At 38.3% G+C, this 288358-nt stretch overlaps 7 protein-coding genes across 18 annotated transcripts; 2 read left to right on the top strand and 5 right to left on the bottom strand.

Moving 5' to 3' along the window:
* Positions 1-3117: 3117 nt before the first annotated feature.
* GNPTAB (N-acetylglucosamine-1-phosphate transferase subunits alpha and beta) lies at positions 3118-49896 on the bottom strand. 3 transcript variants are annotated; one of them, XM_007419946.3, is made up of 21 exons: positions 49481-49896; positions 46760-46845; positions 41200-41319; positions 37187-37228; positions 35961-36166; positions 34052-34116; positions 33134-33268; positions 24040-24201; positions 22905-23084; positions 21794-21964; positions 18875-18998; positions 17758-17961; positions 14887-15998; positions 13179-13378; positions 12231-12450; positions 11732-11863; positions 10324-10409; positions 7717-7815; positions 6182-6349; positions 5491-5581; positions 3118-4708 (listed from the first exon to the last, which is right to left on the bottom strand). In XM_007419946.3, exons 1-21 carry the CDS (start codon positions 49595-49597, stop codon positions 4631-4633), a joined length of 3798 nt encoding a protein of 1265 aa, XP_007420008.2. In that variant the 5' UTR covers positions 49598-49896; the 3' UTR covers positions 3118-4630. The 3 variants fall into 3 exon arrangements, with proteins under 3 accessions (XP_007420008.2, XP_007420009.2, XP_087997236.1); XM_007419947.3 differs by having other exon boundaries at positions 11750-11863; positions 49481-49789; XM_088141110.1 differs by lacking the exon at positions 46760-46845 and having other exon boundaries at positions 49481-49619.
* Positions 49897-63802: 13906 nt separating this feature from the next.
* DRAM1 (DNA damage regulated autophagy modulator 1) lies at positions 63803-93297 on the top strand. 4 transcript variants are annotated; one of them, XR_455779.3, is made up of 8 exons: positions 63803-64673; positions 71667-71734; positions 83479-83621; positions 86769-86946; positions 87622-87680; positions 88669-88785; positions 91465-91557; positions 92909-92950. XR_455779.3 is itself a non-coding variant. In XM_007419945.4 (7 exons), exons 1-7 carry the CDS (start codon positions 64420-64422, stop codon positions 92951-92953), a joined length of 840 nt encoding a protein of 279 aa, XP_007420007.1. In that variant the 5' UTR covers positions 63803-64419; the 3' UTR covers positions 92954-93297. The 4 variants fall into 4 exon arrangements, 1 of the variants encoding a protein (XP_007420007.1); XR_015796229.1 differs by having other exon boundaries at positions 87622-87695; XR_015796228.1 differs by lacking the exon at positions 88669-88785 and having other exon boundaries at positions 87622-87695; positions 92909-92952.
* A 16062-nt stretch (positions 93298-109359) lies between these two features.
* On the bottom strand, positions 109360-126336 carry WASHC3 (WASH complex subunit 3). Its single transcript, XM_007419944.4, has 7 exons — positions 126200-126336; positions 124206-124304; positions 122732-122797; positions 122266-122379; positions 121510-121617; positions 117081-117145; positions 109360-116283 (listed from the first exon to the last, which is right to left on the bottom strand). The coding sequence occupies exons 1-7, from the start codon at positions 126248-126250 to the stop codon at positions 116199-116201; spliced, it is 588 nt and encodes a 195-aa protein (XP_007420006.1). The 5' UTR covers positions 126251-126336; the 3' UTR covers positions 109360-116198.
* Positions 126337-129573: 3237 nt separating this feature from the next.
* NUP37 (nucleoporin 37) lies at positions 129574-156173 on the bottom strand. Of its 5 annotated transcripts, none has more exons than XM_007419943.4 (10): positions 156113-156173; positions 151985-152170; positions 149101-149225; positions 145214-145286; positions 142890-142981; positions 139460-139550; positions 138393-138574; positions 137540-137590; positions 135516-135609; positions 129574-131492 (listed from the first exon to the last, which is right to left on the bottom strand). In XM_007419943.4, exons 2-10 carry the CDS (start codon positions 152138-152140, stop codon positions 131379-131381), a joined length of 978 nt encoding a protein of 325 aa, XP_007420005.1. In that variant the 5' UTR covers positions 152141-152170; positions 156113-156173; the 3' UTR covers positions 129574-131378. The 5 variants fall into 5 exon arrangements, with proteins under 5 accessions (XP_007420005.1, XP_007420004.1, XP_087997235.1 ...); XM_007419942.3 differs by having other exon boundaries at positions 155986-156131; XM_088141109.1 differs by having other exon boundaries at positions 156005-156131.
* A 63-nt stretch (positions 156174-156236) lies between these two features.
* Positions 156237-191826, top strand: PARPBP (PARP1 binding protein). 2 transcript variants are annotated; one of them, XM_088141108.1, is made up of 12 exons: positions 156276-156300; positions 158471-158672; positions 160288-160441; positions 164687-164911; positions 166438-166545; positions 167107-167277; positions 170306-170460; positions 182407-182590; positions 183629-183795; positions 185728-185806; positions 187553-187706; positions 190720-191826. In XM_088141108.1, the coding sequence occupies exons 3-12, from the start codon at positions 160292-160294 to the stop codon at positions 191055-191057; spliced, it is 1731 nt and encodes a 576-aa protein (XP_087997234.1). In that variant the 5' UTR covers positions 156276-156300; positions 158471-158672; positions 160288-160291; the 3' UTR covers positions 191058-191826. The 2 variants fall into 2 exon arrangements, with proteins under 2 accessions (XP_007420003.1, XP_087997234.1); XM_007419941.4 differs by lacking the exon at positions 158471-158672 and having other exon boundaries at positions 156237-156300.
* PMCH (pro-melanin concentrating hormone) lies at positions 191346-193539 on the bottom strand. The gene is made up of 3 exons (XM_007419956.2): positions 193300-193539; positions 192486-192690; positions 191346-191395 (listed from the first exon to the last, which is right to left on the bottom strand). The coding sequence occupies exons 1-3, from the start codon at positions 193537-193539 to the stop codon at positions 191346-191348; spliced, it is 495 nt and encodes a 164-aa protein (XP_007420018.1).
* Positions 193540-221507: 27968 nt separating this feature from the next.
* IGF1 (insulin like growth factor 1) lies at positions 221508-283808 on the bottom strand. Of its 2 annotated transcripts, XM_007419939.3 has the most exons (5): positions 283484-283808; positions 275262-275424; positions 234622-234803; positions 231190-231245; positions 221508-223026 (listed from the first exon to the last, which is right to left on the bottom strand). In XM_007419939.3, exons 1-5 carry the CDS (start codon positions 283544-283546, stop codon positions 222987-222989), a joined length of 504 nt encoding a protein of 167 aa, XP_007420001.1. In that variant the 5' UTR covers positions 283547-283808; the 3' UTR covers positions 221508-222986. The 2 variants fall into 2 exon arrangements, with proteins under 2 accessions (XP_007420001.1, XP_025027023.1); XM_025171255.1 differs by lacking the exons at positions 221508-223026; positions 283484-283808 and adding an exon at positions 280972-281045 and having other exon boundaries at positions 231186-231245.
* Positions 283809-288358: the final 4550 nt, after the last annotated feature.

The raw sequence follows: 288358 nt of genomic DNA, 5'->3' as shown, positions 1-288358 counted from the left end.
GCTTCTCCCAACTACCAGGCCGGTCGTTACCATCCCCTCGCCCACTCACACACGTCCCCCCCGGTTCTTCATCCCTCCCGCCATTTTTCTCCCGTCCCAACCCCTCGCTCTCGTCCCCACCAAAAGGGGGAGGCGAGCCGACAAGAGGGCGTCGTGCCCCCGCGCACCCGGCTCCGCTCCGCTAAATCCCCCCCGCCCTTTCCGCGAAGGCTCGGTCTGCACGCGCTGCGGGGAGGGCTCGGAGGCCCACGTGACCCGCGCGGGAACATTCCAGGCCGGCCTCTCGACCGCGTGCTCGCGAGGAGCAAGAGCTGCAAAGGGAGTTGGAGCGGCGTGATGCTTTCTCTTGTCCCTTCACGACCACTGAAAGGTCAGAAGAAAGCAAGCACGCATACGCCCCCCCGAAAGTTGTGAGATGGGCGGCCGTGTATACATCGATATAAATAAATAAATCGAATAACACACGCCCCCTAGAAGATTGTGAGATATACATCGAAATAAATAACACATATACCCCTCCCCCAAAGTTGTGAGACGGGCAGCTATATAAAAACCAATATAAATAAATAAATCGAAATGAATACCCCCCTCCAAAAGGTAGCTGTTTAAACCTACTGCACGACTGCCCCGGGGTTGTTTGAACCTAACCTGGATGTTTTTTCACCTAAAAGTCTGGCCTTCAATTCCACTCCACAATCGGCTCTGGCAATTTTTTCCCCTGCAGGATTTCATTTTAAATGTCTTACTTGAGGCTTAATGCCGCTCGCCTTTCCTTGCCTGCTTTCCCATTTTTAGAGAGTCATTCAGCATCAGTGTCTGAGCGAAAGCACTCAAAGCCAAGCTCTGACGACTGGGAATGGCTCAGTACTCTGAGAAACAGTGGCCTAATTTAAAGAAAAAATATAAAGGCAGAAGAGGTAGGAGCAGTTTTACCACTGCAAGCATTTTATTTGGAGAAAGCAAGCAGAGACCAGAACCTTTCTCACAACTTTCTCCATTTCCTTATTGGACACCTACAGTAGATTGGTAGCCCTCCTAACTTTTCTGCATTTTGGCGACAGACTTTAGGGCTACCAGAATCGGGGTGCAGCAATCCAGATGACCTTTTGCTGCCATCTAGTAATTGTCCAGATTTTTTAATTCAGATCTGATAGTCCTAAGGACTTCTGCTGTTTTGTATTGAAAGGTCAAAAGGGTCAGCAGATAGAGCTCTGATCCCAGCCACACCTAGTGAGCATACACATATATGTGACAAGGTGTTGGATGGCCATTCCAGTTGCTTGCTGAACAGCTTAAAAGCATAGGAGAAAGACAAGCAAAAGAACTCTCTATATTTTTATTAGTGAAATGAATATTTTAAAATGCACTTTCCCTGGCTGCATTCTTCCACATTCTTCATGGCCCTCAACAGTGGTTTTTGCATTCTCCCTTGAAGCTAATCTTAATCTTCCAGAATGTAGCACACATTTGTATCATGCATCTACTGCATTTACTTTGGCTCTCAGCGCACAGAGGACTTGACTTTTTCTGTTGGGGATGGAGATGGGCGTCCTATGACAATTGTATTCCTTGATCAGTTCTGATTTCAGCTGGGAATCAAAATAAATGGCAGTAATCATAGCTTGTTTACCAAATTTGGAAAACATTGAATGCAAGGATGCAGAAGAAGAAATCAATGCAACTAAAAAAAGAAGGCACAGGGAGTCCAAAGCATGTCAGTCTTGTTTTAAATACAATTTTTATTAAATATTTTTCATGAGTAAAAGACAAATCTAAAAAAGAAAAGGGAAAAAGAAAAAAGAGAATAAAGTGCAAAGAAGGAAAAAAAGAGAAAGAGAAAAAAGACAGATAACTGAAGAAACTAAAGTAAATTACTTCCAACTTTCTTTTCAACAGATATTAACAAACTCATCATCCCCCCTTCCTCTAAATCGGGGCTCCTCAACCTTGGCGACTTGAAGATGTGTGGAAGGGGGAATTCTGGCTGGGGAATTCTGGGAGTTGAAGTCCACACATCTTCAAGTAGTCAAGGTTCAGGTACCCTGCTCTAAATTATTCCAGAGATCCCTTCAACCCCTTTAATCCTCAGCTTTTTCAATCATTAATTCTATAGATCATCATTTCACTTTTTTCTTCTTTTAATAAAAGATTTCCAGTCTTTCAAAAAAGTACAGTGGTACCTCGGGTCACGAACATTTCTGTTCACGACCAATTCGGGTCACGAACAGCTCCATTCGCAAAATTTTGCCTCCGTTCGCGAACGCCGGATCGGATGACGAACAGGATCCGCGGCCATTTTCCCTGCCGTGACACGTGGTCGTGGCTTCCTGTAGGGAGGAGGACTCTCCCTCCAAGCAATAACCGCCTCCCCACCCGCCTTCCTGTCCTCCACGCCAGAAGTCACGTTGAGCAAGGTTAGTGTTCTCTCTCTCCGTACTGTATTTTGTTTCATATTTTTGCGGTTTAAAAAAAAACAAACATATGGTTCAGAACAGATTAACCGTAATTACATTGAACCTTATGGGGAAATTTGATTCGGGATGCGACCAAAATCGGGTCGCGACCAAATTCGGAGGGGTCAGAACAGATTAACAGTATTTACATTGAACCTTATGGGAAAATTTGATTCGGGTCGCGACCAATTTGGGTCGCGACCAGAGTCGTGGAACGAATTAAGTTCGTGAACTGAGATACCACTGTACTTAAAAGTTTTTTCCCTGACCAAACAGGTCAGTTTTGCCATTTTCAAATGTATAGTCTTCATGGCTACAAAATGATTGGATAACTGAAATAAGCCATTTAACTGAGTATAGTACTGCTTTTTATTATTCATGTTTATTAAAATTGTTTACATAGCTAAAAGACAAATATGGCAGTATTTAAAGAAAAGAGAAAATGAGAGAAAAGAAAAAGTGCAGAAAAGAATACAAAGAAAAAAAGATAGTTAAAGAAGTGACTTTCACTCTTCTTTACAGCTGTTACAAACAAACTCATTATTCCTCCTCCCTCCTTAGCATTACATTAATCCCTTCAGCCCCTTATTCAATTTTTTTTAGAGTTCGTAACAAAGTGTTTCCTTTTGTTTTTAAAAAAAGAGTGAAAACAAGTTACTCTACAGAAGCTGAAAGAAATTTATTGTATTTAAAATTAATTGTGTGTCTTTCTGGATAAAGAATAAGGTGCCTTTTTATTTGGAAATATTTAACATTTTTCAGAACATTAAATATTTGATCATTCTTTGACACACATGCCAGATAACATTTTAAATCAGTGATGCTATCTATTAAAAGAAAACATATATTTTACAGCATATATACAATGAAAATCTTTTATCTTCATTATAAAATGACTGATGTAATCTAAACTGTAGTAAAGTTATCATGACTGAAGATAATCCTTTCAAAATATTTTTTTTAATTGTCCTTTTTTCTGCTCCTGATTTTGGAAAATTATTGATAAAGAAAGCAGATCACAGAACAAATCCCAGTTTTCTAAAAACATGATATGAGAAATTATTCTATATCATGCTAATACATTTACAAAACAATACAATGTATGACAACGTGTAGCGACCCATTTTTACTGCTAAAATGTACATATTTGTATAAATAACAGTTACCTCTAAGCCTCTTTTACTTGATTGTAACCTTAAGTTTTAATTAGGCATTCAATTATTAATGTTACTAAAAATGCAGTTAAGTAGATTGAGCTTCAATTTACGTTTTGATCAACAAAAGCATTACAATGGCACCACAGATTCAAGTAGCATTTATGTATCATTTTTTTTCTGTACCTAGTAGCAGAAAATATAGCAACAGGGAATTAACATTTCCAATCTTTCATTCAGAAAATATCTTAGAGTTGAACCCATTAGTATATAAATACTATACAAAGAGTAGGTGGCAGGGAAGTTAAGCAGCAATTCTGCCCCTTTGTGCTTGAAGCAAAGTGCAAGATTCACAGCAGCTCCCATAGATGAACAGTAGGACTCTAACCCTGATGGGGATTCCAGCTGTGCTTAGTAATCTACTAAGGAACCTAAAGGAGAAATTAGGACCATAAATGCGCCTATTGATCTAACTGGCTGCAGCAAAGAATACCATGGCATAATTGTGATAATGATTTCAGTGTAAGCTATCCTGTACCCCACCCTTTGTATTAGTGGGATGCAATAATTACAGCCCAAATTTGTATATTTTCTGATTCAAAGAGTAGAATAAAAAAAACCAAAAGAAGTAACTGAATGGTCAATAGTTCACCAAGAGCCTTGCGACAGAAGCTTACACATCCACCAGAAACATAACTTTCCAGTATTATATTTCATTGGCAATGGATACTGCAATAAATGCAGCTATTTTTCAGTAACCCTTTTTATAAAAAGGATAAAGCTTTCAGAAGATCACTTGTGAGTCACAAACATTTGAAAGCTGGCAACACAACCATTCCTCCATCACAAACTTACTTTCCCTCTCTAAATTCAGTAGCATGGATCACACACAGAAATATAACAATAATGGACCGGGACCCTTCTGCACATGCCCAAGACATAACTATCAATACATTTCTGAAACTAAAGTCTTTACATGCTCATCACATGTTGAGGTAGACTGATTTACAAATAAACATTCTTTTACACTTTCATTCGTTCATGACAAACTTCTTTCTGAATCTTCCTCCTTGGAAAAATTTTTCGTTTGAGAGCTATTAGCTGAAAAATCAAAGAATAAATTATTTTTTTTAATCTTTACAACATTTATGCACATGAAAAATCATGTTGCTCCATTCTATTCCCTGGAAACATCTGTCCACCCTAGCCATTTCTGAGATAAGGCTGTTTTTCCTCTAGAAAGCATGGCAGACTTTATAGCATAATACACCCTATGAAACCCTGTATAAAAATGCCTTTGAAACTGTCATATACATGGTTCCCCATTAATCCAGGAAGTGACATATTCCATCAGATCATTAGCAACAATTCTAACCATGATAAATTTGGGGAAGAAAAATTAACCTACCCCAGTGTTTCTTCCTGAACAGATTATTGGTATTACTGAGGATGTGTGTGCATCCCAATTCTTGGGCCCAGCCTTTTAGCCAGAGACCTACAAACATGCTCATAAAATATCATTCTATTTTATCTGTCCCCTAAGAAGTAGACTGTCAATTCAAATGTGTAGCTGTAAGGAATGCCCATCCTAAAAACTATTGCATGCCTTTGTTCCCATCACTCAGCTGCAGTTCCTCTCACAGAACTGAGGAGGTCATTTTAGGCAATTCTCAGTCCTCACCACAGCCATTATATCCCATTACATCTTCTATTATTGTTGATGAATTCATTTCAGTAACTGCTTGATACTGTAGAAGCCACACATTCAGCTGGTACAACAAGCTAAGATTTTAACCTTGGTATATTTCTGTATTTTCCCATACTGGGACTTCTACTATACAGTAATTGATCTCCCAGGAAGAATTTGATGTGTATAGCTTTACCTGCTCAGCAAAAAATGAGGTGACTGTGAACACAATCAATGTTACTAATATACAATGTGTCCAAAATTTCAGCTTATCTCTGTAGGCTCTCCTAAGGAAATAAGATAAAAATAAGTAAGATTTTTAAAAATAAATGATTAAATCCAATATACTGAAAAAGAAAATTATGTAATCAAAAGATTATTCTCCACAGAAAAGGATGGTTTCAGCAAGCTTTGAGAACACTCCCCCCCCCGCTTTTTAAGTGAAAATAGGAGGCAATATACTGGGGAAGTGGAGGGAGAGAATCCCCATCCTTAATTTTATATTTGTGCATTGATCTATGACTGAAGGGAATACCAATATTTGAAAGAATGAACAAAATAAGACTTTGACAGAAATTTTGGTATTCCACCCTTGCGTTAATTAAAAAAATGTAAAGTAACCAGTTGGCTGAAAGCAAGGATTAAATGATTCATATCAGAACCCATAACAGAGCATGTTAAATTACACTGAATCTGAAAGATCAATGTTTGAATTATCATTCTTCCACCAGCTATCTTTAAAGAACAGTAATATTAGCAGTTTAATTCTAAGTAAATTCAGTCCACCATAAAAGAAAGGAGAAATTCCTTTGGTCAACTTAGAAAGTTTTACTTCACATGGTAATACAGTATATGCATATTCATTTCAAAGATGCTGAAGCACTCACCATTCCTGAAGCTCCTGCGTATGAAGAAAGCGGTTCCGATATTCTCTTGGCAGTTCAAATTGTGATGGGATGGGAAACATTGATTCATAAAAATCCCTAAGAACTGCCTTTACTGTCTGGGCATCCTTATGATTATGATCAATGTTGTCATTAAGACAAACAAATTTTCTGAAAAAAAGTACATAATAAAAAATTTTACTTGGACAAAATGCAACTTTCCTTTTTAATTAGTTATTAATTGACATATTGTATCTCAGTTAAACGCAATGTGATGATCTTACATTTCAAGCTCATAAGAATAAAAAGGTTGAGAATATATATTATACATAATACTATGATCAGTACATACACAGACATATAAGACTCTTTGTACTATGTTCTTTTAAATTTCAGAAATATTTATCTCCTTTTTCTATATAGTATGTATTTTATAGACAACTAACAGTGTTTATGTTCCTCATATAATAAGAAAATGGTTTCATTACATCCAGATTTTGCTGTTGTTACTAGTAGTTGTAGCAGCAGCAGCAGCAACAGTAATGTCACAGAAACGATGTATAACAATTCACATACAAAAGTAAGATAAAACCATATTAAAATATTGAAACAATAAATTCATTAGCAATTTTAAAAGGATCAAATTAACAAGGGAACGAGGGCCCAACTTAGCTCCAAAATGACATCATTTCTAATCTGGCAGTGATTTTGGAGGAAGACTGGATTTCTGCATCTGCCTGGCCAATAAGCCTTTGCAAGTAAAAGTAAAGTAAATTGCCTCTTTTGCAGATCTTAACAGAAAGGGTCTGTAATGAGATCTAAGGCCTCAGATAACCATTGCTGCTCAAAATTTTAAGGGCTATAGCCAACATCTGAGGGCAGTAAATAATTGGTAGTTTGTGCTGATCTTTTATATAATCACAACTTTGTGCACTATTATCAGCCTAGCAACCAGGTTTTGTACCAACTGAATCTTTTGGACACTCTTCAAGGACAACACAACTTAGAGTAGGTTACAATAGTCTAGGCATGATGCAACAAAGGCATGGATAATCCTTGCAGATCAGAGGCATTCAGGAATGGCCACAGCTGACATACTGAACACAACTGTACATTCTTTGTTAGTGTTATATGATTGCAGTGTTGTATGTGAAAAAGTACATAAAACTCCTTCCCCCATTCCTGCTCTCCCATGAACATTACTGAAACCTTACAGCAGTGACAGACAATACAATAGGACCCTTATTATGCTCTGGGACAATCCCAGTTTAGAAATCAAAGAAATCAAAGGCAGTTGGGATATTAATAATTTAGATCAGTTGTGTCCATTAAAAGGCCAAGGATGCTTAAGTGGTCACTAAATGGGAACAGTTTAGAACTACTGAAATCTCATAGTAATTTATAATAAGCATAAAACTATTAATTAAAATTTTAAAAACTTAAACCATCAAAATTAATAGCCCACTCAAAAATATTTTCTTCTATAGAACAAAAAATTGAGACAATATCAGAGCTAAATGAAGATTAGAAAGGCACACCTGGGATTTTTTCGTATGTCATCAAGCTGTCCAACTACGTGAGAAACATTCGTACGGATCATTTTGAATGCTACTTCTTCTTCTCCCATAATTTCAAACCTTGATGATGGTATAAAAAATATAAGCATCAACAAAATAATAGGAACTAGGTAATTAAAGGAATGGCATTACATTAATTAAAAAGCAGTATCTGATTATCCTGTTTTATATTGGCTTTGATATTTATTATATCTGCTAACTTATTAGGGAATGGCAGCCTTGTATCTACTATGGCTCTGCAAAGCAGTTGAAATGGTGCTTTGCAAAGTGTGTTAGCAATACCAACAGCAAAGCATCCTTCCTCTGAGTGTTAAAGCTACCACATCCTCATATTGTTGCTTTGAAGGCTGTTTCCTGTTGTCTGCATGCACACCTGACACTTTTGCTGACACCATCAGCAAAGTGCGTGCACGCATGCAGGCAGTCAGCCTTCTAAAGGACACAGTTGCTTCACTGCTTTAAATGCTATTCATCTCATCCAGTTTGAAAGGTGGAATCTGAAAAGGTATTGTGGACAACAGTTTCTAGCACAAGTGAAATATTTCTCATAGGGCCTTATTCACTGCATGCAGACAGAAGGCAGGGTATTATGGGAAACAGAGAGGTCCATGCCAATCCCCCTCGCAAGGGCCAGCCTTTCCTTTTCTTCACAGTTAGGTGCCACTGAGTTGGATTTGACTCATGGCAAATCTATGGATAAATGCTTGCCATCTCACCCTATCTCCAGGAATAATGCGTAGCTCTTCCAGCAGCATTATAGTAATCTCTTTCACCTGGTCTACCTCACATTATTTTTTGTTTTTCCCTTCTGCCTCCCTCAATCTGGCCAAGCAAAATTGCTTTTTCATCTGCTTGCATCACCCATTCTACTTGTTGATCATCTCAAGGGAGTAGTCAGCCTTTATTTGATCCAGGACTGCCTGATTCATCCTTATTCAGTCTGTGGTATTTTAGTAACTACCTCCAAATCTGAAGGTATCTGTTTTCTATCATTCTTTCCTAGCTATCCTTGCAAAGGCTTATTGGCCAGGCAGATGCAGAAATCCAGTCTTCCTCCAAAATCACTGCCAGATTAGGAATGATGTCATTTTGGAGCTAAGTTGGGCCCTCGTTCCCTTGTTAATTTGATCCTTTTAAAATTGCTAATGAATTTATTGTTTCAATATTTTAATATGGTTTTATTTTACTTTTGTATGTGAATTAGAAATTACTTAAACTCTGAAGGTTGATTAATTCACACAGTCAGAGATGTGGAGACAGGCATGGAGTTTTGTATTCTTCATAATGACCTGGTGTGATGCTTGAGAGACCAAAAAAACCCGGCCTCTTCCAAACCCTATTGTGATCTATGCATGGACCATACACAGCCTCCTGAAAGCAAACCTAAACATTTCTCAAAATGATCACCAGCAAATATGAAGACTTGGTTCATCAGTATATATACTGAACGAAGTAGGAAACCACGCAGAAGATAGCTTCCGCAATTTTTGCAAATTCTGCAATTTTTTCCAAATTCTCAGCAGTGGCCATAGGAGGCATCTGTACTTTCTTTTGTATAACAAAGGAACATATTGTGCTTGTATCTGCATTTCTGAACTTGTGTTGTGTTTGTGTGTATTTGAAAAATGGAAAGCTACATATGCTTCTCTCTGGGTCACATGACCAAGGGGGTCTTAGAATGGAGGAATTAGAAGCATCTGAGCCATTGCCCAACTGCCTTTCCCACTAGGATGAATTGGGAGAATTTGGGGTGAATTTGTTTCTCTCAACTCTCCACCTGATCCAGACCATTTTCGAGCTTGATCTTTCTTTTGCTGGCTTCTCCGCACCCATTATGCCAAATTCCCCATCCTGGAGAATCACTACACAGAGAGGCAGAGTTCTGATCCTTTTACAAAATTTCCTTTTGCCAGATTGCAAAGAATAAAACCATGACATGGGATCTCCATGGGAGAAGGTATCAAAAAAGTCAACTTGGCATCTGTGACGACGTGATCAAAGCCCCACCCCTTTTTATAGGGGATGCACATAAAAAAGAGACAGGGCTTCAACTGTATGGTTGCAGTTGCTGTCTTGACTTTTTTTGACACCCTTGCTGACACCCCTGCTAGTACAATTCTGTGTCTATCTCACTGCTGAATAACTTATAATGGTGAAGAGCACCAACTTACAGTAGGAAATTATTGATTAAAATTTAACTATATCTTTATGCCTTTGCATTTTTTAATACAAGTGGTGATAATTATTTTCTTGTTATTTCCTGAAACTGGAAATAACTTTCATGGGCATATGATATGATTAAGGCTAATTTTTCTAGATATCACCATACTAGTTGTCATCAAGGATACACAGTCATCTCATGGAAATACAATGCTCCAGATTAAAGACAGACCAAGAATCATGTATATTCAACCGTATTTTTTTTAAAAAAATATTTTCACTGCCATTATGTCATGCTTTGTTACCAGGCGACTTTAAATACTATTTTTTTCAAAACATACATAGTTCATAGATGGTTCTTTAGTTATGTATTATTATTGCAGTTTAAATAAAATAATAAATCAATACCTGTATTTGTTTTTGTCCTTATATGCTTTGCGAATTCTATCAGTCACAAGCTTACAGTTCATTAGCAGATTTTTAGTCACTGGAGGCTGAAAAATAAACAATTATGAAAAATATGGATCATTACCTCTGTATTTTTATTTATTTTTCAGTTAGACAGCTCCCTACTATTCACTTGTTCCCCCAGAGAACCAGGATTTATGCAATTATTCAGCAAATGTCAGAGACATAATGCTAATATTATACAAAATGGAGTAACTTTTAAAAGTAACTGTAGTAGTTTTCATATTTCATATATAATACAGTAGGCAATGTATTCTCCAGCAGAGCAGAAAAATGCTTGTCAGTCTTCGACAATCAGAAAAATACACCAACTAAGATCTGAGCAGGGATTCCTATTTCTAATTTAATTAATACCTGCTGGCAAAACCATAAATAGTTCTAAAAACACAACTTCAATTCTTAAGGGATTTTTAAAAAAATAGATTTAGTCTTGTACCTGGAAACCCAACTGGAAACCGAAACAATTAAAAAAGAAATGTGAACAGAAGATACTATAGTGTTATTTTAAGCAAGCTTTTCTTTACATATGAAAATTGCAGCTTAAAAGAAATCATGAAGGCTGTTAAGACATCAAAAGGGGATCCAGAACATATTATGGAATTGAGCTTTTCATATAAAAATGCCTTACATTTCATTCTGACGAAGACTTTGTATACAATTTTCATGTTTAATATTTTCCTATTTCCATTTCTTTGTTTATTGTCAAATTTTAGACTATAAACTCCTTGGAGTAAGAATCTGTTCTCTTATTATTTATAAAGTACTTAAACAGATTCATGGCATTTAGGGACAGAAGGAAAGCTGAAGGTCATGCAGTTCAATTCCAGGCAATGGAAAAACCTTAGAGAATTTGATTTTTGTGATGAATTAAGATTACTGTTAATGTCCAAAATCTAATTTTGTACAGTCCTAGAAATTTGGGTTTTATGAATTACAGTTGTTCCACACTATACAGCTATTTTTTTTTTTCATCCCTAACAGGATTTTCAAAAGTAGTTCTGGCATATCATTGGGAGAGGAAGCAATCTATTTATCAGCGAATGAATAAACAAAGCCATTGGATATGTTCATACAATTGGCACATATTATATGGAGATATATTTTCATCAATGAAATGAACTGCAAGTTCTATTTACATATGAATTTTTTGACTATGACATCTAACAATTTATTGAATAGAAGATATTTAAGTATATCTGGGGGAGATGGGTGGCTTATAAATTTAATAAATAAATAATAAATTTTTCTTCAACAATCCTATCTACCAAAAATTATATACAGAATGTGTTGCAAATTAATTTTGTCTGAAATGACTGTATGCACAAATTAGACAGCAGAATAAACTCACATTATAACTGTTCCTTACCAGGTTGGGATCATAATATGCTTCTTGAGTTGGTGGTATGATATTAATTCTAGTTATATTTACTGGAAGGGATTTAGAACAATTTATTAACATTTGCTCCAATCCTGTCAAATCCTAGTAAGGCAAAAGTAAAAAGGGAAAAGGTTTTATGCATTTTTCTTACCGCAATCTTTACAATAAATACAAATATGATTAACTCAGCACATTAATCTGTTTTATCATTTGTCATACATTCAAAAATATGATTTACACAATGCTTTAGGAAGATACCTTTTCATCTCACTTCCAGGACTCTCCCCTTTCATCACAACTGATCTGATTGACCCACTGAGCAAGATTCACTGATTTACTGTGAAACATTTTAGAAGTCCTACAAAGCCCACTCAGAAAATTACTTTGGCCAACTCTATTGCATATTCCTAACCATACTTTATTTCTTTCTACAATTATATGGAGCAAGCTTTTTTTTTTTTTTAATTACCTGCAAACTTAAAGGGAGTTCATGAATTCTTGTGGCCAATGTACGAATCTCCCGGTCTGATAATATTCCAGACTGATCTGTATCAACTTCATCAAAAACTTGGGAAATATTCAGTTGCTGAACTGCACTCATGAGATAATAGAAATATGAAAAGGCAAACTGCATATCTTCAGAATGGCGTACTTTATGAAAGGAGGTCTTGTCAAATTCCTCAGGAAATCTGTCCAGAAAAAAGGGATGAATTACTCATATTTATAAAGTTTCAAAACTGATTCTAATCCGAATAATTTTTCCAGTGGATGATAGTATACAACTGTCATCTTCAGTGGCATCTTTTTATTGTAATGTAGTTATTCTACAATTTTGGTCCCTGAATTAAATGCAAAAATTAGGGTTGTTCAGACAGCGTTGGGCATTTGTAGGGAGACAAATTTAAGTCACTCTTCTGCAATGCTCATTGCTTAACCAAGTCCCATGACATCTGTACAACAAAGGCCTATGGCAAGAAGGGTTCTCCGTACATCAGACTCCTTTTCCTATCTTATTCCCAACAAGAAGTCTTATTTCAGGTCATTTATATATGCATAGGATGGCTTTCACATTGTCATCAAATGCATGGCTCCTGGGGCACAGCCAGTTGACTATACTGATATCAGACAATATGCCTTGAAGGAGCAATCATGCTTTCAGCCACTGAACATCCAAAGATGTTTGCCTGAACAGTTTAGAAGAACAGCTGAGACACAGTCCTACTTCATTTCAAGATTTTGAAAACATTTGAGCCAAAGCATGCTAAGCCTGTATCTTCAGACGATCCCAATGAAATGTTATAGCTATTTCAAGCAACAAAGAGCTATGAGTATTTAGTCACATTGGTTTTCAAGTAGTACAGTGGGAGAAAAATATTTAAATAAATAAAGAGAATAATTATCCTCCCATTGGACTCACAGATCCTGTAATTCTTGCATGACTTTTCGGTCAATCATATGAGGCATATGTGCAGGGACCTTCCGAGATGTGAATCCAAATTTTCCATTTAGAAGCTTATTTACATATCTGAGGGAATCAGCAAATGTATCTTTCAGCTGTCTTCCAATGAGTTTACTATCTGTGAAATAAGCCATCTCCTTCTTTAATGATTCTTCTTCCTGAAAAACAAGGACACACATCATGCTTACATTAGCAACAAAACTGATTCAGTTTCAATGAACTTTTTTTACCTAATCCAAAAGCCTAAATTACTTGCTTAACCCACCTTTGTTAATATCAAGAATGTCTACTTTTTAAATTAATTACTTAGATTTAGAGGCTGCCCAACTTCAGACAACTCTAGGCAGCTTACAATTAAAATAGAGAGAACCATAAGACCGAGGATAAAGGACCATACACATCTGGGAAATGTGCAATATAATGAAAACAACCGACTGGGACTCAACACCCACCCTAGCCTATAGCCTGGGAGAACAGCCAGGTCTTCAAAGAGAGCTGTGTGCATCTCTAAGGGGATGGTGTTCCAGAGGACAGTTGCTGCAATGGAGAAGGCACACTTTTAGGTCCCAATAGATGGCACTGTTTAACTGAAGAGACCCAGAGCACATCCTCCCACCAAGAAGACTGGTCATGTTATAAAAAGTGGACACAGGCATGGATTTTATATTCTGAAAACTGAGCTAATCCTTATTGGCTACTTTCTTATTTCCAGCAACCTTTGGAAATATCTAACACTAATTTAGGACCTAATAGGACCAAATGTGAATGTCTGCAGAATGTCCCAACTTCCCATTTAAGACCGACTTGGTACAGGTACAGTAACTATATTAAAACCAATCACATATCTCTTCTCTTTCATCTCCTTTTTGAATATTTAACTTTCTTGTCTGAAACAGAATTCTTGAAACTCAAACTTTGGCTACTACTTTATAAAGTTCCAGTTGACCTAATCAAAGATTCAGTTGGGCAGTGGTACAGGTTGTCTCAGGAGGTTATGGACATTTGTTAACTGGAAGTATTTTAAGTAGCAGCTGGATACTAAGGAATGCTTGCTTGTATTAGAACTGGCTGGATGGCTTCTGCTATCCCTTTTAAGTTTAAAATTCTGTTATTTGTATTAAAGACAATGATTAATACAAAAATAGCATGGGCAAATTATAAGCTGTCCTGCTGAATGAATAACTGGTTATTCACAACTGTTAAAGCTGTAAGAAAATTTGCATTAATACAGAGCTTTTGTCTGTTCAAAGCCAAACTATGCTGCAGTTATCATCATAACCCTTTCATATAGGACTTTATCACTCCATACTACGGATGAGGAAAGGCTAAGGTTCAGACACATGACTTGTCTAAGACCACCAAAGGTTATGTCAAGTGAGTCCATTATTAATGGCCCAGTCTCTTTAGCTATAATTCTACACTCATTTGGGGAATAATACCTAATAGACTCAATAGATGTTACTTCTGAGTATATACACACATAATTATATTATTAACCACTATTCTAAAGCCATTTGGATATATTTGTTCACTAAATGTATGAGTTGCTCTGTAATACGTTCTCTGAATATGGATTTTTTTTTAAAAAGGTAAATATAAAATTAAGTAAGAGCTAGAAACAAATAACAAGCCACTGCCAAAATATTTCAGCCTTTTGGATACTCACATCAAGAAGGTCTTGGAAATACTTATGTTTTTCCCATGGCAAAAAGCCTTGATAATTTCCAGTGTAATACTGTAATTTTCTTCTTGGACTTCCTGCGATATCTTCCTGAGAAAATGCTGGATTAACATCTGCCTCTTTCCTCTTTCTTTGTGCAATTTTCCTTTCCTGGATTTCTTTCTGCATGAGGGCATTCAGGGCTTTCTCATGAGATCCATGTTTTTTATCCACATTCCTGAGTCCAGGTGTGGGTGTCAGTTTTATTGCAGAGCTGTATCTTAGGGGGAAATGACTGGTCACCTTCATTTCCACAAGAATGCTACTTGTTGGTACAAATCCTGGTGGAGACATATTGTGCATTTTTTCTGTATCTACCGTTTTGCCTCCCTTGCCATTTTGGAAAGGTTTCTGCCAAAGCGTGGTCTTTCCAACATTTTTCAGCCCTTCATCCCTTTTTCTTGTTTCCTGGAAATTGTTTAGCACTGCCTTTGTTTCTGAAGGCATCATCTGGAATGGTCTTAGGAGAGCAGCCTTGGACAGATTGTAACCTTTCTGAGTGATGTCACCAACGATTAGCTGTAATTCTAAATTCTGGAGAGCTGTCTTTACAACTTCAGGAAGTGCAGACACATTAACTGTCTGAATTGCCATTTCTTCATCTAAATACTTGGATGTACCATTGAGATGTTTTTTAACTCTTGGGAAACGTCTTTCTTCAGGAATATCCTCAAATATCATTTCAGCTTCTGGCACTGAAGTTGTAGCTTTCAAATCATCTTCAGGTTGCTGGGTGGAAGTTGTATTCGATTTGGATTCCTCCCTGGTATCAACTTCTAAGGTTATCTGCATCTTTAATTCTTCTTCATCTTTACTTTGAAACGTAAGATTAAAATGAATCACAGTTGCATTCATTCCACTATGCATCAGCAGATGGATTGTCTTCCATTTGTTAGCAATAGAAGCATGGCGTACTATTGGATTATCACTATAAGCACCTTCCAGTCCTTTCTTGGCTATTTCAGCAAAGCTGAAATAAGGTAGAGATTCACCTTTTGGAATGATATAATGAGTCTGATTCTTTTGAAGAGTTATCTTGTACAGCTCACCAAAGTGATCTGGAAGAAAAGAATACTGCTATTTACATGGTGCTGTTGTTTTCATCCTACCCTTCTTCCAGCTTCCCTGGACTGTGCATATGCCCTATGTTATCTTCTCAACAGTTCAGTGGGGTAGGCTAGACAAAGAAAATATGTGACTGGACCCTGGACACTCAGTGAAATGCGGATGGAATCCTGGCATCCATAACTCTACTCCAATACTATGCCATACTACTTGGCATGATCCACCGAGTTCCCATGATCATGCCTGGCTAAGACAAATAGCATTTCCCAGTTTTTGATACTTAACCAAAGTGGACAATCATATTTTCACATGATATATACAGAAAATGAGTTATGTATACCCTAGCCTATTCTAGTGGTTCATTTAAAAATTTGACACAGATAGAAATATAGCCATGTTCCCTGAAGAGTTCGTGTTAAAACACTGACATACTAAATATGTGGTGAAATAAAGTTGGGGATGGATATATTATTTTGCATACAAATAAAAGATGACAGAGAGGCCATGTCTTTATTTAACCATTCAGTTTCCTTATCCTATTACACAACATACTAGTAATGGCCTATTTTACTCCAATCCTATAGACCTAAACATAAATAAAATGAAGACGTGGTAAAAAAATAAAAATGCCAAAAGGCTAAAAGTGTCTTACAAGTATTTGATCCACTTTGCTTCCATCCTTTAGGCAGTGCTAAGCAGGACTACAGGTTTAGAAGAGATAAGCCTATACAGTGGTACCTCGGGATACGAACTTAATCTGTTCCGTGACTCTGGGCGTATCCCGAGTTGGTCGTAACCCGAAGGAAATTTCCCCATAGGGTTCAATGTAAATCCGGTTAATCCGTTCCGCCCTCCGAATTTGGTCGCACCCCGAGGCAAATTTCCCCATAGGGTTCAATGTAAATCCGGTTAATCCGTTCCACCCTCCGCCCGAATTTGGTCGCAACCCGAGGCAATTTCCCATAAGGTTCAATGTAATTACCGTTAATCCGTTCTGGCGTCCACGGACCACGCGCTGGGCGGGAAAGCGGCCGGGCGCGGCGTGGTGCGGCGCGAAAACGGCCGGGTGTGGCGCGGTGCGGCGCGAAAACGGCCCGGCGCGGCGCGAAAACGGCCCGGTGCGAAAACAGCCTGGCACGGCATGGCGCGAAAACGGCCCAGCGCGGCGCGGTGCGGCGTGAAAACAGCCCGGCGCGGTGCGAAAACGGCCGCGGACCACGCGGCAGGGCCGGAAAAACAGCCGCGGACCACGTGGCACGGGCGGAAAAATGGCCGCGGACCACGTGGCACAGGCAGAAAATGGCCGCAGACCATGTGGCACGGGCGGAAAATGGCCACGGACCACGTGTCACGGTGGAAAATGGCCGCCAATCCGGTTCGTACCCCGAGGCGGAGTTCGCAAACCGAGGTAAATTTTTGGGGCCGGAGCTGGTCGTAACCCGAAAAATTCGCAAGCAGAGGCGTTCGTATCCCGAGGTATCACTGTATATATGGACAGGGACATTTAAGTTTCCTATTTTTTCCTTTTTTTCCCCAACACATTAACATACCCTTAACATGTCTTTTGCTGGATTAACATTCATGTGACATTGGTTTATCACATGAGTCTTTCAAACAAATGTGGCCACAGTACAATGGCATCGAACAAACTGTTTTCATCTATCTAGTCTGAAGAATTGGGCCAGGTTATATACCTAAAGTGACAGATAGTTCGTCCCCAAAGACTGTATTGCTAAATACGTATTGACATACCTTGTCCACAATCACCAGCATCAAATCCACAAGAGAGAACGTTGCATGCCTGATCACAGAATTTGTCAGCCAGCCATGAATTTGCACAGCCTTGGTTGCAGTAAGAAACGCCATTGATTCCTGCACCAAATTGCCAGGATGGGATGTTCCCTATGCCTGCAACAGCTCCACCACCTGCACCATAACGGTTACCCGCACCGTTACCTAAAAAAGAGAAAAAAGACGGTGGTGCCTCATATTGCCACTGTGGAAAATCTTAACTAAAGGAGAAAAGGGGTGGTTAAAAAGTCTAATTGTAGCATTGTTTTTAAATCATGAAGTGCTCTTATATATTTAAAAGTAAAAAGGAGCTTTACTTAGAAAACAAACCTTTCCTAAAGCTTTCAGAATATTGGGGGTGGGAGAGTATAAACTGTACCAAGGATATTGCTATTTTAGAATTTAATTTTTCTTGCCTGGCTACTAGAAATGAAGATCAGGTGTAACATAAACAGAGTTGTTCTACCTTTTAATACATCCAGCATGGGGCAAGGGGAAGAGGGAAATAAGTGGGACTGAACAGACACTATTCTGCTAATTCATCTCAGCCACTTCAGATGTTCTGGCCTTTTCACTGAGTGGATCACCACCATGAAGGAACTGCCAACAAATTATGGTAAGCAGCTAGTTTAGATATTAACACTAGGATATGAAAAGAATGAGACACTGTAGGTGTCATCTTCACTGCCTATCAAACAAGCCCAACCATGTCCATCCAAATGGTGGGGATGTTAAAATCAAAGGAAAGGTTGAGTAGCAACTACTCTGTGCTTGCAGCAAAATCAATGCAACACACCCAGGTCTTTTCTTTTCCCTGTGCAAATGATTCCATATCAGAGTAGTGTGGCTATAGGGGAAGTGCTTCTTTGGCTGCACAGATGCAGTTGAGGGGTAATGCTTGCCACTGAATGTGGAGCATTGGACTGAAATGCTTTGTGAATGCAAATGGCCCTTTGAAGGGCTCAGGACAGCCTGATGAAGATGCATCTGTGGCATCCTAAAACATAAACATGTCACCCATATAATAATTGGTCCCTGAAATGTGAAAGGCCAGGTTTTAAGATGTATTTCTCCTTACCAATACAATCACCTCCATCCCAGTCACAAGCAGAATTGTTACAGGCTTTATCACAATAACCATCTTTAATCCATGAACCAGGACATCCTTCAGCACAGTTGGGCACAGGCCAAGTCAAATAAACCTAATAACGGTCATAAAAACATGTTGTTTTCACATTCATGGCTTTTCAAAACGTTCCTTTAAACTCACCTCTGTACAGCAAACCCATCTGCATATGCCAAGAATATAACGTTAACCTTGATTTATATATGGACAAATATTTTCCTGTTGTTCCTTTATGTGACAGCAAAAGAAAAAGAAAAAAACGCAAACGCCAGATTCCAAATTCTCAGAATAATATTTTAGTCTCCTATAGAAAAAAAAATGATGCTAACCTTCACTATTTACAAAATGTTTTCAGTTATGCCATGCTAATACCGGAGTGGTGTTGTAGGCAATACTTATTAAGACAAACACCTTTATTTTTCCTTGTTTAGCCACAGAATTTGGGTAGCCTTAATCTGCCAGGGGGTCGATGAATATTAGATGGAGCTTTGATGCTGGTATGTGATAATGCAGTATGAACCATTTTTTGTACCACCAAGCATTGCTATCACTGTCTCCTCAGGTGATAATGATTATTTTACCAATATTTGATTGACAAGAACATTATAAATATTGAAGGACTTAGGAAAAGTCCTTTTACTACATTGGAAGCTCTGGCTCAAAAGCCCAAAAACAAAATGTTTATCCATAATATTGCTACTGAAAGATGTCTGTATAACTCATAGGCTTGCCCATCAAAATACTGGCAAAGGCAGATAGGAAATTACTGCAATCCTAATTGCAAATGTGTGAATATTTTATTTTGGGAAATACAAACTAAAAATGTAAAAGTTTCTTTAAGTCAAGCGTGACTTAAAGAATTTCATGTCCATATTCATGTTTTCCTGGGAACAATACAGAAATGGTTTACCATTGCTTTTTTCCAGGGTGTTTCTATGATGTTTCTCACAGATCTACAGCCCTGATCTCCTGATGGTCTCCCATCCATGTATTAACCAGGTGATTAACCATCACCTAGCTGGACAAAGAGACTCTAGGTAGCAAATTATAACTAGATCTTATTTAAACCATCTTTTAGTCACATGAAATAACTTATGAGTATTTTGCTTTAATGCATACAAAACAGATAAATTGTTTTAAGATGCATGTTTTAAATTTAAACTAATGTCTTAAATATTCTCATTTCTAGGGATTTGTAATCTTTGGAACTTATACTAAAATTATTGCTTACCTGCCCTTCAATGAAAGAATTCCAGAGCAGTACAACAGAAGTTTGTTTTTTAATTATTTACACAACCATCTGAATACAACAGAAGGGTCCCTAACAAACAGCAATCAATCAAGTAGAGGAAATACAAAATAATGTCAGACTTCTCAAAAGGAAGTTAACCCTGAATTTAAGTTGATCCCACACCCTTGAAGAGATGAGAGAAAAAAAGTATATAAACACAGACAAAAATCCTGTGCAATGTCAAAATTCCTTACCTTGTCAACCTAGGGTTACCAGATGTAGCTGAATCAGTCCTGGATACAGGTAGTCCTCGAGTTACTACCACTCATTCTGTGACCATTCAAAATTACAATGGTGCTGAATGAGGGGGACTTACAACCAATCTGTGAAGTGGCAGCTGTCACAGTGTCCCCAGGGTCATATCATTGCCATTTGTGACCTTCCCTGAAGGCTTCCCACAAACAAAGTCAAGGGGGAAGCCAGCAGGGAAGGTCGCAAGTCACTCACATCACTTTTTCTCCTGAACAGCCCCACTATGTTGTATGAGATCCTGCAGCACTGCCCCATTTGCACTCCACAGTGCCTGCCCGCAGCCCGCATTGGCCTGCCCGTGGGCCCCACCAGCCTGCCTGCGCTCCCTAGCGCTCGCCCACTGGTCCCCTTGTGCTCCCTAGTGTCTACCCGCAACCCCCCGCTGGCCTGCCTGTGCTCCCTAACACCTGCCTGCAGCATTTCCCCACAGCACTCACGCACCCCCCATACTCCTTGCCTGGGACTCCTGCCTCTTTCTGTTTAATGGCTTACATGGTCCTGAGGTTATGACGGCAACTGGGACTGCCAGAATTGTCGTCGCTAAGTGATGGGATCATGTGACATTGCACTTTATGACTGCATTGCTTAGCGATGGAAATTCCGGTCCCAACTGCTGTTGTAACTTAAGGACTACCTGTATTTCTCCCTCCCCAATAAATATGAGTACATAGTATTCTTGTATATGCATATTTGTATGTGTATCTCTCTCTCTGCTAGAATCATGCTGGAGAAAATCTATATGTTTGCTAAGAGTTGACACGGACTTCATGGCATATAATCAATCAATCAATCATAAAAATAATGGATCCCCTATCTGTATATAACAACCATTCTCTTTCACACACCAACCTTTCCTGTACACAAAAGTATAGACACCCGCATTTTCCTTACTCCATCTAGAAGAAACAGCAAAAAAGAATGCAACAGAAATCAGATACGGGGAAGGGACAGATAGAGTGGGAAGGGAAAGAAAAGAGGGGAACAAAACTGGTGGGAGATTAGCTGAAGGACAACTAAGGAAAGAAAAGAAACAGGAGACCTCTGCTTAGATGATGCAAACTGGGTCACATTCATCAGGCAAGAAACCCCACCCAATCATGTGCTAATCTTCACAGAGATCCACATTCTGATCCACACCCATCCCATAGTTTTCAACAGTTTCTTCACCACCATGCTCATGTCACATGTAAGTACGGGGGGAGGGGCTACAAACTCAAGTTCCTATGGATAAATAGGATAGCCACTATTATTAGTGTCAAGCTGGGCTATAAGAAAGGCTGTTTGAGCTATCAAATCCTATGCATCAAATTGTTTTGTGGTGAATTTACCTTTTGACCTTTGGAGTGACTATAGAAATCATCAGGCCAGACATCCTTCCCAAACATCACATCGTCATTTAAATAAATGAATTTCTGGGACAGACCTCTAATGCGATGAATATGGCTCTCAATGGCAGGGGAACTAAATGTAGGCAGATGACTCACATTCTGGAATATGTCCTAGAGTAGTAAAGCAAAAACAAAAATACCTTACTAGAAAATAATACCATCTTAAAACATGTTTCAAAACGTACTGCCAAAAGTTTGGAGAAGCTCTTTAATTGCTTTCATACGTACTATACAATGATAGCATGAAAACATGAAGATACCTGAACATCTCTCACTTACAAGAATAGTTGCTTTTTAAATAATAATATTGTAATATCATCATCCTCGTACCAGTGCACTTTAGGACTAAATTCTCAAATGGAGGCCGAAATGGAAGAGGCTGCATCAGTTCTTTCAAGTTACCTTTAGCCCAGGAAATGAAATCATGGTTTGGAGGACTCTTCCACAAACCTAGACACATCACACTAAGACTGTTTTATAGCAAACCATAATATTTGAAGGGAAGAGTCACCCATCACAGAAAACCAAAAGCAAAACCCCTTATGGTGGATTAGAATTGTGTGTGAACCAAATCACTTGTTCATGCCTCCATACTTAAGTTCGCCATCAGTTTTTATCTTCTGATAATTTAAAACAAGCTTATCATGCATTACTGAAGCTAGTTTGTTTTCAACTGACCATAGTGAACTTCAACCACAGTTTCAGGTCAGGCAAAACTGCCAGCTGTGGTAAAGCAAACATAGAAACAAACGTTGCTGAGCTCCACATGGGAGGAACATAAAAAAGGAAGAATGGTTTACTATGGTATATGCCTACTCATTCATGTTGCAATAAACCAGGGTTCTCCGACTTGGTGTTCTCTGATTTGTGAGAACTGGAACTCACCCCCTTATTTGGAAGACACAAAATTAGGGAAGACTGTACTAACATATTTTTTCATGAGCTGTGAATGCTGCCCTTGTCTTCTTCAATCAACTTATCAATGTCGCAAACATCTTTTTTTTTTTTTACTTTGTGCAAGAAGGAAGTAGAGGTTTCCAAAAATGCTTACCTGATGTGTTACTATAGTAACCCGAGGGTTGTCCAAATTGAGCCAGGAAGGAATCTGCCCATTTGTGACTATGAAGATGTGTCGCACCCATGGGGCATGCCTCTCTATTGATCGCAATGAGTACCGCAACTCTTCGTTATCTTCAAAGCGGCTGGGTGAAATATCTTCATCCTGTTTAGACTGTTGGAAGAGTTGTGTGACTTCCTCAACTGAGTATCATCTATACATATGGTTGGACTATAGATCCCATCCTCACTAGCCATCTGGCTGTAAATGATGAGAACTGTTGTCCAAACTATGGAATCCCAGAGATGAGATCGGCCTTATCACTCCTGAGTTTTCGAAGGTCCCTCAAGATCTGGTTAGGTCAGCAGGCTTGGGGATCCCAGGGGACAGGTGAACTAGTGAGGTGGCTCTATTATTTAGAACCCTTTGCCTATTATTTTCCTTTTCTGTTTTAGTTTGTTTTTATAATTTTTAATGTTTTTAATAATTGCTATATTTACTGTTTTATTGAACTGTTGTACACTGCCCAAAGTCACTTTTTGTGAGATGGGCAGCCATATAAATTTGATTAAATAAATAAATAAATAAATAAATAAATAAAATATCTAGACTGCAGATACACATTTATCAATTCACTGTTTCTAATTCTTTACATCGCACTATAAAATGTAGTTCTCATTAAGCCTGGAAAATTTTCAAACTATTTGTTTTCTGGGGGTTTTTTTTTAGATTTTTTATCCCGCCTTTATTATTTTTATAAATAATTCAAGGTGGCGAACATACCTAATACTCTTCTCTCATCCTGTTTTCCCCACAACCACCACCCGGTGAGGTGAGTTGGGCTGAGAGAGAGTGACTGGCCCAAAGTCACCCACTCGGCTTTCATGTCCAAGGCGGGACTAGAACTCACAGTCTCCTGGTTTCTACCCTGATGCCTTAACCACTAGACCAGGGTTCCTCAACCTCAGCAGCTTTAAGATGGGTGGACTTCAATTCCCAGAATTCCCCAGCCAGCATGGTTGGCTGGGGAATTCTGGGAGTTGAAGTCCATGCATCTTAAAGTTGCTGAGGTTGAGGAACCCTGCACTAGACCAAACTCTTTTTTTCTTACATTAAAGAATTTGCCTACCTGGCTGATGGCACTGAGATCCCACAATAAATAAGCAGGGTTAAGTGTCAGCTCTTTCCCTTCTATGGTCATATTCTTCTTTGCTTGCTTGTTCAGCTCCTGGAAAATCTTGGGATCGATCAGTTGCAAGAGCGCTACGCTGGCTTCTGAATAAAGCTGCAACTACATGGAAAAGCAACATTTTCAGGCCCTGGAATGAAACTACATTTATTTTTTCCCTTCTACATGACTCATACAGCTTTCTACTATAACTGTTACAAGACATAGATTTGACACCAATACACAGCCCTGATTTTGGAAGCACTAATAAGCCCAGTCGTTAGATAAAAAATGACAAACTATGGTTTGGCAAAGGAAAGAATTTATACAGAAAGGCAAACAGGAGTGAGGCGAGGCAAGGGGGGGGGGAAAGGTACAAAAACAGGATTTGTTTCTGATTCTTTAAGCTGCCTGAGAAGATCAAATGTGTTAAATCTTACACCAACTGGTTTCCTTCCTTCCTGGTTACATTAGAATCTATAAATCTGGATCTACTTTTTAATTAAAAAAACACTTTATGATCCTGTTACATCATGTTTCCCAAACAATAACATCATTTTTACTATCATGTTGAGATACTACACAATACCCTGAAATAAAACTTCCAAACAGTTTAACTGTGCATTCTCCAATGCATTTTGAACTCAGCTTAAGGCAGTGTTTCTCAGCCTCAGCAACTTTAAGATGTGTGGACTTCAACTCGCAGAATTTGCCAGCCAGCATGCACCTTAAAGTTGCTGAGGGTGAGAAACACTGGCTTAAAGGACTGAGAAAACTGAGGTACAGAAAAGGAGAACGAATCCATTTGTTGATCTTCCCAAAATCCTCAGCCAGTATTACAAGCTCACTGCTAAGGTCATTCACTACTAGGGAACCATTTGATCTCTTTGCTATTTTTATCACTCGCCACCAATTATTTTAGATATCAGCTTTCATAAAGGGCAAGTAGTTCACATTAGGCACCGCATAGGACAGCAATGTGGCATGAAAAGAGCAAATTGATGTTTTTATCCTCAAAGAAAGCACATTTTAGATACATTTATTGGGAGAAGTGGAAATCAAAAACCTGGCCACATTTCTCAATACGATCAAATGAGGTAAGAAAGATTGCCGGAGTTATTACAGCCTTATGATCTGCTGCTAATTTTGGGCAAGTAAGAGCACCACCAAGCAAACACATAAATAGCAAACTATTCCATTTGTGAAGCTGGATCGCAGAATTAAATACCACCCTCTTGGATAACCCTGCACTGTTTCCATAGCCTCTCCTCTCCTCCCTGGCCCCGATTTCTGATCTGCCCATCTTAAATGGTTTAACAGTTCTTAAGCAGTATTTCCCATGTTGTTGCCTTCAGATGTATTGATCTTCAACCACCATATCTAGCCAGCACAGCCGTTTGAGAGTTAAAATCCAGCACATCTAAAGGGTACCAGCTTGGGAAAGCTGCATTAAAGGCAGAGTTTTATGCAAACGTGTTGCAGATTAAGAAAAGTGCCTGCTAGTGTTGCTCCAAAACTGATCTGCAAAACAGAACGCATAGATGAAAAGTTTAGCTGGCAATGCAGTAGTTTTCCACAGGTGCACAATGAAGTGTAGTTCACACAACAATGATCTGCATGGGAGAGTTGTCAAAAGGAAACCCCTTCTCTCGAACAGATAAAACAAAAACTCTAAAACCACCATGAAGTACTTAGAGAAAAGAAAGATGAAGAATTTGGAATGGCCTTCATGGTCCTCAGATTTGAATATTATTGAAAATCTGTGGAAAGATCTCAAATGTGCAGTACATGATCTAAGAATGTTTCTGAGCTAGAAGAGTTCTGTAAGGATGAGTTGGAAGGTTGCTCAATCTTTGGCAGCTGCCATAGTCAATGCTTTCTTAATTTTAATCTGTGAAATATGCATGCAAATTTGCAGAAAGTCATATTTAACTTTATAACATGTAGAGATAGTTTCAGCTTCTGTTCACTTAGGGATTCATTGACATATGCAATTTAACCAGGAGTACCTAAGCTTTTTCATGCAACTATACAAGATGCTGAAGTAGAGCTCTGCTCAAAAGATCAACGCAATGGCAGGGTTAGAGCATGCTAAGCAGGGCTAGCCGGGGAGAAATGCAAGTTATATCTGCAACTCATGCTACATACAGTATTTTGCATTAACTTTAGGAATCAATGGATGCATCTCTCCTTATGTACTGCAAACAGGGCTCTCTCGGAGAGATAGCCAGAAAGACAATCAGATTTCAGTGTGTTGACATCAGTGAAACTCAACCAAGTCAACACCATTCACATTCAGAATGCCAGCATGGGACAGGGGAAAAGGGATGCTTGAATATTGTTGAGGCAGTTGGCATGAAAGCTCCAAGTGACATCATGTTTTGGGGTATACCAGCAAAGTAAGATAAGCAGTCTTTATTCTGGTTAGCTCAGTAAAGGAGAGATGAGCGAATCACCTGTGCCCCTTTTTTGCAACAATCTTCCTTACTATTATTTTATATAAAAATCAAAATCAAAAGACACAAAATGTTACAATTCTCATATGCTAATCAAAACTAGCTTTACATATATATTCATACCCTATCATGCAGTGTAACTATTAACATCTGTCATTTTATTTAATAGTGAGGAAATGGGAGATTTCATAGGCAGTTCAAATTTCTAACAGTATTCTATTTGGGGCAACTGGTGATAATATACTTGCTCAAATATAGGCAGATTCTTCAGACCTGAAGAATCTATAGTATGACTGACTGAGAACAGGTAACTTCCCATAATTGCAAAACTAACTAATAAAATGCTATTATAATCATGTTTTCTTTTTGTTAATTTCCAAACTATTTGTTGTAATAATACTAATTTTAATTCTATAGAACAGTTATTTTCCCAAATGGTCTTCCACTGAGGTTGCTGTACATATTAAATCCTCTAGAACTACAGGGGGTTCAGAATCGCTTAAGGCTGCCAATTTATATGCAGACCTAAGAGGTTTACTGAAGATATAACTCCCTTCACTTTCTGGCAAATGATACTGATGTTCCAAATTTTCATATATATAGAAAAGTTAATTTAATCCTATTAATTGATCTAAGGTATATATTCCACACTCCTCCCAGGTTCTCCAAATTAGCATGCTATTTTCAAGTTTGGATTCCCCCATAATACTTGTCTTGTTATTTTTAAATGTTTTCATTTTTGCTTTAAAATGTAATAGGCAAATTATGTAAATGCAGTATCTGTTCATATCCCAACTGTGATTTTGTTCCAGTCTGAACATTCCTTTAAAATAACACTTGAATTTTCAAAGTTTCATAGCTACAGTAAATGACAATAATTTTTAAATTAAAACCAGGTGTTTACTGTATATATTTTGTTCTATTCTATAGCAAACTAGCAGTGGTATTTTATTCAATCATTAATATTACACTTTTTTCTCTTGTATGCTCAGAAAGTATCTCATTTTGTTAATTATATTAGAAGTTTCTTTTGAAAGGAAAAAAGCCTGATTCTTTTTCCATTAAATCCTTGGTTTTTAATAGTTTTGAATAAATATTTAAAATCGACATTTTAATATTTAAATCTACATTTTCAAGCATTACTTATTATAATAGACCCTGATCATCAAAATAAAACTTCAAGCTTCTTACTGCTTTAATCAATATACTGAAACTTTATCCATTTGTTTTTTGGATTCCCAAAACATCTGAAATAGTGTTGATCTAGTCTGCCTCAGTATAAATCCATTGTAAAAGGTCAGGATGAAGATGAATAGCAAATTGAATCTCATTCATATTAAAAAGGTTTTGAAGCTTGCTATCCGTTTGCTTTTAAAACTGTTGCTTCTTTTCTATTGTTTATGTACAAAATTTTCAAACTGGAAAAAAATCACAATTGGGATGTGCACAGATATTGCATTTACATGTGAGTCTATTATGTTTTGACCAAAACTAAGGCAAATTTATAAAACAAGCAATTTGGATAAATAGAAGAAAGGTATGTTTTCTCAGTTGGAGGCAATAAATGCCACACATTAAAACAAACTCATGTATGTATAATCCTTCAGTGCTAACTAACCTAAATAACATAGCTTCTTAGGTGAAGAGTGTCTATCTGAAACTGGACTAAGAACTTTATTAAATACCCCATTTTAACTTCCTTAGAAACCCAGACAATGCTGGCAAAACAGCAAAATGGTATTGTACAATATACCTGCCTTGCCTGCTTATTCAACTGTCATGAATCCCAAGGTAATTTAGCTCTGAACCAGAATTATTATAACTGACCTTTCCCCTCTTTCATACATTTGTCTAGTTTACCTGCTTGTTCAATCAATGTAAGACCAGCTGTCACTTATGACATTTTAAGGTTGTTGATGGTTTGCATTCTCTTGCTACCTGATAGCTCCAAATGTGACTCATGATGTCTGCCATTAGAAAAATCTGATAAATCTCAATCTTTCCAGAGCATCATCTAAACCATCTGATGAAAGGATAGCCTCCTTCAAATTAAGACCGAGGTGAGTTATGGAGACACTCTCCAAAAATAATGCTGTGGCAATGCTACAGATTGCAAAACTGCCATCAAGCACCTTGTATTTCTTTACAAGCTCAACAATGTCACACTGTCTTCTCTGCAGTCCATCATCTCACATATATTTATGCAGTGTTCAGAAGTTCCATTCCATGTGGGAAGATTGCATTAACTTAGCTGTTTCCCAGCATCTCACCTTCCTAATTATCAAGGAAATTCATATTTGGCAGTGATTCCCAGTTCAAGACCAGGGAACCACTGGGAATTGACAAGATTTTAGAGATAGTTCTCTAAAGCAGGCACTATTTTTTTAAATGTCCAATCTCTTGGGAGAATGCCAAATTTCACAGTACTTGGTAATCTCGTGAGTTCTTTGCTACTTCAATTTTTAAAATGGAATTAATTATTATTTAATTTTGGGATTTGTGGATGACCTTTAAGGGGATACAGTCTGCAAACCATCTGAATATCTAGGTATGTTACATGACAACTTTCCAAATTCCTAGTTGGGACTTCTGAATGCTGTAATTCAATACATCTGGAGGGTAACAGACCAGGAAAAGCAATATAATGAGAGAACTGTCCTATACACCCAAACTAAGCCCCAAGTTCACAATTATAGTCAATTAAGATTGACTTTTGTTTAACAAAGTTGATTGGCAACAAATTCAAGCACAACTAATTACATTTCTTTTTCTCATAATGACCAATTAAAGTATATGCCACAAGTCTGCAATTAGACTTAAATGGATTTCAGGAAATACAGGAAATAAAGAAGAAGAAATAGAACATAGGAAACAGAAGGAAAGAAAGATGCAGACACAATAATTTTAAATTTTAGGACCAAGTTACATATTCTGCTAAATATGTGCATGTATAATATCATGCATGTACTTTTATATATCATGCATTCATGATATATGTACTTTATTTATATTTAAATATAAGCATGCAGAGTCTGGAAATAAATCAGAATGGCAGCATATGAGGAAAGTTGTCTTAAACTATCCTGTTCCTCCACCATTAGCCCAATTATGCTTGTCTAACTGTACATGAGGATTAGAATTGTGGCAGTAGAGAGGTAAGGATTAAAACTCTGTTCTCTGTGCATTGATTTCTAATCTGGATCAATCCTCTGAATATTTATTTGAAAAATGTTCCAATAAATCATATATGGAACTATACAGTATGTCTTTAATATAACGTGTAATTTGTACACAAGTCTCTTCATAGCTGTTGCAACTGGCAGCTTTTGTATTAGAAAACACAGGGACGGGATTTCTAAGCAGTAGCCCCATATCTTTGTTCAAAAGATATATATGAATTCACCCCTCCTGCCTCCAAAAAGCCCCAATGTTTTTTTCCATCTCAGTTTGGTTGAATCCAGGGATATACTTGGGGGAAAACTGGTCTGACCACAACTGCCCTTTTTTAAAGGGATGGTTTTAATTGTTGAAATCACATTTACTGTATGTTTCTGGATCTTGTCAACATCCTGAAGAAAGCAGTATGCTTTGAAAGACAAGTTTTTAAAAAATATACAGCTTAAAAAATGTTGAAAGCAATGACAAGCAAGCAACCGGAGTGAAATTGTGCATAAGAGTTTGCCTGAAGAAGCACTCAGCTTGTAAGGTTTAGGCACAGGAAAATATTCCTTATGCAAAGGTTTCCCAAACTGTGAGTTGTACCTTCCTTGGGGAGATGCAGACAGAGTCCAGGGGAGGTGTGAAGAATTTTTTAGTTACATTGTGACAATAAATCTACCTTTCCCAAAGTTTCACTGTATTGTTTTCATTGTTCATTTGTGTTCATTTTGGTGTTTGGATTTTTAGGGGTGGTGTGTACATTAAGATTACACTAAAGGGAGGTGTGAGGGCAAAAGGTTTAGGAACTCCTACCTTATGCATTTGGATGGTCCTCCCAATTTGTTTCTTCTCAAAAAAGGTAGTGGTATCCTCTATGAATCTGACCTACACAGAGGCAGCTAAACTTTCTTTGTTACAGGTCATAATCCCTTAGAAATTGGGATTATCTTGGAGCTGTTAAGAGCTGCATGCCACTGTAAAGTGGTCCAAAAACGAAGGAGGTTGGCACAGTATCCAAGGAGGACGTTTTTGCAGCTAAACCAACAACACTGGTTCCTTGACTGTTATGAATACAGTTTATGCAGGCTGGGGTTGGTGAGTATTACGGCCCAAAACATCTGAAAAGATGGGGAAATGCTGGAGAGGCCAAATTTAGCTCTATTTAATTAGAATCAAACATTCAGCTTTTAATTATTTTTTTTATAAAGTACTAAAAGTCTTTTCCAGAGGCTAATTTATAACAAACGAAGATAAAAGGCAGCTATAGAAATTGCTGCTAAACCACAGCTCAGAGACCTTGTACAAACTTTGCTTCTTGATACCCTGGGTATAAGTTCTTTAAATTACAGTATATCCAGAACTGGAGGAATGTGCCTTTCCAGTTTGGCTGATGCCAGGTACTCATTTACAGTTGTAGCAAAACCCATTTAAAATTCAAGCTTCATACTTCTTTATTCTTCCTGGCTTCAAAGGGTACAAGTCTGGAATATTTATTCATAGGTACCTTTAAAAAAATCTTGGACTAAGTATTCAAATGTGTCTGATAAGGCTACAGTGACCCCTAGTGATCAGATGTAAACATCTATAAAAAGTTATTCCTTGGGACCACTGTGAAATAAATACAATAGATTGTTTGTCTCAAGAAGGGCAGTAGAACCAGCTGACATCCCTTCTCCCAATTCTGATAAACATTTAATTACATCTTTCGTTTAAATAACCAGTAGTGGTTAAAAGCTTGGAATTCATGGAAACATCTACATAGGCATTCAGCCAACCTCTAGATCAGTCAACATGAACTGTCTCAGACCAATTTGCAGCTGTCCTAGGGAAAGAAGAATACATTTGAAGAAATCCAAACCAAACGGTTTTGTGTAAACAGGCAGACTCCCTGTCTGCAAAAGAATAAATACTCTCTCCGTCTCTCTATAAGCACCAGAACAGGAAAAGGAGATGAAGTAGTGTACTAAATTAAGTGGCTGGTGCGCCCTGTAGTGCAAGGTTCCTCAACCTTGGCAACTTTAAGACGGGTGGGCTTCAACTCCCAGAACTGAACCCTGCTCTAGTGAAATGGATGATCCAGTCAACTTCAGCTTTTGGCATCTTCCCTGAAGCCACAGATGAGCACAGACAGTAGCACTCCATGCACATCACCAATGATGCCACACTCCATCCCTCACATCATCTTCTCTCTGCCGCTATGGCACCCAGTAGGTTCCAGCCTTCTCTTTCCTCCTTTCAAAGTGCTGAATCAGATCTCAGTAGCTGAATTTGGTGGCCAGTAGAGAGCACATTCCAAGAGGTGTTCAGTAAAAGTTATAACCAAGGCATTAGAATCTGTCAAGGGATAAGATGTCCCCCTAGAACACATGGTCAACTGCACTTAGAATTTAGTGAGTGACAGTTTTGAGTGTTGACTAGTAAGGAAATCTGATTTTCTTGTGCAATTGCACCTGCTTCTGGACCTGGAAGCCTGGCTAATGGTCACTCATGCCCTAGGCACTTCTCATTTGGACTACTACAATGTGCTCTACTTGGGGCTGCCCTTTAGACCACCCAGAAACTTCAACTGGTCCCGAATACAGTGGCATACAGAGTTTTGGGCATCTTACTTTTTGTGTGTGTTACACAGCTGCTGTGTAAGCTATGATGGCTCCCAATTTCTTTCTGGATGCAATTCAAGATGCTGGTTATCACCTTTAAAGCCCTGTATGGCACGGGACCAGGTTATGTGTGAGATCACCTTTCCCTGAGGACATTTACCCATCCCTCTGGATTGGATAAGGTGGGCTCACTTCAGATCCCCTCTATTAAATGTTGTCACCTGATGGAACCCTGGAAGCAGGCCTTTGCCATAGCTGCACCTCCCCTATGGAATAGCCTTCCCCCTGAGATCAGGAGGGCCCCAACCCTTCTTGCCTTCTGGAAGGCTGCTAAGACCTGGCTCTTCCCTCAGGTGTTGGATTAGGGTGGGAGTCAGCCTTTTGTGTGTGTGTTTTCTTGGGAGGGACTGTTATGGTATTGCTGATGTATTAAGAGTTTTAATCTTGTGTTTGTGTGTCTGTCAGCTGGCTAGGGTTATTTAATATAATATAGGCGGCCATATAAATGTTAAAAATACACGAGTAAATGAGTCAGTACTGGGCTCGTGTTATTCTGCAGTTTCTTAATTATATTACCACATTTTTCCAATGAATTGGTGCATCAGGGCACTCATGGTAGTGTAAGGTAGCTTTATGGATCTCCACATCTTCAAATTTCAAAGTTTTGATTGTATGAGTACACTTACTTTAAAACTGGATAAAATAATCTTGAGAGAGAAGAATGGAAAAATAAAAATGGTATTTATTTTTATTAATAAAAGGGCATATTCTATTATTTATAATTGTGAGGTTTTATTGAATTGGCAGTTGGTATTGCTCCTCAGACTCCAACTATCTTACCTGCTTTATTTTGGAAACAAGGATTTCTGGCAGCTTCGTTCTTAGCTGATTTGTCTCTTTGAAAGTAAGTGGAAATCCTTTCAGGAAAACCAAGTCTTGCATTATCACTAAACCTGGAACTTCCTTATCAGTAGTCTGAAAGAAAATAAAATTTTCACCATGTTTTATTCCTTCCAATCCAAAAAACATCTGAGAAAGAAATTATATAAAGGACTTTAGAATTCTATCTATCTGTCCATCAGCACAATAACTCTTCAAAAACTGAATCGAATGGGACCAAATTTGGGGTGTGGGGAGCAACTAGCAAAAGAAAGGCTAGATTCAAAAATGGACCAGATCCAACTCAGGGCTGCAGATGAGCAATTCCTTACATTTTCCCAATGCATCCCTATGGGAAAAGGCTATTGGGTAGCACCTCATAACATAGCAATGGCTCCACTCTAACTCCCCTCCCATCTCTCGTGTGATTCAGAGGGAGCCAACACCACTTTCCCTATGTTTCCCAGTGTGCACACGCATGCACATACAACATGAAAGAGAGCAGAAATACATACACATGCATATACAAAGGTACAACATGTAACAGAAAAGAATACAGACCTCCCCTATGGCCACGGTTGGTAAACCGATGGAAAAGAATTTCAGAGCCATGCTCTGTAGGTTTTTCCCACCTTGTTTTATTTAAGACTGTTTTTATTTTGTTCCCAGAGGTGAGCTCTACAATATTTGGGGCCTTGTTCAAGCACATTTAAATATTATATTGAGATGATTTAAACTTTTCATTTACAAGTATCAAGAAACATTACAACAAGAGATGTTTAAAACCAGTGGCTTGATTGTTAACAAAACATTAGGTTGCAAGTCACACTTTATTACAAGCATATACACTAACTTTGCAGTAAATGTTCGGGAACATACCAAATATCCCCTCCATGCTGTTTGCTTGATACTCTCCTTCAACATCAGGGAATGGGCATCTTCCGCTAAAAGAATAAGGAATTCAAATCCCAAGTCACCACTTTCATAGATTGCAGAGCTTTTAAAGTCAAAACTAAGACTACACCTATCTTTTCCAGGGGCATGTTTTAAAGCATGGCAGAATGGAGATGGCACAATTTCATTAAGCTGCGTGTCCTGATATACATTTCTCTGTCTTGAAGATGAACACAGAGAACCATTTCTTCCCGGGTAATCCTGCATGAACAAAAGCAGTTTGTCCAGTGTGTGCCTTCTTTCATTAAGATTAGGCATGAAGGCCAGAGCTACCCATTCCTTTTTGGGGGGGGGACTGTCTTCAAGTCAGTTTTTGGTGACAATACAGACTAGCCCCTGCAGTTTTCTTGGCAAGATTTTTCAGAAGTGGTTTGCCATTGACTCCTTCCTAGGGCTGAGAGAGAGTGACAGGCCCAAGGTCACCCAGCTGGCTTCGTGCCTAAAGCGGGACTAGCACTCACAAACTCCCGGTTTCTAGCCTGGTACCTTAACCACTACACCAAACTGGCTGTCCTCCATTCCTGAACTAAAGAGAAAACTGAGTTAAGATGATGACAGCAAGCATTTTATTTCTCTGTTGAGAATTTGACTCTTGAAATGGTTTTTGAATTTGAATATTCCAAGATAAGTAAAGCTGTACTACCTTGGTACTGTTGTTATATGTCAATTTTTTATCAGGCTTTGTGGCTTTAATTATATTTTTGCAATTACTGTAACTATTGATGAAGTATTGTATTGTATTGTATTGTATTGTATTGTATTGTATTGTATTGTATTGTATTGTATTGTATTGTATTGTATTGTATTGTATTGTATTGTATTGTATTGTATTGTATTGTATTGTATTCCTATTCCTATTCCTATTCCTATTCCTATTCTATTCTATTCTATTCCAATCTGCTGTGGCTTAGTTTTACCAGAAACAAGCAGGTTGTAACTATGATTGAGAAATCGAGAAATAAATAAAAGTATTGCCAAATATGTTCAAGACTGAGCATGCAAATAGGCTAAGTATATGTATACATTCATTTAAAATGAGATAGGCTTTATTTGGAAATTTAGTAGAATAGCATTTAGGTTATAGATGGGGAAGGACAGGAAGCAAGAAAAGATAACTCAAATCTCCATGTGAAAAGACCCTATTGGGAAATGGCATTTCATAAGGAGCTAGGAAAAGAATCTGATTTTGAACCAGAGATAATACTCAGTGCCTCGGTCTCTCCTCCATTTGATATATTTGTCCACACTGGGTGGGAATACAGGAAATGGTAGATGTCAAAAGTCTGGAACACACCAGATTGAGGAAGACTAATCTTACTTCATTCCAGCTATTGGGGGGTGGATTTAGAACACGCACATGACCCCCCCCCCAGTTTTGTGCATTCCCTCGGTCTCTTGTTTGAATTTTAAGTAACAGTAACAATAAAGTTACACAAAGATGACCAAATCATAGAGGGATTGTATCCAAATAAGATATTTTTATTAAAGCAACATCACTTCATACTTTTCCATATTATTTTTCTCTACAAAATGCAAACTTCTCTTGCTACATATATGTATATAAATAGGTGAGTATGATAGACAGACAGACAGTATGTACATCTATCTATCTGTGTATCTGCATACAGAATTAGATCAAAAAGATTATTTTTAGGACACATTGTTTTCTGCTACTAAGTTTATCCAATGATTTCCTTAAATCATGGCAGCAGGGGTAGGAGGGGTGGAATTCTTTACAGAAGGTTCTGAAAAAATAGTAAACCAATGATAACAACCCAGTGGTAAATTGAAACCATACATATTCAAGCAATAGCACATGAAAGCAGATCTGTACCTTCTTTAGCAGTGTCAAAAACAACTACCGTCACATTGGTGGAAGGATTTTTTGGCTTTGCAACAGAGAATATATTGTTGGCAGATCGCAACAGAGGATAAACAGATGGCAGGTCCTTAAGAGTAATGTTGTTCGGCAAAGCAGGGTCCAAGACAAGCATTGGCACTTTGATGCAGTGCGTCAATAAACACTCCAGTTGCTTCTCACTAGGATCAAGAGAGGATCAAAGGCAGACTTACTTTTAGGATTAAAACTGCATGGCTGGTTATTTATGTATGACAGATGTTTGCTCAAACAGAATCTGAAAAGCTAGTATATTGTTCTGGCATACTTTTTTCTTCAGCAACTCATTAATATTCAGACGCATGTCAACTTTGTAAATATGGTATCATTTAAAAAAAAGATTTCTCAAGTAAGAGAAATGCAACACACCTTGTCATATACAGCTTAAGTATATCACTCAGTTCAATCAAATATTGAAATTAGGGATGAACTGGGAAGCTGTTTACAACCTCTTCATTTGGGACAAACCAATGAACACAGGCAAATGTAGAAAGCACATGTTTTTATGAACATGCTATTCATTTACATACTAATACAACATTCTTCACTTCTTAATGAAGATGCCATTCTATGATATTGTGCAATAAATAAATAAATAAATAAATAAGGGCAAAATCTTGTCCCCAGGATCTGATAAAAAGATCAATATTCTAAATCTGGCATTTTATTGAATTTGGTGGTTTTGTAAAATGCCGGCCATTTAATTACTAACATGTATGTAGGTAGGTAGGTAGGTATGGGGTCTATACCTACCTACCTTTTTCCTTCTATTAAGATGGAGCATTTCTTGACCCTGCACATTAACTTTATTCTATTACATTATGTACTGAGAATAACATATGTACTGCTCTCTAAGACATCTTAGGTCTTACATCCAGAGTCACTTTGTGTGAGATGGGCGGCTATATAAATACAATAAATAAATAAAATAAATAAATAATAGTCAGAGTCTAACACAGAATGTCCATGCTGGTAATATATAAGACATTTATTACTGGACATTAGAGAAAATTTATAGATTTTCCTAAAATATTCCCTTGTCTTTACAATATATTTATTAAAGTTAAATATTATTTATTTTGCTCATTTAAAATTTCTGATAGTTAAGCTCCAAGTTGCAATATGGAAAACAGAAAACATAAACCAAAATACTTATTTTTCACCTTTTCTTTGTTGGCTCAGTCACATTCTTTCCAAGAAATTCTCTAAAGAACAAGTAAACATAAAAGAATTACACATCTCAAATATATTACACATATACAATGTGAATGTATGCACAATATATAGAGAGATATCATTTTCTCCTCTTTCTTGGAAAATCAACAAAATCTTAATAAATTGGTGTTTTTCTATCAATATCCTGTGAATAAAAATGCCGCATTAATCCTAGTACGTATGCTTCAAAGTGCAGTTATGTATACATCAACTTGAAAATAATTTCGTTTTTAATGTTCAAAAAGGCTTATGCCTAAATAAGCAGCTATAAAATGACAACCTTGAAGATATTAGAGCCATGTCCAATATTTAATTCAGGAATTAAAAACTTGTCCAGACATGATGTTGCTGAACTTCACCTCCAAGCACTCCTAGGTATATTTAGTGGTTCAATGTATTTAGAATTTCCATTTTTCTGCCATCAGCTTTTTCTGAGAATAAAGAACCATCTAGTATAATGGGCTGTGAGAATAACCCTGTGAGACAGGAGGAAGAGCCACAGCCAAGACAACTAGGAGGTACATGCAGTATACTGACATGCACACAAGATGCAATTAACACACAAAGGATAAATGTGGTTTTGAGTTTCACACATTAACTCTATATTATCGGGTTATAATATAGTAATTATCTTCTTAATTGAATAAATGATCTGAAATTCTTAACTTACTGTACTTCACACTGAGAACATAAGGCAAACTATCAGCACTATGGATTGGCTGGACCATAATGTATGCATGACAGCTTACATTCCTATTGGCCATTGTTCCAAAACTTTCCTTCCAGTTTGATAATTCATGTAGCAAGTTGCTTCCAAACTCTGTAGAAATTGTAAGCAACTACTGGTACAAAGCTGGTATTTAACAGCTTTCATTTAAAATCACAGCACATTTGTCCAACACTCATTCTCCATCCTTGTTATTAAATCAAGAATTCTGCAGTCCAGCTATACTTTAGATTATAAGTTTAAAAGGCTGAAGTAAACATTTATACTAGTGGGAAGACATCAGTGGAAAGTTACATAGAGACGAGTCAGGGAGAGTCACAACCATTCAGAGGCAGAGAAAATTAAGACAGTCCACAATGCAACTTACAGCTGGATAGGTACGAGATAATGGAGTCCAGAACACAGGTTCAGATTGGGCATGATACAGTGGGGCAAAAAAGTATTTAGTCAGCCACCAATTGTGCAAGTTCTCCCACTTAAAAAGATGAGAGAGGCCTGTAATTTTCATCATAGGTATACTCAACTATGAGAGATAAAATGAGAAAAAAAATCCAGAAAATCACATTGTCTGATTTTTAAAGAATTTATTTGCAAATCATGGTGGAAAATAAGTATTTGGTCACCTACAAACAAGCAAGATGTCTGGCTCTCACAGACCTGAAACTACTTCTTTAAGAGGCTCCTCTGTCCTCCACTCGTTAACTGTAGTAATGGCACATGTTTGACCTTGTTATCAGTATAAAAGACACCTGTCCACAACCTCAAACAGTCACACTCCAAACTCCACTATGGCCAGGACCAAAGAGCTGTCGAAGGACACCAGAAACAAAATTGTAGACCTGCACCAGGCTGGGAAGACTGAATCTGCAATAGGCAAGCAGCTTGGTGTGAAGAAATCAACTGTGGGAGCAATAATTAGAAAATGGAAGACATACAAGACCACTGATAATCTCCCTTGATCTGGGACTCCACGCAAGATCTCACCCCGTGGGGTCAAAATGATCACAAGAACGGTGAGCAAAAATCCCAGAACCACATGGGGGGACCTAATGAATGACCTGCAGAGAGCTGGGACCAAAGTAACAAAGGCTACCATCAGTAACACACTACGCCGCCAGGGACTCAAATCCTGCAGTGCCAGACGTGTCCCCCTGCTTAAGCCAGTACATGTCTGGGCCTGTCTGAAGTTTGCTAGAGAGCATTTGGATGATCCAGAAGAGGATTGGGAGAATGTCATATGGTCAGATGAAACCAAAGTAGAGTGTTTTGGTCTAAACTCAACTCGTCATGTTTGGAGGAGAGAGAATGCTGAGTTGCATCCAAAGAACACCATACCTACTGTGAAGCATGGGGGTGGAAACATCATGCTTTGGGGCTGTTTTTACGCAAAGGGACCAGGACGACTGATCTGTGTAAAGGAAAGAATGAATGGGGCCATGTATTGTGAGATTTTGAGTGAACACCTCCTTCCATCAGCAAGGGCATTGAAGATGAAACGTGGCTGGGTCTTTCAGCATGACAATGATCCCAAACACACCGCCCGGGCAACAAACGAGTGGCTTCGTAAGAAGCATTTCAAGGTCCGGGAGTGGCCTCGCCAGTCTCCAGATCTCAACCCCATGGAAAACCTTTGGAGGGAGTTGAAAGTCCGTGTTGCCCAGCGACAGCCAAAACATCACTGCTCTAGAGGAGATCTACATGGAGGAATGGGCCAAAATACCAGCAACAGTGTGTGAAAACCTTGTGAAGACTTACAGAAAATGTTTGACCTCTGTCATTGCCAACAAAGGATATATAACAAAGTATTGAGATGAACTTTTGATATTGACCAAATACTTATTTTCCACCATGATTTGCAAATAAATTCTTTGAAAATCAGACAATGTGATTTTCTGGATTTTTTCCCCCATTTTGTCTCTCATAGTTGAGGTATACCTATGATGAAAATTACAGGCCTCTCTCATCTTTTTAAGTGGGAGAACTTGCACAATTGGTGGCGGACTAAATACTTTTTTGCCCCACTGTAGCTATAGAAAATGTGGCATTTGGAGACACCCAAGGATTCTTTATTTTAAAAATGGTGCTTTTTCACATAATCAGCAGAAAAGATTTGAAATCAAAATTTAAATAAATCATCTGCAATCTACCAATGATTTCTATTGTACTTAATTATCTAGACTGCACCAAATGTTTGCACGAAAGTTTTTATTAACTGATTTGGTGTTCTTACTAATTAAATCAATTAAAACAGATTTTTTTACAAAAATGAATGGCAAATTAATCAAATTCTTTATTTTGTCTTATTACAGTATTTTCAACATATCTTGGGGTTACTGTTTGTCGCTGAGAATTGATCAATCAGAACCTCATTGCTGAAATATGAAGTTCATTTTTGGCAGAGATAAGAAATAAAACCAAGAAAATTAAAAAAAAAAAAAAAAGCTTTAGGCAAGAGCATGAATGCTACATCGCATTTCATTTGTAAAAGTAATATCCTAACTTTCCCTAAGAATAAACAAGGCATCACAAAGGAAACTGGAAATTCCTAAGGATTCTACATTTCAAAAGTTTTTCTTTGTGAAATCTTTAGCTAAGGATTAGGAGGTCTTTAGCATATTTTCTCATGACCTCCTAATCCTTTGCTAAAGATCTGATGACCTCTCTAACTCAAGGAATAGGAGGGGAGAGGAGGAAACATAAAACATTCCCTCAGAACAACAGTGACAGTTTCTTACTGTTTCACAAGACAATTCTAAATGACCTGGAAAAAGTGTTTGCCTAATAACTATGAAGGAACGCTTGTACACATTTCTTCAGCACTCACAACAAAGCATGTACAGGACAAGAAATGAGAATGACAGAAGACCAGTTTGATATCACCTTAGGTTAGGGTTATGAGACTGTACAAATGTTATGGCAGACAAAATCTTCTGTTTTATCTGCCATAACATCACCATAAGAACAGCAAAAGCTTGTGCTTCCATATTAGTTTAAATGCAATCCAGTGGGTCACCCATGTCATAAATTTTAGAAGGCCAAGAGCCACATATCAAAAATAGGCAGAGTCGGGGGGGGGGGAGAAGCATAGATTTGATTGACATTTAAATACAGTGGATATTATTAAGGACTCATATATCCATCTGCAAAATTCCGGGCCATCTTTGGAAGCTTAATGCTATACCTGGTTAGGAAACAACATTTGCTTTATGCTTCCCCAAAGAGAAAAATCCATACCTTATTATTCTCTGTTCTTCCTCCATCAGTTTCCTCACCTGTTGCAGTTCCCTGATCAGTTCAACGTCTGTGCCATTCACCCAGGTATACACCACATCAATAGGCATAGGCAAGCAAAGCCTGCAGAAATCATATTGAAAAACAGATGAAAAAAAACCCCTGTTTAGTCTATCCAGGATTTAACTGTGAAGCATTTTATGGTGCTACAGATTAGGTTCTTCTTCAGATACTAGAACTCATGAGCTGCAAATGACAAGGGCACTTAGTACATTTGATACATTCACATTGTTTGGTTAAACCTTCCAATTCCTGTCATTGACCACCATAAAGTTTTTATTGTTAAGTAGCCTTCCATTACTCCATCACGTTCAGGAGCTGGCAGACATCAAACATTTAGTAATCAATTCTGCTTTTAAAAAATCCTTCTGGATAGTCATGTCATCTTCTTCTATAATGTGAATCATTCCAGAAATACTTCTGTGAAAGAAAACAATGTATCAACAGCCTTTTGTATTAAAAAAAAAGTTAATATTTAAAAAGCTAAAGATACAACCTGATCTCAACATTTCTACTACTTTGCCAACAACCCAACATTCACTGTTTTGTTTTAATTAACTTGTACAAAGGAGCCCAGAATAGGATAAGAACAAAGATGAAACTCAATATTATCTCCCAACTCTCCTCAACAACTTAAGGTGCAATATAAAGTTCCACTAGTTCATTTTTCCATTTTATCCTTTTGATGACTAATTATGAATAAAAGTTACCCACAGAACTTTTTGACTAGATGGGAATGAACATCTGGGCTTTCTGAATCTCAGCCTGACATAATCCTGGTAGAGCTCCTTGATCACACAAAAATATAGGGTGGTTCCTCCTCCTCCTCCTCCTCCTCCTCCTCCTCCTCCTCCTCCTCCTCCTCCTCTTCTTCATAACCTGCTACCCAATATCCTTATATCCCCAAATAGCTGTACTTTTAATTAGGAAGAATGGCTATTGTTTAGCCATTAGAATAACTATCAGCAAAGGTGAATAAACTGAAATGTGGCTTTGCCTAAATAACAGGGCAAATCCTGAATCATAAGCACTCAAGTTAAATTCAGCATCCCTGGAGAATTTAATTTCAGTTAAGGAAAAGTAGATGCTTATTCATGTAGAATAGCTTTAGAATAGCTTGGCTAATCCTTGAAATAGCTAAGCTATTCTAAAGATCCAAATCAATTTGATATTTTTAATTATCTGGCTTATGCAGAGACTGGTGGGCACTTATGACCAAATGCTAGGCATGATTATAAAATAAATCCTTTTTTTTTTTCCCATTCTGCTGGTAGCTTTACATATGGTTGGTGGTCACTAGACATAGATCCCTTCTCCTTTTTTCAGAAGGACTAGAATGGAAGTACTCTGCATTTGCTCCTGAGATCTCAAAACTGCTCTGAAAAAGAGCCACAGCTCAGGAACACAGATGTGTGCTGCATACAAGGTGAAACACTCAATCCCAAACATCTTGTCAGCAGAGTGCAAGCAGAACAGAGGGAAAGCAAACTTCAAAGGCTTAGTATGTTTAAGAAACTGATATTCTAGATGGGTCCCCCCTCCAACCTAGTATCTTCGCTGGTAATCCTGAAAGTCATTGGTATTGGTCTGCAGGACATCAGTTGGCCATTCCTCACCAGAAGCAACTCCATCTTTTGAATCACTTTGGAGTTTAATTCTTTCCTTACTGTTTCTTTAAGACTGAAAAGCCTTTGGAACTGCAAGTTTGGCATTCGCTTGGTGAGTCTCTCTTAAATCCATTTAAAAAGAAATAAAATTATGTGTTTCCAGTTTTATAAGATTATGTGTTATAAAATTATGTGTTTCCAGTCTTATAAGATTTTTATTTTTTGCAATATACAGCAAAAGGGTGATTATAGTGCTGTTTTTGGAAGTTTTTTAAACACTAAGGGTTTGGATGAAACTGGTTTAAAGAAAGACTGAAGTTAATTAAAAAGATCTTTTCTAAGGGTTTGGATGAAACTGGTTTAAAGAAAGACTTTGAAGTTAATTAAAAAGATCTTTTCTCGTAGGAAAAAATGTCATGTTGATATTCCGAGTTGATAACAAGATTTTGAAGGCTGATCACTAGAGGGCACCAGATGGCTACTTTAAAGGAAACGTTTGATATGTTGGTGCAAGAAGTGCTTAAGTTATTTAACTCTATACTGGAACCAAAAGGTGTTATTAAAGAAGAGCAAGTCCCTTTGAATAAAACTGAAATGGACTTTAAGGTGGACTTAAAAATTATAACCTGCAAGAAAGAGATGGAAATATTGGATTTACAAATGGAATTGAATGAGCATCTAAAAATAAAAAAAGATATACAAATAATATATCAAAAGAGTGATGTGGATTACACATTTAAATTGGAATATTAGAGATCTACACTGAAATTACAAATGGACTTTGATAAAGATGACAAGAATTTTGAGAGAAGAGGCAAGGATAGTAGAAGAAAGCAGATCTTAGAATTTTATCTATGGGATCTAAGGATTGCTGGGAAGAAGAAGAAAAAATACAAAATTGGTTTATTTGATTATGGTTACATAATGGGTTGCTATGTCTGGTGATGTTTAATGGTTATTTTGACTGGATAGTTTTTTTGGGAAATGTTCAATTGGGTGTAATGGATTAATTTGCAATATCTATGCTACTACTTTTGGTATATAAATAAGGGGTTTCTATTTCTTGTAAAGTTTGTTTTTATTTTTCTGTAATGTTTAACTGTTAATTGAGATCAGATTTTTATTATTAAGAGAGAGATTAGGGGACTTTGCTTAAAGGAAAGGGGGATTAAATACTTATGTTGTTAGTTGTGTCTGTTAACTTTTTCTGGACCTTTGCTGATTAATAAGGAGAACTGAGGATTTAGAATTTAGTCTTTTGTAAATGGGGTAAGGTATTGAATGAAGATGTATTTGGTTGTATTTTAAGAGACAATGATAAATTGTTAATGTTGATTATAGTTGCTGGGGATGAAGGGGGAAGTATCTTCTTTGGGAGGGGTTCTGTACCTTTTTAATATTTTTTCTTTCTTTTTTCTTTTATTTTTTTAATGTGTTTTATATTAGGTTCTTGTATTAGTTTTACCTGTTTTATATAATACTTAATAAAATTATTGAAAGAACGTGAATTCAAATCAGAAACAACTGCATGTGAGTCATCTATGTGAATCAGAACTGAATCGGCTATGATTGGGATTTACACACACTTATTGAATAATATAATATTGACATTATTTTTCTGTTGTCCTCTCTTCCCCTGTTTGAACAAATTAAATCCATGTTGGACTTTAAAGAACATGGTTAGCAGTACAGACAACTGAATATTCATATATAGCTCTGTATGGATTCTATAGAATGCATAAACAATAGTCTGTATTTTTAAGTGCTGTGACCTCTAGATGAGGTATATGCAGATTTTCAAATAGCAACAGCTTAAAAAGTGACAGAATTATCCAATTTAACATGTATTGATTTTTTTTCTTTTTCACTTTTTACTAAGGATACCATTTATAATTATCTCTGGCTTTGTCAGTATAAGAATTGTCTAGTTAATCTGTCCTTGACTATCTTAACAAAGAGCCTGTATGTTCTCCTAAGGACAGAGATGGGTTCAAGGAATGCTTGGGTTTGAAATTTTCAGAACTGTGAAACCAACAATTGTTGTTGGGTTTTTTTTCTTTACAATCCTTGATGCATCACCTACTTAAATTAGACAGACCCTAATGTAAATGTCTGCAATCTTCTCCCATTTTCCATTTTAGAGTTCATAGAGACTTCATAGACTTCAATATCCCGGTTCCACTCACTTTCTACTCTCCCTTGGTTACATATTGGTTGGTTAAGAGATGCAAAGATCATTGTTGTTTAGTCGTTAAGTCGTGTCCGACTCTTCGTGACCCCATGAACCATATTGCGCCAGGCCTTCCTGTCCTTCACTGCCTCCCTGAGTTTGCTCAGTTTCATGCTCATTGCTTCAGTGATGCTATCTAACCATCTCATCCTCTGCCGTCCTCTTCTCCTTTTGCCTTCAATCTTTCCCAGCATCAGGGTCTTCTCCAAAGAGATCTCTCTTCGCATTAGGTGACCAAAATATCTGAGCTTGAGCTTCATTATCGATCCTTCCAATGAGCAATCAGGGTTGAGCAAAGATCATAAAGCTTGCAAATGTTTGTGACCTTTGGCCTGGCAAAGGGATTGTGTGTACCTGCATATGCCATTGGAATTAATTTGCATTTCAAAAGACAAAAGGATGTTAAAAAGCAGAGGAAGAAGGCTTGAAATCAGAACTAACAAAGACTGAAATATCCAAAATTCCACAGAGCAATAACTGCTCAGGTAGGCAGGAGCCCTTTAAAAACTTTGCCATCTAGGTAGGGTTCAAAGGCCAGTCCACATGAATGGAGTAAGGCTAGTCCAGATCTTGACAAATTCTTCCTGCCCATGGCAAGATTCCATATTGCCATTCTGTTGCCTTCTTGTGCAGGGTAACTGCAAACAGCTGTATTTTATTCTACATTTAGTGGCTACTGACACATCAAGTCAGAGCCGTTCTCAAGGTATAGTGGTATGCTTTCGAAAATGTCATCGCCTACTTCCAAAATCTCTGAAAATGCCAGGAGCCTTTAGCTGTTTGTAAAACACACTAAGCCACAAATCAGCCAACCACATTTTAGCCTAGTATATACAAACCAAACCCCTAGCTTTAATTGTGTAAACAGAAAAAATTGGGTTAACTGCCCATGATTCAGTCAACCAAAATAAGAATATAACGACTGAGACAGGAAAAATCTGGGCATCAGTGACAGTTGTTGGCTAGGGTTTGAGCCAAGCCAAGTCATGGGGACTGTGATTAAAGGTATCTAAGACTCTATGAAAGATTGTTACTAGAACAGATACTACACATTCCTATGTAGACCAATTCTAAACATTTACAAAGTATCCAATTGCTTTAAAAGAAAAAAGATATGAAGAAGTTTATCTCCACTTCCTAGAATCAGGAGAAATTGCAGCCACATTGTTTCTTCTGCATTGTTCCCCTCACCTCACCTCACCTCACCCCACCCCACCCAATCATAAATTCAATTCGTACAAATTGAAGAAAAGCAGAGAGAAAAACATGATGGAACATTGAAAAAAATGCAAGGGACTTTTTTTAACAACCAAAACTATTTCAAATAAAAATAAATAGCTCTACAAATGCTGCTGCTGCTTCTTTTTTTTTTTGTCTCTGCCTTCGAGTCAGTGTTTACTGCTGGTGACTGCCTGGATAAGTCCTGGCAGTTTTCTTGGCAAGATTTCAGAAGTGGTTTGTCCTTGCCTCCTTCCTAGGGCTGAGAGAAAGTGACTGGCCCAAGGTCACCCATCTGCCTTTGTGCTTAAGGCGGGAGTAGAACTCAGTCTCCTGGTTTCTAGCCTGATGCCTTAACCACTACACCAAACTGGCTCTCATACAAACGCTAGCCTATACTTTTCTTACACAATGGAAGAAGCATTGCCATTCCAGATCTGAGGCTCACCTGTTCTGAAATGATTTCCCAGCCACATTATCCCTGTAAGAGTCAAACAGGACATGATACTGGTCCCGGCTCCACTCCAATACAACCTATGGAAGAATGTTTGACATTATATTCTAAAATAACTGAATTGAATTGGATTTTAAAACTAATTTAACCTGTAGATGGAAATGCACAAAAAGAGGCTTAGGTTTGCCCTTTGTTACTGAAAAGTTTGTAGGGTATTTTATGAAGTGGAATAAACTATTTGATTGAGTTATTCCTGAAAAGGAAGTTCTCCACTATTTTATTCAAACATATCAAGCCTCATTATTATTAAGGATCCTTTTAACCAGGATATATTCAGTGTTTAATTGAGTGTTTCTCAACCCTGAAGATGTGTGGACTTCAACTCCCTAATTCAGTGTTTCTCAACCTTGACCACTTGAAGATGTGTGGACTTCATCTCCCAGAATTCCCCAGCCAGCCATGCTGGCTAGGGAATTCTGGAAGTTGAAGTCCACACATCTTCGAGTGGCCAAGGGTGAGAAACACTGCTCTAATTTGTTTCTTGGGTATAATTCTTTCTTTTTCCAGACATATATGTGTAAAACTGAACTGTCAGTCTCCAGTACAGTAAATTCCTATATTAAGTCCTTTTTTTTCTTCATACATTCTATCACCTACTTTGCAGATAACTTCATCCCACAAATAATTTCAGAATAGAATTACCCCAGTCTATAATCCTGTGAAGTCTTTCTTGACTACTGGATTTCAAAGGATTGTTGTCCAGTTCAAACCACAATGACAAATAAATGACTAAATGTGTGTCATGATATCATAACACCAACCTTGGCCTTTTGTACTCGTGTCCTGTCATCAGACCGCACACATGTATGTAAGTCATGTGGTTGGCCTTACAATGTCCAGTTTGTCATTTGTCCTGATTTACCACCCCTGTAGACATTTATTACTGGATTCTGAAACAACCTATGAATTCCACAACAAGGCCCCATAAGAGTCCACAAAATAAAAATTCATATAAAACATTAGGGGTGGGGGAGTTCAGGTCATATGGTTTCACTGACCCTGTGATCAGCTGATGAAAGCTGCTAGACATCTAGCACAGCCCTCTACATGATCTGGAGCTTATCTATAAATCACAGGGTCATCTGACATTAACTAGCTAGCTATCAGTTTCCATGTTCATGGGGAGGAACAGAAGGAGAGACATTTACACCCATTTTGCTTGTTCCTTGCAGAAATCCTTCAACTTTTCACCCATTTGCCTCCATACATTTAAGGGACAACTCATAGGAGTGTGTGTGTTAAGCTGTGTTAAGAATTTCACCAGTTGATCTTCCTCAGCCCACCTCTTCCATCAGAAATACGGGATATGGCCTTCTTGATTATGACACCCCATAATTTCTCAGCAGCTAATTTCCAGCTTGTTTTATAGTTATCTGTCTTCTGTGTGACTGAAAGGTGCTAATGGCCATATTTTATCATTCATGGGTTCTCTCCTCCCCTGCTTGATTCCCTGCAGGCACAGCCCCTTCTGAGAAATTCCTCACCCCACCCCCTTTTAAGCCTTTCTCTTTTAGGTTTACCTCTCTTTAGATTGCAAAAGTCCGATGAAATTAACGAATTAAGAGATTCTGAGGTTCTTTGCTGCCACCTACCAACTGTCCAGACTTTTGCAGCTAATGCCTGGCATGCTTATTCGCTCTCCCCACAAGGAAGCCAGTGAGAAGAGGAAGGGCAACCGCCCGGCTGGGGTCCCGGAGAACTCCTTTTCCGGCCCAAACTGCCGCTGAGTCAACGGCTGAGAGGCTCAGGAACCGCGGCGGCGGCGGCAGAAGAACCACCGCGCCTCGCCTTTCCCTCGCTTCTTCCTCGCCTCTGCGCCACTATTCTGTTTCGGCGCATGCTGCGCTACCACGCCTGGCAGGCAAACTTGCGGATGACCTCTAGAAATGGCAGCAGAGAGTGAAAACAAGAAAAGAAAACACCACCACCAACCTCCTCCTCTCTTTCTGCCACCTAATGGCCGCCCGCATTTTTGCGGCCCAGATCTGGTCAGCTCTGCGCTGAGCGATCAAACCTGCGGAAGGCCAGGAGCGGGAGCCCGGGAACGACGCGTTCCTGCGCTTGCGGGCCCTGCGACGGCTGCCTCCACGGCCTTTACTATATGGACACCGTGGGGGCTGCTAGTACGGGAAAAGGCCCAGAGCCTGCAGCAGGGAGTCATAGCAATCAAGTTAAGCGACAATTGCAGAGAGGTTACTTGTTACGCTGCAAAGAAGCTGGAAAGGAAAAGGATCCGAGCACGGGAGGAAGACGCAAAGCGAGAGAGGTTCAGCCCGTGCAGGAAAATAAAGTTTGCAGCAGGATCTTTGCGTTTTTGTTAGAGTGATCGCCAAAGAGAAATCCAACAGGTAACGTTTTTTGGCCCTGGCTGAGACGCGACTGGGGGGAAATGCTTCTGCCAGTCACGCAACTCTTAGGGGCCCAGAGGCCGCGCTGGCATCCACAAGTGAGCAAAGAGCTATTCTGAAGGGAGCGAAGTGAAAAATGCGACCTGAAGAAGGAAAATCCCTTAGAGATGGAAGGCCGGCGGAAGGAGTGAGCAACCCTCCCGGAAGAGCCGAGACAGAACACGGGGGGATGCGGGGTCGCAGGCAACGGGGACCCGGTCCTCGGATGGAGGGTGCTCGCAGCCGGGCACCGGGGATCGCGCTTTACCTCGCCGAACTGCAGGGCGGAGACGATCAGGAGGACGATGCCTCCGAGGCAAAGGCAGGGCCCATATCGGTGGGACAGGCAGGTGTAGGTCTGTCTCTGCAGGAGCTTCAGCAGCATGGCCCGCCGGGCACCATCACCCTGCAGCCGCTGCCACCGGTGCCGCCTTCCTCGCAATCGGCCGCCCGCCAATCCTAGCGGTCGTCGCCGCCTCCGGAGCCGCCTAACCCCGGTCCCCAGCACATCGCAAGGCTGCGGCGCTCGAAGCTTCCGGCAGCCAGCGCCGCCCCCGGTGGGCGGGGGAAGGCTCTCCCCGGCGCGGGCGGGGCTCCGTTGTGCAACCTGCTACGGTACAGTCATGTGTTTGTCAGGCGCCCTCGCTGCCTCGTGATTGGGAAGTAAAGGAAGAGCCGCCGCCGCCGCCACTCGGGGTGTACGCGGGGATATTTCCAGGAGGGGGCATTTCAGGCCATTTTGTTCAACGCCTTGCTCGGTGAAGGAAGCCAAATTAAATCCGGTCTGGCTTCCGTTGAACAACTTCTGAGAAGGGGCGGCCCACCCGCTCTGGCTATTTCAGCATTTTGCGGTTATGTGTGCAAATCTGCTTTTCCAGATGAAAAAGATAAAATCGATCTGGGCACGGTCTCCCGAAGATTCAGGACAAGACAGGCTCAAATATTAGCTTCATTTGAAATGGGGCTTTTTTTTGAGGGGGGTGCCTTCGAGTCAGTTTTTGACTCCTGGCAACTGCCTGGACAAGTCCCTGCAGTTTTCTTGGCAAGATTTCAGAAGCGGTTTGCCCTTGCCTCCTTCCTAGGGCTGAGAGGGAGTGACTGGCCCAAGGTCACCCAGCTGGCTTCGTGCCTAAGACAGGACTAGAGCTCGTGGTCTCCCGGTTGCCTGATGCCTTAGCCACTACACCAAACTGGCTCTCTTGTTTTGTTTTGCTTTTTAAATTTTATTTTATTGTGGAGATTATAATCCCATTTTTATTTGAAATATGTGTGCCTATGGGACAAATAGTCCTGTGGCATTTTGAAGCCTAATTCAACCTGAGCTACATGTATTTTCTTCTATTGAAGACTAATTCATTATTGAATAAGCTGTCATGAATTGCAGTTAGTTTCACCAGATAATGTATCTTCTTTAAGATGCTCTTTATTACATTTGTTGCCCAAATGTGGCAACCTATATGGAGGATGTATTGTGTGTAATGTTTAGAGTGATGGTATATAATTGTGGAGACCTACAGCAAAACCTATACTTGGCTGTCAAACTCACCGATAACATCGTTCACCTGAACTTCTTCACAGGGCTGTTGTGAGGTGATGATAAGTAGCATGTGTACGACTTTGAATTCTTGAAGAATGATGGGTTAGTGCTCTATAAAATTATTGAATGATGCCAAATGTAACATAAAACATTAGCTTTAAAGAAAGGAGCACAACTGACAACAGTATAGCTCATCAACTGAAAAAAAAGTAGGCAGTGTTAACACACTGAACTAGCTAACCTCATCTTAGTCTAGTGAGTTATATGAATCCAGCTCATGTTGTTAATGTATGATTCCCTGTGTCCTGCAATCCCAAAAAATGGGCTAATTGCAATTTTGAACAGAACCTTACTGGAGTCTTTTGCGTTAGGCCATTTGAATGGCCTGATTGGAAGCACAGATTCACCTACTAAAGGATTGCTACCATACATGATGCCAAAGAGGAAAATACCTAGATATATGCCCTCATTTATGCTGCTGGGCCATAGTACAGCACATTTTTCAATATTGCATTTTTGCTGCTACTGCGGATAAACATGCATTGGGAAATGCCAGTAGTCTTCTGGGCTAAGAAAATTGATCCAAGAGAAGACTTGCTTTCACCAAAGGTCACAGAAATCTGGGGAATACACTGATGCTTATTTATTTATTTTACTTATAAACTGTCTTACTCCACTGGTTTATGGAGTGTACAAATTAAATCAAAACACAAAATAACAATATCATAAAAACAACACAGCCATTGACAATACCAAACAATATCTGGCACAGATCTTAACTCTGGCTGCTCAATCTCCAAAGGCCTTCCAGAAAAGCCAGGATTTAGCCATTCTCTGGAATGCCTAAAGACCGGGTGCCATTCTTGCCTTGGGTAAGCCAGCTGTTCCAAGGCTGGAGCCTCTGTGCCCCCTCCCATCACACCCCATGACAGGAGAACAACTTCAACACGGGCATTCTATTCACTTGGGTTGAGCGAGTTGTACTTCCATCATCCAAGTACAAGGTAACAAGAACATGAGTGACTCTCTTCAGCACATCCTATTCTAGGTAAGGCCACAACTAGCACAACAAAGGAAGCCGGATAAAGGCCCTCCTGGCCACAGATTCCACCTGCTTCCTGCTCCAGTAGGAGCCTGATAGTCCAGGGGGACTCCTCAATTGTGAGCCTGCTTTTCCAGGATAATCACAACGCCATCAAGAACCAAAATTGTTGTCATCCCAGAATCAGCTGGCCCAAGCCACTCTAACTTGCAGGGTTGAGCCTGAGCTCTGTTCCCCTACCCAGGCCTGGACAACCTCCAGGGACTGGATCAAGATTTCCACTGCATTTCTCATTCTGTCTGGAGTGAAGATGTATAGCTGGATATCTTCAGCATATTGATGATACTCAGTTGCACCGATACATGACTTCTCCTGACTTCAGGTAGATAGGATGGGGGTGGGGGTGGAGAAAGCCCCAGGGCACCCTATTTTGGAATGTCCATGGGCTTGATCTCTTCCTCTCTGCAAACACTGACTGGAGCCACCTACTCAAGAAGGAGCAGAGCCACAATAAAATAATGCTTTCACAGATTGCCCAAAAGAATGCTGTGGTCCACAGTCCTGAAGGCTGCAAAGAGGTCTAATGGCAAGGATGATTGCACTCCCGCTGTCTATGTCTCACTACAAGTCATCAGCCATAATGACCAGTGTGGTTTCTATCCCATGCTCTGGTCTGAATCCTGATTGCTAAAAGTCTAAATAAACTGCTTCCTCCAGAGTTGCCACCCCAGCACTATCTACAACATTTCTCAAGAAGGGAAGATTGGATATAAGATGATAACTGTCCATCAGTACTGCATCTAGGGCAGACCTCTTTAGGAGGAGGAAGTTTACTACCTTTTTCAAGACTCCTCTAACTTTCCTTTCCTGCAAAGTTTTGATGCTTACAACCCAGATCCATCTCTCAGTTCCTTCCCTAGTCATTTTAACTAGTGAAGAGAGGGAAAGAGGTGATGTTCATTAAGTGGAGGAGCTCATATCATAGAAGACTGTCCATTTTTGAGATTTTGGAAAAATCTATATCTCAAAAGCTACAGTTGGAAACTAAATCTTAGAAAGGGTTGTGCAGATAATACAAAATTAAAATCATCGAACACCAGGACCAAGGATCCATAATAGGCTTTTGCTAAAAGACCCAGCTACCCAACTAAAATGCAAAAACAGGCAGAAATCCAGGCCATGTTACCCCATGATTAAAGCAATTTGCATCAACAAAACTGAGAAAGGGCTGTGGATGTATTGGCAGTTGGAAAAGACATTCACAGAGGGCAGAATATCCTGCCAAGTCAGTTGAGTAACACATGCATAAGAAAATGGGTTAATTGGTAGCTGTCTACCACTAATAAAAACATGAAGTTGTAAAGCATGATGATGCCAATACTTTTTAAAGGATCAACTGTACACCTGATGATTCTGTCAAATTATGGAATATCTTTACAAATCCATGGTTACTGTGGTATCAGAATTTACCTACAGAAGTTTCCAAAGCTTGCCTCATCTCCAGGTAACTACTGTCTCCTTTGCAGGCTATGCAGGCTTACATTGTTTAGCACACTAAATAGTCAGGATGCAATAGAATGACAGAGAGCATTACTATGTGTAGTCATCAGGAATGAGAAGCATCTGTTGCAGTGATCCTAGTATGCTGTGCAAAGTAACTAAGATTTATATTATTTGGGGTATTGTAGTCACCTGATTCACTTTGCTGAAGCAAAGAGGCCAGTCAGTTCTCCTCAAGCTGCTTCAGGATAGTGCTGAAGATCCTATCTGAGTTTTCTCCCCCAGTGCTGGTCGAATGCTTCTAGTCAGCCAGTTTTGGGACTGCCCACAGATTTTATTGAAACGAGCACTTAACTAATGGATTGGTATGCCCTGTGCAGGCACATAAGCATCTGGTATAAATCACAATAACTTCATGTGTATCATGACATCAATATGCAAATGATACAAATGATGTGATTTACATCATTTGTGCAATGAAATCATGACAATGTCTGTCCACCCCTTGCCATATCTGCTGATGCCCACATACCATCATCTAAGAGACAGTATGCAGTTTGCATATGCATATTCTTAACAGTATGCAGCTGAACAAAGCTGTAAATAAAATATCCTTTTTACCCTAGATTACATTCTTCTGCAACTTATGGTGTTTAAATATTTTTACTGCTTGATACCACCAGTGAGTTTTTGCAGATCTAGTTAGATCTAGAGTGAAAAGCTCTCTATGTGCTTTCCTCCAAGCAATCATTTACTTTTGAAATCACCCACAAGGTCTAGAAATCCTGAAAGATCACTAATTTTTTTTAAAAAAACATACCAAATGTTATAATAAACATAGTTTATTGTATTGCAACCATAGTAGGCTGTCATGGGACTTAAAAATGGATGGAGACTTATTCAGGCCACATCACCTTCCAGTGACAATCATTGGTTCAAAAAGCACTTCCAAACTGTACTTTTCTCCTTCAGGGGAATCATGAATCCTTTTAATATAGGTCATGTATCAACTTCTAGGATCTTGCAATCCACAGTGCCTGCCTTTCATGATTCAGCTTCGCTTTATTAGTTGTCAGCCAGCTGATTCTGTAGTTAAATCAGTTAGTGCCACCCTTGGCTTCAGCTGGTTCTAGAGTAAGAAATAGGGCAGAATGTCATCTGCATACTGATGAGTTTGCCCATATACATAAAAGATGCAGAGGGAAAGCGTCATTACTTTTCTGTGCTCCTAATTAGAAGTTGGTTAATGGATAGAATATAGCACTACCAACAGTTTTAAAAAGATATGCACTGCCAAAAGTGCAGCAACGAGACTTTTCAGGTTCCCATTCTATGATTTGTTTTATCAAAACTGTAGCCACTAGAGGGTACCCAAATCCTCCTGCATAGGAGCTGCTAAACTGGCAGTGCTGTTTTCTATAAAAGACTGAAAATAAGGTTAGGGTAGAACTCAGAAAAATAGGAATGCAACATTAATCCAAGTTATGGTATGATTTGGGATTCAAATAATTACTCTATGTGTGAAATAGCAGGCTGTTGCCTGAAAATATTATCAGCTCAGGTTCCTTTCTGGTTTTGAAGCTAGTTTTTTTGGGGGGAAGGGGGGACCCTATGATTTGATCCTTTGATTGGATATGGTCAGTGGAGTTTTCCCTATGTGCCTCTTCACAGCTACTAGACTTTTTGCAATTTTGTAATATGGGGGATTTCCACAGAGAAACTGTGTTTTGCAACTACTCCAAAATATCTCCCTTATTTTCTATCTCACCCACATAGTTCAACATAGAAATTAAGCTATTAAAGCAATTTTGCTTGTACTAATGGAAGCTTTTTCTAAAATACAAATTAGTGTGAAGAAGAACAAGGAATGGAGGCAGCTAAGCTGTGAGGGGTAGAAATGAAGAAAGAGCTGAGATGCATCCTTTGGGAACTTAAGTACGGAAATTAAAGTTACCATGTGAAATTAATATTAATTTTTTTTTTTGGTTATCATGTGTCTTGTTTTTAAAGTTTGCACTGACATTTAATTTTCTTGCCCTAAGGCCCACTTGATCCAGCCTCTAATGTCAATTTGTATACATGAATTCTTCAGTTCATGGCTAAAATACAACTGTATTATCAAATGGTAACAGCTGGTGAAGAGTTCCAAACTACTTGAGAGTACATCAGAGTCTAACAAGAGAAATGTTTTACTTGAGTTAAAGGTCTACATAAGCAAAACATGTAGTATACAGCTGCTATGACAAATATGCTGGCAGAACAGTTAAATAGGTCTAATCAAGGCAGTAGAAGCACAAGGAAGAGACACACACATTATATCACAATCACAGGGGAAACTTGTGGCCCTCTAAATGTTGCTGAGATACATTTGCAAGATGGACGGCTATATAAATTTGATAAATAAAATATAGTTCCTTATTGCTGGCCATTTTGGCTGAGGGCTCTAGTCCCACATTCCAGGTGTGGGTATGTATGTATGCATGCATACATTTATCTATAGGGCTTATAAACTACTCCAATGAAACTGACTCCAAATAGAGCATACTTCCCCAAATCTGTTATCTGAGTTAAAAACAGACAAGATAAATAGATGAAATATCAAGAACATATAATCAAATAACAATACAACTATACATAAAGAACCAGGAGTATAAACATTCAAAATCAAAGGACCAACTCATTGTGCAAAGGAATTGTCATAACCCCACCTCCAAGGCTTTCAGGCTTTCTGAAAGTCAGGAGAGGGGGCCTTCAAACATTGGGTGGGGGAATACTATTGCTGAGTAGGGGGCAGCAATGGAAAAGGCTCTACTGCTGTATACTACACAGATCATGACCACATCTTTGTTAAGACTAGTGCCATGAAGACAAATCCTGGTTCCAGTTCTCATTCAGTCTGATGAAGGATAATTTGCTTTTGATTTTTTGTCTGAACAAGGATAATTTTGGAGAAGTGCTCATGGACAGAATGCGACTGTCTTGCATTTATTTATTTTCAAGGTGACACAAGTGTACATCTTTCACTGTACAGTCATCTCTTCAGTGCTTCCATTTAGTCCCAGGGAAAACATTATGAAGGAACTTCCTCAGCTGGGCTTCCTTGGTTAATTTGTGCCTAAGTATATTGTGTGTAAACACAAACCACGAAGGACAACTATGAACTCCAATTCTGTAAAGAAAGAACACCTATTCTGTGGACAGTATCTTTAGAATACTAAATTGGGTAGGACTTGTCATACCTGAAGCTCTAGCTTCACTTTACTACCCCAGGAGACTGTAAAGTCTCCCAGTCCGACATGCTAATTTTTTTACATGGAGATGTATTTGTGTTTTGCATGTTTGTGAGAGTACAAACATAAAAACTCCAGCAGCCTCAAGCCATGCAGTGCAGAAAAGCATTATCACTTGATTTTGCTGACTGTATAAACTGGTGTTTGCACATGACATAGGTTTTGGATGGTTCCCACACTGAAATGCTATGCCTTGTATCTCACACTGCAAAATTATAACTTTCTTCTGTTACTGAAGAAAACTAGATAAGAATTGATTTGAAGATGCAACACCTGCATACCTCATGCAATGGAAGTATACTTTGATATCTACTCCTAGAAAAGTAACTAAAATATTTTGGCTGATTTCAAAATAAGGTAAATAGTGCTGGTTAGGATCTTTAAGTTCAGGGCCAAGTAATTTGAGGGACTGCCTCTCCTCAATTATATCTACCTATCCCATTAGGTCCGACAGAAGGGGAATGCTACAGGTCCCATTGGCGAAGGAGCTTCATTTGGTAGGATCCAAAAAGAGCCTTTTGGGCCATGACACCTGCCCTCTGGAACAGCATTCTCCCTAAGGTGAGATTGACCCCAACCCTGCTGGCCTTCCAAAAGGCCCTCAAAACTTGGATGTACCATCGAGCTTGGGGATCCCAAGGAAGTATGGAGCCCATTAAATGGTTGCAGTGTGTATAGTTAGATACTGTAAGTCAGACTCTCCCATCTTTTTGTTATTGTACTTTTGAACTGTAGCTTTTAACTGTTTTTTAATTGGTTTTAATGGTGGAAGGTTGTGATTGTTGTGTTTTAACTATGTACGCCACCTAGAGTCACATACAAATGAGACGGGGGCCATATAAATTCAATAAACAAACAAACAAATAGGACAAGATCTAGTTAATTCTTGGATGGGAGACTATCAAGAAACCTTAGGCCTGTAGACTAGATTGGGAAGTTGAAAAAAACTTTCCAGAAAAAAGCAACAGCAAGCCACTTCTGTATTATTGCCAAGAAAACAACAGGGACATGTTCATGAGGTCACCAGGAGTCAAGCTGTAACTGAATGAGAGTTTAACTTAAAACAGGATTCAGGTAGGAATAAAATGGATCAATTTTATCCAAACTGTTCACTTCAGTTGAAAATGAAGCAACCCATGCTGGATTATTAAGTTTCTGATTTTAACTCACAGGAGTCAATTCACAAAGAGAACAAGAACATACTTCAGTTTATACAGACTGGATTCGCACAGTTCTAAGCCATGTTTTATTTAATCATGTTTTATCAAACAAATCACAACTGGCAATATTCACCACATTTGCTAACCAATTACAATGACATGCAGGCTGCAGCATTGTCCAGGGACTTGTTCTCCAAAGTCTCTTCCAATTCTATAGTTGCTTTCATGCAAAACTAAGCTAGTTTTTGTTTTTAATCTTGGTTTTCTGAATTAGCTAAATGGCCGTTTGTGCATAATGCAAAACAAGAAAAAAAATCATAAGATTCGAAGTCAATCGTATATTCACAGCTGGGATATGCCTATGGGGTCCTAATGTAATTCTTTACACACTGTTCTCTATATGATCAGATTGGTCTGAGAAACCAAATCTCTTAAATCTTGAGATTAAAGGATAGCTGCTGCTACTGTATTGATTCCATGTTGGTTGTTATTTTATCATCTGTATTATATTTTTAACTAGTCTGTACACAACTTAAGATCTGTAGTCATTGGGTGGTGTAGTAATATACATCTATAGATCTATATTCTGCTGTAGGGATGAACATAGCAAGGTTTATTTTGTAACAATGCTTGAAGAACAGCCACAATATCCATTCTTTGCTAGGAAGAAAAAAAGAGAAAAATATACAATACAAAGACCCAAATGCAAATGCAAATGTTGTGATAAAAAATCAGAACCATACCTCTGTGTTCTCTCTGTGTTATAGGGCTTGGGAAGCTGATCCTGCTCCAGAGGAAACATTGTGATGAGAGTTTTGCAGCATTTCTTCTAGAACAGTGCAATTCCTATTGGCAGGAACTCTTCCCTCCTGGAATTTCCCCCCTCTTTCCTGTAGCTAAAGTAAATGGTATCATGCCTCCATCCCCACCCCGTTCTCCCCGGTTAATCCAAGGATAAGCTTTCTTTTTCCCCCTGCAAAGTGGCCAGTTGTCCCCCGCACCACCACCTTTTCATTCCCAATGAAAGCAAACATAAAAGGCAAACCCAGGGAGCGAAGAATAAAAGTGGGGGAGTGGTTTTTGTAGTCCCCACAATCAGCTAGAGGGAGTGCTGGCCAGCTGCAAGGGAGGATGGAGTGAAGACACACATTGGTACAACTGCTACCAAGGATATCAGGGATGAAGTTGGTGGTTGTTGGTGTCCAGAAAATTCCAAATCAGCCAAACACATCAACTTTGGAAAACCACCAATTCACAGCCAGAATAACTTCCAATGTAATCACTACATATATACTTTTAAAAACAACTTTTCTAAGAGTTTTTGGTAATGCCCCTTTCTTAATTTTAAGTTAGATGCTTATTCTCCTGCTTACCCAGCAACAGCATCTTTCTAAAAGAGATAATTTTTAGTGGGACTTATTGCAGAGAACATTTCAGTCCCACCTGATACCTTTATCTGGAGGATCTCTACAGAGTCAACAAGAGAGAGTTCAGCAGTTCTACTTTATATCACTATTGCTCATACTTTCACTTACCTATGTGGAATGCTCTCTTCTGGTTGCTGAAGTAGAATAGAGCTTCTTGTTTCTTCCCATAACAAGGTAAGCACTGAGGTTCCAGGTAGAAAAAATGTTGGGACTATATGCTCTCCAGATAGAGTTATTTGTGCAAAGCATTATCTTTATTAGCTTAGTGTGCCATATAACCAGTCAACATAGTTTATTTATGGTTTAATGAAAATTGAATTGAATAAGCTGTGGTTAAATTAACTCTAAGTATTCTGCATGAGCACAGCCTATATTTCATAAATTCTTCATGAACCATGCACTTCTATCTTTTTATACTTAAAAGTATATCCTATTGATTTCAATAGCTGTTTGGAAAATGAACAAGCAACAGGTAGAATCCAAATATGAAACATAGGGTATTTCCGTGTGTGTTTGTGTGTGAGGGAGGGAGGGAGGAGTGGGGCTTTGCCAGGGCCTACAAGGACCAAAGGCAGATGTTTCATAGTTTGTATTTACTTCAGAAACCCTGGTCCTTTATATCTGGCCTGGTCTATTTGATAGAAAATCTAATCTTTCCCTCTTCACCCTTACACACAGGTAAAAATATAAGCAAGGACATTAGGAAAATCAATATTTAATATCATCTCATTATATATGTATTACAGTACAGAACAGAGACATATACTAGTGGCACTACAATACCCTGAGAAACCCAGTGTTTCCCCTTGGCTACACAATGCAGATCTAATTTCATCCCTAGTGTCAGCCCTTTGAGGTAGGCAAAGTCAAGAAACAGGTGAGATAGGGACTCCAGGAATGCTCTTTATTGTAATAGGTTGGAATAATAGAACCTTGAAAGCCTGTTGAGGGTTCTCTCTGCCCCATTTATGTTAAATGAAATCAAGGCAAAGTTATTTTGAGTTTCTGACACATTCCTCTCTCAGGATTGAGTAATCTTTTCTCAAAGATCCCTCTTAACAGCTTGTTCATTCCTTCTCCATTCCCAAGGTCAGATCTACATTCCTTCACACCTAGCCTGTGACTTTAGACAACCTTGTGTTGTTGCTTCCTGTACTAGAATAAAAGTATTTTGTAAGGCTGCGCACTAATTCTGCTTCAAAGGGAAAAAATGACCTGAATGTGCAGGAATGCTCTTATAAGAGCTATTACATGGGGCAGATGTGAATAAATTAATCTATATTCTACTCCTTTAGTGGATTTACCTACTGACTGGCGACTGTTTGTCTGCTCCCCATCTCTACATAAAGGGATCACCACCACAGCAGCACTTTAAAGAAGCTGCATCTTCTCATAGGACTGCAGGGGAGTCCAAGAAATGGCACATTTAAATAGGTATTGAAAGGTGCTATATATGCCCCCCCACACACTCCAAATAACCTTTTCCCCTTTGAATCCAGATTACTGCACAGCCCTAATGTTTTGGGCCTTAATCTGACAGTTCTACCAGAGTTTCAGGAAGTATAACATTCATAGTGCTTTGCCTTTTGCTATTATGGAAGTGAGGTCAAGTGAGCTCTTGCAGGAGTGGTCAGAGGTGTATTTGGGCATGTGTTAAGTTGGTTTGGGCAAACAGCACCCCTTTCCCTTTGGTCACTGGCCAGTCTCTGCCATTGCCACTTTTCTCCTAGTACTTGTCCTATCAATAGTGTTATTTTTTTTTCTGAATTCCTAATACATCTGTCAGCTACTCCTCCCTGTCTTAGAAACAAATTTCTCACTAGACAATCTGCTTTCCAACCTGATGGAAGAGAGGCAAGCAGAATTCCACAGGTCTCTGGTCACATGGGGCATATTTGTGCAACTGTACATGCAAATTGAAAATGGCATCCGAGTAGCTGCAACAGTCCCATTCCTCCCCACTGCAGTGTATAAAAAATAATGAAAGATGAGCTTTTGTTGACTATTTGCCAGTTTCACTATATTTGTCAGATTCAATCACTTTCCTTCTTAAATAATTGATCCTGTTGCTGACAGCAGGTTTCACTTATCCAGTTCTGTAATATGTAGTTAGACATACAATAATTGTGGGGTCTGTGTCCTCTTCTCTGGGCTAGTTTTTGCCTTCTATCTCTCTGCCTATCTCTGTATACCAGAATTTGCTGGTGATGGACAGATAATGTAATTTTTTGGTAGACGTGTTTATGATTGGGAGCCTTCCCTTACATTATTTTAACTCAAGGGCTATCCAAATATGCTGTGGGAAAAGGAGCATATAAATCAATTTATGGAAACTAAGAAGGATTTCCACAATTGTGCAATGACCCATTCTGTTTGTGCTGTAGCTCCTGATTCATGGATGTTTTCCCACTAGGTAGTTTTCCCACATTAATCGATGGGAAAATTAATCAGTATACCTTTAATGACTGGGCACTTTAGGCTATCAGGGACTTACAACAGAAGCAGAATTGGGGTTGACAATGTGGACAACAAATTCTATACCTGCATCATTTGTGCAGACACAAGGAGAGGTGGATAAAGAGGAAATGAGATTCAAGAGGAGGTGACAAACCATGTGTATACACAATTCCAGGATCAAAAACATAAGATGTAGAGAAGAAATGTCTATCCAGACTGTTAAATAACACCATTTCTCTCTGTTTTCCCATTATACCTTCTATGCTTCTTTTCCACTATTCTTTCTCTCCCTTCTGGAGGAAAATCCCCCCCCAACCTCATGCAAGTATGTGCGCTTCAGAAGGGAGACCAACTAGAACTATTTAAAATTTTCTCCATAACTATAATTTTTGAAGGAAAGGGTGATTTTGGGATGTCACAGATTTTAAAGAAAAGGAAGGTTAATTCTTTTCTCCCACTGCAACTTCACTTGATATTTCCTTCCTTCAGCATAGGAATGAATCTTGGGGGGGGGGGAAGCTTGGCAGAAATGAAAACTTTAAGTAGCAAATTTAATTGTTATGGGGAAAGGGCATTTTGGGAGGGATTGGTATGCACAGAGAGAGGATAATCAACTCTTCCCTTTTTAGCTTCCTCCCCTGAAAATTTCTTCTTGGGGTGGCAGTTAAGTAGGGCTCCTAGAACCAGGATGTAAAAATTCAGAGGACCAGTGGATGTCAGCTAAGTTAATTTTCTGTATATCTTTGCTACCACCTACTGGTTGTCCAGATTTCTGGAACCCCAGTCTGCTAGCCCTAATTTAAGCTTTGAAAAATATTAGCTTTGTGCCCACAATGCCCCACAACTAGCCAACCAATTTTTGGCCTAGTATTTCTGAGAATTGAGCCTCTGTAACTAGCTTATTGCTCAGTATCAAGCAAATTTAAATGATTTGTAAACCCAATTGATGCCAACCAAAGTTTGTTTTTTGTAAGTGCCATTGTAACAAAAGATAAGAGTATATATAGAGAGAACAAATGATCCTTCCTAACAGCAATCATCCTTGTAAATTCCCCATTCATATAGATCACAATTAAGCAGCCGTAGAGGAGCAGGAGACTCATATTAACACCAATAGAAGCTCTTGGAAAGAGATTAAAGAACTATTTGAAGCAAAGGCAACATATGTAGATGTTTAGCAATATGTTTGGAGATTGTGATCTATAACTGAAAGAAACAAGACAAATAGGCTACCAATGACAACCATAATGGAAGTATACTTGGGATGGGGCACCAATGGACTTTTAGATGTTGATGAATCTCAGCTCTCAGCATTCCTCACAATTGGCCATGCAGGCTGGAACTTCTGAGAAGTGTAGTTTAACCATATCCAGAGCGCACACCAATTACAGGGAATTTAAGAAGTGGTATGAAAATAAAACACTTGGCATCCTCTATTTCTCCTCAGGTTAAGTATCACTGTTTAGCTACTCCAGAGCAGTGTTTCTTAAACTTTTTTCTCTCAGGACTCCTTCCCACTTTTAAAAATTATGGAGGACCATAAAAGAGCTTTTGTTTGTATGGGTTATACTTATCAATATTTACTGTATTAAAAATTAAAACTGATGCATTCACAACTGCTTCGTATGATTGTTTGATGGGATTTTAATAATTGCATTACTTTTCAACATAGGCTTTTAATAATTGTATTATCTTTCAACATAGGCTGGCAAATAATTTTGATTTTGTGGAACCAAGAGGATCTTGGGGGACCCCCAGGACCACATTTTAAGAAACACTGTTCTAGAGAAAGTTACTCCTTAAGGCAGATTGGCTGTATCTCTACAAGCAGCTTAACCAGGGCCCTGAAACACCTACCAGCTGCATTGGCACCACATGCTACACTTGGTTGGTGTTAACCTTGATTCGTTTTTTGTGACTTAGCTTGTTGTACCAGTGTCCCGACCACTTTCACTGACGATCGATTCGATTCATCCAATCGAGTTAAAAGTTGGTCAAATTTTCTCAGCCAGCAGCATCTCTTGACCGGGAGTAACTTACAGGTTAGCTCGTTGGGAATTCTTTCCCCAAAATAAGCTGCAGCGGGCAAATGGAGGCGGCGGCGTCCAGGCGAGGAGAGAAACAAAAGCGCAAAGCAGCCCGCTGTCGGACGGAGCACCGGGCGAGGGAAGGAAACCGCGGCCTGTTTATTTCGCAGAATTGCACAACGTCCCGGAGCCATCCCAGCCAGGGTGGAGAGGAATCCGTTGTTTCGCTGAGCTGGCTGGGAGACAACGGCAACTTCTCCAAGTTCCGCTTTGAGGCTCACCCGAGGAGATGCGGGCGTGTTGTGCTGACAGATCAAGTCGCCGCGCCCGTCGCTTTCCATCGGGGGAAAAATCCAGCTTAACTTTCGCGGAGGGAAAGCAACCGCCCGCCGTTGGCGAGACGGAGAACTCCAACCTCGTCCCGGAGGGTTTTCCCGCCCCGTAGTTAGGGAAACGCCTGCCGGGGCCGCGGAAGGTCGCACGGGGCGGGGAAGGTGGGGGCGGCTGCCCGGCCCGCCGCGGGGACTTCGCGTCCGGGCCCTGAGCGGGAAAGGAAGGGCGCGTGCCTGGTCGTAGGTGGGGGGCCGGGAGGCACGTGCGCGGCGGGGAAGGCGAGGCGGCCGCGGCCACGGCTGCCCTCTGACAGGAAGCTGCCCGCCGGAGGGAGCGGTTTCTCTTCTGCCTCTTCTCGAAGGGACGCCTCGAGGCGGCTTCTTCCTCCCCCGCCCCCCCCGTCCGGTTAAAGTTTTGTGACTTCAGGCGCTTTTATGACTTCACCCGCTTGGCGGATCGTAGTAGCCCCTATGAGCTGGCGCGGCCTCTCTGCCTCCAGGCCTGGTGGCGGGGAGAGGCAGCCGTTGATCCCGCGCGGCGGCCGCTGGTGCCGCAGGATGTCCTGCTTCACGCAAGGCGCGGCCTTCATCCCCACGCTCCTGGTCTCCTGGTCGTCGGCCGCCTTCATCGTCTCCTACGCGATCGCCGTGCTCAGCGGCCATGTGGAGCCCCTCTTCCCGTACATCAGGTGAGTGGGCGAGGAAGGAGAAGAGAAGGGCGCCCCCTCTCGGCCTCGTCGGGAAGACCTCGCCGGAGGGGCAACGCGGGGCAGGAGGACCGGGCTGAATCGACCGGCCCGCCAACCCAAACTATCCAGGGTCTAGATCCGTCGAAACCAAGTGGGAAGTAAAGCTTTCCCTGCTCCCGGTCAAGCACGTCATGGCTGACGGTTGCCCCCCGTGGGGGGTGAAGTGAGGTGGGTCACCTCCGCCTGCTTTTGGAAAAGTGGTCCGGCTGAGATGTTACCAGGCATCCTCCTCCTCCTCCTCCATGATGTGCTAACACTCCACAACTTACCTTCATCTGTACTTCCTACATTTAACCTTAAAGGGCAGTCAGGTCATTTCATCCTGCTGGTTCTGTAATCTGAGCTAAGGAAGAAATAAGAAGCTTCGGAGGTGGTGGGTGCTTCTGGGTGGAGGGCCCTTAGTACTGGAGAGCCAAAGGCATGATGCAGCTATTCTGTTTTCTTTTCCACTGATTTTTTTCAGCTATGTTTGGGTGGAAAAAAGAAGCACGGAGAGTTAGAGCGGATGATGCTGCTGGACCTCCTTCTCAGAAAGTTCTGTGAATGAGGCCGTTCAGATTAAAAACTGATCTGGTGCTTCTAATTCATAGGAAGTGAGGAAGTGTGAAAACTAGGAACCTTGAGGAAAAAAATAGGGACAGCATACAAAGCATGGCTTCAGGAATTCTTTCCAAATGCTTAAAAACAGTTTCACTCTGGTTCTCTTGACTGGGAAGGAAGAAGGAGCAAGGTTTAGAATGAAACAGTCAACTATATTGTGAGCGGCTACTTAACTGTCTCTCTGGTAGGGATGCAATGGAGGATTTTTTTTCCCCCCTATGCTGCCCCCTCCAAATCTGGCCCATTTTCACACACAATTTTTCCTTTGCTAGCTTTTCCTAACATACATTGGTCTTGTTTGTTGGGTCTTCAGAGAGTTATCCTACAGATAAATGGTCAGACACAGTCCCAAGCCCCTTTATATAATTTCTTTAAAACATTCTGTCCGGCTGGAAACAAGACAAAGAGACATAATGAGAGGGCTGGGTAAGAACCCTTCTTTTGAAGGTGCTAATTAACCTTCTTTTGAAGGTTATCCTTGATTATCTCAGAATAACTCCTAACAACTCAAATTGAAATTCTGATAGTTATAGCCCCAACATATCTGAACATCGTCAGGTTGGGGAAGCAGGCTTAATTCTTGTCCATTTTTTGCTTTTAACCTGGGAACAAGGTCAAAAATGATGTCTTCAAACTGCAGTCCAAACTGATATCGTTTATTTAATGATCTCATTCTGCTCTCTGTACATATATTGGAGCTGAGAGGCCTCTCGTTCTAAAGTTTAAAGATACAGTGCTAAGTGTGTTCTCAGAAGTAAGCCAAAGTGATTTTGGTGCAATTTATGCTCTTAGCTAAGTGTATTTGAAATTACATTTAACCTGCATTTAATTAGTGTTCTCAAATCACTAGAAAGACAGTTAGTGTAATTTAACAGAAATATACTCAGAATGATCACTATTTTTTATTACACCTAGTATGTTGTGTCTGGGCTGCAATCTGGAGCACCACTAGATGATAGTAAGATAATGCAGAAAAACCAGCTCTTTACTGCCATCTAGTAGTTACTCAAGTTTTGTTTTTTTCCTTTTCTGCAAGCCTTTGTTCATCATAGTGACAGTAGCTACCGTAAAAACTGGGTTTTTCCCAATTAAACACATTGAGCACCATCTACGGTGGGTGGGTGGGTAGGGAACTGTTTTATGCAGTGGCCATTTTTCTGGTAAGGAATTTAACCCTGTCAAAATGCAGGTTTTTAGCAAAAGAAGAAAGTATTTGTACAGTCATCAGTTGCTCCTATTCTACTGACAGTAATAAACTTAAGGGAAAAACAAACCACAAACTTGCATACCAGTTCCAGCAAGTTTAATTTCTAATAATTTGCAAATCTATAATATTTTGAAAATCTTTGGAAATCTTTGTCCAGAGTAAAAACTATTTTTCATCAGTAAGACAGGAAGATTGTTCTTTATAGCATAGGTGGAGATGGAAGAAAGTGAAGGATATAGAATCAGCTGGTACAGATGGTTTTAAGCAGACTTACAGAACTTCATTGTAAGCAAACAGAAAGAATCTTTCTAATATAGCCATGCTGTGCCATGACTGAAAAAGTAAAATGTATTTGCAATTAGTTGCATATAAGAATTTGAAAGGACCATTGTCCAATCACCTTTTCCCTTCACAATTATCCCCCAATTTTCATACATATAATATACCCATCCACATTCTCATAGGTGCAGTCATACAGGTACATATCTTTCATATCTTGTTTGTCCACTTGGTTGCTGTGTCCTTTCCTCCCTTCTGTTTGCCACCACGGTTAATCAGTTGCTCTTTTCTATATTTGTGAGGGCACTTCATGAAAATAAGTGAGGGATAGTTGGAATCTTGATCAAATCTGATTTGCAGTATGCGTAGCTATACTTGGGGGGAAAGGTTGCTTGAGAAAACTTATAGGAGTAGGCAGCACAGCTGTGGGAAAACAAGAATAATAAATAATAAAAAGAAGAATAATGGGAAGTCTGCTTTAAGCTTAATTTTAAGCATGTAAATTTACAAGATTTAACAGAATCTGGCCTGAAGTTATTTTTTTTAAAGCAGGAATTTTGGTGGTACCTTATCTTAACAAAAAGGAAACTGTCCACTTAGGTAGGAGAACCACCATAAAATGGTGCTCTCAGCTCCCAACCTTGCAGGCAGTCCAGCAAGATACCATGGCTAATAATAATGAATGTCATTGAGAGATCTAATATCAAGAGATGTACTTCCCCCCTCCAGGTCCCAATAAATGCCAACAACCAGGGTGACCAATGCCATTTCTGTCTCATAATTTGGCCTGAATCATGACAGTGAAAATAATTATTTCCTTTCAGGATTCTCTGTAGTTATATTGCCATCATCTTCTCTTTTTTCATACTATTTTATTAAAATTTATATATATATAAGCTAATACAAAACTAAAAGACAAAAAGGAAAGATGAAAGAGAAAGAAAGAAATATAAAAGATGACTTCCCCCTCCCTCCAAACAAGTATATACATTAACAGTAACTTAACACCTTCTCTAATATTACAGAAAAAAGCCCTCTTCCTCCACTTTCTCATCCCTAAACAATAACCAAATTATAAAAAATATTCAACAATCAATCTGATCAGCAAAAGCATTAAGAGTGCTAGTGATAATAAACTATATATTTTAAGCTTAAATAAATAGGTCTGTTTGGCATTTTAACTTCTAATTTTTTTCTAAAAAATAAAACATAAAAGATCTCTCCCCTTAAGCATAGGAAAGACCAGTAATATAACAACAACATATGTATTTTAAACTAAACCAAATAAATTGCTTTTATAAGTATAAATCATTGTCTTACAGTCCTGGTCAGAAAAAGAAAATTCAGTATTAACAGTCCAAGATCAAAATTTATACAATTTAGCCCTGATCTGATAAATCCACTTTGAATTCCTTTCTCTTCTTTTTGAAAGGCTCAGTCTTCAATCTCTTCTCCAAATAAAGTCCCAGATAGTAATCTCTTATCATTCTGTCCCTTTCTATTTTCAGAAAAGGTTTCAGAGATTTGGTGTTTCCCTTCTGTGGGCCCAAAATAAGACTCTCAAAATCACTCTTCTGATCCATTACAGCTTCTTACTTCATATCATTCTCACAATCAAGCAACTTTGCGCCATCTTCAGATCCACGGCATCTTTTTCCATATCTTCCATATCTCTCTTATAATCTGGCATTTCTTTAAAGTCCATTTTAAAGTCTTTATTCAAGTCATCCTCAACTTCTATTTTATCCAATGAAATCTTTTCTTCTACAACCTCTGTTAGTCCCAATTTTAGAAATAGTTCCTGGACACACTGATTCCAAACAACTAAAAATTCTTCTTTGAAAGAAGGATATTCTTCCATTATGTTAAAAGATATCTTTTCCTTTAATTGCTCTCTGGTTCCCTCTGGTTAACTTAAAACTCAGTCTTATCTGGTGTTTATTTTCAGAGGCAAAACTTTTCCAGGACAGATTTTCCTGCAGTTAAATCCAAACTCACATTATATTTTCTTAAACATTTAAAACAATCCTTTAAAAAGCTGTTTCAAATCCATCTAGCCTCTTAACTGTCCCCAGTCAGCATTCTTAATTCCTTTTCATTATTTCCAAAAGTTAAAATATTCCTTTTTGATCTTTAAACTTATTTTAATCTTCTTTCTCCCAGGATAAAAGGACGTTCTCCTGATATACAGCAACTTGCCTTTCAGGAGGTTTTTAATTTCCACGTAAATCACAAATAGGTAGTTTCTGATGTTAATTAAAAGAGAAAGTGAAAGCAAATCTAGTGTCCTTTTGTGGGCTTGATGTTTCCCTCAACTCCCGAAGTGTTCCACCCTGCTCCACCTGCTAGAGATTGCTAGACTGCAGTCCCTTCACAGGGAGCATCTCTAAGGAGTGTCTGTCTGTGGGTGATCCTGTCATCTCCATCTGGACATGATTCCAAAGAGCCAATCCAGTTGCCAGCTCCTCTAATTACTGTGGGCATCGGCTCCACAAAAACAGAGCCATATTCAATCCGCCATTTCTCCCCCAGAAGTCAAATTGCCATCATCTTTTCAATAACATTATCTAAAAATGGAAAATTAGAAATTGGGTGAAAGTTGTCAGAAACAATCAGATCTAGGAAGCCATCTTCAAAAGGAGACGCATTACTGTCTCTTTCAAGACAGATAGCATTACTTCCTCCTTCAGGAAGTGTTGACAGTTTCGCAGATCCAACCACTCTCATCCTGCCAGGTCACCTGAAGAATCCAAGAAGGACATGGGTCCAGCCTACATGTAGCAGAATTCATATTAGACAGAATCCAATTCACTTCTTGAGCTCAGCAAGCGTAAAAGAATCCCTGAAAAAATCATAAGATCTACATAACTTTTCACAGTGGACTTTGCCAGTTGGTGTATAGACCACAGCAGATATATGCAACTTGATTGATTGATTGATTGGTTGGTTGGTTGTGGGCCATCAAGCCAATGTCAACTCTTAGTGACTACATACATAGGAAGTGATCTGACCAAAGGCAGATGCCAGTGTCCTCCATCTTAAGATCACATCTCATGAACTCAGCAGTAAAGACAGATCCTGCATGTTCTAGAGCCAAGATTAGTTGAGATAAATTACATATTCGCAGCCTTGAGTTATATATGAAAAAGGTGGGATAAAAATATAATTTTTCCTTCATGATTGATTTTCATGTACTAACATTTAATACTGAAGTTAAAAGATATTATTTAATAACATTTCTTCTAAATCTAATACAAATGAATGACATTGAACAGTTTTAATTATTTGCAATGCACTTACAACATTAAGTGTTTCAGAAGAAATTCCAGTTGTACTTTGATCATGGGTGCAGCAGATTCCATTCTCATCTTACATAGAGCTCTTCAAAATCTTTAAGTGATCACAGTTCAGTATAGTATTTAGGTAGTACCAGTCAGTCTTTAGTTGGAGAAGTACTTCAAATTTGTCACAAGTGGTTCACTTGGGGCTTTGTTCTCAAAGCTCATTTCTAACTAAATAGTGAATTAATTAACAAAGTAAGAATATTTTTGAAAGTTACATAAAATATTGATTTGAAATTAATGAAAAAAAGATTGAGGGAATTCGACTGATGGTTGGCAGAGGCAGTATTTCTATATTTCTGTTTGGGGCCAAACTACATGTGACAGAAAATTAGGTGTATTGTTTTTGCTTCAGAGCAGTCACAGAGTGGTCCACATTAAATGAATTAGATGTGCCCTGTTTTTGCAGGGATGGGAAGAATGACAGAAGTATTGGCATACATATGATTAGATTGGGAAAACAACACAGGTTGAAGAATTGCTAAAACTGTTGGCTTCTGCAAAAAAAAGTAATGGTAGATATGACTGGGATTGTTAGCATTAGGTGTATGTTATGTCATAGTAAGTCTAATTTCTAATAAAGGAAATGTTGGAATTAAATGCTATGAGAATCATAGTGGAAATGAAAAAAGAAATGAACATATTTTCTGGGGTCTGCTGCAGGTACTTGGGACTGAATATGTAGTGTCATAATAAATAGACTGGGAACTGTAAACCAAGTACCAAGCAGCTATTTGGCATGCTAATTTTAGTAGTCCCACTTGTTAGCTCAGAAATGCAGGAGACTGACTTCAAGCCTCTTTTCCCAACAGGATTAGCTTAGAACTGTCAAACCACACAGATTTAGCCCTCTCTTGAGCTGTGCCCAAGAATATATGGCTAGTCCATTCATTTTTTAAAATTTATTCATATTTCAGGATTGGGACTTGTTGAGGATCATTTTTTTTAATGATCCACACATTTTGAAAAAAGAACAGGAATTATTTTTGTCAGTTCTTAATAATTAAAATGAGAATTACATTAATGTACTTAAACATTTCAAATGAAAAATAGTCTTGTCTAAGTTTGTACCAGAAAAGTCTTTCTAGAAAGTTAGATCAATTGAAGAAAATTAAACTTCCATCCAAGTACATGTGCGTAGAACCAAGCTGCAGTGTATGTCATATGATGAATGAGTCTTGTTATGAATTACGAGTGCCTAGGTTACTAAGCACTTATTTTTGGGGACATGTCTCACAAATAGACATGGAATTTGTGCCTTTCTCTGAGTTGCTAGTATTTCTTTGCCTTGAGTAGCAAAGCTATTTGTCTTTTTTTTTTTTTGCAGTCACCACCTGTTCTACAATTAGCCCTTCTATTAAAATGTAATACATTTAACTATCATTATCAGTTTAATTAGATGTGTATGGGCCTATGTAGTCACCAGGTGTCAACTTTGACTTGAGGGAGATTTTATTTTACGTGTATTACTTGTACATTAAATGTTGTCCTTTTTATTTGTGTTAGTGATACAGGAGCAAAACCTCCAGAAAGTGGTATCTTTGGATTTATGATTAACGTTTCTGCATTCTTAGGTATGTAACTATTTATACTTACTTATTTATTAAATTATCTTTAAGAGTTGTATGGGTAAAAGTATTGCAAATAATTCTTTCTCCAGATGGATGTGGCACCAGCACCAGGATTTATAGGTTAAAGTAACTCATTTATACATAATATTTTACAAATTTCATTTACTGACCTAGAGTAAAGTACAGGTATTCTTCAACTTACAACGGCAATTGGGACTGAAATTTCTGTTGCTAAGCGAGGCAGTTATAAAGCGCAACCACATTGCTTAGCAATGGCAATCCCTGCAGTCTTGGTTGCTGTCATTAACTAAATCCCATGGTCATTAGGCAAGGGAACTTTTATTTATTTTATTTATTTATTAAACTTATCCCCACCCATCTCCCCCCAATGGGGGACTCTGGGCGGCTTACAACATATTAAAACAATAAATATACAGTAAAAATTTATAAGAGAACCCATTTACACAGAATAAAAGGAAAAGGAAAAATCCAGGAGGCCGATGGAAGCAACACCAAGCCTCTAGGGGACTAGCCACCCCATATCCGATGACCTCCCTCCCCACCCCAGGCCAGATGGCAGAGCCAGGTCTTCAAGTCCCTCTGAAAGGCCGGGAGTGAGGGGCCCTGTCTCATCTCCGGGGCAAGATGTTCCAAAGGGTGGGGGCTACAGCAGAGAAGGCCCGCCTTGACCCTGCTAGTCGGAGTTCTTTTGCTGAGGGGGTCCGGAGCATGCCCTCTCTGTGTGATCGGGTGGGATGGGTTGAAATTGTGGGGGAGAGGTGATCCCTTAGGTAGCCTGGCCCCATGCCATGTAGGTCTTTAAAGGTAATAACCAACACTTTGAATTGGACCTGGAAGCAAACCAGTACCCAATGCAGCTCATGGAGCAATGGTGTTATATGGGTTCTTCGGACCCCAAAAATAGCTTGTGCGGCTGCATTCTGGACCAGCTGAAGCTTCTGGATACTCTTCAAGGGTAGCCCCATGTAGAGCACATTGCAGTAGTCTATCTGGGAGATAACAAGGGCATGAGTGACCGTTCGAAGGGCATCCCAATCCAGGAAAGGGCATAACTGGCGCATAACCTGGAGCTGTGCAAAAGCCCTCCTGGCCACGGCTGCCACCTGCTCTTCGAGTAGGAGCCGTGAGTCCCGGAGGACCCCCAAATTACGCACTGGGTCTGTCTGGGAAAAAGTCAGTGGGGAAGCCAGCAGGAAGTTGCAAGTCCCAGGCCCGCAGGCAGGTAAGTGGCTGCTGCCAGGTGGGGAAAGGAACAAAGGGGTGGGTGGATATGTGGGGGAGGGTTGGAGGGGATGCGCAAGAGGCACTGTGCAGGTTGGGGAGGGTGCACAAGAGGCACCACACGGGTCAGGGAGAGTGCAAGGTGGTGCATGAGAGGTCCTATGTGGGTCAGGGAGAGAGTGTGGGTTGGGGAGGGTGCATGGGGGTGCACAAGTGGCTGGTGTGGCACTAGCACAGAGAGGCTGGGAGAGGGTGCATGGGTGGGGGAGACTTACTCCAGTGACTTGTGATCTTGCCTGCCCGCTTCCCCTTTGACTTTCTGGGGAAGCCAGCATGAAAGGTTGCAAATGGCAACCATGTGATCATGGGGCACTTGGCAATCAGTCATAAGTGTGTATGGGTTACCATGCAGCCAGATTGTGATCATGTGACTGCAGGGGTGCTGGGACAGCTGTAACTTCGAGGACTGGTCATAAGTCCATTTTCAGCACCATCATAACTTCGAATGACCACTGAACAAATGGTCATAAGTTGAGGACTATCTGTAAGCTTTCTGTAATCCATAAATAATCATAGTAACTCTTTCAAGAAGAAGAAGAAGTAGAGAGAGGGTGTGGTAGATTACAATCAAGGAGTTTTATGGAAATGAGTTTCAAATTATAAATAATATTACAGCGGTGTACTTTCAGGCTTAGGAAGATGTGTAAAAAGATAAATAAGGCATGATGAGCTAACAAAATAACATATCTTCATAACTGCATAGATTTTGGAGTATTTTCAAATGAAGTGTTTCTAGCATCTTTCAAAGATGCTGTATGGCTAGTCCATCTTTCTTCTTTAGTGCAGGAGGGTTGTAAATGGAAGACAACAACACCTGTATCATCCATAAAGTTATGTGCATGAGGAAGAGTGATTGCAAAATAAAAACATCAGCTGGAAACACCCTTGCAAATGGAACACATGGAGTCTGCATGATGATCTGTCTTTTATGTGGATTATCTTCTGTTGTTAACTAACAAAAATATATACTTGAAGATCATCAAATGAATCTTGATTGTGGTTCATGGCTGCATATCTTGACTAGCCATTTGAGTAATCACAGGCATCCTTGTTCTACTATTTAAATGTACAGACTGGAATATTTATTCTGCCCTATAATGTATATCTAGGATTGTTTGTTGTTGAGCAATTTCACACGTGTTTTTTAAATTGCATTTTGTTTTTTTAAGGAATGTGAAGTAAATTAAATATGATTGCAGGCATTTGAAAACATGAGCATCATGCAAATACAATTATCAAAATTTATAACGAGCATAGTTTCAGTTATAATATTTAATAGAATACTTAGGTTATGGTCTCACGTCAGCTCAAACAAACTGCTCATGTTGCTTCTGCTCTCTGTTGTGATATATTGAGTTATATTGCTTGATCTGTGGCAGGGACTGTATTCTCTGGATATAGTCTCTTTTGCTGTAGATGTTTGATGTTACTCTTTAAAATACTACTTAAATTTATGATGATGTGTGCAGAGAAATGGTCTTCATTGGATTTCTACCACTGAAGGTAGACTATTGAGTTTTATAAATGGACCTTGAAATATTCCATATTGTATGCTAGAAGAAAGCAGACTTTGTTAAAAGTATTTGTGTGTCATTTGCATTTGTGTGTTATTTACATACATATAAGCAATTTTAATACTCCCTGTGTGGTATGTCTTAGAAAAGCACATGATTGGTTCTAAATAAGCGACAGCTGGTCTGGATAGAATATATTACTACAGTTCTGTACCACCTTCATTTGTTACCGTAGCCTATTTGTTTTTGGACTCTGCTCAAAGTCCTGTTTCTTACTTTTAAAGACCTGATTGGTTTATAAGGAAGATACCTTAAGGACTGTTTTTTCCACTACAGTATATTTCTTTCTGCATATTCAGTCAATATCAGAAGTGCCTCTCTGTGTCTCTTCTGCTTCTTCTCCTTGGTCCATGAGTTACTATCTGAAACTAGATGACATTTGTTTTTAAATCAGTACAGTCATGTGACTCTTAGCGGTTTACAGGGAAAAAACATCCATAAAACAATAAAGCAAAAATAATAAAACATTCATAACAAAATTAAATTATTTTAAAATGGGAGCACATAAACAATTCTGCAATGCTATTTGTATAATTTAATTAGTTAAAATGGAAGAATTCAATTTTAACTTCTGAAAGGCTGAGTTGAAACCAGACTAATCTGTAGTAGTAAACTATTCCACAGTGAGGGATCCATAATAAAGAAGCATCATTTCCTAGCCTCAGCTCCTCTGATCACCTGATAGTGGAGAAGGTTCCTTTCATTAAGGTATGATTACTGTTTTGCTGTTCCTCATTATCTGTTGTTTTTGTCAACAGAGTAAAAGTTTTATTTGTAAGTAGATCTTTTAGAACTATACAGTTGAAAGGGATGTTAGAGGTGATTTAGTCCAACCTGCTTCTCAGTGCAAGACCCAGTAAAGCATCTCCAACAGATATCCAGCCTCTGATTGAAGATTTCCAGCAAAGGAGAATCAAGAAATCACGTGGTAGCCTGTTCACTGAATGAAAGCTTGTACAGTCAGCAGTTCCTTCTGATATCTAGCCTTACCATACTTGCTTGTAGTTTTAATCCATTGATTCTGGTTTGGTGCTCTGGGACAATAGAGAATAAATCCACTCTATGTTCAGATACTTGGAGGCTGTGATCATATTTCCTTTCAGTTGTCTGTTCTGTAGATTAAACACCTAGATCCTTTATCTGTTTCTTATAGGACTTAGCTTCTGGACACTTCACCATCTTGATATCCCTCCTCTGAACTTCCTCCAATTTGTCACTGCTGTTTCTGAACTATTGTGACCAAAACTGGACACAATATTTCAAGCTCTGACGAGTACAGAGTAGAGTAGCACAATTACAGTATATCCTGTGATGTGGACTTGGTGCTCCTGTTAATGCACCCCATTTGTTTTTTTAGCAGCTGCATTACACTGCTGGCTTGTAGTTCACAAGTACATTCAGATCCTTTTCATATACGTGCCACTAGGTTATGTCTCCCCATCCAATATTTATGCCTTTAATTCTTCCTACCGAAATGCATAACTTTATATTTTTCACAGTTAAATTCTGTCCTATTCATTTCAGTTCACTGTTGAAGCCTGTGTAGAACTCTTTAAATCCTCTCTCTTCCCATCCCACCCACCTTTATGTAATTTGCAAACTTGATAAGTATCAACTCCCTCATCCAAGTCATTGATAAAAGTGTTGAGTAGCACGGGTCCCAGGATAGAGCCTGTGATGCTCCACTTGCTACTTCCCACCAAGCTGGAGCATTACAAGCATTTTTGGGTGCAGTCATTCAGACAGTTATGAGTACATCTAATAGTATCACTAATATTTTAACATTTTATTAAGGAAAATTTTTTGACAACCACTTTGCTGAAGTCCAAGTACACTATAAATATTCCCCCAATTGATCAAAGAAGAATGATAGTGACAATTTGTTTGTGATAGGCCCATACTGGCTGTTGATTATAGCATATCTATCCAAGTGCTCATAAACATGCTGCTCAATCATCTGTTCAGAGACCTTGCCCAGTAGAGATGTGAAGCTGACTGGTACCGGTTCTCCTTCCTCTTTTGGGGACCTCCAAAGAGTAGTTCAGTGAACATCTTTACTAGTTTTTTTAGTATCCTAGGATTATAATCCATCCGGCCCTGGAGACTTGAATTCATTTAAATTAGCTAGGTTCTCTTAGTTTCTTCTTATCTGTCCTATCCTGCTGTTTCTTCTTTCTCCCATAATGATGGCCAGCTATGGCTCCATTTCCTTTCTGACAAAAGACACAAAATAGGAGTTTAAAAATTCTGTCTTCTCACCATTGCCCATTATCAGTTCACCAGTTTTTCCTTAAAATATATCTACAGCTGCCTTCCCTTTTTTATATGTTTGTTTTCAACATATGCAGAGAACCCTTTTTTTAAATTTTGGTATATCTTGCAAGCAATAGCTCATTCTGGGCTTTAGCCTTTCTGACACAGTTTCTATCATTTCTGAATATAGTTTTATATTCTTCTTTGGTTATGTTATCCTCCTTCCATTCCCTATTTTTGCCTCTTATTCTTTTCAGCATTTAAAGGGCTTTGCCTGTATCCATGCAGACATCTTTAGATGTCTCCCCTTTTTCTTTCTGGTAGGAATTGTAGATGTTCAATACTTTATTTTATAGAATTTCTTTTTTTATGTAGTAATTTTATTAAATATTACAGTTATAACAGTAAAAACTAATACAAACAAAATAAAAGAATAAAGAAAAAACAGAAGGTTCAGAAAAGAAAGAAAAAAACGATAGAAAAAGAAAAAAATAATATAGTAAAGAAAAAGAAAAGAAATATATAAGAAGTGACTTCCCCCTTCAAGACATCAACTAGAAACAATTTTAAGATTACCTTCTTAAAATACAACAAATGATCTCTTTTTCCCATATCCCATCTATCATCTATAAGCAAATCCATGAAACCTTGTCATTTCAGTCCTGATGTCAGCAAAAGTCCATTAAGGGTTACTAGAGATAACATATCTATTTTAACCTTGATCAAATAAGCCAACTTTATATTCCTTCCTTTTACTTCTAACAATCTTGATATTTAGTCACTTCAGATAATGTCATAGAACTTGATTTCTTTTCATTTTTTCTTTGTCTCTTCTCACAAAATTCTTCAAAATTTTAACAAGTCTCTTTTGTAAATCCAATATAAGAAAATATCCAGATCACTCTGTTTGTTATCAGCCAGTTTCTTTTGTATGTCCCGTGTAACATCTTTTTCCATTCCATTCTTGTAGCCTGTCATTTTTAAATCCACTTTCAAATCAGTCTCGATCTTGTCAGGTAGAACTTGTTCCTCTTCTATAACATCTTTTAAACACTATCTATAGAGGCAGACACTATTAAAAATAACTTCTGGGTCCATTGTTCAGAAATATTCTTCAGTATGTCCAGTGTTAAAATATTTTGCTTCATTCTGTAATTGTAAGTCGAGTTAAGTGTTCTTCTCCTTTAATTATAAACTTTAGTTCCCTCTAGTATCCAATTTTTAAAGTCTTATTATGTTTTTTTTTTAATTCAAAACAAAAGCATTGCTCCATGGGAAGGATTCTTTATAATTAATTCCAAAATCTTATTTCAAATTTATCTGGACCCTTAGTCTGTTTGTAACTTTCTAAAATCAAAGTTTTAATCACCCTTTTGCTATTTATTCCCCCCAGCACTTTTTTTTAAGTTCTTAAACTTGTAGGTAAAACTTCTTTCACTAAGGATTGAAGAAACACATGGTGCTGTAAAACTTGTCAATCCAAAGGTTCCTAACAGCTGAAAAGAAATTAACAAGCAATTTCCAAAAGTGATTAGAAAAGGAAGTAAGTGTCCTTTCAAAGTCACTGACCACAGTTTGAGCAAGGTGATTATTCCCTCATCTCCCAGAATTCTAAATCTGCCAGAGACTGCTAACTTGCAATCTCCTCGTGAAGAACAGATGTCTGGAGCCCTCATGGGTGATCTCAAGTCCTCTCCTTGTCTGGAGAGGAATTACGAAGAGCTGGTCTACTCACCAGCTCTTCATCCTGCCATGGTCATCGGCTCCACTTTTCGTGGAGCCATCTTCAGTCTGCCATTTCTTTCCTGGAAGTCAAGGATTTCAAGTCACTGGATCCAGGCTACTTTCCCTTGGAGCTCATTGAAATCCAATCTTCAGGAATCCAGTATGCAGGTCTGACTCTTCTTAATTCCTCCTTCTCTGAATATCATAAATTCAAAGGCAATATTATCACATCCCCCCAATGTACCAGACACCTTTACTTCATCAACCCATTCCTCCCTCTCTTGGTGAGAATTAGATGCAGGATAGCAGACCCCATTGTTCTTTCTTCCACCACCTGGCAAATGAAGTTGTCAGCAAGAGAGGAAAAAATTTTGTTGGCTATCTGACCTTTGGTAGAGTTTAGATTCACAGCAGGTGTCAGGATAATTGAAATCCCCCATTAGCACCATAACATGCCTCTTTGAAAGACTGGTCATGTGACAAAGAAAAACCTCATTTCTATTTTTTGCTTGGCCAGGTGGTTTGTAATAAACTCCCATGGCACTCTCTTACCCAAACATTTTCAATAGGATTTTCATGCTCCTATTACTGAATTTCTGTGCAAGTATGTATTTTTCTTTGCCAACAATACAGTACTCCAGTTTTTTGTTGATTATTTTAATTGTTGATCAAATCAAAATCTTTATTATGGCTGTAGACCAGCATAAGGAAGGTGGGGTATAGTACAGTCATTAAAAAAAACAAAGGATACATCAAGAGCAAAAATAAAAATCTAAAAAAAATAGGAAAAGCTAGAAGATATAAAAGATAAATGAATTAAAAAAACTAAATGTATATATAAAAAGTGAGAATCTAAAAGAAGGGATAGGAGCATTAGATGGGTGTAGGGGGGCATAAAAGGTTAGTATGTGGAAGACTACAAGTAATCCTCGCTTACCTACTGCTTCGTTTAGCGACTGTTCATGATTACAACAGTGTAAAAAAAAGCTTTGTGACCAATCCTTGCATTTACGATCATTACAGCATCCCATAGTCATGTGATCACCATTCAGGAGCTTTGCAACTAGTGCGCTATCATGACTGTCACAGTGGCCCACGGTCACATAATCACCAATCGCATGCTTTGCAACTGGCTTGTGACATGCCTAGTTAATAGAGAACATGGAAATAAAATCATAAGTCATAGTCACGTGATGTTTTGCTTAACAACTGTGGCGCTTTGCTTAACAACCAAATGGAAAGTAAGATCATTAGCCTGTCATGGTCACATGATTTTCCACTTAGCAACCTAATTGCTGGTCCCAATTGTGGTTGCTAAGCAAAGCCTATCTGTCTGTCTTCCAAGTTACAAAGCACTCTAATATGGCAAACTAGGTGCTCATTAAAACTACTTTATAGCACAGGTCATCATCTGATGAATTTTGAGCACTGCTGCTGCACAGAACCTGGCAACATTGTTGAGGAATTTTCCTGTATCATCCTTCAAGGATAGCTGAGGGGAGGACATGACATTGTGCCAGAGTAAAAGCCCTTCTGTGCTTAGGTACTTTGAGTTTAGTTAGATATGCCATCGGGGAGACAGAGTACTTGTTGGATTCATTGGCAATAAAGTTTGGGGTTCTGACTAGATCCAATTGGCATACTGTGTCTGCTACACGCTGTTTAATAAGTGCTTTGGCCTCATTATATCCCATGCAGAGTAGAAAACCCTGGAGAGAAGCCCAAGGATGAGATTTTAGTTGCCACTGCCTGTTTCCACCAGGAATTAAAATCATCACTAATAGTTAATGGTGCAAGGCCAAGAGGAAAAAAAATTGAGCCAATAGTTGAGTATGGTCACCCATACTCTAGCCTCCATTTTCATGAAGCCTGTCTCTAGTTGCAGCGTGGCATTAGAAACACAATTAGGGACTTGAAGAGTTGATCTTAAAATTTGGATTGTACAAGTTCTAATGGTGCAGAATTGAAGAAGGAGCCCAGCTGGGCATCATAGAGAAGTTGTGTTATTGGTTTGGCTTTGAATAATTTGAAAGATGTAAGATGGAATGTAACTGGCAAAGTGATCTGAGGGGAGATTTACAGCTTTCCCCGTTGTCATGGTCAGATCATGTCCAGGTGACCCTGAGTTTCTCCTATGCCATCCCCATCTGCAGGGAGGCAGGACCCATGTGACCGGTCCGCCCCTGGTGCCTGATGGACCCATCAGGGTTTCAGAGGAAGTTGGGGGGTATTCCTGAGAATCTGCTGCACAGTCCAGCTGAGCCCTTGGCTGCCTCCTGGAATAGAGAGGCGGCCGGGGCCTTGGATAGGATCGCACCTATGTGACCTCTCTTGCCACATTGGCCCCGATACTCCCCGTGGTTTGCAGAGGAGTTGAGGGTTCTGAAGAGGGTTAAGAGAAGTCTAGAGCGTTGCTGGAGGAAGACAAAGACTGAATCCAACTGAACACAGGTTAGAGCCGCTATTAAGGCCTACATTGTGGCGATAAAAGCAGTGAAGCATCAATACTTTTCTGCCCTTATCGCGTTCACAGAATGCCACCCAGTGGCCCTGTTTAGGATCACTAGATCCCTCCTTGGTAAGGGGGATTTGGTGATTCATTTGCAGGGCCATGCGGAGGAATTTTCAGAGCATCTGGAGGACAAAATCGCTTGGATTCGTTCCAAGGTAGACTCCAAGCGTGGGACAGGGTCTGGGGAGATACCAGGGGATCATTCTTACCCAGTTATCTGGGAACAGTTTGATCCTGTTGATCCTGAGGAAGTGGACAGGATCCTTTGGACTGTGAAGGCCACCACTTGCCATCTTGACCCATGCCCCTCCTGGCTAGTGAAAGCAGCTCAGGAGGTGACATGTGGTTGGATCCAGGCATTGGTTGATACATCCTTGCGGGAGGGAGTGTTCCTGGCTGCCTTTAAGGAGCTGTTGGTGCACCCCTTCCTCAAGAATCCCTCCTGGATCTCACTGTACTGGACAATTTTCATCCAGTCTCCCACCTCCCCTTTTTGGGGAAGGTGGTTGAGAAAGTGGTGGCATCACAGCTCCAAAAGGTTTTGGAGGAAATGGATTATCTGGACCTTTTTCAGTCAGGTTTCAGGCCCGGATATGGAATGGAAACGGCATTGGTCACACTTATGGATGATCTCTGGTGGGAGAGGATGGTGGAAGTACAGCCATCCTTACTCTCCTTGATCTCTCAACGGCTTTCGATACCATCGACCACGGCTTTGGGAATTGGGGGTGGCCGGCACGGTTCTGTGCTGGTTGACCTCCTTTTTCTGGGGCCGATCCCAATCGGTGGTGATAGGGAGCAAATGGTCCCATCCTCGGCCCCTCATTGTGGAGTGCCACAGGGTTCGGTTCTCTCTTCGCTCCTTTTCAACATCTACATGAAACCGCTGGGCGAGATCATCCACCATCATGGGATGAGGTATCATCAATATGCGGATGATACTCAATTATATATCTCCATCCCAGGTGAGGTAAGTGATGCCATGACTGCCCTTCCGCAGTGCCTGGAGGCTGTAAGGGTCTGAACGGGGAACAACAGGCTTCAGCTGAACCCTGGTAAGATGGAGTGGCTGTGGATTAATGGCTCCTCTGTATCCAGGACTTTGTCATCTTTGGTGCTGGATGGAGTTGCACTGCCCCAAACAGACCCAGTGCGTAATCTGGGGGTCCTCCTGGACTCACGGGTCCTGCTCAAAGAACAGGTGGCAGCCATGGCCAGGAGGGCCTTTGCACAACTTCGGGTTGTGCATCAGTTACGCCCTTTCCTGGATCGGGATGCCCTTCAAATGGTAATTTTTGCCCTTGTTATTTCCCATATAGACTACTGCAATGCACTTTACATGGGGCTACCCTTGAAGAGTATCCGGAAGCTATAGCTGGTCCAGAATGCAGCTGCACAGGCTATTTTTGGAGCCCCAAGAAGGGCCCATGTAACACTGTTGGTCCGTGAGCTGCATTGGGTTCCAGTTTGCTTCCAGGTCCAATTCAAGGTGTTGGTTATCACCTTTAAAGCCCTGCATGGCATGGGACCAGGTTACCTAAGGGACTGCCTCTTCCCCATGACTTCAACCCATCCCGCCTGATCACACAGGGAGGGCATGCTTTGGACCCCCTCAGTAAAAGAGCCCCGATCAGTGGGGTCCAGAAGGCGGGCCTTCTCTGCTGTAGCCCCTGCTCTTTGGAACATTCTGCCCCCGGAGCTGAGATTGTCCCCTTCACTCCTGGCCTTCCGGAGAGATCCGAAGACCTGGCTTTGCCACTTGGCCTGAGGTGGGGAGAGAAGACACCAAGTGTGGGAATGGCTAGCCTCTTAGAGGCCTGTCATCTGCAGCTCTGGTAACCATCAGCCTCTTGGACTTCTTCTTTTCTTTTGGTAATGCTTTGTATAGTTTTCATGTTTTCTGTAATTTTGGATATATTTATTGTTTTAATGGATTTTGTGAGCTGCCCAGAGTCCCCCATTAGGGGGAGATGGGCGGAGATAAATCTAATAAACAAACAAACACTGTTCTTCTGTGTTAAGGAAAGTAAAGGGCCACAGATCTGGAAATAAAAGGCATTGGATGCAGTTATAACTGTGATTCCTGGTGATCCCAAACATTTAGCACAATCTCATTCCTTGATCTGCATAGCCCTGACCTGAATTTTACTTCTTGATCAACTTAGAATGAGACAGATTATTGCAAAATAATTTTTGGTGGGGGGCACATATTTCTTTTTAAGCCACTACGTTTTGATCACTGTTACACTTAAGAGCTTTGTATAGTATATTCGTTATTTTAGTAAAATTATTCTCTTCTCTGTGTTGTCAGGACCAAACTCATTTTGTGTTCCATTATTTGTCTTAAGGCCAATTTCTGAATATTTTTCTCATTTTTTTAGGTGCAGTTACAATGTATATAAAATATTTAATTGTAAAGAAGCAAAATGATGTGACACATTTTGTTTCCCCTTGTTTCAACTTACTAACATTATATGTTGGAGTTCTGGGTTGTATTGGAATGGGCATTGTTGCAAGTTTTCAGGTACGTAACAAAGATACGTTTATATTGTATTTATTAAATTAATATTCTATTCCTCCTTCAGGTGGCTTACAAATTATTAAGAATATTATATGAGCATTAAAAGTATTCATAGCACCAGCTTTAAAATAACTTAAGTATATCAAGAGAGAATCAGAGCAATATAGTTATTTTCTTGTCCAGAGAAAGCATCAGCTTAAAAACCTCTATCAGAAGCGTCATATAGAAATAAAATAGAATAGTAGTTCCTGGAATGTAGTCACCTAGCTGGTAATTTGAGGCTGTTCTGTCAGCTGGAACGCTGTGCAATCAGATGCCCAATTCACCAGAAGCAACCTGTATATGTTCAGCAGATACTTCCCTCTAAACATGCCCCCCAAACAAGGACAGTATTGAGATCATGAGCTATCAGGATAAAATAAGCACATACATTTATCCTTTCTTTCATTTGATCTTAGCTGAATGGTGTAATAATGCCTGTCCTCAATAATTAATACTACAGTAGATATGCATGTTATGCAAAACAGAGAACTCCAGGTTAATAGCACTGTTACTGGTAAGGATTTAGCCCTAGACAATGTTCTTCCTTTCAACAGGGTCTCTTCTGATGATTTCTGGAAATAAATGAAAGAAGCGATTTTGGAACAGATGACCCACCATTATGTAACAGGAATGAGATGGAATTTTTGGTATCCAATGGTATACTTCTTGTGGGAGGAAGTGATAGTTTCCAATTATTGCTTTCTAATCCTCCAAATCTGCTTCAGATAGTTAAGGGACCTTCTGGAACAGTTTTAAGGCTAAGCAAGGGGAGTATAAGACAGGAAAGATTACACAATATCAGCATTTGCAGAATTTTTGATGTAGCTCAATAAGTGGTAAATCAGATCAGTGTAATACTTTACGGTTTGGGACCTAGGCAAATTGGAGATAGCAATAATGAACTACATCCCTGAAGTGATATAACTGTACATTGTCTTATTCATTTCAAGACTACAGAAACCTTATTTATTAGATGCATGGGAACCATTTAATATGGGTCATGAAGAAGGCAAGATACACTTGGATTGAGTTGACATTTAAGCAGGATAAGAATGATGATATAAATTTAGGGTTTTGTTGAACTGTCTTCAACTGCAAATTGTGAACTATATTATGAAATCATTCACAAAGTATGACATAAATAAAGATGAGCTTTCAGTAAATAAAATCAAGATTAAAGGAAACATCTGTGTATAAGAACAGTCTGTGATAGCCAATATCATATTTGAACATTATATAAACTGAATAAGATCTTTCTCTCTCTGTTTGTGACTCATATATACTATGGGTATGTACACAATAATGATTTCCCCAGAGCCCTTGTAATCAAGGTGGTGTTCCCCCCCACCCCCAAGTTAGTGGCTTCTATTAGAGAAATCTGTCCTCTTCATAAATTATCATACAGGTAGTCCTCACTTAATAACCCTAATTGGGACTAGAATTTCTGTCACTAAGCACAGCAATCATTAAGCGAAGCATCATGTGACTGCACTGCTTAATGATGACAGGTCCAGTAGTCCCAGTTGCAGTCATTAGGCAAGGACATTACGCTTTTCCTGCCCTGTGTGAACTGCCAGCTCCTTCCTGCTGCCTCCTCCCCAGCCGGACCTGGTGAGGTCCCTTCAGCAGATGAGGCTCTACCACTCTGCCACACTCGCCTCCACTTCAACTCTCTCCACCTGCCTATCTTCCCCCATCTCTGCCCTTTCGGCTGCCCTGTACTCTGCCGCCGCCACTGCCTACCCCTGCCGTCCCCAGCTGACCTTCGCCATCATCTTCCTCCCACTTCCTCCCTTTGTGGGAGGAAGAAGACAGCAAGGGTCAGTGGGGGGAAATGGGAAGAGTGCAGGATGGCGGGGGGGGGGCAAAGTGCAGGGCAGTCAAAAGGGCAGAGATGGGGAGATTGGTTGGGGGGGAAGTTGAAGTGTACCCTATGGTTGTAAATGCAGGCTGGCTGCCAAGCTCCTGAATTTTGATCACATGACCACTGGGGCGCTGCAACAGCCATAACTTTGAAGACCAGTTGTAACTACTATTCATTCAGCACTGTTGTAGCTTTGAACAGTCGCTGAACAAATGGTCGTTAAGTGAGGACTACCTGTACTCTGGATTCCTGGAATGAGTAGATCAAGACTAATAAAACTATATTAGGTTTCTAATGTAAACAGATCTGGCAAAAACTAAATATATGGCATGGACCTATTAGATAAATCTGAAGGGCACTGAAGCCCTGAAATTGTGATGGAATGTATCTACAAGGAGAGATCAAGGCTATCTGGAAGGAGGGGGTGCATTCCAGGAGAGAGGAGAAGGCAAGAGGCAGTTGAGTCCGCAACAGGAGCGTGGGAAGTGAAAGAGGTTCAGGATAGCCACTCCCTAGAATCTCCCAGGGTATATCCACTAGTTGCTGTAGTATAGATTTAGTTTGGCCAGATTCTGTCTGTAAGGTGTAAGCTAATAAAGGAAGTGGGCTGGACTGGACTGTTCATCGTCGTTCTTGGGCTGGGCCTGACAGAAATCCTGCAAGAAGATAAAATTCAAGAAGCATTAAAAGATTAGGAGGAAACTTGCCTTTTTTTTAAGGAGTTTTCTTTTAATGAGGATTAGTTTATTTATTTTAGATTAGATCTCAATTTCAAATACCTATTCAGTCTTGAAGCTGAAAAAGGTTCCCCTCCCCCCCCACCTGGCCTCTATATTGCATGTACATATGCAAGTACATACACATACCTATCTCAATACCAGGTAGCCCCTATCAGTTTTTATGCCTCAGCATGGCAACTGCAATGCTGTCAAGGAAGGGCTGTGTAGCTTGTATTACTCCTGCTCATTTGAGCATTTCTTTTAACTAAGATATCAGTTATAGAAGTGTTCATACTTTAGAAGTAAATAGCTTGGGTAGTACATATCAGATGAAAGTATCCTGTATGATGTAGTAGGAAATAAACTCTTTCAGATTTTGTACTACTAGGTTGCTTATAATGCCTGTAAGGCCTTTCTAATATTGCTAGTCTGACTACGCTTATTTGCTCCCTGATTATAGTCTACTTTTGTGTACATTGACTGCAACTCTAATAATATACAATGCTTTCTGAATTGTCGTTTCAGGAGTTAGCAGTTCCTGCCGTCCATGATGGGGGAGCTCTTTTGGCTTTTGTCTCTGGTGCTCTGTACAGTCTTCTTCAGACAATTATCTCTTACAAATCACGTCCACAATGGAGCACTCCATGTTTGTGTCACACAAGATTATTCCTCTCCTTAATAGCTTGGGTAGCTGTCATTCCCAGTATCCTTTTTACAGTATATTAATATGGCCAAGGTCTTAATAATACAAGCACCACAGTTTTAAGTCAGCTTCCTATTTCTGGATTCAGTCTTACAATATTTCCTGAGAGGGATAAAATTATACGTTTCATAACATGTAAATTTGAGATACAAGCCATGCTTGTAAAACAATGAGACATGAGGAACAGAAGCACTATATATAACTAGATGTACAACATGTGACAGCTATGTTGAAACCATTTTCAAGATATCATATGTGTCTCCTGGATTGAAAAGTTCTGGAGTGACAACTGAGTTGCAGACATTCAGTGGGTATCTTTTTAGAGAGCTTTATCTTAAAAATTAAAATACTCATTCTTGATACTGAAATTAGGAATGTATACCAAAACCAAGACAATTCAGAACCTAAGAAAACTGTTAAATTCATAGCTTCTTTGTACTGCGTGGGCTTGCTGACATGCCTGTGCACAATGTTTATTGTATACAATCATAAATCAGAAGTTTATATTTCTGTTATCAAACATCAGGTTATTTTGTCTTCATATGCATGTGCCCCCATTTGATTAATGATACATTCCCTTCATTCTTTCAATAAGGAACGTATCGGTAAAAGGAAACGGTAATTTTATGTTTTATTTTTTAAATCAGATGTTTCCTCTTAACTCCTTTTTCCCAGTGATTGCATGTGCTTCATTAATATCCATAACAAAAATAGATTGGAATCCAGGTGAAAAGGTAAACATTTACTAGGTAAAAAATATTAATATTTCTACCCGTTAGGCCAGCTATTCAGTGCAGCTTAACTTTATGTGTGCAAAATATGCAATACAGTAGCTGTTTTTATTACTGAGATCTTTAAGCAAACTGATAATCAGAGCTGCTGTGAATGCATGTTGCTAATATTATTTAGTAAGTTGTGACACGTTGCTTTAAATTTTAAAGGTTGGTATACATAGATATATGTAGTCTATTCAGATTCAATGCTTTTTAATTCTTAACTTAATCTTAGTGATATCTAACTTTCTGTCAGTATAGGTCACCTGAGACATATTTGGTCAGAGTCTTAGACTTGCTAATAGTTTGGGGGAGAGTTATTTCCACCCCATGTATGTGGAACCTGTTGTGGTTTAAGTATGAGAAAATTAAGAGTTATAGCTAGAGACTAAAAGATACAGAAATGTTTGGAACTCTGAAAGCATTTTTAGGAAGCAAGGCCTCCTTTAGAAACATGGGAAAACAGAAATCAATGGGAGTATTAATGCTAATGAATCTTCATCTATGTTCAGCCTCAATAAATGTGTAAATTAACAATACATTTATAGATGAATAAAACTATGAGTCTTAACTCTTGTTCAATTTTTTTCTTGGCTGCAAATTTGTTTTGTCCCATTTTCTACATCATCTTCCAAATTTGGTTAAAAATCACATAAAAATCTAGATATTTAATCTGTATTAAGATTTAATTATCCTTTTTTGTACACGTTTTTTTCCTCAGTAGACACATTTTGAATAGGTTTTTTTTTAAAAAAAACCAAGAACTACATTGTTAAGTTCTGAGAAGTGCAGTTTTCAATGTGCAAGTGCATTCTGGTTCACGTATAGATTCAAGAGCTGTGAAATTAATTTTTTTTTTTTTTTTTTACAAAAGTTCAAACAAAACAAATGTCTCCTGGGTAACCACTTGCACTTGGAGAGTTGAGGTTTGTGTAAATTCTCCTTTCAGAATAGTCCATGGCTATTTGCTTCTCACCAAAAGGCCAGGAATGGAAGGTTGTCAGTCTAATATTCAGAACAAAAGGACACTTTGCCAGAACTACTCGCAAATCTGAGCTCTGACCAGGTATGCCTCATGCAACCTATATTGATAGAAATGCATTCTTTTTTTTAAGAATCATTGACTGAAGTGCTCTGAAGTGACACCCATGCACACACACGCTTAATATAATCTGATCTGAGAGATGGTTTGGGACTACTCTTCCTAGAATTTTCTCTCAGACTGGAGAAAATTAAAATATTTTGCAGAGAACAGATGCATAATATCTCAGCAACCTAACAGTAGTGTTGTTATCACAATGCTCTTTTAATTTATTTGTAATGGTAATTGTGGTTGTTTTATTGATTGTTAGCTGCCCAGAGTCATCTGTCAATTGAGGAGCCATATAAATCTATAGAGCCAATTTGGTGCAGTGGTTAAAGTTATCAGGCTAGGGAGTAGGAGGCTGTGAGTTCTAATCCCACCTTTGGTACAAAGCCAGCTGGGTGACCTTGGGCCAGTCACTCTCTCTCGGCCCTAGGAAGCAGGAATGGCAAACCACTTCCAAAATCTTGCCAGGAAAACTGCAGGGACTTGTCCAGGCAGTCGCCAGGAGTCAACAATGATTCAAAGGCACAAAAATAATAATAAATAAATCTATCTAATAAATAAATGAAATGTCAGATCAGAATGAGATGAATGCTGTCTTATGTACATGAGTGTAACAAGCATCAGGATACAGGGCAAATACATTACTTTCTCAATATACCTGGGTATTGGGTATGTGTATAGACTTTTCACATCTTTCCCCTGAGTTATTAGAAGTGCTTTTCATGTTAGTAAGTGAAGCAAGAAATAAGCAGACCTCTCCCATTCATTTTTGAGAAATCCCCTGTTTAGCGGACATTGGAATGTGCCAAAGCACATAAAGTAGAATTCTGTCTCCCAATGAACAGTTTTTAATTGAGGCCCAAGTTTTTCCGGAGCACGTGCCTCATAGAGGAAAGTGGCTTTGTGAATTCTGGCCTGCTATCCATACTCTGGGGAATGAATAGTTCAGTAAAATAATCTGTAATCAGTAAGAAGCTACATAGTGGGGCTTGTTAATTAGGTATGGGGTTGAAGAAAGAAGGAAATTGAATCATCAGTGATGATGATGATCCTTACATATTTTGGAGGAGAATAAAATGGATAGTGACTGCTGATTAGTGCTATATGCACTGATAGATCAACCAAGGATAAGTCTTAAAGCACCTGATAAAAGGATAAAAGGAGCTTGTGCCATAATAAATCGGTTTAGTTTTTGGTACCATAAAGATTCTTAATTATTTTTGTGGCAAGCAGACTACAGCTATTCTCTGAAAAGTGCTGACTCTCTACTACTATTTCTGTGCATGTACTAGATCACAAGAGGGAGCACTTTTTGTGTGATTTTCACAAAATAATGGGGCGGGCTGCATCTGGTGGGTAAATGTGTCACTTCAAAATATAATAGAAAGTCAACCAAGAAGGTAGTACTGAATTATTCTGTATTTATTATTATTTTTTTAATTTTTTTTTTATTGTGACCAATGGTATATATTGGCTGCAAACAAACTGTCTGTTTTATTTGATCCCATTATTTCTCCTATCAGGTTCCCTAGTATATCTCAGCCAGATCATGCCTCAGCTGTCACATTCTGGTTACTATTTAGAACAGAAGAGTGTGTGAAAGATTTTGCCATGAGGCACAGATTTTTGAGGACATTCCATAAATATTATGTTGAAAAAAATGGGTGTTGTTAAAATGGGCATATTGATTATATTTTGTGTCCCAGAAACAATAGTGTTCTGCTCTCACAAGAAGGGAGTAATGCTGATTATTCAGTAGGCACACTTTCCTTCTTCTATTACAATGTACAGATCAAGCTTACATGTTATGACCTACAAAACCCTGGGAAACACTGTACTGTAGTCCTTTATGAGGGCTCCCTGCATGTTTGTCAGATCCATTGCTGTTTGTGCCATTCTAGCAGATAATCAAAGGAAGGTGTTTACCTCTAGGAAAGTACCATGTGAGATGGCTTTTGAACAGTTTGGCAGAACACAAATTTCAAGCTTGTTTTTTTCCCCTTAAAAATCTTATCATAGAAAACATCATCATGAAGTCAAGAATTTACATTTCATTTTTAAAAAAAATCTAAAATAACTCAAGAAATGATAATTCAAAATGGCTGAAATCAATGATTATCAAGAAAATATATCTTTTATGGTTCCTGGTAATTAGTAATGAAAAATTATCCGGATGTAGAGTGTTTTATGTTTTAATATTATGTTTTCATTGGTGATGAGCCACATAGAAAATGTATGTTGATTTAGTGCTAAGTGTACAGAAATTCAGTAAATAAATAAGGATTGTCTTCACTAGATGACAAGCGTGCTTGATCCAGCAGGGGCTTCTGTCAGTGGAATAGAGAAAGGCAGGCTTTGAAGTTTTCTCCGCTTCCCAAATCTCTTCTAGAAGATTGGGGGGCAATTCCAGAACCACATGGGGGACTGCAGGAAGAGGGAAATTACTGACAGTCACATCCCTTTTCGACCGATGAGGCTTCTGCTGAATCAAAGAGATTTCTGTCTGTGAAGGGACACTAATTAGATGCAGCTTTAAATGAATAAATACTTTTCTACCACACTGTGTGTCTGGTGTATTTGCTGTCTCTATACTTGATTCGCCTTTTTGCCATTGCAGTCTATTTAATGACTTTTTATAAATGTTCCTTCCTTTAGGATTATATGTATCATTTTGTGAGTGCAATCTGCGAATGGACAGTAGCCTTTGGCTTTGTGTTCTTCTTCTTAACTTTTATCAGAGATTTTCAGGTAAGCATGCAGGACTATCAAGATAGCACAGTTCAAAGAGGTATGAGAATTCATGTAGCCCCTTTGTAGAGGCATTAATAGTTGCAAATTGCATCTTTGAAACTTGTCTGAGCTCAGGTTCAGTGGCCAGTGTAAATATTAGCCAGTCATCTGGAAATAATATGTGGGCTTATTAAAACATGAGTTTAGTAGAGATTTTGAAAGTTGGGAGAATGGGTGAATCTGTATTGCTTCAGAAATTTTCCAGACTTGTTTGACCAGAAATGATTGCAGAATAGACAGAAGGGGGAAAAGAAACAGTGGCTGAGTTCATGTAACTCACTTATCTTAGTTTGGTTCAAGCAATACACTAAGCCTCAAAAATAAAGTTAAAACTAACTAAACTTAACAAGTTGTGTGAGTGCAACTGTTAGATATTGAAGTGACCTGGTTAAGTAATCTTTCATGCCACATTTTTCAGAAAAAATATGTCTCTAAAAGTTTATTGCCCATACTCAGCTCTCATTGTTTGTGTTAGCACAGAAATGTATATTAGTGGGACTATGGTGTATTACAGGTAGTCCTCACTTACTGACTGCCTCATTCAGCAACCGTTCAAAGTTACTACAATGCTGTCCCTCAGTCACGTGATCTACAATACAGCCTGTACGCATTGTCCGGTGCCTGACCTGTTGTTTTTCTTTTTCACCCTCCTTGCAGAGCAGAGAGATTGGAGAGGAAGGGATTTCAAGAGAGTAAGTAGGCACTTACATCAGGCTGTTTGCGTAGCATGCTCACGGATGCTGGCACCAACACATTGCTTTTGATGTATATTCCCCATTGTGTGCCTGCTTACTCTCTTGTAATCCCTTCCTCTCCAAAGAATGTAAATGCAAACATTAATTCCATTCTTGTTAATTATCACAACCCTGGGTGAGCGGGCAGTGGTTTGGAGGCAAACAAAAGCCAAGCTGTGAAACTAATTAGTCTTGTCAGTTTTGAGCCAGCTATCCCAATGCTGCTAGGTGAGGGAGTGGGGAAAAGGAGAGCACGGTCGTGGTCACGTGATTTCCCACTTAGCAACCGCTTCACTTAGCAGTGGAGTTGCTGGTCCCAATTGTGGTCGCTAAATGATGAGTACCTATATTTAGGCCTTTGCATTGGAGCACAAAGTTAAGGCTGTGATGTTTAAGCTGTATTAGCAAATTGTTTTAACAATGCATTTCAGATTTTAGCCTCGGCTGTCTCATGCAGTAAATAAAAGGAACCTTTTCCTAGTTCCAAACTTGCTATCACCTTTCTGTTTGCATTTAAATGTGTGCTTTGTAATTAGTTGCTAATTTTTGCATTTTCTTGTATTCTTTTCTTCTAGGAAGTTACCATACAGATATCAACAGAAATACATGGAAACTTCTGACCACTTTTTGTTACAGTTAGCTGGGTTTGGGGGTTATTAAAGAAACTGTTGTAGAGAAATAGCAATGGCCAAGGTTGACATGGCATGAACCTGATGCATCACCGCTGCAAATTGTGTAATCATTGTCAAGAGAAAATGTCTTTTTAATTTTAGGGTATTAATTTTCTATTTAACCAGTGTTTGAATAATCTTTTGTATTTTAAAATATTTTCATTTTTAATTTTTTTTTAAATAGAGAACCTCTAAAATATGTAATCACTTAAGGAACAAATGTTCCTCTGCTGTAACATCTCTTTCCTTTTTATTCATTTGGTGAATAAAGATGGTCTCAGAATGAAACTTGAGCTGCAATTCCAGTTACCAGTTACTTGGAAGATTCCAACTGAATTCAATGGGGCTTTCTTTTAGGTGAACATGCTTAGTATCGCTTGTCAAAATGTCATAAGTTGCAGTCTGATGACACCTTTAGAGGGCCAAGCTGAGGAAGATTATTTCATATATTAGATATCAAAATGGCTATGTCACAAATCAAAAATAGGTGCATGCTATTGTGAAATCAGTAGGGCTTCAGCAGGGAAAACAAGCTGGAACTTATAACAATTTATTTAAATATGCCCAGGTAAGAGCATAAGGATTGCTTTCATAGTTTCTCTAGAAAGCAGGTAGATTTTGTCTTTATCATTAGTGATATTAACTTTATTTCTTAGGGATTTTTATAAAGAGGAGGAAAATTAGTGCCTGATACAGAAAATCTAAACTAGGTAAGTGATTAACATGAATACTGAACAATATTTTTTATATGCAGAAATCAGATTTTATCAGTGAAAAAAATTCATGCAAAAGTATGTGTAGACATAAAGCTAAGAGGACAGTAACACATTGTAGATTGTAGAAATTGTAGATTATAGAGATTATAGAAATGGTTCAGAGAATAATAGAGAAAAAAATCTGCAAGAATAAGAATTTTGTGTTACGTGGTTTTGTTAAGGCAAGTATGGAGACCTTTACCTAGAGACAAAAAATTGTAAATAGCATTGTAGAAAATCCATAATCCAGGGTATAATCATATATTTTATTAAAAGCAACCAAATTATCAAGACTTGAGCAAACTTTTTGTTCAAGAACAGCTATTACAGCTTTTCCTAAATTCAAGTGTCCACATTTTCCATCAGCTGAAGTCCCACACCAGGGTTGTGCGGCACACCAAGGGCTGCATTCCAGAAGAGGGTGAGGCCCAGATCACAGTTTATGAGGCTGCAAGGATTAAGGCACCCATTTTATCTTTCTAATATCATGTGGGTCATAAGTGCACTTTTACACTCATTTCTGTATGATCTACTGGTCATTCATTGTGTGCTAGAGCAGTGTTTTTCAAACTTGGCAACTTTGAGATGTGTGGACTTCAACTCCCAGAATTTTGGGAGTTGAAGCCCACACATCTTAAAGTTGCCAAGCTTGAAAAACACTGCTAGAGCAATCACTATTTAACCTTGTCTTCTGACCTTTCTCAGAAGTATCATTTGTATCATGCAATTCTGGCAGAACTTTGTACTTAACCACCTTTTTGTCCTGCTAAAAAAAGTGGGTCGTCTACATGTTCCTAGCATAGGAGATCTAAAAATGGGTTTTCCCTAATACAGCCTGACATTCTAAGCCATCAAGTTGGTTCAGCTGTAAAGAAATAGCCATCCAGGTGCTGATCCTGTGAATCGTCTACTTGTACTGGATGTTATTTTGGCAATTATGTTAATATAGTTGTATTTTTCACATAGAAAGCATCTATTGACAGTCATATGTATTTAAGGAAATCTGTTGAAAGGACAACATTCACTTTTGTCTGTATCCCTGTGCTTTGTAGATCACAGGCACTGTTCTCACTCATTGGCCAGCTTATATTTCACTATATTTCTGAGTCCTGAGTTGAATTTGTGAGTTTGTGCTGTAATCCTGATGAGACATTTTGAGGCAAATTTAAATGTTCATTCATCCAAGGATGTTCTCTTTATGTTGGAGAAGGAGTTAGGTTCTTTTTCTGCACATAAGGTAATGTTAGGTGGATCCTTCATGTGTATTGTTCTTAATCCACAAGGAGAATGAGAAGCCATACAAATCACACCTATTATATGGTAGTCCTTTGGTTTGAGGAAGACATGCTGTTGTGCAGTTCATCTGTGGACAAGGAGGTGGCTCTGCAGTCCCAGTCTGGAAGCCCAGAGTCTATGACAATGGGGGCAGTGGACGTCCGTTGTACTAACTGTGGGTGTTATTCTGTATGCCACTCACAGTTTTCTATCAGTTTTTGGTGGTACCTGTCTTCAAAGTCGGCGGAAGTTCATAGCACGCAGGGCTTGCCAATGGGTTCTGTCTAGTTCCCTTGGCTGGATGTCACAGTGGCATAGGGTTTCTTTCATGGCATCTTTGTAGCACTCTGCCCAGACTCCAGTACACTATAGAGCAACTGGAGAGACATATGGTGGTCATCCATTCTGATGACTTGTCCCACCCACTGCATCTGGGCTCTGATCATGAGGGACTCAATGCTGGTGGATTCCGCGTGGTCCAAGACTTCCACGCTGGAGACACGGTCTTGCCAACGAATGCTGAGGATGGAGTGGAGAGTGCACATGTGAAATTTCACGACATGTGGAGAGCGCACATGTGAAATCGATGTACTTTCAGTACAAGACTCACATCCGTATAGGAGATAAGGGATAACCAGAGCTCTGTAGACTTTCAGCTTTGTGGAGATATGGATGTTGTGTTGATTGAGCACTCTAGTACGCAGCCACCCCAGTGCCTGGCTGGCCTTGCTAATCCTGGAGTCAATTTATTTTTCCAAAGACCCATCACTCAAGATGATGCTTCCCAAGTATTTGAAGCTGTTTACATTTGTCAGCAGGGTGTTACAAACAGTGATTTTTGGTTCTATGGAGTTAGTATTTGGCACGGGCTGGTAAAGTACTTCAGTCTTGTTCAGGCTGATAGGCCATAGCGCATCTGAGAATTTGTTCAGCATCAACTGTAGATCACTGTCGTTGTGCGCCAGGAACAAACAGTCATCAGCAAAGAGGGTTTCTTGGATGATTGTATGGAGGCATTTCATCCGTGCATTCAAGTGGCAAAGGTCAGAGAGCCATCCAAGTGCACCTGATGTACACTTCGACCCTGGACAGCATGTGACAACATGCAAGTGGAGAACAGATTGAACAGGACTGGGGCTAGCACACAACCATGTTTTACTCCATTGGAAATGGCAAATGCAGCTGATGTATCACCATTGTAAAGAACCTGTCCTGTCATTCCATCATGGAATAGCTGAATTAACTTCACAGATTTCCTCGGGCATCCATAATATCTCAGGATGATCCAGAGAACCTCCCTGTTTACGGTGTCAAATGCCTTTGTCAGGTCAATGAAGACAGAGTAAAGAGACTTATTCTGCTCGATGCACTTCTGGACTTGCCTCATGGCAGATATCATGTATGCTGTGCTCTGTTCTGGCCGAAAGCTACACTGCACCTCTGGGAGGTTCCTTTCTGAGACAGTGACAAGTCTGCTCAGGAGAATGCAGGCAAAGATCTTGCCTGTGATGGACAGCAGTGAGATACCCCTGTAGTTTCTGCAGTCTGATTTGCTTCCCTTATTTTTGTAGAGAGCCACAATGAGGGTATCACGGAAGTCGTCAGGCATCCCTGTGGACTAAATGTCTTCCAAGATGTCTTGGAACACCTGCAAGGCATTTGGGTCTAGTGCTTTATAGATCTCAGCAGGAATGCCATCCTGTCCTGTTGCTTTATTTGAGTTCATCTGCGAGATTGCTTTCTTGATCTCATCAGTAGAGGGAAGCAAGCCTAGGGCATCCAAAACTGGCAGCTGAGGAATCTGCAGTAAGATATCATGATCAACTATGGATGTTCTATAGAGTGGGTTGGAAAAGTGTTCATCCCAGCCGTTTTTCAGTCCTTCCTGGTCTTTGATCAGGCTCAACCCATCAGATGGCAGCAGGGGGGTGCATCCTGATTTAAAAGGACCATAAACTGAGTTTATGGTGCTGAACTCTCTGCTGGCATGCATGTCTGCATAGCATTCCACCTGCTCAGCCTTTCTCTGCCACCACCTGTCCTGCATTTCTCTCAGTTCTGTCTGACTTTGGACTGCAGGTGCTTAAACTTGTCTTTCTTTGAGATAGATGATGGATCATTCTGCCAGTCTGCATAGCCCTTGTTCTTGGCTTGGAGGGTTGCTGAAATTGGTTGTGGTTTTCATTAAACCAGTCTTGATGTGCCTGGGTTTTCAGTCTGAATACAATTGTTGCAATCTGTGTGATGACATCTTTAAATTGCGTCCACTTTTCAGAACAGGTTTGTACAAGTGGTAAATTGCCAGAGAGTTTTTCATTAGGTACATCTTGGAAACATTGGACTTGGCCTGGGACTTGCAGTCTGCCAATGTTGAATGACTTTCTGACAGTCCTTGGTTGCTTACGATGTAAAGGGCTATGTGCAGGTTGAGGACAGACTGGACCAGCCTGTGATCTGTCCAGCACTCAGCACCTTGCATGGTTTGGGTGATGGTGACGTTTTTAAGGTCATGTTGATATACTATGACATAGTCAAGTAGGTGCCATTGTTTGTATGTATGTATGAGATGTATGGAGTGTCCAGGGAGGGGTAGCACCTCTGGCGGGGTGGCCTGCCATGCCCTTTCTAGGGCTACTCATTCACTTTTGGTCCCCACCTGTTGCTCAGCTCTCACCTGTGCCTCCAAGTAGCTGTAATATGCACAGCAGCCACACCCTGGTAAACTGTCTTGGCAGACGGGCCAAGCCAGGTGAGGATAGGTGATGGGTCTTTGACTCTAGTGAGATAGGGGTTTGTCCATTCCAGTGTGTGAAGTCTGGCCCTGGCAGATTGAGTGGAGGAGACTGATCAATGATCCGACAATTAAGAAAACAGCCCCAGCAAACATTGTGGAGCACTAAGAGCATGACAAGATTCTTAGACATCCTGGTCATCCCCTGCAGCAGGCGAGGTCTCCAGTTGTAAACTACACCTGTATGCATGTAGGAAAGGACAACTGCTTCCAGATTTCTGTTACATAGAAATGAATGGAGTATGAATAAAATGCCTTTTTCTTTTAGTAGGAAATGAGAAAGCCTTGTACCATATTATTTTACACTGTTGACTATAGGAGACACACACCAGTTTATCATGAAATAGAATTAACTAAAAATAAATCAGTAAAAATTAAAGACTACCCAAACTAAAAACTTGTTTGAAAAGGCTTTGTAATTGTGTGTGTGTGTGTACACACACACATACATGCAATATATATATACAGTCAGGTCTAGAAATATTGGGACATCGACACAATTCTAACATCTTTGGCTCTATACACCACCACAATGGATTTAGAATGAAACAAACACAATGTGCGTTAACTGCAGACTGCCAGCTTTAATTTGAGGGTATGTACATCCAACTCAGGTGAACGGTGTAGGAATTACAACAGTTTCCATATGTGCCTCCCACTTGGTAAGGGACCAAAAGTAATGGGACAATTGGCTTCTCGGCTGTTCCATGGCCAGGTGTGTGATATCCCCTCAGTACCCCAATTACAATGTGCAGATAAAAGGCCCAGAGTTCATTTCAAGTGTGCTATTTGCATGTGGAATCTGTTGCTGTCAGCTCTCAAGATGAGATCCAAAGAGCTGTCACTATCAGTGAAGCAAGCCATCATTAGGCTGAAGAAACAAAACAAACCCATCAGAGAGATAGCAAGAACATTAGGCGTGGCCAAAACAACTGTTTGGAACATTCTCAAAAAGAAGGAACACACCGGTGAGCTCAGCAACACCAAAAGACCCAGGAGACAACGGAAAACAACTGTGGTGGATGACCGAAGAATTCGTTCCCTGGTGAAGAAAACACCCTTCACAACAGTTGGCCAGATCAAGAACACTCTCCAGGAGGTAGGTGTATGTGTGTCAAAGTCAACAATCAAAAGAAGACGTCACCAGAGTGAATACAGAGGGTTCACCACAAGATGTAAACCATTGGTGAGCCTCAAAAACAGGAAGGCCAGATTAGAGTTTGCCAAATGACATCTAAAAAAGCCTTCACAGTTCTGGAACAACATCCTATGGACAGATGAGACCAAGATCAACTTGTACCAGAGTGATGGGAAGAGAAGAGTATGGAGAAGGAAAGGAACTGCTCATGATCCTAAGCATACCACCTCATCAGTGAAGCATGGTGATGGTAGTGTCATTGCGTGGGCATGTATGGCTGCCAATGGAACTGGTTCTCTTGTATTTATTGATGATGTGACTGCTGACAAAAGCAGCAGGATGAATTCTGCAGTGTTTCGGGCAATCTGCTCACATTCAGCCAAATGCTGCAGAACTCATTGGACGGCGCTTCACAGTACAGATGGACAATGACCCAAAGCATACTGCAAAAGCAACCAAAGAGTTTTTGAAGGGACAAAAGTGGAATGTTATGCAATGGCCAAGTCAGTCACCTGACCTGAATCCCATTGAGCATGCATTTCACTTGCTGAAGACAAAACTGAAGGGAAAATGCCCCAAGAACAAGCAGGAACTGAAGACAGTTGCAGTAGAGGCCTGGCAGAGCATCACCAGGGATGAAACCCAGCGTCTGGTGATGTCTATGCGTTCCAGACTTCAGGCTGTGATTGACTGCAATGGATTTGCAACCAAGTATTAAAAAGGGAAAGTTTGATGCATGATTATTATTCTGTCCCATTACTTTTGGTCCCTTAACAAGTGGGAGGCACATATGCAAACTGTTGTAATTCCTACACTGTTCACCTGAGTTGGATGTAGCTACCCTCAAATTAAAGCTGACAGTCTGCAGTTAACGCACATTGTGTTTGTTTCATTCTAAATCCATTGTGGTGGTGTATAGAGCCAAATATGTTAAATTGTGTCGATGTCCCAATATTTCTGGACCTGACTGTATATTCATCCATCCATCCATCCATCCATCCATCCACCCATCCAATCAAAGGCTAATAAAGTCATTTCTCTGAATTCAACAGGGAGTGTACTCCACAGACCAGGGACAGCTCTAAAAAAGACTCAGTGCCCAAGTATCCACCAAAGCAAGCTCATTGCTTCTGCAAGTCAACCTCATTGAGCAGGAATGAGGCAGGTATCATGGATCTGTCGGGCAGAGTGATAATCACAAACACTCCTGTTTGTGCAGAGCGCAGCGGAAGCGTACTGGGCCCATAACCTGTCGGGCAGAGTGATAATCACAAACACTCCTGTTTGTGCAGAGCGCAGCAAAAACTCCAGGAAAATATTAGCCATGACAGCAAACACAATGCAATGTCCATTTCTTGTTTCCCAAAGAAATCCAGTCAGAAAATATATACTAACTGGTGTTTATTGATAAAAATGCAAAATTCCATAAAATGCAAATATCATACAAAATATAAAGAAAAACACATCTTCTCATGTAATGTAGCATCCAAGACTTATTAGCAACACGAGCTTAACAAAATCTCTAGCTACAAACTCTTAGAGAAGAGGTACACTACTTGGTACTTTGTTACAATTACATAGCCCATAAAACCTACATAGTGACTAACACTAAAACAACTAACAACTACTCAGAGAGACTGAACGTTTTCCTCCCCTTGTATTATAGCTCTATGCCACCCCCACTGGGTAACTAGCATACACACGCCAATAGGTGGCAGTAGATAGCACAATACACAACACACAATAACAGGTGTTTTTCACATGATCTCTGTAGTCAAAATATTATTTGTTATTGTTGTAAAGATAACGGGATGAATCCTATCCCATGAGAAAGAAAATCCTGACAGGATCCAAACCCTGCAGAGCTTTGAGGATGATAACCAGCACATTATATTTCACTCAAAACAAAGGCCTGTAGTCTCCAGGTCCTTTTGGAAAGATGCCAATTCTGTACTAATTGACGTCTATGAGAAATTTGCTATACAGTACTAGACGTGTGTTTGGAGAGGTTTAACTCTCTTTGTTTACAGAACGTGTGAAATCATAAGGTGTTTTATTTGGGTTAGGCTTAATCTGATGTATGAACATAGCCAGGTGTGGTTTAGTAAGCAAACCATGGCTTACTGCAGGGTAAAGCTAATCACTGGGCCCTTAGGATTACACTTCATTTGAGCCTAGAAGGGCAGCTTCGGAGGAAACATGTAGATATCCCAACTGCTAAATTATTAATGCTTTCTCTACTGCACAGTAGATGGCACTAATGGACTATAGTCCTAATGCTTAATGTCACAAGTCCTTGAATAAAAAAAGTTCTTGGTGTCCTGGGAAAAAATACATGTGTGGGCAGTTTGAATTTTTATCAAAAAGACACCCACAAGATTAATCGACTGGTTTTCCTGAATATCTTGGGAAAAGCAGCTGCTAACTGGAATCTACACAAATTAATTTTGCTTTCAAACAGAATTATTGTCCTATTTTTCTAGTCCAAATATCTCTCCCTTCTGTAAAAAAGCCAATTATTGTGAAGTAGCAGTTGTAACTTGCCTTTACCTACAGCCACATAGTAAGTTCATTCCCAGCTACATTTAAAATGTGTAGAAAAGTTTACTATGATGAAGACAGGATGTAAAAAGCCAGGCCAAATGCAATCAGCTCCCCCAGTAGAATGCCAGTATTTGAGGGCACCTTTGCTTATAAATACCTGGTCCTGAACATGAAGTTCTGTATATTTACTCTAGCTCAGATTTTCTTAACCTCAGCAATTCTAAGATGTGTGGACTTTAACTCCCAGAATTCCCCAGCCAGTCTCTGCATATACATTATGTTGCAAATATAAATTTTAAAAATCAGTATGCCACTCTTCAAAACTGAGTTTTCCCAGGGTGAGGGGGCATGCAACATCACATATTTTTTTTAAGAAATATCAAATATACAAGATAAACAATGAAAAATCTTTGCATAATACCAAAATGGTAAGATCTACTATCTATTGAGTGGTAGTTCCAGGTGAGTCATCACATGAGAATCAGCATGAATCACATTCCAAGAAGAGAAGGACATTAGGGGATATAGGTAAGTGCATCCGAGAGAAGGCTTTCCTTTAGAAATTGGATCCAGCTGGGAGGGGATTTATGGAATAATACTAGTATCCTAATTTGGGATTAGATCTGGAATGCAGTGAAGATTGTCTAAAACGGCTGTAATATATGGTAGTCCTGAGGCAATCTTTTCTAGTGATCAAACTTTCAAACCCCATCTTCAAGAACAATCCCATGTGTAACCCTGTGCAGTAATTTAGATGAAAATGACCAGGGCACGGAGTACTAAAGTGACTTTCTGTCCAAGTAAGGACAAGCCATTTTCTACAGCATATCTATGTTCCAGATTAAAACCCCTACCGTTTCCCTCCCCAAGCCCCAGATACAAACTCTTTATTGTGGCTTGCTTTGAATTTATCATCTTGAAAAATGTTGGCATCCTATCCAGACCTGCCTCATCAATCAACATGGATGCTCATTTAGCTTTGAGATACCAGTTCTTTGGATTATGTCCTTTCAACCCAGCTCTTTATTTTCCAAACCACAAAAAGGTTTGTCTTTTCCTTTGGTGGCTGCTATTCTATTCATTCTCCATGGTCTTTAGTAAGAATCCTTATCTAAACCACTGTTTCTCAACCTTGGCAACTTGAAGATGTGTGAACTTCAAGTTGCCAAGGTTGAGAAACACCGATCTAAACCTTTCTAAAAAGTTGCTTGCACCTTATTTAATGGGCCACCAGTGCCTACAATATGTATCAATGCCTCCATTTTTTTTTTTTAATAAACTCAAGCTTGACACCTCTCTATATAAGCCATGTTGACTTTTTTCCCCCACAGCACCATTATTCCTTCAACAATGAAAAATTGTTCAATCAGAATGTAGGAGAAAAATTGCTGAGGTTTAGGCTCTTTATTTATGGAGACAGAACCTAATCGTGTCTGCAAAGATTCAGTGCCAAAACAAAAGTCTTGCCTGGATAATTCACCTTGGCAAACTGAATGGAGGCTGTTGTCTTTCAGCCAAGCAGATGACATTTCTTTATGTCATGTCTGCCAGCGTAACCTTGTTTTTAACCCATCTTTTCTACAGGAGCAAAAGGTAAATACATAAAGGGATTTTTGTGTGCGTGACTTCAAGTCATTTTCGACTCCTGGTGACCGCCTGGACAAGTCTGTGCAGTGTGTGTTTGTGTTTGTGCATACAGCACACACATAAAGTACCGTATTTATCGGCGTATAACACGCACTTTCCCCCCTAAAATTTGGGGCTGAAATCCTAGCTGCGTGTTATATGCCGATACTCAAGCGGCAGGGCTGGGAGAGAGGAGCCTTCATTCGAGCCAGGGCTGTTACAGGGCAGGTCCACAGACCAGGAGGTGAGCGGCGGGCAAGTGAGCAAAAACCTGTGGTCCCCAGTGCTCGTGCCTGAGCTCCACAGAGCAGGAGGTGAGTGCTGGTTTTCGCTCGCTCCCCTGCCGCTTACCTCCTGCTCTGCGGAGCTCAGGCACGAGGAATGGGCAGCGCCGGTTTTCTTCTTTGAAAGAGGTACTTTTTCTTTCATATTACGTATTTACCTTGTAAGTGGTATAAATATTAATAAACAAAAAGTTCAGAGCTCCCCTTATTTTGCTTCCAAGTCATTTATTTTAAATTTAAGTTTTTTTACTCCAACTTCCCTCTTAAAATTAAGGTGCGTGTTATGTGCCTGTGTGTGTTATAACCCAATAAATACAGTACATTCTCCATTTTGCCCAACCTGTGAGTTGGTCTAAGTCATTCTCTGCACTATGGGTGATAGCGGTTATCAGTTGACTGTAATGACTAAATTTAATGTACAATTTCCCATTCGACTTTTCTCTTACCGTGGGATCTACAAATGCACAGTGTTGGTTTTGAGGTGTAGAATGGATTGTATCCTCTTTTTTAATGCTTCTAATGAAAAAACTCCCTGCAAGAAGAAAACTGACATGACAGGACACAGTTCAAACAAAACCCTTTTTTCTTTGCTATGTTCTTGTGGCATAGGGGTATTTTATTTCATTTTTAACAGTTATTTTTAAAAATCCCATATCCAGTGATACAATATAATGTACTTCGTTCTAAACTTTGTTCTCCTGCACATAAAATCCATCAGCTGTATCTAGGCAAATCAGTATGATGTAGTGGTGATCATGCTGGGTTAGGACTGGGCCTCACCTTGATTCCAGGGCATTCATGGGATTAAAGAAAGTAGGTTTCTGAAAGGCAGTACTTTGCTTTGAAACACTTCTAGCCACCCAGAATCTTAATCATAATCATTATCCCCTCTATCAGTAGGGAGAGGGGTCAGATGTCAGTAGCAGTTGCAGCATAATAAAGTGGTACCTCTAGTTACAAACGCCCCTCCTTACGAATTTTTCGAGATATGACCAGCTCCGGCCCCAAAAATTTACCTCGACATGCGAACTCCGCCTCTACTTACGAACCGGATCTGTGGCCATTTTCCCTGCTGCCATGCGGTCGCGGCTTCCTGTGGGCGAGATCGCGGTAGCAAGGAGACGTTCGGTGAGGCTTGTGGTGTGTTTTGTGGCGTTTGGAAGGTTTTTGTGGCGTTTGGAAGGTTTTTGAGGTTTAAAAATAAAATGCATATGTTTCAGAACTGTTTAGCCGTATTTACATTGAACCTTATGGGGAAATTTGCCTCGTGGTGCGACCAAATTCGGAGGGCGGAACGGATTAACCATATTTACATTGAACCTTATGGGAAAATTTACCTCGACTTGAGACCAACTCGAGTTGCAACCAGTGTCACGGAATGGATTAAGTTCGTAACTAGAGGTACCACTGTACTATGATGCTAGAAACCAGGCCTGACACACTGAACTACAAATTAGCCAACCAAATTTTAGCTTGGAATCTTGTGGAAATCCAGCCTGTATGGTTAATGTTTTATGAGAATCAAGGAAAAAAAGTGTGAATTGACTTGAGTTAATTGTGGTTAAGCATATCCTGCAACCAGATCTATTATTTCTTTCTTCATTATGGATATAATGAAAACTAGAGAGAGAGAGGGAAGATGGGGGAAGGAGGCAAGATGTGCTTAACCCTTTGCGGGATCAGAACACTTTCCCTGTTACTTTCACAGAAAGTAATTTGGCAAAGCCCTCCTACAGGGTAAAACCTAGCTGACCTTGGCTGAACATGAAAGCTAAGCAGGGTTGGATTTGATTGGGATTTGGATAGGAAATACTAGTGCTAGAGTGGGCAGCTGACAAAAATGGTCCAGGAGGCAACAAGGGCAAATCACTTTAGTACAGTTACCAAGAAAACCACTTGGGCAAAGCCACAAAGTCACCAGTGCTTGACTTTGACTCAAGAGAATCTTCACGTTCTTCTAGGTGGCTTCAAGGGGATTTGGAGGCATAGAGAATTAAACATACACATACACAAATGCACACTTTTCCTCTCACAGTATCTTCCCTGCAGGTCTTGCTCCAGCTGTACAGTACTTTTTAAAGGAAAGAAAGAAAGAAAGAAAGAAAGAAAGAAAGAAAGAAAGAAAGAAAGAAAGAAAGAAAGAAAGAAAGAAAGAAAGCAAGCAAGCAAGCAAGCAAGCAAGCAGGGGGGAAGGAACTATTGGAGCATTTACATGTAATGTTTACTTAGGTCTTCTGATCCAAAACCACAGACTTTCATGAATGTAGTCAAGCACACTCACCACCTGGCCCCTGGAACTCTCACATGGATTCTTCATCTGAATGTCTGTTGCTTTGATCAGAAGCCTGATCAGTGAGGGCCAAAGTAATTCCCCCCACCAGCTGCTAAGGCAAATACATTAAAGTTTCTTAAAAAAAAAAAAAGTTTCAACTTGGCCCTTATGGAAAACTCTGGTTAATCTCTTAGGTTTCTGAAGCCCCAAACAAGAAAGAAGTAAAAGGACAAGCTGTAATCATTTGGAGTGGTCTCATGTGAGCTTTTTTGTTCTGGAAGATGGGTTATTGCTCTCCCCACCCACTCTTCTACCCTGAAGGCACAAAAGTAATGGATTGGCTCTTTAAAGTACTGAAGTATTTAAACACAAGGCTTCAGAATAACTCCACTGATCCAAAGAGAGATAAGATTTCGCTTGTATTTCTGAAGTTAACTTGAGGTTTTTTTCTTTTTTGTTAAACAAATGCAGTTCTTGAATTAACATTGTTTTAAAGAAGGCAGATGAGAGAAAACTTCACAGAGCAAATAGCAAACCAAACCAAGGCTAGACACATCAGGAAGAGGCCACCCCCAACAAGCGAGGGTTAATTCTCTTGAGAATATGCATGCTTTTTTTTTTTTTTTTTTAATATTTCCATGCTTTGCTACTGGGGCACAGTGTTGGCAAATCACCTCTTTTGCCTCTTTTTCCCTTACTGTCGTCATTCTGTGTTACATAATATTTGGTTCACAGAGATTCTCCTGGCAAAGCAAACACACATTGCACACTAGGATGAGTGTGTGGTTTTGGCCATCTTGCTCCAAAGCCTGTGTCTGCTTGGTCATCAACATATTTGTGTGCCTCCATTTTGTGGTCTTTTTAATTTTGGATTGTTTGACAGATTTAAAGTGTAAGATTTGCAACTCCGAATCCCAGAAAAATCCAATGCCAGGAATTCAGGAGGAGGCTCTTAGAAAGAAACAGCTTTTTATTCGGCCGAGTAAAGGAAGCTGGGTGGTCAATAACCCAAAGCATAGGCAGCAAATATGCCAGGATTTCCCACACCACTGGAAATAGAAGCTCAGTTTTTATAGTTTACAGGGACAAGGCAGTTTGAACTGCAGTTTGAACCGGTTTGGCTGTAGACCCTTTCCTGGATGCCCTCAAGGTACACAAGCCAGGTTGAACCGGTTTAGCTGTAGACCCTTTCCTGGAGACCCTCAGGGTTTCCTGTACACCCTCAGAGTCGCTGTAGACCCTTTCCTGAATACCCTCAAGGTATCCTGCGTAAGTGTCCCTCTCACTTTGAGCTAATGGTGTTTTCCTAGCATGGCTGCAAAGGCAGCACCCCCCCTTCAAAAGCCATGCAGGTCCTTTAAAAAAAAAAAAATCAAGTATACCCTCAAACTTGTTTTAATTAATACAAGACCTTAGTTATAGTATGTGCCTTCTTACATGGCCTGAGATTCCAGGGCCATGCATTGTCCTCAAACTCCTTGCTTTTTTTGCCCTTTTCATCTCCTCCAAGTTCCTACAGTTGTTGAAAATCAGTAGCATAGTTTCTTGTCATATTAGAGTAGAAACATCCCAAAACTGTAGTGTAAGCCATCACCTAGCTTAGCAAAGTTTAAAAAAAAGGAAAAACCCTAAAAAAAAACCCCAAAAAACAGAACCCTCAAAAAAAAAAAAAAACAAGTTCCTGGGTCCACCCACATTATGTCCCTGTCTACTTTGCATGCTTGTGCTAAAAGACAGCACTAAAATCATTTGAACAACTAAATGCAGCCTTCAGTTACTTCTCTTTTAGATACACAAGGTGTTTTGTAATCCACCCACCCCCCTGCCATCCAATAAACTTTTTGGGGTGCCAAAGTGCAGACATACATGAGAAAACCTCTTGTGAAGAGAAGGGAATAAGACAGTGAATCTTGGTCAATTGAACCTTTAAGATGAAGCCTCCTACCAATATTTGATCATACTATATGACCCCAACTTAAAAGTCAAATTCAACCAGAATATATATGTGCCTTAAAAAGTGGATTGCTTCTACCCACAGCTAAATATTCTAAATCTTCCATGAGTACTTAATGTAGTTGGGAATTGGCAAAAATTGCAGGATGTCTTCCATTAAACAGACCAGTTGAATGTAGGATATTCCAGAACAAGGTTATGGGAAGGCAAATTGTGAAGTGAAAAATTCACTAGGTTAGATAGGCTCAAAAATGTACTTTGTCATTAAAACAGGAATTAATATTCCTGCCATTGCATCAAATTGACACATACTTTTAATTGTTGTTGATTGTTGTTACTATTGCAAAAAACTGATGCTGTTACTTCATAAGCTGGAGCAAGTAGTAATACATTCCAGCATTTTCCTGAGTTTGTTCTAACTTTGGTTCACAGTCCCCAAATCATTTCTATTACTTCATTGGCAAGGTTCTTTCAAAACATTCCTAAAATCAGTGGTTGGCAGCAGTGAGGAGATTGAAAGGACAGTCAATAGGTTCAGCAGCTCTTCCTACTTCAATGGTTTCCTTCTGAGCAATATTCCCATTGCTGTCCAAAAAAACAAAGAATCTGATGTACTTGTTATGAAAAACTGAGCTCTTTAGCCAATCATACCAAATAGGTATGTGGACTTTCTTTACTGACCTTTATTATGTATGCAGCTTTTTGAACAAAGGGCATCTGCTAACTAAATTTGCTTCTTTCAAAGCTGAGACTTATCTGCTGTCTTTCTGCTCTATGAAACAAAGTTCTATAAAAGCCAAAAACTGGGGTGAGTAACTTTTTTCTGCTGATGGCCACATTTCTCAGTGTAATCTGTTCAGGATGGCACTATAGGTAATGCCTGGTTGCAGGAAAGGAACATGTATCTGTAGGAGCGGAATCCATCTCTTGCAATTTGGTTTTGGAATTGAGCTGAGTACTGTGTTAGCCCTTGTGCTGCCGGTTGGACATCTATATCTTAAGCATGGCTGAATATATATAGCTTCTACCAATATATATTCTTACAATATATATTCCTACAAACTCCTAAGACCCAGCTGCTACATCTCTGACCTTGGAGACTGGCAAGATTTCCAGCTGTAGAAAGACACAATAACATTGGCATCAGCAGGCTTAACTGGGCCAATAGTGGGGTTAGGGTGTTGTGTGGGAGCATGAAAAAGCAGTTAATCGACCCAGTCAGCCAACTCCAGGGAGGTTAAACTTAGCCCCAGGCTGACCCAGTCATGTAGAGTGTTAAATTAACTCCACCCAGTCTGTTGTGGGAATAATGAAACCCAGTCTACTGCATCTGAAGTCATATAAGGAAGAGCTGGAGAAAAAGCACAGTTGAGAAAGCAAACCTCTTATGCAGTGTTTCTCAACCTAAGAAAGTGTGTTGGAGAACAGGATGAGTGAAAATAATTTGGAGTGGGAGCAGATGTTCTCTCACAGTAGTGCTTTGGCCTGTTTCTGATGTAGCAGATTATTTAGAATCACCTAAATTTCAACAAGAGATGGCTTTCCTCCTGCAGTTACCCTCTTATGACCATGACATTGAAATATATATATATATATATATATATATATATATATATATATATATAAAAGAAATTTTTTAAAAAAGCATCCCCTTATGTTCCTGACAAACCTTTTTGGTTGTCCCCTGCTCTATTAGCTTCTGGATCAGTCTTGTCACTTGAGTAAGAGCCCAATTCTGGTCACAGTTATATACTTGCCTGTGCATTTATCTTCTGGTTTTCTTTCCTACTTGATGTTGAGCTTTTTTTAAAACATTTATATTATGTCACTTTTTAGCTCATATATGTCATGGGTCCTATTCTGCAAACGGCAGACCTGTATACGGGAAGGCATACTGTATTATATTTGAACCATGCCTAGTCTAGACGCCATCAAAGAGAAGAGGCCTAAAGGGTCACCCTGTTATGAGTTGAAAGGAGTGATACTGATAATGTAAACCTCACTGATGCACCCCTTCTTTCAGGAGTTCTCCAGTAAAATAAAATTTTGATGGGCTGCTAGAAGTCATGGTGAATTTCCTGCCACATTGTAATCTGTCCAGCTAGGCCATTTGTAACCCTTCCATCAGGGATTTCTTAGCAAAGCTCTAGGAAAAAATAGGAAGGAAGGCACTTCAGACCATTCTATCCAGCAAAATAGAATTTAACAAACCTTGTGAACATTCTGGAAATACAGGAAATAGCCATGCAACAGTGCAACTCTGCACTTGGATAAGGTTTTCAGAAATTCGCTGTGAAAAGTGGAATGCAAGAAAAACACAAGAAAGCAACAATCCTAGACAAAGTATTCAAGATAAGACTAGTTAAACTAGTTACACATTACCTGCTTGAGTAAAATGTTGGGTTTTAATGTTCTGAGTTCACTGCCAAAAGGACAGTCTGAGAGACATTATCTGGGCCTTTCGATTGCTTCTTGTTCTTTTCTCCTGATAAGCACATCCTTCACAGGACAAGTGAAATAACCATCTTCCTCTTTGGGAAGACTGACTGCAAATGCTCCCTAATACAACTCAGAAAATTAGCTGGTGGCTGAATCCAGTCTTAACTATCCCGTGGTTGAATCAAAGGAATTGATTAATTTTCACCTGTTATGTCAGTGTATAAAAAGGGAGGGGGGCTCCGCTGCGGCCTAGGTTTGCTGCTTTGTGTGGGCGGGGCCTGGAGCCCGCCTTTTTTCCTGTTTCCCTCATTTTCCCTCTCTTCTCCTCATGGCTCTCCATGAGGTAGGAATGAATCCTCTCTCCTCCTCAGGGTTTTTGAACTAACATTTCACAACCCCAACAAATTTAACATCTCTTTTTATCCTTATTTTGGAGTGATTTTTTTTGGGGGGGGGGTAATGCTTAAATGGAATCTAGTTTACCTTGATTACTGTGCCAGAAATCAATCTGTTCTTCCAGGATGGAGAACCTATAGCCCTCAAAATCACTAAACTACAACTTCCCACAATCCTCCTCATAGGACAACTTGGAGTTTTAGTTCAGTAATTTGGAAGTTCATAGCTTCCTCATATCTGCTTTTAAAATAAACTTCCACAAACTGAGACCTCTACACATATTGTTTCACTCCCGGGCTTCCTAGCCAGCATAGCTGAGGCCATCAGGTGGTAGAAGGCAGCTATGTCTCTTACATTATGAATATGGAGAGCTTTTTCCTAAATTTTGCTGAGGCTCCTCTTATGTAATCTGTCTTGATTGTCCATTGGGCCTCTGTTCATAGTTCCACTTATCCATCAATGTGGTAAGTGTTTCATCAAATTGGATGCAAGTCCTCATGAAGTGTTCCACAAATGTTAGCACTTCCTAGTTCCTCTGAGATGCAGGAGGAACTAACAAATCAAGCAATAACAGACACATTTTGATTACCAGTGTTGTCCTTATCAAAAATGCATTTGGGGAAGAAACAGGAATCGCCTTCCTGAACAAATTGTGCTTGTACAAGTGACAATCAGGACCTTTTCACCGTGGCTCCAGAATGTAGCACAATTTCCCTGTTTTCCTCCAAGGATGTTTAATCAAATACAGAGTCAGTCACCTTTTATAATGTATCCCTTTCAACATTAAAGGGAACTTGCATATGCATGTATACTGTATATGTACAACTAAATACCTAATCAACTACAGTGTGGATTGATTCGTTGGCCAGCCATTTGGATTTGCTCCTCAGGTACCAAATGCTTGAATTAATTCTGAATTTTACAACCTGAGCTCTGCCATATGATTAGAGGTTACTACATCAGTTTTAATATTTTTGTCACAACCAAATTCCAAAATTTGTTGGTGAACAAGTCCAACAGATTTCTCAAATGCAGCTGTTACACTGCTGGCATATTTATAACAAACATTCTGTAAAGGAATTACTGCAAAATAATAGGGATGTCATTCACCATTCACACTTTTAGGTTTCAAATTGGGAAAAAATCCGCTCAGACTATATTTTGAATGTTAAATGTTCAAATGTTTTGAATATTCCTTATAAAACTCTACATGTTAAAATGACAAAGAATCTCTGGCTCTACATGAAATTTACCAGTTTGAGCTGGGATGAACAGTTAAAGCTCCCATAAATTTTGTTAGAGTGTAAAATATATTCCTTATAAATTGGGCCAATTGTTGCAGCTTTACATAAGTATTCCAGTGTAGCTCAAGTAATCCATGATATTTGGGGGAAAATATGCTTAACATCTTTTATTTTTAAAACTTCATATAAATCCATCCAATCTCATTCCAACAGTTGGGGAAAAACTTTTTCAATAGTTCATAATGCTGGTTAAAAAAAAAAAATCCCATCTGATCTTTCATTGAACAATTCAAAGGGTCCATGAAAGATGCTAATATTCAGTGCCAACCTTGATCTAAGCAGTTTAAGCAATCTGATGACTTCCCAATATCTTTATAATTAATGAACTTATTTGGCTGAAAGGAAAAAAAGTGGAAGGAAAAAAAAAATCTCCACTTTCCATTTATCTTGGCCTGTTATAGCTTGAATGAAGATATGGCCAGACTGGTATTATTTTTGCTTTTTAAATCATTTCAGTCCCCAAATTAGGTTAGAATAGTGCAATGTAATTGTTTTAAATAATGTACTAAAACAATGACGTAAGTTAATGCACTGAAAAATATTTTAGGTCAGTAGTATCCAGGATTTTTATTTCTATTTAAGGAGCTGGCAGAAAGGTTATTTCTTCCCTTCATGATGTGATAATTTGCAAGTGGATGATTCTATTCACATTGTCCTTCATGCTTTGTTCTTGAATAGTGGGGAAATGCTTCATCCTACTCAGCCAATCTTTATTATGAATTATTATATGTATGTATGTATGTATGTATGTATGTTTGTTTTTAAGCAATTCCAGAAAACTTTGGCTATTGGGTAGATAATAAGTACAATAAACAAAAAGGATCTTCTACCCTCCACTTCTTCATAAAAGAAACAAAGCAAAGATTGGCATGTTTGAAGGTAGTGGGGTAGTTCTGATGAAATCCAGGACACCTGGGTTTACGTTCCTTCCTTCCACTGCTGGCAAGAAACTGCTTTGTAAAGAGCAAAGACACACAAATTATACCAGCAGGCCTTCTCCAGACCATCATGGTGGGTTATACATTGCTTTAATTCTCAGCTAGCTCTTTTTTCAGGCAAAGAAAGTTATTTATTTTACAGGACATTTTATAAGTGCCTGGGGTAACCTGGTATAATTACCAAGGCATTCACTCTTATGCTATTTTCAACAGGAAAACTTTCCTCTTTATAATAATCAGGCTTTCCAGTTTCAGTTAGGAAACCCACTACAGTATCCAACAGAGATTTTTTTAAACTTGGATTTCTGTACGAATTTCTGTAGGCTTGTTTTTTGGCTGCAGGGTTGTAATATACAGACTGAACCAGGTCTGTTAAAGTTCACATGGCTGCATTTGTGCAACACGTTAAGCTTAGTGTTTTTTTTTAAGTGACTCAGCAACAACCCATACCACAATCCCATTTAGTTAGCATACAGTTCAGAGGATTATGTGAACTTACGAAATGGGATAATTCATTAACCAAATATATAGCATGAACTTGGCCTTTGTCAGTGGTTTGGGATTCTATAGATCAGGGTTTCTCAACCTTGGCAACTTTAACACGTGTGGACTTCACTTCCCAGAATTTGATTTAATGTATTAATGAAGAAGCACATATATTACTATATTACCTATTCATTATTTTTTAAATAATTTGATAACTATTGGAGAACAATTTGTAATACAATCTATATCAATGCAATTTATGCATTTAAACTCATTTTTTTCTGAGAAAGGGTATGTAGGGTTCACCATATTTTCCAAGAGGCCCATGACCCAAGAAAGTTAAGAACCCCTGGTCTAAAAAGTGTTAGGCAAAGATCCCCCAAGAAAGTTTAGTTCATCTCTTCTCCAGTTTCTTCCATTTTAACAGATCAGATAGGCCACTATGCAAAGATAAGACATTTTTCTGGAATACCACAATTCTGTTGTAGAGAGTATTCTGGTTATCTTGTTACAACCTTTTGTACATGCTAAATCCATGCTACGAACCTGAGTTTTGTATTTTAATGGCCAAATGAGTTCTGATCACTGTTCTTTGAACAGAGGGGTTCACTTCTTAAGACTTTCTTAAAAGATATATATTACACACACACAAACACACAGGTTTTGTTACATTTACACTGTAAATCATTTTAAAGGTGATTCTCTAAAAGTGTAAAAGAAGTAACACACAACAAATATGATTGTAACATAGAAACAAATGAATTAAGCATTGAGAATTAAATTATGATTTTCCAGTGTCATTTGCTTGCTATTTCCAAACAAAATCTATGTATAGCAATAGAACCACCATTTTAAATTACAAAACATAATTTTAATTACAAATGCTTATTTTCAGATAATACAAAGTTATGTTCCAGGTGCTATAGGATATAATGTGCATGGTATTAGGCAGCATGGCAAAAAGAATTGATCAGTTTGAAGGTATTTACTACTTCAAAGAATAATACTAGTTTATATAAACTTATCCCCAGGTTACACTTTTAGATCTGTTGCTTGAAACAAGATGCCTTGATCTTTTCTGAAATAGGTTGCACTTCCAGCCAAGACTGAATGGTCTGGATGTTTTGTTCACAGCCGCAACTGCAGTTCTGCTGACCAAGAAGACCATACTTCAGAGATTCCTTGAATGTGGATATTGTTACATAATGGCCATCTTGGCTTCTGTTATATACAGGACATGTTAGCACACCTTGAAGAAACTCAGGCGGGTGGTGTGGGAAGAGGGCCGCTTCAATCCATTTATTTTACTGCACGTAAAAAAGCCACAGCCAACAGCAGTCCTCTGATAAGGACGGATGGAATGGAACAATAGTAATGTGCTGTTTTCAAATGTTCCAGTGAAGACACATTAACACAAAAATGATAAACTATTTTGGATTTTTGTTCATATGCATGTTACAGCACACCAGCTGATTCTTGGTTTTTCTTGCTCACAGAAGTTGCTTCAGTAACCAGAAATGCATTAGCAGTGGTAAGAATAAGGATAGATTTCAACCAGACTCCCAAACAAACTAGGAATTGTAAGTCAATTTCAAACTACAGACTATACTTTTAATGACTAATTAGGACTTCCAGCTCAGAGACAATTATAGTACTGAAACCATTTTCTATCACTGGGAGAAGCAGAGCACAACAAAATATTGGAGACAGGGTGTATCAAGTATGTTTGCTTCTCAATAATAAGCTAGCATTTCCTCAAATTCTGGCTTAGCGCCTTGTGGAAATGTGGCTCATATATGCACATTTACAGAATACTCAAAATCTATCATGTGAAATGGTCTTTAGTCAGATTAAGATTACTGATGAAACTGACCAAACTCTGAAAATATATGCATTGTTTAACACATGAAGGGGTCTGGCATTTTTTTTCTTTAAAAAAAAAATATCTAGAAGGCTATCTCTCCTCTCTATTCTCTTCTTACCAAGTTTCTCTATAAGGAAACTACTAGGTTTTGAAACAAATGGTGGGTAAATGGCAGCATTTCTGTATCTGCCTTTCAAAACAAGGCAATATTGTGGGTTGTTTAGTTACACCACCACTTCAATTTACAATTACTTTGTTATCACATTCAAAGTTAGGAAATTGTCTTTCCAGTTGTGTTCAGAATTTATTCATTTTTTATAACTGTTCTTTTATGTACTGAATTTACTGTAATGCTCAGGAAGAAAATTCTAAACAAGAAATCAATGAGAGACCACATATGCTTTGCCAAACAGGGTAAGAGTGATACAATTCTATTATCCAAACTTTACATTTGCAAATGGCTGGAACAGGATCCTCTAAGAAAAAAAATGAAGGGCTGTATAACAACATCTAGTAGCTTACCCTGAACAAAATGATGCCCGTTCATTTCAAACAGACACCATTCTCTTGTCCTCTGTCCTCCTTCCTGTCACTCCTATTCCCATTCTCAACTCTTAGACCATGGAACAAACAGAATGTGTGTACCTAACCCAATGCCAGAATATGGTGCTTTGAATTCTCCTGCAGCATGGAAACAACGGATCAGCATTCACTGAATTCTGAACAGTTGCCAGGAAGGGACATAAAAATAATCCTTGTAATTTACAAGATTATGAATTATCAAAAGAATGAGCAGGGTGGCAGAATTTAGTTGGAAAAAGGGTATGTGTCTATTCCCATCTTCAGCTTCACCCTGAATATCCTTAGAGCAACATTTACCCAAGTTAAGGTCACCACATGTTACATAAGAGCACTCTGTGACAGTTTCACTTAACTAGGCTTTCATTCTAAATTCTGTAGAAGGTGATGCAAATACTACTGTGCAAAGCTGCTGCTTTTAAAGAATACTTCATATGGCTCAAGAAATTCAGGAAATCATATTAAAGTTTGTACATCAGCATTTAACAGAGACAGACTAGACAGTGCTTTTAAGGAAAAGTTAAACATTCTCCCACCGAGGCCCACAACATTAGTCACTAAATGAAGATTCACTATCAGAACTTTCTCCTGCATTTGTCTCATCTCCCCATGCAGGCACTGAAGCATCTGGTGTTCTGAAACAGAAAGGCAAGAAATCTCAACACTGTGAACTTTTATGTCTTTAGGCATTCAGAACCTAGAAGAGTACCTTCACGTAGCTGCAAAAATGACTTCTGGACCTGAGAAATTGGATAACAGCTGGGCTCATACAGTATGTTAAGTCATACTTAACTTATGACATGACATGACATTAGAAATGTAATTACACATGACAACGAAGGGGTTTCAAAACAGAAGCCCAGCTAAAGCTAAACAAACAAAGCATATTGCGTGAACCAGGTCACCACCTACCTACAATCATCAGCTATATGAAATTAATCAATAAAATGCTAGGTAGGCAAGAGATGGTCTGTACTATAGGTATGTCATAGAGAGTTGGGGATACTGTGGAGGAAATTATTATATAAAAGTTTTCTCTCTGGATGTAAAATCTAGGAAGGCTAGATAAGTGGTATTGTGAAATGGCTTAAGTAAGCAAGTTGGAAAGTTCTAAGTTCACATCTTGCTTAGTTTAGGTCAACTTTCAGTTGACTTCACCATTCTGCAATAAGGAGATAACACTGGTTAATTTCACAGAGTTCTTGTCAGGCTTACTGAGCATTCCATGGAGTCTTCATAAATTCAAACTACCATGCCTATTTCCACATAATTCAAAACAATATTTCTCAACCAGTTGGGCATGGCTGTACAACTTTTGTTCTGCTGAGGACCATATTATCTCAGGATAAATCTTGGGAATATATATCCAAATATCAACTCCATCTATGTTCCATGTTAATAATGTTTAAGCAAAACAGATATTGCTGCTTACTCAAGAAGATCTGGGTTTAGTCCTTCCGAAATCATTTTGTTTCTTATTGCCATAACAGGAACACCCTATGGAGGAGAAAAAGACTGTGAGAAACCCAGAACATAAGAGGTCTAGCCCAAACATAAGAACCAATAAAAACTTTAAGGAAGAGCCTCCAAATGGGGACAATTACTTTGATTGCTGATGACAAATTTTATTTTGATTGATTTACAGGCAGCCTTCTCCAACCTGGTGCTTATGCTGCAGGGGTTGATGGCAGCTAGGATGGAGGGTACCAGTTAGGGAAGGCAGCCATAATTCTAAACAATTATGGTTTATTCCAGGATCATCAACAAGGACAGACTTGCCTTTAATTAAGAAAAATCCCAGTATGATAGATATAGGATACACTCAAGTAAAACTTTCTTTTAACCCCAAAATAAATGCAAGAAGCTCAGTACTGCTTTTCAGGCACTACCTATATCTGGTGCATGATGTGGGCCAAAATTAAGTATTACTGTAAAAACAGCTGGAATTTGGCAAGATTATCACAGAAGTGAAGCCAAGGGAAACAAACAGCTAATGCAGCAAGGAAAATACAAAATGGACACACTGCAAATAAGTCAACAACAGACCAAAATTCGAGCTAATTTCCTCCCAAGATCCTACCAACATTTCAACCTTTTGAACAGTCTTAAAGGTATGAAAGCAACCAGGTTGGATCAGATGAAAGGGTCACTTAGTCCATCATTCTAGCTGCACAATGCATATCAGAATACAAAAGTCCAGTTGTGTTCCCAAGCATTAAGAAGCAATTTTTATTTATCTAAGACATATTTACAGCAAATTAATAGTATTGCTTATTTTACCATGAAACATGGTGCAAAAGCACTATTTTAAGAAACAGTTCATTTTTCAACTGATGTGACAGTAAAATAGAAGCCATGCCACCACTGGAGCCAATGTGATTATGTAAGAAAATGGTAGTAGTAGCAAGATTCCAGACAGAGGTAACATGATAGAATAATCTTATTGGGTTCCATAGGTGAAATGCACCTGTACTAGGAGACAGATACCTGTAGTGGAACTATCCTTTCCAATACAGTTGGCTAGCTGCAGGTGGTAGAAAAAACTCCAGCTTCTCATTAAATCATAAATTTACATGTTGCTAGGGTAAACTCCACCAGCTGAACAGAAAGGTATAACCTACATAAATGATAGTATATAATGTTCAACTAGTCTCAGCAATTGCCTTCACCAATCTTGTATATATTTTATCTGAAAGGAATTTTTGATAAACTATTTTTATTTAGCTTTCCTTAACAGTTTCTTAAGAAAATGATGCTTAACTCAGAAAGGCCTATCTGAATTCTAGCAGCACATCCAGATTTTAATATTGACTGTTCACAATGGTATACTTTAGCCAATTATGCATATGAAGGGAAAAGGCCTTTTCCACTGCAAATTCTCTCAACATTTGTGGACCATTAACCACTAAACGTTCTCCTTTCATATTTTTTCAGTAGGACACCTGGGAGCAATATGAAGTCAAACTTCTCTGCTAGAGATTTTCCAAGAGAAGCTACTCCCATGTTTCTGCTGCCAAAGTTCAAAGAGAACATTCTTTTGACATCATTCATGTGAAAGGTCAAAAAAAGAAAAAAAAAAAGGACAATTTCTTATTTCCAAAGTCTACTGGAGGTCTGAAAAGGATGTAAGAGGCCTTGATTTCTAAATGAACAGTAGTTAATTTAGTGTGGTTGGTTTTGGCATGGAACCCAGGTACTTTGGGCCAAGGTAAGTACAATACTTTAAAAAGAAGGGAGTAATAACTTACTGTTCAGAGAAGTGTGTCTGTACTACTGTCATTGAGGAAAGCAAGAGAGTGGTCAAGACTAACAGGGCAAGAGCCATGCTGATGTGGTGATTAATATTTTCCTTTCATATATGTATTTGGAGCTTCTTGCTCTAATGTAAAACTACCTAACTCCAATAAAAACAATTAAACTGAACAGTTTAGGAGTGGGAATCTACCGAGCTGTCATTACTGTTAGCACGCAAATTTTTTATGACTAGGAGTCACCATCTGCCATATGGAAAATGTAACCTGAAGTACAAAGACTAAATTGTGGTGGTGGCAGTGCTCTGTTATCCAGAACTTATTTCCTATATCTTACAAATGGAAAATCTGTTACTTTTCTTAAAAAATCAGACTAAATAAACAGTATACAATTTTTTTTACTGGGGAAGAGAATCACATCTAGAATCTGAAGCTGAAAACTCTGCACAAAACTATAAAAGGAAAGAACTTTTAGGAAATTTGTTATTTCAGAATTCTCCAGTGAAGTATATGTTGTTAAACAGATATCTCAAGTTATACCATCTTGGAAATAGCCATGAAGAAACAGGCTTATTAATCTGATAATAAAGTCAACATAACTTTTTGAGGTGGAAGGGGGGAACCTTACAGGATTTCTTGACATAGTTAAATAAGACATCTATAATATCAAGTAATTAAGCATGTTTTAATTATGCACATATAAACAATCCTTTCTATCAATACCAACCTGGGGTCTAATGTCAGCTAATTCAGTTATCCTAAACTGGGGGTATAAAAAAGCAAGCACACATTTATTTCTTTATGACTCCCATTGGTAGATGTCATAAAACAACAAACTACAGATATTTGCTATAGTAGCCATTAGCCATTCACCAACACCTAATGGAACAAATCAGTTTTAGCTATGTATCACCATGTCAATAAAATTATTCCTGATGCACTTGAGACATTCCACATTTATATGTCATCAGAGAAAGCCTTAACTCAAGTTATCAAGAAATGTAGTTCATCTATGGTGAGATAAGATCTCCCAGATGAGCAGACTAGGGAGGTATTCCTTCACATACCCTGGTTCTAAGTTGTTCGTTGCTTTCTATCTTACTACAAGCATCTTGCATTTGGTACAGAAATAACAGGCAAGAAACACAGTTCTTTAGGATTAGTATTGTATGATCTCTGATAGGTACCTGGCAACAACATTTTGTATCAACCGTAGTTTGGGATGGTCTTTAAGGACAGCTCTAAGTATAGAACACTATAGTAATCCAGATGTATAGTTTCCAGAGCACAGGTAACAACGGCTAAGCTATCTGCACCTAGGAACAGCTGTAGCTTCTGGGCTAAGACATTAGATATCACTGAGGATACCTGAGCCTACAATGACAAAATTGGACAGTGGAGATTATATGTATACTCTTCCAGGAGAAGCAGAATTCCATCCTGCACTACTCAATTTCCAGTGTTTCCACAGACATTTCCAGAATTTCTGCCTTGTCAGGACTCATGGTAACTTGATGGAATCTCACCCAACTTATTAATGCCTCTGTATAGCAATTCAGAACAACAGCATTCTTTGGTGGACTCAAAGCAATGATACGGTCTTTCACAACTGAAGACAGGTAAATGATTACAGCATCACACTGGTGACAGCTTGCTTGGCTACCCAAGCAAGAGTGATTTTCATATTATTTTTACACTGAAGCAATCACTCAAAATTTCTCTGTGTGTATATTTGCATTTAGCTGTTTCTATTTGAATAGCTTGCAGAATTACAGGACTAGTTTAACTAACTTGCATTACCAGTAAATGGGCTAAAGAAGCTTCAATGCAATGTTGTCTTTTTCAAAAAATATTTTGTAAACCACCATTTTTTTTTATTGTGGTGGGTATGAATGCAAACAAACAAAGCACCAGCTATTCTGCCAGTTCTGGCCTCTCTTCTGGTCTGACTCCGAAAAAGGATTCACTGGTGTATTTTAAAAATCCATATAATTCATACAGGGGCTGGGAAAGTCCCTCTCATACTTAAACTGTATTCTAAAACATCAAAACCTGCAATTTTACATTGCAAGGAAAGGTCAACAACAGTGGGGAAAGATGCATTTCAGGAAAGTCACTGGCATATACAAAAAGCTAAACTGATCTTTAAGTTGGCTATCACAAATAAACACTGTTTCCATCAGCTGTGGACCATTGGGGGGAGATGGGCTGTTGAAAAATTTAATAAATAAATAAATAAAAATAAATAAATAAATAAATAAATAAATAAATAAAACAATCACAGAAACCATTGGAGAGATTTCTTTACACACTAAAGCAGGACAGCATAGTTCATGACTGTGCATACAGTATATATATTTGGCACATAATGAAAAGATAATATTTCTAGCAATGACAGATAATTGTGCTTTTGGAACAACTAGACCTAGAGGGAAACTGTCTCAATATACTGCAAAATCAATTTCTAAACCACTTTCTATGTTAAAACCCCATCAAATTCACCCTACATTCACAATTAACCTCAAAAGAGGAAGTTTAGTTAATAGGAAGCTTTAGGGAATAGAAATCAGAGTGTTTCTGATAAAGCCTGGTAAAATAAATGGGACTTACCACTTGAACCATTTTGAGGTATCTGGCATAGCGTGGATCCTTTGCTACAGTGGTGACATTTTCACCAGTTCCATCTGTCCTCTGTTGCCCCAACTCAGGTACACTGGTCTGCAGTACAGCAAACAGTGCATATCAGTCTTTACATGTCTGCAGACTTTACCATATTTTGACATCACATTAAGCTAAATTCATTTAGAGCTCTATCAGCAACTTCTACATGATATTTGATTGCTCCTGCTTGGCTCCTCCTGCCAAGGCAGCAGCTACCCAAACCTGAATAGCAATGCCTATGAATCAGGGATTCTATTTCTCTCCAGATACTGCAGAATTATAAGCCATGGTTACTTCTTAGATAACAACATCTAGTCAACCTTAGTTGACTGCAAAAAGCTATGCAGGGTTGGACCAGATGGGATTTTGGTGCATCCCAGGGCAGTTGGTAACACTGGGGAATTGAAGATGCATCCCAGAAGAAGGCAATGGCAAACCACTTCTCTGTTGGACTTATGTGTCTAACAAGTCACCAAAAGTCAAGTTGGACTCCAAGGAGACCATCTTTGAATCTAAAGAGAAGCAAGCCTAAATTTCCAGTTCACACAAAAGGTAGCAAAACAAAGGATGGATAGAAATGTTCTGGATTGTTTGACTAGTCCCTGAGACCAGAAAGAGCAAACAAAGAACTTGCACCAATGATTTGGTTATTTTCAAATAATTCTGATTTATCTTGACTTTTGAATGCAGTCAAGGCTAATTTACCTCCAGGTTAGGCGATACATTTGTTGTCTGTGGATCTATCAATGTTTGTGAGACAGAGCCATTCATAACACTGGTGTTTGAGATCTCATCTTCTAGGCCAGGCACAGAAGATAACTGAAGATGGGGCACATCACAGGTCAACATTTTAATATTGAGCATACAAACTTTGTGCTGGTTACACAGCATCTGACAAACATTTCTATCAATGTTTCAGAATTTACAGTTATATGACACCAGTACCGTCAGGCCTTACATGCACTCAAAACCTTCACCTCCATTTTGCACTACTGAATATATCTATTTCCCATCTGTTTTCCTTTACTTTCCTTCATACTGAAATAATATATACCCATTTTTGCTTGCAGACAAACACAATCTAAATGAAATCTACTCTCAGTACCCTACAAAGTATATATTTAAGAATGTTCAAACTACCACAGCAAAAAGAGGCATATCAGGAACAAACCTTTGCATCCAGAATATTGAGCATAGTTTCAATTTGCTGAATACGGAGGGAAAGTGCTGACAATTTCTGGGAATAAGGAAGAGAATATTACTCAACAATTTCCTCAGTATCATTTAACTCCTCCACATTTTCCATCCAGTAATGAACATGAATAATATTTAATCAGGAAATGAATAATAAACCTTACAGTAGGTCAGCATTGTTCAAGTATATTAGATTATATACAGCCTTAGAGAAGTATCTGCACCAAAGCTCTGTTTCCTGGAAATTTTATTTGGCATTCAGGACGCAGAGCAGAATTTGTCCACACTATTTTGTTTCTTTATTTTCCACTGAAACCCGGAAGGTATCTATACTTAAATCTGTTACAGATAATGTCTTTCAGATTATTAGAACGTACTATATAACAGCATTGATCAATCCAGTGTTATCTAGATATGCTGGATATACAATTTTCCTAATTCCCAGCCAACTCAGCCAAGACCTAAGCTGGCTGGGAATTATGGAAGTTGAAGTATGAAGTATAGTGAATTCAAAGAGACAGTGATACTGCAGTACATTTTGGAAAAGGATAACCCTAAGCACCCTATATAGCCACTTGCACCCACTAGAACTGAAATCAAAGACTGCAAGATAATTTAGAACATAAACATGTAAATAAATAAATAAATCTATTAAATTTACTAAACATGCTATTAAACAAAGAACTTAGCATTCATTGTCATTAAAGGCCACTGTGATTTTTTTTTCTCCAGTCTAATGCCAAAAGGAAAATGGCCACAATGATGATTAGCAGTTCCAGAGTTTGTTGTTAGGCACAGATTAGTTGGGAAGTGCTTTTAAAAAACTGTTAGTCAAGATTCCATTGATTTATCAAACAGGTTTTAATAAACAATCCCAATAGTCTTCTAGAGGAAATCCTATATGGTGGTTTAGTATTTTTTAAAATTAATTACAAATACAGGTAAGCAATATAATACTCTTGGACAATTTGGAGTTTACAGAGACACAAATACCTCAAGACATCACTGAATACTGCAAAGTATTAACAGATTAAAAGAATGACAAAATCCTAACAGAAAAATCCCCCATAAATTTACATTAATTCCCGATACTCTGACTTTCCCATTTATTTTTCACATCCACAAATAAAAATGTACTGTCTCTCCAGAAAGACTGATATTGAAATGGTGATGAAAACTGATAATTACTTAGCCAACTAAAGGATGAAAACCAAGTTTCCAGAAATATGCCCCAAAGCACTGCATGCCAAAGCCTAGCAAGCCAACTTTGAATACAGAGACATTTTCATGTTTTCCACTGGCAGATTATTCTTCTTCCCCATTTTTTAACCTCTTTATGGTGGAGATTGAGCAATGAAATTATGTCTGTATTATAGAGCTCTATAAGCATGCATTATAGAGCAATGCAAATATACACTGGCTTTGGAAAGCTACAGTATGGCATCTACTACCTCTTCGCAAACAGTTGAAAATCGATTAAGGAATTGAACTGTGTGAACAACGAATTGGTTTAGAAATGCCACTGTCCTCTTTTGTTGGATAGCTGGAACCTGCATTATATAAAACACAGAAAAAAATACAACATGGAAGAGAGATCAACTGAACATTGTTTCATATCTCTGTAATATGAAGCAAATACCAAACATTTACATTCAAACTCTGAGACTGGCCAAGTGTTGAGTTATAATTTATTATTTCAAAGCAGTGTTCCAAGATGCACAAAAGTATAACCTTATCTTCTACCAAATTTGTAGTTTGTCAGTTTTGCAGCAATTGAATAAGCATATTCTTTTACCAGAATTGTACATGCAAATATGGAAGAGCACAAGGATGAGACAGTCAAAATGTTTAAAGAACAAAAATAAAAGTGAAGCTGCAGTGTTATGAATGCTCAACTTGGATTTAATCCAAGCTATTTATTAGTGACATTGAATAAATATAAACTGTAAACCTCAGATCCTGAAATTGGCACAGGAAACATTTTGGAAGTATATTAGAGTTTCACAATACTGTTTTTATAGACTGCTGTCAGGGAATGAACTCGGCTAAGAAGCATATCCTACATCCCTTATTACTTTTGTAAATAATGAGAAAAAATGTAAGGAATTTGTTCGTGTGAAAATCCACAGCAGTCATTGACTCTGAATCTGTGATGCCTAACATATTCTTTGCAAGAGAAATGCTTAATATATAAGCAGAAAAACACATACCATAATTTTTCCCATGTCATGACTTATCTACAGAAATTGGCCAACAACCATTACAATAAAGATAAAGAAGCGATAAACCATTTGTGATAAACCACTTGATAAACCATTATCAAATAACTCAGTTTTAAAGATCAGTCAGGTATTTATTATGGGATGCTTAATCAATCAAATTGAATGCCTTATCAAAGAGAATTTTTTTCTTGCCATATATGTTAGGGTTTTTTTTTCCTTTCATAGCATCAAACACTAAGATCCTCTCAATGTGAATGTTTTGGAAACTTTTGAGATTTGTCCACTCAGCGAAGATTATTTGGGCTATGTTTAGTTTAACTTAAGTTTAAAACACCTTAAAAGAGTTTAAACCTCTTTTAAGTTTACCCATTGTATCAACCTTCCTTACCCTGCTGTTTGTTTGTATTGGGCTAAAATACACACCAAATCAATATGAACTAGAGTCCAGCTCATGTGGAAGCTTCTTTCTATTCAAATCTTACTGGAATTTAGGAAAGCCACAAAGACCTGTTGCAGCAGCTGTGGGGGCTGCAAGGTTCTAATGTTATTCCCTCTCCTCGGGGCTCTTTGATTAATGTTCTCAGTGTATAGGATTTATAGTATAATCCTATAAACGCTACTGTATTTTATGATGGTTTTTAAAATAATGTCTTAAATAATGTATTGTTTCAACCTGATTTACAAATGCCAGGCACATATACCACCCAGAATCAGAAACAACTGGAGTGGCATATAAGCCCTGTAAACAAATAAATCAATGCATTTACACGTATCCACCCAGAAGTGACTCAGGGAGGTTTCCTCTCCTGTACCTGGGTATAAGATTGCAGCTGAACTACCCAGGCTTATGTGAAGGCACCATCACCCGGAACAAGTCACCACCACCACAATTCTTTCTGGCTGTCCTCCCTTCAGCCTTCAGCCCCCCTACGAGGCTGCCACGGCGTTGGCCTCATCGGAAACTTTTACTTCTGCCTTCCTTAGCAGACATGTTTTCCTTTCACTCTTGCGGGGCTGCTGTGAAAGGCGCCTTTTTACGGGATGGGGGAGCCGGGCCGCGAGGCAGCGAGCGCCCGGGAGCGGAGTGCCGCGGGAAGGGACCCCTGGCTGCATCCGCCTCTTGCCCACCCGATGCCAGCTGGGAGGAGCGGCTCTCGCACCGGCCTTTCGGGACGGGCGGGAGGAGCTCATCTCACGCGGAAGACCACGTCAGCCGCCGGTACCTTGGTCAGGTCGATGCCCGAACCTACGAGAGGCAACCCGTCCTCGTCCATCCCGGCGCCCTCTCAAAGCGCCGAGGCCACGATCGCAAAGCTCTTCCGCAACCATCCCTCGCGACCTCTCTCACGGGAAGCTGTTCCAGCATCCCCCTCGCGGCGCCCGGGCAGAAATTGGGGCATCATGGGAATTGTAGTTCAGACGCTCAAAAGATGGGTTCTTTAGATGCCAAGGCTTCCTGATGCGCTATTCCAGCCCGCAGCACCTTCTGCAAAATGAGCCTTGAACTACGCTATTAATTCTGACGGTATTGACAGTAGCTCTCCGCTCAAACCGTACCAGAAAAGAGACGGACTGGGAAAAACTTCAGAACCGTCAGCGTAAAATGAAAATCATGCGAGATCCAGTTGGTGGGACGATTTAATGCTACTGTAATTTCGGCACAATTCTTTACAGTGTGCAAAGCGTCAAAGTGAATTTTGGGCAAGCCAGCTATATCCCTTGGTAGATTGACAGATGAAAAATAATATTCATGTCTATGTTTCCACTCTGAACATTTTTCCTAAGTTAAGTTTTAATTAAATTTCTTTAGGTGACTTAAAAAAAAAAAGGATGGCAAATTTTAACCATGCCAGTTCAAGTTACAGTAAGGAATAGAAAGAAAACCACACATTTTCTTGATGTACAGATTAGGCAGAGAAAGCAGAGCATTTCTTTTTAATTCTCACATCAGTATATATTTTGCAGGATGCATATCTGTTATGCAGGTTCAGACTTGAATCAATTAACCTCTTTCTAACTTTTCACCTGTTATGAGTAATTATCACCTCTGATATCTTTTCCAGTGAAATTCATCAAACAAAATGAAATACATCAGGTAGAGAAATGCCTTGGGCCACTTCTGCTGACAACAGATATAAAAGTTCCTTTGTCAACACTCTTAAAAAATCTGGCAGTTTCAAAATATTACTAAAACAATTTCATCCTGTATTAAAATAGTGAGGGTTTTAAAAGAATCAAAGAATAGAGAAATAATTTGAAATGGTCTGCAATCAGGAATGGTGGGTGCAGGTGTGTGTGTGTTTGGTAGAAGACTGGCTTAGATTTTCATATATCTCTGGATAACGCCAAAGGCTGCTCCAGTCACTTCCATCTGAATGATTTGGGGAAGGCCCAAACTTTTATTTTTTTCCAAACAGTTCCTAGCGCAGAGCCTTAAAACCAAACCACAACATCTGAGTAACATTCATGGAGTTTAGTCAAATGGAAATGCATGAATGCATGAATGAATGGTAATTGGTAGAAACTGTCATCAGAGAAAACATTCTTTGCACATAGAGGAACAAGTCTTACTGAAGGAAAATCAGCATACATTCTGCAAAGGTAAATCCTGTCTCACCAACCTTTCTGGAAAGGTCAACAGGCACATAGTTGGAGATTACCCTATTCACACTGTGTATGTGGATTTTCAAAAAGCCACTGACAAAATTTCTTATCAAAGGCTCTTGAATAAACTTAGCAGCTATGGTTTGAGAGGGTTGTCTTTTTATGGATTGGTAACTGGTTAAAAAACAGACAGCCAATGTAGGGATAAATGGGCAATTTTCCCAATCAAGGTTTTCTTGTTGTTTAGTGTGTATCCTGGTCTCTAGTTCAAACCTACCCCCCAAATTCTATTGTTGTTTAGTCGTTAAGTCGTGTCCGGCTCTTCGTGACCCCATGAACCATATTGCGCCAGGCCTTCCTGTCCTTCACTGCCTCCCTGAGTTTGCTCAGTTTCATGCTCATTGCTTCAGTGATGCTATCTAACCATCTCATCCTCTGCCGTCCTCCTTTTGCCTTCAATCTTTCCCAGCATCAGGGTCTTCTCCAAAGAGATCTCTCTTCGCATTAGGTGACCAAAGTATCTGAGCTTGAGCTTCATTATCAACAAAATTCTATTACACTCCCAAATACTAGGGGGATGTGGATAAATTTGCATCAACTGTCTGTGAGCATTTCAGAATCATCTGATTCACCACAGTGAAAACAAAATGTTGGATTAAGATGGCTTGATCCAGCAGGGCTGTTAATGTTATCAACATAGAGTTTTTAAAGAAGCATCAGTTCATGTGTTCATCTGTATACATGTAAACTATAGTTACATAAATTGGAGACTAGTTTTGGACACAGACTAGACCATCTCATGTCAGTGGAACTGAATAACTAAACTAAATTCGGTTTGTAAGAAGGGAAGTTTCTTGCACAGTTTAATTTGGAAAATTAAGAAAATATTAAGAAAAATATTAGTAAATTTGATATAAAAAATCACAAAGATAAAACATTGTATTACAAAAGCCAATGAAATGAAAAGGTTTTTGAGGTTTTTCAAAAAAAAAACCCCTAAAATTAATTTGACAAAAATAAAACATTTTTTATTTTAAACTCTTGGTATCTACTCATACTCTCAGTAGAAATGAGAGTCAGGACAGGCTATGAGGGATGCTAAGGGCTTAGATAGGCAGACCTCTGAAAACTAGCATAAATTGTTAAAGGCAGTGCACAAATATTCCAAATATCAGAAACTAGATTCACATAGGTAAAATTAATTTGATATTTTTGGCGGAAGAATGTTTTATGATTTAGAAGAAAAGATGGTGTTATCTGTCCATAAATGTCTGCCAAACATGACAGATGAACAATATTAGATTGGGAAATATACATACAAGGGAAATTATACTGGTCACTTTCAGCTATTTGAACTAAAAAACTCAGTTTCCTCTCATTCCTGCATGTTTCAGATTGACTTGTTAAGCTACTTACTTTAGAGGTCCTGATATAGAAAATGTGCTAGTGATCTGAATGTATGAATCCATGCTATAGTAAAGAGGATTACATGCTAAACTTTGTAGTCTTTGACATTATTTTGTCTGCTTTAACCTGTAGGAAAATTGTAAAAACAGAAATATTCAGAGAATGATTTAAAGGTGAAATACTGTGCAAAGAGAAATGTCCCAGGACGTTTGATAGCATACTTCAAAAACTCTGAATAACAGATCAGCTAATGGTTAAATTAAAACAGAGATATACAAAATAGATTTTTGAAGTAGAGCAATTGATTACAAACCCATCAAAACATTATTTTCCAGCTGAATTTTCTTATAAACTTTCACACAATTCTTTTAATCAGTACATTAACAGCTTTTAGAAAGAACAAACTGTTTGTATTTTTTTAACATGATTTGTTCAAGCTTTGAGGTGCAATTTTTTTTTTTTTTGTTTCTTGACTGAGAACATATAAAAGACATGTCAAGGACAGCTAACAGCCTGGTGGTAGGCAATACATATTTGTGAGCAAATAAAACATTAACATTTGAATAAAATAAGTGTTCTCAATATATATTTACAGAATGTTTAATTTATTGTAGCCTTGTTATATTTGTGCAACAAGTCAGACAGCTAATAAAGTCATAATTTTAATGTGAAATAAAACGACACACTGCAGCTTAGAAAAGCAAATTTAAAACATGTTTAAATAAAAACATCTTTGTGTCTGATTTGTATCACCTGAGTTTATAAAAACCCTGTCCCATCACATACTATTAACTTCTACATGAAATAAATAATGTTTGAATTCTGCATTTGTGAAAATTATAGTCTTTATTACAGCTCAGTCTTCAAAAACATTGATGAATGGAAGCTTATGGGCATTTTTAATTTTCAAGCAACTGATTTTGCCCATTATTCAGCAACCTGGAAAGACTGAAGTTCTAGCTGATCTTGACCCAGGAAAATGATTCTTAACAAAAAAAGAATCAGTGATCACTTCACTTCAGTGATCGTTGTGTCTATTCAAGCAACTGTTTTACTCATCTTGGTGATCCCAAAACGATTGCAAATTTGCTGCTCAGTCTGTAGCACATAACCATACAATGAACTACAATTCTCCTGCTTACTAGCCTATAATTTTTAGTATTAGTACTAAAATAAGTCAGAAAACATGTTTAAAAATGTTCAGTCTCATTTATAATTCATATGGGTAATCTGATAATTAAGTTAACAGGAACTAGCACTGTTTTTAATGAAAGATGTATTGTATATGTAGCTAAAACAGTTTTGTTGTGGGCATATGTGAAGCAGAGTTCAAAAATCTTTTCTTGTTAGATGAAGTTGAAGGTATTCTTTTCTTGCAGTCAGACAGACAAACATCCCTTCTATTTCTCCATTATTCCTATTCTGATATTTTGCCCTGCAGTACTCAACACAAAAGTTCCCCAAAATAAATTTCTTTGATATTCTGTTCTGAAGCATGGAGTAGGGGAAGTATTCCTCCAACAGGAAATATATCTCTTAATTCACATACAGCCTGACCTTAACAAGTATTTTGATGTTTATTAGTTATCAATTACCGATATTGCTAATAACAGATAACTAAGAGTACTGTTGTTAATGGTTCCTATTTTCCATAATGAGAATGTGATTTCTTTTCTCATTTAGAATCTGTTAGGCATACAATTTAATTTTTTTGTAGAAACTGACTAATTTTTTGATCCTGTTTTTGATTTGACTTTTTTCTTGATATATTAGGTTGTAAAAGTTAGAGGCCAATAAATGAGCTATCATGCCTCACTATGTAGAGTTAGCATGACATTTCTTGGTATCACATAGATATGCATTCATATCAGGAATCAATTTTTACTAAGAAATATTCACTGTGAGAGATTTTCCTGTGCTCTGTCAATGAACATTCCAGGCTGAGGTGGGATTTGAACTAACACTTTTCACCAACTACATTACTTTGCTGGTAATGATATGAAAGTTTATATCTTTCCATATAGGCAATCTATCTTGGATGCACTTCCTATTAAACAATGAGAATTCGCACAAGAGTGTATTTCAACAAGATTTGCACAGATGATTTTGGGTATAATGCCCTGCTAAATCCAGCTGCACTTCTAGCCCTAGAAACCAAGTCATCTAAAATCTGCAGAACTTTGTTCAAAAGTGATGTTTCACTGCGAACACTTTTTCCCCAGGCAGAACATTGCTCTGATGTCACCGACTGAACTTATAGCCCTGAAAACATTCTTTGTCTTTGTATATACTCATTTTATAGCTATATAATAGCAGTGTAAAATAAGCCAACTATATTACTTCAACTTTCCCCTCCCCTAATCATGATCCAACACTATACATACATTTTTTTCACATTTCCGTCACCCAAAAAAACACTTTATGATCTCCTCCCATGGCACATAGTGGAAGGGTCCTATGCCAGGTTAAACCAGATCCTAAGGGTGCAGAACCAATAAGGATAGGCTGCAGAGAGAAAGAGTTAAATTAGTTTAGTTATTCTTGCTATTCAAGATCTAGAATACAGTAAGACAACTTCAAAAGAAATTTCAAAATACTCTTTAGCTGCTAGGCCATGACTCAGCAATCACCTCTGGTACTGGATATAACTTTGGAATTCATAAATCTCAAGGCAGCTCATTTCTAAACTGGTAACGAGAAACCAGAAGATAATGCTTTAGCAAAGAATGAGCTATATACAAGTTAAAAATCTACTGTTAATGGATGCGCCCAAGATAAATTGAGACTGTCCTCCCAATATTTTTTTAAGATTTGACACTGCATCTAGAACTACCATGTTTTACCATGTACTTGACACTGCATCCAGAACTTACCACCTTCATTTACTTGTTTTGTGAAATTTATTGTGTTATTTCAAGGGTTGATATGAATTTGAATATTTTTTTAAAGATTTTTTAAAATCCTGCCTTTATTATTTTTATAAATAATTCAAGGTGGTGAACATTCCTAATACTTCTTCCTCCTCCTATCCCCCCCCCCACAACAACAACCCTGTGTTGTTGGGGTGAGACAGAGAGTGACTGGCCCAAAGTCACCCAACCGGCTTTCATGCCTAAGGCAGGACTAGAACTCAGTCTCCTGCTTTCGAGCCTGGTGTCTTAACCACTAGACCAGATTGGCTCTCTTTTTCCACAGTAATACCTAGATTTGAATTTGTCATATCCTATTCCTTTTACTTCGTGTTCAATATCTATTTACCTCTGATAGTTAAATACTAAGAACTAATAGATGATGCTTGTAAACATCTCAGGCATTTGATCTGGCCAATACTGGTGACTAAAAAGTTCTCATGCTTTCCAAAGTACTTCTAATGTTCATCTTCTCTGGCAAAGATTAAAATCAGCTAAATCAGTCAAAATACACCCATTATGGATATCTAAGAAATGCACTTGTTATGAGTCCACTTCCAAGCATAATTAATGCTGACTCTTTAAGCCTTACTTAGCTTGGAAAATCAGGAGGCAGGTGGAAATAAATGTCTGTTGCCACCACCAACATGTAGATACACTAAGATCTGTAGAAGCTCTTCTTCTATTGTACGACTTACATTAAACCAAAGCATAAGCACTTATGCTATTTTTGTAGGCTTCCAATATTCATTCTACCAGATCAATTATTTATAGAAATTCAAACTCCTTTACAAGGTATTACCTTATTGATTCTATTAACTTGTTCCTATTATTGCTTTGTGGAAATCTAATTCACTGGACATCAAAGCTGAATTTGTGCAACCTCCACCATGTATAAGATGAAATACATGATGCAAAATATACAGACATGATCTTAATTCTCTTGATCCTTGTGTTCCTTTTTGGATGCAGAGGATTGTGGTAGAATAATTTATTCTCAAAAGTCTTTTCCAGTGGACTCGGCTTACTCTCCAAACCTCAGTTTCATAATCACTTCAACTCATATGGTAAGCCACAAAAGCCAGATTTTATAGTATTATTTCAGAAGGACTCAATCACAATGTCACAAAGTTAATTACTTGTACCACCGTAAACCTTAGATTGAACAGCTTGCCTGCTAAAGCCAGGTGAACCTAGAATATGTTTTAATGCATTCAAAATATTCTCAGCTAACCCCCTACAACCAGAATCTAAACAGGACTTTCCTCTTGAGCTGCCAATTTCCATGTATTTAATAAATTGTTTTTTAAAGTGGAGCTATTTCCAAGAACACTGTGCCCTGCACCATGGGAATCTAATGTTTAAGAGCAGTAAAGTAAAATTTAAAAAAATCCCCACAAGCATGCCCAAGACCTTAAAGGGAACATGTCTAAAGTGGCTCTGAATTCCAACCTATAACTTTTTTTCATTTTGACACTACAAATGCAGTGTTCCTTGAGATGTTCTGATAAAGTAGATTCAAAGCATATGAAGTCCAAGTGAGATAAAATAAAACAAAAAAAATTACCACATTGGATTATGTTTAATTTGTCATGTAATCATACTAAGTTTTTAAGTGAACATAAGTTGGTTTTATTTGCAGGTGACATTCTTTTGTTTATTTCTAAATCTTACACTACTATTCCAGCGTTGATGCAAATGATAGATGCCTTTAGTAAAATAGCAGGATACTATATTAACTGGTCCAAATTGGAACTGATGCCAACAGATGAAAATTTGGTTACCCATCCATTTAAGAAATATCAATTCCATATTAGTACCAAATCCATTAAATACCTAGGTATGTGTATACCAAAAGATATTAGCAACATGCAATATAAATAAAACATATAGAAAAGTTTCTTCAGATATTGATAGATGGGAGTCATTAAACCTCACCTTTTGGGGAAAGGTGAACACTCTCAAAATGAACATTATTCCCAGATTAATATATATTCTGAGAGAAATTCCAGTTTATATATCTGGAAAATATTTTCAGAAAACAAATTCTTTGATTCTGAGTATATCTTTACAGAAAATGCAATTGCCAATTAATGAGGGAGGATTCGGTTTTCCAAATCTGGAGCTATATCATCATGCTCACCTATTGTCAATTATTAAACACTGGAAGCCAACAATTGGTTTCAGTTTTCCAATTTGAGAAACGTTAGAATATACATATGTAACACCTTTAGTTGGATGGACAGTGTTAGGACTTAATACACTAAAACTCTAGTATCTCTGGAAACAATTATGTCAGAAAGTTATGAAATGTAATGTCTAATAAAAAAAGATTCAACCCTTTTTCCCATGCTAAATTGACTTTATGGAGAAACCCAACTTTAAAAATTGGGAGAAAGATGGTGATATGGAAAAATTGGATGGAATCGGGGATACTGACTTTGGATCAACTGATAGGTGATGAAGATGACTTTTTAACATACGCTGTGTTGAGAGATACATATCATCTATCAGATGTAACCCAATGGCAATATTTATAGCTAAAACATATGTTAACGATATTATTTGGACCAGCAGCATTTGCAGCTTCTGAGACACCTGAGATACTAGAACAACTTGTTAAATCCTTTAAAACTAAAAAGCCTACTATTAGTTTCTATAAATATTTGTTATCAATAAATCAATCTGATATGCAGATGCTAAGAAATGAGCGGAATAAAGAATTAGAGGTTCCTATATTGCCTAGACAATGGGAGAGTGTCTTAACTTCTATAGCAAGAGTGTCAATGGACCTTAAATTATGACTTATAAACAACAAATAATATTTAGAATGTATTGGACTCCATTATGTTTGTATAGAAAAGGGCTGTTAAAAACAGCATTTTGTTGGAGATGTAATAAGGATAATGCTTCTTTAAAACATGTTTTTACAATGTCCCATACTTAGTAAGTTTTGGGAGAAAGTAGTGGATTATAGAAATATTACTGCGCGACAAAAGCTAAAATTTTCAGAGGATAATATTCTCTTGAACTACATACCTAGTACATGGAATTTGACCACTAGACAGCCTGAATGGATTCTCTGTGTCCTTACTATGGCCAAAAGACTTATGTTACAACATTGGAAAGATAAAATGTATGGCCCCATTCACTCAATGGATTAAAGACCTGATTGCACTTGCCACCTATGAGCAGATTGCCGATAGACCTAGACTTTGTATGGACAAGTATAATGGAATATGGGACTCATTTATACAAAACACAGTAGGTTAAAAAAATGATAGTTATATAAGTATATTAGAAATATATATGTACTTGAATAATATTTGCATTAGATAAGTATATATAGAATTGTAACTGTTTACTGTTATGATATACTATTTTTTCCTTTGTTGTATTTTTTCACTTTTTAAAGCATTTCTATGTGTTTTTTTCCTCTTTCACAATGTATGTATTTCTGTCACAATTATCTCTGTGCTTTGTTCCTTTTCTTTTTCTTTTTGTATTATTTTAACAGCAATTAAAATAAATAAAAAATACTAAGTTGTTTAAGGAAACTTTTGTAATTTAGAAAAATAATAAAAAACAGATTTTACATCTTCAATTTTCATAAATTTACCTGAGGGTGGCCTAAATGATGAACCAGAAGCTGACTAATCATTTTTCCTGGATAGCCAGTAGTAGCGAACAAATTTTCATTCACTCGGGACCATCTAAACACATAAAGAGAATCTTAACAAAATTTTAAAATAGATTATGTTAAATATAGTTATGAATCAGTCAAAATTAAGCACTTCTGAATTTCATCATTTCAGAGTTAGGTACATATTAAATCTTTTCCAGTGAAATTTCATTCATAGGATCATTTCCAGTAGAGTACACTATGGCTTTTCAGAATATTTTAAATAATGTAAGCAAAGCATTAAAGCAACCACATCTTTTGGAAGGTTTGTGCAGCTATTAGGAAGGCTGTCCCCAGCTGTTGGTGCTGTATGTGGCTTCAATTTTTGGTTGTCCCAGGGAAGTGTTGTCTATGCATGCACATAGTCATGGACATTTTTGAAGCATCTGAGTGACCCTTCCAAAGGACACAGCTACTTTAAGACTTGAAGTGGGACACTTTTTCATACTGACATGGTTTGTGAAGTTCCCCTTCTAAATGCTTGGCATAGGCCTAATGTATTTACATGCACACATCTTTTTGCTCCATGTAAAAGGAAAGGTACAATAATTATAAATTCCCCATATAGGTACTGAATGTTTTGTATTGTATTTTGTTCCAGCAAAGCAACTGCATTTCCCTTGGAATAGTAATTGACTGCACATGAGATAATAATGTGACATTGCTGCAAAACAATGAAAATGCAATTTTAGAATACATCAGAAATATATAATACCAAAACCATGGGAAGCAATTATTTCATTATATTATGTGGTGGTCAGATTTGTACCTCTAGTAGTGTGTGCAGTTCTGGGCACCATACCTTAAGAAAGATTCCGAAAAATTGTAACAGTTTCAGAGAAAGACAACTAAAATGTTCAGGGGACTAGAAACTAAGCCTTATTTATTTTATTACCAGCATTTTTATGCAGCTTACTCAAGCATCTCTAGGGGGCCTATGTCCTAAATCTGCTCTTCAGGACATGAAGTCATGAATTTACATTACAAGTAGTCCTTGCTTAATGACCACAATAGGGACTGACAAAATTGTTGTTAAGTGGGGTGGTTTTAAGGAAGTCGCACCCAATTTTACAATCTTTTATGCAGTGGTCATTAAACGAACCACCACAGCTGTTAAGTGAATCATGCAGTCATTAAGCCTATCACGTGGTTCCCCATTGATTTTGCTTGCTGGAAGCTGGCTAGGAAGGTCGCAAATGGCAATCACATGACCCTGGGGTGCTGCAACTGCCTTAAAGCATCCAGATTGTGATCACGTGACCGAGTGGGGTGATGGTTGTAAGTATGAGGACTGGTTGTAAGTCCCTTTGTTCAGCACTGTTGTAACCTCGAACAGTCACTAAATGAATGGTTGTTAAGTGAGGACTACCTGTACAGGAATGCAGATTTTTATTGAATGTTAGAAAACATTCCTAACACTAAGACATGCAGCTGAACAGTGGAGCCAATTATCCAAAGAGCTGGTAAATCCCCCTTCATTGTGTGTGCTCAGGCTGGAATAGCATCTCTCTAATATGCCTTAATTTGGATTCCTGCACTGAGCAAGCTTGGACATAAACATGATGACCTACACAGCCTGTTCTAACTAATGTAAAAATTATTATACATTGTTCCACAATTCTCCCTTACTTCCTATTTCATCCCATTTTCTTAACAGACTTTCATTTTCCAACTGAATCCTTTCAAAACTGGATAGTCTCCCAATGTTTTAAGATCACAATTCTCAGAGTTCCCAACCACTAAATGTCAGGTTAGAAAGGTTAGGCTAACAGAAAACAGGAAAATATGAACAATTAATTTAGGATACAACTTCAAAGGAGAAACTGCACAATTATCTCTGAAATGTAAAATGGAGCTGTAAATATTGGCAAAAGGCAAGACTTGTGGTCCCATAACAAAAATTAATGGAGAAGTCAGTTAATCAAATGCAACAATTAAGTATGTATCTAAATAAAATGTACCTAAATAATCTGGCTCTATCTGCATGGACAGGCCTCTTATCCAAAGGGTAACTAAAAAAAAAAAAGAGGAATTTCTAATAATTAAAATCATAATTCCCACCGAGAAGTAGGTCATACACAATTTGGACTGCATTACCTCATTCTAAGATAACAATCAGAAATGCATGCTATCCAACAACTTTATTTGTAGAAATGGCTGGCACTTAAAAACCACAAAACTGCTGTGTTCCAACACAATTTTAAAAGCACTTCAGATGGAAATTACTTTTGAAAATATGTAGGTTTGAGTAACGTACGAAAGGATTGCTACAAAAGCCAGGGGTATTTCTAATTCTCTTTACTTAATCCACGTAGCTGGGGATACAAAAGGAATGATTCACAAAGCAAAGAAATGCATTGCAAGCATTTCCCTGGCTTTATTTCTCTATATGTGCCCATATTTTCCTTTTCTTGTTTTTTTTATATCAATATTAACTGCAAATACAAATTTAGGAAGTTATTTTTGTAAATTGGTAAGTGATTTCTAGATAACCCATTCTTTTTACAGCGCAATTCATTCTTTTTACATCATAAAAAGTATGTCAACTATGTTGATATTCTCCTATAAATTCAAAAGTATAGTAGTCTTTTACACTAAGGACTATAATGACAGAAAATGAGTTAGAGACTATCTTCTAAGCGTTTCCTTGTTTCTTTGCACTTCTGAGTCAAATAAACATAATAAATAGGGCATGTAGCCTGGATAATAGAGAAATATTTTGTGCATGTTAAAAAAAAAAGCAAAGCTTTTAAATAATTATCTATTATCCTGAAACTTCAAAGTAAAAAAAATACATGGAATATTTTACAATACCTAGATCGAGTAATGTCCCAGATAAACCAGTCATTTCCTGCAACTGCTCCAACTTTAAAAGTATTTTTTAAGCACCAGCTTGCTGACATTAGTGGCGTTTGATCAGTTGTGAGAGACAAGATAGCCTGATGTGTCACAAGGTCGTAGAATCTTATTGTTCCATTCTTTTCTGCTACCATCAGCTACAAATGGAAGACAACAGTCAGTTGCAACTCTTGGGATACAGCACTATTTAGGCTTCTTTCACCTGTGAAGCTTTACAGCAACAGCGCAGTCAAGAATCAGTATAATTAAGTTCTGACATTTTTCTATATGCAGCAATAAATGAAACATGAGAACCTAATCTTGTTCTCATGTCCACTAGACATTTCAAGAGGCAAGAAAGTCAGCACTTACTTCAAATAATGTGTAATTATCAAGGTGACTTTTTCGATTCCCTAGGGTTCATCAAGTCCTATCAAAGCTTACTTTGAAGGCAGCCCTAAAGATCCATTTATGGCTCAGGTTTTTCCCCTGAATACATGTGCTGTTACTCATACTTGGGATTTTATAATCTTATAACTTTGGACAGCTATTTTAATTTTTATACCATTTGGGTTTAAGATTGATTTTATTTATGTTTTATTTCTCTTACATAAGAGTTTTGGAAAGCTTAAAGGCTGTCTAGACAGTAAATAAATAAAGAGCATGGCAGGAAATTGTTTTACCTGAAAATAAATGCTAGGTTCAAGATGCTTTGGAAATAATGAAGCTAGACTATTTTAATGATAATTAAATTATCACAGTCTAACAACACCTTCTTTAAAAAAAAAAATCCTCTCAAGAGTACAGAGGAGCATATATGATTCTTCCCCAGTCATTTTTTCTTTCTCCAAACCCAGTGAGATAGCTTAAACTAGGAAGTAGGTTGCCATTCCTAAAACAAGAGATAATGTCCCTTTAACCGCAAAGCTTGCATATTATCAGAGTGTGAACACTGAAAAATTCTGAAATGCCTCAGTTTTATATACAGTTATTGTAAATAGGTCCCAGTTTGGTTGAAGAAAAATCATCTGTAAAATACTTGCCTTGAATGCATCCTCGGGATGCCAGCCCACACTCATTCCAGGAGAACGTAGAACAAAATAAGCTCTTAAGTTTCCTTCCAAATCCCAGACTCTAATGATAAAAAAAGACTAGGGTTTAAGGAGGTTTCATCTTGTTGCCCCCTTCCTAGCACAGGAAAGATCTTATTGTCTTCTCAACCTCAAATGCAGTTGACAGAAGACAGAATCTCCATATATTTTAGCTAATTAATATTAGTGGATGATGGCTATGAAGTAGATAAGAAAAACTATGAGAAAAGTGTGTATGTGCGCGCGCGCATATGTGTGTGTGTATGGCCAAAGTGGTCCTAGTAGTGGTAGGAGCACTCGAGGCTGTGACTCCTAAGCTGGGAGAATGGCTCCAACAGATCCCAGGAACAACATCAGAGCTCTGTGTCCAGAAGAGGTCAGTGCTCGGAATAGCTCAGATACTGCGCAGAACCCTCAAACTCCCAGGCCTCTGGTAGAGGATCTGAGATTGAGGAAGACACATACCGCCCATAGGGGTAAGAGGGGAATTTTTATAAAATAAAATAGGAGAAAGCTGTACACTCATACAAATTAACATGTGCAAGTCTGACTTATTTATGCCCTGTTTTATAGTGCTGCCAACCACCACAGGCGAAAAATATAATGACAATATGAAAATGCATTCAATAAAATAATGTAAACACTATTAAATTAAAAAGCAATAAATTAATATATCATCAATAGCTTAATTCAAATCCTAGGGTCTCCAAACTGGGAGATTAGTACCCTTTTTCTAAAGTACATGTCTGTGAAAACAGAATATCTATTTGATTAGGTAATTGGCAGACAAAGCCTTTTTTCTGCTGCCAGAAGTTTTGCTTTGTAGATTTTTCCAAGCCAAATCAACACTTTCTGAGTGTGTGTTTATACACTCAGAAATGAAGCATAGTATAATTCAAGACAGTGAATCATTTTGGCCAGAGAATCAGGTCCCCTTCCCAAGCCAAAGAAGCAAGAGAGAATTGTATCGGTTTTACAGTTTATGATTCAATGCTTCAATCTGCTTTATATTTTGTTGCAATATAAAGATCACACTCAGTTACAGAATATACTCAGAACATGTTTTCACTTCCCTTCTACTGCAACAGGTTTTGTTGTTCATCTAAAACAGCTTTATACCTCAAATATGTGCAGGGCATAAAAATAAATAAAAATAAATCATACAGAAACGTTTCCTGGGATAGCTCTACTTAAACTAGGGCTTTTCAAACCCAATGATCCCTGTGAATTATGGGGACAATATTAATCTCCCCATAAATGAATGTTATCAGGGAAAAGAAATGAAATGCTCTGAAAACTTTAAAGAGCATTATTAATGTGGCTGGTATTATTATTATTATTATTATTATTATTATTATTATTATTATTTTGTTCTACCATCAACAGAAGCATAGGCTTTTTTTTTTTAATGAAAGGAAGATGCAATAGATATGCAGTATTTTAAAATTTCAGTCACTGTAAGGCAACAAAATTTTGAGGGAAAAGTTAAAAGTGAATGACTTAAAACAAAAATCAGATCAGCAATGAAAACGCTGGACAGATATTATACTAAACAGCCTAAAATTATGCTAATAAATCATCAAGGCCAGATATTTAGTCCGCAGTTTTCATGCTCATCTAAACTAAACTTGGGAATAATTTTTATAAATTGGAAGAGACTCAGTAATTAGCTGAGTTTTCTAGACAATTAGAAATGGTGATGACAGTACTACTTCGCTTTTTTCCCCCTTGTTAAATCACAAGAATTCATAATGCTTTGTGGACCATCCTCAGCAGAGTTTTTTTGTAGAGACATAGTTGAATTTAAGAGATAATTTGATTCAGAACCATGCTATTTCTATCAGTAAATCATGTTATTCTGGGAAAAACATAAATGCAGCTTTTAAAACAGTGAAATACATATCAACCATCTGCAAATATATTTATTTATGTCCTGATAACAACATATTCCATGACTCTGAGACTCTTCTAAGTAAATTTTTGGAACTTCACTATTACAGGTTACATTGGCCGAGACCCAAAGGACCATGTCAGCTAATTCTTTGTGAATACAGATAATAGTGCTCTGGCAACCTAACTTACCAGCTTGTTATAACGTATAGTGTGACTACTTTAACGTTAATATCAATTGATTTTAAAGATTAGAGTATTATACATGGATAAAATATGAAAGTAGATGAAGCCCAATGTTAAAAAATATATGCAAGTAGTTGAATGAATGGCAGACTTTCTGTAAAAGGCAGAATTAATGCATTATTTTTGTTTCAAAAGTATATGCTAAAATCATGTACTTCCTTTCATTAATAGAATATTCTATTGCTGGCATTACTAATGACAGTATAACATTATCTTGGGTTCATCTTCATACTGGCACAATAATTAGTACATTTATACTGAATCATGGAATAAGTAAGTTACTTTTTTATATTCACTCAAGCAGAACTTTCAATACAGTTCTGCATGATCCTATCAATGAAATAATATAAAATAAAGGATAAGGGCAGAAATAATCTCCTAAGAGATGGGAATTAGGAACAGAAAATACTGCATATCCCACTGCTAAACAGATGAAACTGCTTCTCAGTGTTCAGGATGACTCTCAGAAGAACATGTCTTGGCAAAGACTAGGATGGGAAGAACAAGGAGAACAGCAACTTGCAATACTCTTGTCCTTCATTCTTATATGAATCTATTCTAACCATCCCCCCAAAAACCCACCCCCAAACAAATAGGCCGAAAAAGAGAAAAAAGAAACAGCAAAAAAATTATGAACAAAAAATAACAATAATCTAAATGCTAAATTAAATATTGTCTAAAATATATAAGTAGAAAATTGCTACAAAATATCAATTTTCTATATGCTTTATTTTTTTTTACATTTATATATATAAACAATTGGGGGACGCGGTGGCGCAGCGGCTTAATGACGCTGAAAGTTGCCGGCCAGAAATGGTCGACGCTTCAGCGGTTCGAGTCCAGCCTTCGCGTTAAACAGGGTGAGCTCCTGTTTCCTCCCCAGTTCCTGTCAACCCAACAGGTCGAAAACTCACGTGAGTAGATAAATGGGTACTCTCACTCTGGTGGGAGGAAAAATGCTGGCGGCGCCTTGCAAAAAGGAGCTGGGAGCAGTTGCCGGTAAGCGCGAAAAACCATGCCCGCCCGAAAATGGCGCAAAGCAACAGAAACCCCGCCTCCTGCGCTCGCCAGCTGGGCTCTGCTCTAGGAAGGAGGCTCTGGCAAACCACTTCCGAAAAACAATTGCCTTGAAAACTGCAAGGACTCGTCCAAGCAGTCACTGCAGGGTCAGCAATGACTGAGCGCAGACAAAATATATATATATATATAAACAATTAAAGTAATATTTCACTAACAGAATATATACCTGCATGTATGGTCATCACTCACGCTTGCAATTTCTTGACCGTTAGGTGAAAATACCAAATCATTAATGTAATCTGAATGGCCTTCCAAGGTCTGTTAAGAAAAAGGAGAAATATTTTTTACTATGGAATTAAGACAAAGATGGTATTTTAAAAGAAGTAAAATCAGCAAAGGTAAAATGAAGGCATCATTCTAAGGCACAGTAAGGAGAAGATAGCAAGATTAGGATCAAGATATAAAACCAGGACTCAAGTTGTTTAGGTCTTAGGACTTTGCTTGTTGAAACAACATCTTGAATTGTACCTTTGAGGGAAATAAAATCAACAGGGCTCTAGTTTTGTAAAGAGACAATATGGCATGTTTAGATCTCGTTTATTCAAACTATCATCAAACAGTATAGTATTATATGAACTGCACTGCAATAGCTTGCACAAACACTAACTCCATTTTAAATAAAGGTATCTCTGCTGTTGGAAGCTTCAGGCCCAATGATAAATAAATCTACATCACTAGAATGGTTAAATACCACCTCTGTCAGGTTTCTATCCCACTATCACAGGATTAGGCAATTGCCATTATTTCATTCTTGCATGGCCCGGTCTCTTAACTGGCTTCACATCACATGCTACAGAACCAGCATACCAATGCATCATAAATGCATAATTTGGATGCACTAATGCTCTTGCCCCTGGGGTTCTTTGTTACATTGTATCTAATTTCACAAGTAAGGTCCAAATATTAATGAGACATACAGGTAGTCCTCGCCTAACGTCCATTTGTTCAGCAAACATTTGAAGTTACAATGATGCTGAACAAAGGGACTTACAACCAGCCCTCAAAGTTCCAGCCGTTGCAGCACCCCCATAGTCATGGGAACAAAATTTGGGCACTTGGCAACCAGCGTGCACTTATGACCAGCTGCAACATTCCGAGATCAAAGCAAGCAAAGCAAATGGGGAAGCTGGCAGGGAAGGTTGCAAGTCTCCCTCCTCCTGGCCTTTCTCCGCTCGTATGCACCGCCCTTCCCTCCTTTGCTCACACACACCACACCCTCCTTCCCCTTCATTTGTATGCACCACACCCTCCTTTCCCCTGCCCTTCCTGTGCTCGCGCTGTTCCACAGCACCCCCCTCCACCAACTCATGTGCAATGTGCGCCAGGCCTCCCCGGGCCTCCCCCACCCCCTGTGGCACCCCCACACTCCTTACCTTGGACTCCCGGTGCTTCTCACTTAACAATCTGCACATCTTGGGGCTATGTCAACTGGGACTACCTGGATTGCTGCCGCTAAGCGATGCGGTCATGTGATGTCATGGTTTATGACTACATTGCTTAGCGATGACAACCTGGTCCCAATCCCTGCCTATCTTGTGTACGACCTGTATTGCTAATCCCATCAGTTCTGTTCATTTTATTTATCATATCAAATCTTAACAGTTATATGTTTAATTCATATTTAAATTGCTGCTGATTGCTTCTACAGTGGTACCTCGGGATACGAACGCCTCTACTAACGAACTTTTCGGGTTACGACCAGCTCCGGCCGCAAAAATTTACCTCGATTTGAACATTGAACCCTATGGGGAAATTTGTGTCGGGTTACGACCAACTCGGGATATGCCCAGAGTCACAGAACGCATTAAGTTCGTATCCCGAGGTACCACTGTATATAAGAAGCCATTTTTACTAAAATCCAAAGATCTACCCCCTGAGCTTGGATCCAAAACACACACACTGAAAATCAAAGAATTCTGAAGTGCGGAATTATAGTATCAGAACTGAAATAGTTCAGAGTTCATCAACACTGAAAGCCACCCAAAGTTTATCTCCTTCAGCAATACAACTAAGGAAGAGAGAAAATACATTTTGTTAATGCTATAATTAAACTGGAGTGAGAAATCCTTGCCAGTAGACTGCAAATCACCCGAAGATCTAACAGAACCTCCAGCTGTATTTTCTGTCCACCTCTTCTTGAATATGTCATAATTCATTCACCTTCATTCTTCACAGTTCAATCTACTTTAGTTTTTATAAAAAATGTTTTGATTCTATTTAAAATGTGCATTGAGAGCGTAAAATGGCACAATTTTGAAGTGCTGAAATAAATACTATCATGCTTTATTACATAAATGTGCTTCAAAAATGCCACCTTAGTACAGTATCACCTTTTAAAAATACAAGATACAATTGTGTGCAGGTCTATTCAAAATTACTGAATGAGAGGCATTCTAAGGCTATAGCATGCAATTTTAATAGATTTGTATAGAAATAAGTACTAAAAGAGAATGCCACTTTTTGTTATTATAATTTATTTCTTCTTCTCACCTTATATTCATTCTTATCTTTGAGGTCCGACGTGAATAACCTTAACTTCCTATCAGCAGCAGCAGTACAAAATCTAAGATAATGAAAAAATTTATGAACATTGTCATTTTATGTTTATATATGTGTTTTATTTCCTCAAAGTAATTTTATCTTATCGTGAAAAAGTACATCATTTAATTATGACGTTTCTGGAATACAGGTAGTCCTCGCTTAGCGACCACAATTGGGACTGGCAACTGGCATCGCTAAGTGGAAAATCATGTGACCATGACACACTTACGACCTCACTTGCCCTTTGGTCATTGAGTCACTGTGACTTGCAATTTGACTTCCGCATTCTCCATTAACTCTGCTTGTTGCAAGCTGGTTGGGAAGCATGCAAATGGTCGTGGCACATTGCAATAGTAATAAATATGAGGATTGGTCACAAAGCTGTTTTTTTTTAGCAATGTTCAAAGTTACACCATCGTAACTTTGAATGTTGCTAAATGAGGCAGTTGGTAAGCGAGGAGTACCTGTACATATACATATCAGATCACAGCCAAGCAGGTAGTCTGTAATCATTTATTTAAAGTGTTTTTACCTGTTCTTTAGCCAAAAAGGCATATAACATAACTTATTTATCATCTATAAAGAAAATATACTTCCTGCTCAAGGTATATGATATAAATGATACACCCAAGAAAAAACAATGGGGATGATAAAAAAAAAAAAGCAGATCCTAGCACAATTTGATTTGGAAACACAAATTAGGAAATCTGGAAGTCATTATTTAGGACTAATATACATATTTTATAGGTGATGTTAATCTATATTAGCTACATAACTAATAGAAGACAATGAAACAATTTGATTTGGAAACACAAATTAGGAAATCTGGAAGTCATTATTTAGGACAAATATACATATTTTATAGGTGATGTTAATCTGTATTAGCTACATAACTAATAGAAGGCAATGAAACATTTAAGAAATACATAATAGCAGTGAAACCCCAAAAGGCACCAAGTGTCAACGTCCTCTTACATAAGCATGATTCTCAACTAATAAACTCCTATGAACTTTGTCCATTTTGTAACTTAGCAATTGCTTGAAAAGTAGAAAACAAAACAAAATCACCCCTGGTAACTGAAACTCAAACCCAGAAGCAAAATTTAGTGCTACATGGAACATATAGAACACTGTCTTCTGCCTCAGATGGCTACAGGAGAAAAAGGGAAGATCCCAGAGCAGACATGGCTCTGTATTTCTGAACTGGCTGTGCACATAGTGTAGAGGGAACAACAGCTTCTATCCTTTTAAACTGGCAGCAGCAGTTTAGTGTCAGTGATAAACTAAGAAGCTTATGAAAATAAGGTATTTTCACAGAATCCTTCCACCCCACCTCCTTTATTGCCACAATTAATGTTTCAACCTTTCTGGGCAGATTTCTAAGACATTCAGTGATTGAGATGAAGTAGAAATACTCTGTATTTTTCAATATTTCTTGTATGATATATTAATACTTTTAAATTTCCTGTTTCTGCACACTTAATGCCAGTTGCTTGAGCACATGAGAGTGCAAATATGCTACTGTACTGATATCCCCCCCAAGTTCTGCTGTGCTGATGAGGGTTCTTCTTGGGAGAGATGAGCAAAGAATGCCAAAAGTATATAATACCAGCAGAGTCACCCAAGGCCTGAAGGTCATCCCAGCTGCCCAGTTAAAGCAAGCAGGCAGCAGCAATACAGGAATATGTTGGAGGCAGATGATTACTTTAGTGACAATGGCAAAGGCATAACTTCATCCTGCATGGGAGAAGGCAATGGTAAACCACTCCATATCCTGTTTTCTTTACCAAGTAACCACATGGATAGACAATATAAAACGATTGATAATATAGTGTTGGATGGTGGGCCCCTTGGGTCAGATGGTACTCAACATGCTACTGAGGAAAAGCTGAGGATTTTTATGAGTACTAATAGTACTTCTGATAAGGCTAGATCTTAAGAACATAACTAGATAAGCCCTTGGATTGTCTAGTTGTGATGCTGCAACGCAGGTTAAGAAAATGCAAAGTTGCAAAGACAGAATTACAGTGAGAATGTGAAATATAAGAAACATAAACGTGGAAAAGCTCAACACAGTGAAAGATGGATTGAATCAACCATATATTGACATGTTACACATCAGTGAAATGAAATGGATACTGTGGGGCTGCTGGGATGGCCGGAACTTCGAGGACCAGTTGTAAGCACCACTCGCTCAGCATCATCATAGCTTCAAATAGTCACCACTCGTTCAGCACTGTCGTAGCTTCAAATAGTCACTGAACAAGTGGTTGACAACCGAAGACTACCTGTAGTTGTGTAATGTGGGAATGACCTTGGGAGACAGGGGAAAGAGATGCTGCCTAGGGAACAATCAGATAAGAGGGGGTGTAGCCCACAGCTGCATAATGGAAAGAGAAAAAACTCAGAAAGGAACCTCCCTAACTTATCAGGCTATAAAAGAGACGGCAGGAGATTTGTACTTTCAGATTTCCAAGATTCTATTAATATAGCCTACAATAAAGTAGAATTAGCTCATCTGGTCATGTTTCCTGGCCTATCTGGGAAGGCTGACAAATTGGATCATACAGCCTAGGAAACCAAAATGAAGCAGGAGAATGGCTTACAAATTTCTGCCAATCCAATACTTACAAAATCTTCCAAAAACAAACATGACACCTATATACGTGGATATCACCAGACAGAATACACAGAAATCAAATTGATTATATTACTGGTAGAAGGAGGTAGAAGGTTATAACAGCAAAGACATGACCAGGAGCTGACTATGGAACAGATCATGAACTGTTCATGAGCAATTTCCAAGTCAAGTTAAAGCAGCAGAAGAAAGCCAACCAATTTCCACTACACGATCTGGAACATATACCCACCATTTTCAAGAATATCAGAAATAATTTGAAATCTTGAACCTTATTGAGAGAAAACCAGAGGGACTGTGGATTGAAATCAAAGACTGTGAAAAGAGACTGCCAAAGACCAAGAAAGAGAAAAAAGCAAACTGGATGTTAGAACAAAATTGCCAAGAGAAGAGAAGTCAAAGCCAAGAAAAAGATCTCAGGAAGGAACTGATAGGAAGCTATTAGAAGAGACAAGAAGTAGTATTACAACATCTATAAAGACATTGAAGATGGAAACAAGGAAACTCTTCCAAAAGATTTCCAAACTTCAGGAGGTTCCAAACTCAAATTGTTATGATAAAGAATGCCAATAGAGTAGTGATTCAAAGAAGATGAAACAAGGATGGAAGTAAACTGAAATTCTGTACAGTAGAGATGTCAAATTCCAAGATACCTTAGAAGACATTCCTTATTTACAAATATTAGAAATACTTGTACTCAAGTACTAGAAGATAAAGTTAGATCAGCACTCCAGTCATTACCAAGTTGGAAGGCTACAGGAATTGATGGAATATCTACAGAAATATGACAAGCAACAGAAAAAGAAACTAAAAATTCTAACCAAACTATGCCAGCAAATCTGGAAAATAACACAGCAGCCAACAGATTGGAATACGTCAATCTACAAACCGATACCAAAGAAAAGAGACTTAATAGAGTGTGCAAAATATCACACAATATTCTTAATTTCACATGCTACCAAAAAAATTTGGTTAAATTGTTGGACTTAATACTGAACTCCCAATGTAACTCTGAGTCGTCATTTTCTCAGCCCAATCTACTTTAAAGGATTGCTGGGTGGGGGGAAGTATAATTAGGAGGGATCCACTATGTACTTGGTCTTGAACTCCCAGACAAAAGGCAGGATATGTAATTAATATAACAAACAAACAAACAAACAAAATCCTACTACCTTTAAGTTTTTATTAGTCATATTACCTTATATGTGGAGGTAAAGCATCAAATCTAGTTTCTGGGCTCCACACAATGGCATCAACTCTGCTTTCATGTTGAAAAGTCCTGAGAGTTTTATACTGTATTCCTTCCACTGCTGCATCCTCCTCCTAAAAATGCATGCAATATTTTGATAAGCTGCATAACAAATGAGAAGCTTGTTAAAATCAATCCTACCTCTTTGCCATGAGTCCCTCCTGATTCCTTGCATACTCTTTTCCCTTGTAAACACTGTGTTTCATTATCAACATTAAGTGAATGCTGCAATCTGATGCATACTGGCCTGGGAATAACTCCCACTGAACTGAAAAAAGACACAATTCTAAGTAGATACACATAGCATTTCACTGAAACAATACTTGTACTCCTCTATGCATATAAGCAGTGAATCTGAAAGAAACTATACTGGGTTTAAAAACTACTCAGGTTTCTCTCAAGAGCATTACAAAGGTGTTCCTGATGGGAACTGGATGCTTCCAGGACTACAGGACAGAAGTTAAGACTTGGTTATTCCATCTAGTGCAAGAGGAGGGCATGATACAAGTGAAGGTTGAAATTTGGGGGCGGGGGGACATGACTATATATCCTGTTTATTATCTTAATGCTGTCAATTTTGTTTATATTATGAGTAGGTTTACTGTATTATTTCTGAGGCAGATGCTTTTTATTTTATGCTGATATTGTTAGCCACCCAGAGCCTTCAGGAATGGGAGGCAAAATAAGTAAATAAGCAAATAAATACAAGAGATATTATGCAAAAGGAAGCCTTATTACAAAATCTTATTATGAAATTTCATAAATGCTATCAGGGACCTTTACCAATGAGACAATATGAATATGTGTATAATCTATCGTTTATTTAATAGATGTTATAATTTTAATTTTATAAAGGTTAGATTGTGAAATTTCCACAGGGATAGTTTGTTTTTCTGTTACAGCTAAAACAAAGTCCTGTGGCAGTTTAAAAACTAATAAATCTGTTATGGCATATACTTTATGTTCTACTTTTTAAGAGATTGATTATCCTGAGGGATAACTGGGACACGTGGAAGAGGGAGGAAACAGCAATCATAGGAGGTCAAACAATAATGCGGTGACACTGCCCTAGACAGACCTGGTGTGTAATCTGGGGGTCCTCCTGGACTCACAGTTCCTGCTTGAGGAGCAGGTGGCAGTCATGGCCAGGAGGGCTTTTGCCCACCTTCGTGTGGTGCACCAGTTATGCCCCTTCTTGGATCAGGAGGCTCTCCAGTCAGTCACTCACACCTGGTCATCTCTCGGTTAGACTACTGCAATGCACTCTACGTGCGGCTACCCTTGAAGAGTATCCGGAAGCTACAGCTGGTTCAAAATGCAGCTGCACGGATGATATTAGGTGCCCCTATGATGGCACACGTAACACCTTTGTTGCGGGAGCTGCATTGGGTGCCAGTTTGCTTCTGGGTCCAATTCAAGATGCTGGTTATCACCTTTAAAACCCTACATGGCATGGGTGCAGGTTACCCGAGGGACCGTCTCATCCCCATTATATCAACCCCTCCCACCCGGTCAGACAGAGAGGGCATGATGTAGACCCTGTCAGCAAGAGTATTCGGCAGGCGGGGCCCAGGAGAGAGCCTTCTCTGCCATTGCCCCCACCCTTTGCAATATTCCCCTGCCCAGAGGTGTGACGGGCCCCTACCCTCCTGGCTTTCCAAAAAGGTTTAACAACCTGCCTCTGCCAATGTGCATGGGGTGATATGGGCTCTAACTGTCCTTGGAGGTGGTTAGCGCCCTGACGACACTCCCTTGAATTATTCCCCAACTTTCCATCTTGCTTGGAAGCTATTTATTATTAGGTCTGCTTTATATTGTATTTTAACGAATTTTATTTTTGTTCTAAATCACCTAGAGTTGTTTCAACGAGATGGGTGGTGACAAATTTGATAAATAAAGAAATTAAAAAATCCACAAAGTGCAGATTGTGGTAATTACTAACTGTTGGGTGCACAACATATTTTTACACAGATAAGCTGCTTAATATTTACAATGTAAGAATTTATTTATTTATTTATTTATTTATTCAATTTATATAGCTGCCCATCTCAGACCAGTGACTCTGGGCGGCTAACAACAATAAAAATAGCCAACATTTAAAACAATACCAAAAATTAAATATAAATATAAATACAGCCAAGAGATCTTTAAAAACCATGGATATCAGTACACCATGAAATGGGGCCCTTTACAAGCTCGGGGCCCCAGGCCTGGGCATAAAGCAAGGCCTTCCAAAAAGCCAAAAGGGTCGGGGCCATCCTAATCTCAGGAGAGAGGACGTTCCAGAGGGCAGGCGCCACAGCAGAAAAGGCACGTCTCCTGGTCCCTGCCAGTCGACATTCCTTGGCTGACAGGACCTGGAGCATGCCCAACCTGCCAGACCAGATTGGACAGGTAGAAACTGGGAAAAGACGGCCCCTAAGAATGCCTTGTCTGTGTAATACATGGGTAATAAAATCGAACTTCTTGATGAATTCTAGCTTACCTGCTTTAATATGTATTTGTTCTTTGTAATTTTTTTGCTTAAGAATGACACTAAGATCAATCATTGAGTTTCCTGGGGAAATGAAGTGCTCCCTCGCTGAAATGAACTATAGTCTTCCAAAGCATATGCCATAATACACATATTAGTCATTAAACTGCACAACGCTCTATTGATTTTTCTGCAATGGACTCAGAAACTATCCTTTGGAAACTTGTATTTTATGTATATCCTCTCCATTGAGTTTCAAAAACACTTTCCTCAAAATTTCAGATGTAGCTCAAAATATAATCTTTGCTTCCAAATTATTAAGGCTTCTAAATAAATTTCAAAATGATAAAATATACTAACCTGGAATCTGCAAGTCCCAACAACTACATAATTATTGCCACCATATGCAATAAGTGATTCTGCAGTGCCACTGTCAAATGGATTGAATTCGACCACATGCACATAATCCTTACATTCCACAGTATAGGCTGCTCTTCGGGAAGTCTCCTGCTTCATCTTCAGTAGAAGAAACCACAAGGATAATTTCTGTAGTTGGATAAGGAAGCGAATTCTAGATGCTGAATTCTGCATGCATATTTTCAGCTAAGAACTTAATCTGAAAATCTACAGCTTTGGTAGTTTAATTCTTCCATTTTACTATACATACTTAAATCATTTAAACTACATTTAAACCAATGCAACTTTTGCATAATAAAGGAAAATGAGGTGGCAAAGTCCAACATTGTAGAATGGACTGTGTTACTTTAGATGACAAGATTTATATTGTACTAAGCCAATTGGGTTATCTATATTTTACTCAATTGATTGTATTCATACAACAAATTTAACAGAAAAAGTAGACAGTTTTTGTCTTAATGCAATGCAATGTGCAAACTTAGCCTATTTTTAAAAAAACCTTGTTAAGGCTGATGTTGACCTGTGCCTTATTTTCCTTGTGTATCCATCATGATATTGTGTTCCCATAACACACTAAGCAGAAACACCTGCTTACTATTTGCCCTATCATTTTATTCCTACTCCTTGAGTCACATACCACATACAGATAGTCCTCAACTTACAACCATTCATTCAGTGACCATTTGAAGTTAGCGGGCACTGAATGGACTTACAACCTGTTCCTGAAGTTATGGCCATTGGCCCCCTGCACTCTGTGGCCTTTGCCACCCTATCTGGCCTTTGCTGTCTTCTTGCTCACACTGCTGACCAAGCATGCCCAGCCTGACCCTTCACGAGGCAGTTGCTGGCCGCACAAGGCTTTCTTCCCTAGGTCATTCACAGTGGTTTCCTTGCGAGACCTGGGGAAGATGGCCTCACATGGCCACCAGCTGCCTTGCAAAGGGCCAGGTTGGGCATACCTCATCAGCAGTGGGAGCAAGAAGACAGTGAAGGTCAACTGGGGTGGCAGAATGCACAGTGTCTTGGAATGCAGGGCAGTGAGGGTGGCTGGGCTGTTGTGGCTGGGGCTTCCTAGGGCAGTGGCTTTGCGCTGTGCTGCGGCTTTGTGCCACAGTGCTGGGCAGTGACTTTGTGCTATGGTGCTGGCAGCAGCTTTGCACTGTGGTGCTGGGGCTCCCTGGGGCGGTGGCTTTGTGCTGGTGTGTGGTAGCTTTACACCATGGTGGTGGGGCTTCCTAGGGTGATGGCTTTGCACTGTGGTGCTGGGGCTTTCTGAGGCAGCAGCTTGATGCTGCCCTACTGGGCAGTGGCTTCACGCCACCTGCTGAGGCTTCTTGGGGTAGCTGCTTTGCGCTGCGCTACTGGGCTGAGTTGGGGCTGGGCTCTGCACTGAGGCTCAGGGGCTTCTTGCAGCCCCAGAGCCATAACGTGCCAAGAAGCCCCTGAGTGGCAGCATGGCAAGCAGCCCCATAGCTGACCATTCTGGGGCTGCTTGTCACCCCACGAAGCAGGGTGCAGGGCAGCCAAAAGGGCAGAGATGGGGGTAGGTAGGTAGGTAGGTGGGGGGAGTTGAAGAGGAGGCAGTCTCTTACCTTACCAAGACTTGGGGCTGGGAGGGATCAAGCCCAGAATGGCTTAGGTTGGGGTGGGTACTCACTTAATGACCCACGATTCTTGGTTAACTATGGCAATGGGGAGTGCCAGGATTGCCGTCACTAAGTGATGCAGTCACGTGTTGCAACACGTTACGACTGCATTGCTTAGTGATGGAAATTCCAATCCCAATTGTGGTTGTAAGCTGAGGACACCTATACAATTTTTCTAAACTACAATCTGCAAATTTGCTATCACTGGTTCCCAGAACAATTACAAATTTATTTTTCTAGAAATCTAAAATGGTGATTGATTGAGGTTTGGATGATACACAAAGCTGAGACTTTAGCTAAACAGTCATGCACTAGAATTCTGCAACACATTCAAACAAGAGCATAAATAAAATATCTTTCTTTGAAACACAAAAATAGCAGAGTCTTTTGCAAGGCTAGCATGGTTGCTTCACAGACTGTTCCATCTGTCCCTGCAACTTACAAATGCCACAGATCCTTCGCTGGGAGGAAAACAAAGTGGCTGTGCATGCTTGTTGTGAAGCACAGTCTTACCATATATGACAAAGTGATATAGCAGCATACAATTCCTAACTGGGCTGTTTGGCTTATTATTACGTGAACCAGCTGTTCTTCAGGAAAGCTTTGAAGAATACCAGCTAACCAGTGAAAGTAATTATGAAAAAGTCATCACATGGTAAGATCAGTAGAGCAGGGAAACAATACAATAAAAGAAAAAGTGGAGGAAAATTGATTGAAAAGCAGACACAGTAAGAATGGAATACCAACAATGCACACACATAGAGGTTTGTGTTGATACTTTTTCATATTGAAATTTAGTTACATCTGAATGTTAAAAATATGCTCTTAACCTCTGGACTTGAAAACTAAGGCAACATTAATGATACAGTTCAATAATTTCAGTTTTGGGATTTTAATGCACTAACATAGCATCCATTAATACATGAAATATGAGCTACCAACTGCAGCATCTTTCCTGTATAATACTTAACAGAAGGTCTGCAGTGGTGGTCACTTTATGAAATGGACAACTATATAAATTGTTTAAATAAATAAAATGGCACCAAAGTGACTTTAAATGGCAACGTGCTTTATTTCAATATGTAAATATTTTGCACAAACTGGTTTTAGAAAGAAATGCATTAGCTCATGTTTCATTTACAAATGGGATATGAAAACACAATGCCATTAACTTTACCTTATTTCTTGCAGCTTTGTTCATACAACATAGATATACTGTGGTTCATAATTGAAACACAGCTTATTAAATTAACCCAATAAGTTGTGTTTGGGTTATGAGACCCATGAACTACCCAAATACATTTTAGCCTGATGACAGGCATTGGCTGTAATACCAATCATATTGGGCTGATAAACCTGGAAGGTAGAGTATTCAGAAGATTGGTTCAGGCTTTGTGTAGAAACTTAAGACTTTGCTAGAAAAAGCAAATCTAATTTAAGAAATCACATTAACGGGATGAAAATCCATGAACTAATATTGCACCAGAGAAAAACAAATGGACCAGAGGGTGAATAGAGTATGATGATAAATGACTGAGCATATCATCTTATGCTGGGGATATCAGTTTGATCCAGAAGTCCTGGAAATAAAGACCAATCAGAACCCAAGGATAGCAGAAGATTGTGGGAGGTGCATTTTATCCCATTACGGCAATGTTTTTAATACCTTGTATTCCAACAATAATCAGCCTACCTTACATTAAAGCAAAACATAGCCTGTACATAGCCTGTTCTGAAACCAAACAACAGAAAGCTTTAAAACATACAGTAATCTGATCTCTGTGAATGTGCAGGGATGCCCAGCTCTGTATGCAATTCTTCTTATTCCTACTTCTTCACAGTCTGCGGCAGCCCCAAACTCAAGCAAATGGGTTTCGCCATTACCCGCATAACTACAAACGAAAAGGGATGTCCCCTCTCCAAATGGGGTTTTAAAAACTTTACTTTCTAGCGAGAAGAGAGACCAAAGAAAACAAAAACAAAACCCACCAACCACCCAAAAATTCCTGCATAGTAGGAATATCGCGGGACGGAAGATCTGAGCGTGGTATTAAGGCTGCTTTCCAATGCATAGAAGCGGGACGCGCTTGTTTATCTTTCTTCCACCGATTCTGACTGGGCTAAACGCTTGAGCTAACCACCTGGGTAGCAACCTCCTCCGCTGCCGCGTCCACTGGCACCTACCAAGTTCGACCTGGCCTTGCACAAATCACCCCAAAAGTCCCAGTGGGCGACAGACTTGGAAGACAGCGGGCTGAAGCCCAGCGAGTATTTCTGTATTATACTGTACAGCCTCACCCTTTATAGCTCATATCACCTCAGAGGAACCAGCCTCTTCTTCCCCCGGCCTAGATTTACACGAGAAAAAGAGTTCTTGGAGCGCAGCCCCACAACTAACGACAACTTTCTCTAACACCTGCTTTACCCGTCAAATTCCCGCGAAGAGTTCCCCAGAATGGAGTACTTCCGGATAGCGCCATCCCCCGCCCCGTGGAAAAACCGCTTCCGGGTCGCAAAGCCTTCTGCTTTCCGATTGGCTGATGCCGGACCATTTAAAAATGAACCGCCGCGAACTGCAGCTTGGGTTGGGAGGTTCTGTTTCTTGACGGTGTGGTAAGTGTGAGGGAAGCGAACGATGCTGGGGAAGAAGCGCGTTTGGGGGTTGAGCTTGGCTAACACCTAAGGGAGATGGACGGTGATCTGCTTTGCTCTTGTGCTTAGTCATGACTGGCTGAATAAGAAGCCTAATAGTCTGTATAGCATAGAGGTGTGGCATCCACTTCCTCGTGAGATGGGGTGTCCAAATTTGAAATATAAATAAATAAATATAGCATGAGCCCTGATGGAGCAGCCAGAAGAGCCTTCAGAAACGAATCGGATGAGTAGACGCCCGCAGGCAGGGCATGATTTTAGCAGTCTTCTCCATTAATTATATAGCCATTGTAACTAAGAGCCACTGATAGCTTTGTGTTTCCTATATTTTTCTAGTGTTTTAAAATTTGGCTACACTTGTGCTCGTTGAGACGCCTTATGCAGCGAAGCTGACTTCGTGAAAAAGTATTTTTGTCTGTTCAGAATTGCCTGCTATTTAGTTTTGTCGGATAACTGCAGGTTAATTTACCAGATGTTTGTAACACTATGGCAAAGTGGTCTTCAAGGCACAACTGTAGTGGCTGGCTGGACAGTAATAAGAAAAATAAAGCTATGTATATGTGCTTAACCATGCTAGGTTGTTGCCATGTGGGTTTATACAAATTAAGTCATAAGCTCTGGTTTGCCGTCCCCAATAGCCATAGCTATATTCAAGTTACACACTAAACTAAAATGATTGGCTTAGCTTGCTGTGTATTCAATTACTGTGTGTTACAGAAGTGTTAGACTGCAGTCTGTTCATCTAAAGGTGGGCAAGCATGCATGTAATAGTGCTTTTTGTCCCCCCATTTTAAAAATAATACTCTTAGCTCTTCATTATGTCTAAGAATTGGTGATATTGGTTGGAGTCAGGTGGTGCTGAAATTGAATCAGATAAGTATAGAATAGGTGAAACATTGCAACAAAATGATAGGAGAAACATGGCTTGTTTTAAATATAAATATTTACAATATAAAATGTTTTTTAGTCCAGAGTATTTTTGCTTTTAGTGCCCTGTAGAAGCTGCTAAAAGAGAAGTATTAGAGATGCTGGGAGCAGAAGTTGAATTTTTCTCCTCTAGTAGGCTGTTCTCTTTGCTGGATGTAGTTTTTCCTTATCTGAGATGTTATTTTGGCTTTTTATTCAGTGTAGTAGACAATATTTAATTGGCAAAAACTATTTGGTAAGCTTTATGCTTGCATTTGACTCTCAATCCAAGTTCTTATTGATCCAGAGGTAATGGATTTTTTGATCACGGTAGAATTTAAGCTATTCAGTCATTTGGAAGCTGCCTATTCACAAATCTAAGTGGCTTACAGTAATAAAATAAGCAGCAACAATAATGAATTAAAAGTACCTGTTAAAAATCCCACAACTGCTATTGGCCTAATTATGGTTCTTGATACTACAACACTTTCATAAAACAGCGACTTTTTACTCTCTTAAATGTTAACAGGTGGGTATAATCTTGACCTTGGGGATACAAGCTGTGCTACCGAGAAAGCCACCTTCTGGGACTTTGCATCCTGAACTCTTGGGAGTAAGTGCTAGGATGTGTTGGGCACATGGCCCTGAAGGTGGCAAAGACCCAAGATATAGAAGGCTTTATAAGTAATAACCAGTTTGAATTGGACCCAGAAGCCTAACGTAAACCAATGTAGCTCTCACAGCATAAGTGTAACTCCGCTAAACCACTTGGTTTACTAGTAGTTAACAAATAGGTAGATACATTCTGTGCTAGCTGTAGCTTTTATGTTATTTTCAGGGTAGCTTCATGTGGAGAAAATGATGGTAGTCAAACTAGGAGATGTTAAGTGCATAAGTCACTGTCTTCACTGTCAACTAGTCCAGGAAAGGTCAAAACTGGCCGGTATGTTGAAGCTGACCAAAGGCTCCTCTGGTTGCAGCCTTTATTTGCTGCTCTAGTAAGAGCTGTCAATCTAGGAGAACCCTTTGATTGCTCATCTGTATGGCTATACAGAGAGCTCACTTAACAGAAACAACAACAATAATGTAAAATACATTCTTTAGGCACAGTAGAAGTAAAAGCCAAGGAAGATATAGGTCTGTAGAGAGGAGAAAGTGGTGAATTGGTTATAGGGGAATCATGAGTGGTCAGAATTACTCCTACTCTGTGTCTATCCTCTCTCAGAAGGAAAATGGAGCCCCAACTGGTTATCATTGTGTCAGTGGGGAAAGGAGAGAATTGCAACTTGAATGAGACAAAGAGAGAATAAGAGAACTTATGCAATTTAAAGACCTAAAAGAGCCAGATGATTACATCCTAGGATATTAAAGGAGCTAGTGGGAAAAATTGCGGAACTCTTCTTGATAAACTTTGAGAAGACTTGGAGGTAAGACCCTCAGAAAACTGGAGGAAAGCAAATATGGGAAACTTCAGAATTTTCAGTTTGATGTCTACACTGGGGAAGTTTAGATAATAAAACAGCATGTTTGTGAACATTTCAATAGGCATGCTATAATTAATAGAAGCCAGCATAGGGTTGTCACAGACAAATTGTGCCAGACTTAAAATTAGATTATAATTACCAAAGATGGACAGGTCAAGTGATGGCTTTTTGGGGGTGGGGGGGACCACTACTACTTCCTTCAAGGCCTGTGGCATCATTTTCTCAAGGCAATGTTTACTTTCTATATCCACTACATCTTGCCCTCTCTGACCATGTGTAGAAGCCAAGAAGGGCATACAGGTGGTTGACCTTTTTCCACAGAGGTTGCTGTCTGCATCCTCAGATGTCACGAGCTTGAGAGTATCTCGGTGATCTCACAAAACGTTACCTCTGCAATCTTATGATGGGCCCTCAGAAGTGGGCATTTTCAATTGCTGCCCCCATTGTTTGGAATTTCCTCCCCATGAAGGTCCATTCTGCTTCTTCCCTCCTGGTTTTTAGGAGAACAGTTAAGACCTGGTTGTTTCATCTAGCACAGGAGGAGGGCATGTCTCAGTGAAGGTTGGAATATGGTGGGCACATGACTTAATATATTTTTTGTTTTAATGTTGATTTTGTTTATAGTGTGGGTGGGCTTATTTTTGATGGGGTGCTTTTTATTTTATGTTGACCTTAATTGTCTCTCCAGAGCTTTTAAGAATGGGAGGTATATAAATAAAGTAAGTAAATAAATAATAAAATGCCTGCAAGCTAGTCTTTGTGGAATTAATGGTCACTACTGTATAGACTGTATTATGATAGGGCTTTGTTTTTATTCTTACTTTAAGTTTTCCTTTTTTTGTGCTCTTATGAAATAAACTGCCTGAAATTGTTCAGACTCTTGCAGTATACAAATAGAAATAAATTAAACATTAAAGGCTTTAAAAGTGAGCCCTATTCAAATAACTAATTTAGATCATAAATACATTTGTCAAGGAATAATTTGTTTATAATTTTTTTGAATTCCTACGCTTATTCTATTTATCATATTGTGTCAACTATAAACTATTTCTTCTCCTCCCCTTTGTCCTGTCCTATCCTATCCGTAAGCTTCTTGTTTTCAATTACACTGTTTTCTGCTTATGATTCATTTTCTGAAATATTAAACATAGCGACTACTGACTATTGGTTACTTTGCCTAGGATTGTTGGGAAGTATAGGCCAAGTATACAAAGAGACCCAAGTTGGGAGATTCTCCTTTATCATTTTTGGTATTCTACTTTAAAACCAGTTTTTCAAAAATCTTGAACTGCAGTGCCCAGATTAGATTCTATCTTGCATTTAAGCGTACAGGTAATACTGTTATTTTCCAATATGTTTTTTGTGCCATGTAGTCACTTTGATGACCCATTTTAGGTTGTCTCCTTTTTTGTTTCCTGTCCATTTTTGTATTTTGAACTTTTGCATTTCCTTCCATTGCTGCTATCTCTCCTAAAGAAGCTATTGTGAATTCTTAGCTTTTAAAATATTTGCAAGTTGTCCTGTAACATTTTTTTTTAACATTTTATCTTTGATTTAGGATAATGACTTCTCTTCAGCAAAGCGTGTTGAATATGATTAAATGTTTCCGAAGAAATTGGCGCTTATTTTCAGACTCAGAAAGGACTACTGTGTGTGGTGCAGATTATATGCTGATGGCTTTGCACTTATCTGTTGCTGAAATCAATAAGAAGGTTAATATATTAATTTCAGGGAAGTTTTTTCTGAATATTGAATTCATACATCATCCAAACATATTTGAAGGGTATTTTAATGGTGTTTTGTTCATTATTCTGATGTTTGTGAATAGAAAAATATTTTAATTATGAAAAACTAGCAAAGGATTCATCAATCTTGCTCTTTTTGATTAGGCTGCTTCATAAGGAGTTAATTTAATATCTTAGCTTGTACATCACTTAGACTTCAATAAACCCCCAGTTCCTAAATTTGCTAGTTATAGTAAATTCTTGGATTAAATAAGAGAGCATATTTCTTATGGTTATGGCAGGAAAGGTGGGTGTGCACATTCAAACCTCACATATATCTGAATAGAAATCATGTTTTCTGTTACATGGAGAGAGAGAGACAGCATGATATAATGGTTAAGATGTATGGCTGGGAGACCCAAAGTCAAATCCACCCTCAGTAGGGGAAGCTCAATGGGTAACTTTGGGTTGGTCATTCACTGTCAGTCCAGATAGGGATGTTTTGGTGGTTGCACTCCAGTTATGGAATTTCTTCCCAAAAGAAATAGTTATCCTCCAGATTTTAGACAATTAGAAATATAACTGTCATTGTGTTGGGGGCAACCAATGCACAAGGACTAGAATGCTTTTTAAATTGCTGCCAGTTAGCATAACTTGCTCAGTTTTTACATTTTTTATTGGATGGTTTAATTATTGCATGATGAGTTCTGAAAGAAAAGGGGATATATAAAAAATGTTATTAACACTGGAATCATTTTTTTTTCTTTAATCTCTCTTCAACTGCAAGCAGTTGAAAGATGAAGTATCTCATCAAACATTTCCAAGAAAACTTACTTTCTCTGGTGAGACCAACCACAGAAATTTTATGTTCAAAGACTTTATGCCCTAAAATTGTAAGCAGATGAAAAATAAGGGAAAAGTAGGAAGTAAATCATTTTTAGCTTTATCTGTAATTTTAAAATGCAACTTAAATATCCTTGTTTATGTCTGTTTTCCCAGCATACTGTATATAAAAGAATGTTGTTTTAAACTGAAAAGCTAGACTTATTAGTCTGATTAGGCAGTTTGTAAAACCCAATATAAATATTACTTCTGCCTCATAAAATATATGATGGCTATGATGTGAATTAACCACATGCAGTAATAGAAAAGTTTAACAGTATCTTTGGCTCATTTTATCTGTTAAGGCTTAACAGATACCAAAAGATCACCTTTTGGGTGATGCACAAAATATATATAAAATATTCAGTGAAAGTCCAACAATATAAAATCAAGAATCGAAATAAAGAAAATGACCTAGTTAAACAGAACTAAAATATTTCTACAATTTATAGACCCACATGTCTCACAGCAGTGTAGAAAGATTAAAACCACCATAATATAAACCTATGATGCCCTGGTTAAAGAGTAACCCCCAAAAGAAAAAGCTATATCTTCAAGAGATCTCACATAACTGCTTGGCCCAAATGCCTGGGGGAACAGTCAGGTCTTCAGAGCCTTATGAAAGGCTAACAGGGCCAATGTCATCTAGGTCTCTGGGGAAATGCAGTTCCATGGGACAGGTATAGCCACAGAGAAGGCACAACTGTAAAAAGGCACCCACATTGAAAATGTCATAAAAGACAATATTAAAGAAGCATACTAATATTTAAAATATATTGAGATATGCACATGTTAAAAGGATTGGAAAGAAAAGTTGTAAAAAAGGTGCTTTTGCCTTTTTCCCATAGTTATATCTCTCTTTAAAATGTGTTCATTAGTTTTATAAAAAGAAATAAAAGTATTACTTTTAGGGGAAAAAACTTACTTGTAAATTTTGATATAAAAAACATGATTACTACAAAATAATGTCAGAACTGCAAAACTTTAAGAATTGTAGATTTTTCTTCTTCATTTTACCCTTGTGAAATACAATATTCTTGTTGTCTATCACAGACTTAAGCTGTTGAACTTTATGAACTTCCTTTATGAATTAGCCAGCTGGCATTTGGTCCTAGCAAAACATTTTCTGAGTTCTACCACAAACTCTTACAGTCCTTTCTATGAATAATATGCTGTCATGGTGGGCACCTGATCATGAAAACTGATATTTGGACAGCATTTTTATTTGGATTTAAATTGTTTTTACAATACCAGTATAAACAAAGTTAAGCCCTGAAAATTCCTCATCTTGTGAGAAAAGATTTTGACTGAATTATATTGGAACTTAACTAGCTGTTGCACTTTGAAGAACTGGTTTCAAAAACATTAGTGAAAAAATATATTCCACTATCTTTAAGCTACAGTCTTATACCATGTGGGAACGAACCACTTTAAACTCCAGAAAACTTCTGAAATAAATCAGACTATATTTACATTTAGATCTTTTTTTATTTTAATGGGAATTACATTTTATTTATTTAATTAGAAGCTGCTGAATCCAAACAACTCTGGGTGGCTCTTAATACACCAAAACAATATAAAAACAGTATAAGAGAAGCAAACAAAACAGAATGAAATTCAGACAAAGAAAAAGAGCAAGATGGTAAACCAGGGAAATTCTAGAACATCCCATCAATAATTAACATCCAACAAAGCACAAACCACTTTAGTCCAGGGCTTGGGAGAACAGCCAGGTTTTTATGGCTCTTTAGAATGCCAAGTAGATTGTGCGGAGAGAAATTGGCCCAAAATAATTCACTGAACTTCCAGGCTGGAGGATGGATACAGACATGAGTCTTCCCAGTCCTAATCCAACACCTTGATCATTACACTCTGGTACTTGCTCTCATTAGTCACAACTAACTATTATTTCTGTGGGCTTAATTGCAAGTAACCTACTCCAGGAATAATCTAATTTACTGACCAACTTTGTTAGATATATTTTCTACTTTTCCTCCAGAAAATCAAGCCAGTGTAAATAATACTCCCTCCTTTAATCTTATCCTCACAATAATCGTGTGAGATTACTGACCCAAAATCTCCTAGCGAGCATCCATAGCTGAGTGTGGACTTGAATCTGGGTCTCCCCAGTCAGCAGTGTAGTGTCAGGTTCTTGGAATATGATCCAGTTGTTTTGCAGAAGGAAATCAATCAGATCAGACTCTGGTGAGAAATCTTACATGGAGCATCTTATGTCTGTGGAGAGAAAAGGCTGAAATGGCAATAGATAATGGATGTAAAGTCTTTTTCGTAGTTCTTGATCAAATAATTACTTTGATATGTAATAAGGGGGAGCACAAGATGAAACATGTGTTTTGACTTGAGCTCTGAACTGAACAATCAAACTTGAAACATTCCACTGCAAAGTTTCAGTTTGGCCTTCTTTTGGAACAAAACTTGAAACAAGTTTAATGTTTTGTTGGAACAAAACCTACATGCTCATCCCAGATTCCTCCAAGTGCTGCTGGGATAAAGCAGCAAGCAGAAAAAGTTAGATATTGTTTGATATGCAGTACTGCAGAGTCGGTAACGACTGAGCGCAGATAAAAAAAAAAAAACATGCACACACAAACTTTCAAAGAACTACAGTACTACTGTTTCTAGTATTGTCATTCATTTTAGAACATTGTATAAATGTAATTCAACAACCAATATAATATAAAAACATTTGGTCCTTTGTCATATGTTCACCAGTGGCATTTCCATTCTATGTATCTTGTCCTTTTCTGCCTTACCTTTCTCACAACATCCATGGCTTAGTTGCCAGACAACTCAATCATTAACCCTTAGTTGCTTGCTGGAAAACTACAACTTTTCTTTCATGAGAAGAAGGGTGAAGCCCAAGCTACCCACCTACCAAAGCGACAGGAATAACAAATTGCAACCATAATCTTCTCTGCTATTTTGCTCCCATGTTTTCTATTTCCTGCACATTTTATTCACAGATGGTGCATGTGACCTTTGACATTGGTTAAATGTATCCAATCAAAATAGATGCAATATACAATAGGTGTAGGAATCATGTGATGAATTATCATAAATTACACAAGAATAAGGCAAAAGACAGAGGGGATGATAAACATGAAGCTGCACTTAGATGGCTTGGTTCAATGTCATTGCTGGCTGACCTTACAGCGAAGAATGCTTTTGTAACTCTCATAAGCAAAATTGGATAAAAATTTAGCTGTAACGGATTAGCTCTGTCTTTTCAGCCCAGTTAAGTTTGTAAAGCGCTTTATATCTTGACTGAGGTTGCTCTGAAGAATCAGTACATAGTTATTCTGAATAACTATTTCTTTTTTATTTATATAGCTTTGTGGCGAGTTTAAAGCATCTCTTAGTGAAGTGGTATTACTTTGGAATTACCTTGTTCCTGACAAGCTAGCCATATTACCTGAAAATGCAAAAGCTCCTGAAAACTTTGCAGACATCAGAAATGCATACGCTAACTTTTTAAAGCGCTGCAATATGATGGATCTGGTAGATATATATAAAAAATGTGGGACGCTAGGACTGAAAAATGAAGCTATATCCTCTGTAAGTATGTGTCATTATTGATTTGAATGCACCTGTATCAAATAAAAATTGCTTCTGGTGCAAGGGAGGGAACTTTTATAGCTTTCAGTAGTGGAATCTTTTCTTTTTACTGAACCATGATCAAGACAATAATGGCTAACATGCTAGGTGTGGGCTAATAGGGATTTTTGTAAAGTAGCATCTTTTGTGATTTTATTTGAAAGACTGACAGGAATGTAGTCAAAATAAAGGTATTTAAAAGAAGCTAAATTACCTGCACAATAATCCTGAAATTGCAAAGCCACAGATTAACTGTTTGCTACATTTGTTTTTCTGTTAATCTTTGTAAATGCCTTATGTATTATATGCCTGATAAAATAAGAAAATGTGGTTTTCAGCACAGATCGTTCTCTGCATTGATATATTTTAAACAGAATTACTAGGTTTTAAAGCTGAGGCCTTATCCAAACAGAAGATGTATGTATTGATATTTATTTAATGAATGTGTACACACGCACATATATATAATCATTTTATATATATAGTATTCATTGTACCTAATGAGGTACAGTGCAACACTTCTAAAAATTACTTTAGATCTTATTAATCAAATATGGAGAAAAAATAGCATCAACAGATAAAAATGTTAATGTAACAATCACTATGAAAAAATAAGTCAGCTTTAGAAAAGCAGGCATAAAGTACAGTGGATATTCACTCTTCACTAACTTCAGTGTTTATACACAATAATAGTTATTTATAAAAGTTGAAGAATATACGTAGTTTATTTCCCCTTGCTGGCCAGCCATTCAGCTGTGCAAGGAAAAATGATTTCCTGTCCTTTCTGTTCATTTTCTAACTCAAGGAAGTTGAGTGCTTATCAAATATATCTTCATTTTATTACTTCTGTTCCTCTTTGGGTAACAGAATCCCCAAAGGAAAATATGGAATATGGAACAGCTACATGTTAGCTGAAGAGTAATTTGTAACAGCATCAACTTTAATTGAAACAGTGTTAGGATTTTAATCTTATTTCATCTGCATAGAAAAATGTTTGTGTTTATTACTTGAGCATCCATAAAGTAATATATAAATTTTATAGTCTTTCTTCTTAAATCCTGTTACTTTATCCTACTTCTAGATATCTGGGGGAAGGTTAAATCTGTTCTAGTCTTACCTATATTGTGTTTATTGGTTCTGCTACTTAGATTTCAAGAATTTTCCCAAAGCACGATGCATTTTTTTCTTGTTTTTTTATAAATGGACAACAGTTTTTTAATGTTCTTCTCTATTTTAAAAATGTGAGGGTGGAGCTATTCTGAGAGATCTCAGCACCAGCAGTGCGTGATTCACAATGGTTAACTACCTGAAAGATTTCCCCAAAGATCCAAGTACCAATATTGCAGGATTCTGTCAACAACCTTTCTTTTTGGGATGTTTACCATGATTTATGCAAGGATCAGGAGGCCCCCATAACTTACTTCTCTTAAAAAAAGGTAAATAACTATCAAGCTAGCTATAATTCTGAAATCTCTTCTTTCCCAAAGGTACAATTGTTAGAATTTATTGCTGGAACAGCAGATTTAACAAGTGAGAATAATTCTGTTTCTACACTCTCCATGCCAATGAGCATAATGAACCAGGATAAGGAAGAGGTGAGATATATGACTACTATCTTATTTCCCAACTATTATAACATTTCTTATGAAAGATAGTTATGCTATGCTGATCTATGACCGTAATAAAGATTTGATTTGATTATTATGCTAGCTGTTTCCCTCATTTTAATGGTTAGTGTCAAACCTCTAATTCTTTTGATTTGTTGTTGAACTCCCAAGTCTTGTTTGGGGGTTCTTTTTTTAAATGCTGTGTTACATGGTTTCTAAAAGTCTGACCAGAAATCAAATGGGGTATTTTCATAAGATATATTGGCATTTGAATCATTAACAATTTGGCAGTGAAATAGTATCTATTATCTACTGATCCATATAGATGTTCTAGATGCCAGATTGAAAAGAAAAGTTACATCAATAATATAAAACCATGTTCAGCGCATATTTATCTATGTTAGTTCTCATCTAATTTTTCAAAATGGTGTCAGTAATTTGAAAAATATGTGGATCACATTTTACTATATTAAGTTTCTTAATACATTGCTAAATCATATTTCTAAAGTAATCTAGAAGAAAAATAATAAGATTGTATTTTACTTGTAGCTGCCATTGATGGTGAAGAAAACTTTGTATGCATATTTAACCTTATTGGTTAATTCCAAAAATGACCTGGCTTTTGCTCACATTTTAAACATTCCTGATAGAGGACTTGGAAGAGAGGCTTTTACTGACCTAAAGCATGCTGCACAGAAGAAACAAATGTCTGTATTTCCGGTATGTACGAGAGATTGGTTTGCTTTGCTTTGTGATGACATTGAAGAAAAGTAATAAAATAGTTTTAGATAATTGATTCCTCCAGTTACAAGTTAACTTGGAATTCTTTTTCCTGGTTAAGCAAATGTATATAGAATATTATTTTAGGCTGAAGCGAAGATTACTTTAGTAAACAATTGATAGTATATGATAGTGAATTTTTTTAAAAAAACTTTTCATTATTTTACATTTAAAATTTTTTTCATTATATACTATCAATATGTACATCGCCAACACAAAAATAGTGATTATACTATGAAGAAAAAACCATATTATAGTGATTGAAATAAACTAAACATAACAAAGAAAATTAACAATTTTTTTCTAATTAACAAAAAGATCCATATAATAACTGTACATTAATTCAATTATTGAGTTTCTAGTTAAGTCCAGTCCATTTATTGTGTCATCTCATTTTTAGAACACTGACTTTGAAAAAAAAGACAACAAATTTATACTCTTAAGTTTTCTTTTCTGTGTCCTCAAGTCAGTGTTGACTCCTGGTGACTGCCTGGATAAGTCCCTGCAGTTTTCTTGGCAAGCGGTTGGCTATTGAATGCTTCATAGGGCTGGAAAGAGAGTGACTGGTCCAGGGTCACCCAGCTGGCTTTGTGTCTAGGCTGAACTAGAAGTCACAGTCTCCCTCTAGCCTGGTGCCTTCAAACCACCACACCAAACCGGCTCTCTAAATTTTCTTTACAGTGACATAAAATTATCCTCTTTGCTGTATCTAAGGCTGAATAAAGCCAAAGCTCTTCATGAGATAACAGATTCCATGTTTTAGGAATATAATTCAACATTGCATTGAGATCCCTAACTATAATATTTCTTCCTTAAATTATATTAACATATGTAGTGGTTTGAAGCCAAAACAAAGCTATAACAGAACAGAATCAAATCACGTGAGTTAAAGAATCTTCAAATTTCTTACATTGCCAGCGTGAGAAATCTAATGTCCAATTCTTTTAAAATATTCTTTGAGGCCTCCAATAAAGATAAAATAATATTTCCAGTGAATTAATTTCATTTTTAATTTATAGGAACTATATTAAACATTTTAACACCTGGGCCCATTATTTCTTTGAAGGTGGATATTCCAATTCTTCATTTCACAATTCAAATATATAACTGAGCAAACTCAGGGAGGCAGTGAAGGACAGGAAGGCCTGGCGCGATATGGTTCATGGGGTCATGAAGAGTCGGACACGACTTAATGACTGAACAACAACAACAACAACAACAACAAACTTTCATTTTAATACTTTATAAAATTGTATTGCTGGTTTCCATTTGATAGTTGCATCTCTTAAAGAAGATAAAATGCAGATATCTTGGTGGCTGTTAAAGTATCCAGGCCATGCTTTAGGCCATGCATTTAATATGTGTTTCTGTTACACATTTGGCCAAGCATACCGTATTTTTCCGACTATAAGACGATACTTTTTTCTAAAATCCTTACCCTAAAAACTGAAGGGCGTCTTATTCAAGGAAGTCAGCCGAGAATCGCGCGGTTGCAAAACTGCCCATACTTTGTTTCTGCAGAGAGGCTTCCTCCTATTGCTAGCCTCCAATCACGAGTGAAATAGCTTGTCTCCCAAACAGACTTCCTCCAATCACGAGCCTGATGTAACTAACGTCAGCTGATGCTGAACAAACCAATTAGAGGAAGGCTGATTGCAGAGACAAGCTATCTGCAGTTTCACTCGTGCTTGAATGTAATCAGTTATGCAAAAGAACCTGGAAATAGAGCTGCAGAGAGACGGTTTGGACCTCCTCCCACCGAGTGTATCAGGTAAATGTTAACTAATTACTAAATAAAAATATGTTCTGCACTATCTTTAAAATATTGATTTCTTAATTTTGGGTTGGAAAAGTGGGGGTCGTCTTGTATATGGGGGTGTCTTATTGTTGGAAAAATACGGTATATTGGAAGTAAGTCAAACTTAAAACATAATTTCTCAAGATCATTGAAACAATCATTAGAAATCACTTGATTTAAAATATTAATCCCTTGTTCAACCCAAGTATTCCAATAGAAATCTTTGTTGCTATTTTTGAATTTAATTATACCATAGCTTCAATTTCTCATGTGATTCGGGATCAGATATAACTATCTACCAGTTAATAACCAAATATGCCTAGCAGTTTTCAATATGAGCTGAGATGCTATACTTTGCACCATTATTTTAAAATAATATAAGATTTCAGTCTAAAATAACATAATTAGTGGTTATTTTTTGAGCTGTAAGATTGTGTTGTTAGGCTGTAAAACAGAGCATCCTCTACTCAGTCTACATTTTGTAGCATATTTTATTTTTCAACAGTTATTTCTATTGTATAGTAGGTCCCTTCTGAAATCTGGGGATTTCTGAACAATTGGATACAATATGTATTGGCACTGCTATTGAAAGAAGAAGAAAAGTTTGGTTATGTGTGCTGGGATACACTAGAACTCTCTGGATTGTTTTAATTGTAAAAGAAACAAAGAAGACTAAAAAGTACTCATTCCCAGAGCTGGATATTCAGCAGTCTTGTGGGTAGTCCCAAATGGAGACTTATACATGCTGCGATTTGCCATGTGAAAGGAAATGTCTTCCATATGCACTGGCTTTTCCCAGCATGTTACAGGAAAAAAGGGGGGGGGCAGAAAATGCTGGTGTTCATATCATCCTGGCTTACTGCTTTTGTTATAACCTTAGAAATATTGATATTTGCTCATTATCAGAGCCATAGGAAAATCCAGAAGCAAAACTAGAACATCATATTGCAATCTAAGATCCTAAAAGTAAAACTGAGCATAAATTTAATGTATTATGATTGAATACAGAAAAACAGTGAAGGATTAATTATTTCAATTTCCAATATACAATTAATGCATATTTAATTAAGTAAAAGTTTTCTTATTTCTTTTATAAAGAATTCATTTAAAAAAACTGTCCCTGAGTTTCTATTAACACTTTACATAGCTAAATTACGTGTTTCTTGTTAGATGGCAACTTCATTTATACGTGCCATAGAACTTGGAGGAAAAGGATACGCTCCTTCACCAACTGATCCTTTAAGAACTCATGTGAAGGGGCTTTCTCAGTTTATTCACTTCATTGATAAACTGGAAGAAATTATTGGTGAAGATCTGGATCCAAGGTAATTATTTTCTCATATATAAATTTACCTACTGTTCTTTTAAAACTTAAAAAGTATCTTCATTGATTAGCCTTTGAAAAACAAACTGTCAGGTTCAGCCCAAGAAACTCAATGGGACAATTCAGGAACCGTTCAGTTACTTTATTAGCTTACACCTACTAGACAGAATCTCACCAAACTAACTCTAACCCCCAACGACAGCAACTAAACACTCTGAATTCCTTAGGGTGGTGCCAGTCTCATCGTCTTAGTTTTCACACGCTCAGGCTGCGGGCTGAGGAGATGGCTTGAGATTCCTCTCCCTATGACCTTGGACCTCCTCACTCAAGTCTTCCATCACACAAACCAAGCAAATCTGATTCTTAATTACAGTAGTGAGTTTTCAAACTTGGTGAACCTCACAATATGATGCCCTCTTTAATACAATTAAAATACAGGTAGCCCTTAATTTATGACTACAATAAGAACCAGAAAATTTGTCGTTAAGTGGTGTGATCATTAAACGAGGCATTGTGTGACCACACCTGGTTTTATGAAATTTTTTGCAGTGATTGTTAAGCAAATCACTGTGGTTATTAAGTGAATCATATGGTTCCCCATTAATTTTGCTTGTTGGAAGTTGGCTGGGAAGGTTGCAAATGGTGATCATGTGACCCCAGGATGCTGCAACTGTCATAAATACATGCCAGTTGCCAAGTGCCTGAATTTTGATCACGTGACCATGGGGATGCTGCTTCGATCGTAAATGCGAGGATCAGTCATAAGTCACTTTTTTCAGCACTGTTGTAACTTTGAACTGTTGCTAAACAAATAGTCATGAGTTGAAGACTCCCTGTAATTCATATGGGATTATTTTTTGCTTCTATCTTTTATTGTTAGAGTCTCTTTTACATATCTCTTTTTTTTATTTCCTCTAATTTATTATTATTATTAAAATTCCCCTTGTGTAAGCAGAGGGTATAATGCTGATAGCGATTATTTCAACAACTGTATTTTTAATGCTAGCCCTACATGCAGTTATAGATGGGACATAGTCTATCATCAGATTGTTTTTTAGTTAATATTCCATATAGAGATTAATAATATTACACTCTGGAATACTTGGAATGTTGAAAAATTTGAGATTGACAAAGCGTAGTTGGGAAGAGAAAAGTGATTAGAATGCAGACACTTAGAGCTTGTTAAGTGAAGGTTGGTTCTGAAAAGACTGCTGGAGAAAAATGAATTTTTTGAGGGGTAAGCTTAGTTAGTGGAGAAGGAAGTAGTACTGCATTCTCTAGGAAGAAAGAAGATAAGCAAAGTAGATGAGCCTTGCACAGGAAGTAAGAATAGGTAAATGGGAGATAAAGGAGATCTTGAGATGGTTAAAAATGATGTCTCTAATCTTGTTGATACAGGTAGTCCTCAACTTACAACCATTTGTTCAGTGACTGTTCAAAGTTACAGCAGCACTGAACAAAGAGGCCTTCTGCCCGAAATTACAGCTGTTGCAGCGCCCCTGGTCATGTGATCAAAATTTGGATGCTTGGCAGCCTGCCCACACTTATGACCACAGGGGTGCTTCAACTCCCCCCACCTGCCTATCTCCACCCTCATCTATGCCCTTTTGGACCCCTGCTGCCCTGCGCTCTGCCTCCCAGCTGACCTTTGCCGTCATCTTGTTCCCACTGCAGACAAGGCACGCTTGGCCTGGCTGCTGAGCCAAGCTGAGGCTGGGCTTTGCACTGTGAAAAAGAAAAAAAAGTAAAAAGCAGCCCCTGAGCTGCAGCCACCAAAAAGACTTCTCGGCTACACCTGTGGATCAGAACTGCCCAGGAATTGCAAGGATAGGATCCAGTGGAACTGAGCCAAACTGGGGTCTGACTTTGCCACCCTCCTCCTCCCGGCACCTCCTCGCCCCTCTTCCCAACCCTCATTCACCTGTTGGGTTTTTCCACGATCAAAGCAGCAGCACCTCCCCCCCGCCCACCCTATCGTTAGTGTAAATCTGCAGGCAATGGCTTTCCCCCTTAAAAAACATCTCCTGACAAAGGAAGACCCAAAGGAATAAGGAAAACCTGAATGGGAGTCCAAGCTCCATGCTTTCTCCCCCTCATAATCCTCCGATTTGGAAGAAAGACCTTAAAGAGCGTTCAGGCTTCAGGTTCCTTGCAGCCAACAAGCGTGCAACTGGGGCTCGCTAGCAGAGCGAACAGCCTCCCATGTGGGGCTCCGTTCCCGTAAGAACCGCCACTGCCTTCTTTATCTCCCTGTCCAAGGGCAGAGTGCCTGTCCCTAAAACACCATGCTTGGGTGCAGATTCAACTCCTGCAAGATGCTTTCCAGGGCAAACGCTCTTTAGTGCCTTTCTGTACTGCGGGAAAAAAAGAAGTAAAAAGCAGCCATGGCATGCTGCAGCTCTGGGGCTGCTTTTTACTTTTTTTTTCTTTTTGGCAGTGAAAAGCCCAGCCCCATCCCGGCTCAGCAGCCAGGCCAGGCATGCCTTGGCAGCAGCGGGAGCAAGAAGACAGCAAAGGCCAGCGCAGGGCAGCAGGGGTCTCGGAGTATAGGGTGACAAGAGCAGCTGGGACTGGGCTGGAGAGGCTGTGGCTTCCAGGGTGTGCCAAGCAGCCACGGAGCCATGCAGTTCTGGGGCTGCTTGCTGCCCCGCAAGGCAGAGTGCAGGGTGGTCAAAAGGGCAGAGATTGGGGGGGAGATAGGCAGGTGGGGGGAGTTGGAGGCAGTCCCTTACTTTACTGAGGCTTGAGACTAGGAGGGACCAAGTCCAGAATGGCTTGGATTGGGGTAGGTATTAGCTTAACGACCTGTGATTCTTGGTTAAAGAAGGCAACTGGGACTGCCAGGATTGCTGTCACTAAGCGATGCGGTCACATGATGTCTTGCTTTATAACTGCATCGCTTAGTGATGGAAATTCTGGTCCCAGTTGTCATAAATCAAAGACTACCTGAACAGGGGCCAGTGTGAGAAGTAAGGTGATAACTTCTCTGTAGCATCTGTTCACCTGATAAGATCTAGTGAGGTGCAACTATAGTATATATGGCAAAATGGTTTGGTTGTGGGCTGGGAAATTAATAAAGAGAAAACTCATACAGTCAGGTCCAGAAATATTGGGACATCGACACAATTCTAGCATCTTTGGCTCTATACACCACCACAATGGATTTGGAATGAAACAAACACAATGTGCGTTAACTGCAGACTGTCAGCTTTAATTTGAGGGTATGTACATCCAACTCAGGTGAATGGTGTAGGAATTACAACAGTTTGCATATGTGCCTCCCACTTGTTAAGGGACCAAAAGTAATGGGACAGAATAATAATCATACATCAAACTTTCCCTTTTTAATACTTGGTTGCAAATCCATTGCAGTCAATCACAGCCTGAAGTCTGGAACGCATAGACATCACCAGACGCTGGGTTTCATCCCTGGTGATGCTCTGCCAGGCCTCTACTGCAACTGTCTTCAGTTCCTGCTTGTTCTTGGGGCATTTTCCCTTCAGTTTTGTCTTCAGCAAGTGAAATGCATGCTCAGTGGGATTCAGGTCAGGTGACTGACTTGGCCATTGCATAACATTCCACTTCTGTCCCTTCAAAAACTCTTTGGTTGCTTTTGCAGTATGCTTTGGGTCATTGTCCATCTGTACTGTGAAGCGCCGTCCAATGAGTTCTGCAGCATTTGGCTGAATGTGAGCAGATTGCCCGAAACACTGCAGAATTCATCCTGCTGCTTTTGTCAGCAGTCACATCATCAATAAATACAAGAGAACCAGTTCCATTGGCAGCCATACATGCCCACGCCATGACACTACCATCACCATGCTTCACTGATGAGGTGGTATGCTTAGGATCATGAGCAGTTCCTTTCCTTCTCCATACTCTTCTCTTCCCATCACTCTGGTACAAGTTGATCTTGGTCTCATCTGTCCATAGGATGTTGTTCTAGAACTGTGAAGGCTTTTTTAGATGTCGTTTGGCAAACTCTAATCTGGCCTTCCTGTTTTTGAGGCTCACCAGTGGTTTACATCTTGTGGTGAACCCTCTGTATTCACTCTGGTGAAGTCTTCTTTTGATTGTTGACTTTGACACACATATACCTACCTCCTGGAGAGTGTTCTTGATCTGGCCAACTGTTGTGAAGGGTGTTTTCTTCACCAGGGAACAAATTCTTCGGTCATCCACCACAGTTGTTTTCCGTTGTCTCCCAGGTCTTTTGGTGTTGCTGAGCTCACCAGTGTGTTCCTTCTTTTTGAGAATGTTCCAAACAGTTGTTTTGGCCACGCCTAATGTTCTTGCTATCTCTCTGATGGGTTTGTTTTGTTTCTTCAGCCTAATGATGGCTTGCTTCACTGATAGTGACAGCTCTTTGGATCTCATCTTGAGAGTTGACAGCAACAGATTCCAAATGCACATAGCACACTTGAAATGAACTCTGGGCCTTTTATCTGCACATTGTAATTGGGGTACTGAGGGGATATCACACACCTGGCCATGGAACAGCTGAGAAGCCAATTGTCCCATTACTTTTGGTCCCTTAACAAGTGGGAGGCACATATGCAAACTGTTGTAATTCCTACACCGTTCACCTGAGTTGGATGTACATACCCTCAAATTAAAGCTGACAGTCTGCAGTTAATGCACATTGTGTTTGTTTCATTCCAAATCCATTGTGGTGGTGTATAGAGCCAAAGATGTTAGAATTGTGTCGATGTCCCAATATTTCTGGACCTGACTGTATGTTGGTAATGGAATTTGACAGGATGAAAAGCAATGCACTTACCAAACAACAGGCTTTGACATTTCTGCTAGAAGATCAAATATTTAGGATTTTTTTTAAAAAAAATAAAGATTTGTTTAAGATTAATTATTTACCTAATTATAAAAATATATCAACAGATATTTCTAGATGGAAAAAGTTAGATCTGTCTTGGTTAAGGAGAATCACAGCTGTCAAAATGAATATCTCACCAAGATTAAACTTTCTTTTTCAGATGATTCCAGTATTTATTGAGGATAAGTTTTTAAAGGCTTGGCATAGACAAGTAATGAATTGTATGTAGTGCAACAAAAAGCCAAGGATTAAATTGAAAAATTTGCAGGACTCAAGAGAATGAGGTAGCCTTGCAACTCTGAGTTTTATCATGTTAGCTGCTTAACATGGATTTCAGAATGGATTATATCTATACCTTCTATAAAAGGATTAGGTCTTCCAGAGGGGCCATTCATATATATATCTGGATCAACAAATTAGAAGATATTATGCAATACTAAGTAAACTACTGAATGCCTGGGATATACAGGAAAAGAATAAATCTGGGCTTTTCCCCTCCTGCTTTTTTTTTAAATGTTTGTTTTTAGAACAAGACAAACATTTAGAAGTTTAACATTAAACTTTAAGTTAAGTTTAAACATTCTAAACATTTAGATGTTTAGAAGACAAAATCTCTAAGAAATTTGCTCAGTGGAGAGATAGTTTGTTTAAATTACAAGATTTTACTGATAACAGAAAAAAGATAAAATCTCTCAAGTCTCTTACTATGTAGCATTCTTCTAATTCTAACCAATTTAACTGGTTTCAGTGCCTTCAAATAAGCAGTGTAACAGTAAAAGAAAAAACTATTGAGAAGCCTGACCAAATTTGACAGTCGAATAACATGTATTATTGAATATGCTAAGCATTATTTATAAGTTATAACATTAGTGAAGTATAACTCAGTTATACTTGATGCAACGGTAGGAATTTTAATGGAAGAAGAATATAAAATTTACTTTGACCACAATGCTCAGAATTGGTATAAGATGTTTTACCATTGGTATATCACTCCCATCTTGATTGCTAAAATGAATAATTCTTTTTCTAAAAAAATGGAAATGTAACAAGCAGGGTGGATTCTTCTTTTATATGCTGTGGCAATGCAGTAAAACCTAACAATACTGGAAAATGATTCACTCTAGAATGGACCAAATTTTGAAAAGTGCAATCCCATTGCAACCAGCAATATTTTTATTAAATGTCACCAATCTATATGCCCCTTCAAAGCATACTGCATTGGCACTGTATATGTTAATAGCCACAGGGACTCTATATGCTCTTTATTGGAAAATTCTTTTGATTCCATCTTTGGAAGAACGGTGAACTAAACTGCGGGATTACACCTCGATGTCTAAAATAACTCTCTTTTTAAAAAGTAAATCTGACGCAGAATTTAATTCAAATTGGAAACCATTTGTGGATTATAATTTCACACATGGAATTCTTTGGCATCCAAAATTTGGTTTCTAGAGCTTGTGATTTTACATTGTATAATTTATAGTATTAGTGGAATGTATTACAATATTTACTATTTATAGTTTTTCTTAACGATTTGAACAAAGTCAACTCAGTGTTTTTAAAAGCCGAACAGGGATATGTGGATTTTGACTGAAAATGGATTAAATGTCTCATAATGTTATACGTGTCTTATGCAACATTCAAGAGGTCAGGCTTGTACTCCTCTTGAATTATAGAAAGAAGACAACCTAGAAATTGTACTGTCCTTGCTGCAGGAAAGGGCAAAGTGAGGTAAGAAGAATAAAAAAGCTACTTCTTCCCTACTCTCAGCAATCCTGATTACAGCATTATAGTACAGAAGCAGCACAGTTTCCCTTGCTGTCCATTTAGTGAGTGATTACCTACTTGGCAGGGGACAGTTTGTGGGGCTCTTCATAGCTCAGCAGTCTACAAAGAAGAGCTAAACCAGTCACCTGTGGTTTATAGGATTGTAACTGTACTGTTTCTGTTTTTTAAAAATACTCATCTTTAAAGCAATTCCATAAGATAGCTCATATTTCCAGATGGGGAAAACTTTTGCCAGGAACTTTTGGCGCAGGTAGAACTTGAATCCAGGTAAAAATTGCGTTTACTGGATTATCACTTATTTTCTTTCAAGGAAATAAAGCAATAATAGATTGTAACTCTAAAAACATTCTTTTCATGGATGCACAGTTCCTTGGGGAGGCTTGGGGGCCACATGGTCACACAGAAATGTATCTGAATCAAAAGGACAAGACGACAAGGAGAAATAGCTGAAGCAGAGAGTAGGCTTGTGCATAGTAATAAACATATTATAACCCCTATTTACTTTTTAATGTTGATTAAAACATCCCTCCCCACCTTTTCTGGTCTTTCCATTATTTATCAAGCTTTGTAGCAGTTAAGGAGAGGGATGGACACACACAAAAAGGGGCTGGAAAGAAGCTCTGGACTTTTCCCTTGTTCTTCTTAGATCAACATTTAACAGTACCATGTTATATGCTTTTAATTGAAGTAGAAATACCATATTGCAGGAAGAAATATGCAGTTAAAATATGAGTGAAATATTTTGGGATCTGTTTGTGTTGCCTTTGGATAGTTTTCCTGTATGAGATGACCTTAATGGTCATAAGAGAGTTTGGTGTAGTGATTAAGGTGCTATACACAGGAGATTGTGAGTTTTAGTTCTCCCTTAACTTTAAACGATGGCTGGATGACAATAGGCCAGACACTCCTTGTCAGCCCAACCCACCTCCTGGGGTACTTGTGGGGAAAATAGGAGGCAGAAGCATTATGTATGGCCACCTTGAGTTATACAAATAAAGGTGGGATATAAATCTAATAATAAGTATGCAAAAGGAAATTATTGAATTCCTTAAGGACCTATCAAATTTTCCTGGGGAAAGTCTTCATGCTAAAGGAAATCTGACATATACAGAATTGTGGAGTCCTTGGGATTCTCTGAGCTTGGTTCTTTTGCAAACATTTCATTGCCCGGCTAGGTAACATCTTCAGTGCTAAAATGGGATGGGGTTTGCTCTCTATTTATGTGCTGTGGCCTGCCTTGCCAGTGCTGGGGGGGGGGGGGGGTGTTGCTTCTCTGGTAGTTCTTTGATTACCATATGTTTGCTGCTTGATTGTGTGCCTGGTGGTAACCTTTGCTTATCTGGGTGATGATTGATGGTGATTGATTGCTGGTGAGGTGATCTTCTGGTCTTTTGTCTCTTTTGAATAGTATGTATTTATCTCTATGTGTCTGTTAATTGCTGCCTTGTCTGAATACCAGGCTTCCACCAGGCACACAATCAAGCAATAAACATATGCTAATCAAAGAACTACCAGAGGAGCAAAACAACCCCCCCACCCCCACCAGCACTGGCAAGGCAGGCCACAGCACATAAATAGAGAGCAAACCCCATCCCATTTTAGCACTGAAGATGTTACCTAGCCAGGTAATGAAATGTTTGCAAGAAAAGAACCAAGCTCAGAGAACCCCAAGGACTCCACAGTTCAACCCTGAGCTACACATATTCACCTCTACTGATATACAGAATTATTACTTTTCTCTCAAACACATAAATGTGTGCGCCACAGGCAAGTGAGCATTTGTATTCTTCAAAAACTGGATTATTTTCACTTTTCCCTTCTGCAAGGCCATTACAGAATTTCTCCTGAATCCCTCTTTATTTTACTAATGTTTACTTTAACTTTTGACTATAATAAATATACAATTGCCATTTTTAACTCAAGACAAAAGAAAAATTTTGTAGGGTTGGTACAAATAAGGGGAAAACAACTAAATGACTCCAAATATTAGACTGTTTTGTTTGTCTGGGAAATCTTGTCACATCCCTGTTAAATAATGTATTCCTAGTACAAGTTTTCTTTTCCCTCTCTTGAATTGAGTGGTGAAATGCCACACTTGGTTATTTCCTGCTTTGATGGATAATAGCTACTCAGGTTGGAACTCTGAACAACTGGATTGAGTTGCTCCTATATATCATTCCCATCCAAAGCTGGATCAGAAACATAAATACCATTTTGGAGCATTCTCCTCTAATACTTGCATTTTAACTTTAAATGGCACAGATGAGAGGAAGAATTGAAAAAAAATCCCAAATGTTAATTCCTTGGAATCTTTTTTTCAGATTAAATCATTCATGTAATGTACAAGCAGCACATTTAATACACTGGATAAAGTATTTCAACACTTAATAAAAGCAGTCTCCAGCCATGGTATAATGCATACTTACTTGGGAGCAAATCCTGCTGAGCTTGGTAGGATTTAGCAAACATAGGTAGGTCTATATTAGAAGGATAGCCTGTTAATAGCATACCTTAATGCAAAATGAAGTAAGACATGGCATGATGTCCTAAACTAATCCCTCACATAGTAGATCAGCACTTTATCTTGGCTTCTTCATATAAAAAGTGAATGAAGTTTTCCTTTCTTTGCTCCAGCTAGAGTTATGTATATCTGATGGAGAATGGGAACTTTTTTCTTGGAAATGAAGAATGTGGGAAGAAAGATTAAATAAGAATTGAGACATTAACTGCTCACAGCAGGAATATTAGTTCAAGGCAAGGATGTCAAATCTTGGCTTTACTGGATTATGTGGTGCAAAAACAATCATTAAAAGGTACTCAGTAAAAGACTTCTACTTTGAATATCAGGGTTCCCCATTCTTTTTGGCTTGGTCGCCATAGTTTGGAATCTAGAAAAAATACAGTGGGTGCCCTTGCTAAATGGCAGTTGGTGGGTTTGTCCATACGCAAAAGAGCTACCCTAAAGAACACAATGAGTTAACAAAGCACGGATTAACCAGAATGCTATCTGGATCTATTTCTGAAGGATGCTCCCTATAAACCCTGGGTGTCAGTCCCCTTTTCAGAATGCTAGCTCTTTGGAATGCTTGAGTGCCTGCTTACTGTCTTGTACACATTGAAAGCAATGCAATCACGTCACAGCCTGGGGCTGGGAGCCGCAGACGCACTATGCAAACAGCTTATAGTACTCTCTTGAAATCTTTCTCTCCACTCTACACTGTGTGAGGGTGGGGAGAAAAAAAGTGATTTCTGTAGGCAATGTCTCCTTTGCCTAACCCTTTCCCACTGCTGGCACGATCACATTGCTTTCGATATGTAGAAGAGCAAACAGCTTATTCTTTTGCAATCCCTTTCCAATCAATCTGCTCTACAAGGGGGAGAAAAAAGAAACCACAGGTCAGGCATAGGATAATCCGTACTGTCTGTAGTGGTGATCACATGACTGAGGGATGCTGTGAAGGGCATAAATGGTCATAAACGGGCTGTAAACTTATTTTTTCAGCACCATCGTAAGTTCAGATGGTCACTGAATGAATGGTCAGTAAGCAAGGACTATTTGTATAATTCTGTTGATGCAGTCTATGAGTGTGTTGGTTGATTGATTGGTTCCTTGGTTGGTTTCAGCTACAGCACATTGTGGCTTATGTTCAGCTTGTGATTGCGATTCACCAAGACACCCAGATCTTTTGGGCACATATTGCTGCTCAGTATGGCCCCTCCTATCATATATTTATGCTGTTGATTTCTCCTACCATACTGTAGGACTTTGCATTTGTTGCTGTTGAAATTCATTTTGTTGATTTCTGCCCATTGTTCCAGCTTTCAGATCCTCCTAAATCTTGATACTGTTCTCTGTGGTGTTTGCTGCCCATCTTTGTGACATCTGCAAATTTGATGATCATATTTTCTGTGATTACCAAGATAAGCTTTTAGCTTAGCTTTTAGCTTACCTGGAGAAGCATACCCATGATAAAGTGATAAGCAGCCATTTAAAATTATTGGCGCCCCACCTGAAAAGGTTGATAATAGAACTTGCCTGGGGGGATGTTCCACATTCATCATAATGTTCCTTAAGGAATTCACAGTCTACAAAAATCTATATAGTACTAGATAAAAAACATTGAAGAGACTAAGTACACTACCTCATCATCTTTACAGTACATACAGCTAGATGAGAATGAAGTCTTAGGGATCTTGAAACAGTGAGTACACATTTGGTACCCTCCAAGAAAGTCTGATAAACAGGTCTGTAACAACTCTCATTTGAAACAGACAACATGAAGGTTATAAGGTGGTTTCCACATAGGTTGAGAGTCCAAAATGTGTACATACCTACTTTCAAAGAACTACTGTAGGATACAGAAATTGGGACAATTTTATATCTTATATTCAAATCTTCATCATAAGAAAAGTTACAAATGGGATAAAATATTAACATGTTGAAGGGTTTCTATCTTTATACTCACTTGATGAAACTTAGACTAATGACAGGAAGACTTCCAAAATGTGGAAATAAGCTTTCAGAATACATAGCTAATTCCTAATGTGCTAGCCAAAAGCCTGTCACCTTCAACAAGTGGGAGAGGAGAGTTGGCTTTTGTTTTCATTTTATATCCATGTACTATCTAACTTCAAAGAAGTATATTGAAAGGAGATGAAACCTCTTTGCTTTAATTACTCCAATTTAAAGTCAAACTTGCTCCTATTTCTATATCTTCAACTGGATTTGTATTTCCTGGTTATAGTAGTGTGCAATATAATGTTGGAAACTGACTTAGTATCTTTACGAGCATGCATTTTATGTTATGAAGGTAATTATTTAGTTAGAAAAATTTTCTTTCCATCCTGCATTATTAAGGTGCTTCAAATTCTGTCTAAAAACACAGTTTATCAGTCTTCATGAAAACACTCTTCATAAGTTAATGTACTCCTAAATAGATGGGAAACAAATGTTATATATAGCAAGGTAGATGATTTCAAATTGTTAATGGTTAAGCAGGATTTGGATAATGCGAACTAATCTATGATAATGTAATTAAAACCTTTTCCCCCCTCTAACAGGCTATTTTCCTTTGCTGTTTAAACAATGCATTAGTGAAGTATGAGTCTATTGTCCTTGCTTCTTCATTCTTGTAATCTCCCAATTCATAACACCAAATGATTTCATTAAAAGGCAAGATCTCATTGCAAGAAGCTGTGCAACTTAACAGATCAAAGCTGTTTGCTGAGCAATTTTGATTAACTCTGAATATTCTCTGTTTTCAAATTATTAAATATCTTAAGAAGTGCCAAAATGAATATGGAAATGACCCTAGGTCTGTTTTTTAGACATGCAGGGGGCCGAATTCTATCAACAATCAAGATGCAGTTGATAAAAGGCCGAAACAGCAGGGATCCTTTCTGTCAAGCAGCAGAGGAAGTTGTACAAGATTTGGATTTGAGGATTAAAAATATTATCAATTTTCAGCATGAGGCTGTGGCAGCTAGCAATACTGGAATCAGTCCAGTCCGAGTAAGGGGCCTCCTTTTGTTCTTCTAAATTGCTTGATATAAGAGAGATGCTTCCCTAAGTGCCCTGATTATTTCCTGTTTATTTAGTTGAAGAAAATAGTTGCTTTGAACAACCTTGGAAATGGTAATGTCTACTGTATTAAAATGGTCTTATTTTAACTGGGCAAATATTTTCTGCAAGAAGAAAAAGCTTTCTCCTTTAATGTACAGGTAGTCCCTGGTTTAAGAACGAGTTCCGTTCCCAAGGTCTGTCATTAAGTCGAATTTGTATGTAAGCCAGAACAGCATTATTGTATAATACTGTATAAGTAATATTGTGTAATTAACTCAAACCATTGTGTATTTAATTCGAATTTTGCTACAATAGGCTCAGTTCTTAACCATGGTCATCTGTAAACTGGGCGTTCTTAACCCCAGGACTACCTGCAGTGCTGATAATTAGTTTAATCTTTGAAATATTCTTCTCTCTCTTCCTACCCTCCAGCCAAATACTTCTTGGCAGTATTTATTTTTATTTTTATTTCTCTATCTTATGTTAATGATGTATCTCCTGATTCCTCCCTGATCAAATTGGCTAACTGTTCCTAGGGAAAATTTTATTGCCTTGCTTGAGTCTCATGGCAGTTTCATGCACCTTGCCTGCATAAACATCAGTCTGTGTACCTTACTGTTTGTTGTATCCTATTTGTATACATCACGCCTTGAATTATTCAGAGCCGGCTGATTCATGAAGATTTCTGCCATGAGGAAATTGTATCAGATGAATTTACTCTGATGGTCAGTTTTCTCCAGAAATATGCATACTATTAAAAAAAAACCCAAAACAGATATGAATAAAAATGTATTTTTTTGTTAATATGTTGTCATATATATTTCAATTCAGGCTTTAAGAGAAAATCTGTATCAAGCAATTGTGATTAGGAAGCTTAGATTGGAAGATACGATAATACAAATTCTATGATCGAAGTCCTTCAGTGTGCTCTAATATAGCTAATATAGTTATATATTATAGCTAATAAAGTTATCATTTTAATTTTAGCCAAAACTACATTCAATAAACCATGACACTGTTTACTGTGGCAGAGATACTGTGAAGTCCTTATTGGCTGTTTTAGACGAAGCAGCTAGTCATCCCCCTTTCAGCAACAAAGCTTTCTTGTTGTTTGGTGAAGAACTTGGATTTCCTTCTACCATGTTATTGTTCAAGTAAGTTCTAAGGATAATGATGATGATGAAATCTGAGGCAGATTCAACCTTTGTTTTGTTAAAAACTATGTTCTTCTGGAAAATATGCTGGAAGCTGCATGATGATCATGAATGATAAGAACCAGAACCCAAAGTGAGCAATTCCAGTTTTTCATTGTCTCTTTCTACTACTCCTTTTTATTATTTCCAACCCTTTAGAATATTAAAAAGAAATTATGTAAAGTGTGTTGTGCATTGGGATACTTTCTGCCCGTCTATCAGCAGGATAACTCCCCAAAAACTGAGCACCAAAAATTTGGTGTCTGAGGAAAAGCCAGCAAAAGAAATGCTGAGCTTGAAAAAGGGCCAAATCTGGCTACTGGATTTGGGGGGAAAATGTCCTGAAAAAATACCCCAATGCATCCCTATGAAAGAGATGACTGACAAGGGGCTTGGAATGTTGGTAACTGCTTCATTCTAAGCCCCCCTTTTTTTCCTTCCAGTCACATGACCCAGAGTGGAATATATGCCACCCACTCTGTGTTTCCCAGTGTGCACAAACCCAGACACAAGACAACTGGGGAGCAGAAGCACACACGCACAGTTGCAATGTGTTGCTGAAAATATAGACGTCCTCTGTGACCATTGTTGATAAAGCAGTTGGAAAAAAATTCCGGAAGCTATGTTCTGGCTCCCTACCTTGTTTATTCTATCCAGCCCAGTGGAATGTTTGAAAGAATGATATTAGAAGGTTTGGAATTATGTCTAACAGTCACTAAGCATGATAACTTTCTGAAAACAGAACAGTATAGGACCAAATTTGGTGTGAGGGAAAAAAACAAGGGTGGAGGTTATGGGGTGAAAATCTTGAAAATTTCCCCAGTGCATCCATATGGGAAAGGAAGTTGGGTGTCCTCTTGGAATGTTGCTAACTCAATTCTAAGCCCTCTTTCTTCCCTCTCAGTCAATGACCAGAGCAGAGCTGCTATTAAGAAGTTGGAAAGAATTGTACAAGCCATGCTCAGCATGCTTTCAGTCTCTTTCTGATTTCTCCATTTCCCCCTCCCTCCCCCTTTTTTTTGCTTTGCTTAGTAGCTGCCAAAGATTGGGGGGAAATTGCATTTGTCAGAATTAATAGTTTACAGAGGGCCAGAATGCATCCAGAGGTCTGCAACTTTTAGAATGCATAGTAAGTTATTCTGCATCAGAAATATCAGCTTTTTGGAATGCTGTCTGTCAAAATTCTGTTCTCAGTATTTTGTCATGAAATTTATGGCTATTGCAAAAGAAAATTGGATGAAATACTCAAGACCTCAAAATGCAACCAGAATGTTAATAATAATTACCTAACAAAATTAGTCTTACATTACTAAGAGCTGGATAGATGGTTCTAGGTGAAAAGTTATAATGTTACCGATACTTCCTTACTGAACACTTTGGCATAAACATGCCAAGTGAATGTCTTAACTAAGGCATAAATTCAGTAGCAGAAAAGGGGAGAAAGATTAGAATTGTGAACAGCATAAAAAGTGAAATAAAGGAAGAACACCTAGTTTTCTAATTTTTAGTTGACCCAATCAAGCTCTCACAAGCAGGTGTAGGAACTCCTATGCAAATATAGAGGTTAAACACCTTGGAATGCTATCTGTCAAAATTCTGTTCTCAGTATTTTGTCATGAAATTTATGGCTACGGAAGCTTTCATTTTATAGTGGGAATCCCTGTCTAAATTAACTGGCTTCTTTCTCAAAAATGGATTAAACACCACACAGACAATAGATTCTGAATTTCAGAATTCTTGGTTGGTTTTGCTTTGTAGGAGTTGTGGTCATGTACTTCATTTAATGTATTTAACAAGTATTCTAAATCTATAAATGCATATAATATAAGGCTAGAAACTTACATGTTTCATGCTTACCACTGTTGCTTGCATTTTATTTAAATATTAATACAGATCTCCAACACAGTCCAGTGGAACTTCTCCCAAAGCTCTGAGGCAGCGGATTCAAATGGCAGTACGTGAAAAAGTTAAGGTAGACTAACCATAAATCTTTCTCACCCCCCAAGATGAAGCACTTATTTAAATCTAACCTTTGTTGCTTATGTATTCTGACATACTACTTGTAATGGCATGTGGGAATGACCTTAGAATACAGGGATAAGAGATGCAGTCAAGGGAACAGGCAGATAAAAGGCAACTTAGCCCTCAGCAGGAATGTGGACGGGGTAAGCAGCTCAGAAAGGACCCTCCCTGGCTTCTAAGGGGACAGGGGAGAAGTGTACTTTTAGACTTGCAGGATTATATTAATGTAACCTTACAATAAAGTAGAATTAGCTCATCTGGCCATGCTTCCTGTCTGGTGTACCTCACAAGGCTAACACTACTGTTCTATTTTTCTGGATTTGTTTGTCTGTTTGTTTTAAGAAAATAGGAATAGATCAGCTCTAGGTGGAAATGTGCCCATTGCCCAGAAGGGATGTTAATGATGCCAGGGCATAATTGCTGTTAATGCTCTCCTACTAGAAGGCTCACAGTCAGAGATTTAAAGATGCAGATACTTTTTTTTTTCAGATTCTAGAAAAGCTTTTAATAAGGAAGAAAACCAGCACTGCGAACTATAGGATTCATGACCTATATACTGCCAGCCCCAAGATAAAATCCTACATCTTTTTCTCCTGCCTTTACATTGTAATGGCTTCAGAGTCTTTTTTTCCTCAGCAGAAGTAATTGGTATCTTTGCATTTTTATTTAACAGACCAGTCTGGTGTCAATCCCTTTGTTTCTGAGCTTGCCAGCATTTGCCCTTACACTGATTATATCTCCCCACCATCCCCAATATTGCAGGGGGACGTTAGGAAAACAAAGCCAGTGAATGGAAAAAAGCTTGCTTCTGTATGCCAAGATGCATTCCTTTTACTACTATTTCTCCCTGATTTTAGATTTGAAATAAACATAAACTGGGAAATTTCCTTTCCCATATTCCTACAAGATTGTGTTCTGTAAGAGAACAGTTTGGAAATGCTCAGATTCCATTTTTGAGTTACTTTGATAACTTTCTCCGTAATATAGCCTCTTTGTGAACATGTGAATTACTTGTGAATTACTTTACTGCTGGTGCATGAGAGGCTATTTTAATGTTCACCCATTGTTGACCCAATATTTGTTGCAACAACAACAAAAATATAGCACAAATATATTTGAAATATTTTTACATATATTTAAACCCCTGTTAAATTTAGTCAAGAATGGTTTACAAAGCAACCAGTTAAAGATGGTTCACCTTGCATGAATACTTTCCCCTTTGTCTCTGGACCCCTCTTCTTCTTGGCTCTACCTGTTCTTTCTGAAAGAGACCTTTGTCTGTTACGTGAATGCAACCATTGTGGTTTATAAATATTGTGCCAAATGTAGCTGATTCAGTAAATCTTGACTAAAGAAACTTTGACTTAGTACAGTATGGACACAGTCTATACCTGGCCTATGTTTATTTGTATTTATGTATGTTTGCATACAGTGGAAACAAGATTCCTTTTAATAAAGTTAGGAGTCCTTTCAAAAATCAGATAAGGTTCCAGCTTTCTAAAACACATGGTAATTTGGTTATTTTTTTCATGTGAAATACAAACAATAGATTATATAGTAAATTGCAGGCATACAATTAATTATTTAAGCAAGTGAGCTAAAAAAAAATGCCAGGGCTTTGCTATTGCTATCACAGTGAGATAGAAATCCTGTCCCCATCACTTGTATAATTCATATTAATCTACTTCCTTTTTAGCTGAAGCAACCTTTAATTAGATCTCAGTTTGCTTGCACTTACAAAGATGACCAAATAATTGAGGCAAAGGATCAACACCTCAATGCAACTCCAGTGCAATATCCAGCATTCCAAAAAACAGCAGCAGCTTATACTGATGACAGATCAATTTCAGGTAAATTCAGTCAACAATACCACGCTACTTCTTTGCCTCCTCACTTACTGACTGCATGGAATGAATGAACGAGTATGCTGTCAGTCAGATGAACTGCTCCCAAATCAATGAAATAATTGCTTGCTGTACAAATGTAGAAGTGGTCCACTTGACATATCTCAGCACCTGCAATGTGTAATTTGGCCCTAGGAAGTCCAAAGCAAGGCATGATGGCAGTAATCTTTCCTTGCTATTTGCTTCCCTGCAGTTGATACTCAATGTTATGTTGCCTCTGAATCTGTTAGCTCTTTGTAGTCAGCGTGGAACTTACCTGGTTATTTTATTTATTTTGTTGCATTTATAAAAAAAAGCCCTGCTTTCCCAAAACTGTAGGCAGTCCTCCCCTCTTTGTCAGCTTAACTTTCTTTACAGTGTTAATATGAGGATGAACAATATTGCTCCGAAATCACCCATAGTTCTGAGATTGAGTGAAAGTTTAGAAGATCTTTACTGCCATTTTGCAGCACAAAACTCCATCCTTGTGAAGAAGAGGACCAATGCTTGTGAGGGCAGTTAGACTGATCTTTGGTTTACTACGTTCTAGCTATTGGGAAAAGTGCACTGACCTTCAACAATTGTAGCGGTTAGGGTCAGGAAAAACACAAAAGATTTCGGTCCAGGAGTGACAAGGACATTGTCAGTGGGATCATTTCTAAAGGAAGAATAGCAAAGAGCAAAACCACGAGGCAGAGGGCATGCCACTCAGAACATTTTGTTTTGATTGCTGCTGAAGAGTTGCTTGCTTATTGGTTGGCTGTCTTTCAAGAGCTAATTATTGGCAATAGAAGATGGCAAGATGTGGCCTGGGGTGAGAGTAGAGAGAATAAGAAGTAATCTGGGGCAGGTGGAAGTATGCCATTGCAGGAGATAGTGGTCAGTTAAGGAGAACTTTGGTTAGATGCTTCAAAGTTATTTTGTGTTTTGGTTCCTCTTCATTTTTCAAGATTAAGGCTGCCTGACCAATCTGCCTTCCAGTCTTGTAGTGATGAGAAAGCCATTGGGGTTTATTACCAATTCTTACATAGATGGACCAGGTGAGAGTTTGATCAAGTATCAACCTAGATTGGAGGGCTGAAAATAATTTTTTTGGCTGTTACAGTATGTTAGCTCACAATATAACATCACTTTTGAGGTCATGTAACTGATGTTGGGGCAGAGACAGGACACAGTATTTCTGATGAATCATTCTTCAAGATCCAAGGTAGTGTTGGGGAATTCCAGGCTGATGGATCTGTGAGACTTTTTTGTCTGTGCTGAGAAGACCATCTCAGGACTTCATGGCCATTATGAAAACCCCGGGGCTTTCTCAATCAGCCCAATACATGTGGCATACCTGGAACCTGTTTTTTGTGATAGGGCAGAGAGAAAGGGTGCTGAGCTTGAGGGGGGAGTATTTTGAGATCCCTTTGTCATGAGGAGAACAATTCCCTGTCATTGCTTCCAGAAGTCAAACATATTTTTCTGGGATCAAGTAGATGTCATGCAAAAAAAAACAAGCAAACCTCAGTTTCCTTAACAGCAAGCACATGCAAGAGAGATCCAAATAGCTGCATATTCTTAGTATACTGTAAATGACTCCATCTGCAGTTAATTCTGCATTCTCTCCAAACCAGGGAAATCATTGTGTTGTTCATCATGATCCAATATCTCTTTCTTTTTTATTAAATCCAGTTCAGGCTGCATCTGTGTGTATATGAAATTAGGATTTTTTTCTCCTAATCTCTAACATTATAACATATTCTGTTAGGCCCCCCTTTCATCCAGTGTTCACAGATCTTTTTGGACCTCTTTGCATTAATGTTGGTTTTTACTGTCTTGAGTAACTTGCGTTTAATATTAGAGTCCAAAACAGGAAAAAAGACTTGGAGTCTGGCATGTTGACCTCACTGTACCTACTGGCTGTTTTTACTGGAGCTCTAACTTTTGCAGAGTTTGCATGGTAGCCATGTGGGCTCAGGAAAATGTTTTAATTGTGGCAGTGACAGAGTGTGACTATGTGTCTCCTTAATGCCTCCTGAACTCAAATGTGTATTTTCCTGAACTCTTATGGCTACCATGCAAGCTTAGGGAAGGTGCTGCTCTTTTAAGAAGCAGCTGATAGATGCAGCCAGTCCTGAAGCATCTTTGCCCACTTTGGATCCAGGTATGCCCACTTGTCCTTGTGTCACTCACAAGTCTTACCACTCTGTTCTTTCCTGACACAGGATCATCTGTGAGCACATAAAGTAGCACTGTTTTTGATACAGATTGTTAGGAGATCCAACTACTTGACCTAGAGCACGAAACATTGAAGCAACCAAATTTTAAGACTTGAAAATAACATTGTTTGTTGCTGTTTTAGGGCATCATCTATGTTTGCTTTTAGAGATGAATAATTGAAACCTCATTGAAAGTGCTGCAAAAACTATCTGGGATGTGAACTTAATGAACATCAATATACTGTAGCAATTCCCATGATCATAGAAGCTAATGCAGTTATCAGTTCATTTATCTTGAACGTTCCAAGGCTCTTTGCTGTTGTTTTCCTCTTAATTAATATTTGCTACCACATATGTGGTTACCAGATTGACTTTTTGTATTTGCCCAGCTAAATGGCTGTTCAAGTACATTTGGGATTTCTCAAGAATAAACCACAATATCTTAGGTGATTGGGCACCCCATCAAAACCCTATTCATGTTTTACAATAATTTGCACATGCTTTTAAAATGAACTGTTTCTTGTACTCTTGTTTCTTTATGTGTTTATTTTCTGAAGTGGTTGCTGAAGTTTTTTCTATCTCAAAGACAGTGGCTCAGATTGTATACTACTGATTTCAGCTGACTATCTTTACTAATTAGAATTAGTTAACTCAATTTACAAGAACACAGTCTCTTTTGAAAAATAACAATGGTGGCTAGTGTACAAGACAAACAATTAAAATAATAGTATACCCTTTCTCCTTTATAAAATGTGTTTTGTTTTCTTAACCATCAGAAATCCTGCATTCATCACTTGAAAATACTACACTTGGAACTAGTTCTGGAAATGTTCATCAGAATGGAAGGACAAGAAAAGAAATAGGAAAATTAAGTTGCCAGCCAAAGAACAAGAACTCAAAGAGGAAGCAGGTGGACAGAACTAGTGAAAATGTCATATTCACTAATGAAAATAAATCACCACAGCATATATACAGTAAGAAACCAAAGACTGCAGTGAAATGCCAGAATAGTTTGGACAGCAAACTAAAAGAAACCAGAAAATCCAATAAGACTTTACCCAAAAATAAGCTTATTACTGGTCAAGCGAAACTAACTCAGTTCTTTAGACTGTAAATGTCAGTGGCTTGAAAAGGCAAAAATCTGACTACATTAATGGTCCCATTGCAATCATGCAAAAATTTTATATATATAGTACTTGCACAATTAAATCATCAAGTTGTATGCGGAATTCTCAGTTTAATAATGCACTGTAATTTTACACTTGTGTCAACATGTGGCGTTCTGACATAGAAATATTTAGAATCTTTACAAACACACAGCAATATTTTAACCACAACTACAGTTTCTGTGACTTATCAAGGAAGGTTTTATCTCTTCCAAGTGATGCACTTCAGGGGTGTTTTAGGCTTGCCAACATGGTCGATAGACTCTTCCCAGCATACATCTGAGCACTAAAGAAAACACACACACAAAAATGTTTTTTTTAACTGTCAAGTACATATTTTTATAAACTGAGTTTAAATATATTGTCATCTGTAGTGGCATATTGTAAATTTTCACTAACTTGAAATTTTAATTCAATTTTTCTAATAAACTTTTAAAAACACTGTAGCTTTTGTATCTTACATCTTACCAATCATTCTTTAAAAGATTGAGTGGAACCTACAGTCTTTTAAAGATTGAGAAACAAAAAAGATTCTTTTTCTAAAAAGTACATTCTGATAATTGCTTTGTTTATCCTTTAATAATAGAAAGATGACACTCAATATAGTTTTAGCTGTGTACATGTTTATAGAGATGCAATTGAATGTACATGGGTGAACAGAACACTGGTTTATTTCTGAGCAGGCTGGAGCTAAAAACTGACTGGTTTCTAAGGCACCCCAAATCTTTCTCCACCCTTTAGCAGTTTGGTAGAGAAACTTGACTACCTTTTGTGTGAATGGATTTAAAAAGATGAAGAAGAAAGACCTTAAAACAGGCAGCTGGAGGGAGAAGAGATTGGGTCACTCCTGCTAAGCAAAGTGATGAAAACACTCTTATATCTGGAATCTGGACAATGGAACTAACTCTGGAGACATCAGACTGCCAAATATTCTCTTTCCCTTTGGCTGGATGGCTCCTGCAGCTTCCACAACTGACCCAGCAGCATGAGGATTGCTGATTGGTTAAAGTGGGCCTCATCTGCTATTATTGGTTAGGGACAACTGCCCAGAAGAAAGCGGTGGGCAGCATGTTCCAGAGAGGTGAGGCAGATGGAAAGCAAAAGCAGAGAGCTAGTTATGTGGCTCTTCTTGGGCCTCAAATAACTACAACGTGCAAGTGAAAAAGGAACCCAAAGCTAGGGAGCAATGCAGATCACACATATCAGGAAGCCAGATGAGGAGTTTTAGGGATTTGCTTTGAGCTCTACCTAGATTGCTTCTATGTATCATTGGAGAAATAGTAGCCATAATTACTCATCTCAACACTTATTATTATATTATTTCAGCAAATTGAGATAGTATTACTTTTTTGCAATAACCTGAAAATATAACTTACTATCAAAATCTCTTCTTCCGATAGGCAAGTTAGCTGAGTTTTCATCACTTCCCGTTTCACTCCTTTCTTGTATTGATTCAATATTTTCAACCTCAGCATTTGATGGAAAAGTCATAGGTCCCTCCAGTTCAAAATAAGGAAGCCTCTTAACACTTAGGCTCTGTGGTGGGCCGTAGTTTTTGACATGATGTTTATAACCTATATTCTGCACTCCAAAGAAAAAGTATAGATGAAAATAATACAAAGTATCCAAAATAGAAATATTCTGGACCTCAACCCACTAATGAGCTATTCTCAGAAAACAGTTATATTCTGATTACAGCTTTAGCTATTTTGAAGTTTAGTTTTGAGCATAAAATCAAGAATCAAAGCTTTTTCAAAGTAAGACATATCCTAATATATATCCCATGGATGTCAATACTAAATAACATTGATTTATTTAATTAGGCTTAATGTATTGATAACTGCCGAAGTCTCCTTAAAGATAATTTTTTTCTTTGTAAATGTAAGCATTAATGATGTTGAGGTAAGAGCAACATTAAGATTTGTTTTTAAACTAAGGCTGAAAGGTATGTATTTCATGTGCTTAAGACTGAAAATAGTTGTTCAATAATACTATATTAATACTTTCAAATACAATTCAAAACACAGCATTCTGTCGACTTGATTTTAGTATGGTAGCCACTTCAAATCTTACTGCATACTTCAATTATATACTGGCATATCTGAAATCATCCATTCCAACGTTTTGTTACAAATTTATTCTCCATAATGCTAATTTGTGTTAACCATTAGCTAAACAGAGGAAACTCACCGAGAAATGTGGGCTTCGGTCTTCATCCAGAACACTGCTGTCCTCTATTTTATAATGCTCAAAAGAAGATGCAGGTGGAGACTTTCCAGCTTTGTCACCATTCTGTGTTATCTTTCCAAGGCTGAATGTACTTAGCAGCATATTATCTTCTGCTTTTCGCATAGACTTTGAAACAGAAAGTAAGGACCCTTGAGAGAAAAGAGAAAAAATCAATAGTAATGCATAGGATAAGATACACATTCTCCAATGTTTAGGTGTTTGCATGGAAGTGAACAAACTTCAAATATTACTTAAACGAGGCGTTTGAAAATAGTGCTTGGTCGGAAAAAAGCTATTATATAGCTTGCCGAGTGAATAGATACCACTTCAGTGGCTTACGCCTTTTTCAAAGAACTATGAGTAAAGAGGAGTGACCTTTTGTATACTATTACCTGTCTTTTATTCCAAACCATAGGCAATGAGCTGCTTTTTAATACACTCATCTAATACTCTGGATTATCTTATCAAGTATCGCAGAATATACTCTTTTCTTCCGAGTTCTAAATTAATCTTTAAATTCCACTTCACACAGTATCAGAAAAGAATTAATTTGTGCATCTGTGGGAAAAAAAGGCGGAAAATCTTCATTATCCGTACTTTAAAAACTAAGACTTCTTGAGAAGTAAGAGGAAAAAGGTCTATGTGAGGAAAAGTCTTAAGTAATGGAATCTTATTTTAAAGAGAATTCAAATCAGTTACATCTTACTTATGCAGACAAAAGGTTTTATAGGTGTGTATGGAATGAGGGGTCATGAATATAATTTTAAATATGTTAAGCTTATGCTTTTACTTTTGAAGTCGATGCCATGACTTGCTTTCTTAGGACAGAATATCTGTTGAAACAAACAGGATTTGCAAAGGCCGCCTTTCTCTCATGAGTGGTCAGAGGGGACAGATTTGATACAGGAATGGTGGCAAGAGTGAGGAAAAACTTGCCTGTTGCTGTCTAGTGCTTTTCTCAGGAATCGGCTCTGCCTGAGATTTTGAATTGTTCCCCCCTGCTCCAAGAAGGGATGAAACAGGGGAAAAGGTAGCATGGAGGGGCATTTCTGGGACAGAATTAAAAAATACTAATCTTCATTTAGAATACCCCCTGTTCATTGCAGACATTAGTCTGACAAGGTACACGACCTTAGGCAAGGCATAGTTCTTATCCCAGAAGCTATGATCTTTGTTGGAGAGCCCTCTGTATGTCAGCTGGGAAGGAGGCCTGGCTGGAACTCACTTGGATATTTTCAGTAATAATGTCTGCGCTGTGAAATTTCCTTGCCATAACTGCCATAGTTTGCTTCAAGAAAGATGTAAAAAAATAATTTTACAATTTAGTCTTTTCCCCATAAAATCTGGGTTTGTCTTTTGGACTTTTAAGCTTACAGCATATTTTATGTACCATTGAGGTCTTGATTATTTACTGTCCTTTGGTTGTGATTTTGAATCTATCTACATGGTCACTAAGAATCAGCACCAACTTGATGGCACATAATCATTCAATTGGTTGTGAATTATTTTTGTATTGCTTGTTGATTTTGGAGGCTGCAATATTTAAATATGACAAAGACATAGTTTGTTTTACAAGTTCCTCCTTAGGGAATTTCTGGCCACAAATTAGAAGGTATCAAACAATAGTATAAACCAAGCAATATAGGAACAACTCAAGTAATGGTTTCTGGATTAACTGCATTAAGCTTTGGTCAAACGTTCATTAATGAATGTACATACCAGTTTGCACAAATAATGAATCAAGACAAATTAAAGAAAAGTTAGTTAAGTCTTATTCAATGGGGCTGAGGAGAAAAGAAAAGAGGATGACCAACAGCAAGGTGGATGGACTCAGTTACATTGGCAATGGGTATGCCATAGGAAGACCAGATTAGGGACAGATCATCATGGAGAATATATCTCTATGTGGTCGCTAAGAGTCAACACTGACTTGATGTCACATAATCAACAAACATGGATCATGAAACAGTACATGTTAAGCCTGGATTCACATATGAACATACAGATAGAATGTACTGTGTGCTCAAATGTAGTTTGCAGTGTGGTCTGGGAACTTTCATCATGACAAGATGGCCACTACCTAATCACCTTTATTCATGGAAGTAGCTCAAGATTAGCTCTAGACTGACAGTTTATTTGGATATAGAAAAATTCTTTGGACTTGGCCAAAATAAGTTAATTTAAAACTTTTTATGTTGGAAAAATATATATTTTTTAATATTCTGAAATATGAAACAGAGAGAGAATTCTGTGACAACACAGTTTAGGGAAAATTTTCTGAACTACAATAATATTATTTGCAGATGGAGGGTGTTTTTATATGGTTGGACCACTAAGCTGTTAGGTATGGTAGAAAGGGGGAGAGGATGAAGTATTCTTTTTGATACTGAATAGTTAGAGAGTCAAGTTTCATTGTATCCAAATTTCTGACTATGCTTTTTGAAGGATCAGGTAGCTAATAATAAATGTATTCTAATATAATAAAATTATATGCATGTGTGTAAAATAGACCTTCAAGGCATGAAGGTCATTCCAGCTGCCCAGCTAAACAGGCAGAAGCAGGATAGGAAGATGCTGGAGGCAGATGATCAATGGCACATGATCAATGGCACAGATATCATTTCATACTGTGTAGGAGAAGGCAATAGTAAACCACTCCTGTATTTTACTAAGAAAACCAGATGGATAGACAAGATAAAATGATGATATGACAGATGATGCGTCCCTCAGGTTGGATTGTAGTGAGAACATGGAATGTAATTGAATTACACATTGATGTTTTAGGTTTCAGGGAATTGCTTACACAATCTTCAAGCAACCAAAACAATACCTATATACATGGACAAATATACAGCAATCAAATTGACTATATAATTGGTGCAAGAGGTAGAAGAGCTCTGTTATAACAGCAGAGATATGGCCAAGAGATGACTGTGAAATAGATCATGAAGCATTCATGTGCACATTCCAGATAAGCGAAAGCAGAAGAATAATGCCAACCAGTTTCCACAATATGATCTTGAACATATACCCACCATTTTTAAGGAGAACATCCAGAATCGCTTTGGAGTCTTGAACCTCATTGGTAGGATTGAAATCAAATAAACTGTTAAGGATGAAAAGAGACTGCCAAAGACCTAAAAGCAAAAGATAGCAAACTAGATGTCAGAACAAATGGCAGAAATTGCCAAGAAGAAAAGAGAAGCCAAAGCCAAGAAAGACAAAGAGCTTAGGAAAAAACTTAATAAAGAATTTCCGACAGCTGTTAGAAGAGATGAGAAGCAGTTATCCAACAACATCTGTAAAGACATTGGAAATGGAAACATACATAGAAAAAGTAGGAAAGTCTTCTAAAAGATCTCATAAGGAGCTTGCAAGCCTGAATTGGTATGCTAAAAGATGCTAATGGATAGACAGTAACTGATTTAAATAAGAGCAAACAAGGATTGGAAGGAGTATATTGAAATTTTGTATATTAAAGGTGTCACCACCCAAGGTACCTTAAAAGATATTCCTTATATACAAGTACTAGTACTCTGGTCATTACCAAGTTGGAAAGCTACAGGAATTGATGGAATATCTAAAGAAATATGGCAGGCAATAGAAGAATAATCAGTAAAAGTTCTAACTAAATTATGCCAGCAAATCTGGAGAATGACACAGTGGCCAAGAGATTGGAAAATGTCAGTCTACATACAAATGCCAAAGAATCGCCTTAGAGAAATGGGAATCCCAGAAATTCTCATTGTTATCATACAAAATCAATACATAGAATAGGAAGCCATAGTTTGGAAGGAACTTGGCAAAACAGGCTGGCTGCAGGCTGGCAAAGAAGTGAGACAAGGCTTTATATTCTCCCCTGCCTTTAGGGTCGACTATCAACAGTAAAAGAACCAGAAATCTAGAAATACACTGCAGATTAACACTTGGTGGGCTAGCAATGAAGGCCTTGGAAAAGATACTCAGATGCCATGATGGATCTATGGCTATAAAGATCAGAATCGTGCAGGCAATGTATTTTTCTTATGATACACTATGGAAGCACAAGCTGGTCTTTGAAGAAGCAGGATAGAAAGAGTATTGACACTTTTGAATATTGGTGTTGGAAAAGACTTCTGCAAATGCCGTGGATAGCTCAGAAAACAAACAAATGGATCATAAAATAAATCAATCTAGACTGTTGACTTGAGCCACCAGTTATCATATTTTGGACATGTTACATGAAGACCTAGTTCTCTTGAGAAGTCTATACAGTAATGCTGGAAAAGGGGGAAGGAGAGAGAAGAAGAGGATTACCAGTAGTAAGATGGATGGATATAATTATAGCAGAGGTAAGTAGAAGACTTGGAAGACTTGAAGGACATGGTAAGGGAGATAACATCCTGGAGAAGCTCTGTCTATGTAGTTAATAAACGTTGACACCAACTGAATGTAGATTTGTGAAAGTAGAACACAACAATCCCATTAACATTTGGCAAGGAGATCAAAAGGGGGTGGATCCATTTTATCCATAGCAGCAAAATATAAAGGAGGGAAGAGCTGTATTTTTGCATCCGTCCTCACCTTCTATCCCTTTATTAAGACTCCTCTGCTGGCACCTATGCCAGCTGGAATAAATCTGGTGCCAGTTGAGGGCTATCTGAGGATTGGAAGGTCTATGAATTCTGCAGAACTATACAACACCAAGGACACTCCCAATAAATCTCCAAACCCTTCATTTCTTCTCTCTGTGGCAGAATTCTGGCTTCAGAAGCTTCTGTGTTAGCTGGGAGGGGAGTTCTAGAATCAGACCTCCCTCTTTGCATTTTATTCTTTACTCCATTGGAGAGGAAGATTTGGCTTTTTTGTGATCCTTGAAAGGAGCTAATAAACAGATTCACAGACAACAAGATCCAAAAGGTATTGGACTAGATATGATTGTTAGAGGATTCAATGTAAAACATTTTTGCCCCACAACTGTTGAATAATACTACCAAGGCAACATCCAGTATTGGCACACAGAATATAATATTGTGTCCCAGAGGTATGAATTTCAGCATTATCTCCTTTCCTGCTTGAGTTTCATGAAGATTCTTTAGCATGAAGAATTTTAAAGTTAAATAGTATACCAAAAATATTGACAAAGAGTGAAAATGGTATATTCTTTTAGATTTAAAAAAAAACTTTTATTGACCATTTTCCTAATACAAATAAGTAGATAATCATGATATTTTACATAGATCAATATTAATAAACATAGTGTTTAAGCAAAGATAGCCTACATTACCATCTATAGTTTTGTATCTTTTGTTGAACATTTTCCATTGAAAGAAATGTAATTCTTTGCAATTTCCTTTTTTCTGGTTTAATCATTTATAGCCCAGAACTATTAAGAGGCAGTTAGTGCTTTATGAAAGTAAAATATTTCCAAAGTAAGCCAGTTTGTTCTAAGAATTTCTGTCTATGTGCTTATCACGAGTCGTTCTTGGTAAAAAAAATACTCTTTGTTTGAACCTAAGTTCATGGCAGCAAGTGAGTTCCTGTTTTGAAGATTTCAGAAGAAACAAATTTGCACAAATGTCATCTAAAGACATTATTTAGGGCTCACTCCCCCAACCCACCCCCTTTGCTGGGCAGCCAGCTGTGGAATGAGCACCAAGCATAAATTCCTTGTAAACACTATCTGGACCACAAAACAAAATACATGAGCCTAACTACATTATTTATGCAGTATGCAGCATTGTCATATTTGTTTAATACATATTATTTGCTTCAGTATTGCAGCATGAGAAAAAAGAGGTTGCAATCTTTCCAACCCAGCCACGGTCAGTGTGAAAATCCACTTGCCTTGTATTGCAATTACTCTTGGGATTGGGGGGTGGGGATATATAACTTCCATTGATCTTGGGGCAAAGCCAAAAATGTCTTGCAATCAATGAAAAACAAACAAGGCTAGAAAACACACATGTTGAGTTTCCCTAAAAGTATGTGGCAACTACTAAACAGTTGTGGCCAACTGTAGCCTAGTAGTCAGTGCCTGTTCCTCCCTGTGGGAGTACAAATACATAAGGCATCTTTCATGTGTTATAGCATCCACCAAAGGACAGATAAAATTCCTGTCTTCAAATATCTGCTCTTTGAGGACTCAAATTTCATGTAGCTAAAGACTGAAGATAGGCAACTGCTGGGATGCTTGCAACCAAGGAAACCTCAACCGATCAACTTTCCCCACGCAGTTGACATACTTCCCATTTGTTCAGGATGGGGTCATATACAGAGAGGGGAACATACCCATTGCTCATTGCACAGTCTCTGCTGGATCAAAAGCAAAGATACATCAGCATCTTTCCTTCCACATTGCCCAACAAGAAGTTTCTGGGGTTATTGTCACATGCAGCATATTAGCTCTGAAAATAGAAGCTTGTGAATCGACATGGCATTCTGAGGTTATTGTGACTCATTAATACTATACTTACTTTCCAGCTAAGAACAATCCAAGAGCCTGTGTTTGATAAATAGGTCTAAATGGTTTGATTTTAATTAGGTCAGGAGCCTCTCACATCAGAAAGAAGGAAGCAGGGTGGGAATGGAGAAAAGCTGTTCTTGCTGAGATGTTTTTCTCCAGCATGTTTGACCTGATAGATCTGAAAGTGAGAGACGAGTGATGATGGCAGGGAAGGTGACAATGAAATAATTTAAATGAGACCTAAGGGAATATTTACAATTTGTTCAAAAATTCTATTTTGGCATCAAGGTCTCTAAACATCATCTGATATGATCACACTTTTTAGGTGTTAATCTATATGAATAGGAGCCATTGTAGCATCAGGTCCATTGCTGAAGCATTTATGTAGATTCGACAATATAGAAGGGGCATTTTTACATAACAGCTGTTGGTGTCAGGGCAATTTTAGGATTGTTATATGTGGCAATTTGCAGAGATCAGTTCTTTCTTTTAATAGCTGTTAGAAGACAGTCCTCTGTCTGAAGGTGCCTTCTATTCCAGTTCTGTTTTAAATGTTAATATACCTGCGAACTCTGCTGATTTGTCCAGGACTGCTCTGGTTTTGAATATGTAGTTCTGCTATAAAGTCAAGTCAGGATAAATCCTGGGAATCAGGTGTTTATCCCATTCCAATCAGCTACACCATGAACATAAAGGTAGTGATTGTTCACCATCCAGAATCACTGATTTGAGATTGGCACTTATGCAAATTGAATAAAATAAATAATTAAAATTAAATAAATGAATAGTACATCTGAAGAAGCTTTAATGAGAGAAAGGCATATGGTTGGGGTACACTCTTACATGGGGTTAGGCTAAGTGGCAGGTCTGCAGTGGCCCCAACTCCTGGATAGCCCAACGTTTGTTCTCTGAGGCATGTTTGAAGAAGCAGCAAGTCACAGAGGCTTAGGTCTCTCTGTGAGGGTACATGGCGGCCAGGGATGGATTAGAAGTTGAAGGAATGTTTGACTTTTGCAAAAGCAGTGAAGTGTGGAAGCTTCCAGGAAGTGAAAATAGCAATGCTTCATTTATCAAAAAGTCATGATTTGTGGACATCTTACACTGCTTCTCTGGCTGGAGCTAGGCTATTCTTGCCCTCATCAATTTAGGCCAATCTTTTGCTCCAGGTTTTCGTAGAATAGGAGTGGGGAAGAAATCAAACTGGCAGGTTTTTTCCCTTAACTGCAGTGCTGGAAAGGATTTCACCGACCCTGCTTTCTATTTTGAGGGTGGGTGTCACGCTGCCACAAATCTCTGTGTCATGCTTTCTTGTCACATGACTGCTAGAGACAAGAGGTGGAAGTGGATAAGTAGGAAAAAGTGCTGGCCATGAGGCACCAAAAGATGTGTTGTAGTGTAGATCAATATAGTCAAGAGCTTTCCTTATCCAAAACCTTACATTGCTTCTAAGATTTTCTTCAGAACTGATATCAAGCTTGTTTCACATCCAATTTTATGGTATTTTTCAAAATCTTATTATTCTATTATGCCAAAAAGAAATTTTGCAAAAGCAAAACAACATGATAGTTCACTAAATTCCTCATAATCTGCAGAGGATGGAAGATTTATAAAGCTATCAAGAACAAGAAAGGCAATTATCTTTTGTGAAATATGTGTCATTGACTTCTCAGTAACCAATGGTGAGAATTCATGGTGTAAAAACATTTACAATTTTCCTCTGATTCAGGTTATTTAGCCTAGAGAATTGTGTGGCTTTAGTCTCAGACAGTGCTTCAGTAATGATTGGCAAGTACAACAAAGTTCTAAAGCTTTTACAGAAGAAACAACATGGGAAAATTTATGGTGCTAGTTGCATACTTCATTTAGCAGATCCAGCAGCAAAATATGCAACAAAGCTTCTTTCCTTTGATCCACATGTTTTTCTCCTGGATCTTTATAAATATTTGGAAATAAATGCTAAACAAAAATAATTTCTCAGAGAAGACATTTCCTTTTATAATGAAATGGTCAGAAAAGTCCTGAAATATGCTGCAACTTGATAGATAAATATGTTTTCCACTCTTGGAAAGGCCCTAAATATTTGGGCTGGACTTAAATGCTATTTTATATTTTATTGTGTCGAGGATAATGAGCCTATGCCACCAAAATGCCAGGAAATAGGAGAAATAGGTATATCTTCTGGTACTATAGACTATATTTTTCAAATATATTCATGTTAATCTATAACTGTATGTTACATTTCTGTATGCAATTATATCTGATCTGGGAACTTTATACAACTTATGCACTACTCCATTTTCAGTGACTCCTGACTGCCTTTCCAGTGAGAAAAGCCTCCTGATCCAGGAAAGGCTGCCACTGGCATATGAGATACCATTGTGCAAAGGTCCTCCTGGCCATGGGATCCACCATGCTCTTTAAATAGAAGTCTGAATCCAGGAAGATCGCAAGTTGTAGGCAGCTCGATATGGGAAGGCACCACCCATCCAGAGTCAAAGATGGGCTATCTCTGGACTCAGGCAGTTTCCGAATCCATAGCCACTTAGTAGGATTTTGTTTGTTTCTTCCCATCCAGACTTCAACATCATTAAGGCACCAGGTCATGACCTCCATCACACCGTCTGTTTGGCCTGGGGTAGACCATCTTTGGTGTATTTTTGGTACTTCATCCTATGCCAGTGGATGAGCTCCCCCAGAGGCCTTATGCACATGTTAAACAGTAGTGTAAAGTTCCCTTGTGGCACCTTATAATGTAGCCAAGGGCTTGACATTTTCTCAATCACCAACAACTGGAACTGGCTATGCAGAAAGGAAGAGAACCAGAGTACCCACCCCACCTCATATCTAACCCTTGCAGTTCATCCAGGAGGATACTATGGTTGATGGTATCAAGAGGTCCAGCAGAACCAGGACAGTCACACTCCATCCTGGTCCAGTCAAAGGACATCAACAAGAGCAACCAGGCCTGAATCCTGACCATAAAGGGTCTAGAATGGGGGACTATTTGACTAAGCAGACAAGAAAAAAAATTTCTGGAACAAGTTAGCTGCAAACTACTTCTCTAACCATTGGGGTATAGAAACTGATGGGTTGTGCATCAGTTTCGCCCTTTCCTGGATTGGGATGCCCTTCAAAAAGTCACTCATGCCCTTGTTATCTCCCATATAGACTACTGCAATGCACTCTAGGTGGAGCTATCCTTGAAGAGTATCTGGAAGCTACAGCTGGTCCAGAATGGAGCCGTGAGGGCTATTTTTGGACCCCCAGAAGGACCCACATAATGCCGTTGCTTCACGAGCTGCACTGGGTATCAATCTGCTTCCAGGTCCAATTCAAGGTGTTGGTTATCACCTTTAAAGCCCTACATGGCATGGGACCAGGTTACCTGAGGGACCGCCTCTTCCCCATGACTTCAACCCATCCCACTCAATCACACAGAGAGGGCATGCTTCGGACCCCCTTGGTAAAAGAGTTCCAATCAGCGGGGTCCAGAAGGCGGGCTTTCTCTGCTGTAGCCCCTGCCCTTTGGAATATCTTGCCCCTGGAGATGAGATTGGCCCCCTCACTCCTGGCCTTCTGGAGGGCTTTGAAGACCTGTTTCTGCCACTTGGCCTGGGGTGGGGAGGGAATACATCAAGCATGGGGATGGCTAGCCGCAGAGAGGCCTGCTGTCTTCAACCCCAGATCTATCATCTTTTTGGACTTTCTCCTTTTTTGGTAATGTTTTGTATAAGTTTTTTATGTTTTATGTATTTATATATATTTATTGTTTTAATGCTTTGTGTCAACCGCCCAGAGTCCCCCATTGGGGGGAGGTGGGCAGAAAGGAATTTAATAAATAAATAAATAAATAACTCTGTCAAGAAAATTGTGTGGATGCAGTCACCCAAAGTCAGGCCCAGCCTGTACATTATTTGGACATATGTGTTGATTTAAGCTTAAGCAAGGTGATTCCCACAGTGTTAATCATGGCTTCAGCCCCAGTTACTAATGTCAAATGGTGCGGGATCTTTCCCTTCAGAGCATGAGAAAGAATTCATTCTTGGAGAATGGCCATGTTGGTGAGTACAGATGAAAGAAGAGCAGCAGCTCTGAAGTTATTCATCAACAATTATCTCAACCCGTCCCACCCGATCTCACAGAGAGGGCATGCTCCGGATCCCCGTGGTAAAAGAACTTTGACTAGTGGGGTCCAGAAGGCGGGCCTTCTCTGCTGTGGCCCCCACCCTTTGGAACATCTTGCCCCCAGAGGTGAGACAGGCCCCCTCACTCTAGGCCTTTCGGAGGGATTTGAAGACCTGGCTCTGCCATCTGGCCTGGGACGGGGAGGGAGGATATCAGAAATGGGGTTGGCTGGCCCCTTAGCAGCCTGGCGTGGCCCCTATCGGCCTCTTGGATTTTTTAGCTTTTTTATTTTTGTAATGTTTAGTTTTTATAACTTTTAATTGTATTTCTGATTTTAGTTTGTTGTAAGCCGCCCAGAGTCCCCTGTTGTGGGGAAATGGGCGGGGACAAGTTAAATAAATAAATAAATAATGATTTGAACAATATATAAGTCACCTTGTCACAATCTTCTTCTCTATGTAGATAATTTTATTTGCACTTTTTTTTTTTTTTTTGCAAATGGGTGACTTTGGGCCTTTTTTTGGTTATGCATTTCCTCCTCTCTTTTTCAGACTCTATATAATTAGCTGACTTTATACATGAGTACTGTTTCAGGCTCTACTTTTCAACTTACCTGATAAAATAACAGCACAGATAGTGTCACTTCATTAGCATGTTTTTGACTACATTACTCCATGTGAGTCTTTGGTTCTAGCTTGCTTGGTTTTAGTTTCCTTTTCTGAGCATGCCTCTCCCTCCAGCCTTTTATTCTTTAGCTGAATATTTGCTTTCCATCTTGATTTTGAGTATATTGACTTGTTTCACGGTCCAGCAGAGGCCTTAGTTGCCTCTCGGAATGAGGGCGGCTATAGTCTTGGATCGGATTGCACCCGTGCGATCTCTCCCTCCCCATGGATCCTGTTGCTCTCCATGGTTGACTGAGGAGCTGAGGGAAATGAAATGGGAGAAGAGACATCTAGAGTGCCGCTGGAGGTCAATGAAAGATGAACTCAACCAAATACAGGAAAGAGCCACTATTAAGGCCTACTTTGTGGGACTAAAGGCGGTGAAGCAACAATACTTCTCTGCCCTTTTTGCATCCATGGATTGCCATCCGATGGCCTTGTTTTGGATGACCCGAGCCCTTTTGGACAAGGGGAACCTGGAGATTCATCTGCAAGGCCAGGCAAAAGAATTTTTGGATCATCTGTCAGACAAAAATCACTTGAATTCGTTCCCAGTTAGACGCCAGCTTTGGCACAGGTGGGGATCCTGAGGCATAGTCTTGCCCTGTAATCTGGGAATGGTTTGAACCTGTTGGGTCTAAGGAAGTGGACAGGGTCCTTATGACTCCTTAGATCCATGCCCCTCCTGGTTGGCTAAGGCTGCCTGGGAAGGGACATGTGGCTGGGTTCTGGAAGTGGTTAATGCATCCTTGGGAGAGGAGGTAGTTCCTTCATCTCTTAAGGAGGCGTTGGTTTACCTTCTTCTCAAGAAGCCATCACTGGATCCCACCACATTGGACAGTTTTCCATAGACTTCCCTTTTTTGGGGAAGTTTGTGGAGAAGTTGGTCATGCAGCACTTTCAGTGGACCCTGGATGAAACAAATTATCTGGACCCCTTTCAGTCAGGATTCAGGCCTAGACATGAGATGGAAACAGCATTGGTCACACTTTTGGATGATGTCTGGTGGGAGCGGGATGGGGTAGTTACATCTCTGCTGTGTGAGCTGCATTGGTCGCCAGTTTGCTTCCAGTTCCAATTCAAGGTGCTGGTTTTGATCTTTAAAGCCCTACATGGCATGAAGGCAGGTTATCTGAGGGACCACCATTTCCTGATTACATCTACCCATCCCATCAGGTCTGGCAGGAGAGGCAATCTGTGGGTCCTGTCTATGGAAGAGTTCCATCTGACAGGACCTAAGACAACTTTTCTACCATGGCACCCATCCTCTGGAACATCATCGCTCCCGAGGTGATGTTAGCCTCAACCCTTATTGTCTTCCAGAAAGCTCTTAAAACATGGTTTTTTCAACAAGCCTGGGGATGCCCTAGTAATAGGGAGCCCACATGTTGGCTGTATTATGTGTGATATTCTCCCACTTTGTGGTCATGTTTTTATCTACGTTTACTGTTTTAATTGTTTTTAATTGGTTTTGTAGTATATTTTAATAGTAGGTCTTATTGTAGGCCACCCAGAGTCACTTCGTGTGAGATGGGCGGCTATATAAATTTGACAAACAAACAAACAAACAAATAAATAAATAAATAAATAAACTGGATCAAAGCTCCAGCCTGAAATAGAGCTATGCTCTAGGTATGGCATAGGACCTGGTTAATTGAGAGACCACCTGTCTTCCATAACATCTGCCTGGCTGATTCGATCCTGTAAGGTTGGCTGACTCCAGGTTCCTTCAGTTAAACAATGTAATCTCTTGGGACCCTGGAAGTGTGTCTTCTGTGTAGCAGCACTTGTCCTCTGGAACGAGATTGCCCCCAAGATTCAGATGGACCACACTCTGCTGTTGTTTAGAAGAACCGTGAAGACTGGTTCTTCACTCGGGCCTTCAGTGAGGGAGAATGAGACTCCTCACTTGATTGCACTTGCCATCTTTTTTTCTTTATTTTTTATGTTTTATTGTAATTTCTCTGATTCTTGTGAGCTGCCCAGAGTGAGTTGGGCGACATACAAGTTTAAATCCTCCTCCTCCTCCTCCTCCTCCCCCTCCAACCCTCAGGTGAGTCTATGGGCAGAGGGTAACCGATAGTACTTTGCTGGGCCCTCCTCAAAGCTGCCTGTGCTGCAAGCTCCTGTTGGGTTACATGATCTGCATCCAGGCTGTGTCTACGCCTCTGCATGAGCATTGCAAATTGATTTGGTGCTTATGGCCTTGCAGAATGTTGTTTTTCGAGATTACCCTTAATTTTCTCTCTTTTCTTCTGCCTGTAGCTTCCTTGGGCAGACAAGTTGTCTCCTGAATATTCATCTTTACACACTACTTCACATATTATCTTATATGTTATCTTATGTACTCTTTTTCAAGATCTTCAGACTTGCAATTCTTGTTGTATTCTTATTGTACTGAACAGCTGTTAGTGTCTTAATCCCTGCAGTGGACAAACCACAGTGCTAATCAACGATAGACCCATTGCTCAGGAAAATCTCATCAATTCCTTATTATCTAAATAAGCAAATATACATACTATAGACTTAGAACATTTGTTTCAGATTTTAGTTACCATTCAGTGCAATCCCTGGCATGTTTACTCAAAAGTAATTCCATGTGGAGAAACAGAGCAGACAAAAAAAGTCTGGATCTTTTCCAACTGAACTTTCTTTTCCCTCTACAAGGCCATCTACCACTTTTTATATAATTAAAGGAAGAAGATAAATGTTTAACGATTTCATGAAAATCTAGGGTATTTTTTTAAAAAAAAGGTGGTCTGGTAATGTTAATCTGGCTGGTTGTCAAAGCTTCTCTATCAGCCAAAAAAAAAAAAGACCTGGCAGGAGTATTTCATTTTTCTACCAAAAACTCTTAAGACTAGAGTTGATTTTTTGCAGATGATTTGAAACTGTGTTGACCATTGCAAACAGCAAAGGGCAGCTGGGAATAGGTGAACAGTTCAGCTTCCAAACACAATTTATTTGAAAAACCAGCATTACTATGAAGAGTCCTGCGTACTGAAAGCAATGCTCTGATTTTAGTGGCTGTTGAGTAGAGCTATTTTTAAGATTTTACATACCTAATTCATTCAGAACACAGGGGCTGAATTTTAATATAAAGGTTTGCCATTTTTTTCCACACCACATTTTAGACAACGAAATCAGCCTTTCATAAGTGACTATATAAAACTGTGGCGGACAGCTCATTTCTAATCCTTTGGCACAGCCAAACTGCATTTTTAAGCAGTTGAAATAATTCCGGGACGCATTTTCTATTGCCCAAAGCTAAATGGCCAGAAACAATGGCTTTTGTCTAAGAGAATAGGAACAGGCCATCTTCCTAGTTCGCAAAGGCAAGCCACTACCATCACCTTTCATCTCCTCCTCTGCCATTACCAGCAAAAAAGAATCTGGAGCCACTGGGAAACCTCCTGTTCCACCCAGAATTTTAATCCCACACGCTGCATCTTGAGCCCCATAGATGAATTGCGGATGGTGACCCCCCTGTCAGATGACACTAATGTGGGTCCACGTGTTACACTAAATCATGAGGCAGTTTGCTTTTTTACGGCCTAATGTGATTCTTGTATCCATTGTGATTTAGAGAACATGGTTTATGCTTAGCAAGTTGTGTAGACTGTCAGTTAAACCAAAGTTAAACAAATGATGGTTTATGACATCAAAAATTTGAAAAAATAAATCCACCAATGATAGCAATCACAGCTTTGCAGTTATTCCTAGGTATACATCCATTTGTACATCCTAGGTATATATCCGTCTTAATTATACGTCCATATTAGGCTTTGCTTATCCTGTAGTGTATTACCTGTAAATCAATCTCCCTTCTGTTATAGTTTGCTAATTGTTCGGGTTAGAGTCCTGCTGCCAGGAAGACTCATATATTCTTTTAAAAAAATTTTTAAAAAAATTTGATTACAAAAAGAAGAAAAAAATACATAACAGTGCTTTAACATAAAAGTGAAAAAATACAACAAAAAGAAAAGAAGTCTTAATATATTATTATAACAGTAAACAGTTACAATTCTATATATGTTTTTCTAATACAAATATTCAAGTGCATATATATATTTCTAATAGAGTTATATAACTATCATTTTTTTTAACCCAGTGTATTTTGTATAAATGAGTCCCTTATTTCCTTATACTTGTCCATACAAAGTCTACATCTATAGCCAAACTGCTCATAAGTGGCAAATGTAATCAAGTCTTCAATCCATTGAATAAATGGGGCCATAATTTATCTTTCCAATGCTGCAATATCAGTCTTTTGCCATAGCAAGGGCACAAAGAATCCATTTACGTTGTCCAGTTGTCAAATTCCATGTACTAGGTATATATTTCAAAAGAATAATATCCTCTGAAAATTTTAGTTTTTGTTGCACAATAATATTTATCTAGTCCAATACTTTCTCCCAATAAGTATAGGACATTGTAAAATCATATGCTTTAAAGAGGTATTATATTCTGAGACTCATATATTCTGTAACATACACATGCTGAATGCTTATACCTTCAACAATAGGTGTAATTTTATTTTTGTAGGTGTAATTTCATCAGGGACACCTCTATGAATTTACTGGGGTAACTGCATCTCTCCAATATCTGTCTGGACACATGTCTGCTCAGTCCAAGCTTGACCTGAAATAACGACACTGTACACACTGGCTGAAGAGGCTCAGCAAAGACTCTACAGCTGATGTTGCGCCGGTAATAAGCACTTATCTTGGTTTTTGAATCCTGAGTTGAAATAAAATTAACATAATCCTATAATTTTAAACGGAAGGATTTTTAAAAATTATAAATGTTTTAACGAACTACAGCCAAATAATACAGATGTTTAATTTTGAAAGCAAGGGAATTAAATGACAGGGACATAGAGCTTGGTCTATTCTTATGTCTTTAATAGCAGCAAGGAAAGCTCATTTAGAATTTTGCTTTTCTTTCCCTAGGTGACTCCAGTGACCAGCCATTTGAGGAAGGGAGAACATACAGATGTGCTATTGCACAACAACTTCTCTGGACTAAGACCCTAATTTAAGCTATGTTGGCAGGACCAAGATGTGTTTCCTGTTTGGTGAATACAGAACATAATGATGTCAGAGTTCTCAGTCAGCACTTTTCTAGCAGCAGTGAATTCTGATGTGAAATAAAAATGGCAGTTGCTATAGGCCTCATAAAAAAACGGAATCTTGAACAATATTATGCCTTTGTGAATCTCATCAGCAGTCTACACAATACAGATGAGTTTCTGAGGACCTACCTGCTGTAAACTTGTTGGGAAATCAAAAGCAGGAGAGAGGGATCTCTGTGTTTTTTCACCGCTGTCTTCTCTCCAGTTTTGTGTAGGGATCTCTTCCCTTTTCATTTTTGAAGCTAATCATGCTGTATTCTAACTATAGTTACAGTATATTAACCTACAGTTTGCAAATCCATTTTAATCATGGTTACAAATTGCAGTTTGAAGCTAGCCATAGTGAAATTGTTGGCACAATAATAATGATGGACATCTCTGGAAAAAAGAAGTACCTCTAAAAACCGGTGGAATTTTTTTTATTCCACGTATCAGTTTGGAGAATGGAGAAGAAAGGGTCATTTGCTTTAACCCTCCATTCTATTTATTTGCTTTTTTATGTCCATGATAAATTACCTGTCATATCTACTTGGAACATATTTCAAAATTCCACAAATGTTTTAGTGTATGTTCTTGAAGTTTTTATCCTTTTATTGATAATAATAGAATTCTCTAAATATCTCTTGGCTTCCCTTTATTCGATGTGACTGGACATCATAAAGGGCAGAGGGCATCTGCTGGGGTGGGGAAATGTGTGTGTGTGTTTAAAAGGTAAAGATGGTACGTACAACTGTCAATCAATCAATCACATCTTTATTACAGTCAAAGACCAGCATAAGCATATGCTGGTCTTTGACCGTAATATAGATTTGATTGATTGATTGATAGCTGCAACTGGTACAGGCTCCTTTTATTATCTCTGCTTTGTTATATCTATTATTTTCTTCTGCAGAAAAAGCGCTGCTCAAATTAGGTTTTTAATTACTGGAGCTGCCAGATTAAGGCATAAAAATATAGTTGGGGAGGAACATGAGATGATAGTGACTCAGAAATTATGACCCCCTGACATGAAAACTATTTATTTATGAACATATTCCAGTTTTCAGCATTGAGATATAGATACATCCCTAACACACCTGTAAGATGTTCAGTGATGTACTGTATTCTAATTCCCCATCCTAAGTCTCTTTCTTACCACTTGCTGTTGGTTCACACACAGTATACTGAGGTGTGTTCTTTTTAACATGGGTTTCTGAATAAACTACAGTGGTTACATTCAGAAAATATGCTATGTGTCCCAGTTGTAGACGTTCTTGGATAAGAATGCCATTATTGTTGTGACTTTCCAATGAACTTTTACCTTCATGTTTGAAGTTTGGCCAAGGACCTAAAATAGACAAATGCAAAATGTGTCATTAGAAAGCATTCCAGCTTTTAAAAGCAATTAACAGCAAGTACCCACCTTCTATTTTCATTCAGAACATAGTATATAGGGTAGAGAGATTTAACCATTCATTTCTTAGGTATAACTCTGTTGAAAATTTACACTCTTGCCCATATTCCTGAACATTTTTTTAAAAAGCTTATTTCCAAATTATTTCAGTTGACAGGCCAGCCTCATAACATGACAGATAAATGCTGTTGGCATTCCATCTGCTTGCAACAGCTGCAGTATTCCCAGCTCTTCTGATGCATGGATAAGCAATCCCTTCCCAAATCAAGCACTCTGCCATATTATTTGCTGGCAAGAGGTGATCAGATTTTACACTGGGCATGTGCCATATCATTTGAGCATTATCATTCACATGTTTATTCCTGACATTGTAGGAGGAGAACTGTGGCGGCAAAATATCAGGAGTCTGGTAGCACCGTTTCCAAATTAACAAAATAGTTTGCAGCTCACTTCGTCAGATGTGTACAGTGGCTAGAGACTGTTTCTCCACCGTGGCAACTTTAAGATGGGTGGACTTCTGGGAGTTGAAATCCACCCATCTTGAAGTTGCTGAGGTTGAGGAACCCTGACCTAGAGGAGCGTTGGTGGCTGATGATGGCATGTATCACATTGGAGGAAGAGCATGTGAAGGTTCTTCTAACCTTGTGTGTGTGTTTGTTGGGGCCTGTAATGGTACTGTTGGTGCAGATGTGGGGGCAAAGTAGACATCTGGGTTTGTTGCAGGCTCTGGTTCTCGTGTTGGCATCATTGTCCTGTTGTTGCTTGTTGCTTCTGAGAATCTGCTTCAGTTTGGATTGTTGTCTGTATGCAGTATGGGCCTGCCCCCCAATGCTCAAGGAAGTGTAGTGTCATTGTATAGTATGGGCTGTAGCTTAATAATGTTTTTGAGTGGTTTGAGCTGTAATTTTTAAAAAATCTAATAAATAAAATATTGATTGATTCAGTAAACCTTGGCTAACCAGATAAGAGTTTAGTTTAGCATGTGAAGTATAATCTATGAGTCCCTGATTCCCAGTAGCAAGCTAAGAGGGTTCGCAAAATACTTAGGGAGCTGGGAAATGCTCTCCCTCTATCCAATGTAAGCACTGGACAGGAAAGAGAAAAATGGATAAACCAATGATTCAGAGCAATAGCTATCATGCCCAGGGAACAGCGGTAATTTGATTTCAATTTGATTCAATTATGGCAACCGTCCCCTGCTTTGTGATCCCCAGTTGTGATGAACTCTGTCTCCCACAATCCCTGACCAGTCTTCCTTGTGGAAGGTTGAATCAAGATTTCCTAACAGATATTTAAGGACATCAGTGCTTGTTGCTACGGCTCTCTTGACAACCATTCTTTCAAACTCCCTCTCTAGTTAATCTGGAACTGGCTCAGTTTGGCTTCAGTTGCAGAAAATAATATATGGTCATAATGCTGTGTGAGAACAACTTCTCAGAACTCATAGCCAGGTCGGTTTGACTTGGGCTGCACACCAAATTGCTAAAAGCATTCTTATTATTGTGACAACTTCTTATAAACTCCATCCAAATGAGAGAAATGGAGGGGAAAGTAGGATAGCTAAAGTAATTTTAGAGTTTATAGAAATTTCTTACTGGCCAAATAATGATGGCTTGATATCATACATTTGGATTCCAAATTTCAAAAGAGAGTGTCCTCCCTCAGTAGCCAAACCCATGTAGAAGGAGATACTGGCAAATTGGGGGAAGCCTTGAGGTTTCTAGTGATGCAGAACATTTTAAGGAAAAGTCGGTGAGAGACAGGGAGACTGAAAACCCTCTGGGCAACCTTATAAGCACTCAGCAGTAGAAATGCTGACTGCAAAGAAATCTGCAGACAAAGAGATGACTGGGTATGAAAAAGGATAGCATGTTATGGTTTAGATATGCCATTTTCTAATTAACATTGAGAAGTTATTTTAATTGTCCCCTCCTTCTGTGTTTCTGATATTCAAGGGTGGGCTGTTACAGAAACAGGCAATATAGAGACATTTATGTACAAGAAAGCTTCTGAGCCTCCTCTTCAGGTGTGTGGGTAGAAATGCCACAGTAGCCCAGCAATGAATCTGATCAAATGATCAGGCTGTTGAGTTTCAGAATACCACTGGTGGTGGACAGAAAGGGATGAAAATATTGGAAGAGCACCACCCAGTACGGCAACATTTTGCTGGAAAGCTAGATGTTTTGCTACCAGCAGCCTGAGGCATTATGTCAGCCTTCTAACGGAAGATCTATTTTCTCTTGTTTTTATGATTACAGTTGGAATAAGTGGCACCATGTTAAGACATTAGCATATTCTGGAAAAATAATGGGAAGGCAAGCCAGCATTTGGACATCCTACTAAATTGCAAGACTCCCTAGTTCCAAAGCAGGGGGCTTTGATTTCCAAGCAGACTGCAAATGCTATCATTACAATCAGTACCAATTGTTTCTGGCTTATTCTGCAATTGTGCTATGACAGCTGGTTGTTTCCTTTCCTCTACAAATAAGCATCAAAGTCATTTTAAGGACGACTCAGCAGTTTGTCTGCAAAATGAACATGTCAGGCTAGAATGTCTGTGTGAACCCAGCTGAAGTTAAACAGCAATTCAGCTTTAACACATGAGGTACTAGGACTCATTCTGTGTTGCAGGAGAATTGACGGTGCTTAAAAAGTTGCACTATTTCAATCCAGAATCTGAGGTCCTGGAATTTTGTTAGCTAATGGCTTGCTACATGGCATTAGAGAAAATTAGGTTACACGTACTGAGAAAATCCAAATCGTGACAGGCTGAGGTTAGAATGGCTGTTTTAAATATGCATATATTCTCATCCTGGGCACCAATTTTTGGTCTACCTGGTCTTTGATTTGTATAGGGAGGTTCATAATCCAACAACTAGATATTTTAATGAGAGTAGAACAAGGACAAAAATTAAACAGTTAAATGCATTACATGTATTAAATACAGATAATGTGATTTATTCCCGTTCATGTACAGTAATAATTTTCCCTGATGGGAAAATGGCTGGAGGATGTGATAAATCATTGTGGAACAATAAAATGAGTAGGGTCACTAACACTATTGTTCCTGGGTGTCTTCTGCAATTATGTGAAACCTGAAATGCTTTTTCATTTACCAAGAAATTGTGGGCAACGAAGCCGGACTGCTGGAGCACAAATCTTGCAGCAAATATGACCAAATGCAAGGCAGAACACATAATTGCATTTACTATATGTGGTGATGGCAAAGAGGGCTTACTTTTCTGGCATTACTGAACCCAAATGAACTACCCAGCAAGGCTTTCTTGGGAGTTGTATAATACAATTATAAGATACTTTGAGAGTGAAGTTACTCACATATACTCCAAGTTAGTCACTGCAATTACTGCAAAATCTATTCAATTTAGGGGATTCTAGTAGGATCAATTTCAGAGTTGCCACCCAAGGAAGTAGACAAGGTACTTGTGAGGATTAAGCACCTTTTCTAGACCTTTACCCACTGTTGTTGTTAAGATATAGCAATTAGTGTCTAGTTGGATCTGTCTTGGAAGAGGGCCATACCTTTTTAGGTGATGGAATTATGCCAATCAGCTTGAAAGTGATGGTGATGTGTCCTCTCCTGAAAAGAAAAGAAAAAAAAAAGGACACCTTGGATGCTGGGAGACCCAACCCCAGGTTGCAAATATTTCTAAGGAAAAGAGAATGTATGGCTGCAAGAAGCTGATTTTCTTTAGGCTGGATATAGCACTATCTAGCCTAAAGTGCTGGATAGCACTATGGATATAGCACAGTGTTGTTTGCCCAAACTGATTATTTTTATTGGAGAGAGACAAGGAGAATGCCTATTCTGGAAGAAAATTCCAGAGGAAGGGCTGTAGTTCCCATTCAGAAAGGGGCCAATACAATACTGCAGCAAGTTGCCCGAGCACAACTCTGTCCGGATGCACAACTGAGCCTGATCCTCTGAGGCACGTATAAATCTCACAGAGTTACATAGTTGGGATGATGTCCCAGAGGCTCATGCTTGTATACCATTGATCATCATGTAATATTTTTTTTAGATTTTTTTTCATCCTGCCTTTATTATTTTTATAGATAACTCAAGGCGACAAACATCCCTAACACTCCTTCCTCCTCCTATTTTCCCCACAACAACAACCCTATGAGGTGAGTTGGGCTGAGAGAGAGTAACTGGCCCAGAGTCACCCAGCTGGCTTTCATGCCTAAGGTGGGGCTAGAACTCAGTCTCCTCTTTTCTATCCTGATGTCGTAACCACTAGACCAGACTGGTTCTCAATATTGCTAAATAAGTCTCTGAGTTAGGAATCGGACACAACATGTGGGGGTTCCATTCCTAGCTCCAGGAACCAACCATCAGAAGTAGCAGTAGAAAAGTTCTATTTGGCTTCATGATGCTTTATTGTTCCTCCCTCACCAAGGTTCTACTGTATCTACATAATCAACATTACACACAGGGGCAGTCATCCAAAGAGTTGAAGTATGTACCACCGATATACTAAGGATATTCCATTCTGTCTTTTCTTTCCTCTTACACATACAGGATTTTATACATCTCAGCATGGATGGAATCAGACTGTTCATGTGAGGCATCACTCTGAACATCTGCTCTGCTGAATTAAAGATGCAGGACACAGGACATGAACTAACTCACCTGTGACCCTTAGTACACAAAAACTCATGAGGTCTTCCTACTTTGCAAAAATGGTTTATATTAGAAAAATGGTATATAAGAAAAGATTCACCAATCCTTCATTAACCACATTTATTAATACATTTGGAGCCTCCAGCCAATTTCATAGTAAAGAACAAAACAGGAGTTGTGATAAAGTATCTCCTCTTCTATTTGAGGTTTGGCTTTAATTAGTGCAAGAAAACTACACCTAGAAGTCAAGAACTGGACAAGGATTTGAATCCTGTTTTCAGCTCTGATATTATTTGGAATAGGCCCATGCTGTTCCACAAGAATTGCTCCCAAAAAGCATGAACAGGATTGCAAACTTACTGCAGGATACGCTACTGGAACCAAAATTCATATACATCATATGTAAGTTGCAGGCAATTTATAACTTGTACCTCTTCCATTTCAAAGACAAAGAATCTGGACTTGAATGTTTCCTAATAATTGTTTGCTTTTAAAAGAAAACCAGAGATTTCTGTATGGGTACTGCTCACAATTAATGTGATATGTCTTTGTATTGCAGAATTCTGTATTGTATATGACTAACAACAAAACAGCCCTGATGAATCAGAGCAATTGCCAATCAAATTGAATCCCAATTCAGCAAATGGGTGCTTTCGGGATTTTTTTCAAGCCAAGTACAACAGAAATATTCCAATCTAGCTGTTGCCCATATCAAGAAGAATACTGATGATAAAATTTTGAGCTACAGTTTTGAACACACTTCCTAGGATAAAAGGCCATAAAATATCCTGAGATTTTCTTCAGAATAAACATAAATAGAATCATTTATATTCTTGTCCATGAATGTTAACTGGCAAATTGTTGATTGTAAGAAATACAAATCTTGGTATATGATTTTTGATGTATTTAAATCAAAATACATACAATTAAAGAGTAGTTAAATGATATATGATAGACATTTATTTTTCATATTTACTTTTTCTATCAAAGAACCATTTTCCATCAAGGTATTCATGCAGACCAGAATTGTTCTATAAATATTTGTATATATTCTAATATGGGCATATGCACAAAATCATTAAAAATTTTCCTCTCTGCATCATAATTTTGTTCTGGAGAATAAACCATTTTGTTATCATACACAATCTTTTGTTTTTTTAGGTACCACTGAATGTTACCTACTATATATTCATGCCCATTTTCTATGGCCAATATTTGAGGCTTTCTCCTGGAATTTACAGTACTGTGCAAAAGGTTTAGGCAGTTGTGAAAAATGCTGTAAAGTAAGAATGCTTTCAAAAATATATACTGTAATTGTTTGTTTATCAGTTTACAAAATGCAAAGTGAGCAAACAGAAGAAAAATCTAAATCACGTCAATATTTGGTGTGACTACTCTTTGGCTTCAAAACAGCATCATTCTTACACTTGCACACTTTGTACACTTGCACAAAGTCAGGCATCTTGTAGGATTAGAGTCAGGTGTATGATTAACCAATTATACCAAGCAGGTGCTAATGATTATCAATTTCATATGTAGGTTGAAACACAGTCATTAACTGAAACAGAAACAGCTGTGTAGGGGGCTTAAAACTGGGTGAGGAACAGCCAAACTCTGCTACTAAGGTGAGGTTGTGGAAGACAGTTTCATGTCACACATCATGGGAAGACTGAGCACAGCAACAAGACACAAGGTAGTTATACTGCATCAGCAAGGTCTCTCCCAGGCAAACATTTCAAAGCAGACTTGGGTTTCAGTATGTGCTGTTCAAGCTCTTTTGAAGAAGCACAAAGAAATGGGCAATGTTGAGGTTCAGTGGCCAGCCAAAGAAACTTGATGCAGCAGATGAAAGACACATCATGCTTACTTCCCTTTGACATTGGAAGATGTCCAGCAGTGCCATCAGCACAGAACTGGTGGAAACCAGCGGGACCCAGGTATACCCATCTACTGTCTGGAGAAGTCTGGCCAGAAGTGGTCTTCATGGAAGAATTGTGGCCAAAAAGCCATACCTCTGACATGGAACAAGGCTAAGTGACTCAACTATGCATGAAAACATAGGAACTGGGGTGCAGAAAAATGGCAGCAAGTGCTCTGGACTGATGAGTCAAAAATTGACATATTTGGCTGTAGCAGGAGGCAGTTTGTTTGCTGGAGAGCGGTACAAGAATGTCTGCATGCAACAGTGAAGCATGGTGGAGGTTCCTTGCAAGTTTGGGGCTGCATTTCTGCAAATGAAGTTGGAGGTTTGGTCAGGATCAATGGTGTCCTCAATGCTGAGAAATACAGGCAGATACTTCTCCATCATGCCATACCATCAGGGAGGCTGGTGATTGGGGCCAAATTTATTCTGCAGCAGGACAACAACCCCAAACATACAGCCAATGTCATTAAGAATTATCTTCAGTGTAAAGAAGAACAAGGAGTCCTGGAAGTGATGGTTAGGCCCCCACAGAGCCCTGATCTCAACATCATTGAATCTGTCTGGGATGACATGAAGACACAGAAGGATTTGAGGCAGTCTATATCCACAGGAGATCTGTGGTTAGTTCTCTAAGATGTTTGGAACAACCTACCTGCCGAGTTCCTTCAAAAACTGTGTGCGAGTGTACCTAGAAAGACTGATGCTGTTTTGAAGGCAAAGGGTGGTCACACCAAATATTGATTTGATTTGGGTTTTTCTTCTGTTTGCTCACTTTGCATTTTGTAAATTGATAAACATAAACAATTACAGTATATATTTTTGAAAGCATTCTTACTTTACAGTATTTTTTCATACCTGCCTAAAACTTTTGCACAGTCCTGTATTGCTTACTAAAGCTACATATTCTTAAAATTTCTCCAGTATTTGACTCTTTTTATTGAGAAAGTAGTACGTTGTGAATCTGGAAAAATCTCAGTAGATATTTGTTCCCATTTGGTATAATAACATGCTTTTGCTCATAAATATAATTATAGTAGCTGCAATGGCTGCTTTCTTTTTATTTTCTTTCCATATTTATTGATATGGTACCATTTGTCTTGAATAAACATGCACATCTGGATGGTTTACATATGGCTGCAATTTTAGTTCTTTGGCTAATACCTCTAATTTACAAACAACACCTGAATCTCTACCATCCCATTCTTCTATACCATAAATTTAAGCAATTTTTATAGTTGCAGTTCTTTACTACTCTGATTTTATTATTCCCTGGTTTAATTCAAGTAGTACATTTTACTGGATGGTGCTTTTCATATGCAATTCTCCATTTTCAGTTGGATAACACCAAGGTTGCCTTTACATTTTACTTCATATCATTTCTGTGTGACATACTTACTGAATGCAGACTTAGCTCCAGGTCTGGTACATATGAGGCATTTTTAATTGTTAAATTGAGCAAGCTTCTTTTACCTAATGCTTACAGAGTCTCTCCTGTCTGAGATAAACTTTTTTCCATTTTCCAAATAAATAGTAGACTTAAATTAATTATCATAAAAAAAGTTGATGGTAGCTCTAGAATCAAAATACATGCCATCTAGTGGCCCATGAACTTTCATTGTTTCATTGCGTTCTTACACTGGATCAAGTGGGAGCATTATCTTTGGAATGCTTGTCTAGCAGGTCTTTCTTTGCTGCCTTTCTTAGCAAAACTAATTTGCAAATAACCAGAGCCATTGCAAAGGAACCATTTCCTTTCTTTTTTCCTGTTGTTATAAAATTGACCTTTGACCAAAAGTTGCAACTTCTCCCTAAAACTTATGGAGATCAAAGTCTCGTGAGTGGTCTATTACAAAATTAGAATCTGCTTCTTCTTTCATTTCTATTGCATATACCACAACTTTGTAATTTTTAAGCAAAACGTTAGAATCAAGGCACTCAACATTTCCAGTTACATAAACGTGTTTTGACCTTCAGTTTGCCTTTCCATTTCTCTCACTTCACTTATATACAAATTCAGACCCCTTCTTTCCTTTAGATACTTGCATTGTAGCTTTCTGAAAAGATGCCCTTTCGAAACTAGATGTTTTGTCATACAAATTTGAGAGGATTTTCCAAATGTCTTTGGCATGATGCAGTTCATCACAGCTACTCAGTCATTTGTAGGATTCCCAGCATTTTTTTTTTTTTTATCTTGCTCTAGTTCTGTGGGTTTCCCTTTATCTAGCATAAAGGAGATTCTGTACCATGTGATATAAGAGGAAGCAATAATCATGGTTGCTCATCCTGGCCTAATCCCTGTCTGTTCCTCTCCCAAAATGTTTTTTCCTGCTCAGTCCATTCTATAAATTCTCTGCAGAAGTGCATTGCACCAAGCCTGCTAATTATACACTTATTAAGCTTATTGGACAATAATCGAACTGGTTCAGTTTTTTATCCTTTTCTTATAAATGAAGGCAATAAAAGCTAGATCCCAGTGTGTTTTTTTCTTCTATCCATGTCAGAACTAAAAACCACCAGAAATAGTGCTCACCCTTTCAATATCATTTTAAATAACTTTGATGGTAGTCTCTTGAAGCTTTCCCCACTTCAGTTATTCAACCGACTTAGTTAGTTTTGAAGAAATAGCAGGCAGACAACTCAGAAGCAAATCTAATACTGGCTCAGAAGTCAGTGAAAAGCTAGATTCAGTGACAAAGATACAATAAAAATTCATTTCTCAGATATATATCAAAATATAGCCATTGGAATTCATTCTATTATCCTACTTTACCAGCTGATGCCAGGCAAAGGAATGTTCCCATTGTCTTTGGTTAAAAAAAATGTATGTGCATATTTCAGAAAAGTGCTGACACTTAATGAAAAGTCAGTTTGTATGACCTGGAATTCACCATTACTAGATATGATATATGATTTATGATTTGATAGATATGATCTTATACAGTGGGAATATATTTTATTTTTATCATTTTAGGCTCCCCCCCCCCCAAAGATTTGTTGTATTTCTGCAAACCTTGGGGTTTCCTGAAGCATGAGGATACTTCTGAAGGGTTATGTTTTGGCTTAAATCCTGTTGGCATTCAAGTATCTGAATTTGCTATTAGAAAGAGTAATGTTCCAAATATGGGTTCTGACCCTTAGGAGAAATTGGTCTCAGATTAGCCCTGGTTCACATTAATTCCAAGTCACTGCTAAGCACTGTTTCAACTGCATAGCACTCTTTTTCTAAACTTCGATCCACAAGGTAGACTAAATTCAGACTTAGTGGAAGATGAAATTGTCCTGACATAATAACAGCTGTATGCCATTAGATATTGCTTGCAGAAATGGTAAAATTAAGCAGATGAATGTAGAATCATTGGAACAATCATGTTTAAGAAGAATCCTCTGCTACTTTAGAGCTTATTTCCATTCCTGTCATCAAAGAGTTGGCATAAATTATTATGTTGTATCTGCAGCTTTTGATTAGAAGAGATAGGAACTATGTTCCTGGAAGCATCTTATTCAACAATCATAGATATGGCATGTTCCAGGTGCTGCCCTTCACCACACCAACAAGTCAAAGGAAGTATTTCATATGAGATAGAAGTGAGGTCGCTTTTCCCCTGTCTTGTGCCCTTCCATCACCCATGGTGTCAGGATTTCTAAGAATTGTTGCCCAACACATCTGGAGAATACCAGGTTATGGAAGGCTGGTTTGCAGCAAAATGGTACTCTTGGCTTGGGCTGATGGGATGCCAGAAGTTCCCCAAGTGTGTTTTAAAGCAACCAGGTGATGAGTAAAGAAATCAAAAATTATTTGGAACAGAAGATGCTGAGCACAGAGATATTTATTAACCATTATTATTTATTCAACCTCACAGAGGTGTAAACTGCACATACAAATACATTAGAAAGTTACCCTCTTACGGTAATGTTTCACATTTTGGATTTTATTCCAAGAGGGTTGCAAACGTTTCCATACATTCTACAAACCAAAGGTTGCTATTGCCTCGATTCAATACAGTGTGACTGAGTCCATTTTTTTCTTTTAAAAAACTGCAGTCAATGAAAATTTAGAAATACAATGAAAAAAAAAGTGGAAATCAGACAGCTAGCTTTTGAGAATTTTTGGACCTATCATGATAAACACATAAAAAAGCTTTTAAGAAGCACGAGTACGTTGTTTGTTTATGGAACAATGTTTACCAGGTTGAACTTTCTGGACAGAGTTGGGACCTGGGCTAAATGATTCTGAGTGACCTATGAAACACTGAGATTTGTTTTCTTCTTTTTACAAGTGATAAAACTTTGATCAATGGGATTTCATGTGTGTCTGGAGCAACTTATGAGTGCTAAATGGAGAGAATAACTGATGAGTGGTATTTGATATAGTCATGGGATAGGAAGTTCTGCAACATACTAATGTTACATACATAGTATGAAATATCATTCACTTGTCATGAAGTCATGACAGTTTGTATTTTGACTGAACACAAGGGGGAAAATTAAAAACTAGAAATCCAAAGATGTACAACCTTGTCTGCAAAAGTTCATGCTTATGTGTTTTGCATTCACTTAAGCAGAAACTGCACCATCTGAAGTGATTTGATGATTATGGATTTAGGAAAAAACAATGTCTCTTCTGGTAGGTTTTGGCTATGCCCTTAGAGCTAATTGAATGCAACAGTGAATGTTAAAGAGTTGAGCATCATAAATATACTTGCTTGTTTTAAACCTTACTGTTAAAAGAATAACCACAAGGGAAATATATCAACATTAATCTCAACATTTAGCACTTTGGCAGTTAAAGAAAGAATATTCATAAATCAGAGGGCTACTTTTGATATGCTACATTTGTAAGAGGTCACCCATATAGGTATCAGCCAGTCCTTAGTCGTGTTAGCTTGTAGAGAAGATTATGTTGGACTTATGGAAAAAGATAGTGGTTAGAGGCAAGTGACCCTGGAAATTTGCATCCAGTTTTGTTACCTGAGCCTCTTGGAATGCATTAAAAATGCCTCACTTCAAACTTTCCCCGAACTACAGTATGTAAAACATACCCCATAACATTCTGATTTTTTTTTTTAAATAAAGGAAATGCACATCTTTCACTGAAGAATCTTGTTTTTAGGTAGCCATACTTATTCCGTAAAAATGCCTAAGACACCAGCTGGTAGTTTTGATATTCTTCTTGGGATGTGATTGAATGGGTGAGAAATGTGTCAAGAGTCACTCTGTCATACCTCAAAGTAAAAGTTGTTCTCATTTACTCTCTGCTGTCGGGAAGCTTGCCCACAGGTTAGTTTGATGCAGGCAAGTTCCTTGCTTAAGGCTGTGGTCCTCAGTGTGGCTTGTGCCGGTGGAGCGCTTTGGGGATTGGGCTGCAAGGGGAAATAAACCTAAATTACAACACAGTTTTGGCAACAGGCATTTAAATTAATGGAAAGATTACAAGAAAAAAGCAATAGTACTAAGGCCAGACACACAAAACCACTGACATGAATGGAGCTTTTCCCCAAACCTCAGTGCTAGCAGAGAAGGCCTCAAATTGGTATAATAACTGAGCGCTATTGCTATACTTACATTTTGCAGAACAAAACACTGTTTGTAAACAATGAGCAATGGAGTGTTGTGGTTTTTTTTTTTTTCCTTTGCAAGTTTTGAACAAAAATAACTAACCAACAGATTTCTAGATTGCAATTCACAAGCCACTGTTGCTGATGGAGTTTTCTGAGTTCAGATGAAGTTTTCCTACATCTTAAGGCCTAGGCAACTCCATCTTTTCCCCCTCTCCTAGAGAAATGTCGCACAATTTCCAAGGTATTGACACCCATAGAAAAGAGAATAGGGCACTGAAAGCATTGAAACAATATACTGGAGCTGCCGGTTTGCCTTTTAGTGCTGATATCAATCAGCTTTGAGTCTGAATAAATTTATTCTTTTGACTTTAAGTAATGGTAACTGGATATCACTAAATATTTTAACTATATTGTGAATTTGGTTGAGGACCCCTTCACACGATAGTTAAGAATGTAAAGTATGAATGAAATAAGCATATTTATTTGCAGACACAGCCTCTCTTTTCTACTTAAACAAGGATTCACAGCAGCTTATCATACTGATCTCTAAGCATGACTAACTCGCACTTGATCTGCCCCCAAGTACTAATTGTTCAAGTTGTTCAGATCAAGTTGTCACCTATAAAGCCCTTCATAGCTTGGGACAGGGTTACCTTAGGGACCGTCTTTTCCTGTCCAATCCGGCCTGGTAGGATGGGCATGCTCCGGGTCCCATCAGCCAAGGAAAGACGTGCCTTTTCTGCTGTGGCACCTGCCCTCTGGAACATCCTCCCTCCTGAGATAAGGATGGCCTTGACCCTTCTGGCTTTTCAGAAGGCCTTGAAGACCTGGCTTCAAGCCTAGGCCTGGGGCCCTGAGTGTGTTGTGCTGATACTGACGTTTTTTTAAGATCTCTTGGCTGCATTTATATTTATATTTAATTTTTTGGTACCATTTTAAATGTTGACTGTTTTTATTGTTGTTAGCCACCCAGAATCACTAGTCTGAAATGGGTGGCTATATAAATTGAATGAATGAATGAATGAATCTACAGTATCTATCTATCTATCTATCTATCTATCTATCTATCTATCTATCTATCTATCTATCTATCTATCTATCTACCTACAGTGGTACCTCGGGATACGAACTTAATGCGTTCCGTGACTCTGGGCATATCCCAAGTTGGTCGTAACCCGATGCAAATTTCCCCATAGGGTTCAATGTAAATCCGGTTAATCCGTTCCGCCCTCCGAATTTGATCGCACCCCGAAGCAAATTTTCCCATAAGGTTCAATGTAATTACCGTTAATCCGTTCTGGCATCCGCGGACCACACGTCAGGGGCAGGAGAACGGCCGGGTGCCGCACGGCGCGGTGGGAAAAAGGCCGGGTGCGGCGTGGCGCAGCGCAGCGGGAGAACGGCTGCAGACCATGTGTCAGGGGAGGAAAAATGGCCGCGGACCACGTGTCAGGGCGGAAAAATGACCGTACCCCGAGGCGGAGTTTGCACATCAAGGTAAATTTTTGCGGCCGGAGCTGGTCATAACCCGAATAGTTCGTTAGTAGAGGCGTTCGTATCCCGAGGTACCACTGTATCTATCTATCTGCTGGGGGAGCATGCATGCGAAAGGGCTGCTACTGCCGTGCAGCTCAAGGTAGCCACTTATATGGCTTCCAAGGGTTTCCCCAAATACATGATTTGAGCATTACTGATTGATATGAAACTTAGTTATGCTAGCAGCTTAAGACAAATTGTCCTCTTTGCCTCTAGCAAGATGTCACTGCAGTCAGGCACTTTTTCTAAATAGTGTACGTGGTTGGTTGGTTGATTTTTATGTATGTAGGTAACTATAATTATGAAATTATAGTTCCACTCCCAGTTATGACATTCTCTGCATCCTGGGTAAGGAACTGAAACATCAGTTAACTGGCTAATGATCAGCAAGGATGGGAGTTACAATCAAATGGTGTTTTGAAGGCTAAAGATTTCCTACTATTTTTAATACAGAACAAGAGTTATGGATGTTAGCTATAGCAAATTTTTAAATACACTTGGAGGAGTCATGTGCAGCAAGCTAGAGAGCCAATAGAAGAGACAATGCTCAAGAAAATTTTTGAAAAAGAAAAGTAATTTAAAATGGTAGGGAATTCAATATGCACATATACAAATGGGCAGAGAAGGAAATGGGCAATCTAACTGAGGATATCAGGAGTCCTCAATCTTTTGGGCTGGTGGGAACTTTTGGAATTTTAAGTACCTGTTGCAGGTGCTCTTGGCACATGTTTGCTGGGGGGCAGGTTTCATAAAATGGTTCTCATGGGTCTATAACTAGTTAAAATGCTGTAATTTTTCAGAATGTAACCTGTCAGACATTTTAGTCTTCCTTCCAGGTAGTCCTCGCTTAGCAACCATAATTGGGATCAGCAACTGTGTCGCTAAGTAATCCAGTTGCTAAGCAAAATATCACTTCCACTGCAGTTGTTAAGCAAATCACTGTGGGTCATTAAGCAAGACATCATGTGACAGTGACTTGTGATTTTACTGCTGGCTTCTCCATTGACTCTGCTTGTCAGAAGCCGGTTGTGAAGTGCCTGAATGTTGATAACATGACTGTGGGGACACCATGATGGTCATAAATGTGAAGGTTGGTCATAAAGTTACTTCTTCAGTGCTGTCATAACGTCAAATGGTCACTAAACAGGGCAGTCGTTAAGCAAGTATTTTGCTATCTTGTCCTCCTAAACCTTGTAACATTTAACCTGCAGTGTAATCACAAAATTTCTGCTTTTCTCATGTAAGTTCATGAATTCTTTATTTTCAATAAATCAAATCACCCTTACATTGTAACTAATTTCATTGGAATGCATCAAAAGAACCTTACATTTACAAACTACACACCACCAATTTCAGGAGTCCACTCTGGGATTGTACTATGGTCACCCATTGCTGGCATTCTCAGTGTAGTGCTCATGGAGCACCAGTTTATCCTTACTTCCAACTGATTTTTTATACATAAAAAGTAATTTTTAAAACAACTGAAGCTGACATGCCAAATAAATTTTCTTAGAAGTAAAAATATTAGGTATCTTCAGGATGGTGCTTTCTTTGAAAATGCCTGTGCTTGTCCAGAAAAAGAATCAAGGTAAAGAGGAATAGTAAGCAGTACAGGTAGTCCTTGCTTAGCAACCATTCATTCAGTAACCGTTCAAAGTTATGACGGCACTGAACAAGTGGTAGTTATGACTGGTCCTCAAAGTTATGGCTATTGCAGTGTCCCCATGGTCACATGATCAAAATTTGGGCACTTGGCAGCCCACCTGCATTTTCGACCGCACCATGTACTTCAATTCCCCCCCCCCTTTCTCCCCCATCTCTGCCCTTTTGGTCACCCTGCTGCTCCACATTGCTGCCTACGCATGTTGCCCCCAGCTGACTTCACCATCTTCTTCCTCCTGCTGCTGACAAGGTGTGTCTAGCCAAGCCAGCTGCTGGGCCTTTGTGAGGCCTTCAGTGGTGGCCGGAACAAAAGGCGGCCAAAAGGGCAGAGATGGGGAGGAGATAGGCATGTGGGGGGAATTGAAGCGAGGCGAGTGCAGCTGGGCAGGAGAAGCACAAGGTCCTTGCCTAATGATGTTGCAGTCCTCGCCTAACAATCTCAACCAGGACTAGCAGAACTGCCATTGCTAAGTGGTGCAGTCATGTGATGTTTTGCCTAATGACTGCTTTGTTTAGTGATGGAAACTCCAGTCTCAATTAAGGCACTACCTGTACAGGAAAAAAAGATGTTTCCCTACGGGCAATGATCATCCTATAATTCTGTCTTCGAGCCTGTGAAAATCTGTTGCCCCAACTCAACTCAACTCAATTGCAATTAAATCGAAATACACATTCAGTAAGAGGTGGCTACATGTTCTTAATTACAATCAACTTGAGCAGAATTGCAGGGGGGGGGGCGGAGATTATCTATATTTAGCCTTAGTCCTTCTAGGGAAATGAAAACATCGTCCATTGTTGTTTTATAGGGCAGTATCTCTATATTATTTGTAGCCAAGTTTCAGATAGTCTTATAACTTCCTTCACGTAAAAATCAAATAAAAATGTGCATAAGATGCTGTGTTTGTACAAAGACAAGCCTTGTAGTGCTAAGATAAGCAAAAATGTCAGGACAAAATAAAAATGAACATGGTCTGTAGGTAGAATTGCTTCTCTTTCAAGACCAAAATGTGATGCATGATTTACCAAATATGATTTAGCTGAACAAAATTACATCTGAGAAAAATCACAAAGGGAGATTTGTGACTTATTAAATAACTGAAAACATTTTTGCCAAAAATTAAAAAAAAATATGATCCCCCTTTTAAAAATAATCCTTAAATCCACAGACATTTAACTTAGAGTGCCTGTTTGCAACCAGAACAATGGAATGTCTGTTTGGATTATCTTTAAATTATATGGCACACTTTTTGAGTAGAAATAGTGCTATTTTTAAAAGAGGAGTCAGTTTGTTGGTTCATTTATTTTTTTGTTTAATGAATTATTCAATTAATTTCCAGACAAAGAGAGTACTCCTATGTAAAAGTAGGTCCCATTTCATTCAACAGGACTTACTCCCAAATCAGTGGGATGAGACTTCTGCTTAAAAGTAGCTTTAAAAATGAATAAATAACATGCTTATATTTTATACAGAACCATTTTATTTTTATTTAATTTATTTAATTTATCAAATTTTTCAATCGCCCATCTCCCCCCAATGGGGGAACTCATTTTCCTACTTCATCTCTAGATTCAAATAATCTTTAATTGTGTTAACCTTCATTAAAAAATGAACATTAATTACGAACGAAATTAAAATGTTATTTTTTCATGAGATAAAGTTTATGAAAATTATACAGTCTTAAATCATATACATGGACCAAGATACAGGTGTGTGCACTCACACAAACACACAAGCATACATAACTTAGGCTCCATAAAATATTAGCCATACATTTTCTTATGGAGCTTTCCCCTTTTTTCTTACATGTCCCAGTCAGAAATGGATTTTCATATATTCTTTTCACTTCAGGACAGGAGGTATGAACTGAGATTGTGACATGAACTGAAACATTTCATTGTGAAATCATCTTGATCATTGGAAGGCCTACTCAAGAGTGATCAGTTGGACAACATACAGTATATTCAAGTCCTTTTGCTATATCCCAGAGAAAGAGTCCCACACTTGGAGCTCTACTCACACATTAAGTGCTGGAGTGGGACCTAAAGCAGTTTTGCAGTGCAACGTCTGTTTATCCCAGCTAAGTCAGATCTATACCCTGTCCATTGCAACAAATGGAAGTTAAGAGTTTTCTTAATATCATCCTTTATCTCTTGATAGTCAATATATGTAGCATTAGTATTAATTTCAAATTTAATTTTCTTTGTTTTTAACGAGACTAGTCTCTCATTTCATAAAATGTTTCTTTTTTTTTATAATGATAAAAAGCTGAAAGGTTATGACTAGACATATTTCAATTTTAATAAGTACAATCTCTATATGTGCAATTTGCTTATCTTAAAAACATATGTATGTTTTCTTCTATATATTTTTTATTCAAGTACTTTCTCAGACAGAACAATAGCACCACTTTGCATTATTAACCAAAACAACAATAGGCAAAGCAAAATTTGCTGCATAATATTTCTCATCTGACTTTCTGTAAAAAATGGAGACGTCCTGCATATAGCAAAAGACGTCATTTACAGATACGTTTGTAGATACTAATGATCACCTAAGGTATGTAAAAATGTTAATAGGTCCAAATAAATTTATGCCAGTGCAGAATGCAACCGGAACTTTATACCATCTTGATCTTTTTTTCATTAAAGCAGCGTGATCTCATGCATTTTTTCCTGAAAGTAAGGCCCACTGGATCCCATTGGGCTTCATTCCTTTCAGATATGGATTTAATTTTAGTTCACTGTACTAATATCTACCAATTAAGATCTCTGCAGTTCATGAGACTGAAGGAAAATGTAGGTAGCCTTGCAACTTTAAATGTATTTGTATGTATATAAATTAATCAGGGCTGGGAAGATTTGTTCAGGTACAGAAGTTTGTAGGACTATCTAGCCCATGTAAAAATGGTTACATGGCAATAACAACAACAAAAAAACCAACAGCAATAGACTTGTTTCCTTATTGTAGTGCTTCTTAAATATCTGGAAAAAATTCCAAATGTTAGCAATGCAATAATGCAGTAGGCTCTTTTCCACTCCAAGTATTTAAGCATTAGCCTCATGACCACCTTCTAGGGCTGTATCCTGAACTGAGAACACTGTGAACTATGGGACCTCTTAATTTCCTTCCAGTTCTATGACTTTAAGATATAATTAGTTGAGATTAAATGAAGTTCAGTGGCCAATACTTGCTTCTGGCTTGTCCTACAATTAAAATTCCTGAACAGATTGCCATATAAATAAGGTAGTACTGTACAAGGTTGAGTGCTGCTGTTCTGGGGATGATGGTGGAGGTGGTTGGTGTTTTCATATGTCAAAAGGGAACTCAAGCTACAGTACCCTGTAGCCTTCTTTTTTCTGTCACAACCATGCTAGTTTTAAGAGTCTTTTGAAGCTTGCTCCACTTTTGCTCATTGTTGTCAAAGGTGCTTTTCTAAGATAAAATCTCAGCTTCTTTACAGTAGTATGAATCATGAACGTCCTTTCTAGTTTCAGTAATGTTTGGATATTAGTATTACTCTTTGATATTAATGTTTTAGTTAATTAGAAACCTGAAAGCAATCATGCATCTTTTTAAAAACCCTTCTCTCTAACCTTTGGCTTAGTTTCCACCTCATTTCAAATAGTCTATTTTGCTTGTATCTCTTACAGTTTTGCTCAGACCCGTTCATAAAACAAGCTACAGAATAGCACCATTGCACCATTAAAGAGATTTACATACTGTTGGTTATATGTGTATGATTAACATGCTAAATTTCTATGTACTGCCTTATATGGAAGAAAAAGACATGTTATTTATACCGTTGTGAAATAACTTGTCTGAAAGAATCGCTGAGAATTTAAGAGAGCTCATATGTGCTCTCAGCTTATCCTAGACAAAATTATTTTATTGTTCATCTTGCATATATTTGTATTTTCATCTGTTATAGGCAGGGGAGTGCTCATCTTAAAATCTAGACTGAGCAGCTTATTTTAGGTATGGTAGTCCACACAGGGAGTTCCAGTGTATTAAGGATGCTCCGTTCATTTCAGTGGCCGAGCACAGCTTTCCATATATATATAAAACAGCATCCTCAATGGAAGAAAATAATGCTTTCCGCTTATGCAAGAGCTTCCTATCGATATTGGAACACATAAGGATCTCTGAGTGGAATGAATGCATGTGGCTGATGAGCTGTTAAAAAGCCACTAGTGAAATTAATGTGTTAACTTTACTGCCTTTGCTACTGGGAATTTCAAACTGTGCAAATATGAAGGGGAAATCAAACAGTGTTATCAGACACTGCAAGACAAACAATCTGTTGCTTATATAGAAATACAAATATTTAAAAAAAGAAAAAAATAAACCCTACTTAGATAAGGCTGGTGAATGACTCCAACAGCAGGGTTCATAAATTAATTTAGTGCAATTGAATCCATCAAAGGCCTTCACATTTGCTGCTGCCTTTGAGGGGCAGAAGATTTTTGAGAGGTCTGTGTCTGTGGATAGGTGTGTGCATGTACAATATGTACCTGCGTGCATGTAGGATATTTTCTAGCAGGAGGTGAACAATTACAGCAGCAATCTACTAGTCTCGGAAACATTTTAGCACTGAGTTGGCTTTTGGATGGAATGTTTACTTGCATTGTTCATAGAGAGAATGCCCATTAGTGGAGAATTCCTCAAGCTTATTGAACTCTAGCTTTGTCCAATGTCTGACTATTTACAGCAAAGAATCCTGCAGGTGGCACATTCATTCTTCATTCTTACGGATGGAATTTTCTTACATTCTGTAGTTCCTGTTTCCTGTGTTTCCTCTACTTGTATTCTTCAAGTGCACTTCCTGAAAATAAAAGACATATTAGTTAAGTGAAAGCCATTGACAATCCTTGTCTCACTGAATCCTGCAGTAGGCTATTCGTTCTGTTCCTATTTTTTGAACGGGAAGACAAGAAGCTAGTTTATACCTAGTTGGGATATGTGGCACAATCTAAATCTGTTCTCTGTCTAATCACTTAAAATTCTGTTCCATCATTTTTCTGTAAGTTAATAAAATACAGATACAGAACAAAAACTTCTGCTTGCTTTTACAACATGCAAGCAGAAATTTTAACACGCACATGGCTTTCCTAGATATACTCTTTGTTTAATGGAATTGACTCTTATACCTTTTTGTATATAACTTTTGGTAATATACAGCTTTTTGTATGTAGTTTCAGAAATATACCCATTTTTTCACTTTTGAATGACAGAATAAGCAGAATTCGTTCATGACTATCCCGGATGCTATGACAAATTTTGCATTGGTAGATTACGGCATTTCATGCTGAAAAGAAATCCCTAATACTGAGTCAAAGTATTGTAAGTCTATCTACTTCACTACTGTGTAAAATATGTTCTTCAATTATGGTGGCTTGGGCCTATGGGAGTTATGGTGCAATACATCTGCACTGCATCAAATTTGAGAAGGGTACACTACAGAGCTAACCGGAAGCAGCTTTCTTAGCAGAGTTTGAATGTGGGTCTTTCCTCATAGTTTAGCCATATGGCTAAACTGTGTTAACTTCAACTTTTCCAAGGTCATCTATTATATTTGGAAATACATCAGGATTTAAACCAGAATTTGCTAGGGCTGGCTCCACTATGCCAGTTTCAGTTTCAGATCTAGGACTTTATTGAAGGCCACAGAACAGGAACGGGGACCTGTGGGCAACCAGATATTGCCAACAATGCTGGAGGCTCCCCACTCCTATCCTAGGGAATTAGACCAGCAGGTAGAAAGTTATCTTTAGATAGATAGATAGATAGATAGATAGATAGATAGATAGATAGATAGATAGATAGATAGATAGACAGACAGACAGACAGACAGACAGGCGATAGAATTACAGTATTTAAAAATTTCAAGCTGCCATGCTGCAAAACAAAAACTACCACATATGGACCTCCCATTAGAATAATGAACAATCTGTTTTCTGGGTATCTAGCTGAGGATTAGTTGAAAATGCTGTGTAGATAAATAGTTCCTTTGAGACCATGCCAATCTTCTAGTCGTTTAGCTACAGCTATTTTTGTCTGTAATGGAAAATCTTGTACTTTCTGACAAAGTTATAACATGTTTAATTTGTGAAATGATATGACCAATATGAGTCCAATAATAACATTGTTTTATATTTGAATCCTATTCCTTGGAGAACATATGCTTAACCTGACAAAGAATTATGTGTTAGCCACTAATAATGTAAAAGCCAGTGTAATATAATAGTTAAGGTGCTGGACCAAAACTGAAGAGATCCAGATTCAAGCCCACCTCAGCTATGGAAATTCACTGGGCAACTCTGGACCAATCATGTTCTTTCACCCCAACCTACTGCACAGTCTTGTCGTGGGGAAGAAAATGGAAGAGGGAATGCTATTTATACTACTGAGTTCCTGAAGGAAAGGTGGAATATAAGTTTAGCAAATGTACTTTATTTTAGCCAGTGCTTTGCATTATCTCTGCCTCGGTTAACTTCAGTTTTGATGCTGCAACATGATTCACCTGGGGCTGTCCTTGAAAACACCCTGAAGTTTAAATTGGTGCAAAATATAGCAGCTAGGTTGCAGAAGCTGAAGCAAAATACAGATATCATATGAACTCTGAACTGAAAGATTTTCACTGTTTACCATTTGGTTACCAGGCACAATTTAAGGTGTTGATATTAACCTTTAAAGTGCTGCTTAAAATCTGATCATACAAATTAAATTCTTTCTTTTTACCACTTCAGAAAGAATTTTGTCCTGCGTTCTCCCAGTTTATGGAATGAAGTCCTTTAGAAGTTTGGTCTTCACTCTTTCAGCCTTTAGAAATGCTGTAAAGAGGCATCTGTTTTGTCAAGATTTTAATTTTTAAATTATTTAGCAATAATTTCAACTAATATTTTAACTTTCCCCCTTTTTAAAAAAAATAGTGTTGTTATTGATGTTTATTAAATTTTGTTAGCCAGTTTGAGTATTCACTGGAATAGAAAGCAGAGTATAATTGGAATAAAGAAAGAAGCAAAATAAAAATGTGACTTTCTAAGTAGCCCTGTTTCTGACTAACATGAATAGCTTTTGTGTTCTGGCATTAATGAGACTTCTCTGTCAGCCATGGTATTAACAGAATACAGTCCCTTCTGACCTTGGTCTCATTCCATCAGTTGATTTGCATAATGCAATCTCCTTGCACCCCCACCAAGCTGAGGCTTATTGTAATGATAGCCAAGCTGCCCTAAAGGCCATAGATGAATCCTGATCAGTTCAGGAAAGATTGTTAAAAGAAGCCAATTTATTTATTTTACTAATTTAAATTCTAGACCACTCTAAGGCCTGGGGAAAGTTAAAATGTAAAAACTGACTCTAAAATGTTCAGATAAAAATCAGTTGTAAGATGCAATGTTTGATCCAATGTGTATGCATCAAAAGTAAATCCCGCTGATTTCAGTGAGACATACTTTGAAATGACTACATTGGACAGAAGCCTAAGAAAAGAACATAAGAACAGAGAGTCCTGTTGGATCAGTCTCTGTCCCTTCTAGTCCAGCATTCAGTGTCACACAGTGGTCAACAACAGGCATTCATAAACATGGACAGAAGGGTGATATCAATACAAAAGAGGACAACAAAGTTCATTAAAGTTAATTGGACACTTTTAGTACAGTATTCTTTGCAAAGTTCAAGGATGAGTACCAGTCCTTAGGTAGCTAAAGCAACAAAAGATGTTATCAACAGACATATAAGCAATCCTTAGAGAGTAAATCATAAGCTGAGGTAATAATTCCTAAATTACCCAATGACTGACTACTCAGCAAGAATGTTGAGTATGTTGGGACAGAAGAAAAAAAGCTAGATAGGAGTGATGAAATCATGTGGCTAGCTAGAAAAAAGTGGGGCACTGTCACAATAACCCAGGATGCTTCAAAATAACACTGATCGTTTATCAGGAGCTACTAACAGAGAAAGAAAAAGAAGGCAAAGACACAGATGAGATAAAAAGATGTGGAATGTAGGCAGTTGTCTCTTCCTCTGGTGTCTTCCGTTCCATTTCTGGTTATTACTGGAAGACTATTTTGGAAATGAATGCTGCCCATAGATATCAAACTTGAATTTCTGGCACTAGGCAACTGTGTGTCCATCCCATGCTGAAAATCCTCATATGTAACAAATAATCAAATTAAATTTGATCACACTTTGGCTACCTTTTGTGCTTTAGGCATATCAGTGTGTCGCTGAGCACGTACAGATCGTGCAGATTTAGGTGGCTTGACAGGAGCACAGTACATCTCCAACCGTATCAGGTCACAGCTCTGGAAACAGCATTCATCCACTATTCCCCTAGTAGGAGAGGAACGTCTATTGCCTCCATAACCTGCAGGTTTACCTAAAGGCAACAAAAATTGGTCATGGTAAAAGAACATAACAACATCTTCAAAATTCTGCTAATATTACAGTATTATTAGGTGGATGAAACCACATTATAAGAAACACAGAGCAAATTCTATTGCATCCTTTATTGGATCAATGGGCTGGCAATACCTTACACAACTACTGGAGTTTGATACAGTGGGTAGCCAGGTCCCCTAATTTATTAACATATTTCTATTCCACTTACTCTGGCCAGCACAGCCCACAGCAGTTAACATCCAAAGCAACATCACTAAAATCACAGCTATCCCAAAGCATCATAACCCATAATAACATCCATAAATTACAATAAAAACACAAGCAGTAAAAACCCAAATATTTATAGCTTCAATAATAAAGTATCTAAGTAACAGTCTAAAATAACAGATTCTTAGGGAAAGAAGGCTTGAGTGGAAGAATAAGTATTTAATATTGTCTTAAAACAAGCCAAAGAGAGAGCCATCCTAACTATAACAGGGAGAGAATTTTACAAAATTGATACCTCTCTTTTCCTGGTTGATTCTAAACAAACCTGCCTGTTGGCCAGCACCCATAACAAGAGAGCAATCAGACCTCCTGGTTCACCACATAGGGAGAAACCATTCCTTCAAGTACCTGGGTCCAAAAAGCTCTATATGAATTTATATTTCCACACCAGCACCTTGAATTTAACTCAGAAAACTACAGAGGGTCAGTGAGTAGGTGTCACATACCGTTGCTGGAAAACACTAAACAGAAGTCCGGCTGCTACATTCTGAACCCATGCAACTTCCAAGTTCTTTAAAGGGCACATCTAGGTAGATTTATTATACTAATTTAACCTAATTGGGAGGTAACCAGTACATGGTGACTTTACATTAAAAAGAATGATTCTTTGTTTAAAGAGCAATCCAGTCCTAACCTGCTTAAAGATGAAGACCTATAAGAAGAAAAAGCAGGGGCCTTGAAGTTATCCATAATTAGTTAGCATGTGGACACATATTATCTGGTTGCAGTCTATGGTGACATGTATTTCATTCTATTAAAAGGATAGTAAATGTGTCTAAGTTTGCGCTCCCCCCCCCCCCTCCGTATAGACTTTTACACCAAGCCCTGATCCCAGATAACCGTGAATCCCACTTTGGAGATGCAATAAGATGCAGTGAAAAACATGAGGAAATGATTTCTCTAATCTTGCATGGGGCTGGCAACCCAAGAACCTGGAAGCCAATGCATTGTTTTCCCTCTGGAGGGCCAGGCTTTGAGAAAAGCAGACGTGGAAGACATTACAGCAGATAAATTCTGTTCCCCAATTTCCATTGTATCTGAACAGAAATTATGATGTTTCATTCATTGCAGTGTTCCTGCCTGAATCAGTTAGTTGCATTTCAAAGGAAGCTTTCATCAGCACCATGAAGTTTCTCTGAAACATATTAGCAGCTTCCACGTCTCCCAAGCCTGCACAGGTTTTCCTGCAGCTTCTATGTATAAAAAACTGCACTGAACTTTTAAGACCAAATTGAAAGCTTGAGATGGAAACGTCCAACCCTTATTTCTTACTAAAATTCTGGGCACTTGATTATATATTATTTTGAATTGGATAGAAAAATAAAGTAGTATGCAGCAATAATTATAAACAGCATTACTTTGGTCAAAAAGAGAATCACGTTTCAAAAATCTTTAAGCGTCTAGGTCTTGCTCTGTAAGAAAGTTTTTTTTTTTTTTAGTTGACGTAGAAATAGAGCTATCTGAGATCAAATATTTGGTGGTTATGGGTATATTTTCAGCACCATACTAATTTATATATAGAAACATGTATATCTGACTTTTTTGGACCCAAAACAGCTTAAAGTCATAAATGTAAATACAATTATATAGAGGTAATGAAAGAAAAAAGTAGAACCAAGAAAATACTCAGACTAGAAGAATAAAACAATAATCTCGAACCAAGTGAAAAGTTTGGTGAAACAAAACCTGTGTGGGATAAAAGGTTGGACTTGCACCAGAGATCCCAATTCAAGCCTACCTTCGCTGGGTGACTTTGGGGCCAATCACTTTCTTTCAGCCCAGGGTTGTTTTGTGGAAAAATAGATGAGTGAATGCTTTGTGTGCTGCCTTGAACTCCTGAAGGATATAAATCTAACAAACAAATAAATACTGCAGTCCAATACTACAGCATTGATGACAACAAGTTGTGGAACTAGGCCTCATATATTCAGGGTGAACTGGTTTATGGGGAAAAATGTGGTCCTTCATAATTCCAACCCTAAATTTAGGGTATAGGTTGGGGTACTACTGAAGCCCAGACCCAAAAATTGTAAGAGGGCTGCTGTGCCTGATTGTGGTCCTATTTTTAATAGTATGTATTAAAGCTCTGTTAGTCTGGTTTAGAAAACACAATTCTGAATAATTCTTGCTTAGGTTTTGATTATGATACTTTTTTCCTAACAGTTTGAAAACACATTTTTAACATTTTCTCTCATGTATCCATAACATGGATTAAACTGCCATAAAACAATCTTGCTCAGATCAGGGCACATCTAAGACATGCTTCTGCTTAAACAATAAACAGCACTTCTCCTCAACAGGTGCATTGCCAGAGTACCCAAGATGAGTGACATGGTTTTGGCTACTGAGACAGAAAATCCCACATATCCCTTTCCTTGGCAGTGAAAATACCATCAAGTAAATAAAATAATTGGTTACACTTTTACAAGATTTCACATTGGCTAGAACAGCAAAGTCAAACAAGGGCTGGACCATCACACATCAACTTGGGCTTTGATCGTGTGTGTGTGTGTGTGTATCTCACACATGATATCTCATATATATATATACACACACACAAACACATACATATACATATGCATAGACATACTCAGACACTTCTACATATATACGTACATGTACACAAATGCATACACAAACACACTTGGGAATAAACTCCACTGAATTCTGGAAGTTTGTTGCTGTTGATGGCACCATGTTACAGTTTGCAGTCTTGTTGATTCATTTACTCATATAATGTTCCAAGAACATTTACTTTAATAGATCATAGCCTTTCTAGTAATAAAATAAATATGTCCATTATGTCAGCAGGACCTTTCATTCAGAACCTAGTGCTTGCTTGACAAATTCCAACAGATCTGAACAGGTTTCCCCAGGAGACATAAAAAAATGTTTGTTTTGAATTTTACAAGTCAGTGAATACCCCTACTAGTATGTAACATAACAGTAGAGTAAAAGCCATGCTATGCTGTTAGGATACGTGCCGTGATTATAGGAAAAAAATGGTATCAAATTAGTCACCTTTGCTAAGAGCCAAACAACACAAGATATTTGGAAATCCATGACTAGATTTGTTTTTAAAGCATTATTGGTGTGGGACTAAATCAAATTGGATGGTCTGTTAGGAGCCACATTTTTACTCCCAAAATTTCCTTGTCTCTCCCCCCCCCCCTTTTGGAAGCTGCTACATGCTTCCAGAGAAAAATATATGTCTATACAGCATGTCTTTCCCCATGAACAAAAAAATAATATACAAAATTATTTCAAACCAGTAAAATAAATGGGACTGCAGCAGAATCTTGCTGTGACAAATCTTGCTGTTTATTGTTCCAGTTGCTTATGCCCTAATCCAGAATACTCTATTCCATATCCCTTCCTATTCAGTTCAAATCTTTCCTCTCCAACAAATCCCTAAGATTCTGTGTACATTATGCATACTCAAATGTCATAAATTACATTGATCTTTCATTAGTTTAACAATATTAACCTAATGAATCAAACCATGCAAACATAATTTCTATCAAAACAGTTCTGCTTTGCAGAATGTTTTGCTGTATCCAAGACTAAGATCAATGGCCCTTGTCTGAGTTAATGTTTGTTATTCAAATAATTTCTCTTGTAACCAGCTTTGCTGGGAAGGACCAGCTGGCTTAGTGTATAACTGTCTCTGTGCCTAGAATCAATCCATCCAACTGAAAATTAGACCTGAGCTAGAAGCATCTTGATTTACTGTTTATATGATTTCTTTGTCATCTAGAGATCAACATTTTTATACCAAGATCAGGCACATGGAAAATTGCTACCAAGATGTAGTTTGGAATGTTTGGACTGTTTTATTGTTCAAGGTATTCAGGCAGAGGGAGATGAATATAAGACATTATAATCAGAGTTTTCTACCTAGATTTGTGGAGGTTATACAACAATAGGGTAAATATTCTAGTTATAAAATAAATTGAAATACATCTATTATTATGCCAAAAACAATATGGTGTCTGTGGAAATCCATAAAAACAAACTGTTTTTGGTTCAGATTATATTACCTATTTATTTCTGGAAAAATAAATTGGTAAATTTGAACATTTCTGATTGTATAATATGGATTTTTTTTTTTTAAATCTGCGCTCAGTCATTACCGACTCTGCAGTGACTGCTTGGACGAGTCCTTGCAGTTTTCAAGGCAAGGTGTTTCGGAAGTGGTTTGCCAGTGCCTCCTTCCTAGAGCAGAGCCCAGCTGGCGAGCACAGGAGGAGGGGTTTCTGTTGCTTCGCACCCTTTTTGGGCGAGTGCGGTTTTGCGCTTACCGGCAACTGCTCCTGACTCCTTTTTGCAAGGCGCCGCCAGCATTTTTCCTCCCACCGGAGTGAGAGTACCCATTTATCTACTCACGTGAGTTTTCAAACTGTTGGGTTGACAGGAACTGGGGAGGAAACAGGAGCTCACCCTGTTAACGCGAAGGCTGGACTCGAACCGCTGAAGCGTCGACCATTTCTGGCCGGCAACTTTCAGCAACATTAAGCCGCTGTGCCACCGCGTCCCCCATAATATGGATTAATGATGTCAATTTTAATACTTATAAGGAAGAATAAATCTTGTAAAAATGAACTTTACCTCAAGATTGAAATATATTTTAATAGAGACATCTATGTTAATTCCACTTAGATTATCTTAAAATAATCATTGGTATTTGGTAGGAAACTAAACTATGATTCCTGTTCTCATGAGAAACCGACCCTTTGGAATAATTCTTATCTAAAATGGTAGGTGAAATTTTTTTGAGGAAAGGAAGGGATACTCTTGAGGTTTTTCAAGCTCATCTTTGAACTGGAAAATCTGAAATAATCTGGATGATTTCTAGATGGCTGCATCTATGAATTTTTTTCATGGACCACGTATCTCCCGACCTCAACCCCCACCCAAAAGGTCTGCCTGAGTGATCAGAAGAGCTGATGTTTTGGGCTTGCTTAGGTCAAGCTGTTGTGGGCACCCATGAGTGGGGGCCAAATGATAAAAACCTTGCAGGCAAGTATGTAAGGGGTGGAGAATGTTTCATCATTTAACATCTCAGCTTGTTACACACTCCTCTGAAAGCCTTCCAGTAAGCAGCTGCCATTTTCTTAGGATGCCAAAATAATGGAATTGCACCAGCTAGGTATGCAAAAGACTCTGGTTTCAATCCCTGTATCTGAAGTCACAGTTCAAAAAGCCCCTGTCAGCCTTCACCATTAACCATGGTATCTGTATGTCTAAGCTGACTTTGGCTGACTATAGCGCACACGAGTTCCTCTGCATTTATCTTCTGAGGAATTACTTCCATGCTGGCGGGGTAGAGGAATTTCCCCATTCCCTTTGTCAGTTCCCATGAGGTTTCCTGTTATGTAAGTCAAGTTGGCTCCCAGCTTAATCTATTGGTAGTCAGATCTCTATGCTACATTTGGACAGACTCACAAGTCTGAATCATACCATTTTAGTGGCTTTTGGAAAAAAACAGTCATATTTAGTATTTGACTCATTGAATAGCTGGCTTCTGTAGCAATGGGGCTTCACTTTTAATAGGACAGGAGCAATGATGTAATTCAGAAGTGCTTTCCCTTGCTTGAAATATCCTCTTTACCATTGTCATCAGTTCATTGTACTGTCAGGTATACAAGAGCTGAGGTTGCTTCCATAAAAGACACTTAAATAGCAGGTTCATTCTCCTCTAGCTGTCTTTAGAAATAAGGTCATGAGGTTTCTCCTAAAGCAGCAGTCTCATGCCCAAATTCCTATCTTCCCCTTCGAAACATTTAAGAATATTTACATGTATTGTGATGTTATCAAGTCCTAGATTACAAGTAGTTTTTGTTTAGCAACCACAATTGGGACCAGCAACTTGGTCATTAAGTGAAGCAGTCACTAAGTGAAACCGTGACTGTGCTTACGTTCTTACTGCAGCTTTTCTTTGCTTTACAGATCTGCAAAGGTTGTAAATGCAAGGATTGGTCACAAAGTTTCTTTTTCATCACTGTGATAACTGCGAATGATCTCTAAATAAGGCGATCCCTAAATGAGGACTCCCTGTACCTGCTCCTATTGGCCAAAGTAAAATAAAGATAGGAATATCACAGTTCATGAATATGTGATAGTATACATCTAATAGAAGTACATGAGCTTAAATGTTATGGCCATTTGGGATAGTACTTGGCATAAGGGCATTTTTATTGGAAACATATTTTGAGGTCATATTTAATCATATCTGCCCTCTGATGACATTAAAATATGCTAAATTTATTGCTATTGTGCCAACATAAATTATTAATTAAATTTAATTTCAGTAAAAGATATTCAATCCAACGCAGTATAATTGCTTTGTTTGGAATTATGTGCGTTCTCTAAATCATGTGCCAAATTAATCAGTTTTGTAAAAGTCCCCCCCCCCTTAAAACAAGGGTGTGACTTCAGAGCATTCCTTAATATTGTTTTTGAAAGTTGGAGTAGTATCAACATCAGGGGAACCCCAGGTATTTTGCTAATTGGGGCAAAAGAGAAGAGGGCTTAGTATAGAGAAGCCAAATGAACTTGCAGTCGAACTGACTTTGACATTGGCAATGGATAACATCTTTCACCAACCCTGAGTATAGAAGTCCAGAATATGGGTGTAGTGCTGGCCAAATAACACACAGAGCTCTGCCTGCTCCCCATCCCACAGCATCTGCTGATTGATATGGCTGCCTCACTCTGTCTAATGATAGGACATCCCCTTGGCCTGTCTGTCATCATAGCTGGCAGGTTCATAGAGAACAGTTTCAGAAAATGCTGCAGTTGGAGGTACAATGAGGGGAGATTAGATATTCTGTGCAGCAAAAGCTGAACAGCTACTTTTCCTGGGGAAGAGTGACAGAAGGTCAATTTTTTCCCTCCCATTGTTTTCTGCTCCAAATTGCTCTCAGGCTGCTTTTGCAACTGTCAGATCTCCAAACATAAGTTTGCAATTATGCAGGTTAAAAGGGGCTTTTCAAGAATGATTCAGAATTTGCAAACAGGATTAAGCAGCCTATTTTTTGCACCTTTTCAGACTCCTAATTCTCTCTAGCAAAAGCAGTCATCGGGCACTTATGTAAAAGGTGTTAACCAGGTGCTAAGAATGGTTAAAAACAATTCAGGATAAGTAAAATATTACAATAAATGGTAAAGTAATGGTTTATTCCAAAACAGAGTTTGATCAGAGTGTCCTTGTATAAGAACCTCTGGTCCTTCAGAAGTTGTTCCAATCTAATCCTGATATCTCTGACCTTTGGTTATGATGAGATTATAAATATGATAAGGTTATAAATGAAATTTATATATTATTCAATAAATGATAATTATAAGAAACCATGATGCGTGAATGCCATCTTAGAAAGCATTCCTATGTACATTACCTCAAGGTAAGTCCCACTGAACTTAATAGGAATTCATTCTGAGTAGACACATTTAGGATTGCACTGTTGGTGATTTCTTTCAGCTTGAAATTCCCTTCTGCAGTATTCTGTGCAAGATTTTTTTTTTTTAATTCCAAGAATTAGTGATGGGGGAACAGGGAAGATCACTTTGAGCCAGCCTGATAATATGAAAATGTATGGGTTGTAAATATGAATTCACTCATCAATAAATAAATCAGAATGAAAGATAGTCTCCATTCTTGGTGCATATTCAAGTTTCCCCAACCACGTTAATCTTTTAATTGGAATGTATGTCTGAATATTTTTTTATTGTCTTAATAGCAGTATTGTCTAGAGCAGTGTTTCTCAACTTGGCAATTTTTGCACCTTTTGCAAATTTTGCACCTTTTGCAATTTTACGATATATGGACTTCAGCTCCCAGGATTCTCCAGCCAGAGCGTGAACCTGGGATACAGAGACTAAATATACTTCAAGAGCTTTGCCATACTCAGTGGGATTTTCAATATACTCCTACCCCCAAACAGAACACCTTCCACCAGCCTTAAAGCCTTCACATTTGTGGGAAATAAACTCTCATTAATCTGTGTATATGGTCATACTCTGTTTTTTTCTTGCTGTGTTTATATCTGCCTTTCTTTCAGGAGAACAGGGCAGCATACTTTATTCGCCTTCTAATATTATCCACATTTCAAAAGAGAGAGGTGGGAGTGAAAAGACCACCTCAATTTGGGCCCCTAACACTCTAACTGCTACTGTACATCATACTGGATGTTCAGGGTTCTAACCTGAAGAAGTCTGTAAAAGAAGATTTCCCAGTGCTTTTAAAAGTTCTCACTGTTTAAGGAATGCAGTCTTCCCAAGGAAGCCCTACAGGTTATGTTGGAACAAACTAGAGTCCTTTGGAACCTGCCCTACTTTTACACAAGTATTGTGTCACTGCTATGTCTGTCTTTAGGATTACTGTTGTGTAATTCTATGGAATTATCATAATTAGCTAGGCTTTTTCTGCAGACAAAATAAAGTCTAATACATTACCTGGGTTGGTAACTTCTAAAAAAATCTTGAGCAATTTCAATGGAGGGATATTGACTGGAAAACTCTACCAGGCATAAAACAATCTTTACGTGAAATCTCTATTTTTTGGCAGGGATCAGACTCACTTAATGGATAAAGGGGAACGTGTGTCCTCAACCTTTCCTCAGTGATGGAAAAAGCCTGAAGGGGAACTACTTATGTTCACTTAAACACAGTAGAAACGTTCAGGCTAGACATCTTATTTCTATTCACATTAAAAAAACATCAAGTAAAAGTTCAAGATGTTTTCCGTCAATATCAGAAAGTTGATTTCTTGGGTGGGCAAGGGAATGCCTGGAGCAGACTTTGTCTCTCTTAATCTCATGTGCAAAAGCAGGCATATACTGATACTTTCTCTGATATGTTAATAAACATTTAGAGGGTTATAGAAGAAAGAATTCTTCCCTCCACAATAACTTATCTTACACTGAGAAACGTTTGAGATTTTTATTGCTTTTTCTGTGTGTTAGACATTCAGTGGAGTTCATTTTCTCCCTATAGTTTGGTATCTAAAAGTCATCATAGCACTTCCTTTCTTGCACTGTTTCTAGTTCCAAGTTTTTTGAGAGTTTGACATGAATCCTAAGAACATTTAAAGATGTTTCTCAGGGATATTTGTGATTACTATTATTTAATTGGCAGCTATTCTTTTCTTTTGCTGGCTTCAAACTCTGGATTAAACAAACATAATATAGAATGGTTGGATCAAGCCAAACCTGATCCAGAAAAAAGAGTTTTCACTTAAAAATTGGTTTATGCCTGGTCTGATTTTCCCAGTCAATATCCCTATACTGAAATTGTTCAATGGTTTCTAGGACTTACCAACCACATTAATATATTTTACATTTGTTTTCTGTTGGTAGAAAAACAAAAGCTACATCGATAGAAATATACAATAATCCTAAAGATATGCATAGCAGTGGCACAATACTTGTATTAGTGTACCATTATTACTCCATTAGCAGCTTATTACTCTGTTGTATAATTTTCCCTAATATAGTTTAGTTCTTCCACTGTAGATGTAGCATCCTATTACAGTGTTGCTTCCCAGCTTTGATTTACAACTATTGCTCTATTCTTGTTCAGCTTGCCATATCACATATTGCCATAAATGGCAGTACTACTGATGTAGCAAATATTACTCCCTGTTCTAATAACTGCTTTAATTAATATATACCTGGGTAACAAATGTGAAAGTCATCATCTATTTCAGTTTACACTTCCTGGCAACTTCGAAGTTTCAGGGCTCTTCCAAACAGGAGCTGTCAATCCATCAGTGAAGTGAGATGAGATAGTCCCCTGGTGAAGCGACTAAGAGGGGCTGATCATACCAGCTTTAGTTGTGTGCTCAGAATGTCCCTTTTGTGACAGGGGGAAATAGAGACCGGGCATGATTGCACAAGTCTGATAATAGTGCAGTGGGAATCAGGGGTGGGTTTATTTCACTCCATTGATGGAGCTACATCTGGAAAAATCAGGGATTGAATCAAGATATTGAATATACCAAACAATTGTTCTATCTCTGAACCAAAGTCCTCCCCTAATATGGCTGAACACATCACTATTCAAATTATTTGACTCCACTAAAATCTTGGTTAACATTAGGAACCTTTGTTTAGTTCAGTAGCAGCATTCAATGCCACAAAGTATACATGGTGCAAGTGTAGTTTTGATTCCCTTTACTCAAGAAAACCTTACATTATAGAATAAATGAAATTTTAAAATAGCTAGTAAATCTTTGAAGTGGGAAACAAATGGGGCTTCTCACAACATTATCACAGATTACTTTTTAAAACGTGTAAAATCTAAAATATATTGATTTATCTCAAGGTATTTCTTGGTAGGTTTTTTTTTTTCAATTTAAATGTTTACTTAGATTTTTTTTTCATCTTGAATCTTATGAATCTACTGCTATATATGAAACAGGTATTAAGTATACGCCTGTTAAATTCGGTATGTTCAGACTTATATTCACATAACACAAATGTCTCTTCTGCTCTCTCTACTGGCAGGAACAATCTGTATTTTCTACCTGCTTTCTTTCTGCAATGCTAGATAAACATTACAGAACAGTTGAGCCAGTTTGGTGTAGAAGCCAGGAGGCTGTGAGTTTTAATGCTGCTTTAGGCATGAGAGACAACTAGATGATTTTGGGCCAATCACTCACTGTTAGCCCTCAGAAGACGGCAATGGCAAACCACTTCCAAAAAAGACTTGTTCATGTAGCCACCAGGAGTCATGACTAACTTGAAGGGACAAAATAAAATCATAATAAGGAAGGGAATAACATTCACACACTTTGTACTTTATGCTTACTTTTAACTGTATCTACAGATTTTAGATGGGTGCATCTCTGTATATATTTGACATACATATTTGATGTGTATTGTGTCTTCTGGCTGTAATGCTGTAATAAAAATTAATGTAACAGAGGTATTTCTTCTCAGTTTAAACAAACCCCATTTATTTATGTATACCAGTTTGGCAAGTGTTGATAATTCTTCAAAAACTCGTAGTGCCTTTTCCACTTTATCAGTGGTGGTAATGAAAAGTGTGTGTGTATGCGTGTGTGCGTTCATCACTGTGCATAATAATGGCTCAGCTTCTTAAATGTAACTGGCGACAAGAGGTCTCAAGTATACTGTAGATTGACCAAGACTAATCACAATTAAGGCCAGTTCAGACTGTTATAAAGAACTTGCTTCAACCTCTTAGGAATCCACTAAACAGCCAGATTAATATGCTTTTCTTTTGTGATCAGAGAAGAATGTGGACATAATCTGTGCTGTCTCAAGGTTAAGCCTCAGTAACAAAGCTGGCCAATGCTGCTGTCCTTACGATGTTTGTGGCAGGACAGCAACTGGTATAGTCTTTGCCATTTTGTTCCCTCCCACCCAGTGGGACACTGGTGGGGAAATCACCACCAATTGCTCTTCTGAACTTGTGACAGGCAAGGTGGGGACTCCAGGTGCTCTTCCTGCTTCAGTTCACATCCCGTTTATGCTCCATTGGCCTTTCCATTGCTGGAATATTTTTTTCATGTGTTTTTGTTGGACAAGATCAATATTCCCATGTTAACTCATTCCCCCCAAATTCCTACATTCCCTTGACAGTCTGTTGGTCTCTTTCCAAAGTGCAGTAATCTCACCTGAAGATGGTTTTTTTTTTTAAAAAAAGTTTTTTTGGGTTCATGAGAATATTAATGTATTGATTAAATGGAAAATTGAGAGATATTCCCAAGGCAGAAAATAACAGCAAGTACAGGTTGGTGGCACTGGGAATTCTTTTCAGGAAGTAATCAATAGGTTTTATGGGATATCTAAAGAGCAAAGAAAACACACACACACACACTGATCCTCTCCTCCATGCTGGGACCCTTTTCCTTCTTTGAGGAAAGTGGGTATAGAGAAATGCCATGTCCAGTTGCCAACCAGCAGTGACCAGCTATAACCTGTCCGAGCACATATACTGGAAAGGGCAGGGGTAAATTAAATTTCCTCCTGTGTTTCCTCCCTCACAGGGGTGTGGGCATGGGGGTGAGTTTAGAAATACAGTGTGCAAGGAAGGAACTGGAGATAGTCCTATCCATATTTATTTCTTGCCCATAGGAGATCGTATTGGAGATCCTTTCCAGCTGTTTCATATAGATTTTATTCAAATAATTTTCTTGATACTGACCTTAAAAGCCTGATTATGGTATTTTAAAAATTAAATTAAATACATAATGGGGTTTGTTTGGTTCTGGCTGTATGCAGCTGGTACACCCAGCTATTAAGGCATGTAAAGCACAGTGTTTAGCTTACAATGTGTGGACTTGAGCACAATGCATGATGAGAACCCAGCCAGTTGTGGCACAATATAAATCCCATAGAAGTTCTAATTTGCAGTTGGAACCTTCATCTAAGAAAAGTATTTATTGCATTTATATCTGCCATAATCACAACACTCTTGGTGGTTAGGGTCTGGGGGATAACCCGATGATGGTCAACCTATTGAATTTCTAAATATCGTTTACAATTGCTCATGCATCCATGAAACATTCCTGGGCTAGAAGAGGATAAGCATGTCCCTAGAATATAGATTCTTCTGTTTGTATATGGGAAATCACTAGAGCTCCTAGATTGTAGAAAGCAGGTGGTACCCAGAGAAAATGGAACTTTCTTCAGGTTATACCTGCTGTCCTAGATTAAATCCCAATGGCACTGAAGAGTAAAGGGAGCCAGAAATTCAGATGAGAGTTCCTCATAATAAAACAAATGCCCAATTTCAAATGGATGTAAATACACATATAATTTGTGAATCACTAACTCAGAAATTTCCCCATATTTTCAAACCTTGCAAAAACAACGAAACATTTTATTTATTTATTTATTTATTATTTCTATGCGTTTATTTCTGACATTTCTAAGCTACTCTGCCCCTAAGAGGTGGAGTAGCTTAGAGGCAAAACACTCCACATTTTAATCATATGCTCTCTTCGCATCTCTGTTTCTTAAATAGTTTTTGAAAATGTATCTCTTGGCTGATGCATCTGTGTAATGCTGTTTATCCCCCTAGAAGGCAGACAGCAGGTCATTAAAAATAAATTACAATCTCTGCCACCTTTTCATTTACTAAGAACTTCCAGCAAGTAAAGATTGAGTAAAGGATGCTGATAAATAGAATGGTATAATCTGGCTTCTAATCAGGAAGAGCTGAGCAAGCTGGACCTCAATATGTACCTGAAATATTGTCAGGCCTAGCCCAAGGAACTCCAAGAGACAATGCAAATTCAGTTCAGCTATGTTTATTAGCTACAACCTCTAGCAAGAATCTTCCCAGACTGAAACCCTATTTCCCAAGTCAGCCAGCCACAACAGTGTGAATTCCTCAGGGAGGTGCCAGTCTCATCCTCTTGTAGCTCCCACGCTCCTCCGGCGAGCTAAGAAAATGTTTATCTCTCTGAGCCTGGCCTTCATAATTCCATTCTATCACAAGTATACAGGTGTGATAAATTCCTTGTTTCAACTTTTGGGTGCCTGGGGACTGTACTAGGTTTATCTTCTTTGAGTGAAGGCTGCTTAGCTCATCATCATCTCCCTAAAGCAGGGGTTCTCAAAACTTGCTAAAGAATAAAATGAAGATGTGCAACCTGCTTCCATGAATCAAACTAATGACTTCAGTAGGATTAGGACTGAGCAAGAATTCAATGTTCCTCCTACTTTTAATAATTAAAATTTAATGTATACATCAAATAAAACAATGATAGAATCTTACAATTTATAAAATAAACCCATTTCTTTGGAAATAATCAAGAAAATAAAAAAACCCCAATAAACTTTAAAATTGAATTTTTAATAGGAAAGACGAATTTGCTTCTTTTTGAATAATTCCTGAAATCAGTGTGTTATTTTGGAGACAGCCAGTCTCAGATCAGGAAAAAAAGTTGTTTCTTTTTCTTAAATCAGCTTCTCTTAAACTGCTGTGAAAATGTAGCTTGCAAAATTCTGGCAATCTCTAAACTGCTTTTGGTGCTCTCTCTCCCAGTGCACCCATACAAATAATAGTTTAGAAGTTCTTTCCTTTCTGTCTTGGTGCTTGTAAAATCTTCCCCAGTCTTGCAGAATAAGGGTCAGGTCAGATGGCTTTGCATAGAAGCCTTTGGAGAAGGAGGAGGAGGAGAATCAAGCTTAATTCAAGCCTCAAGGCTCTGGAACCTTTCCTTCCTTTGTATTCAGGATATTTATGCATCAAAGTGATAAACCTGTTAGGAGAAGAGTATGCAGAAAACACTGTCTGGTGACACTCTGTGTTTTGCAACTCCTTAGGGGTCATACCTCACACTTTGAGATATGTTGCCTTAAACTACCTTAAAAGCACAACTGAAAATGAGAAGAAAGTCTCATTTATGAAAGTTTTCATAAATATATGAAAACAATAATTTGCTGCTGAAAATTGGGGACAAAATCTTTATCACTGCATTTGGTGGAACAATCCTTATAGGCTTTATAAATCAGCATTACAAGGACTGCAGATTGTGCACTCATGGGGTATACTGATTGGCCACCATTCTCCAGTGTTCTGGAGAGGAATCTTCCCCAATATCTACTTAGCGAGGCCAGAGATTGAATCTTTACTATTTTCTCTTAAGTGGTACTTTACTAGATTCTTTACTACTTGCAATAGAGCTACAAGATCTGGGCTGCAAAAAACAACAACGACCTGGGTTGGAGCAAAGAATTAGAGTTTTCTGAATCTCTGTGCTGCTTCTAGTAGTTGTTAAAATTCTTGCAGCCCAAATCTGCAGCCCTTCTTGTAATGCATACCATTTCATATTGTATCCTTTTCCTATACCACCAAACTGCAGCCAGTAAAAATATACCAGTTACATATGTTTGATAAAAAGACACATGCATCTTCTTTCAAGGAGTTGCATGTGCCCTTTTATTTCCCAATAGTCTGTATGCTTGAACCTCCTTTGTAAGTACTTCAGACATTCATGTCTTGAGACCTATGGGCAGGACTGTGGGATTTGGGCTTAAAAATCTGATAGCCCTGCTTCTGGGTCTTTCCCAAGTTGATCTGAACAAGTGATTGGTTTTACTTCTTAACTATAGTAAGGATTTGGGCCACGTGCTGCTGCTAAATAAAGGTCAATGAATTCCTAAATATCTTTTTCCCCTACAAAAATGTCCTCTCCAGAAAACTACAATACTGGCATTGGGCCATGCTTTCAAAAGCTTTCCTGATAGTTTGGAGTTGTCATTTTTCTTTATACAGTGGGTGTTTCTTTTAGTTGTAATCATGGTTATGATTTCTTCTGCAGAAAGTTTTAAAACTGATATCTGGTTCTGGAAGAAATTACTATCAGAGTCTTATTGAATATTGAAATAATGCTTGGAAAGTATTGCTGGATGATAAGGCATTTATCTGCACTGAAAACAGGAGACATATTTATAGAATCTGTAACTTGTTCTTTCTGTGTGTCACATGAACTTCCAAGTCACTTGTAATTAAACTTATATGTAAGTTTTATTCATCAGAATTTATCTAACATTCCTCACTGTGAGAGATGATCCTTGCTTTCTTTTCAAGGTGACATCGCTGCATTTGTGCTGATAATCAAGACTTAGGAAAGGTTTTATGTTCTGAGCACCAGCATTTGAAAATCTAATACTCATTTTGCTGTAATAAGAGTCACTAGATCTTTAAAAATTAATACTGGTCTTAAAATCAATATTTAACTTGAAAGTCCAGTAGACAAATCTTTTCTCTCTTGACTTTGGGAGGGGGAAAAGGAGAGAGAAATAGAAGGGTGATCTAAGGATAAGCAAGCTTTGGGCTGCAGAGTTTCTCACTTGCTCTGTCACATCTGGCAAAGATCTAGGATATCATTCAAACTGATATGTTATAAAATGCAACATTCGGGAGTTCAACAGATTGCTAGCATCTGAGTGCTGAAGCTGGCAATAATTACACAGCCATTTAATCTTAATATTCTTTATTTAAGCTTTCAAACATTACTTTTTCATGTCAGACAAGGTCCCAACTGATGATTTAGTAGCCATTTGGTTTTCCTCACTTTCTTTGCTACACCCAAGTATGTAGAAGATTCCTAGGAGTCAGGCTGTTATTTACTAGTTATCTAAAAGCACTTGTGAACTTTTCTCTTGGTATAGAAGAATATGAGACATGTTCAGAGTACAATCTGTACTTTCCGGAGGAAACCCTCATGTGTTCCCCAGTTCCCCATTGTCTTCTCTTTAATTATTGTTATTAGCAAACACCTTTGGGTAAGAGTTTTAGCCTAGCCCATTCACTTCATGCTTAGTCATTTATGCCTGATTTCTGGGCCAAGCTCTCAGGGCCACTTGTTTGGCATTCCATACCACTCTGATTTGGCTGTGGAGAAGGCTTTGCATTTCTTCAGAAAATACCCTTGTTTTGAAATCAGAAGTGTACTTTATATCAGAAAGCACTCAAGCCATCTTTCTCTTTGGATCTTATTGCTTGCAACTACAGCTTAAAGCCTGTTTCCAGCCTGCACTGAGTCTGGCCACAGAACTCAGCATTTTGCAAGCTGTGTCAGCCCAGAGTGTGGTTAATAACAGCCTGACTCTTAGGAATTTTCTAAAATTCTAAACTATTTGGTAGTAGCAAGAAAAGTGAGGCAAGTCAAGGGGAAGCAGATGTCATATGCTACTGGAGAATGGTGGATAATAGCAGGAAGAACATGGGCTTACTCCTCAGCCAAAGCATGGATCTGGTGATCTAGTAATGTATGAAGTGAATCTACCTTAACAACGTAAGAAGTAGAGATGTGCAGAATATGAGAGATGTGCTGGTTTCCTGAATTCTATGAGATATGAACAAGAAATTTTTATTTTGAAGTGATCCATATTCAAGGTAGCAAAAGTAGAAACTTGGAATGCTGTTAGATAAATTAAGCATTGTTGTATGGCCCATTCATCTTTGTATCATTCATATATTCCTCCCTCCCTCCTTCCTTCCTTCCCCCAATCAGGCTTACCTTTCCTAATTGATACCTCACCTTCTACCTAGTTCCACATACAGTGGTACCTCAGGTCACGAACTTAATTCGTTCTGTGACTCTGGTCGCGACCCGAATTGGTCACAACCCAAATCAAATTTTCCCATAAGGTTCAATGTAAATACGGTTAATCCATTCTGACCCCTACGAATTTGGTCGCCAACTGATTTTGGTTGCGACCCGAATCAAATTTTCCCATAAGGTTCTATGTAATTACGGTTAATCCGTTCTGAACCATATGTATTTTTTTTAAAACCACAAAAATATGACACAAAGTACAGTACGAAGAGAGAGAACGCTAACCTTGCTCGACGCAACTTCTGGCGTGGAGGACAGGAAGGCAGGTGGGGAGGTGGTTATTGCTTGGAGGGAGAGTCCCCCTCCCTACAGGAAGCCACAACCACGTGTCATGGCAGGGAAAATGGCCGTGGATCCTGTTCGTCACCCGGTGCGGAGTTCGCGGATGGAAGCAAAATTTTGTGAACGGTGCTGTTGTGACCCGAATTGGTCATGAACAGAAGCGTTCGTGACCCGAGGTACCACTGTACTTTATTACACAGCTTATAGAAGAATGAGTATGGTGATTTTTAGATGCTTTCTCCTTCCCCTTGCACCAAATCCACTCTAAAGAAATAGAAGACCCCTTGAAGCAATACAAGAGCTGATTCAGCTGGCTGTCTGGGAAAGGGAAATTAACAAAAATGGCATTCCCTTGCATAACCACCAGTCTTCTCTTCTTCTGTTGGTAAAAGACTGCTATATCAAACAATTGTTCTGGCTATTCTTTATATAACTGATATAGACATACTCTACTTGCTGAGTTGAGAGACGTTTTAGAGATGCTAGTGCTTACAAAGGACTAATTTTCCTTGGAGAGAAGCCACTAGTGGTGTTTCTGTTTACCCAAATATACAAACTGAGCTAAGAGAATAATTCATAACAACAACACAGATTAATTTCCATTGCCCGGATTCTCATTCTCCATCAGATCTCTGGGGAACCCATAGGACTGTACAGTTTTTAGCAGAGGAAGTGGTTCTGCTAGCTTTTCTTTGCCTCATCCCATAGACCTCCTTCCTTCCATAACACATCTCACTTTTCTCTTTCTTTAGTCCTGGCAGGACTAAAATAGGAGTGAGCTACCTACAGCTGCAGGCTGGCTGCATGCAATCCCCAGCATTCCACTGGGTCATTTTAAAAATGAAATTAGGAGCAGTTTGACTCTTTAACCCACCAAGGGTTAAAAAAAGTGTTGGTCACACCCATGATTATACCACAGTTGTCTCCTGCAGATCTTTTGGTAAGCATCTGACCCCTTAAATGTTGCTCATCTGTGTACTAAAGATTGAGTAATCTTTTGTTCAGCTAATTTCTAATCCATACACAGTTTTTGCATTCCTTACGTGGATAGGGGTGGGGGAGAGAGTTTCTTCTCACAAACTAAGACCAGGGACATCCACAGGGCAGTCGAGATGGAGACTGTGACTGTGCGAGCGAAGCTTTGTCCCTTTTTACTTGACACACAGTCACACTGGTGAATACTCCTTTCTAAAACAGACTAACTATGGTGGTTCATTGTTACCTATTCTAGCAATTTCATTTTTTTAACCACAAACACACTATTTTTTCAGGGGTGGGATGGGGGTATCTTGAGAGATAATTCATATTAATGAATATTACCCAATATAGTAAGGCATCTATTGTGAAGGTTTTCCAGAATCTGGTAAAAACTGAATTGTTCTGGACAGTTTTCAGGAAATGAGGAAAGTGAGTACTGTTGGCTTGGTGGGTTAGATTATTTCAGTATTGTGACTTTATACTATTTATTGTGTTTTATTATGCTTTTATGTTTTGTATTGTTATTTATCAGGAGTCTATTATGTGATTACAGCAGTATATTGGATGGTTGGATGGATGGATGGATGGATGGATGGATGGATGGATGGATGGATATTATCCCCTAATTCTTACAACAATATTATTTATTTTCTACGTATAAAGAGTAGGTTCCCAAATTCACAGTTAGCATACTTGCCACTAACAAAGCTTGCTAATCCTTGTCATTCATTAGCGAAACAATTATCCTGCGCATGAGTTTATTCAGAAAACTACCTTGAACACCAATGCGATTTTAAAATACAGAATATGTTTGCAAAACTGATGTGAGTTACACAATAGTCTGATGTCAGCCTCTTGATTAGTGTTGTACTGTTGAGCAATTGAAGTTCAATTTGGATGAAAAAGTTCACACACAAGAATTGTCCAACAATTCTAGGAATTTTGTATCTGTAAAAGCATTCAATTTTTTTCTGATGTTAAGACAAGGACTTTCCAAACCTGGCCTGTTATTTTCCAGAGATTTTAGTGAACTTCGAGTCACTGGATAACTTTCTCATTGGCTGTATGGAAAAGTAAACATTAATCTGCTCCCTCAGTAGATGGTATTAAAATTATTCCAAGGTGTATAATAAGCTTCATAGAAGATATTCTTTACACATATTGCATTGAGTGATAATCTTTCTTGGTTTAACATGGCTGGGAAATTTGTGATCTTCAAAATGTTGCTAAATAATAACTCCCAGCTTCTCTTCTCCACACTGGCCAAGCTATTTAGGATATCTGGGAGTTGTCATCTTGTGACACCTGGAGGTTCATGGTTTCTCCCTCCCTATCACATAGCTATAAGAGACATTTGATGAGTGAATAGCCATAAAAATGGGAAAAAACGAATGAATAGCACTTTCCACAACATGGTGCCCTCCAAATATACTGGAATACAGTATTCTTACAAATGAGACTAAGAAAAATATGACGTATCGCTGATAAATCAGAATGTACTCACAGTGGGAATTAAACATTATTTTCATAACTAGTATTATGAGTCAATCCCCCTGCCCACTTAATTTTCTAACTGATTGCTTCTTCTGTAATGAAATTATTTCTCTTTTTTCAAATCTCTGGCACTAAATTCAGTAAATATTTAAAATCCTTTTGGATATGTTCAAAGACTACATTTGACAGGTTATTTCATGCAGAATTAAAATGGAATAGGGCAATACTCAGCCACCCAAGCTCTACCTACTGTGTGCATGGGTGAGTGGAGGGGATTCAGACTTCTGTTCAAAATTTAGCGGTGTGATTGTTGAAAGCTGATGTGTGATTTTCTACATTAAGCAGTGACAAATGCATGAAAAACGTAGGGTAACCATAACATAGATTGCACACTTTTTAAAAGATAAAAACTGAACCCCCTCCTTGTCAAAAAGATAGTTAAAGAAATAATAGTTAAAGAAATCTCAGTCTGGCTCATGTAGGTAACAAGACCACACTCCATGGTTATAGCTTCCCGTTGGCATCTGGTTTATCACTGTAAGAAATGGGATGCGAGATCTTTGGTATATAGTGGAAGAAACAGTGGGTGTAGATTTGCTCAGAGTCTGACAAAGCAAAGGGCGTTTTGCCTCCTCTTCTATGTATATAGTTGTCTTCTCCTTCAATCCTGCTGCATTGTTCACCCAAATCCCAGACATGCAATAGGACCTAATGAGAGGATAGTGGAGGGCAGTGCCAAACTTGCTCAGGCCTTTTAAACCCTTTAGGCATGTTTTGGTGTTCTGATCAGTAAACTTGGTTATACACATCCATTTTTAATTTATACAGTAACTTGTCAAGAGGATGAGAACTCCAGTCTGTTGAGTTATCTTGTATGTTACCATCCTTACATAGGAGACATGGGAGTGATCCCAAGTAACTCCAGTCTTTCTATAAAGGAGTTATTTCAATGCATGGGTAGATAGTGAGGCTATGCTGGGTAACACTGCTTCCCATCTTGCACTTATCCCATAGTTCCTCTGGCATTTGCACATGTGATACTAATGTGCTGGGGGTGAACTTTGCATGGATAGTTGTATGTACAGTAGCTGTTCTGTGAATCAGAACAGCTACGTGTACAAACAGAACCTTCCTGTAGGCTTTACTCTATATGCTTGGATAAAAGGGACAAATGCTACATAAAATATACAATATTGGAGCTGAAAATATTTGGTGCTGCCTTGCTCCCTGATCATGTGTTGGAATAAATGCTTTCTATAATGGATGGAAAATGTGCCCATGTTTGCAAAATGCAATCTGCATCTGTTTTTTTGGGAACAGAACAGCAATTCCAATCTTTTCATCTGATATGTTATACTATAACTTATTTGTATTTATTTAAAATATTATATGCTGCCATGCCCATTTAATGGCTCCTAGGCAACCTACTAACATCCATATTCAATACATTCCAAATTAACAAAGAAAGAAAACCCAGCAACACAAAAACTCTAAAAAAATCTTTATAAAAGTGGAAATATAATCTGAATACAGAACACATCACTTTGGCAGTGCAGCCTGATATATTCCTGATAATATAAAACATATAAATGTCCAGAAGCTTTCTATAGTAACAGTTTCTAATTTTTTAGAAATAGTTATAGTAAATATAGTAGTAATTTTTTAGAAATAGTTTTATAGTAACAGTTTCTAATGTTTTTTCTTTTCTTTTCTGTGGGAGGGAATAAAGATTACCTCATTTGGGAGAATAGAAACTGTAATATCTACATTCCTAGAAATGGTCAATACTTTCCTAGATTAATCCAAATTAACCTTTATGGCTTTATAAATCTCTATACAGAATATATTTTCCGTAGTTTCAGCTATTTTTAACTCATGGTATAGGCTATTTGTTTTCATTTGATTCCACCTAAATTATGCCAGAAATAAGATTTCATTCTAAGCTTACTAGGATTTTTTACAGGAAGTCATAACTTCAGGCAGGTCTTTACTTTGTTCATAATGGCTTAAAAAGAAGACTGAACAATGTATCATCCTGATAGCAATAAAGCAACATACCTTAAAGAGTTAGCATGGATATGGCTGAGGAATGGCGAATCTCTGAAAGCTAAGGATAGATGCAAAAAAAGCCACATGCGTGCGCGCATACACACACACACACACACACACACAACCGTGAATATCAGGTGGGTGTTATTTGCATATGGATTGTGGGCCCAAGAATGACAGTAACAGTACAGTCCTGTGCATTTCTACACTAATGCTACCATTCTAATTTCTTGGAAACAGCTGTTCAAACCAAGTATTATAGTTGCAGTTTTGCTACCTTGCCTTCAGTTTTTATTAAAACTGGGTGTCTTCTGATTATGTCCTAATTTTTTAAAAAACATGCGAACTCAAAATATGTTGTCTATTACTTATTAGTTAATATAGTACCATCACATTGGATTTATTTTAAAATTTACATCCTTTTTGACAGGGTTAGGTTTCATCTGTTTTGAATCAGAAATGATCTTTGGGAAGACTTCCATTGAAATCAATCACATAAAGCTGTGTAGTACTGCCAACATTTGTTCATCAAGACCTTAGCAACAGAAGGAACATCCAATGATTTTCACGGTATCAACAACTACAGCTTTCAGAAATCAAGATAAGCTGCTATATATACACTATCAAATACTATCTTTTAATCCAAAATATTGTTTGAAATAGCCAGGTACATTAATATTGTTGATTGCATTTTCATTAATATTGTTGATTGCATTTTCATAATTTTGTTCATGGTATGGTTACTGCCTGAGTAATTTGTAATTATTCATGTACCAAGTGAGTTCAACTTGTAGGAGAAAAAATACTTCAAAAGTGATTTCTTTATAATAATGTCTAGCACTGGAATAATCTAAAAGTGGAATGAGTATTATTTGTGAATACCTCTAAACTCCTAGAAGTTCCTATGTGGCTGACAGATATAACTATTATAGTAAATAAATATCTAAATACTACAGTTTGTGTGCATGTGTAGAAACCTATGCGAATCCAGGAGATGGAATCTTGCCACACATTTGTCTCAGTGGTAGGTAAAATTAAAGTCTCCTTTGAGTCAAACGTGACTTATTATGACTACATAGATACGTCCATGTAGTTTTCTTGGCAGCAATATGGAAGTAGTTTTGTTTCAGCTTACCAGTCTAGTCTACAGGCCTGAGACTTTCTAGTGATCTCCCATCCAAATACTAACCAAGCTCAAACTAGCTTGACTTTTTTTTTTTATCAGCTAAAACCATTGCCACACAGTTGAATGCCTCAGAAATAATGTAAACTGAAACACTCTGTTTGAAAATTGACTAACCCCTTCAGCTGCATGATCTCAAGGAATTCCAAGGACTAATAAAAATGAGTTTGTGAAGTGCATGTGGTTTGCATACTATAAGTTTCTCATCATGTTCTAAGGGCAAATGGAACAAAAAATGGTGAGAGACTTTGTGTATGGCAGAGTAAGGCAAGTTAGTGCTGTCCAGATGTTCTGGACGCCTATTCTAATCATTCCAAGCCAGAATGGCCCAAACATCTGGTGTGCAGCAGATCACCTATCTTGATGTATAAGACTTTATCCAAACCTTCACTTCCCTGTACAGTATGTTGGTTTGCTTGATTTAAAACGAGGCTGGAAATTTGACTAACATGAAGAATATTTGAGAAAGTAAGTTTGTGCTTAGTAACCTAACTGAGCTCCTGGGTCCTATTAGAAATTGCAATACAACAATTACACAGATATCCTGTCCAATATGATTTTGGAATAGAGCTTTCCAAAAGCTAAAAGCTATGGAAAGAACTATCTATTGCCTTAAGAATGTGGTTTGAATTAGAATAGGACTGCTTTGTTCCCATAACTGTACCTTTCCTTGGAATCCTTAGGTTCCTGTTCCATTTAATAGATTGGGCTTGGTTCTAAAAGGGGATGGTATGAGTTTGGATAATGGAGAAGTTCAGTAGGACAATCTTATCCATCTTGGTGCCCTCCAGATGTGTTGGACTTCAACACAAAAGTCTGGCTGGGGTATATGGAAATTAAAATCCAACCCAGCTGAATGGCATCACACTGGAAAATGCTGCACTAGGAGAACTTCTGATTATATTGCTGTAACAGTAGATGGGCCACAACAATTTCAACAATTTATTTGGAAAGATACATAGTTAGGAATGTGAGATACATGGCAACATCAGCAAAAAATAGTAGAGCAAAACCCCCACATACTCATCTATTCATTGCAGACATAAATCTCTGTCTTTTTCCCCCTCTATTGTCATTCTTGAAGCACATAACTATTAAAACTTGGCAAAATCTGTATTAAGTAAGGCTTCTGGCCCATGCCACCAGTTTGGAAATTGCAACCACAGCAATTAGCATTTCCAATTTCCAGTTCACAAGAGGTCAGAAAATAGGGTTATTCTTGGAGCAGTTGTAAGTTACCTCAAAGGAAAATGAAAAATGGAAAGGGGCAAGCAAAAAGACATTTCATTCTTGGCTTGAAATAAGTACCAGCAAAACTTCCTTCATTAGTTCTTCTCATTTTTGCTCACATCAATCAGCTTTCTGTCTTTTGCACAAACATGGTCAAAATAGACCTGCTGCCCCACCTCTCTTTTTGTTATATTTGTTATTGTTTCATGAGTCACATTTATGTTACTAACCAAAACCAGGTTTCATGGTTTAGCATCTCCCAAGCAAACTTGGGAAAACAAGTATTGGTCATTCTTTGTTAAATGAACATCTTTTCTCCCAAATCCCCTATCAGTGTGGAAAAGGGTATTGCCACCATAGGCTTATGCACGGTAGCTGGAGTGTAAGCTCCATTCAACTCAATAGGACCTCCTCCTGAGTAAACATGCAAAGGATTGTGCTCTCAGTGATTTTTTGACTTGCATTGCCACTGAGTATGAAATGGTGTCTCTTATAGTGATATTCAAGGCAAAATCAAAAATCTGTTCATTGGTATATCAAACTGAATTCAGTTGAGGTGATACATTTACAGTGCAGTCTGCATCAGATTGCAGCCAGATAATCTCTCCCATCCAAATCTATTTCATTTTAAAATTTAACTTTTAGGGGCTGCTCACAAAAAATCCAGTGCCAAACTTGCAATTTATTTTCCCCAATTAAATAAGTAAATAATTGGGGGTGGCCTGTGTTAAGCTTTAGAAATTTTTCAGTATTTAGGAATATGATAAAGACGATTTTGGTTTTGATTTGAATTGTATTAACTTTGTTTTGTTTTTTAATTTCTTTTTATTGTACTTGTGTATGAACAGAGAGGCAGGATATAAACTCAGTAATATATATATATTTTTAAAAACTTTAAAATCCCTCTCTGTCACCACTACTGTAATGAAATCTAAATGCACTAAGCTTGATTTTTTTTTTTTTAACTTCATACTACAAATGAAATATTGATCTGGTGCCATGTCTACTTCATGCTAAGCTTTATATTTTCAGTAGTATAATGGAAACTTTAACAGTATCCTTTCTGTATAGAATGTAAAATAGAGAAAAATTACATACTATTTCACAATTGTAAGCACTTTTCATATACTACAGTGAAAATACTGTCATGACCTTTGTTCAAATAGAAATTGAATACAGAAGCATAAGCTGTATATATTAAACAGACAAAATAATTTGATTGAAAAAACTTACAACACATGCATTATAAGTCACTCAAAGAAAGAAGTAGGTTTTGATGTCTGTAATTTCCAGGCATACAGTACCTAACTAGATAGTGTAGATCAGTGTTTCTCAGCCTCAGAAACTTTAAGATATATGGACTTCAACTCCCAGAATTCCCTAGCCAGCCATGCTGGCTAGGGAATTCTGGGAGTTGAAGTCCACACATCTTAAAGTTGCTGAGGTTAAGAAACACTGTGTAGATGAATTGAGATAAACATTTTCACAACAGTGTTTTGACCTTCTTAAATTCAGTGTTCTCGAACGAATAGATTAAAATAGCGTAGAATAAGAAACTAATAATAAAATCAGAGGTGTACATTTCCTGAAACTTTGAATTTAATGGAAATTGCCACTATAAATTCACCATTGTAGCAGAGCATATGGAAAGCTCTTCTTTATGTTTGGTATAAAGTGTCTGTGTGTGTGTGTGTGTGTGTGTGTAATCAGATTTGGAAAAAAGAGAAGATTTTTGAATGGCTTCCTAAAATTTGGGCTAGAGACCTTTTAAGAATTTCATTTGTTACTTCATGATTTTTACCCACACTGATTGCTGCTTCTAAGTTACACAAAGAGAAATTAGATACATTTTCAGTAGCTCATTCTCAAATCTTTTCTGTGAGTCACTGTTACTACTTTTGCCAAACTAAATATGTCTGAGCAAGGTTGGAAACGTTAATGGAAAGAAACACAACACTTGAAATATGTGTGTGTGTGTTGGGGCAGGGGAGATGAGCAGCAAAGGAAGCAAGTTCTACCATGGAGGTGATTCAATCATAATTCAGCAATGTAAAGGATGTAGAAGTAAGATGCTGTACTTTGGTATAAAGAGCTTTAGGGGTGATAAAACCATGAACTTGTTAAATTGAAAATAAAATAGAAGCAATAATTAGCTTTCCATTAAATTCCAGTACTGAAGTGGTACATACAGCTGCCTTATCATCAGGCAGCTAAACTAAGCCAAGCCAAGCCAAGCCAAGCCAAGCCAAGCCAAGCCAAGCCAAGCCAAGCCAAGCCAAGCCAAGCCAACTAAACCATACCAGCTCAAGGAATCTTATACATGAACAGAATAAATGATCAAATCATGGATAAAGCAATCAGTATCTTTGGCAGGATATATACATGTGAGAAAGTCCTCAAAAATAATGCTTGAAATCAGATTGGAAGTGTTGTAGTGGAACAGCTGAGCGATTTGATGAACATTTATGCTGCCCTCAGGATGAAGGGAATATGCTTCTATAAACTCACTCATGCAGCTGTGTGTGGAGTTAAGGGGCACAATTCATGGATTTGCTAACATCATCATTCAGAAAGGGAAAAGATTGCCTGTGAAAAAATAAGAAAACTTTCACTGGATAAGCCAACATGCAGTTTCATCCAGCACACGGCCTCTAATTTTGGAGGGCGTTTATAATGACCAGGGACCATTAATGGCCTTGTTGTCCATAATCTTGTCTAATCCTTCTTTAAACCCTTTGGAGTGGATGGCATTCCCACATCTTTTGGAAATGAATCCTCTAATGTGACTGTGCACTATGTGAGGAAGGACTTCCCTTTGACTATCTTGAATCTTTCATTATAGGGAAATGAGACACAAGAAAAAAAATTCTTCCAATCTACTTTTCCATTTCATGCATAATCTTAAAAAGCTCTGCCATGGCTTCTCTCCATTGGTTTTCTTTCTATACTGGATACTGTAGTCCCAAATTTTTATGAATTTTTTTCATGAGAGAATTGTTCCAGCTCCCTAACAATTTGACTTACTTTTCATTGCATTCTGAAAAATATGTTGTTAGAATATTAGCAAACAAATTAAAATGCACCATTGTCCCCCCCGCCCTCCCCGCCCCCCCCGCCCTCCCCGCCCCCCGCTTCCTTGGCAAAAAGAAAAAGGAAGGCTTTAAAAAAATCTCTTTGTTCTAGGAAAGGCAATTCACTGATCATTCACTGAATTAACTATGCATTGTGTAAAGACATTCTTCAAATTTCCCCCAAACCTAACTTCAATAGGTTTGTTCCCATGTTCTAATATTGTAAGAAAGGAAGAAAATCTGTTTGTCCCCATAGCTTGCATTATTTTATAGATCTTTTTTATGTCATCTCACTCATATTCTTTCTAAGCCAAAAAACCTTAAATCCTTTCTTCTTTCTTCCTATGGAAAGCCTTTGTTCCTTCTAATAGTTTTGATTGATGTTTACTGTACTTTTAGCAAGTGTACAACATTCTTTTTGAGATACAGGCACAGGAACTGTAACAGGATTCTAAAGGCCCAGCCTTTCCATTGCTCAAGTCTTCTGCGTTCACTATTGAAATGGAACAGGCTCGAACAGGTTGTTCTGCCTGTTGACGTGCCCAGTTTGGCAGAGGGAATTCTTTTTTGTGAGTCTACAATACTCCAGCCAATTGGTGCTCATCTGTGGACCAGTAAGGATCATAACATTTCTCTTCCTTCTCTGTATACTTATTTCTGCTTGTTATGTTGGGAAGCCAAAATGCTCCTTCTGCTGTTGAAATGTTTTGCCCCTTTACCCCATTCCAGACTGCTATCAACTGGAAGGTGGGGTGACCCAGATGCTCCTCCTGGCTACCCAGACTGCCCTGGGCAAGAAAACACTGCAAAATGCAGTCATTGCTAGAGCTACCCTTGGATCCAGCATCTGGTAAATGCCCTAAGTGTGGTTGCACCATTGATACACATAAAAGCATAATTGAATTGGCAGATTGATACTGAATTTTATTCCTAATAAATTCTAACATGAATTAGCCTTTGAGTAGGGTTGACATTTTCATTCAGCTTCCCATCATAGCTGCAATATTCCTTCCCCAGTCAATGGCTCCCAGGTCAACCTCTTTTAGTATATATCAAAGAGTTTTACTGGGTGCTCCAGTTTGTATCACTTGCTTTCACTGTACTTCATTTACTGTTTCAACCAATTTGGATAGCTCATTTTGGCCCTCTTCACTATGCCTTGTTTAGTTTTATGTTAAGTAATTTAGTACAATCAAGAATTTTGGCCACTTCACTATGCAACCCCATTTTCTAGTCATCCAGAAGCAAGATAAAAGGTGTTAGTCCTAGTATAGGTGCTTGGTAGAACTTGGTAAAAATTGTCTGTTTATTCTTACTATCAGCTTCCTGCATTTTTTAAAGGGGTACCAATCCATGAGAGGATCTTTACTTAAGATCTTTGTCAAAGACCAAGTATACGATACTATTCAGATAATTCCCCTCCACTTGCTTGTTGACTTCCATAGCCATTCAAGACCATGTAACCAATGTCAGACTGCAGTTACTATGTAGGTTGCCTTCAAAATGTTGGGAAAAGGTTTTAATTAAGAGACTGTGTGGTCTTAGTTGACTGTATGATTTGCCCAAATGATTCTTACTATCCATATTGCAAAGCCATTAATAACATTAGGGCAAATAGAGGCAATCATGTGCAAACATTTTGGCTGATTACATAATGGAATATGCCAGAAATAAAGCAAGTCAAGGATTTCTTGGTATTTAAGGTTTTGTGAAAAAGTGAAGTGGGGCAGTAATGCCAAGACCTGATACTGGGCTTGCCAAGTGCTTCTTTAAGTAACATTTGCCAACATGACGTTAAACAATACATGGGCAACATGTGCACGCACGCACACACACACACTGTAGTTAAGTATGCCAGTATTAAAAAATTCTGCTTTTTCCCTTTCTTCTCAGTTTGACCTAAAACACTGATAAAATACCAGACGCTGTTGCTGTGACTTGTCTAAAATAAAGGGCAAATGAATTTTGGCTGTTAAACTTCTAATTTTCATTCCCTCACAAAGGGAGCACATGAAGATTTATCTGTCTGAAATGTCGCCTTTGACTGAGGCTCCAGTTCAAATCATTTATGGTAAGTCATTATCTCTGTCGCAGCAGTACTAATTTCACTAAATGAAAACCATAATTCTTTAAGAAAGGATATGTGGCTGCATTCAGTTTTATCTCCTTCAGATGTTGTCTTTTGCTGTGGCCAGCTGGTGAGAATTAGATGAGCCTTCTCCATATTCCGGAAGCTGGTAACTTCCAGATATTTGGCCATGCTGGTTGGAGACTATGAGGGATGCAGTCAAATATTTCTGGATCATGCCAGGTTGAGGGAAGTTGAACCAGGTTGCCAGAAAGTAGTTTTAAGTGATGGGCTGTATGGACACCACGTTGATGGGATATATCTTGAGGGCTTATTCAAGGAACAGTTTCTATGAAATCTGGGGCATACTGAACTTCAGACAATATCATTCTACTGAAATCTCATTGCTTGGTGATTCTGAATGTCAGCATAGATTGGGAAAAAATATGTGAACCTAGGCCTACATTAGCCACTTCAGAGTGTATCATGTACATCTATTCCATTTTTATACACTGGGTTTAATATATTTTAAACAAGATTCCATTTATATAGGAGTTCTGCTGTTCCAAATATTTTACAAATTATTATCCATCTATTTTATATTTAATGGTAAAATACATTTACCATAGTGGTAGGATTAATTATTTATGCTGAATATGTCTAACAATCTTGCACATATCAATGACGAGATTAAATAAAATGAGTTTAGCTCGAACTGCCATGGAAGAACTTTGGGGATATTATTAGATGGTCACATTTATATTTTTAAAAATAATTCTTCCATTTTTTTTCATGAATGGTTGAAGGATATACATTCATCCACACATACAGTATATACATAGCATCCTATTTCTTATTGACTAGTTTTGGATGTACTGTAGTTCTAATCCATGATTGTTAGGCTATGCTAAACCAAAACCATACCAGCTACATTGCTAGCATCTTGTGTAAAGGCTGTTTCTAAGAATAAAAGGAGTTGATCTATTAATGCTTATATTGTGTATATTTATAAGCAACTGGGCATACAGGAATTACACAGCTGAAGCTGTCATACATATTGAATGTGACCAGCATGTTAAGTTACATTACTTTGTGTGGGAGTGAGTTCTCAAACACTCAGTAAAAAACAACATAACAGTAAATCTAACCATTGCAAAAACAAAGGACAAATGAAAACTGGTCCTTCTGCACAAAGGAGGGGGCCAGGTAGTCAGGTATAGAGGGAAGAAACCAGAAAGAGCTGCAGAAGGGTTTGAACATTGTTTCTTATAGAGGGCTTGCCCCTGAAACCCTGTATTCACTAGAATCCTTGGATTATGACTTCCTAGCCTTTCTACAATAATGAATGACATTCTTAGGAGCTTGCCTAATTGGTTACAGCCTTGTCTGCTGGGTGAAGTCTGACACTTTCATGTCCTCAGCCTTCTGGGAGTATTATATCCAGAATCACAGTATGATTGCCACACATAGAAACAAAATGCCATGTGAAAGTTGGAGCAGCCAGAGTTTTGCTTTAATCTTTAACATGCTTTTTGTGCTTGAATCATCTGGAGCAATCTGTGCTGCAGGCATTTTGCTTATGCTGGTAGTTAAGATTATGTGGCTCCAATTGTAGTGATCTGTTTTTGTTTACAGCAGTCTTCTCCAACCTGATGTCTTCCAGGTATGTTGGACTTCACCTCCTATAACCCACTAACAATATGCTTTTGGTCATGGTGGTTTGGGCTTAATGGAGCCAAAGTTCAACACAACTGGAGGGTGTGAGGTTCAGAACACTAAGAGTCACCTTTAGCCTTTGAATGTTATGCTGGAGGCCCTATTCCTAAAATGAGCTGTGGTCAGAACAGGCAGGGGCAGGGCTGTTGTGAGGAATATTCTAGGCACCTGGTAGATGAAGTCCTCTAAGAGTTACATTCTGATGGCAAAATTCCTTGCAAGTTGACAGAGGCACCAGCATGACCTGTTATATTTTGGAAGTGTTTGGCCCTGTAACTCTTGAGAAAGTGGACAGGATTCTTGGGTCTGTTAATCCAGACACTTGGATTATTCCCTGTCTAGTTAGTTAAGGCTTCCTGAGAGGTAACATGAGGTTGGATCTGTGCAGTGGTGAATGCTTCTTGGAGTGAGGAAGTGATTTTGCTTGAAGGACATAGTGGTGTGTCTCCTCCTCAAAAAACGATGGCTGGGCCCAACAGTTCTGCATAATTTTGTCCAATCTTCAACCTTCTGTTTCTGAAGAAAATTATTGAGAGTGTGGTTGACTTGGAATTTCAGAGGAAGGACAGCATTGTTTGCGCTTGTCAGTGAACTCTGGCAGAGCCAAGATGGAGGAGGTCTTGGTTCTTCTTGATCTCTCAGTGGTCTTCAGTACCACTTATCATGCTATCCTTCTGGACTGACTGTGAGAATTAGGAATGGAAGGCATGTCCTTCTTGCTTTGTGACCAGTTCTAGTTAATTTTGAAGGGGGGAGAGGTTGAACCTAAGGACCCTGACTTGTGGTGTACCACAGCCTTGACACTCTTGCCTCTCCTGTTTAATATCTACATACATGAAGCCACTGGGTGAGGTCATCTGATGACATTGGGTTATATGTCATCAGGCTGATGATACCCAGTTATACATCTCAACCCCTGATTGACCAAGGTCTTGCCCCAGGATCTGGAGGGAACAAGCATGCTTACATTCAACCCCAACAAGACCAAGTGACTGTGTGCTCCTGGTTCGTATGATACCATGGATTTTCCACCTTTAGTTCTGAATGAGGTAGCACTTCCCCAGACAGAACTAGTGCACAATTAAGGGGTCCTTGTGGACTCTAATTTCTGCTCCAAGAGCAAGTGACAGTTGTGGCCAGGAGAATCATAACTCATATTCAATTGGTATGCCAATTGTGCCTTTTCCTGGACTGGAAGTCCCTTCTCACAACCACTCATGTCTTAGTCACCTTTTGTGCGGACTGTTGCAATGCACTTTACATGTGGATGCTCTTGAAGACCACTCAGAAGCTGCAGCTGTTTCAGAATGTGGCAGCAAGGGTAGTTAATGGCATGCCTCAGTATACCCATGTAATATCCCAGTTGCATGAGATGTACTGGCTACCAAGAAGATATAATTCAAGGTCCTGGTTGTTACCTATAAAGCTCTTCATGGCATAGGGCCTGGTTATAGAAGGAATTCTCTTTTTCCCATTGCTTTTTCCCATCCGGTATGACCTGTCAGAGCTGGCGTTCTCCAGGTCCCATCTTTAAAGTAGTGCCATCTGATGGGATCCAAGAAATGTCCCTTCTCTGTCTCAATGCTTACCCCCTGGAATAGTATTCCCCATAAGTTTGAATAGACACATCCCTGCTGTCTTTTAAACAGGACTTGAAGACCTGGCTTTTCCCCCAGACCCTGGTTTAGGAAGAATATATTCCTCCATATACATTTCTTTTCAGATATTATGGGTGTGAAATGATATCAGTGACTCTCATTTTTTGAACTTTTTCTCAGTCAGTTTTATCACATGCTGACACATTCAGAATCCTACTGATTCGGTAACCATGAGGGGTCAATTCCAGCATAATGTTATCCTCTATTGTTTGCTCCCAATTTACCAATGAAAGTTGTGAAATGCATCCATTGTTTTTGAAATATGCATACACTGTTTTTGAAATATCATGCATGATAAAGTTTTGTTTAATATAAAGCAGGGTTTTTATTTATATTTGTAGGTAAATCTTCAAATGTTTCTGTAAATATACTGTACCTCCGACAAGACAGTAGCTAAGTTCACATGTGATATTAAGCCATGGTGTTTTCAATAACTATACGTTTCATAAAACCAAGCCATGTAAGTGGGTTCAAAACAATTCATATTATGGCTTAGTGTGATGTGTGAACCAAATCAATGGATGTACCTGTTTCTAAAATACTGAAGTCTACACTTATGTAACTAAAAATTGAATGGAAAAGGATTCTGTATGGCAGAGCAAGAATGAAATCAGAGGAGTTTCGTGGACAGCCTGTAAAGAAATGAACGGAAGAATAGAACCTAATAGTTTCATATTAATACTTTCTATGACCTTGAAGAGACAGACACAGATACTTCTATAAGTGCCAACATATTTGGGGATGACAAAATGTATAGATGAGTTAGTGACAAGAAAAGCAGAAGTCAAATGACATCATGGATGGACACAAACAGCGCCTAGTGCTGAATATCAAAGAAATAAAAATCTATCCAGTTCTTTTATGAAATTTCTTCTTCTAAAGCATGTGTTAGTTAGATCATTCTTTTCACATAGTGCCAAGTCTTGTGGTTTTTCATTTTTAATGCAAGCAATGCCTCAGAAGATTTGCTTTAAGCATACAGTTGACTGTTGTTATTGGAAAAATGCATTCCATTTTGTGGCAGTCAAAAACTTTAGGTAGTTTTTAGATTTACGAATGTTGAGTGAATAAACCAAGTATTCAATAATTTGGCTCTGACTCATTTCCCAGAGGACCATTGTTCTGTTTTTTATTAGCAAATGTGGATTACGTTGAAGATTTTCCATCAGTTTCCTTAGATGGAGGAGGTCCTCACAGATGGGGTCAGTGTCATAATTTTCTTTGAATTAATGATATGAATCAAGTATTTCCTTTATAATTCAAAATACTGTTTTTCTGGAAAATGGATGAAATACATCACCTTTAGAAGGTCCAAAATATATAACTGGATAACACTGTTATTAGAATCAACCAAAATGTCATAAAAGAGTGAGCAGGTTTTCAAGTTTTCCAGAACATCTTGTAAGGCAAGCTGTTACAAAAAACTGTGATGGGGAAAAATGAAGAAAATAAAAAACCAGGGCAGATAAGGTCTGCAGTTCAAAGACAGTCTAAAGATGAAGACTGTAGACTGAACATAGTAGTGATAAGTGTTAATCATTGTCAATTTATGCATTGAGAAACAAAGAAAATGGTTGCAGCCAGCTCTGAAACACAAATGCCTCCAATCTGTCTACTGCTCCTGGCCATCATAATCTTACAACCTTTAAATCTGAGCTGTATGCTAGGTACAATTTCAAGCCAAGTTGCACAGTATTACTTAAAGTTAAAAGTAATGTCTCCCCCAAGCTAAGCTTGACCCCTAGTGAGTATATGGATACATCCATGAAGTTTTCTGGACAATAAGAAGTGGTCATTGCCTTCTGTGATTTTTCAACTAGCCTACAACCATGGGAGTTCCTGGTGATGTTTCATCCAAGTAGTAACCAGATGCGACCTTGCTTGGTTTATTGAAAGATCAGCTAAGGTCTCTAGGTGCTGTCACCAGATGACATTAATAGTATCTAGTACTACTTCATTTCAGTATTCTTTAATTTAGTTAGAAAAATAACTTGGCTGATACTATTGTTAGCCCATGAAGTCAGAAACCTTTCTTTTCTACTTTAAAATCACCCAGAGATCTACTATAAGATTCCAGTCTACTCCTGATATTTATTATTTAAGAAAGTGTAATGTTTTAATCATAAGAATGATGCTAGGAACAGAGAATCAGCTACTGTTTTTCCTGAATTAGGGGCACAAATTTTATGGAAAAGTTCTTCAGTTTGGGTTCAGAGAAGACCTCTGAGGATTTACAAATAAAGAGAACTATGATTCATGAAAGCTTATGAAATATGTTTTTAGCCTTTAAGGTAGCACAGAACTCTATTGTTCTCCAATGAGAAAGGAACTTTTAAAACCCACACATTTTTCTCTAGCTGAGCTCAAAATGTGAGCTGAAGAATTCCTGATCTTCTCATGTGCCAGCCAGTCCTTCCTGCCCACTTGTTTTTTCCCTTTCCAAGTTTGATAAGTGGTAGTAGTGACCCATATGAAAAGGATTTGGAGGGTTGTCCCTTTCTTCACAGTATTTTCACAACCTAGTGCATTGAATGTTGCATAAGAGGCTTAAATGTACATAGCAAATGCAATTCTTCTAAGACCTATTGAAATTGAGGTATAACCAGAAATAAATAAAAGAGAAGAGACAAATTCTACTTCCCTCACTGCTTTCTCTATTATCCCATGATTGTTCCCAACATTTGACAAGTAAAGGAGGGAGAAGATTTATTTGGGGCATATGGGAGATCTATGGGAGGGGGTTAAGAATGTGGAGGATCAGTGGGATGGGAGATAATTTTTTCTGCTTGTTGGAGTGGTTCAGAAAAAAATGATGTGCATCCTTTAATTTTAGGAAGTATATGGGGAAGAGATGACAAGAGTATCTTTTCCCCCCACTTTGTTTCAGGTTTCTTGTTACTCAACTTCTTTTGAATTCTGTTTTCTTCAGAAAAAATAGAAAAATGAATTCTTTGGCTATCTGCTAGTATTGTACAATCTGTGGGTCAAATGTAATGCATAAGTTAGGAATTGACAGCATTATTATTGTGGAGGGAGGTTTTTTTTTTTTTTAAGTGAAATGCCAAAGTCTTGTCTTAAATACCTGCAATTCCTTTTGAACCAAGACACAGGTTTTCACGTGATTTTCCAGCTGTTGGGATCCAAAGGGCCATTACACTTTTCATAGAGATTTATACTGTTTGCCAAGCATCTTATTGTGAACTTGGAAAGCCACACTTTCCCCATGCCATGGAATTTAGGCTACCAAGCAGCTTGCTTTAACAGCAGATGATGGAATGCTGTACAAAGAGAGACAACTTGGAAGCATTTTATGCTATTTGGCAACCAGTTCAAGATTGCTTGACTCAGTGAAATATGACTTGGTCTTTATCACCTAGTTGTTCCTGGCCAGCTCTTTCTTCTGTATTTTTCATCTGTCCCTGCTTTCTGCAGCTTATTGTGTATGTGAATTTTTTTTTTCAAGCGGTGGGCATATGTATTACTTTTCTTTGGTCAAATATTGGTTTATATATAAATCAAGATCTACTATGGCACTGAGGATAATAGGTTGGACTGTGGAATTGGAGACCCTTGGCTGAATTGTTTGGAATACAAAAGCGTAAGAAGTTGCTTTATACTGACAAAGTTCATACATTGTACAATAATAGCTATAATATATTTTATTTGCTTTTGGTTTTGCACAAGGTGAGAATGCAGTAACTGACACACACACACAGCCATAAGCTGACCTGTATTTTTCATGGTATCTGAGGGTCTGCTTACCTGTGGTGGGCTTATACATGAGTATATATGGAAATATGGGTACTTTTAAAAAGTATTACCATATATACTCATGGAAAGCCCATCCACAGATAAGGCAAACCCAATTTTTTGGATGCATTTGGCACCTAAAATTCTCAGCTTATCTGTGAGTATATTTGGTATATTTCAACAAGTCCAGTGCTGGATCTTTTTCAATAGTCCTTATCAGCCATATGATGGCCTCTCTCTAATCCTGAGGATGGACTGACTCAATTGTCAAAATATCCAGTTGGTCAACTGATTAAGAATTTCCTATACAGCTAATTTTTTCCTGAAGATCTTTCATTTAGCCAATAACCGCTAGACCTGGCCTTAAAGAAAATATTAATTTTATAGCTGGTAGCCCCAACATGCCACATCTCCCCAGTGAATACAACTGAGTTCATAGAGCAAATAAATCTGCCCATACCACTAAAGTAGTCAGTGTAGTCACAGACACTTTTAGAAAACAATTTGAAGAAGAAAATCAGAATGTAGAGTGGGGATCTCAAATTCAAATCATTGTGGGGACCACTGATTCATTAGCTCAAGGACCACAACACTGAAACTTTGTCATACATGGGTACAAAAGTCTCTAGTAAGTCAAAACTGAAGAAAATGACAGGAACACAGTAGTTATTTACTTGATTAAAAATACTATTACCACATAGCTCCTTTTTTGCCTTCTCATTTAGCCCTTGTTATGGCTGCAAAGAGATTGTTGTATTGCTACTGAGATTGGTCCATTCATATTGTGAATGGGTCTTGCCAGAGCAGTGTCTGGGAAACAACATAGCCCAGTGTTTCTCAAACTTGGCAACTTTAAGACATATGGATTTCAACTCCCAGAATTCCCCAGCCAGCATGCTGGCTGGAGAATTCTGGGAGTTAAAGTCCACAAGTTGCCAAGTTTGAGAAACACTTATATACCCCCTGGTTCTGTGGAAAAGATGCCAGGAACTCTGTTGGAAGTAGAGGCAGAGATGCCTACACACACACACACACATGGCGCGCACACACACACACACACACACCTGGTCTGGGCTGTTATCCCTCATTAGTTTCATGGAACCTGTCCCAAAACAAGGCCTGCCTTCTGCCTGAGATACTAGGGGAGGGAATGGGAGCAGAGCAAGTTGAAGTTGTTGTTGTAGGGGGAGCAGGCACTAGCCTTAGCCATGATGGTGGTTTAGTGATCCCTATCTGGGTACAGGATCATCCTTTCTTCTGAGCCTGAAACTGTTGGTTCAGTGACTGGCATAACCTTGTATCTCTCCACCAATCGCCTGACACTCAGCTATGGCCCCAGATCCACAGAACCTGGCTGAAACTGGCAAGCTGCTGCTGTTGCTGTTCTTCTAGCAATCTCTGCCCTACAGTGTGTGCAGTGAGTGAGGTATATTCTATTGTTCTTGACTGCCAGCAAGTCAGCTGCTTCTTTTTCCTATCTCCCTTTTCCCATAACTCTGCTCTTTGCTGTTGCCTCCTGGCATTCCTTCACACCTCCCTTGGTGCACCCATTGAAATGATAGGGAGCAATGCCACCTTCTTTGGCAGTACACTTCACCAGCTGAGTTCTGCACGGCCTGCAGGCCTTAGTTTTCCTCTGAGTATTATTACAGGCCACAAAAAGTGACTTGGAGCTCCACTGATTGTCCATGAGGAAAGAGCATTGGGCCCCTGAAGTAGAATAAACTGTTCTGTGGGTCATTATGAATGCGACATTGACTCAACACTTGCAGCAGAACAATGCTTGAACACTAAGTCCTTGAATATCGTAACTGATAAAAAGAATGCATGGAGGCCTTATTTATGCAGAATGCGAAGGCATGAGTCACACTGAGCCTTGTTCTCCCCTTTCCCAGTATAATGGAACCAGGAGGAATTCAAAATCTTTCACTCACATTTTCAGTTAATCCTGGTGTATTCTAATATGCACAAGTTCGCAAACTGTGAATAACCTTAAACTGTGCTTTGTTGAAACAAACTAACTTCCACCACATTGGCAGCCCTTAGTTGACAGCTGCAAGCAGGTGTTAAGAAAAGAGGTTGTGTGCCAGGATGCTTATCTGTGCCTCTTATACTTTGCTGTCTTCAAATATAATAAAGAATGTTGGTCTATAATTAGAGAAAAACATGAGTACTCAAGCTTTATGCAGCTATGTCTGTGGGGTGCATGTAAAAAAATGTTTTATGAGGGTAGCAGTGAGCAGGGTTCTGACACTAGCACTATGATTGTTTCATAAGTGTATTAAGCCTATTGAAAAAAATTGAAGCACCAGCGGAAGCTTTAATATATGAAGTAGATATTAATCATCATCATCATCATAGAATATCATCAGTCAGTGCTCGGGAGGCTGGGGACAACAGGAGCCATTTTTGCTATCAAAGTGTGCAGATATTAGAGTGTTTCAGGACAGTGGAGGTCAACTAGTAAAAAATTCTCAGAACGATGCAACATTTGGGGATAATAAGGTCCAGGAATGGTTGCTGAATTCATCAGTGCTGAATCAGAAAGACTCATGGCAGTTTACAACAATATAATTAAAACATCCACAATAAAAAATAAAACAAATCATTAAAATTATGCAACCAAGGTACAAATACAAAACAACTAATTTGAAACTAAAAATAGGATAAGATGGCATTGCCAAATGTTCTAAAGAAAATTTCAGTCTTAAGCAACTTCCAAAACATTAAGAGATGGGGCAAGCCTGAGTTCCAAGGGAAGGCCAGGACAGTAACTAAGAAACAATATCCTGAACTCTTACTTCACAATTCCAGTTAAATAATTCTTTTAAGCAAAGGGTTGGATATTAAAGTCAAGGTTTCTCACACACAAGCCACTAAGCCTTCCATTATATGACATTCCTTCTTAATTCATGGAGCCACATTCATATGAAACTTCAAGCAGAAATTTCTCCAGCCTTGTTCTCCAAATACCTTAAAGCCAAAGCCATAGCAAGGATTGATCAATGCAGCATTCAACCCTTAGTAGTTGCTTTATATTATCATTTCCTGCCTCCTGCACTCCCTACTTTAATAACAGTTCACATAACCACAAAGATCAGATGTTGGAAGTACTGTAAGAATGAAATAACACCCAGTTTTTAATTTGCTTAAAAGGGAAATTGTGCAGTTCTAAAGCATTTCCAGATGCAGCATCTTGTATCTGAGGAAATTCTTAGGGTGGAAGTGAGGTGAAATCAGTAAATACAACAAGACAAAAAGAAAAAGTAGTAGTTAGAAGGTATAATATTCTTCAAGTCTTTTTTTAAGTGAGGAGTGGGTAGGAAGATGTTGAACCCACACAAAATAATGTACATTATTTGGCCTACAAACTAGAATTTCAGAGAATCCTATTATTATTTATATATACTATTACATGATTAATATAATACATACACATATGCTTTTACACACAGGCATGAGGGAATAGAAAGAACAGGAGTTTGTAGTTGATGAGCATGACTCCAAAATTTGCATTCCCCGGAAGACTGCTGGTAAAACTGATAAGACTTTTCAGTGAGAGAAGGAATAATGGATGATCAAACTTACTGAAATAAAAGCCTCTATCTCCGCAGACAAATTGAAGAGCATCAACCAACTCAGCACCACAAAGTGTCTCTTGGCCAGCAGCAGCAGCAGAAGAGCTGGTTAATGTAAGCAAACACAGGCCAAAGTAGAAGAAATTAATGGATGAAGCAGTAAGCATCTTCACCTGTAAATGAAGTAGAAAAAAAAAAAAAAACCATGTCAGAGTTTCTCAGAAAATCCCAGAATTGGGCTACTTGCACCAAGAACTCTCCCAGCCTGGTCCTTTCCAGATGTGGTAGCTTCGATAAAAGATTGGGGAAAGGCAACTTAAATATTGGTGAAAGAAAAGAAAAGGGGGATGGATTACATTAATAAAAAGGATGAGAGAAGATGCTTATCTAAATAGAATTTACATATGCTGATTTATTAGCACAGAGGCCCATTTAGAAAGAATTATTACATATTGAGGAAAATTCTGCTCAAATAACCATGGGCCTTGTCTGTCCAGTGGCTAATGTCTATGGGCAACTTCATATTTCTATTTCTGATGGTTCTTTATTTTAAACTGATTTGATTGGACAGTCTTTTATACAGGTGAGATTCTTCATTCAAACAGATCCTGGACAATATTTCAAACAGAAAACTTTTGTAAATTAGGATACAGGACTACTCCCAGATTAGAACTCCAGTTTTCTTTTGTTCAGGCTTTCTGACCTTTGAGAATTGTCTGTTGTTTCACTTCATGCCTTTTATCTGAGGTATGCCCCCCAAATTTTGACTGAAGTAAAATCTGAAGCACATTGGGGAAGATACAAGCATTTCAAGCAAAATTTAATTGAAAAAAAATATCATTAGTCCTTTTTATAGCCATTCCTTGGCATTTTTAGATTATCACCAGATTTCTCCTGAAGTTAAATTCAAAGCAGATTAGAAATTTGACTGAAACATTGTCTGATGAATGGCAAAAGTTCAAAGTGTTTTATCAAAATTAATGGAAGTTCTGTAAGTGCAGTACACCTTATAGAAGGATATGGGAAAGCTATAGCCAACATTCTGTTACCATAGCCTGTGGTCCATAAGCTAAATGCATCCCCAGTGTGTGTGTTTTTTGCAGCCTTCAGACCCTACCCAGATTGTGCTACCGACATTCCAAGGTAAAACATTAAAATTCAGCAGTCTGATTTGTCAATGTTTTGTTGCTGGGAATAAAATGCATAATCAATGCACTAAGCCTCTGATAAATAAAAGAGAGATATAAAAGTATAAAGCCAGCATGAATACTGGAAATGTCTAGTATATTGCACAAAGTGCGATGTGTATGACTATCTGCTGGGAAGAAGTCACTGGTATATGCTTGGTGCAATGAGGTCCTGGCTAGGAGGCATCATACGTCCTCTTGAATCCCAAGATTTTTTTAAGAGGGTCAACAGGCATCTGGAGAAGAAATACACCATGGGACAGAGCAGATGAGCCACTCACAGCCCATATCTCTGTCTAATTGGAATTTAGTCTCAGTTTATTAGCTCTCATCCAGTCCATTGTCCTGCTCTGGCATTGGTTCAGGATATCAGTTGCTAGGGTACCTGTACCAGTTGGCACCAAGCAATAGAGCTGAGTATCACCTGCTTATTGGTGACACTTTACTCCATAAAACTATACCTCTAATGGTTTCATATAGCTGTTTAAAGAGCATAGAAAATAAAACAGAGTCCTGAGAAACCTCACTGCATACTTGGTATGAAACAGAATAATAATGCTCTATGACTGCTTTCTGGAATCTCCTTAGAAGGAGCAGGGGCACTAATTCAGTGCTCCATTATCAACTTCAGCTCAGACAGCGATCCAACCTATTAAAAGGTCTGAGAGATCCTGGAGTGGTGAACCAACCATCCGCTCAAATACATTGCCCCAGAAGGGGTTGTTAGCTCTAGTCTTTTTTTTTCTTTTTAACAGTCTGAATGTTGCCTCTTTTAAAAGGCCAGAACAGCTCCTTCGCTTAAGGAAGAATTTACCACCTTCTGAATTCAGCCAGTTTTTTTCCTTATTAAATACAATAAGGCAGTAAGGGCAAGAATCAAGTCTACGTGTGATTGCTTGCCTATGCACGAACATTTTCTCTACATCTGCAGATCTCAGCAACTGAACCCCATTCAACAAATGCTCTGAATACCTGTACTGGAATTGCACCAATAATTTTGTCCAGTAACTTTGAGATAACTGGGCAATTTGTTTTCAGAGAGTCTTGCAAACTGAACACAAAGTGCCTTTGAGGGTGCAATCATCTCTCTTTCTGGACTGCAATGGATCCATCACCAATGAACAAGATTTACTGGATGACTGTAAGAAGAAGTAATGGAAATGGGGAAGACACACTTCACTTTCCTTACCCTAAAGAGTAGGCTCAATGATGAATTTTAATTCAGTTAAATTCAGCAGAAGTTTGCTTCACCTGCATTCTAGCTTTTGTTTCACTTGTTCATCAGCATATTCTAATAGGTGGGAAATTCTTTGTTATAGCAGTTATAGAAATAGGTTTTGAGATTACTTTGGCACTGGAGGCTAAACCATGTCAATGTGGTGCAGAGAAAACACTGGACTGTGTTCTTTATTCTATCTCCCAATAATTGATTTTTATTTCTATTAAGGAAACTTCATTTTAAAAAAATTCAAACTTATTTGAACACTAAAGAGACTACAGCCAATTTAGCAGCTACAGCTGTGATCACTGATCTTTAAAGAAAAGGTATATTTTCCCAAATCTAAATTCATTACATTCTACTCAAGTATTTTCTTTTGTGAAACAATTATTATCCTTAAATTGAGATGAATAATTTGCAGATATAATGCTTATTTCATTTAGTTGTTTTTTGCTTCTTATCTATCCACTTATTTATATTATAGCCAGTTGACTGAAACAAATAATTTGGAACTAGAGTATCAATAAGCAGGTGTTGATTCTGATCACTACTTAACAGCTGCACACTTTTCTTGCAATTGCTCAGAGTTGCTAGGAGTTGGACAGCATATAAATTTAATAAATTATTATTATTTGCACACATTAGGAGTTGGTGGACTAAGTAAAGAAGCTGAAGCTTTCAGGGAGAGGCCTAGATTCAGGCATTCTTTGATGGGAAATTCACAGTATTCCATCACTGGCCAAAACTAAAACATGGATCAAGTCAAGACATCACCTACCTAGTTTGGACCAATACAAATCCCTCTGTTTTGTACTTTGCATTAATAGAGCAAAATATATATACACACCTACTTTATATCCATTTACATTGCAACATTTCTTAATTTAGAGAGCTTTTGTATACAACTTTTCCTAATATTCATAGTTGTCAAGGCAAATTTATCTGAGAAAAATCTATTAACATAAAATGATTTTCAAAATAAAGTTAAAGCAATTAAAAATATTTCCCCTTTAGCATGCAATTGTGAAAAATATGTTACTTTCAGAAAAATCTTTTACTTCTTTGGGCAACTTTTAAATCAGATAAATATGCACCTTAGCAGTGTATGTGGGTGTGGTAGTTGATTTCTATCTTGCAATACACTCCTAAAGAAATCCATGGGTCATTTGTTGACATCCACAACCGTCTCCTATGCATTAAATTCATGTGAATCAGTACTATGAAGGCATCTGCAAGATTTGATAAACTGAGCCCCACCGTATTGAAGAGTTAGACTACCTAATTTCAGTTCAAGCAAAACTCCTGGATCTTTTAACCTTCACACAACTTCTCCAATTATTAATGGGAAAGGGTGGCATAAAAAAAAAAGGTTGGATCTATCTCCCTTTTAAATGCTTTCTTGTGCTGAACTATTAAAAACAGAGGGGTTCCCCACCCAAACATCTATTGATCCTGGCAGCTTATTCTAAGTTTTCAGAGGCCTTAACTCAACAGATATAGTATAGTTCAACTGTGAAGGGCAAGGCCAAATAGATTGGACGTGATCCAGCTACCAAAGCAGTTTTAAACTCCTGTATAAATGATGTTTAAATTAGGATCAGCAGCTGTGTTGTGTTACTGGAGCAGCACAAGGCAGCTGCAGTATGCTAATCTTTTTTGGACATCAGAGACAATTTAATCACTGGGAGGAATGGGCAGAAATTGCAAACACAAGCACCATCAAACTCTGGAAATTACAAAATACCTAGTTGAATTCACTAAGAATTGGGAGTACCTCAACAACTGCAGCTTAGAAATTCTCACACTTGTAACAAAACATTGTAGTGAGGAGTTTTTCAGTTCCATGCTTAACCCAGGCAGCCATGATGCTCTACTCCATTTCTCTGTACCAGCTATATATTGATTCTGAGTATTCCACGACTGCTACATAGTATGCCAAATCTTGATTGGGTTACATTTAGAGTTATGCATGAGTGAGTGTACTTCCTTAAATATTTTTTGTACTTCTGTATACTTGTGATAACTCAGCATCTGTGCTAATAGTACAGTACAGCTGAAGTAATTTATCTCCATCTATTGCTAAATGACAAGGATTCAGCATTATCATCATGATCATCCCTCTTGGTCCCATCCTCCCAGAATTTTGCCACATTCTAGTATAATTGAAAATCACAATGATGTTCAGTAGATAGGAAAAGGCTTGATTGCCAAAGACTTTACTGTTAATGGCTGGAATGATTGCATAGGTTACTTGCCTAAATATGTGTTTGAAAAGCAAGTTTTCCCTCTATGTAGCTTTCTCCAAAAGCATTCCTTTATTTTGAGAGAGAGAGAGAGAGATAGACAGACAGACAGGCAGACAAGATACACATGTTATTTGTTCCTGGGGGAGGGAATCAAAACCACAAACAGAAACCAACTCTTAGCAATGCCTAGCTTGGCCTTCACATTATCTGCAAAGCATTTCTCTACAAAAGCTCATCTGTAATGACTAGCCAACCCTATAACAGAAGATAATAATAGATGGGATCAACACCTTCATTTATCATGATGGAAACATCCAATATAAGAACAGAAAGTTATTTAAAGGAGTGAATGAAGATGAAACAGCTATTTATCATCTTCAATACATGATATTCCAGAAAAGTAGAATGTGAAAGACAGACAGATATGAAGCAGAAAGAAGGGTCATTATGTTTGATTGTGGAAACTAAGAATAGTCCCAGTTTTCATAATATCATTTTCCTCTATTTAATTATACCTCAAAGGTATTTAAGGCAGAGGTAAATCACCTGATTTCACAGTCTTGCTCCCAAGGGTGCAATTCAAAAAGCTCTCCCAACTTAGTCCCAATGAAATGGCATTGCGTACCTACTAAAGAACACTGTGTATTTAACACAGTGTTCTTTGATCCCAGTTGGCTTGGCCTCAAACATAAACTTCATTTAACAATGTTATTTTTTCTGAGACTGCAGCAGACTTTGCACACTGTAAAAAAGAAATATCAGTTCTAGGACAAGAGAATGGGACTCTGTGTTATTCCCATTCCTTTGTGTGAGCCAAGAATGTGACACCACACACTTGCCTAGAAGTTCAATATTTTCTCCTAGGTTGTAAAACCATAATATCTTTACAAATTTGGGAAAGAAGAAATAATGGATTCCTATATTTTTGGTCAAATGGACCAAAATCCTATTCCATAAATCATATAATAGTGTTTTTGAAGATTTATCTGACAGAAAATTATCTGATATAATTTAATAGTTCTTTTCTGTTTAGATGGGAAGGCTGGAGTCATTAAAAAAAATACTTACGATAATTAACAATTTGGCTGCTTGTCTTTTCAATAGATCAGAGTGTCCCCAATTTATTGTGTGTCCAATTTGAATTGAAGGCAGAGGCCTTTAAAAGCAAGTCCTGACAAGTGGGTGGGATTTATCAGAGTGCCTGATTAAATCTGGACTCTGAGTCCAACTCTGTACTATGCAAGATTGGCTAAACAATGTGGTAATGAATGACCAATTATATTTCACAGCTGGGATTTCAACAGATCTCTTGTTCAGGAGAAGATCCAGTATCTCCTGCATCTGGAGCACAGCAGTCCAAGACAGTGGCTCTTAAAGCAGCCAGCAGATGGCTTGCTACTTGGCTTTAACACCTTCCTTTGCCCTCCCCCAACTCCTCCCATTCAGCAAGCTTTAAATCAAGCAGTGTGTACAAAAATGCTTGAGTGAAATTTGGATGCCTGCCGGTTTGTGACTATCTAAAATAATAGTGCTTATAGTTTACTGAAAGTGCTTTTCAGAGACACGGTAGTTGGAATAAGAACACCATAGATAGAAGTATCAACCCATGCTAAGGAAAAACACACGTGAGCTGCCATTTGATCAGACATCATCATCAGGTAAATAAGGCAATATATGGAATCAAAATGACACCAAGGAAGCTTTGAACAAGAAATCAAACATAGGTACATTGACCACCAGGACAATGTGAGTGGTTTTGTTCTATTAGGGACTCATTATACATAGGTAGCCAGATGTTATTCTATGGGGTTCAAATGCTCTATCAGGAACTGAACTCATGGACCTTTGCACTTCAAAAGACTATATGCAATACATTAACTTTAGGAGCTATCCAGGTCCTGGCACTCAGTAGTTGCAGGAAGTGATATATAGAATCTATCAGACTCACCTTCCCTTAAGCTCTCAGAATAGGGAGATACAAATGTTGTATCATGTTATGCCTTTGTGTACAGGGTATTCTTTTTCTACCAATTGGCATTCACAAACTATACTGATGAATTAATTGCTATGGAAGAGCTCATTACAGCTAACATTATCCAGAAGGAGGTTGGGAGAAGTCCCCACAGTAGTAATTTCAAGGATATCCTTAGAACTTCAAGAATAGCATTATAATCTTAATATATCACTTGGAACTAAGGTTGCAATCTTATAAACACTTACCTGGTAATAAGTCCCATTTAACTTGTTGGACTTTCTTCTAAACATGCCTGCATAGGATTCAGCTACAAATCCCTCTAAATTTAATAGGATTTGGTTCTCAGCTAACTTGTTTAGTAGTAGGGAGTCTGCCTTCTTTTATAAATTCAGTTTATGTCACTACACTCTGCTAATTAATTGTGATTTGGAATCTGTATTATGTTGGGAACCTTATAATAAAAGTTCTAATTTATCTTCTTCTTTCCAATCAACTGAACATTGGATGCTGTCCATAGTTCTGCAATTATAACCATGACCCTCCAATGGCTTTTGGTTTCAGTAATATTTGTATGACACCCTGTTTATTCCTACTCTAGATATGTTATAAAATCCTTTCTCTCTATTAAAGTAAAATGGATAAATCCTACTCAGGCAAGGTAGCTGTAAAAAAGTAAAAACAAAACTAAATTGGCACCTACAGCATTGGAGACTGTCAGCTGCACACAACTCTGCCTACAAAATGGAAAAACAAAACTTTATTCTTGAAGGATATAATTTTGCTGAGAATGGAAACTTGAGGCCAGCTGACAAAAACAGAGGTCAGTGGATCTACTGAAGTCAAATCTATCTAAAAAGAGTGTTATGTTTCTAAGAAGCAGTGAATACAGGATACTTTTAAAAATCCTATCAAACTTTGCTTGACAAAAAGCTTCTTTGTCAAAGTAAAATAAAACTGGAGAAAATAGTTTGTTCACTTTTCTTACTGCATAATTGCTTAAACTTAGCATGAATCTGCCTGAGCAGAAAGAGCTGTGCATGGTTTCTCTTCTAGAAAAGGAAAAGCAAACTTTAACAGGAAACCAGTAAAAAAGTCTAAATGTACATTGATGCCAATAAACAGCTGCCATAAAGACTATACACTCTGGGTTACTTCTGGGTATATAAAAATCTCAGAGAACTGAATCAGCTACTTGATGTCTAATGGGTATCACAATGTCAACAGCTGCACCTGCAGTGAAATTCAAAACTGCTTGTATCCAACTCAGCAGTTATTAGCCACAGCAAATGATGTAAGTGGGAATTTTAGATATGACAGAGCAAGAATTTTTGCAGAAAGTTTCTCTAATCCAAGTTGAATTCTTAAGTACCTGCCATAGATTCACCTTTACAGTTTCTAAGCTGTGTTCAGAGCAGTCATTCCTTGCAGTCATTTCTCAACTGTGCTAAAATTGTTCAGCAGTTTAGAAATAAATTCCCAGGGGAGAAATAATGCCACTGAAAGTCCTAGCAATCTTCAAGCCAAAATCTGATTATACATACAACAAAATTATAAATATATATATATATATATTTAAAAAGAAATCAAATAGGAAGAAAGATTTACCTTCAAGAAATCACAAAAGCAGCACTTAAATAATAGTGTTGAAAGACTGTTGATTTTCCCCATTGCTTCTTAAGTGCAAACTCTGGAAATGAATTGGTTAGCAGAGGAATAATGAGGGGGGAATAAAAAGAAAAAGAAATCCAGGAGATGTTCACATATCAATATTGAGGAGTTTTATTCCATTGCGCAGGCTTGATCTGCTCTGATTTGAGAGTGAGATTTAGCAAACAGAAGAAGATTTAGAGAAAATCCTCACATTTATCTACATTACAGACACTGTAGACAGGAAACAGCTGGAGGAGCATTTGCTTTCTCTCGCTCTCTCTCTCGCTCTCTCTCTCGCTCTCTCTCTCTCCTTTCTCTCCCTCTCTCTCTCCCTCTTCTGGCAAAGTTACTGAGTAAGGATTTTTTGGGCACAATGACAAATAACATCATACCTTTGCATTTTGAAACTGGAGCACTGAAGTGTCGTTGGGTTTTTTCCACCCAATCCCCCTCCCTCTTTAAAAGAATGCACGCTTGTGAATGGAAGACAGGAAAATATAGTTTGAGAACTCAGAGAAGCTGAAGCTGCAATAAGAAATGAAACATACAAGTGGTCATGTTTCAGCTGGCTGCCATATATACCCAGAGGTTGACTCAGTTACCTTTGCACTATACTATCCAAAAAGCTGCTGGACATTTCTGCATGGTGGCCGTCGTCAAAACCAGCTCTTCCTAATGCCAGTGCTAAAATCACCATTTGCCATCTGATTCCTATAAGAATGGCTAATCCATACACAGTACATCTCCTCGTGCTTTTTTATGAAACCCTCTGAAATACATAATTGCATCTTGACAAGAGTGACACATTTGTTTTTTCTTCTGTCCCACCTCTTCATGGATGTTTCATGACACTTTGCTTTTTCTTTTAGTTAAAGCAAGCTTGAAGGGTATAGTCCCCTTTTAGCACTGCTGAATGGGCAAGGACAGCAACGAAAGGAGTGATGATGCAAAATGGGCGCAGTCAAGGCAGTCTGATTTTTTCCAGGATGAAGGATGTTTGTTTGTTTTTTACAAGTGTTACACCTGCTTTAACATTTTGTATTTCACTCAAAATGGCAGGAAACTATGTCACTGATTTTGGTAGTTGAGGCTGGAGGAGCTGCATGTTGTACAACTCTGTATTAAAATATTAGGGAGGGGTCTTCAGGAAGGGACTGTGGTTTGAAGATACCAGGTTGTTCAATAACAATCTTCACAAGGCAAGAAAGACCTTTCTAAGACGAATCCAGGGTGGGGGTGGGGGATCCTATTCCCAGTCATGAATAGATTGTAGAAAGTTAGATGGATAAATAGCTTGACTTCACATAAGACAGCTGAGATCCTGCTTGTCTAAAAAGTTGGCCAACTCCTATTAATAACAGAAAGAATTGGGCAGTGGAGCTGTTCATGGTAGGGGAACCGACTTTATCATCTGCCTGTATCTATAGACCAAGCTGCCCCTTAAATACCGAGGAGAAAGTATCTTAAATGATAAGCATCTTTGGAGGCATATTATCAAAATTGCTGATATGTCACCTCCCATCTATTAGCAGATGTACATCTTTTACATCTTTATTCTTTTCTCCTCAATTTTTTCTAATTTATGAATAACACATAGTGGCCAGAAATATGAGGATATGATGCTATTTATCAGTTAAATTAAGTTGAAAATATAAAAATGCAATGTAATAGACATGATCTGTATAAATTATATACAGTTTAAGACAATGAGAATTACCACATGCAAGAGTCAAAGTATGCTTTCTATCAAAGCAATAAATGCATTGCATTTTTCTTTGCAAGTTGTTGGGGATTTCTTACACAGTGAAAAGGGGGGAAAAGCTACTTTCTCCATGTTTCAGATGAAATTCTAAAGCTGAAAGAGTGGTTTGCCCCAAACTATTGCAAACTTTATCCATCATTAGGAAGAGTGAAACAGATTCTGAAGCATGAGAAGTAAAGTGTTGGAATATAAAGGTGTACCTGTTTTGACAACCGATGCACCATTTAAACAGTGGCAGAAGGTTATATCTAAATTTGTGTTGCAAGGGAAAAAAACCACAAGTTAAGTATAAGGTACTACAAGATGCAAAGGAAAGAGGGGGATTGGGTTTGCCTGATTTGAAATTGTACTTTGCAGCTTGCTGTTTGGTTTGGATGAATGAGTGGATGCTGTTGAGAAACAGAAGGCTTTTGGAGTTAGGAGGACACGACCTGAGATTTGGGTGGCATGGATATTTGTGGTATGACAAAGCCAAGGTCAATGTGGATTTTAAAATTCATTTATATTAGACATGCCATATTGAGAATTTGGAACAGATACAAATCCAGGTTGTGCCCAAAAATACCTTGTGGCTCTCAGCAAAGAAGTGTTTATAGATGAGAAATGATAAACAAACACAAATGGCTAACTTATCATGAAATACTAGAATTTTATCAAGGGGAATGTAAAATAAAATCAAGAGAAGAACTGGTGGGTGAGGGACGTAGCTGTCAATGGTTTTCTTATTTGCAATTATTGGAAAAATTTAAAGTAGACAAATGAATTTATGGTTTTGAACATTCTAAGACTGGCTTTGAAATAGAATTGTGTACAAATGACAAACATGTAATTGCTAAAATGTATAGACTTTTATTGAAATTTGAAACAGAAGAACAAGTGAAGCAATGTATGATAAAGTGGGCTAAAATTTTTGGTTATAATATACAGATGGAACAATGGGAAAATATGTGGTTGAAACGACTGAAATTTACATTATGTTATAACCTTAACGAGAATTTTTATAAGATGATGTATTGTTGGTATATGTCTCCAAAAGAATTGTCAAGAACATATAAAGGGCATTTCAAATTTAAGTTGGAAATATGAACAAGAAGGGACATTTTATTGTTTGGTGGACGTGTAAAAAAGCTACAGCATTTTGGATACAAATTCATACACTGATTCAGAGGACTTTAAAGATTAATATACAATTGAAACCAGAAGTTTTTCTTTTGGGACTGATGGACAAACAGCTGGAAAAATGTAATGGAATTTTGTTTACTGCAGCAAGATTACTATATGCACAAAGATGGAAAGTTTTGTCATTACTCACAATGGAGGAATGGTTGGTGAAAATGATGGAACTTGCTGAAATGGCCAAATTTACTGCTTTGATTAGAGAAAAAACAGTATCTACATTTATTGCTGACTGGAAACCCCTTATAGACTTTTTGCATGAAACAGAAAAGATGAACTTATGATTTATGATTTTGATGATTAGATAGAATGGATTATAGAAAGAAGAGAGGTATATTGTAGAGTAAGAGGTAAACTTATAGTTGTACATATAACTGCTACAAAGAAAATCAGAAGCTATCTTTTTTCTTTCTTTTCTATTTTTCTTTCACTTTTTTCTTTCTTTCACTTTTGATTTTCCTTTTGATCTCTTTTTCTTTCCTTTTTCCTACTATATATTAGTTCTTTATTTTCTTTTTAAAAATCTTTAATAAAAATTATATGAAAAGAAAAAAAAGTTGTTAAGTGCCATTAGGCCTGTATTATCTCCCTTCAAAAGGCAATTTCTTTCAAGTATGTGAAGAGCACTGTCCAACAGAGGCTGAGTATGCTTTGAAAATATTTCAGAAAAGCTGAGGAACCTGCAGTAACATGAACACCACACCTCATTAAAGCACCTATGTCTTAAGCTCCCATGGAAGCTGTTATATTCTTAATGTGACTTATTAAAGCAGTCATAGGCTTCAGGCTTGTGATTCATTAAAGCAGTTGGCACCCTTTTTATGGCTTATATATGGATGCCTGAAAAAGTTTTTTTTTTTAAAGAGGTGCTACATTCATGTTCCTGCATGTACCAAAGCTTCTTTTCCAAAGCATGTTTGAAGTATGCACAGCCCTGCTATGCTATTGCCAGTGTAGAAGTAAAAATCAGCTGCTGATTTGTTGTTTTATGTGGGATGGAGAAGACATTCTTTCCTTCTTCTCAAATAGAAAGATATGCTGGACAGGCCCTGTTTTAGTCAGCCTATGGATGATTCAAGAACTAAAGCCTAGTTTTTGTGTTTCTCATATTGTTTATTACAGTCAAATATAATGAGAGTGACTGCCTTCACATATAACACTACACAAACATTTTTTTTTTTTTACCAGATCATAGTGGTCTGCTTGGACTAGGTTCACACATCACTTTAAGTCAAACTTCATGGATTAGGGCCCTTCCATTTGCAGCAGTTGCACTTACTTGAAATCAATGCTCTTCTGTTCCCACAACCCTGTTGGGCTTCTGCACCACTTCTAATTCAATTCCAGTTCAGGAAGAAAGCCTGCAAAAACAATTCTGCAGCTTCATGCAGAAGCTGTAAGATGGGCCATTTCTCATGGGCAAGAATTATCACCTTGTCCAGCCTCCTAGCTCCTCCCTGTTGAAGATAAGGCACCATAGTACCTGGCTCCATTTCCCCGTGCTTCTTAAACCAAGGGGCCTTTTTCTTCCCCTCACTTTGAAACCTAACATCACCAAAGAAAGTTGGATGTTGGGTCTCGGTTGGAAGCGGAGGTTCGCGTTTCCCCATTTGGTTTCACTTTTGGTTCCCCATTTGGGAAACACTGGTTGGTTCTGGAGCACCAGTATTTGGAAGACAGCAATGATAAGGACACTTGCAGAATGGCATCTGCCTGTTTCTGAGGTCTGGGAACCAAAGCAGAAGTGTCCTTCATGTGATGAGCAAACTAAGCCAATGAAACCCGTAAGTAATTTAGCCACTGCTGAATTATTTATTTATGTTATTTATTTTTATTTTTCAAATTTGTATGCCGCCCATCTCCCCCAGTGGGTGACTCTGGGCGGCTCACAA

The sequence above is a fragment of the Python bivittatus genome, unplaced genomic scaffold (genome assembly GCF_059951505.1).
Source record: "Python bivittatus isolate LINGU-HERP-01145 unplaced genomic scaffold, Pbiv_v1 ctg000330_np1212, whole genome shotgun sequence".
NCBI classification, from domain to species: Eukaryota; Metazoa; Chordata; class Lepidosauria; order Squamata; family Pythonidae; genus Python; species Python bivittatus.
This window is presented reverse-complemented; position numbering and strand designations above follow the sequence as displayed.

What these genes read in the sequence shown, in the direction of transcription:
- GNPTAB (XM_007419946.3), bottom strand. Translation starts at nt 49,597, where the DNA reads ATGCTGCTGAAGCTCCTGCAGAGACAGACCTACACCTGCCTGTCCCAC. An exon ending in CCGCCCTGCAGTTCGGCGAG is followed by an intron (nt 46,846 to 49,480) that starts GTAAAGCGCGAT and finishes ATTCTTCCATAG; the next exon opens with GTTGTATTGGAGTGGAGCCG. An exon ending in TGCTGGTGATTGTGGACAAG is followed by an intron (nt 15,999 to 17,757) that starts GTATGTCAATAC and finishes CTTTTCTTCCAG; the next exon opens with ATCACTTTGGTGAGCTGTAC.
- DRAM1 (XM_007419945.4), top strand. Translation starts at nt 64,420, where the DNA reads ATGACTTCACCCGCTTGGCGGATCGTAGTAGCCCCTATGAGCTGGCGC. An exon ending in GCATTGTTGCAAGTTTTCAG is followed by an intron (nt 83,622 to 86,768) that starts GTACGTAACAAA and finishes TTGTCGTTTCAG; the next exon opens with GAGTTAGCAGTTCCTGCCGT. An exon ending in CTTTTATCAGAGATTTTCAG is followed by an intron (nt 91,558 to 92,908) that starts GTAAGCATGCAG and finishes CTTTTCTTCTAG; the next exon opens with GAAGTTACCATACAGATATC.
- WASHC3 (XM_007419944.4), bottom strand. Translation starts at nt 126,250, where the DNA reads ATGGACGAGGACGGGTTGCCTCTCGTAGGTTCGGGCATCGACCTGACC. An exon ending in CGGGCATCGACCTGACCAAG is followed by an intron (nt 124,305 to 126,199) that starts GTACCGGCGGCT and finishes TATATAATGCAG; the next exon opens with GTTCCAGCTATCCAACAAAA. An exon ending in ACCTCAAAATGGTTCAAGTG is followed by an intron (nt 117,146 to 121,509) that starts GTAAGTCCCATT and finishes TCTCCTCCATAG; the next exon opens with GGTGTTCCTGTTATGGCAAT.
- NUP37 (XM_007419943.4), bottom strand. Translation starts at nt 152,140, where the DNA reads ATGAAGCAGGAGACTTCCCGAAGAGCAGCCTATACTGTGGAATGTAAG. An exon ending in GATAGAGCCAGATTATTTAG is followed by an intron (nt 135,610 to 137,539) that starts GTACATTTTATT and finishes TTATGTGTTTAG; the next exon opens with ATGGTCCCGAGTGAATGAAA. An exon ending in ATCATTTAGGCCACCCTCAG is followed by an intron (nt 131,493 to 135,515) that starts GTAAATTTATGA and finishes TTCTCTCTGCAG; the next exon opens with CCTATCCTTATTGGTTCTGC.
- PARPBP (XM_007419941.4), top strand. Translation starts at nt 160,292, where the DNA reads ATGACTTCTCTTCAGCAAAGCGTGTTGAATATGATTAAATGTTTCCGA. An exon ending in AAAATGAAGCTATATCCTCT is followed by an intron (nt 164,912 to 166,437) that starts GTAAGTATGTGT and finishes TCTTTCCCAAAG; the next exon opens with GTACAATTGTTAGAATTTAT. An exon ending in CAGTACGTGAAAAAGTTAAG is followed by an intron (nt 185,807 to 187,552) that starts GTAGACTAACCA and finishes CTTCCTTTTTAG; the next exon opens with CTGAAGCAACCTTTAATTAG.
- PMCH (XM_007419956.2), bottom strand. Translation starts at nt 193,539, where the DNA reads ATGTGTATCTTATCCTATGCATTACTATTGATTTTTTCTCTTTTCTCT. An exon ending in ACCGAAGCCCACATTTCTCG is followed by an intron (nt 192,691 to 193,299) that starts GTGAGTTTCCTC and finishes TTTGGAGTGCAG; the next exon opens with AATATAGGTTATAAACATCA. An exon ending in CGGAAGAAGAGATTTTGATA is followed by an intron (nt 191,396 to 192,485) that starts GTAAGTTATATT and finishes TGTTTTCTTTAG; the next exon opens with TGCTCAGATGTATGCTGGGA.
- IGF1 (XM_007419939.3), bottom strand. Translation starts at nt 283,546, where the DNA reads ATGGGGAAAATCAACAGTCTTTCAACACTATTATTTAAGTGCTGCTTT. An exon ending in AGATAGAGGCTTTTATTTCA is followed by an intron (nt 234,804 to 275,261) that starts GTAAGTTTGATC and finishes TGTTGCCTTTAG; the next exon opens with GTAAACCTGCAGGTTATGGA. An exon ending in ATATGCCTAAAGCACAAAAG is followed by an intron (nt 231,246 to 234,621) that starts GTAGCCAAAGTG and finishes TTTTATTTTCAG; the next exon opens with GAAGTGCACTTGAAGAATAC.